The sequence below is a fragment of the Pithys albifrons genome, chromosome 1 (genome assembly GCF_047495875.1).
Source record: "Pithys albifrons albifrons isolate INPA30051 chromosome 1, PitAlb_v1, whole genome shotgun sequence".
In the NCBI taxonomy this organism is placed as follows: Eukaryota; Metazoa; Chordata; class Aves; order Passeriformes; family Thamnophilidae; genus Pithys; species Pithys albifrons.
In genome coordinates, this window is record NC_092458.1 from 116,629,251 (window position 1) to 116,882,194 (window position 252,944).

Here is a 252,944-nt window from a genome sequence, read left to right on the forward strand (position 1 = left end):
CTTCCCCCAGGGCAGAACTTGCCTTGTTTCATGCAGAGTGGACTTGGCAACCTGACCTACATTTTGGATGGCTCTGGTGCAGCAGACTGGAAACTCCAGATGAAGGGAAAGTGGGGCAGGCTTTTGTTGGATTACGGAAATGATTAGCATGAAACACGAGTCTGTGTCTTACTTAATTGCATTAATCGAATGTAGCCCCATCATGACTTTATTTAGGATGCTGCTGGATATTGTATGGAAAACAACCACCCAGAGGGGAGCTGATGTTTTGTCTGGCAGGGAGAGAAAGGCCAGACCTTTTTTTTCCACCGTGGAAGCATAAGAATATCTCTGGAATGGGTCAGTACATTGGATGTTCCCACTAAAATTATCAGTGGTGTTTTCTACTCCTTCCTCCCCCGGTTCTTCCCGGAGTTTTCCCCCTGGGCAGTGCTGAGCAGGGAGGGAGACACCACACAGGGATTTCCAAAGGGGAGGATGTGACATCCGCATGGGACAAACAGAAAGGGTATTTGGGAGGGAGAAAGCCTCTTTTCTCCCCTCTTTGTCTGCAGCTGAAGAGGGGCTGGGGCTCAGCCCCGAGCGCCTGTGCCGAGCAAGGAGCCACAAGGGCTTTTCCATGTGGATTTCTCGGCAGCATCCCCAGGCACTCCGGGAATGGGGACACTTTATGGAGACCTTCACGGCTCTTCTGTTTACATGCCCTGGGCTCAGAGTCACTCAGAGAAGGGCCAGGACACCGACACAGCCCTGCCAGGTCTCCAGCAGAAACAGGGGAAGAATTCCAGGTGCCCCTGCATTGGCATTCCCGTTCTGACAACTTCTGGGGATGGCAAAACTCTTGGCTCAGAGTTGTGAACACCCACAGCACTGTGGTCCTTGGGGACAGGTGGTGGGTCCTGGGAGGAGGCACAGTCCTTTGAGGAGAGGCTCAAATAGTCAATATTCAAATATTCTAATAGACAAATATTCTAATATTCCAATTAATTCTGCTACAGGATGGCAGGAAGGAGATGTAAGAGAGGGGAGAAGGGAGGGAGGCTCTGACCAGCAGGCAGTGGTTTCCTCTGGGTCTGGTGGGCAGAACACAGAGAGGTTTCCCCCAGAAAGCCATAACTGGGGTCCTGCTGGGGCCTGTTGAGTGTTGTCTCCAGAGAGAAATGGGATATTTCCCTTATGGTGAACCACAGGAGAATGTTTCTGCATCCTGCTGCTCGCAGGGCTTATAAATAGCAGGAGGAAAGGAATGACCAGCTAACTGTTTGACCTCAGTTTGGGGGAAACGCCTCCCAGGAAAGCTCAGGAACTCACCACAATAAGCATACAGGAAAATGTCACAGGTCTGGCACCTTAATTATATGCTAATGACATCCTACCGGGAAGAAAAGCTTCAGATGTCTGGAAGAAAAATGCCTGACCGAGAAGGGCTGTGTGTGCTCTCTGAGCACTTTCTGACAACTCTTCCCTCTTCCTCTTTGCCATTTTTTTAGCATTTGAAAAACAAAAGGAACAAAAAAAGCAGGCTGAAGAACCAGGTGAACCTTTGACATTTGTGTGGGATTTTCAGCCCCTGAGCACGAGCTGAAAACAAAACAAATCCTGCTGCAGGAGAGGTTTGTCGAACGTGCAGCCTCTCAATGACCCTTCTGTTCATGATGTTTTTCTGAGTCACTCGTAGCTGAGATTGCAAATGGTCTTTACCCATCACCTTCTGGTGAACTTGTCTGCAAAATGCCTGCCATTTTCCTATCAATTTATTTGCTCCACATGGATAAAAAAATCGTTTAATATAAATACCTAACAAATTTAATGAGTGTATACCCAGATATGCACTCCAGGTGTCTGTTAGGATTCTTTCTACTTACTGGTTTGTTCAGATTATTATTTCCCAAGGACTTTGCATTACACCTGAGTGCTTGGAGAACCCTCTACTGAGAGCAGAAGCTACTGATGACACCTACTTGGACAGTTGTCCTCACTTAGATTTACACCCATTCACTTGTGGTGCATTTATTGGGACTGAAATTATACCAAAAGCTCCCAAACCAAACCAACCAACCAACCAAACCCCAACAAACAGCCCAGGAAGGACAACTGAATATTGATGGACAAAACCAAGACAATCAAAACACATGGAAATGCTGCAGACTGGAGATCACCACCTGGTACATACAGAGCCATCCCACCCTCAGCAGGGCTGTCTCCACCTCTGGGCATTCCTGGGATCTAAGAAGAAGCTCCTGCTCAATGGAGATGAAAACTGAAAATACAGTCACTGGATCAGCCTGGCTTATAAAACTCTTTAGATTTCCTTGTCACAGTGATGAGGGATGGGATGCACTAAACAAAGGGCTTGGGGTTTGAGCAGAGGGGAATGGAGAAGGTGCCACAAAGCCAAACGTTCTGTGTAAAAGCCACAGGATTTCTTAGGGAGGGATGTCCCTGGTCCCCACTCCCTTTGCTGGTGCTGCAGCAGCTCCAGCTGCTCCATGACCCCCCTCACACCTGTCCCAGATGAGATCTGGGTCCAGAATGGGTAATAATTTCATTGTGCCCACTTTTCCCTTGGCAGGACACTGTGTGTCATTTCCTCACTGCACTGCTGAGTTCCAGAATCCCTCAGCTACCCCGGAGACTCTTTCCCTTCCCTGAAACTTGGCTGAAATACCCACCCAAAGCTACTGGAGGGAGAGGGGAATCGACAGGCAGACAGGCAAGCCCTTCTGTGTTAGTGAAAGCCAATAAATCACACAGGAGGACGTGGAACACACGCAAAGACTTTAGGAGAGCCTCAAAGCCGTGTGTGTGACAAGGCAGTGCCGCCAGCTTTCCTGAGAGCTGCCGAGGGGGCTCCCAAAAAGATTCCACCCCTTGCTTGTCTCACATCAGAGGGAGGCCCTGGGGCTGCTGCAGACAAAAGCTGAGCAGACTGGAAGGAAGTTGCCTCGTTGTTCCCGTTGTTCCCCCCTGACAGGGAGTCAACCCCAGGGAGCATCCAGCTGAAAGCTGTACATGTGCAACACGCTCCCTTCTGCTAAGAAAACATCCAAGGCAGGACTTTCCTGCAGCTTGGAGGGATTCCAGCAGGCTGCTGGAACGTGGTGGCTGTGATCTCCAGAAGATCCCAGAGGAAAGGATGTGCTGCTGTCCCTGCTGACTGACACGTGGCACTCCACTGCACGTTCCCTCGGGCTCCTCTCCGAGATTTCTTACCACAGCAAGCACAGAGATAGCAAACAATTATTTTGCTGTGAGATGCCAGTTTATCTGTAATGCATCTAATTCTCTGCTTGTTCTCATTTCTTTTTCTCCAGGAAGGAAGGAAGGGAGTTACAGCTGTGCTGGAAAACCAGCGTGCATGGAATGATTGAATTAGTGAGCAGTTTCAAAGTTCACTCCAGCAAAAGACTCGGTGTTTGATCTTCCTCCCTCTGCCACCACTGGCAATATTCCCACGAGTTTCAGTGGAATCAGGAGCAGAGCTCCAGAGATGACACCTCAAACAGCACTGACCTAAGTCACCAGCCTGAGGAAATAGGAACGAGCCCCAAAGGAAAGCCAGACCTATCCCTGAAGGTTAAAGTGAGCAAAACACTTGGATTAACCTGAACACAGCAGAGCAGAGAGAAGGAAAGGAAAGGAATTCACTGCTCGATGCTGCTGAAAAGGAGGGAAGTTTGGGGCAAGTTTCACACAGCTTATTTGAAAATGTTGGCACTCTGTCGATTGTCCTGCAGTTTTCTCACAGGTAGGAGCACAGACACAGGCACAGCAGGAAATACAGAACTGGAGAATCCTGGAATTATTTGGGTTGGGAGGGACCTTAAAGCTCATCCAGTGTCACCCCTGCCATGGCAGGGACACCTCCCACTGTCCCAGGTTGCTCCAACCTGGCCTTGGACACTCCCAGGGATGGGGCAGCCACAGCTTCTCTGCCCAACCTGTGCAAGGGCCTGCCCACCCTCACAGCCAGGAATTCCTTCCCAATATCCCACCTATCCCTGCCCTCTGGCAGTGGAAGACATTCCCTGTGTCCTGTCCCTCCAGCCCTTGTCCCCAGTCCCTCTCCAGCCCTCCTGGAGCCCCTTTGGGCACTGGAAGGGGCTCTCAGGTGTCCCTGTGCCAGTGATGTCCCTGAGCCCTGGCTCCAGCCCCCCAACACGGGGTTAATGAGCCCCCGGGGGTTAATGAGCCCCCCGGGCCAAATGGAATAAACAGCCTGGGATTTACCAACAGGGACTTTCTCAGCTAAGCCCCTCAGCCCCCTGCTCTGCCTGGCCTTGGGGGGAGATGATTTAAGAAAAGGGAGCAGCAGCCAGGAAGAGCTTGTGCGTTTGCAAATTGTTCCCAAGCCTTGCTAATCCCTGCTCAAATGCGAGGCTTTGTCAGCTTATCCCTCCTTTCTCAGCAGCCTCTCAGAAAAGCCCCGCTGGCCTCGTTTGATGCAGAGCTTTGCTTAGGCCAGGCTTAAAGCACAGCCAGTGGGAATGTGAGAGAACCCTCAGTTTTCAGGGTTCCCCCTAAATCCAGCATCCCCCTGGGTGTGTGCTGCTCCAGCTCGAGGGAGGATGCAGGAACGGGGGGCTGGAAACAGAAAACCAGGGAACAATTGACATGTGAACAAGGCACAGCCCATTGTTGCTCACACAGGAATCGCTGCGTGAAGTCGCTCTGTCCCGGGGTGGTTTTAAATAGATATTCAGTGGGTAGATGTTTTGGTTCTCTCAGGGGCTGTCTGAGATTCCCCAGCAGTGTTAATTAGCTGGTGCTGAACCCTGTGCAGTTTGCCAGTCAAAATTCAGGCTGTGGGCTCCTTTCCTGGGGGATCACAGTGCCACTGAACACCAAATTATGGTCTATTTATAAAATCTTTAAATGTTTTGGACATCACTTTGCTTTGTAAAGGTAAGCTAAAGGGTTTTAGTTTCTGTCAGATCCTGGGAATTTGCTTCTCAGTGCGGCTCCAATGAATGTTTGCCACATTTTATTTCCTCTATAACATCCCGTGTATCAGAAACAAAAGACAGATGTGAGTCCCCATCTACGCTCAATATTAGAAAAATCTGTCTTTTCCAGGATTTTGGGTTTTTTTCATAGAAACCATCACAGTAATAACAGCACATCATCCCCCAGCATGCTCAGGGAAACAACAGATGAGAGTCCCGCAGGCTCCTTTGTGGCTCTGTCTTATCACTTTTGAATCTGAGCAGAATTCATTCCACAAACCCACACCTCCCACTCCCAAGTGGCACAGCGGGGCAGTGGCAGTCCCAGCCAGCCTGCAAACTCATCGGGGTGAGCAAAGAAAGGCAAAGCCCCGCAGCACCACGTGGGGAAACCTCAAAGTCCAGAAATGAGCGGAGCGAGCTGGAAAATCCTGCTGAGCAGCAGCGAAATCCCTGGTGGAGATGTGCCCTCTCCTGGCGACCCTGGGAAAGCCTGGAGGAACACAGGAGGCTGGAGGGACACACTTCTGCTCCCTGACTAAGCCAAATAGTCAGAAAGGTTAAAATCTTTAACGAAATAAAGCATGGTTTGCTATCCTTAAGACATTCCCCTGCCCTCTTCAGCATCACCTCAAGCCATGGATGTGGAGGAGCATCATGATCTTCCAAGAGCAGCCTGTCCAAGCCTGCCCTGGAGTTCCTGCCCACCCTTCCATGTGAAACACCCCAAGTAACATCCTCTCATAGCAAAACCATCCAGAGGGGAAAAAAAGCTGCACAGAAAATGGTCCTGAGGTGTTTAAAGTGGAGAAGCTCCACTGAGAGAGTGGTGATGTTTGGGCTCTTCTGGCAGAGCTAAACTCTAAGTAAGAAAAGCAAAATGCATTTATGTCTTTTAATTTCTTCTCTGGACTTTCTATTTGCCACCCTGAGAGACTTGGAAAGTTTTCTCTCAGTTTATGAGAGAACAAATCTTCTCTGCCATTCTATGTAAGCACCAGCCCTCAGGGATTAGGGGGAAAATGCATCTTTCACAGCAGCAGAGAGTGAAAACAAGGGGATCTTGGCTGATTTATGCCCCAGCAGTAAACACAGAGCCTTGTACTGTAGAATTACACAGGTTTAGTCACCTGGGGGGCTGGGCTGGAGCTCCTGGTGGTTTAAAAACAAACATGATTGTGTTTCTGGGTTTATTTTCAAGCTGAGGACTCTCTGCTCCTCCAGCCATGGGAGATGCGACCCAGAGCCTTAGGACAGAGATATTTGTGTGTTTTCCACATGGCTAACGTTGTATTTCTAACTCTGCAGACCAGAAAGGCTTGTAAGCAGCACCTGCCTGGCAGTGGGCAGGAACAGCATCTGGCTGTGCCAGAAACCCTCATACCAGCACCAGCCCATCTCCTGGGCAAGAACCTGGGCATGGAAAAACCCAAGCACGGAAATACCTGGACATGGAAATACCTGGACATCGAAATACCTGGACATGGAAATACCTGCACCTGAAGGGAAAAAAAAACCACCAAAAAATCCCCTGCAGGCCACAGGCACATGCAGAACATCCCAGCCGAGGGGGAGAGGTAAGGGAGTCCAATAACAACTTTAATTTGTATTAATGTGAGTGAACAACTCCGGGGCCACGGGAGTGTCATTGTGACTGCGTTAACAGGAGCTGCTGGCACTGGGTTATTGGAATGCCAAAGGAATCCACTGCACTCACAACACGTTGCAACTCGGTACTCCCTCCCAGAGGAGCCCAGTGTTGGTGTCAAGGGTTTCAGCTCGGGAGAGGGAGTGGGATTGGGATCGGGATCGGACTGGGATCGGGATCAGGAATGGGAGCAGGAGCAGGATTGGGATTAGGATTGGGATTGGGGTCAGGATCGGGATCAGGAGAGGATTGGGATACGGAGCGGAAGCAGATTGGGATCGAGATCGGGATTGGGAGTGGATTGGGAATGGGAACGGGACCAGGATCGGGATCGGGACCGGGATTGGCATTGGGAGCGGGTTCGGGATCAGGAGGGGGAATGCAATCGGGACCGGGATCGGGATCGAGATTGGGATCGGGATTGGGAGCGGGAGCGGGATCAGGACCGAGATCGGGATCGGGATTGGGATTCGGATCAGGAGCGGTAATGGGATCGGGACCGGGATGGGGATTGGCATCGGGATCAAGAGCGCGAATGGAATCGGGACCGGGACCAGGATCGGGATTGGGATCCGGAACGGGAGGAGAGGGGCGGGGCCCCGCGCCCGCTGTCCAATCAGCGCGGCGAGCGCCTCAGCCAATGACGAGCCGGCCGAGGGCTGATAAGGGCCGGCGCAGGCGCAGGGGCCGCAGTGCCAGGTGGGCTGAGGCGGGCAGCGTATTAGTCTGCGGGCGGGTAAGAGCGTGGTTTAATCCATCTCTTTGGAAGCTGCGCAGGTTGGAGCGGTGTTCACGCGTGTGCCGTGCCGCGGGGAAGGTGCCAGGTGGCGGGACTGAAGGTCTCTTGTTCTCTGGGTGGCTTTCCCTCAGAGGTGTTAGAATGCCAAGGCCTCTCCCTGCTCAGGGTTATGAGGCAAATGCTGCGCTAACTTGGTTTTTTGGTGCTAAATTAGTGCTTTTCGTGCTTCCTGTGTCAATTTAGGTCCTCAGTCGGGGCTTCCCGTGGTGCTGTTGAAGTACAGGAACCCCATTGACTGCCATCTGGAGCACTCATTAATGATGATTAATGAGTTATTATGCAAATTGGCATTTAATGATGTGAATTAGGGGATTGAATTTTTTCAGCTACCAGCCCCTAACCAATCCCAAACAAAACCCCCGTAAAACACAAGCTGCAACAAAATAAAGAAAAGAAAGAAACCACACACACACTCACAAGAAAAGGCATAAAAGGGATTAAAAAGTGAGCCCCAATGAAAAAAAAAATAGAGCCAACGAGTCCTCCGAGACCATCGGGACTAAACCGGAACCACAGAGCCCAACCCGGAAGTGAGGGCTGAGTTGCTGTTGCTGGGAGAGAGAATTCCTTAGGGATGCTCCTCAATGAACCAGGACTCTGCCCAGGCTCGGGGTTCCCACAGGTAAAAGCAGGAGTTGTACTCTCAATAAAGAGTTGGGGAGTGTTGCCCAGAGATGACGCTTTTGCTTCTGAACCACAGGAACAGTTGTTCCCACAGAATCCTGCTGGGCTGTGATTTGGGGGCAGGAATGTGGGAAAAGTGGCACCTTCAGTGGTAACAAGAGACGTACAAGAAGAGCTAAGGATGGCTTAGATGATGCACCTCGCCCTGCTGGGTTGGAAAGAGGTCATAAGCCTAATATTTGTTCTATCTGTTTTGCTAGAAAAACATTGTAGAAACGCTAATTAATAACTTGTTCTGTTTTGTTTACTTTGGACCAAAGTCTTCTCATTATAGAAAATATTATGGAGTATATACAAGAGACCAGTGGGCTATGAATCACATAATTTAGATGTTTAAACTAGATATAGAGGGGCTTAGAGTCAGGACTTTGTACACTTGGAGCAGCTCCATCAGCGAACACAGAAAAGTAAAGACTTGGTTAATATGTATAATAATTCAATGTAACCATGCCTAGAATGTATAAAATGGCTGCTTTGTATCCTCAGGTCGGCTTGGTGTGTGCAGTGAGAGCTGGCAGCTCCCAGGGCTGCAATAAATACCTTTGCTGCTTAAAGATACATTGTCTATAAACAGTTCCTTATTCTGAGATTTCTCGGCATAATAATTAGTTTCCTTGGAGCTCTCAGGATCAGGATGAAATGCTGTTTGTGACCCACTGAGCAGGGGTGTAAGTGTGTGTTTGTCCTACTCTCTGCACTCTGTGTGACACCCTGAAGTGCTCTGGGTTTTGTAGGTAGAGAAATTCCTTAATTTCTGCTGGAGAAAACCACCTGGCAGAGGCAGTTTGCCAAGGAGCCCAGAGTTCTGTTTGGAGAAGAGGGTGCTGACAGCTCCATGTGCTCATCCCCAGCCTGGCAATATCCACAGGGAACACACCGGGCAAATATCACTGGATGGAACAAAACCACTTCATGGAACAGGTTTTCTCCTGTGCAAATCAGTCCTTGGGCTGGAATTGAACTTGGGAAATCAGTTGGTCTTCCCCAGAAAGCACTATTCCAATCAGCAGTTATGTGCCCACTGCTCATTATTCACCCAAAGCAAATGTTGGTTTGGTGAATCTAAAATAACCTTAAAACAAAATAAATCACATTTTCTTCTTTTTTCTTTTTAGGTGTTGGAAGTGCCTGTCTGGCTGAGGGACTGTCAGGCCTGTTCATGGCTGTGAGTTCGTGTTCCTCTCCCTGGGGAACTGCAGACAGAAGGGGCCTCGTGTGGGCCACAAAGTGAGCAGAGGGGCAGGAGGAAGGCCCTGTGGGCAAAGGGACCTGCCTGTCATCACCAGGTACCTGCAGGGCACAGAGGGGGCACTTTGGGGGTCACACTGAGGGAATGAGTGCAGTGTCTGGGGGTCAAATCTGCGTTAATCCCTGGAAGTTCTTGTCCCTGAGGAAAGGGATGCACATCCAGGTGTGACCCAGCTTTCCATGGGTTCTGCTGTTCCAGCTGGGGCCCTGGAAAACTCCAAACTTCACCAAACAAAACTTTACCCAACTGTAACCTTTTATTTTAAGGCATCTCTGAGAGCTATTGCCTGGGATTTAATTTCTGCCAGGGAAGATTTCCCTGGCTTTAATGCTGCTGATGGATGATGTCCTGGGGCTGGAAGGGCAGGCATTTGAGGGGGGTGGGATGTTCCTGGGGGTGTGTGGGACTGCTCTGCATGCCCAGGGAAGCTCATCTACCCCCTGGAATTGTAAGGGACAAAAAGGATTTGTTTGGCTCATTTTTCCCTGCACAAGCACCTTTGGGTAATTCCTGGACAGGGCAGGAAGTCAGGGTTGTTTTAAGAGTCTTGTGCTGTTCCATGGCCAGGTTGCTCCTGGAAACAGCTTGGAAAAGGCAAGAATAAAATGATGTTTCCTGTTAGAAAATGGGGGTGTGTGATCAGAACTTGTGGACAAATTTACCGACATCACTTTCCCATGATAAACACAACTACAAGAAATGCAGATTTATTTCCTAAAGGCTTCTCTGCAGCTGGATAATCTTTGCACTTTTCTTTCATTGCTAGAATGGATTGCTGGCCTCTGTTTTATCAGCTCCAGCCAGGACAAGGTGGGATACAGATGGAGAGCCTGACAGGGAACAACCAGGGAGATCCAGGCACAGGTGAGGTGTGAGGGAGAAGTGAAGGAACAGGGATTGGTTTCCTTGTTTAGGTGCCCCAGTGCTGATGAAAACATTGGGAAACACATAGTGCTGAATGGATCCAGGGCACGAACACTGCCTATGGTTTGGTTAATTGTTTTCCTTTGCTCAGAAGCCTTGGCACAATCCTCTCCAGAGAGCAGAGAACTGCTCCAGGATAAGAGGGAATGTGTTCCTTGGCACAATCCTCTCCAGGGAGCAGAGAACTGCTCCAGGGTAAGAGGGACTGTGGTCCTAGTCCAGCACTGCAGCCATGGAAGGAGGGGAATAGCTTAGAGTAAGTGACCATCCTTTTATTACAAAGGAAAGTGAAACCCAGTAACCACTGAAATGGCCTTTATTGATCTGCAGTACAAAGGGATGAGGGATGAGAGGGGAGGTCACCGCTCCTCAGGCAGCAGGACGTTCTTCAGGACTGTTTTCATCTCAGGACTGAGGGTCTTGGGGAAGGAGATGTCGAAGTAGATGAGCAGGTCCCCCTTGCACTGGGGGTCCTGGAGCAGCGGCATTCCCTCCCCGGGAACCACCTTGCAGTACTTGGGGCTGCCGAGCAAAGGAAGGGGCTCAGAGAGCCCTGGGATGGTCCCAACCATCCACCCTCATCTCCCTCCAGACTCCCACCCACCCACACCAGGCCCTCTCCCAGCAAAATGGCCCCAGACCAGAAGAGTCACCCACTGTGGGCATCCTCCTCCTCCTGCAGCCCCAGACTGGCTGGAAAAGCCTTTGGAGCACCCCAGTGCTCAGGAATTGCCAAGCTCTTGCCGCAGGGGTTCCTCTGAGCACCCACTCACCTCCATGCTCCCCCAGATCCATGGAAAGGCCCCGTTTCCCCACGGCACTTACTCCACAATATCGTTAATGGGGATGTTCAGCAGCCTCCCATCCAGTGTCCACACATCCAGGGTGCATCCAGTCAGTGCCTGTGGAGCCCAGAGTGGCACCAGGAGCTGCTCCTGCTGCTCCAGGAGCCAAAGGTGGAGCTCTGTCCTCTCATTCCTCTCCTTACCTTTCCCAGGGGGATTGAGGCAACATAAATGAGGTTGTTGTCAGCTCTTTTGAACCTTGCATGCAGCTTCTCCTGGACAACAAAGATGATGTCAGCTGGAATGACATTGGGGCCCTGAAATTGAGGGGGAAAAATGGATCATGGGATCATGGAATTGCAGGTTGAGAGGGACAGTAAAGCTCATCCAGTTCCACTGCCCTTGCATATAGATCTTTCACACCTTCCACTAGACCAGGTTGCTCCAAGCTCCATCCAGCCTGGCCTTGGAAACCTGAAAATGATTTTACACAGGGAAAGCTGACACAAATTCCCACCCTTTTGTTGCTGCTCTCAGCTGGCTATGGAGAAGGGAAAGGTATTTTCTCTTTTTAATAAACAAAGGAGGCTTTTGTCAGACTCCTGCTCAGCCAAGGGAAATCAAACTGACTGAGTACCAGGCAGAAAACCACCCTTTCCAATTACTGGTTTTAATCTAAGAAAAACCCAGGCAGGAATGGCTCCTCAGGGTGTTTCTGGGCACAGGAATGCTGCATTGCTCCAGTGGTTGTGCTGCCAAGTGCCCTCAGCAATGGGAAACCAGAACTTCATGTCCTGGAAGAACTTTTTTCCATGGAGGTTGGCAAGGAACAGCTGCCCAGGGACAGCATGCAGTCTTCCCCTCTGGACATTCCAAACCCACCTGGAACGTGTGTCACCTGATCCAGGTGGCCCTGCCTTGGCAGGGGCTTGGACTGGGTGATCTCCAGAGCTCCCTTCCAACCTTAAGAGTTCTGGGATTCTGTGCTTACCTGGTCTCCTTCCTTCTCAAAGGTGACCCTGGTGCCACGTTTCCATCCCGGCTGCACATCGATGGTCAGGATCTTATCCCTGATGGTGCTTGTCTGGCCATCCTCGTTCATCACCTGGGGAGGAACCGAGAGGGAGGGTCAGGATGGCTCTGCTCCCTGGCATGAGATGGAGGGAAAGGATGGATCGTACTCTGTGGTGGGTCATATCATAGAACTGTGGGATCATTAAGGTTGGAAAAGCCCTCTAAGATCATGGAGTCCACATGTTCCCCAGCTCCACTAACCCCTGTCCCCAAGTGCCACATCCACACAGCTGTTAACTCCCTCCAGGCATGGGGTCTCCACCCTTGCCCTGGGCAGCCTGATCAATGCCTGACCACCAGGGAAGAAATTTTCCCTCATATCCACCCTAAACCTCCCCTGGCACAGCCTGAGGCTGTTTGCTCTTGTCCTAAAGCAGGAGAAACTCAGGGATGGATCCAGGAGACTGGGACAGCGAGGGGGACTCGGGTTACTGAGGGGACAGAGGAGACACTGGAATTGTGGGAGCCCAGAACATGCTGAGCTCCTTCTCCACCCATCTCCTGCTTCCCACCCGCTCCCACATCACCTCCAGTGCTGAATTCCCTTTGCCAAGACAGAAGAGGAGGACACTGGTTCAGCTGCTGCTGGGTTTGGTGCATCCCACTCCGAGGGGAGAGCCCCTCCCAAAATCCACCCCCTCTCTCCCCCTGGGCCCTACCCTTCGGGAGATCTTGATCTTCTTGGTGCAGCCATGGAACAGATCCTCGAGGGACACATAGAGGTCCCGGATAACTGGGGGGTCCTTCCGGAGTGCCCCTCGGCCCCGGGGCCCTCCGAAGGGTGGGAGCACCTCCGAGCCATCCTCGGCAAAGAATTCTGCAGGAGGGAGCACAGGGGTGGCCCCTCATTGGGTCACAGCTGGGGGGTCCTCTGGGGTCTTTGCCTCCCATCCTCTCCCACCCAGAACCGCCTGAAGTGGTTCTTTCCAGGAGTGTTTCCACCTCACTTTGTGTTTATGGCAGCTTTGCCTCCCTAATCCCTGTTTTTGGTGGGAATCCTCCCAGGAGAAGGTCACAGGAGCAGCTGGGGAGAGCTGACAGCCCGAACATGCACCTCCAGCCTCTCTGTCCCCCAGGATCAACCTCCAAGTTGGGCTCTGAGCTCCAAGTCGGGCTCTGAGCTCCAGGCACCAGAGGGGTCCCAGAGCATCTGGGCAGGGAAACATCTCTGGGAATCTTAAAGTTCCAAGCATGGAATTGCAGTAGCCACAGAAGAGATCACCCCCAGACCCTCCTGACATACCTGCAAAGGGGTTGTCCCCACCAAAGAACTCCTTGAAGACTTTCTCAGGGTTGTTGTGGAACACGTATCCCACGCTCCAGGGGTTGTCACTGGCAAGCTCCAAGGGGATGCCACCTTTCAGCCCCTCTTCTCCAAACTTGTCATAGATGCCTTTTTTCATAGCTTAGGGAACAAGGAGGGGTCAGGAAAGGCTGTGCTGGAGGAGAGGCCCAGCCTGAGATCCGGTTTTGGCTTGGCTGGAGGCAGGACAAGTGGGTTCCCAGCAATAGGTAGGATGGGCTCTGGAGCTTGTGCTGGGCTGTGGGTCACAACTGGGGGCACCTTCCCAGGTGGTGGTGATTTGTAATTCCCCCAGGGGTGGCAGATTCCCACAGGGATTCACACCCACTCCAGCCCCTCCTGCCCCTCCGATTCACGGAAGGGAGCCCTGGGGCACTTACGGTCGCTGAGCACATCGTAGGCCTCTGCCAGCTGCCGGAACCGCGAGGGCCCCCAGGGCTCCCTGCACTTGAGAGGGTGGTACTGCAGGGCCAGGCGCCGATAGCTGCGGGCACGGCAGGGAGGGGAGTGCCCTGAAACCGCCTCATCCCACCCTGCCATGCCAGGGACACCTCCCACTGCTATCCCTGTTGCTCCAGCCGGGTCTGGGACAATCCCAGGGATGGGGTAGCCACAGCTTCTCTGTGCCAGGGCCTGTCCACCCTCACAGCCAGGAATTCCTTCCCAATATCCATCTATCCAGGTGCTTTGTCCACGTGAAACCATTCCCTGTGTCCTGTCCCTCCATCCCTTGTCCCCCAGTCCCTCTCCAGCTCTCCTGGAGCACCTTTAAGCCCTGGAAGGGGCTCTCAGGTGTCTCCAGACCCTTCTCTTCTCCAGGTGACCCCCCCAGCTCTCCCAGCCCTGGAGTCCTGTGGCCCCTCCGTGGGGGACAGCACAGCCCCATCCCCACAGCCCACCCGGCCCCACCATGGGGCACAGGGGGAGGCCAAGGGCAGCCACCCGGGGGCCGGCCCCGCTCCCACCACCCTCCCCGGGGGTCTCCCCGCGGTCCCGGGGGATCTCTCACGCCTTCTTGATGTCATCGGCGGTGGCCCCGCGATCCAGCTCCAGCACGGCGTAGTAGTCCAGGCCCATGGCGTCCCGTTGCTATGGCGACCGCAGCACTTCCTGTCCTCGCCGGGCGGGGCATGACGGGAGTTGTATTTCTCCCGCCCACCTCGGCATTCCCCCTCCGTCCCTCTCCTCATCCCTTTTTCTTATAAACCACCCCTCTTTCCTTGAAAAATTCACTTTATTTCACTCCATACTGTGACACAGTCACTTACAGCACACACCGCCCACCCTCCCAATTATTTATTTCCCCCCTCTCCAAACAGCACTGAAAAAACCCAAAGCAACACTCTTGCAACACAAGATCCTCTCTAAATTAAAATTTGATCCCAGTTTTGTCGTAGGAAGAAATACCACCTGCCACCAAAACACTCTGCATAGAGCCTGGTCACCACAACAGCCTCAAACTTGTACATTCACATCCATGGAAAATCAGCTTAGAAGAGACATTCCAACACAGTTCTCCACTATTTGGCCACTTCAGACACTCAAAGGTCAGAAAGTTGGTATCTCCTCACTATCCCATCTCTGCAGCATGTGTAGATCTCCTTCTCCCAAGAAGCCACCTGGGGAAGAAGAGGGAAAAAAGCAGCTTTTACACAAGTGACACTTCCAAGTAAAATCTTGCTTTTTCCCTTAGGATCATTCCAGGATCCCTCATCCACAGTTTTTACAGAAACACATCTCTGCCAGAGCCACTCCAACTCCACGAGGGAGATAAAGCCAGGGAATACCACAGAGGATTTGCTAATGCAAAATACTGGGAATATTCAGGTAGAAAACTCAAGGATAAACTCAGAAAGTCAACTGTGTGAAGGGCCCTGCTGAGACCAAGGCAGCTTTCCCAGTCCTGGGATACACCACATTCCTCACCCTGTACACGGGGTCACAGTCGGCCTCAGTGAGATCCAGGACATAATCCAGGTCTTGCTGGAGGATGAAGCAGGTTCCATCCCCTGGAAGGGGAAATAAGCTCTTAATTACAGCAATTCCAGTGGGAAAAGGAGTACAGGATTTCTCCCAGCACCGCACTGGGATTACCTTGGCTGGCAATGAATCCGTCCCGGTATGGGAGCAGGGAAAGCACCGGCGCTCCCGACCTGTGGATGACCTGGATGGGAGTGCTGGAAAGAGGAGCAGAAACAAGGGATGAGGATTATTTCCCAGAGAAACAGAGACTGCCCCTGGAATAACCTGGAGCAACCTGGGATAGTGGGAGGTGTCCCTGCCCATGGCAGGGGGTGGCACTGGGGAGGCTTTGAGGTCCCTCCCAACCCAAACCATTCCAAGATTCTCAGGGAACACCCATAAAACTCCACAGCTCAGTTCCAGCCCTACACTGGAATGAGGATCAGGATCCTACAAAGACTCTCAGGTGAAGGGGGGGAATATTGATGTTAAGAAGTTTTCTGCTAAATTTATGTACATTTATTGTGTACTTGAATTATGTATGTATATAAAATCACACAGATATTTCTATACTTTAATATGCACAATACATTAATATAATAACATTGTTATTTTAATATATAAATAACAATATACAGTGAATAATAAGAAATTATAGTTATCAGTATTATATATGTTATATATAATTATTTTTATAACTCTTGATAATAATACACATTCTCATTCATATACTATGTATTATTTGTAATTATATCACTATAATGAATAGCCACACACATATATATATATAAAACACAATAATCTGCAAGGCTATTCCAAGAGGATCCTTGGTTACAAATCAAGAAGGAAAAGCTTTTCAGGAACTAAGGAGTCTGCCTGAAGCCTGTGGTCTCTTGGGAGGCACTTTCCAGAAAACATCCCCTTAAACCACCCACCTGGGCAGCAGGAGCCTCTCCAATGCTTCCCAAGAGAAAGGTCTGTCTGCCAGAGGCTCTGGAGCTCTTGGGATGCATCCCTTGGAAGTGGCACTGCCAGCCCCTCCATGTGGCTCTTTGCCCACCAAAACTCTGGCCCCAGGCACTCACTCACTTTGTGTTCCTCATATCCAGCTGGTAGATGTTCCCATCCTGAGTCCCTGCCAGGACAGAGGTGCTTGACAGGAACGTGCAGCAGTTGAAGGCGTCGGATCCCACGAAGAGGAACAGCTGAAAATTTGGGAACACCCAAGTGTCAGACCCCTGGGACACCCAGGAGGGGCAGGCACTCATTGCTGTAGGTTTTAAACAGTCTTGCCCCTGTTCCTGGTTCAGCCCTGAGCAATCCTGACTCCCCACACCAAATACAGCCAGGAGGAGGGAGGGAAGGCATCCCTTTGTTGTTCCAGGCTTTGGCCTCCTCCAGGGAACACACACAGAGGGGACACTTCAGTGCAGCCCCAAGGGCAGCAGAGCAGCCCTTCCCTGTCCCTGTCTGTGTGAAGCCCAGTGGGAAATGGAGCTCCCTGGGGTTATCCAGGCTCAGTTCTCCCCCCAGTGCTGGGCACTCCCAGGTCCTTACCGGCTGCCGGCTCTGCAGTCCCACTCCCTGCAGCTTCCCGTCCTCCCGTGCCAGCAGCAGGATTTTCCCTTCTGTCCCGACCTCACGCTCACCTAATGAAAAAAAACAGGTCATTCCAGCACCAGAACTTGTTGGGATCAAATCCTGAGAGACTGGATCACTCCCACTGAGCTTGGGGCAACATTCCTGCAGATCCCAAGACTCCAGGAGGGATGGTAGCCAAGCAGGGCTCAGTTTAACCATTTGAGCCTTGGCAAGGCTCAATTCCTGCCCACTGAGTGCTCTGCTCCCTTCCCAAGGGCACGGAGCAGTATCCATGCACTCAGCATTCCTGGTGGCAAACCTAAGCAGTTTGGGAAGGGAAATGAGGGGAATTTTCCAAGGAAGAGCCTTACTGGGAGGTGTCTCGGGCGAGCCCAGGTTGAGGGAGTCGTCGGCTGTGCCCACGGCGATGCCGTTGATGGGGCAGCCGCAGTCGGCGATGACGCCCAGACAGGCGGATTTCCCGCAGTCCCAGAGACGGGCAGTGCCATCCCTGGAGCAGGAGAGGACATTCCTGCCCCGATCCACAATGGCAGTGTCCAAAATACCTGCGTGGAAGCAAGGGCTGTGTTCAGGCAGGCACAGAAAGCACCTCATTTCCCAGGCTGACATCAACGCCCCACGACACCGTTCCCAGTGACACCAGTCACACACAGGCAAGGTGGACAGCTGGGAAAAGGGGAAGGAAGCAGCTCCCAGGAAAACTGACAAAGTGGGAGGCACCACTTGGCACAAAAGGAAGATTTTATCAATCAAGTGACCAGCAACACCTCAGGCTGAGCCAACACCACACAAAATCAGCCTAATTTGGGCAGAAACAACCTGGCACTCTGCAATGTTCCCAAGTTCATCCCTGGATAAGCCCAAAAGCAGCATCCATGTTATCCAGCTACAGCAACACCCAAAGCAGTTTCTGCAGGTGCTGAGATCCCTTAACTGCTTTATTTTACTGTGGGCTGTCAAATCTGGATGTGAAAAATGGCAGAGTTGGTTTTTAGGAGGGAACAGTCAGGTGGTCAGAGGATTTAACTGACACTTTCCCTACAGGAACAGTCACTAAACACGCCAAGCTCAAATGCCAGGATAAGCCAAGCTCCAGTGCCAGGATAAGCCAGGCAAACTGACTGCAGCAGTTTGGGCTGGAGATAAGGCAAGTCCACACTAAACTGCTGCATGATTTTCTGGGAAAAAAAAAAAAAAAAAAAAGAAAATCCAACAGGAAGAGGCTCTGGAGCTACTGAAGGTGAGCAGGAGGATCTGGGTGCAAGCAGGAGGCATTTCCAAAGCTTCTGGAAGCAGGCAGGAGCTCTGGAGAGCTGAGACTGCCTTGGAGGAGCAGAATCCCTGTGCCTCCACCTCTGGCACTTGCAAAAAGCTTACGGATTGCACCCTATTTTTAAATTAATTAATGAAGAAAAACCAGTTGGAGAGAGAAGTTTTTTCTATGACAAACAACTTCCAAGCTTTTTATTGAAGTTCTGGGAGCTTATAAAAGGTACTGAACATCAGCCCTGAGGTGCAGGGCAAGTCTACACACAGCAGATGAAGCACTTTAAGGGCTCTGTACCTCCTTTGTGACCTTTAAATGTCACTGCACAGCTGGCATCCTCTGCTGACCAGACCTTTAGCTGGGCATCCATTCCCCCACTCAGAACCACGAGGCCCGATGGGAAAAACCTGCAACAATTCACATCATACACATGGCCTTCCAAAAGTCTCTGGAAAAACAAAGAACTGTGTGCTAGTTCCATTGTTATCACCTCCATGCCATGCCAAGCAATCTGGGGAAGCTGAATTCTCACTTGGGCAAGAGGATTCAGCTCAGATCCTCTGGGTTTGTGGTGCTGGAATGGGCTTGTCTCAGTTTGAGGGGCAGAGGTGACAGGTACACTTTGGGCCTCTAATTATGTAGCAAAGGATACTAAATTTGCTTCTAATTACAGGTTCAGTGTCTTTATCCTCTGCCCAACAAGGAGCTGAAGGTCAAGCTCCACGTGAGGCACTTCCACCAGGAAGGCAGATGGGCAGGATGTGGTTAATCCAGCTCAGAAATATTTTCTAATAATTTTTTAAAATAATCTTTTATAATTTCTTTACTAATCTAATAATTTACAATCTTCTTTAATAGTTTCTTTTTTAATAATCTTCTCTGCTGAAGAGCAAATTCAGTGCTTGTACCACACAGGTCAGTGACTTGCTGCACTCTCCCTGTTGTTCCATGTTCACCCTGAGATTTCTGTCTGGATTGCTGAGCAACACTTCCCTTGGGAGAAGACACCCTTCCCAAAGGAAATGACTTAAAGCCTCTAAGATGGCAAATCTCCATCAGCTTTTCATTCAAAAGCCAGATTATTCCCAGGGTGTGAACAGCCTGACCAAAGGACTTCAGGGCCATCCCACCCAACAGCAAAGACCAAAGCCAGATCTCTTACTCTTATTTCTCCATTGGCAGCCTGCCAGATTTTCATGGTCCCATCTGTGCTGGTGGACACCCCCAGGCCTCCCCCACTGGAAATGTCCAGGCAGGTAACCTGCAGGAGGGGAAAAGCACCAAAAATGAGCTTTACAGGGAGGTTTCTGCTCCCGGGAAAGAGTGTTGGAAGAGAGCAAGGCCTTGGAGAAGGGACTGGGCTGGTTTCACGTGATGGAGGTGGGACAGAATAGGGTGGGGAATGTCCTGGTTCTGGTTGTTTTCATAGGGATTCCAGGGATATTCAGGTGGTGCAGGGTGAGCATTCCCATGTGGATTGTCCCCGTCCTGTATTTTTGTTCCTGTAAGTGTCCTTATTCCATGCTGTTTCCAGTGAATTGTTCCCTGTTCTTATCTTTACCTTCTGTGCCTCCAACTCCCCTCTCCACCTCGGGGATTGGTCCGGGGTGTTTCTCTGGGAACATGGAACTGGGGAATACCATTCCTACACCACAGTTCCATCTCCATCCCCATCCCTCCCACACAAATCCATGCCCCAGGCCCCCCGCAGTGTGAGGACACCCCCAGGGATTCCCCTCCCACCTCACAGGGACACTCACGCTTTTCTGGTGAATCCTGGGAAAAGTTGTGTACGGAGCCAGGAACTTCGTGGACACATTTTCGTGAGGACAAGAAATGAGGATGCTTTTCTAAAGGAGGAAAGAGGGAGAAAAGGAATAAGAGGTGTTGAAATAGAGGCTGCTGAAGGAGCGCTGTGAGATGGAGCCAGCTGGGAGATCATCCCAGAGCCAGGAAAATGATGGAAAGGTCAGCGTGGAGCTGGTTTTCCTGGGATGCAGGTAGGAAGGGATGGCAGACAGGACACAGCACAGCCCTGTGGGATGGCAGGAATGCAGGGCCAGGGGCAGCTCTGGGCTGGCAGTGTCCCCCCTGGGTGCCCCCCTCCCCCTGTCCCTGGCACCTTGGTGACTTCTCCGACCAGGAATCCCTCGGAGGCCGCGATGTCCGGGACACCCTGGGAGCGGAGCCCGCGCCGGGTGACGCTGCCATACAGGGTGGGCTTCCCTGGGGGCACAGCCAGACCTGAGACCCCCAGCCCCGAGCCCTCACCCCTGCCCTGACCCACAGGGACGCCCCCCAAACACCCCCAGCGCCTCCCAAATCACAGAGATCCCCCCAAACCCACAGGGACGCCCCCAAACCCACAGGGATCCCCTCCAAACACCCCCAGTCCCTCCAAACCCACAGAGATTCCCTCAAACCCACAGGGACGCCCCCAAACCCACAGAGATCCCCTCCAAACACCCCCAGCCCCTCCCAAACCACAGGGATCCCCCCAAACCCACAGGGATCCCCTCCAAACACCCCCAGCCCCCCCAAACCCACAGGAACACCTCCAAACCCCTCCTTCCCTGACCCACAGGGACCCCACACAGCCCCAGCCTCTCCAAACCCACAGGAACCCAAAAATGCCCCCAGCTCCTCCTAAATCAGAGGCACCCAAAACTCTCCCAGCCCCTCCTAATCCACACAGACCATGCACCCCTTTCAAATGAAAAGGATCCCCCTCCAAATACCCCCAGATCCACAGGGACCCCCCAAACTCCCCCAGCCCCCCAAACCCACAGGGATCCCCCCAAAACAACCCCAAACCCACAGGGATCCCCATAAACACCCCCAGCCCCCCAGACCCACAGGGATCCCCCCAAACCCACAGGGAACCCCCAACCCTCCCCTCCCCTCCCCGTACCACAGGCCCCCAGTTCCCCTCGTCCCCCCCGGGGCTGTCCCCGAGGCCTCCCCAGGCCACTCACCGGGGCTGCGGCAGCTCAGCCAGGCCTCACCCTCGTCCCTGCTGCGGAGAGAAGGCGCGGCCGTGAGCGGGGCAGGGCCAGGGCAGGGATGGGATGGGGAAAAGGATAAGGAAATAAGGACAGGGCCCACCTCAGGGCTCGGCTCCAGTCGCTCTGGATCCGCAGCGTCGCCGCCATCGCCGCCACTGCCACTTCCGCCTCCGCCCCGCCCGCGCCGGCCAATCAGCGTGCGCGGCCGCAGCCACGCCCCCTCCCGGAAGGGCCGCGAGGGACGGGGGTGAGCACGTGGGGGCTCCTGTTTGGGGTGCTGAGCTCATATTTGGGGGAGTCTGAGGGTGCTGGGGGTGCTGAGCTCACATTTGGGGGTCCTGGGTGTCCATAGGAGTGCTGAGCTCACATTTGGGGATGCTGGGTGTGCATAGGGGTGCTGAGCTCATATTTGGGGGTGCTGAGCTCACACTGGGGGGGTCTGGGTGTGCATAGGGGTGCTGAGCGGGCATGGGGGTGCTGAGCTCAATTTTGGGGGTCCTAGATATCTATAGGGGTGCTGAGCTCACATTTTTGTGTGCTGAGCCCCTCCTGGGCGCTCAGAGTGCGCAGGATGCCCCCCTGACCCCCCTCTCCCCACCCATCCCAGCCCTGCCATGGCCAGGCCGGGCCACACCTGGAGCCGCCCGCGGGCCGGGAAGGAGGAGGAGGAGGAGGAGGAAGGCGAGGACCCTCTGGACGCGCGGATCGCCAGGACGGGCTGCCTGGAGCAGCACCGGGAGCTGCAGCACTGCATGGAGCGGCACCGAGACTGGCGGCAGTGCCAGGCACAGCTCCGAGCCTTTGGAGCCTGCATGGAGCGCCGGGAATATCGGGAACAGCAGGAACAGCGGGGACACCGGGAATACCGGGAACAGCGGGAGGGCAGAGCACACCCCGCACAGTGACACCCCTGGAATGGGGGGCTCAGCCCCCTCTTGTTGTGTTGTTATCCCTGTGGGAAATTAAATCTGGGAATTAAAACATTGTCTGTGCCAGCGGGAAGGTTGGAGAGAGGGAAGGTTGGAGGGAATGGCCTCAGGCTGTGCCACAGGAAGTTCAGGTTGGATATCAGGAGGAATTTCTGCATGGAAAGGGTTGGTAAACTTTGGAAGGAGCTGCCCAGGGAGGTTTGGAGGTGCCCAAGGCAGGACTGGCCGTGGCACTCAGTGCTCTGGGCTGGGGGACAAGGTGGGCATTGGGCACAGGGTGGGCTCCATGGGCTGGGAGGGCTTTGCCAGGGTGGGCATCGAGCACAGGGTGGGCTGGGTGACCCCAGAGATCTTTTCCAACCTCAGCAATTCCATGGTTGTGGATTTCCAGCCCCAGATGTCCCAAACTGGGAGCATTCATTTGGCTCCACAACAGCCCTGCCATGGATTTCCACTCCACGTCCTTCCCAAGGCTTTTCCCAGCAGTGATAACCTCGTGTCCTACAGGATGGGATTTTTGGGAAGGGGATTTATCTCTGGGGAAGCACCAGGAAAATCAGGGATGGGGGACGAAGGGATGTTCCTCTGTTCACACCTTCCTGGCAAATGAGCCAAGAGAAACAGGAAAACTGCTTTTTGGAGGCTGAAAAGGGAAGGACATCCCAGGCTTGTGCCAGAAGGAACTTCCCAGGCGAGTTCCCAAAAATCACAATAGGATCAGGAGCACAAGCAACACATGGATAGCCCAGTCTGAGGAGGGTGTTAATGAACAAGTTGTTTTCCCTCTGTTTGGGATGCTGCTCCTTAAAAAGATGGGGAAAAAACCTCCAAACCAACAAGTTTCTGGAATAGTTTTTCTTCGACTCCACCAGACATTATGTTAGAACATAATTCCTTGGATTGTATTATTCCTGCATTAGTCACTTGCAGGGATTTCTGCAGAAATTTCCACCTGTCAAAAGCAGGAATAAAAAAACAAGGAAGACCTGAAGGAATGTAAAGCCACATTCCAGTGTGGCCCCTTCGCTCCCAGTACAAACCAGTCAGGCACAAACACATTATTCATCTTTATATCCATCTTTATTGAAGCAGCCTGGCTGCCCACGGTGGGAATTCCTTCCTTCCCAGTGCAGAGCTCATGGAATCTCCCTCTGAAGGCTGGAGCAGTTTCCTCACTCAGCTCATCTGTGCCAGCAGCTCCTCCAGCTCTGGCCGAGCCTTCAACCTGCTCTTGAAATCGGCCTCTGTGTGCTGGAGGGAGGGAAAGGCAACCAGGAAAATCAGGATTGACACTGGGAATACTGAGGGATTAAAGGCCATGGCAGTGGGAAGTCACTCAGGGCTGGAAAACTGTTGGGTTTCTCACAAATCCCTCAAACCCCACAGCAAATCCCACCAAAACAGGGCACAGCATTGGGGTTCCCAGTCTCAGCTTTGCTCCCAACTGCTCCATGAAGCTCCTGGGGATTCCAGGGCAAGTGGTGAAGGAATGCTGGAGTGAAACATTCCCCTCAGGCTCACAGTGAGTCTGGGGCAGCACAGGAAAGGCACCTGCAACCTGCCACCTCCTACGGATCTGTGGGAGTGGCACCGATTAGGGGAGGCTAAATGGGAAATGAAACACCCCCAGGAATTAGAAACAGTGGATTTCCATGGATCTGGGAGAGCCTGGATACCCTAAACCTAGCGCAGGGCCAGCTCTGTGTCCAGATTCCTGCCCTGGAGGAAGGAGAAGCGGTGGGAATGCCAACATACCTGTTTGATGAGCAGATGGACCCCCTCGGGCTGGTTACTCTGGATCATCTCCAGGAGGATGGGAGCAAATGTGGCACTCAAGGCACTGACCTGAGGGGGGCAATGACACCACTCCAGGACAGGGGCCTGGCTTGGGAGGGACACCAAACACCCCCCAGTGCCACCCCTGCCATGGCAGGGACACCTCCCACTGTCCCAGTCGTTCCAGCCTGGCCTGGGACACCCCCAGGGATGGGGCAGCCACAGCTGCTCTGCCCAACCTGTGCCAGGGCCTGCCCACCCTCCCAGCCAGGAATTCCTTCCCAATATCCCATCTATCCCTGTGCTGTGTCCATGTGAAGCCATTCCCTGTGTCCTGTTCCTCCCTCCCTTGTCCCCAGTCCCTCCCCAGCTCTCCTGGAGCCCTTTTAGGCACTGGAAGCTGTTTGAAGCTGTTACTGATGGTGTTTTTAAATTCCATGGAGTTTTCCCAACTATCCATCCTTAAACATAACTTTCCTCTTGTATTGAGCATCCTGCAGAAAACAGGTAATAAATAGATAATAAACAGATAATAAATAGATAACAAATGTGATGGCTGAAATCCATAAAGCCAGGAAAGCTCTCCCTGCTTCTCCCTTGGGAAGAACTTCCAGTGAGAGATTTGCTGAAGACTTTCTGCTTGGATTTCCACCTGGATCCAGCTTCCAGCTCCAGCTGTCGAGGGCTCTGGAGAGCCTGTGCTGCAGGAGAGCCATAGGAGTGCCAGGAGGCCCCAGGACCTACCTGGACAACCCTCTGGTGGGTGGTCAGCACTGCATCCAGCTGCATCTTGGAGCCTCTCTCTTCCAGGAACAGCACCTCGTTGGTTTTGGTGGGCATGGCATAGCTGTGGGAGGCACAGGCAGGGCTTGGCACAGGCAGGGCACTCCCTGGTGTCCCAGGGGCATTCCCTGGTGTTCCATGGCACAGGCAGGGCACTCCCTGGTGTCCCAGGGTACAGGCAGGGCATTCTCTGGCATCCCAGGGGCATTCCTTGGCATTCCAGGGCACAGGCAGGGCACTCCCTGGTGTCCCAGGGGCATTCCCTGGTGTTCCTAAGGCATTCCCTGGTGTCCCAGGGGCACAGGCAGGGCTTGGCGCAGGCAGGGCTTGGCACAGGCAGGGCACTCCCTGGTGTCCCAGGGGCATTCCCTGGTGTTCCATGGCACAGGCAGGGCATTCCCTGGTGTTCCAGGGCACAGGCAGGGCACTCCCTGGTGTCCCAGGGTACAGGCAGGGCATTCTCTGGCATCCCAGGGGCATTCCCTGGCATTCCAGGGCACAGGCAGGGCACTCCCTGGTGTCCCAGGGGCATTCCCTGGTGTTCCTAAGGCATTCCCTGGTGTCCCAGAGCACAGGCAGGGCTTGGCACAGGGAGGGCACTCCCTGGTGTCCCAGGGCACAGGCAGGGCATTTCCTGGTGTCCCTGGGGCACAGGCAGGGCTTGGCACAGGCAGGGCATTCCCTGGCATCCCAGGGGCATTCCCTGGCATGCCAGGACACAGGCAGGGCATTCCCTGCTGTCCCAGGGGCACAGGCAGGCCACTCCCTGGTGTCCCAGGGGCATGCCCTGCTGTCCCAGTGGCATTTCCTGCTGTCCCAGGGCATTCCCTCCTGTCCCAGGGGCATTCCCTGCTGTCCAAGGGCACAGGCAGGGCACTCCCTGGCATCCCAGGACATAGGCAGGGCATTCCCTGCTGTCCCAGGGGCACTCCCTGCTGTCCCAGGGGCACTCCCTGCTGTCCCAGGGCACAGGCAGGGCACTCCCTGGCATCCCAGGACATAGGCAGGGCATTCCCTGCTGTCCCAGGGGCATTCCCTGCTGTCCCAGAGGCATTCCCTGCTGTCCCAGAGGCATTCCCTGGCATCCCAGGTGGAGCAGTGCCCCCCGTACCTCTCGCTGACCGGGATGCGCAGCCGGTTGCAGAGCCTGTGCACGTACTGGGCAAAATGCTCCACCAGGCACAGGTCGTAGGAAGTCATCTGGATGTTGACATGTCCAAACTCCAGCTCAGAGCCAGGATTGATCTCCTTCATCTGCACTCTCTCCTTTTTCCTCTTTGGAGCCTGGTTTTCCAAATGAAATAAATCAGGGATTTGGGCAATGCTGGGAATTAAACCCTGTGGGGCTGCCCCTCTGCCAGACACATCCCAGTCCCCCTGGGCCCCCTTTCCCTGCCTAAAAACTGGGATGGCTTTATCCCAACAGCTCCTCAGCTCAGTTCTTGAATGGCAGCACCACAGGGTAAGACCCCCAAAGAAAACACATCCCTGCTGTGGTTGTTTTCTTCCAGAGGAAAGAAAAAACTGGGATAGAAACAGCAGGAATAAAACTCCCTTTTTCTTTCAGTGCCTGTCTACGAGGCAGTCCTTGTAGGCATTGCTCATTCCACAAAAAATGGTTGTATTTCCAGGGAATGCAAACAGGAGACGGGGAAGTGGGAGCTCTCAGAGTGTCCTGCAACACCTGAGGGGTGGAATTCAGCACGAGGAGAAGATTCCTCCCTCCCAGGGAGCTTCCACAGGGATGGGCTGGACAAAATGAAGGTTCTGACTGGGCACTTCATGGAATCATGGAATGGTTTGGGTTGGAAGGGATTTTAAAGCTCATCCAGTGCCCCTCCCAACCTCCCACTATCCCAGGGTGCTCCAGCCTGGCCTTGGACACTTCCAGGGACTCAGGGGCAGCCACAGCTTCTCTGGGAACCTGTGCCAGGGCCTGCCCACCCTCCCAGACTGGAATTCCTCCCCAGTATCCCACCTATCCCTGTGCTGTGTCCATGTGAATCCACTCCCCCTTGCCCTGTCCCTCCAGGGATGTGACACAACACTTTTCCCCGTGAGGAGCAGCAGGAAACAGTGACATTATTCCCTTTGAATAGGATGGATCAGCCATGGAATTGGCAACAGCTCCAAGTCCTTGTGCCTACCTCCTTTGGGAGCAGGTACTTGTACCTCCCAATGCCGTGGGTGGGACGGGATCTGTAGGACCTGTGGGAGCTCAGGAGAGCAGCACCTGCCAGTGGAGCAGAAATCCTGTCACAGCTGCTGGGGGGGGACAAAAACTGGGAAGGAAGAGAGGAAAAAGGACTCTTCCCAGGGGAATTCTCAAGGAAACAACGAGGGAAAAGCCTCATCAGCAGCTCTGGGTGGCTTGGGGAACAGAGAGATGTTTCCTCTGTCTCCTCTTGTGTGACAGCAGTGATGGGTCTTAACTTTAAACTTGATCTTAAACCAGGCCTGGTCAAACATTCCTGTGCTCCAGAGCCAAAGCAAAACTTCCAACAGCTTTAAATACAAGTTTTAAAAATTATCCAGTTTTTAAAGTATATAATATTAGCAAATACAAGAAATATTAATATATTAAAAGTGTATTAAGGATTAAATAAATCCTTCCTTCTCCAGGGTGAAAGGAAATCCTCAGTAATTAAGAGAGCTCAGAACAGCAAACAGAAACTGAGCAACAAAGATCTGAGCCAGTTCCCCTGCACATCCAAACCAAATTCCAGCTGGAATTCTGACAGCAGCTCCAAGGAAACATCCCAGGGGATCTCACAGGGAGCTGAGTGAGCACTGACAGGGAATGGTGTGACAGGGACTGGTGTCACCTCCTTGGCCAAGAACAGGGAGAAAGAGAAAAAAAATATAGGCAAAAACCTGTGGAAGTGGGAGAGCAGCAGCTCAGACTGTTTGACCAGCCCAAAATGGGGTAAAAACCCCCTAAAATCAAAGGAAACACAAATGGTATTTATTTGGATTAACAAGGCACTTTACCTGCAGCACAAAGGGGGGTGTCTTGGGGTGCTGCTGCTCTGTAAGACACAAGGCAGTGATGAAAAGAATTTTAACACACAAGAGAAGGATTCAAAGCTCTGTGAGACACAAGACAATTATTAAAAGCTCTGTGAGACACAAGACAAGGATTCAAAGCCCCGATTTTCCCCTCCCAGGGAAGAACTTCTGGCCAAATCCTTTGCCAAAGGCTCTTTGGGCTCCCACCACCTCAAGCACAGCACAAGGACTTTCCCTTCTCCCCACCCCGATCCCCACAGTTCGATTCTCAAACAAAGCAAACAATAACCATTTTTGGGTGTGTTTTCCATGCCCTCTGGTGTGTTTTCCATGCCCTTTGGAGTGTTTTCCCTCCTGGCAGCAGCCACTCACCTGCCCAGGGCATGGAGCTGCCGGAGCATCGCTGCCCTCAGCGGGCACAGCACCTGGAAGGGGCAAACAGAAGCTGATCCTGGGCCCAGCACCGCTGGATTCCAGCCGGGACGGGCCCTGGGAGCGGCTGAAGCTGCGTCAGGAAGGGGCAGGGGGATATCGGGAAAGGGTGGTGGGCACTGAGCAGGCTCCCCAGGGCAGTGGGCACAGCCCCAAGACTGCCAGAGACGATAAGACAGGGACAGAGTGGGATTTTGGGGTGTCTGTGCAGGGCCAGGGGTGGGACTGGATGGTCCTTGGGGGTCCCTCCCAGCTCAGGATAATTCCAGGATTCCCCGAGCAACCCTCGCGCTTGTCCCAGCCCCACGGGGATGGGGCTGACCCTCCGGATCCCGATCCCTCCCCTGTGTGTCCCCCCGATCCCAATCCTGATCCCTCCTCTGTGTGTGTCCCCGATCCCGATCCCTCCCGGGTACCTTGGGCACCGCCGCCATGCTGCTGTGCCTCGGTGCGCCTCTCAAACCGTCCCCCCTTGTGCCTCGGTGCGCCGCTCAAACCGTTCCCCCGTGTGCCTCGGTGCGCCGCTCAAACCGTTCCCCCTGTGTGCCTCGGTACGCCAAGCTCGAAACCCCCTCCCTCCCTGCGTCTCCCTCCCCGCGTTCCGCCCGCCGACAACTCCCAGGGCGTTAATTTTGGACACCCTTCCCGCCCCCGCGTTGTGCCCGCCGCGCCCTCACAGCGGCGGCGGTTTGTTTCTGGACAGATCGCGGTGCTGGCGGGGCCGCGGCGCCCTGCGGGAGGCAGCAAACAGGGCGCGGCGTTGCGGGCGGTAATGGCGGACACCGCGTCCCTCCCGCCCCACACTCGTCCGGCAGCGCCGCCTGGCGGTAGCGGCACAACAACACATCCCGACCTCCGCCAATCAGCGTGCGAGTCGCTGCTAAGGCCCGCCCTCCACCTGCAACTCGCTTGCTGATTGGTCTTTCTCTGCGTCCATCATTTCGCCGCGGCCATGTTGAGTGTGGCCACGTGGCAGTGCCGAGTGCGGCGGCGTGGCGGCCATCTTGGGCGTGGCGGCCATCTTGGGTGTGGCGGCCATCTTGGGTGTGGCGGCCATCTTGGGTGTGGCGCCCCGCCGCCATTTACTTCGGTAATTTTTTCTACATTTATTAATTTAGAATCACTAAATCCCAAGCGTGGGAGGGCTGGATTGACAGGGGTCTCCTCCCTGATTTCCCGGCGGGAGAGGAGGTGGGCAGGGCGCTCTGCCTAGAGGACCATGTGGCTCCTGCAGACCCCCAAGGCCGGGCAGGCCGGAGCTGACTCAGGAAACCCATCCCGGGGCAAACTGGCTCCTCCTGCCGCTGCCAGGCTCTTCCCCGCGCCCTACTGCCCTGCCTGGCGCCCCTTGTGCTCTCTGGATGCTCCACAGCCCCACCTCAGCACTGTCATTCCAGGCAGCAGCTGGAATTCCGGGTGGGAATTCAGGCTGAGGGCTCATTCCTGATCCACTTTCTCTGGGCTGGAGCTCCAGGGCTGCTCATGGAGCTTCTCCCTCCAGTCCCTCCCAGTTTGCCCACGTGGCAGCCTCCTGTGCATCCTGGAGGGAAGGCAGAACAACCTTTGCTCCCTGCTCCTCAATTCCAGGACACACATTCCCAGCTCCAGGATGGTTTCCCTGGCACTGCTCCTGGCAGGGCTGCCCACGTGGATGTTGTCCTGCCCTTTGATCCCACCTGGCAGTGGGAATGGCCCTGGAGGAGGGACTGAGCTGGGTTAGGGCTGGCACTCCCATCCCACAAAACCTTCTCCTCCCGGGAATTCTGAATCCCCAGGGGAAATGCAGGAGGGGCTGCTGTGAGTGGCTGGTCCTGGGGAAGCTCAAGAGCTCCTTATTCCATGCTCCCAAATGCCCATGGAATGGGGCTGCCCTCTGAATTCCCTCTGCCCCCCTGAATTCCCTCTGCTCTCTGGATTCCTTTCCCTCCTCTCTTTCCATTTCTTTATTTTTTTCTGTGTCCAGCTAGGAGAACCTTTCCCTCCTGTCTCTCCATCTCTGCTCCCGGAATTCCCTCTGTCCCCCCGAATTCCCTCTGCTCCCCCTGCAGATTCCCTTCTCCCACCCCAAACGTGGCTGAGGAGGGGACATTGCCCTGGACAGAGTTTGGGTTCCAGCAGGAATCCCCCTCCCAATGGCTCCATGGAAAACGAGGCCATCCCTGCACTGTGGAATGTCTCCTCATCTGTCCTTGTGGGATCCACTTTAAGGCCAGCAGGGACCCTGAAATCATGGAATTCTGTCCATAGTTTCCATGACTTACAGCTGTCTGGAAGCAGATCCCTCCTGTCTCCATGAAAGCATCTTCCTCATCTCTCCTTCTCCCAGTTTTCCCTGGATACAAAGATAACACTGCCCTTGCAAGCCTGTGCTGGTGGCTGAGCACCCTCTCCATTGGGGATGTGGCCCCTATTCCCAGCTGGAATGTGTCTTTCTTTGCCTTTTGGATCGTTTCATAGCCAGGGAGCAGGAGCTCAACTTCCAAACCTTTTTGTGACATTCAGGAAGAGAAGAAAACATGACTTGGTAATTTCCTTTTTTATGTAATTAACAACCTCACTCCCAGGCATTTTTTCCTACCTTTTTAAGGCTTCCCAGGCTGCAGAGAGGGATTGTTCCATCCATCCTCTCCTCCCTTGCTGCAGGTTTCTCCCTGCCACGGAGCTGGATGTGCCCACACAGCTGGAATTCCGTCACCTGCTCCTCTTCCATCCACTCCCTGGAGGAGCAGAGCCATCCTGGGAGAGCTGAGATCCACCCCCTGGAAGTTCCCACCTCTTTCCAGGTTTGTCCCATGCCAAAAACAACCCAAAAGTGTTTAAATCCACCTTAGAAAGAAACCTTGGTCTGTGTGTCTCCTCCTCTGCTTCAGCTGTTGTTTTTCCTGGGATCTGGGGGGAAGATCCTGGAATCCACCCTGCCAGACAAACAAAGATAATGTATTTAATTTATTCCAGGCAGTTCTGTGTCCCTCTGGATTCCCTTTGGAGCAGGAGAGCAGAATGCTGTGGAAGTGCTGGGTGTGGAGCTGGACAGGAGCTCCTGCTCAGACCTTCATTAAAACCTGTTTAAATTTAATCACCTGATTAAAGACTCGTTTTCCTCTTTTAGTTCCCTGGCAGTTCCAAGGCCTGGGGAATTAAACCCAACCCTTGGAGAAGGAGTGGAACAATCACGGTGAGGGAACATAAATGAAACAATCAGAAATAACGTTTTAAAACAGGGGATTAAACAAGGTCCTGGAACAACCTCCCAGAGAGGAAATTGGTGGGAAATTGACCTGTTTCCAGGTGGGAAATACCCTGTGGAGCTTTATTTGGAGCTTGTTGAGTAGATTGCAAGAGGTTTGCACCAACAATATGATCACGGGGCAGGATCTGCAGACCTTGGAGAGCTCTGATATCCATCCTGTTCCAGTGGGATGTTCTGGGAGCAGCAGGTGGAGCCCCAGGAAACCCCCAAATCCCATTCTGTGCTCCCATTGGAGCCAGAGAACATCCATCAGCACAGGAGGGAGTGAGGCTGCTCTGCCAGGAGACATCCCAGAGCCAGGGATTAACCAGGATGCAGCTGGGAACATCCCAGTGTGCTGAACCTCGGGGGAAAATTGGGGAGAAAAGGGGGAAAAATATAAAGGGAGAGGGTGAGTGGGAACCAGTGCCCTTCCTGGAATGTGTCACCCTGTCCTGAGGAATCTGCTGGGACACCGTGGAGTGAGGGTATCCAGAGCTGCTGTCCCAGAGGAATATCCATGTGGGATGGAGCCTCTGGTGTGAAGGGCTTTGCTGGTCCCTCCCTGGGTGGGCACATTCTGCCAGTCCCTGTGCTGTGCTGGCACCCAGGGATGGGGTGGGAAGGGTTTATCCCAGCTGGAAAACTGGGAGAGCTCCCACAGCAGCCAAACTGCCCAAATCTGTGCCCTCTGGGATGGGATGGGAATGCTCACCTGGAGAAGGGAGGGATCCAGGGAGACCTGAGAGCCCCTTCCAGTGCCTAAAGGGGCTCCAGGAGAGCTGGAGAGGGATGGAGGGACAGGACACAGGGAATGGCTTCACATGGACACAGCACAGGGATAGGTGGGATATTGGGAAGGGATTCTTCCCTGTGAGGGAGGGAAGGCCCTGGAATGGATTTCCCAGAGAAGCTGCGGCTGCCCCAGCCCTGGAAGTGTCCAAGGCCAGGTTGGAGCAGCCTGGGATAGTGGGAGATGTCCCTGCCATGGCAGGGGTGGGATGGGATGAGAATCCTTAAGCTGATCCCGAGACCTAGAATGGGATGAGGATCCCAAGGCCAATCCTGGGGCCTGGAATGGGATGAAGATCCCGAGGCCGATCCCGGGGCCTGGAATGAGATGCGGATCCCGAGACCGCTCCCACCCCATCCCATCCCATCCCATCCCGCCCCATCCCGCTGCGGGGCGGGCGGCGTGCTCGGCGCATGCGCGGGGCGGGCACAGCGGCGGCTCCGGCGGACACGGCAGGGACGGACAGACAGACAGACCCGGACAGACACCGGCCCGGCCCCGCAGCCCGAGCGCAGGGACGAGGGGGACGGAGAGCAGGAGCAGGAGGAGGAGGCGGAGGGCGGAAGGGCTCGGGAGAGGTCGCGGTCCCGCCGCGGGGAGCGGAGCAGCGCGGGGCGGCGGCGGCTCCTCCATCATGTCGTCGGGCGGGGACTTCGGGAACCCGCTGCGGAAATTCAAGCTGGTGTTCCTGGGCGAGCAGAGCGGTGAGTCACCCCCGGCCCCGTCCCGGAGAGCCACGGGACAGCCCCGACACCCGCCCGGCATCGGGGGCCAGGAGGGGACCCCCGGGACACCCACTGTGATCCTCCCTGGCACCCACCCTGGCACCCTCCTGGCACCCACCCATCTTTATGGGTCAGGAGGGGACCCCTTGTGACACCCCACTGTCACCCACCCAAACACCCACACTGAGACCCTCCTGACACCCACCCTGACACCCTCCTGGCACCCTTCTATCTTTATGGGCACTGAAGGGACCCCCTGTGACACCCTCTTGGCACCTTCCCTGGCACCCTTCTGGCACCACCATGACACCCACCCTGGTACCCAACCTGGCACCCTCCTTGACACCCTCCTGGCACCCACCCTGGCACCCACTCAGCCTTATTGAAGTCCCTAATACCCACCTGCCCTCCTGGGCATCCCTTTCACTCCCACCCACCCACCCACCCACTTCCTGGGGATCTGAGAGGATCACTCTCCTTGTCCTCCCTGTCACCCACCGACCCTCCCGGGGGTCCCTTTCACTTCCACCCACCCACATCCCCTCCTGGGGGTCTGAGAGGATCACCCTCCTTGTCCTCCCTGACACCCACCCAGCCCTGTGGGAACTGAGGGGAACCCTCTGTTTACCCTCCCTGACACCCACTCAGCCTTATTGGGGTCCCTGAACACCCACTCACCCTCCTGGGAGTCCCTGACACCCACCCAGCCTTTCAGGGGTCCCTGACACCCACCCACCCTCCTGGGCATCCCTTTCACTCCCATCCACCCACCCTCCAGAGGGTCTGAGAGGATCACCCTCCTTGTCCTCCCTGTCACCCACCCTCCTGGGGGTCCCTGACACCCACCCACCCACCCTCCTGGGTATCCCTTTCACTTCCATTCACCCACCCACCCTCCAGAGGGTCTGAGAGGATCACCCTCCTTGTCCTCCCTGTCACCCACCCTCCTGGGGGTCCCTGACACCCACCCACCCTCCTGGGTATCCGTTTCATTCCCATTCACCCACCCACCCACCCTCCAGAGGGTCTGAGAGGATCATCCTCCTTGTCCTCCCTGCCACCCACCCACTCAGCTTTATTGGGGTCCCCAACACCCACCCACCCTCCTGGGGGTCTGAGAGGATCACCCTCCTTTGTCCTCCCTGTCACCCGCCCTCCTGGGGGTCCCTGACACCCACCTGCTCTGCTGGGGTTCCCTTTCACTCCCACCCACCCTCCAGAGGGTCTGAGAGGGTCACCTCCTTTTTTCCGTGCCACCCACCCACCCTCCTGGTGGTCTCAGGGGTTCTGCTTTCCCCCTCCCCAGAGCCAGGGGCAGTTGCTGATTCATTGATCCCCTCCCCTCTGGTTTTTGGGGGGCCAGAGCCACAACCACAGCGTTTCTTTCCTGTGTAAATACAGCGTTTTTCCATAATGGAGCTGTGCCTTGGCAGAGCCACGCTCTGAATATTTAATTCAGGCAGGGAGGTTTTCTCCCTGTCTCTGGAATGACAAACCCTCAGCCCCAGCGCTGTCTCCTCCCTCCCCAGCGGAAGGCAAGGCCTCTCTCTCCATTACTGCATTCCGGGTCCTTCCCGTGAAAGAGTTTTCTGAAAAAAAAAAAGAGAAAGCTCCTTTATCAGCTGCTTTGTGCAATGCTGGTGAGATACCCAGCGATCTTTGGCTTAATGAAGAGGTGCAGAAATATTTCTGTCTCAGGGCGGGGTATTTGCTCCCTCAGCCACCTTTGGTCTCTGTGTGGGAGATGATGAAATACTGGGATGGGTTTTTTTTGGTCCAAATAACTTATATTTGGTGTTTCCTCCCTCCTGTGGATGAGCTTGGTGATAAAGCTGTAATTGAAATTATTTGCCTATACATTGTCTGTTTCCTTCAAGTCTGTTCCTTTAATCCTTCTTTTTGATTTTGTGGGTTTGGGGTTGCTCTTCTTCATCTCAGGGATTTGGGGAGCACAAGTTCAACTCAGGTATTTGTTATTTATTATTATTTTTTTGGCCAGCCATTTTAGGAGGCTTTTGAAAGAGGGTCATGTGTAGGAAATGCTGGTTTGTTGTGAGGTTTTTTGTCTGTTTGTTTGTTTGTTTTCCCAGGTATTTGATAACAGGAATTTCAAGTATTTGCAAAATGCTTGGCTTGTTTTCCTGCCTTTCTGAGCTTCACTATCCTGAAGCTTTTCCTCCATGGAAGGCTGTGGGAGCTGGTGCAGATTTTAAAGCTCAGCAGCTCCTTTACACGTGGATTCCCCTCCCTTGCAGCAGACATAACATCAGATACCTCCTTCCTGCAGGGATTTTTTCCCTCTCAGCTCCTCAGCTGTGTTTAAACAATTCCTGGCCATGCCATCAAGTCTGGGGAGGAGAGAAGGGACTCTGTGGGTACAGGATGCTCCTGTCTGGATATCCATTCCTGCAGCCACTGCTCAGGGGTGGGTGGGGGCTCTTTGAATCCAGGCCTGCCCAGCAGCTGCAGCCCTGCCTTTGTCTGGGCTCCTGGGATTCTGGGATCCTGGGAACTGGCTGGCCCTGTGGCTGCTCCGTGGCTCCCGTGGGTGCTGCAGCGTGGGCACGTTCCAGCACGGAGGGAGCCCCGGGATGGAGACACAGCAATTCCTGAATCCACTCTCCTCACATGGCTCTGCCATGATGTCATTCCCTGCCATTTTTTATTTTTTTTACGGCTCCCATTCCAAATCCCTCCTGGAAGAATAAAGGCCCTAGTAATGTTGGGAAATAACTGTGGGAGAATCTCTGGTGCTGCAGGAAAGGGACCGGCCGCGTGTGCTGTGGGTGCATCACGAGGCTGCCACATCATCCCTGTCCAGCCAGGAGAACCTTTCCCTTCTCTCTCTCCATCTCTTTTATTTTTTCTGTGTCCAGCCAACCTTTCCCTCCTCTCTTTCCATCTTTATTTTTTTTCTGTGTCCACCCAACCTTTCCCTCCTCTCTCTCCATCCCTTTATTTTTTTCTGTGTCCACCCAACCTTTCCCTCCTCTCTCTCCATCCCTTTATTTTTTTCTGTGTCCACCCAACCTTTCCCTCCTCTCTCTCCATCTCTCTATTTTTTCTGTGTCCAGCCAGGAGAGCCTTTCCCTCCTCTCTTTCAATCCCTTTATTTTTTTGTGTCCAGCCACGAGAACCTTTCCCTCCTTTCCATCTATTTTTTCTGTGTCCAGCCAGGAGAACCTTTCTCTCCTCTCTTTCAATCCCTTTTTTTTTTCTGTGTCCAGCCAGGAGAGCCTTTCCCTCCTCTCTCTCCATCTCTTTATTTTTTTAACTTCTCCAGCACTCCCCTTAATTGAATTACTCTTCTCAATGATTGAAGACGATACAGAGTGTAGCAGTTTTAAATATGCAAATCTTCACTGAAAAGGCAGGGAGGGCTCCGTGCTGAGGGATTAGACAGAGCTATTGTGTGTGGGGAAGTGTGTTCCTTACTGCCTTTGATCTGCTTTTATCAGGTGGTTTTTATCAGCCCTGATACCTCGAGTTTGAGGAATTCTGGTTTCTGGGTCACACCAGTTAATGCACACATCACCTACATTGAGGTAACTTGCAGAAAATATCATATATATTCAAATATTAATAACTTCTTTAGTTCTGCCTTGCACAGGAACACCTCCACTCCTTAATAAATGGAATTTTTTGTGGGTTGAGTGGGCAGAACTCAACAGGAGTGTTTGTCCACCATGTGAGTTTGTGCTGCACCTTCCACTGGTGTCTGAAGGGCATCAGTGTGTCCACAAAGCAAGAGAACTCCCTGTTGTCTCTCTCTGTGAGGGCATTTCTGCATTGCATAAAATCATGGAGAAAATTTCAACCATTTTTTTTATCAGGAGCTGAGATTTTTAATCCTGAAACCCACTTTAGGAGCAGGTTAATAGGAATGTACCTGCTTGGAGAGCCCTGCTGAGCTGTGCTGTTGCATAACTTGGGCCAGGGCCTGCTGAGCTGGATGTGTTTTATTGGATACCTGGGGAGCTGCAGGTGCCTGGTGTGTGACCTGAACCTGGACTCACCCTGCAGGGATCCCTCTGCAACCCAAACCTCCCTTGTTTTTAAGGAATTCTCAGCTTACCAGCTCCAGAGAGCTACTGCCTTGTCCCACTGGTGCTTTAAAAGCTCATCCCCTTCCCTCCTGTTTAACTTCCTAATGTTGGTTTTCCATTGGTGGGATATTTGGGGTGGTGTTTGGGCTGTGTGAATCTCCCTGGTGTTTCTTGGGCACATGTGGAATATCAGCAATGCATCCCAGCAAGGGGGGAGTCAGGAAACACCAGCGTGGATGAACCAGGAGCTCCTGGACAACCTCAGACCCAACAGGGAAGTCCACAGAGGATGTGGAAGCAGGGACAGGTAGGGCAGCCTGGGAGGAATGCACAGGAATTGCTGGGAGAATAGGAGGCTCCATGGAGACCTGAGAGCCCCTTCCAGAGCCTAAAGGAGCTCCAGGAAGACCTGAGAGCCCCTTCCAGAGCCTGAAGGAGCTCCAGGAGACCTGAGAGCCCCTTCCAGAGCTTGAAGGAGCTCCAGGGAGAGCTGAGAGCCCCTTCCAGGGCCTAAAGGAGCTCCAGGGAGAGCTGAGAGCCCCTTCCAGGACCTAAAGGAGCTCCAGGAGAGCTGAGAGCCCCTTCCAGAGACTAAAGGAGCTCCAGGGAGAGCTGAGAGCCCCTTCCAGAGACTAAAGGAGCTCCAGGGAGAGCTGAGAGCCCCTTCCAGTGCCTAAAGGAGCTCCAGGGAGACCTGAGAACCCCTTCCAGAGCCTAAAGGAGCTCCAGGAGAGCTGAGAGCCCCTTCCAGAGCCTAAAGGAGCTCCAGGAGGGCTGAGAGCCCCTTCCAGGGCCTGAAGGAGCTCCAGGAGAGATAGAGAGGGACAGGACAAGGGGAGTGGCTTCACATGGACAAAGGCCAGGGATAGATGGGATACTGGGAAGGAATTCCTGCCTGGGAGGGTGGGCAGGCCCTGGCACAGGTTGCCCAGAGAAGCTGTAGCTGCCCCATCTCTGGGAGTGTCCAAGGCCGGGTTGGAGCATCCTGGGATAGTGGGAGGTGTTCCTGCCCATGGCAGGGGTGGAGCTGTAAAGTCTCTTTCATCCCAAGCCAGAGTTGGTGTCTGGTCCCTCCTTGCTGTCCCAAGGACCTCGAACTCCACCATTTCTCTTTCTCTCCCTCTCTGACAACTCCCTCCCTGCAGCAATGTCTGTCACAGAAAAGGCTTCGGTGTTTTCTGGTCCTGTTCTCGTGGTGCCTTTTGATCCCTGGCTATTTGTGGAAGGCTCTGAAGGAGCTGGATCTGTTCTTGAAAATAGCTGTGCCTTTCTGCACTCTGTCATCCTTTGCTGTCTGCATCTGAGAAATAACCTGGGATTTTAACCAAATGATGATCTTTTCGCTTGATGTGAGAGAGTGGATTTTTTTCCTGCATCTGCTGAGGGGGGTGGTGGTGCCTGATATTTGATCCAGGATGGGCAAAGCCAAGGCCTGGAGGTTTTGGTGGGGATGTAAATGGGACTGGTGGAGAAACAAAGGTGAGGCAGCTCATTTGGGACCACCTAAGCAGAGGAGGGAGCACTTGGGAATTACCAGAACCAACAGCCTCAGCCTCACTGATGGTTAAAAATCCATCTCCTGTAACCAGTTTGTGAGGAAAGAGCTGCCTTCTTGTCACCTGGTAATTTAGTCCAGATGTTTAAAGGCATTTTGTTGCGTTCATGCACATCCAGGTACTTGTTGTGCTCACTAATGAGTATAAAATCCCAAACTAACCACCCCAAACGAGCCAACTAAACCCCTCAGTGCCTTGGAATGTGGCTCAGAGGAATCACATTCTCTGCCTGAGCACCACCAGATCTGTCAGATCAACCTCCAGGATTCACCTGTGAGTCCTGAATTGCAAGAACAGTTAATTTATGATACATAAACATTTCTGGAAGGGAATGGGAATGCTGATGGTGGTCTGAAGCAGGGAAGAGACCTCAGAGCTTGGTCAAGGGTGTGACTCAATGATCCTGGAGGTGTTTTCAGCCCAGATGATCCTGTGATTCTCTATTTTGAAATTACCTGATATAATCAAAGTGATTACGGGCTTGACACATCAGTGTAAGTTATTTATGGGAGGAGTTTAAATGAAAAATGAGTGTCTTGGCAAACAAGCAACAGCCAAAATGTGGACTTGCAGTGAAAGTAGAATTTTTCAGGCCCCTTTGCTTGGTTTATTTACAGAGCTGAAAAGCTAAATGGGTTCTTTGTCTTCCCCTCAGCATAAACCAAACTCTTCTGGCTGTAACACCCAGAAAGGCCCAGGGACAGTGAGCAGTTGAATCAATTATTTCACATCAGGTATTTTCCTTTTGTGTTCAGACTATGATGGGCTAAATATGTTTTGGAATATTGCAGTGATATTAGCTGGGAAAAATGACTTTTTATGTGTTTTAGTACTGTTTGACTCTTACCCAAACACAGCCTGGTGCATCAAAGGAAATAAGACAAACTGGAAAGCAAATATTGTGTGAAACTGAACGTAAATAAATTCATGTCCTCAGTGTGAGCTCCGAGCTGTCAAGCCCCTTGCTGCTTCTGGCTGCCTCCTGTCGAGTCTGGAAAAGGGAATTCAGCCTTCCAGTTGGGAAGGAAGTTCTTATTCAGCTGTCCAGCACAATGCTGCATTTGTTTCATTGGAGTTCTTAGAGTGAGGGTGGAATTCTCATTTTTTTTTTGTTCACCGTGTCCTTTCTGCTGGAAATCTGGGATGGGTCCGTGCTGCAGGAATGCCAGGGGGAATTGAAGTTGGAGATCAGGAAAAAATTCTTTGCAGAGTGCTCAGGCATTGGAATGGGCTGCCCAGAGAGGGGGTGGATTCCCCAACCCTGGAGTGTTTTAAACTGAGCTTGGCCGTGGCACTGAGTGCCATGATCTGGTAAAGGGACTGGAGTTGGACCAAGGGTTGGACTTGATGATCTCGGAGGTCTTTTCCAACCCAATCCATTCTATGATTTTATGATTCTGTGATTTCCCAGTCCCTGGGACTTGTGGCATGCCCACGGTGGTGCCAGCTGGTTTAGTTGCTGTGGGAAGCTGAGTATCCTTCTAAAGGATCCTTACGAAGCCAAACACAAAATCCTGAGGCTCTTGGTAGTGATATCTGATAAAGTCAGGATGTTCTTCAAAGTCTTTTCCTTCTCCTGAGGTGTTTTTGTCCAAGCTGTGGCTTCCTCCTTTAGTCCCAGAGCTGGGAATGCCACACTGGAGCCTGACTGGTGATTCCATGGGTGATTCCTGCTTGGCCCTGGCTGCTTCCATGGCTGTCTCTGTGCAAGGCCCATGGCAAAGACTCCCATTCCAAAGCTGGGAGTTGGGACTCTGGAGGAGCTCCCATGCCTTGAGTGGCTGCCAGGATCCCCTGGAGATGCCACCCAGCTATTCCCAGCCTCACAGGCTCGTGGTGTTCTCTCATCCAGACTTGTGTGGGTGTTCCCAACACACAGAGCTTTGCTTTACATCCAAAGCAAATGTGTCCAGGATGGAAACAGCTGGGAAGGAATGCTGGAGAGGTTTGTCTTCAGGAATGGCACAACCAAGGGAAGGGGCAGCTAAACCTGCTGATGGGAAATGTCCTCTCAGTTGGTCTCTGCTCTGGCTGGAATTGTGACACAAACTCTGCACTGGCAGCATTTGCACCCCCCCAGAGCAGTGCCATTTATCCTGCTAAGTGACTTATTTTTAATGATTTGCTTCCAGAAGGAGCAATCAGCAACTGCTGCAGGAAAAAAACCCAACTCCAGCACTCCTGTAATTAATGCAGGGGCCACTTTATTCCACTGCCCTCAATGCTTCCTGTCGGTGCCTCTGTCTGGGGCTGAGTTACAGCCAGCTCATTTTCCTGATGTTCCTGATGTGTGCCACGCAAAGGGAAGGGAAATTAAGGCTGGGAGAGATGAGTGCTGAAAGGAGAGGGGCCCTGGAAGGGTGGCAGAGCTCCAAGCAGTGCCTGAGGCCAGATTGACAAGATCCTTGGCAGGCTGAGCTTTGCCAAGGGGCGTGGGGAGCTGCTGTGGAGCTGGGAAGAGACAATTCCTGCTCCTGTACTGGGAGTTTGGCCCTGCAGAGCCTCTGGAGCTGCTCAGGGATGAGCAGGCAGGTGGATTTATGGGAGTGCAGGAGTTTCCTTGCAGTTTCCTGTGGTATAATGGAGGTGTTGCCTTTCTGGGAGCAGAAGACATCCCCTCCTTCCTGTCCTGCTGGCACAGGAATGGCCACAAGATCCGTCTGTGGCAGTGACAGGAGTTTGTGGGAATGGCCTGGCAAGGAGGGATGTGAACTGGATGGGCAGTGGAATCACCCATTGGAGGAGAAAATGGAGGGAACATTCTCTTTTCAAGGAAGTTCTGACTCCTTTTTGGCTTTCCTAGACTCTCCTTTTTGACTTTCCCAGGGATGGGCAGGCAGATGGATTAATGGGAGTGCAGGAGTTTCCTTGCAGCTTCCTGTGGTGTAATGGAGGTGTTGCCTTTTCTGGGAGTAGAAGATATCCCCTCATTCCTGTCCTTTCCTGCTGGCACAGAAATGGCCACGAGACCCCTCTGTGGCAGTGACAAGAGGAGTTCGTGGGAATGGCCTGGCAGGAGGAATGTGAACTGGGTGGGCAGTGGAATCACAGACTCATAGAATGGATTGGGTTGGAAAAGACCTCCGAGATCATCAAGTCCAACCCTTGGTCCAACTCCAGTCCCTTTACCAGATCATGGCACTCAGTGCCACGGCCAAGCTCAGTTTAAAAACCTCCAGGGATGGGGAATCCACCCCCTCTCTGGGCAGCCCATTCCAATGCCTGAGCACTCTCTCTGCAAAGAATTTTTTCTGATTCCAACTTCAATTTCCCCTGGCAGAGCTTGAGCCCATCGTGCCCCCTTGTCCTATTGCTGATCACCCACTGGAGGAGAAAATGGAGGGCACATTCTCTTTCCAGGGAAGTTCTGACTCCTTTTGGCCTTTCCTGGACAGCAGGAGCCGGGTCTCCATGCTGGAGGTTTCCTGCCTTCCTTGTCTTGTCTCTATTCCCTGGTTATTTTCTCCCTTCCCCTTCATTGCTGCCCAGGCAGTTTTTGGGTGTTGTGTCCTTGGCTCTCTCAAAATGGCTGGAAAATCAGTGCATAAAACCCAGGATGGCTTTGCTGCTGGTTGGAATGAGGCTTGAGGAGCATCCCTCAGCAGCTGGAGAAGGGACAGATGGCTGGGAACAGTTGGAATTTGGTTTATCATTGCGAGGAAATCCTGAATTTTTTCATTTCCTGACCTTGGAATGCCATACAAAGGGTTGGTTTCCAGTTCCTGCAATCCCTCCTGAGCTTCCCAAGCTGCCTCAATATCAATCCTTCATATATTCCCCTCACAATTATGTTCCTGTTCTTTCTGTTCTTCCGACTCCCCGGTTTTCCTTCCCAGTTGGGTTATCTTTGGCCTTTTTTCACCGAAGACTCATCAGAGTGGCTTTTATCCTCCATCCTACAATCGTGACCATAATTCCCTTCCACTTTTTTCTATTTTTAGCTGCTCTTAAACCACACTGTGACTTTTTTTCCCCCCTGACACTGCATAAACAGCAGGAGGATCAAACACTTGTGTCCCATAAAATTGACCTCTTTATTTGGATGCTGTGGTGCAACAGAGGACTTGAAAAAAGAAGCTTTTCCCAGGGAAAAAAAAAAAGCTTTGCCAGTCTTGGCTCTTCTGCTGGTTTGGTGTTAAAATATTTTGGAGATGTTTCTGTGCTTTTTCCTGGATTTGGTGCTTCTGAATTACTTGCCTGAAACACCTGAGCCAAGAACCAACCTGAGGTGCAGACAAAGCTGTTTTTTTCAGATGGGGAGTCTGAAGATCCCAAATTCTCTTTGATACAAGGGATTGCTCAGGTTAGAAACAAATCTCTGTGTGTCTTAGGAATTATTATCATGAAATAGGAACTTCACTAGTCCTTGGAGCCCTTGTATGAAGGGATTGCTCTTCTAGAAGCTGCTGGAGGAGAATATTTATTTACAGATTCTGCTGGAGGAGAATATCTATTTCAAGACACTGGATCCCAGCTGGGCTGCAGGTGATTCTTCTCTAAAGAATTTCCTGCTCCAAACCGAATTTCTCATACAAACACTTGATTTTTTTTTTCTATATTTGAACCCCACAGTTCTTTCTGGAATAGAAAAGATCAGAATAAAAGAAACACCAGCAAAACTTGTTGCATTTACAATTTGGAACCAATTCTCTATCTTTTAAAGGGTAATTTTTAATTTTTTTAAATTATTCCAGATGAGTCTCAAACCTTGACTCTGCAGGCCCTTCAGGCTCCGTGGCCTCTTCCCAAGGCATTTGGGAAGGAACAAGTTCTTGGTCAGCTGGTTTAAACTCCTTATAGACAGGTTTGTGTCTCAGTGAGGAGGTTTTTAGGGGCCTGTCCATTGGAAGGTTGGGAATTGTGCTGGATGAACCTCACAGAGCTTGGAGTTCTCAGTCTGGAGTGCAGGTTGAGCAGGAGTGTCAGTGCAGGCAGGACCTGAATGGTTCAGCCTCCACTTGGAACTGCTCCCACCAACCAGAGGAACTGGGAAGACCTGTGGCCCAAACTCTTCCCAAGACAGGGATTCCTCTCCTGGAACTACAGAGAAACAGGGAGAAAAACAGTTTTCCTGAGCTAATTCTCATCCTTTCAAATCATACCTAAGCTCAGAAGGGCAGTGAACCCTTTCTGACCTGAGCAATCCCTTGTGTCAAAGTGCATGGAATATACCCATTGAAATGTCCATTTAGCAGCATCACAAACCCCACTGTGATATTCTGGAGGAATCCAGAACTTGGAACCTCTTGGCTCTCACTGAGCTCTTCCAGGCTTTTATTCCTGACTTTCAGTTTCCTGATCTGTTTGCCACGTCTAAATAGATTCTCCTCAGTGTTCTGTAGCTGAAAACACCTCTATAATGAGTTAATTAACCCCTGCTGAGGTGGTTTAAAGACATGTTGTCCTGTTTGCAGCATTTAATGAATATTTTCTGGGGGCTCTCCTTAGATTAGTCAGTACCTCTGAATCTTGGGATGTAATTCCTGGATCCAGTTTGCCTGGAGAGTTCCTGAGAGGAAAGATTTCAATTTTATTATTTGGAGAGAGAATCAACTACTTAGTCTGGAAATTTCTGGGAGAACTTCAATAAAAGTTCATTAAATAGCACAAATAACTGTCAGATATCAGCATCTTTTTTCCCCACTTTTAATTTTTTTCCATGAAATCTTTGCATTCCAGGAGCAATCCCAAAGGCTGTTTCATCTTGTGTTGCCTGTGCTTAATAAATGAACTTTTTCCCTTCTTTCAGGTGATGTGTGAGGTGCTTTGAGGGGCAGCTCTAGAGCCAGGGATGAGGTGTCTCCATGCCATCAGCATTCCCTGTCCTGTCCAGTTAAGTGGGAAGAACATCCCAAACTCCAGGGCAGACAAGAAGCTGGAGGTTAAAACTGGATTGCTCCGTCAGGTGACAGGAATTGGGATATTCCTGGATGTCTTTGCTGTTCCAGCTACTCAAACAATTTGCCTTTATTAGGCAGTGTTATCAATAATATTGGGATATTCTGGGCTTTGGGTGCCTAATAATTGAGGTTTTCCTCCTTTTTCCTAAATTTCCTTGGGAAGTTTTGAGGCCTTGATGGACATGGTGACCTTCAAAGGTCCTGCTGGTTTTGGGGCGTTCCTGCTGTGGTAACAGAACACCCAGAGGGAACTGGAATTCCTTCTGTTGTTCCTGCAGTGACTTCACTGAATGGATTCCAGGGAATGTGCTAAAGGAGCAGGATTCCATCCATGTGACTGTGCAGTGACATCCTTGATTTCCCCTCTGGGTTTGGGGCTGCTCCTGAAGGACAGAAGATGCTGTTTTGCTTCAGTAGTTGTGAAAACTAAAATGAAGGTATTTTATTCAGCAAAATCAGTTCAACTTCACCCCAATTTCTCTGCTCACCTTTGGCTTCTTATAAGGATTAATTCCTGGAGATCTCGTGGGGTTTTGCTGCCCTGGTTTTTATGGGGTGCTGAAATGGTAGAGCTTGGACACAGTGGATGCTTCAAAAAGTGGCTTTATGCCCATGGGCTTTCAGGTATAAAGTGAATTTTAAGCCACCCTTGCAATTACAACACTTCAATATTGGTCTCTGAAACTTAGTAAGTTCAAAGTGAACCATTATAGGGTGGAATATCCCAGGCTGGAAGTGAAATTCCAGCTGAATTTTGTGTAACATGAATGCACAGAAGTTGGAATTAGAAGCAGAATTGTCTGTTGTGTTGTATAAGCAGCGACCTGCTTAGTTTTTGGGGCTCCCAGGTGTTTGTGTGGCTGCATTTCTGCCTGGGCTGAAGTGTCTCTAAAGGCTTTTAATTATCCCAGTGTGCTCTCAGCAAAGCTGAAAAAACCTGCAACAAAGTTAAGGGGAGATGCTCTGAAATTCCAGCCCAAAACCCAACACGGATACTTTGTCCAGAAATGGAGTTATTGGGAATGTGGAGCCAGAGTGGTGTGGGGATTATCAGAGATAATGGACAGTGTTGGTGAGAGGCAAACAGTGATTGTGCCCCTGGCCATGGCCCAGCTCCAGCCCAGCCCTTCCCACCTGGAGGGATCTGGAATTGCAGCTGGAAGGAGACAGCTCTGCAGCACCGGCTTTTCCTGGGCATCCAGGGGTGGGTTTGGAGCCTGGATTAACCTTTAGTCACAGCCTTGCTGAGAATATAAATCCCATTTCACCTTTCTCCAGTGGGACTGTTTCCCACGTGTTTCCTCAGTGCCTGTTTTGGCACAGGATTTATTCATTCTTGGCTTTTAAACCCCTGTGCTTGTGGATCCTGGTTCCTCATCCAGGCTCAGACAGCCATTCCCAGCTAAACTGCAGCTGGAATGAAGAGAACTTCAGCAGCCAGGATCTGATCTTGTTCCTCCCTCCTTCCTTTTCCCTCATCCTCCAGCTCCTGCCTCCCAAATCCTGCCTCCCTAACTGGGTTTCCCCTTCTCCCTGTGCTGGATGAACTCCAGTGTTCAAAAGCAGAGTGAGGAGTCCAGAAGGGGTGACTTTGTGTTTCAGCTTTAAACAAAAAAAGAGTTCTGAGATGCAGGAGGAGCATCCCATCAACATTCCCTGCATGGAATGCCTTCCAGTTTGTCCTTAAACTCTCCTTTTCCCAGCTGAGTTGCTGCTCAGGTCCTCCTGGAATTCCCAGAGCTGGGAGCTCCTTCCTTACTCCTGTGCCAAGATTTTGAGAGGAGACTTGTGGTGACATGGGCCTGTGTGCTGCTAAATCCTTCCTTTATCTCCAGATCCATATCCTTGGGATGTGCGTTCCAGGATTTTCCAGGGTTGGGGTAGTTTTGGGAAGTGCTGCTCTTTGTTTCCAGTGTCTCTGGCTGAGGCTCTCAAGGCACTTCTGAGGGGATTTGTGAGCAGCTCAAATAAAGTCCTTTTGGAGAATATTTAGAGAACTTGTTTTAAAGAAAAGTTTTAGCTCTGTAAAGGATAAAAGGAAGTAGGATCTTCAGGCTGGGGTGGGAAAACATCTCCATGAGTGTGTAAATGTTGGGATCTTTCATTCCTGGAAAAACCTGAGGGGCTGTGCTCAGACTTGGAAGTGTAAATGTGGCCTGGGAGTGCCCTCTGTTAATTAACTAATTGTAATATCTATGAGAACATGAGTGTATCCATGATTCCTGGGACACAGCTGGATCCTCAGGGTGTCTTTTGGGCTCTCCATGTTTTTGTGGCACTTTGGGATGGTCCTTGTGTACCTTTCAGGAGCTGAGACTGTTTGGGACCTTCCCTTTAGGTGTTTTATCCCATCCCTCTTATGGCTCGGGCAAAATTCCCGAGGCTCCTTTTCCTTATCTGTGGAGTTTTGATCTTTGCTTTACCTCCCCCTGAGTTTGTTCATCCTCATGTGAATAAAACCACAATTCCCACCTGGAATCAGCACGTGAGATTCCATCCCTCTCCTGCTCTGCCCGGGTTTTCCAGGTGTTTTTGGGCACGTTTCATTCACCCCATCACAGCACTTTGGTTACAAGATTCCCAAGGCTCTTCCCCAAAAAGCTCCTGGTTTCCTTGGCTGTGGGAAGTGGGAGGCAGTTTCTGGCTCTGCAGAAAACCAGACAAGGGGCTTCATCTTTAGAACTGGATTTTAAAATGAATTTTTATAGCTCTCCTTAAGAGGTAACATTTCCATGTTGTTTTTTTTAAATTTTGCTGTATTAACAGAGTAATCAATTTATTCTATTTAATAGATTTGCTGCTTCCTGTTCAGCACTGAGGGACTGACTCTTGTTTCATTCTTTTCTACAATGTAGTGGTGAGAAACACCCAGTTTTTATATGAAAATTTTCTAATTTAATTTTCTAGTTTGTTTATAAAACCCTCCAGAGTCTGTAACCTGAGTGTTTTTGGGCTGAAACCAGACCCTGACCCTGTTCAGTGTTTGATTTTTTGGTGGCTCTGACTGAGCAAAGAGCACGAGATCTGTTTCCTTCATATCTTTCCCATTTTGGGAGGAAAAGTAAAGTTAATTACTTTTAATTAACCCACAAGAGTTAATGAAGCTGTTTATCACTCTGTGTTTTTGGGCTTTCCCAAAGGAAATCTTCCCTGTGCATTAATTATCAGGGATATTGTTCCACTTTTATCAATTCTGCCAGTGCTGATCAGGATTTATTTGGTGGGAAAGAGTTTGAGTTTGTCATTAAGGTTGTAATGAGTCTCCATGATTTTTTATGGATTTGTGGGATCCTTTTATATCCCAGAGTATAAAGGGGAGCCTTTTCCAGCTTTGTGTGTCCAGGCTGTGCCTTGGGAAATCAACCTTAACATCTGGCTGAGTTTATCCTGAGAAATGCAGATACCAAATGAAACAAACTGGCACCTCCCTCTGGAAAAAGTGCTAAAAAATGGGATTTTAACGTGTCTAAAGGAAGCAAAGAGGTTGGAGACTGAAAAAAAGGAGGGATAATAGAAAATAATGGATAATAGAAAATAGATGGATAACAAAAGTAGGTTTTTCTGCCTCTTCCTTTTCCCTTCAGCTCCTGCGAAGCTTTGAACACCAGTGACAGTTCTTTGCTTCCCCTGCTGGGTTTGGGATGCCTGGAGGGAGCATCAAACACATCCATGTGGTGCTGAGCACTGGGAGCACTGGCACAGCAGGCTTTGAACCTGTTGTCCTTCAGCTGCCAGCTGGAAAAATGGGATTTTTTTCCATGCTCTGGCTGGGAGTGGCTGTGCCAAAGGTGGGATCCTGTGGGAAAATCGCTGTGAGAGGCAATTCCTTGTCCACTGGAGGCGGCAGGGGAAAATCCCAGGGGAAGGAGGGATTTTCAGGAATAAAATGGTTTAATTTTCATTTAAGGGAGGGCAAAGCAGTGTTTGAGTAGCTTTAATTAATGGTGCATTCCCAGTTCTGGGGACTGAGATATTCAATGGATATTCAATGGATTTGATCCCAAGTGTCTCTATCCAGATGTGAAGCTCACCTAAAGCAAGGCTGAGAACTCCAAAATTAAGCCACAAACCAGGCTGGAATTCTGGTGGGTTTAGAAAGAGAGAGAAATCCTCAGGCTCTACTGAGTTTCCCTGGAATGTGTTGGATTTGACCTAAAACCAAGGAGGGGGTGTCATTCCAGGCCTTGCTGGGCACGGGGAAAAAACACTTTGTAGGTCAGCAAAGTGCCTCGACCTCCATTTCCTTCTGTCTTGGGTGAATTATGGTGGAGAACAGCAGTGGAGGAATGGAAATTAATGAGCTTTTCAGGCTCACACGTATTTTCACAGCCAGTTACTGGAGTGTGAATCATTTGATTACTGGTTGTTGGAGGTAAAGCACTAATTGGGCCCTTTCTGTAAATGCTGGAAGTGCTTGACAGGAAAGAGCAGGACTAGAAACTGGTGTTTCTGTGGGAGATTGGCTGGAACTGAGACCCCTTTTGCTCTGCTGACACCTGGGCTGGGATAAAATTCCCTTTCCTGGGTGCTTCTCAGTGACAGTGAGGTCCCAGATGTTGGGAAAAACCTGCACATCTGGGGCGTGGCTGGGAGTCAGGGTTATTAATCTCACTTAGAAGCCATTAAAATGAGTCTGGTGCTGGATCTTTGCCTCCTGAGTGACAAACAGCCCCAGTGCTGCCTCAAGGAGCTGGGGGTGTTCAGCCTGGAGAAGAGAAGGCTCAGAGGTGACCTCAGCACTGTCTGGAACTCCCTGAAGGGAAGTTCTGGCCAGGTGGGGGTTGGTCTCTTCTCCCAGGCACTCAGCAATAGGACAAGGGGGCACGATGGGCTCAAGCTCTGCCAGGGGAAATTGAAGTTGGAGAGCAGAAGAAAATTCTTTGCAGAGAGAGTGCTCAGGCATTGGAATGGGCTGCCCAGAGAGGGGGTGGATTCCCCATCCCTGGAGGTTTTTCAACTGAGCTTGGCCGTGGCACTGAGTGCCATGATCTGGTAAAGGGACTGGAGTTGGACCAAAAGTTAGGCTTGATGATCTCAGAGGTCTTTTCCAACCCAACCCATTCTGTGATTCTGTGGATGTGGCACTGAGTGAGAATCCACCATGTCTTGATCCAACCCCACGGAGTGCCCTGGGCTGGTGATCACAGTGGGGTTGGATCAAGGGTTGGACTTGATGATCTCGGAGGTCTTTCCCAACCCAATCCATTCTGTGATTCTGTGATTCTAATCCCACGATTTTCCTGGGGTTGTAACAAGTAGAGTAGTAAATCTTCAGGAAAATCAAATTATTCCCTCTGGCTTGAAAAGGATGAGAAATGCAGGACCCCACTGCACTCCGAGTGCAAAATGGTGCTCCTTCCTTTGTGTCCCTGTTCCTGAAGCTTGTGGAGCTGCTCCCAGCCATTCCCACCCTGGGTAGGTGTCATTCCCTGTTACATCATCCCAGTTCCCTCCACTCCAGCTTCCCTTCCTGCTGCTCTGCACCAGACATCATAAATATTCATGGCACTTCCCACCAGCCACTGAGGCTCCTTTCCCTGCCTTGGGGGCTGTTCCACTTCGCTAAATGCAGCTTTTTTTCCAGCAGCCACTGAGCTAAAAGGCTGATGTCACACTCGCTGCTCGGGGAACTTGCTGGGATTTTAAGGATTTAAAAGGGTTGGCTCAGAAATTCTCCTGTCACAAAGAGCTGAATGAAGTTGGAGGCACCTGATTGTCAGACAGAAATAATGGGAGTTTCCTCCTCAGCAGCAAAATTCTGGCTGGGCTGTTTCTCCCTTAATTGGTATAGTGAGTAAAACTCAGCTCTGCACCTTGAGCTCTGGTAAAACTCAGCCTTGGAAAGCTCAGTTTGGGTGGAATCTCTGTGAGAATGAAAGGAATGGAATTTACAGTGAGAAAATCAAGGTTTTTTCAGCGTCTCTCAGTGCTTTAAAATACTCAGGGTGTTTCTGGGGCCATTTTGGTTATTCCGCTGGTTCATTCCACAGGAAAGTCAAATATGGGATGAGAAACAAGCAAATAGTTGATTTGAATCACGGAATCCCAGAGTGGTTTGGGTTGGAGGGGACATTTGGATTATCCTGGGCAGGGACACCTTCCACCAGACCAGGTTGCTCCCAGCTCTTCCAGGGATGGGGCATCCATGTATTCCAAAATTACCTTGGACTTCCCAAAGTCTCTCACATTTTCCAGTAGTTTCTGTGGAGTTAATTTTGATTTTGGTATAAATAGTCTTGGAATGACTACAGTGATTAATTATTTCTTCCTGATTGTCAACAAATGGAGATGGAAAACTGGGAAGGGCAAGGCACACCTTTCCCTGGAGTTCCCCAGGGTACTGTGGGAATGACATTGGAATATGGGATATGGGAAAGCTGCAGTGCCAGGCCCTGCATTTCTCCCTGTGCTTTGTGGGTGCAGAACAGCAGTTCCCACTGGAGAGCTCCAGGCAATCCCTGGAGCGCAAGGGATTGATCTGGGAATGCATCAAACAGTTCCAGCAGTGCTTCTAATTAAAAGGGAAAATGAGAGCTTGGCTGTGGTGTGACCTGAGGGGAATGAGGGGCTGGCAGGGATTCAGGGCAGGGCAGTTGTTGGACACTGTTATTGATCCTGTCTGCATTCCCAGAGCTGCTTTTGGAGGGAGGATTCCACAGACCTGCACAAATAAACAGCCCCAAACCCCCTTCTGATGTGGTTTGCCTGTTTCTGTCCTTCTTTCCACCCAAAATCCTGGACAAACTGCTGCCAGCAGCATCCTTGTGGCTCTTTTTCACTGGAGAAAGTTCTGCTTGTGAGTCCCTGGAGAACTTTGAATTATTTTGAATGGATTTTTACCACGTGGGTGTCTTTTTGTAGCCCTTTTGTAGCTCCTGGTCACCATTCCTGGAGGGATTTAACAGCCCTGTGGATGTGGCACTTGGAGACAGGGGTCAGTGGTGGCCTTGGCAGTGCTGGGAGTGGTTGCAGTCCATGATCCTGGTGATCTTTCCCAACCAGAATTAATCTGTGCATCTATTATTTATATTTTTTGCATTTTCACAGTGTCCTCATTGGCCAAAGTGCCTCTTGAGCTGCCAAAGAAACACCTGATTATCCATGTTTTCCATTGGCCTTCTGTGTAGGACAATCCAGCTGCAAATTCCCTTTGCCAGAAGAAATATAGGACTAAAATAGAAGGGCCAAAAGTGCTGGAAGACTTTGTGTTCTGAGTGTGCTGCACTGGCAGAGCTTTAATTTCCTCTCCTGATCCAGAGTGTTTGATCTCTCCATGAGCTTTATCCATTGTTTGCTCTGTTGGGAAGGAACATCCAGACCAGTCAGTCAAAATCAAGGGGAGCTGCCCCTGGGAGGAATGAAATTCAGTGTATTTAAGGGAGAGATGGAGCATCTCTAATTCCAAAGGTGCTTTAAACCAACCCTGGGTTTGGTTTAACTCTCCGGATATTCCGCATTAATTTCCTAAACTGAGTCATAAACTCCTCCTTAAAGAGGCCCATCTTTATAACAGGACAACAATATAATTTATAACCTGAACTGGGAATAAATCCCCTCCAAAGAGGCTGTTTGAACCATTTGATTTGGACATAAAGAAGCCTTTACTGGCTGGTGAAATGCGGGAACCACTGGAGTGGCACCAAAGCCACTTGCACAATTTTTGTAGTGTTACCAGGACAAAATGTTTCTATTCCCTGGGATCAATGGGAGCAGCTTCTCATTCCAGCAGCCAGCCAGGCTTGGAAAAACGGCCATTTAGTGCTGCCCTTTAAATAAATAATCTATATTTTATAGTTATATTTTTATACATGAACATATATATAAATAGATCTGTAGTGATGCTTCTAATAATTAAAAATATATCTTTTTTTTATATGATTTTAGTTGTAAACAGAATTACTTAGAGGGATCCATGGGTGAATTTCCAGAAGGTTTATCCTTCCCAGGCTTTCTACTGCTTTTATTCTTTCTTGGTTTTATTTTTTTCCAATTTATTGAGGACTTAAGAATGCACAGAGCTGGCTCAGATGGTCCTTTGGTGTGATCTCATCTCCCATCAGGAAAGAAATGGCAGGATAAAGGATGTTTGACAGCAGAGCAGGAGTGGAATCAATAGGGAAAAAAATGAGGGTAAGAAATCCTTTAATTAGAGCAAGGAGAGGCCTTTTTCCCTCTGCTCTCTGGGACTGCAGTGGGTGCCATCCTCGGAATTCCTCGCTGTGGCTGGGGATAAACTCCCTGAGAATTCCTTGAATGAATCCAGTCTCTGTCTGGAAGTGAATGAGTTTTGTTTCTTACTTTGGGTGAAGTTTCCAGGGTTGGACACTGAAGAGCAGAGGAGAGTTTTCCAATTAATTAATTCCTCTGGCTTTAAGCAGGTTGGATCTCTGTGATCCAGGTCTGGGAGAGGTCAAGGGAAGTTTTCCAGCTCTCCAGTGAAAAGGCTGGATGTGTTGATTACTTTGAAAATTACTTTGCTTTGCAAATACTGTTTTTTTTAACTAATTGCTGATGAAGTGAACTCAGAGATTTAAGTGTGACTTTTCCAGAGGAATCCTTGGATAAGAGTTATGAGAGAGGCAAACCTATTCCTATGGAAAAGAGGTGGAGCTGTCAGTCCTGCTCCTGGTGGATCCCACATTCCCAGTAATTTTCCTGTGTGGGTCACTCCTGCCTGTCCCTGAGCCCTCTGCAGGGTCTGGCAAGGAATGCCCTCCTGATCCTAATCTGTGTTATCCCATGGATCTCCTCCTGCTTCCCAGTGCCTCGTTAGGGCTGTGGGCATGGAATGCTGGCAGTGGGATCTGTATCCACCATCACTCAGTGCTGGCTGGGGCTGCACCCAAATCCCAGGAGCAGGGCAGGAATGGCATGGAATGACCTTGGAGCCTCCCGAGTGGCTGCTGTGGGATCAAAGGCGCTGGAGCCATGGGATCAGCATCGATCCCAGCTGGCAGATGGATCCCCTTCCTGAATCCCTGCCAGGCCTCAGGGCTCCCAGGCAAAGGGTGCCCTCCCATCCACCAGGGTGGCTGCATTGGCTGGAGGTTTGGAATAGGATTATTGATGCAATTCCACTGCTGGGAATGTCACAGTTCCTTCAGCTCAGCTCTGTTTGCTGGTCCTGCCACTGGTCCAACTGAGTGTTGGTATTTGGGCATTTGCTGAGCCAGGGATCAAACCTTTCCTTCTAGGAATGTCCTGTTTTTGTGTACCAGGGCAGTTGAGCTCTCCGTGCCCTGGGCTGGTGATCACAGTGGGGTTGAATCAAGGGTTGGACTTGATAATCTCGGAGGTCTCTTCCAACCCAACTGAGAAGAGAAGAGCAACGAGGCTGGAGAAGGGACTGGAGCACAAGTGCTGTGGGGAGAGGCTGAGGGAGCTGGGGGTGTTTAGCCTGGAGAAGAGGAGGCTCAGAGGTGACCTCAGCACTGTCTGGAACTCCCTGAAGGGAAGTTCTGGCCAGGTGGGGGTTGGTCTCTTCTCCCAGGCACTCAGCAATAGGACAAGGGGGCACGATGGGCTCAAACTCTGCCAGGGGAAATTGAAGGTGGAGTGTTGCTGCAACAGTGGAGAGCAGAAAAAAATTCTTTGCAGAGAGAATGCTCAGGCATTGGAATGGGCTGCCCAGAGAGGGGGTGGATTCCCCATCCCTGGAGGTTTTTCAGCTGAGCTTGGCCGTGGCACTGAGTGCCATGATCTGGTAAAGGGACTGGAGTTGGCCCAAGGGTTGGACTTGATGATCTTGGAGGTCTTTTCCAACCCAATCCATTCTATGATTCTGTGATCCCACTGTCTTCTGTGGGGCTGGGAATGGTTTGTACCATTGGTAGGAATTAGGAGTGGCTCTCCTAATATTAGGGATTATTCCAGGCTTGGAATAAACAAGGCATCTCTTTATATAATCTAAAGTTGCAGGAGAAGAGTCCCTGATTTTTTGTTCCCTTTAATTATAGATAAAATGGGAATTGTGGGCTTTTACTTCTGCCAGGATATAAAAACGGAAAAATTCCCCTTTTGCCAGAATTTTTAGAGGGAGTTTGCTGAGTGTTTTTAAAAGCAGGAATGGTGATGGCTCAGTAATCATGGAATTAGAGCTGTGAGCAGTTGGTATTAGCACAGCTCGGTCTGGTGCCTGTCAACATTCAGCTGGGAATGTCTGTTTGGGGAAAGAAATGTCTTGGATCCAAGTCCATTAAGCCACTTTATCCAAATGTTTGTTTGAGCTGATATTTAAATATAAACAAGCCAAGCAGCACCTTATTTCCCCTTTCTTTCTGTGAAATGAGTCAAGGGAGGGCAGGGAAGCTCCAGGAATAAACAGAATATTTTATAGTTTCTGGACTCAGCCCATCCAAATCTGTCAGGTACAGGCAGAAAGGGAAAAAATCACTGGAATATTTCAATGTCCTTCAGGGATTGTGAGTTAGCAGAGCAAATAATTCCATGGGTTCGATTGGAGCCGTGAAGAATTGAATTTGTCTGTTTGCATCAGTGGCCACGTGAGGAAAACCAGTTTGTGGTGCTGCAAATCAATCGTGGGGATTTGCAGCCTGTGCTGGGCTGGGGAGGGGTTGGATTTGCTCCTGGATATGGGATGAAACAGCAGCTCGTGCTGCTTGTCCTGCACCACCTTGAGCTGTGTTGGACACATCTGTGGCACAAACAATCAGGGATTTGGGATTCCTGCCCAGCTGGGATGGATATTCCCAAAATATTCACCAAAGGGAATATTTGCTTTATCTCTGCAGAGGCAGCTTTTTAACTTGGGGGAGCAGAATATGTGAGGAATTCACCTGGGAATTCCAGTTGTGTTTTGGGAAGATCCCTTCTCTCAAAGGCTGTTGATTAACTCAGGATGGAAATGCTGCTTATTCCTGATCCTGGAGATTTTGGTGCAAGTTTTATATTAAGATTTAAAATAAATTTAAAAACTCTACACCAGAAATCATGGAATCCTCACAGGGTGGTGTGGGTAGGAAGGGATCTTAATCTTGATCCTGGCAGAGAACTCCCAGTCTCTGGAAAATTCCCTGAAAAACACGAGCTCTGCCTCTGTGCCCCTTTTTCCTGCCTTTTTCCTGCACTTTCAGTGTTTGGTGTCCAGGATAAGTCACTCAGCTCTTCTCCTGTCCCAGTGGGAATTCCAGGAGGCTGAGGGAAAGCAATGGGAAGTGAGGGATCCTGGAGTGACTCCTCTGCTTCTCAAATTCTTTGCCTGCAGTTCAGAGGATTTACACATTGGAACGAGGCAGGTTGGGATGTTCCAGCTCCCAAGGTGAAGATGTTGGAGAAGGAGAAAGTTGTCCATAAAATAGGAGTGAGAAGAGCTCTTTGTTAATAATAATTAAAGTGTTGTCAGACCTATTAAATCTGTTCATTTAGTTCAGCTCAAATCTCTGAATTACTTGGTAGAAATTCTTTCAGTTTTCACCTCAAAGCACAAATATTTAAGGGTAAAACTGATACTTGGGAATGACCCAGGGAAAAAAAAGAGTCTCCCAGTGACTTTGCAGTTGTAAAATCAAATACCTGCCCTTTTCCTTGCAGGAGGTTTGGCTGCTCACTGTGAATTTATTGGACACAGGGAATCATTTTTAAATCACTTGCTTACAACTGGAATTGTTCCTTGAATCCACGTTTTTTTTTCCTTCCTGCAGTGGGGAAGACTTCCTTGATCACCAGGTTCATGTACGACAGCTTTGACAACACCTACCAGGTAAATAATTCCATGGCACTGTCCAGGTGCCTTCCATGGCAGGGAGAAGCCATTCCAAGGAAACTGGGACACTGCCCAAAGTCTGGGCTGTGAAATCTCCATGTTAATCCCCTGCAGTGGCCCTTGAGGGTTGGATTCTGTGCTCCTCCAGGAACACCCAAGGAATAGTTAAATCCACCAGGGATTGTTTTTCCCCCACCATTTTCCACCCCAGATCCAATCCCTGTGTGGGGAAAACTGAACAGGTACCCAGCTCTTAAAAAACCAGTTGACAGAAGCTAAAAAATCACTGAAAACTTAGGAAAAAAAGAGAGAATTGGCTTTGTCCCTTCCAGGGGAACAGTGGCTGTTTCCCACTGCCAGAATTCAGGGTGAGGTGGAAAAGGTGGGAAGCTCTAAAAATACTTGGGTTTTATAAAGTGTGTCTCTTGCAAGCAGAACATGTTTGGTGGCTTGGTTACAGTTGGTGACCTTCTGGATACACTAAACTGAGAAAAAATCTGTTCCCTGAGGCATGTGGAGGTTTTTTTAGGGGGGTGGGAGGAGGAGGAATGGGGGAAAAAGAGGGAAAAACGTGACTCTTTTGTTGCTTAGTGTCTGCCCAGGGATCTTGTTTGAACAGCAGCAAGAAATGCTGAGGGTTCACAGGAAAGCTTCTACCAGGAGTGACCTGAGAGCCCCTTCCAGGGCCTAAAGGAGCTCCAGGGAGACCTGAGAGTCCCTTCCAGGGCCTAAAGGAGCTCCAGGGAGACCTGAGAACCCCTTCCAGTGCCTGAAGGGACTCCAGGAGAGCTGGAGAGGTTGTGCTGAGCCTCTTTGCCTGGCTGAGAGACTGTTCTCCTACCAGTGGTGGGGTGGTTGTCCCTGTTTTCCTTCATTTTAACTCCACTGGGGACATTTTAACTCCACTTGGCACATTTGAACTCCACTTGGGACATTTTCTAGTGGTGTGGCTGCTGGAGATGCTCCAGTGTTGAAGCCTCAGAGCCCCAGACATCCCAGCTGGGTTGTGTCCCTGCTGCAAACCAGCTCCTGGAGCTTGTATTCCTCTCCCTGCAGCCTTGGAAAATGGGGTGAAGGTCCTGTGTTTAAGGAGCAGCTCTCAGCAGCACTTTGCTTTCCTCCCAACACTGATGCAGGATGTTCCACAGGAAGCTCCCACTGGAAGTTTGGGTGCAGTGGAGATGAGCCAGGCTTTAGTTTTTTGGGCCCACGTGTGCCCTGGTGGTGTTGAATATTTCTGCCTTCATCTCAGGGAGAAGGGAAGATCCATGAAGATTCTTGACAGCTGGGAAGAAGGCAGAGTGCCCACACACCCAGGCTGGGCTGGGGGACACCAATTTGGGTCATACCCAAAGAACTGTGTGGATTAAACTGTCAATACATTGAAATTAACCTTGACAGCCTTTTGTGCTTGAAGAAACCGGTCTGGTTGTGGATGTATTAAAGACACTGCTCTCTGAATTGAGCCAGAAAAGCAGCCTGTTTTTCTTGCAGGTGCTGGTTTTCCCCTGGAAATCACTGCAGGGGCTCTGACATTTTCCTGAAGAGCTCTTGGTTTTCTCTTCTCTTCACAGGCAACGATTGGCATCGACTTCCTATCGAAAACCATGTACTTGGAGGACCGAACAGTGAGTGGCTTTTGTTGTGCTTGCACCGTGGGGATGAGGAGCAGCATCTGTTTGTGCAGCCCCCAGCTCTGAGATCACTTGGAAGCACAGGCTGAGCCCTCCTCTCCCAGCTGCTTCCAGGCTGACAAGTGGAGACACAGCAGTGGGGAATGGGAATCACCATTTGGTCCAGCCCTCAAGGGCCATTTGACAGCAGTTCTTTGGTGTCACCCTCTGTGAGCAGAGAGATGAGGCAGAGAGTTTGAGGGGTGCAGATGGTGGGGATTTGGAGAAGGGGGGCATGTTCAACCTCTTCAGGTTTAATGCCACAAAAATGATAAGATCAACTGCCTGATGTGGCCAGTTAATGTTCCCTGTAAAAAGGAGGTGGCCTTTGGTGGCAGCCCCCCAGTGATCCCTGTTCCTTAGCTTGGTGCAGTCCTAGCTCCTGAAATGAGATCACTCCTCTGAGGAGGCAGACCTGGGGTTTAAAATGAGCTCAGATCCTTAATTAAGAACTTCAGCTGCTGAGCTGTTTGCAGAAACAAAGCTGTGCAGCACTGCAGGAGCTTGTGGTCTGTGAGCCATGGGAAGTGCCTGAGGGATGGATGTGCTTTCCACACCCTGCACACACTACTTTTAGGGTATCTTGTCTTTCCTTTCACAGCCTGGATGGGAAGAGACATCTCCCCATCTCTGTGCAGTGTAGGGTTATAACTGGCATTTTATCCTCCTTGGAAAACTGACATGAGTAGGTTTTCCAGCTTTTCCACCATCCTTCAGGCTGCTGTGTGTCCTGGGGAAGGATAAAAGCAGAGCATGAAACTCTTGTGTACAGCTCATAGACCTATAAAATAATTTAGGTTGGAAAATCCCACTAATTCCATTGGGTCCAACACTTTCAAGCCCACCACTGACTTCCAGGGATGGGGATGGATCCACAGTCCCTGTGAGCACCTCCAGGGATGGGGATAGATCCACAGTCCCTGTGAGCACCTCCAGGGATGGGGATGGATCCACAGTCCCTGTGAGCACCTCCAGGGATGGGGATGGATCCACAGTCCTTTTGAGCACCTCCAGGGATGGGGATGGATCCACCTCCAAGGGTAGTGATGCATCCACAGTCCCTGTGAGCACCTCCAGGGATAGTGATGGATCCACAGTCCTTTTGAACACCTCCAGGGATGGGGACGGATCCACCTCCAAGGGTAGTGATGGATCCACAGGCCTTGTGAGCACCTTCAGGGATGGAGGTGATGGATCCACCTTCAGGGATGGAGGTGATGGATCCACCTCCAGGGATGAAGGTGATGGATCCACAGTCCCTGTGAGCACCTCCAGGGATGGGGATGGATCCACAGTCCTTGGGAGCACCTCCAGGCTGGTGATGGATTCACAGGCCTTTTGAACACCTCCAGGATGGCAACTCCACCCCTTTAGCCATAGTTTTCATGTGTGTCCTTGCAAGCCAAGGGCCAGTTGGCAGAGGGGCATTTTCTGGGGAGAGCCCTGCCCTGCATGCCCTCCTGCCCCCTCCCTCGGCTCTCCCCCCACTAAACCTGTCTCCTCTCTCCTTGTAGTGGCAGTTTGGCTCTGTTAACTCTCTCCTGCCCACAGATCAGGTTGCAGCTGTGGGATACCGCGGGGCAGGAGCGTTTCCGTAGCCTCATTCCCAGCTACATCCGCGACTCTGCCGCCGCCGTAGTAGTTTACGATATCACAAGTAGGTATTTTGGCCCCGGGTTGACCTGTTGTTCTGTTCTTGTTTCTCTGCTTGTTTGACTGACTCTGTTAGGTACGGTTGCAATTGTGGGACACAGCAGGTCAAGAGCGGTTCAGGAGCTTGATCCCTAGCTACATTCGTGACTCCACTGTTGCAGTTGTTGTTTATGATATCACAAGTGAGTGGGGGGAATTCTGCATTTCTAATCCTCTGCCCCTTCCATGCTCTAGCTTAGCTTTGCATGTCCTCTCACCTCATCTGCTTGGTCTCCGTCCTGGCATGGAAACAATGTGGTTCTTCTGTTTGTTTTGCTGCTGGTGTGATGTACAAACGTGTCACAAATAACATGGTTTTACCCCTGCCTGCTTTCTCTCACCTGCCTCTCAATCATCACGTCCCCTGTGACTCTGGGTCTCGTGTCCATGGATCTCTGAGTTCCTAAACTGGAGGCTTGTGTCGCTTGCTTCACTTCATTCCCCTCCCCAACCCAAAATACCCGGGAATGGGCTGGTGGGGACACACATTAACTCCCCATTTTCTCTGGAATCTCTCACTCTCTCACCCTGCCATGTGTAAAACTTCCCACCAAGCCCTCACCCTTTAACAACTGCTCTCTCATTTATTACTAAGGTATGTACATTTTTGTCAACTAAAATATTAGAGCTTTCTCAACCCTCCTTCTGTCCCTCCCCTCAGTCCACACACCCCTTAACTTACTGACAAAGGGCAGGAATTGTGTTTAGGGGGACTGAATTCCAGGCTGAGAGCAGTGGCCTAGTTCTACACCAGTGCTTTGATTTATAAATTCTAGAAGATTTCAGCAGGAGTCAAACCTAGAAAGACTTTAATTGTTAAAAATACCACTTTGCTTTGAGCGAAAATTACAGGTGAAATTTTCTACTGACCTGGCAAATTCAGTATTACCAGGTGGTAAAGAGGAGAATTAAGACACTGGCAGATGATCAAGTCTTGGCTGTCTAACACAAAATATAACTTTGCAGTAAAAGCCATTAAAGAAATCAATATTTTTCAAGAACTGCTGCAGGGCCCCCCACCTTTTTAAGTACTAAAACGACTTTGGCAGCTCAAATGCTCTTTGTGCAACACTGGTAAATGCTGAGCAATGTGGCAGCTTCCCCCCAACTCCTTTTTCCTTGTGGGATTCAACTTTTCCAGCCCCACACGGTCTGAGATTCTTCCCTTGCAGCTCTTAAGAGTGTAGCATTAAACTAAAATGCCTGTGAGTAGGTTAAATTTCTCCTTCTGGTTCTGTACAGCAATTTGGAGATTGTTTTGGAGGCAGCTGTTCAGTGCCCCTGGAGCTGCTGGTGTGCTGTGTATCCCTAGAGGAAGAAAAGGTGATTAAAGTGTGCAAAATCCATAATTGGGCTTGAGGACTGTGCAGGAGTGATGGAGGAGCAGGATGCAGAAATCAGCCCCCATTCTCCAGAGAAAATCCTTGCTATTTTATTCCATAAAAACAGCAGCTGAAACACAGTGAGGAGGCTCATTTAGGTGCTGTCAAACCCAAATTACAGATGGACTCAGCTCCCTCCCTGGCTTTGAATCCACAGTTGCCCTTCTGAAATCGATGCCAAAGGTTCCACATCCTTCAGTGGGGGAGGTTTGAGGGATTCATGTGCTGGTTCTTCATCCCAATTCCACAGAAATGGAGCTTTTATTTCAGCCAGCAGCTGTATTCCCTAGGGAGCCTGAGGGATTCCTACAGTGATAATCCTCTCCACTGTTCTCTGATAGATGTAAACTCCTTCCAGCAAACAACAAAATGGATTGATGACGTCAGAACGGAACGGGGCAGTGACGTCATCATCATGCTGGTGGGAAACAAAACAGATCTAGCAGATAAGAGGTATGGAGGGGGAATTAATTCATCTTTTGAGTGCTTCTCTTACTCTGCTGCTGGTCCAGAAAGGATTTTTAAATGTGTTTTTGTTCCAAAAGGCTCTGTCTTGGTTTAGTTCTGCCAAGAGAAATCCCAGTTTTAAACCCTCTTCTTTTGGTTAAACCAGATTTCCAGCACCAAAATTTGGTTAAACCAAATTTTCCAGTTAGGAGTGAGTTGAGAAACCATCACCAGCTTGTTCATGTCTCAGGAGGAAACAGAGTGTTGGCTACAACCTGAATCAGGGAATGAATAAACTGATGAGAAGGACTTGTCCTTAATTAATCTGCTCAGGTGTAAATGGTGGGTGCAGGTAAAAATCAGCTCTGGGTGATGGTTTCTCCCTTTTGAGGCTTCTCACAAGTTTGCAAACAGAAATATTTTTATTGCATGTTGTACATTTTCAGCTTTTTCTGTCTCTGCTGCTTATTCTGAGTTTATGGTATGAACACAAATGATAAAGAACCACAAAGCCAAACTTATGGATTCTGGATTTCATCAAAATCCCTGTTTCCTCGGGATCACCTCTCCTGTGGCCCTTGCTTCAGATTTATAGCCTCCTGTTAAGAATTATATTATATATATAAAACCATCAGATACCTCATGATTCTTGTTTGGCAGTTCTTCAACTGAAATTCTCCCCCTTTTTTTAGCTCTGACAGGGTGATTAATGAGTGGGACATCTATCCAAGGAAAAAAGGGAACAAAATCCCTTCCATATGAGCTGGTTACACTTGGACCTTTGTTAAAACAGTTTGTTCTTGATGATCATGTTTGAATGTTAGAGGGCACTGGTGGATGATTGTTCAGACAGGGATTTGGGGGGAGTGTAGTTGGCTTTTCCACTGGAATGTTGGGAGCCAGATGTGCCATGGAAGTCTGTCTGATACCTGAAGTGGTAATACCATGCAGGGGGGTAAAAACAACATTAAATGCTTTCAGAACTGTAATAAATCTTAATTTCCAAAGTGTTCATCTGAGGGGTTGTTTGCTCCTGACTCTGTGCTGTCCTCCCCAGACAAGTGTCCATCGAGGAAGGAGAGAGAAAAGCCAAAGAGTTGAATGTAATGTTCATTGAAACTAGTGCAAAAGCAGGATACAACGTAAAACAGGTGAGTGCTCACACCCCCTGGGCCACCAGGACCTCCTGGACACTGGGAAAACTGGGACAGGGGATGTTTGTGGTCCCTGCACAGCAGGGAACCTCTGGGAGTGAGATTGGTGGCTCAGGCTCAGCAGGATCCCTGTCCCTGCATCAAAGGACTCTTATTTCCATGTGAAGAAGCTTTGTGAGCACAGGATCATCCATGTGGATTTCTGGTAATCCAGATTTGGTGGTTGGACTGAAAGGGAGCCAGAAAGTTGGGGAAACACAGGTGTGAGAAGTGTGATCCCTCCTCAGGGAGTGCAAACTGGGAGGCACTGGGAGTGGGAGCAGCTGTTCCTGCACAGCCAAAGCTCTTTGCTTCTGGCAGATGCTGAGTGGCTTTTGATGAGGAAAGCGGAGCAATGATGGGATATTGGGAGGGAATTGCTGGCTGGGAGGGTGGGCAGGCCCTGGCTCAGGGTGCCCAGAGAAGCTGTGGCTGCCTCATCCCTGGGAGTGTCCAAGGCCAGGCTGGAGCAGCCCGGGACAGTGGGAGGTGTCCCTGCCCATGGCAGGGGTGGCACTGGATGGGATTTAATGTCCTCCCACCCCAAACCAGTGTGGGATCCCACCTTTAGGCATATCCTTCTATGTGTAGCTGCACAGTTCATGTGCAGAACAGTCCCAGCAGTTGCTAAAACAGGATTATAAACTACTTTGTACATCACAGACAGGACTGAAGGGTCTGTTATTAAAATGTCCCTTGACTTTGTGTATAAGTAGCAAAATTATTCCCTCTCTAATGGAATAATTAGATGTGTTATCTTAGTGCTGAGTTCCAGTGCATTACCAGCCATGGAAGTGCTGCATTCCAGGGTCCACAATTATCCTGCCACTGCCTGGTAATTAAGGTTTGGATCCTTAATGAGTGCTTAGACCTGGGGGTGGGCACTGGGGAGCAAAGACATGAGTGGTTATTCAAAAAGAGCTAAAATTGGATTGTGCTGCTCAGTTTTGCTCCTTGTGTTGCAGGCACAGCTTGGAATTTTCAGGGTTTTCAAAGCTGTTCTGTGCTGTGGAATATTTGGAACTCTCATTTTTTATTAGTTTAATAAGTGGTGGTTGAAACAATTCTCAAAGGATAAGACTTTTCATACCACTACTTACAGTTTCCTGTTTTCTTGCAGCTTCTCTATTGAATCATATGAATTTATTTTACTAACTTAGATTTATTTTGACAACTTAATAACCTATTTTTCTAATTTATTTACCAATAAATTCCCCCTCAGTGAGGTGGGGAAAGCACATGGAGCTGCTTCTGCAGGATGGATCCCCTTCCCACAACCTGTGTAAATCTTTAATGACCTGAATACAAATTTGACCTTCCCATAACTGATCACTAATAACACATTCTAATTCTGTACAGCAATCCCTGTCCAAGTTAATTTTCATCCAGGAGTTTTGATTTAAGTGTCAAATTATTTTAGACACAAAGGTCATAATTTGACTACATACAGTGAAATTTGATGTCAAAATTAAGGTGTTAGGTATTAAATACTAATATAAAGGTGAATTTTGGAGTAGTTGGTGGTCACTGGTTTGTCCACCAAGGTGCAGGTTCAGATCTGAGAATGAGTGAACAGCTGGGATGCTGAGACTGGAATGTGTGCATAGGGAATATGAACTCTTTATTTAGGAGTTTTTCCCCTTCCATGCAAAATTCCTCCCTGCCAGTACTGGAACTTCCCAGGAGCCTTAGGATGGAGAAGGGGAGTGCTTCCCTGAGTGCATTGAATTCCCTCTGTCAGCCCTGAAAAGGCTCCACAGGGCTCTGAGATCCTGCTCCATCCCCACAGTCTGTATTTCAGGGAATTTCATTGTTAGCCCCTGCATTCCATGCCCAGAATATGTCAGGGTTCCTTTTGCTGCCCTGGGGAAGGAGAGGGGAGGGGGAGCCCTGGAATTCCTGCTTCCAGCAGCACCTGGCATGCTCCAGGCTGGCTCTGCCTTGGCACAGGGACTTTCTCACAGCAGCAGCTGAGGGGATGTGGCCCCTCCTTCTGCTCCTCCTTTCTGCCCCTCTGGTGGCCGGGATTTATTCCCAGGGTTGCAGAGAATGAGAATCAGGGAAACATTTTTGTTTGCTTTGCACCAGGAATTATTCCCAGGGTTGCAGAGAATGAGAATCAGGGAAACATTTTTGTTTGCTTTGCTTTGGTTTCTTGCCTGGCTCTCCCATCTGGGCAGGGATTCTCCTGCCCTTCCCATCCTACTGCTGGAGCTTCATCCTGCTGATCCCTGGGGATTTAATGGCTGGAGTGGGAGGAAAGGCACAGCTGGGCAAATCTTGAAACCCATGGAGAGGCATGAGCGTTTTTTCCCCCCAGAGTTTATCAGGAGGAGGTTGCAGAGAGACCTTGTGTGGCTCTTTAGTCTTTCAGCTGCTGCATTTAAGTCCTGCCTTGGGGGGAAAAGTCCTGAATGCTCCTCAGTAAGTGTGTTTTTGTGCCCACACAAACATTAACCGTGTCTGTGTGTGCAGCCCCTGGGGGTGTGTCAGGCCCTGTGTGAAGGCAGCTTCCTAATCAGCAGCCAGTTCCCCTAATTGGATTTATCCACATATGCTCTGGCTGATAAGCAGAAGGTTAATAAGGGAGAAAGTTGATTTTCTTAGTTGCCAAATTCCTATTTTTAGTCAGATGATTTAGGGGAGAAACGCAGCTAAAAGCATCATTTTATTCCTGGTCTTAATGTAAAGCAAGGATTAGTGTATTTTAAAGAGCCTTTCTGTCAGCAGCTTGGTTGGAATGCAGGAATTCTATTGGTTCCATCAGCTGAGGATTTCTTAATACTCCCCAACCCTTTCCCTCTGTAAAGTGCATCCATTGTATTGCACTGTTGTACAGGGAATAAATGGAATCCCAGGACAGTCTGGATGGAAGGGATGTTAAAGCCCATCCAGTGCCACCCCTACCTTGGGCTGGGACACCTCCCACTATATCAGGTTGCTCCAAGCCCTGCCCAACCTGGCCTTAGACACTTCCAAATCTTCTATGCCAAGGACTGGGTCAAAAATACTCTTTGAGATTCCATCAGTGAGGAATTGCTGGCCTGTGAGAGTTCCCCTGAGGTTTTCAGGGAATCTGGGAGGTTCTGGATCATGGCAGAGGCTCACAGAAACAGAGAGGGGTGCTGAGCTTTTTCCCTGTGGAATCAGTGAGTTCCACCAAGGAGCAGCTTCTCCCAGCCCTGCCCTTGTCCTGGACCACATTCCAGTGTGTGCCAGACCTGGGGCTTGGGCATGGAGAGCTTGGAGGGGACTGGTCAAGTTGCCTCAGTGTCTTCCCAGCATCATTTGAGAGCCAGCCTGGTAAAATCCCATGGACACGGATCCAAAGCTGTCCAGGTCCTCACATTCCTGCTGTAAACAGGCTGGTGCAGGCTTGGCTCAGTTTCCTGTGGAAAGTGGGTCACTGGGAATAAGTGGTTTAGCTTTGTGTCATTTGAGGAGAGGCAGGAAAACAGGGAATGATGGAACTCGGCACGGCTGACGTCAGACCCGTGCTGGGCATTCTGGGACCCAGGGTGGGAACACCCTGGTGGATGGGAACAGCCTGATGGATGGGGGCCTGCAGGGCTTGGAAGCATCTGCTGTCCTGCATGCTGAATAAGCCAGAGGTACAGAGGAGGAACAGTGTCTGAAATGGGGGGAAAATATTAAAGAATATTAAAGTATTTCTGTCTGGACACATCCAGTGGGACCAGGACTCTGCCAGGGCTGTTTTCCAAAGGGAAGGACCAACTCATTGATAGCCCTGATGGATACTGAAGGTGTTCTGTGTCCTTCCATCCATCTCATCTGTGCTGTCCTTGCCTAAGGCATATGGAAAAGAGGTCATTGCTGTCCCCACAAACTGAACGTGGCAGGAATTGCCCTCAGTGGAAGGACAGCCTGGAACTGGGCTGTTCTGTGCAGGGATTGTCCTGGGATGAGGGAATTCAGGTGAATTCTTGGGCATTAAAAGAACTGTGTAGTGGGAACTACAACTCCGAGCCTCAGGGACAAAGAGGAAATGCAGGAGAGGGAATCAATCCTGTTCTGTCTCACCCTCCTCCAAGTTCAGTAAAACTGAGTAGAGAGTTTGATCCCAAACCCTGCTGGGAAACTGGAGATGGTGCTCAAGTGCGAGGCAGAGATGCTTTGGGATGGCAAATGCAAAGCTGTTTTGTGCTTTATACCCTGAGTGTGGACACAGGATAATGATGGCACCAAAGGGTGAGGCCCAGGATTGGGCAGATTCGTGTGCCTGGTTCTCAGGGAGCCTTTCCAACAGCAGAGATGATCTCTGCCATTTCCAAGGAATAAAGGTTATGTTTGGTGTCAGGCTTTTTGGGCTGAGCAGTGCAAATAGTGCTGCGGGATGTGTGGAGTCATTGTTTGAACTGTATCATCCTGGGGCTCTGCATTGTTTTCATCTGCTCCCTGTGTGCTCTCTTGCAGCTTTTCCGACGTGTGGCAGCTGCCTTGCCTGGCATGGAAAGCACACAAGACAAAAGTAGAGAAGACAGTATCCTTTATGCAGCTGTGCCAGGCATTCCCTGGAGGAAAACCCACTGCAGCCCTCAGCCAGCTTGTGGACAGCCCAAAAACGGGGGGAATAGGGGCAAGTAACCTTCCAGCTTGGAGTGCTGGGATGGAGGGGTGGGGCTGGGAGTGTGGAGGATGGAGGCAGCAGGGGAAGGATGAGGGGTTTGGAAGTGTGGGAAGGTGCAAACAGAGCCAGAAGGATTCTTTGCTTGGTGTTTGAACAGGCTGGATGTGGAGTGGGAGAAGAGAGGCCTGAAGGAAGCCCCAGTGGCTGTTGCAGGTCTGACTGGCAGGATCCCAGAACAATCCTCTTGCAGGTCCCTTCTCCAACCCTCCTGCTCAGTGCAAGGCTAATCCCAAAATCCAGGCCAGTTTCTCAGGGTCACATTTAGGGAATCTTGGGAAATCTCCAAGGATGGAGATGCCATAACCTCCCAGGGCAGCCTGTGCCAGTGCTGGACCCCCAGGCAGCATCTGTGGGGTGTGAGGGAGGAGAGGACTCAGCTGGGGGTCAGGGGTGGAAAGAGGATAAAGGTCTCTGCAGGACAAGCAGAAATGGCTGAACTGGAATCACTTCCCTGGCCAGGTGGGTGTGTGTGGAACAGGAGCTTTTCCAGGGTTCTTGGTTTTATTTGCAGCTGGGAAATGCAGGAGAAATGGTACCTTGGAGGAAGGACGTGGAAGGAAAGGTGGGAGGGGGACAAGCTTGGTGCTGAAATTCCATCAGAGTGCGGGGGAAAGGATTTGGGAAGCTGTGGAGTGCAACTGCTGAGGCACAAGCTTTGTGCTTAGATCAAAACTGCTTCGTTGTGCAGGTCCCCAGAAGGTTAATGAGCACCAAACTTCATTAATGAGGGGGCAGAGTGCACAGGCAGGGGCTCTATCAGGGAGTTTGATCACCAGGCTCCAAATGGGAGTGCAGTGAGGGCACTGGAATTGGCCTTCCTGCAGCCTGCAGATAGCAGGAATGGAATGGGATTAATGTGGTGGAGTTTCCAGCAGCTTTTTCACAGGACATGGATCAAGGATCTTCAACTCCTCATGCTCAGAGGTGAAGCTGGGAAGGCATCTCTGGCTTAAATACACAGGGAGTTTAGAGCAGCCACGTGGACCAAATATTTGAATTATTGGTCTCCTGTTTCCCTTTCTCTGTTTATTTTCTCCAAACCTCTTTAAAACCAACTTCACCTCCTAAAGGAACAAGGGGAAGGCCCAGCCGTGTGATCTCTGTGTTCCCTGATAAGGGAAGCGCTGGGAATTGTGCTGAGGTTGGGGATTAACATTCAGAGCTCCTCCTGGGAAAGGCTCCTTGAGGCTGGGGCTGGAGGGCATCCATTGGGAATCCAAATGCTGCAGAGAGAGCAGCTTGTCACAGGTTCAGAGCAGCCAGCTCTGCAGTGTCCTTGGGGGACATCAGCTGGCACTGGGAGGGGGGATTTGGGCTTTGTTGGATGGTGGTGGGGTGAGCAGAGAGGTTTAACTGGAGCAGGGATTGATGGGAGTGCTCAGGATGGCACATTGAGAGCTCTGGGGAGTTAGGAATGTGCACAGCCTGAGAAGGAATGTGCTGCTGGGGCTCCTCACAGAGCACACCCTCCCTGTGGAATCATGGAATCACAGGCTCCTTTGGACTGGAAGGGACCTCAAAGCTCATCCAGTTCCATCCCCTGCCACACCACCCACTAGACCAGGTTGCTCCAAGCCCCATCTAGCCTGGTCTTGGACACTTCTAGGGGTGGGATATTCACTATTCCAATCCTCTCCTGCCTGTCCCAGAGCTGAGTGTGGGCAGGGAAAGGAGAGGGGAGTACTTGCCAGTTGGGTGTGGAATAGAGGAGCAGGAGTTTGGGAAGAAAGATGTCCCGTCCTGGGTTCCTTTGGGCCAGCAGGCAGAGCCTCTCCCGGCTGGAATACTGGATCCAGCATCAATTCCACACTGAGGGTTCCCAGGCTGTGGCTGCTTCCCAGGGAACAAGTGACAGGACAAGAGGAAGGAGGTTTAAGTTGGATAGTAGGGAAAATTTCTTTCCTGAAAGGGTGTCAGGCATTGAAATGGCTGCCCAGGGCAGGGGGGAAGTCCCCATTCCTGGAGGGATTTAACAGCCATGTGGATGTGGCACTTGGGGACATGGTCAGTGATTGCCTTGGCAGTGCTGGGGAGTGGTTGGACTGGATGTTCTTGGAGGGCTTTTCCAACCTAAATGGTTCTGTGATTCTGTGGAAACAGCGATTAGACCCTTCAGTGAGTCCAGACATCTTTCCTTCCTGCAGCAGGAGATCCCTGGGATCGCTGGGAAGAGCAGGCTCTGCTCAGGGACACACTTGGGGGCTGCCGTTGTGTCAGGGCAGGGCCAGGGGAGAAACCTGCACATCAGCTGCACTGGGGAGCTGCTCCTTGCCAGTATTCCAGGCTGGAATTCCAGGGAAGTGCTGAAACTCCAGGGAATTGCTGAAATGACAGGGAAGTGCTGAAGTCCCAGGGCAATACTGAAATTCCAGGGGAGTGCTGAAATTCCAGGGCAATGCTGAAACTCCAGGGAAGTGCTGAAGCTCCAGGGGAGTGCTGCAACTCCAGGGAAGTGCTGAAATTCCAGGGAAGTGCTGAAATTCCAGGGAAGTGCTGAAGTCCCAGGGCAGTACTGAAACTCGAGGGCAATGCTGAAATTCCAGGGGAGTACTGAAATCCCAGGGCAGTGCTGAAACTTGAGGGCAATACTGAAATTCCAAGGAAGTGCTGAAACTCCAGGGCAGTGCTGAAATTCCAGGGCAATGCTAAAACTGCAGGGCAGTGCTAAAACTCGAGGGCAGTGCTAAAACTCGAGGGCAGTGCTAAAACTCGAGGGCAGTGCTGAAATCCCAGGGCAGTGCTGAAATCCCAGGGCAGTGCTGAAACTTGAGGGCAATGCTGAAATTCCAGGGGAGTACTGAAATTCCAGGGCAGTGTTGAAGTTCCGGGGAAGTGCTGAAACTTGAGGGGAGTGCTGAAACTCCAGGGCCATACTGAAATTCCAGGAAAGTGCTGAAACTCCAGGGCAGTGCTGAAACTCCAGGGCAGTGCTGAAATACCAGGGCAGTGCTGAAACTCGAGGGCAGTGCTGAAATCCCAGGGCAGTGCTGAAATCCCAGGGCAGTGCTGAAATCCCAGGGCAGTGCTGAAATCCCAGGGCAGTGCTGAAGTTCCAGGGCAATACTGAAGTTCCAGGGCAATACTGAAGACACCAGTGAGGAAACCAGATCTGGAGACCTGTTTGCCTTAACTCCCTTCTTCCCAGTGATTGACATAAAACTGGAAAAGCCTCAAGAGCAGCCTGTCAGTGAAGGAGGCTGTTCCTGCTAATCCCACGTGGCTCCCACCTCTCCAGAACATCACTGCTCCCCTCCCTGCCCTCTCCATTGACTGCAGTGTGAATATTGGCTTGCCCCCCCCCTCCCGTGATAACGCCCCGCAGTCCTCATCGCTGCCTGTCTCGTGGAGATGGTTATTGGCTTCACAAGCACACACACACACACAGAGAATTGTCAGTGTCTTCATTATTTATAAGAAAAAAAAAGCCAAAATATCCCGGCGTATTCTAGTTATAACTTTAAAAAAAAAAGGAGAAAAAAAAAGAGAGAAAAATAGGTACAATTTCTTAATATTTGTTCCTTTTTTAATATGTTACGATACCGCACTTTGGAATGAGGGCGACTGAGTAAGTTTGGGATTGGACTTAGATGGGATGTGCAGAAGAAGGGCTTGCAAATCTGACCCACTGGAGTTCTCTGAGGAACTGGGAATGCGTAGACAGCGGGAATCGCGGGCGGAGGCGGCGCATGCCGAGGGCTAAACGCTTCTCCTTGATGACTAAACACCAAATGAACCCCAAGCTCTTCATTCCCTTGAGCAGAGCGAGCCTGCCTGGTGCCCAAACCCACCCAAGCTGGGGTTTGACACCACCACAGGCTGCTGGAGCTGGGAATTCCGCGCTTCCAAGGAAGTGTGCTGGGAAATCCGGAGAGGCTCTCTGAGCACGATGAGTGGCTTCTGGAGGAGCTGGGAGGGAAGGAAAGGGTGGATGTGCATTAGCAAAACACTTGCAGGAAACAGGGAAATAATGTTTCGAGTGCAAGATGAGTTTTAGGAGCATTATTATTTTTCCTTTTTGAGTAGAAAACATCAGTGAAGTGAATTATTCCTGCCCGAGAGATGGGAATGGAGCGTTCCAGCTGATTGGAGGAGGAAGCATTTTGCTCCTTTTTTTTTTTCAGGGGAAATAGTGAAATCAGGACTGGCACTAAAACCTGCCAAAGCTGATGGAAACCTTGGAAATTTGGGAGAAGGAGGGAAGAGCAGGTGGCTGTCCCAGCAGAGAGGGAACGGCACCTGCTTTTCCAGGGCGTAGGTCGGTGGGGGAAGGGGTGTTTACTTTGGGCCTACTGGAATCTAGTTGAGACATCTTAGATGGCAAGGGAGGGACTTGAGTAGGATGGAAACCAACTTCCGATTATGCAGATTTATGCCTTTATTTTTTAGCTTTTTGGGGTTTTTTATGTTCAGTCTTTCGAGTCTGTTTAATTCAGTTCACTAGAGCTGTATAGTTTGGTTAAACAAGTGGTCATTCAGTTTTCTATTGAACTAAGCTTCCAATTAACCATTTTTTTCTTTGATATTTATTTCTTGGCTTCATTTTTTTTTACTCTGTTCAGTACTGATTTTGTGGGGTTTTTTTTCCTTTGGCTGAGGAATCTGTTGTAGAGCTTTTGCTGGTGTTGCGATGTAGCTCCCCGAGACCCACGGAATGGAACACACTAGAAGTGCACCCTTTTAATCTTTACTAGTTCATTGTGAAGTTGCTGTGTAAGTTAATAAAAACACACTTGTAAATACATTGTTTGCTGGGCAGGTCTGGCCGAGGTGCAGGGAAGGAATTCTCGAGTCTGGGTTGCGATTGCTGCAAGGGAATATTCAGGCTCCTCCTTGGTTCCCTGTGCCCCTCTCCCTGCCATCTAAAATGGGGGAGAGGAGGGGAATCGTCCCCACCACCACTTCTCACCAGGAAACAGGCACAAAAGAGCTGGAATTGTCCATTCCTGCCAGGCTCGTGCCCTGCCCTGGGTTTCTGGCAACTCTGCACAACAATAACTCAAAGGCAGAACGAGATGTAAAAGTGCTTTTCTAATGCAATATTAAAGGCGAGTTTTTTTGACGTGGCATGTCTTGAAATAAACATCAATGATATGTGACAAAGGATCATTCTTTCTTTTCCAAAGAACCGCTCTGGGGGAAGGAAACCTGGCTGCTTTTCCTGTGTTGTACTGTTCTTACCCGTGCAGAAATGCCTCATCCTGCTGCTCCTTCCTTGGCTTTCTTCTCCTTTGGTTCTTCATGCAGCTTCTGCTCCTCATCTGGCTCATCCCACTGGCACATCCTTGGTTTTCTTGCTCCTGGTGGAACCAACCCCCTCTGCCGCCCAGATCCCAGGCTTTAAGCACTGGATTTCCAAGGCTCAGCCTGCGGCTGCTTTTCCTGGGAGACCTGAGATCAGGTTTGGCCGTAATTCCCTCTAAACGAGGGTCTTGGAGAGCAGCATTCTCACAGCTCCAGGGGCTGCAGGAACATGGATGGGGCAGCCCTGGCTTGGCCCTTCTCCACGAGCTCCCTGGGTGTGCTCAGGTATGTTGGACAGTCCTTGCTGACAGTTTGTGCTTAACGTGACCACAGCCCTAATCCCAGTTTCCCAGAGAAAAGACGCTTCCAAAGGGGGCACAGGAGCAACATGATCTCCATCTTTGACATTTCTTTTTGCACCATCTGGCTTTGGATCTTTCCTTTGCTCTTTGGGAACCATGGGAACAGACCTTTTGACTGCTGATTGTGTGATTTTTGGAATGAAGGTCTTGGCTCTGTTTCCTTTGCCCTCCCCGCCCTGCCCTGCTCTGTACAGCCCCAGCTGCTCCATTGCCTCTCCTTTTGTCTTGATAAAAGTAGTTGAAGAAATTGTGTAAGGGGGGATAAAAAAGGTTCCTTTTCTTCATGTTGGAATGTCACTGGTACCTCAGCTCTGTTTGATAATACCGACAACGACAAGAGAACAAATCCTTAGCGCTTGAACTAAATAAATACCTGTCTCATTGGAAAGCTCTGGGTCTCTTCTCTCCATCACAATGCTGGTGGGAGGTGCAGCTCCTCCTCTGGGCGCTGCAGGTTCTGCAGGACAAGTTTTTAAGGGCAACGAGGATGTTTTGGGGGGTTTCTTTGCAGAGGGAAGACGTGGAGTTGTGTGTTTGCTGTTCCTCCGGTTCCATGCGGTGTCTGAAATTTTCCAGCTGTGCCTTTCTGGGCCTTTCCTGCTCTTGATATCCAGCTGTTCCCTCTCCAAGGGCCTCATCTTCCCTGGGACACGGGTGGAGCAGCCCCACCTTCCCTGAGGAGGATCCTCCTTAATCCTTGGAGGGCTGCGGGGCCGGGGAGGTGAGTACCAGTACCAGCTGCTCATGGATGAGTTATCCTTGTCTTTCCTGGAGTAGGGAATCATGGAATCTCAGGATGGTTGGGTTGGAAGGGACCCTGAAGCCAGTCCCAGCCCACTGCCATGGGCAAGGACATCTTTCACACAGGTTGTTCCAAGGAATTGCCTGGATTTGGTGTGGAAACAGCAATATCCCAACCTTGGTGAACCAATGGGTTGTGGGGCCGTGGAGATGGGCTGGAATTCAGGGAAATGAGAGGAGCCATGTGGGGACAAGGCACTAGGGGAGCTTCTCTTCTTTGTACTTGGCACCTCCAGGTCCTGCCCTGGCTGGGAGGCTCTGGAAGCACCAGCTCACCTCTCGGCAGTGGGTTTGGGATGGAAGGAGCTGAATGGGATATCAGAGAGTGGTGTCTCCTGGGGAGCACCAGAGTGTGACCATCCCAGTTCCTCCTTGGAATTGAGCCTTGGGGCTGTCACCTCAGGCACTGGTGTATCCCAGTTCCGAGCTCTGAAGGGGGGCTGATTTAAACTGCAGGGAGCAGGGAATGGACAGGGTGCTGGTCCCGGTGGGTCACTCCTGGTGCAGTGGGTCGAGCTTTGCTCCCAGCCCAGCTCCAAACTCTGACAGGGAGCAGCTGCCTCAGCTTGGAGGATGCTCCTTGCCCACTGGTGGGATCAGCTGTGCTTTTCCCAGGCTGGAGCATCCCCATCACCTTCCTGGCAGCGTGTGCAGAGCTGCTGCAGCCGCCAGTGCCGTCCTCTGGCTGCAGTGGTGCTTCCAGCAGTGGAATGTGCAGGGCTCTCCCTGCTGCTGCAGCAGCTCCTTTTCCCATGCTGGGCATGTCCCAGCTCTGTCAGGAAGACAAATGGGATGTGCAGGCTGCGGCACAGGCTGCCAGCGCTCCCGCAGGCGGCTGCGAGCACCGACCCCTCTGCTCCCTCTGCATTCCCTCTGCTCCCTCTGTCATTCCCTCTGCTCCCTTCTGCATTCCCTGTGCTCCCTTCTGCATTCCCTGTGCTCCCTTCTGCATTCCCTGTGCTCCCTTCTGCATTCCCTGTGCTCCCTTCTGCATTCCCTGTGCTCCCTTCTGCATTCGCTCTGCTCCCTTCTGCATTCGCTCTGCTCCCTTCTGCATTCGCTCTGCTCCCTTCTGCATTCCCTCTGCTCCCTTCTGCATTCCCTCTGCTCCCTTCTGCATTCCCTCTGCTCCCTTCTGCATTCCCTCTGCTCCCTTCTGCATTCCCTCTGCTCCCTTCTGCATTCCCTCTGCTCCCTTCTGCATTCCCTCTGTCATTCCCTCTGCTCCCTCTGCATTCCTTGTCATTCCCTCTGTCATTCCCTCTGTCATTCCCTCTGTCATTCCCTCTGTCATTCCCTCTGTCATTCCCTCTGTCATTCCCTCTGTCATTCCCTCTGTCATTCCCTCTGTCGCTCCCTCTGCTCCCTCTGCATTCCCTCTGCTCCCTCTACGTTCCCTCTGCATTCCCTCTGTCACTCCCTCTGCATTCCCTCTCTGCCTGAGCCGGGATTTCCAGGCTAATGGATGGTTTAATGGATCTTCCATCAACCGAATTGATCTGTCATCAGTTGGCAAAAATACCTGTTTTATTTTCCCTCCCCTTCCCTTGCACGTGGCAAAGGGGCTTTTTATAAAGGATTTGGGATGCTCTGGTAGGAACGGGATTTAATGAACTGTAAACATCAGGCTCGGGCGTGTCGGGAATGGAATTCCAGCGGAATTGCAGTGCCAGGAGCAGCTCTGCCCTTGCCGGGAGGATGAGGAGGAGGGAAGGGCTGAAGGCAGCTGGATCGTGATGCTCGTGCTACCCCACGGTTCTGCCCTGGAGTGCTGTTCCCAAACCCAGTTTTCCAGGCAAAGGAGAAAATGGGATTGATTGATGCTGGTGGTTTGGCACTGGCCTTTCCCACGTTTATTTGAGCTTGGGAAGAAATTTGGGTGGAAATCCGAGTGTGCAATCTGAGCTCGGGTGGAAATTTGAGGTTCAATCCCGACATTTCCTGAGCTGTTTGATTTCCAGGGAAGTGGGTTTGGGTCCCAGTGAGGGTCACATGGCCCCAGCTGATTTCTGTGGTGTGGAATATTGGGATTCATCTTTCCAGGCAGTTTGTGGGCGCGTTTGGGCATTAATGGCTTGTGCCTGGTCCTTCCTGCAAATCCCACAGTATCCATCCTCATTTCCAAGGGGTTCTAGAGTTGTTCTGAGCTTTGCTCCATGTTTGGATCTCCATCAGCTCTCCGTGCTGGGGAGAGCAGCCCTGTGGGCCTGGAGTTGACCTGGGAGTGGGGCAGGTTGCTCAGCACTCCCTGTCCTGCTGATCCTGCACGGCATTGGCACCAAGCATTCTCGGGAAGCTCCTCTCCCAGCGGAGCAGAGCCCAGTCCAGGTGGTTCTGTGGTCTGTGCCTCTGGTGTTTGTGCTTCCACACTGATTTCTGGAATGTTTAATTGCTCCTTCGTTCAGCTCCCTAGTGCAGGGCCCGGCTGCCATCAGCTCTTCCCACCGGCAGCGATGACCCCAGGAATCACTGCTGGAATTGGTGCCGATCCATCACTGCCCTTCCCATGGATTGCTCCATGTCCCTGGCTCTTTGGGAGACCAGCACAGCAGGACAGAGGTGGGATCAGCCTCGGGATGTTCAGGTACTGCAGGGATGGGGAGTGTGGGAGTCTGAGCTGGGAAAGGAGCTCTGGCAGCAGCTGGATGTGCCATGGGAAGGAGGGAAGATTTCAAGGCCGTGTTGCTCTTGATGAAAAACTTCCAGGTGTTTCCATCTCCAGGTGTGTCTCACCTGGGATTGTGCACCTTGTCTAGTGAATGGTTGTTTTGGAAGGGATTAAATTGGAGATTAGGAAGGAATTGCTGGCTGGGAAGGTGTGCAGGCTCTGGCACAGGTTGGGCAGAGAAGCTGTGGCTGCCCCATCCCTTGGAGTGTCCAAGGCCAGGTTCCTTCCCAATATTCCTTCCCAATATCCCATCTGTCCCTGCCCTCTGGCAGTGGGTGTCGGAGCAGCACCCAAGGAGGTGACAGTGGCTTGCACATGGAGAGGGCAGAAGGGATGAGGACATGGAGGGGTGCAGGGCTGGATCCTTCTCCTCTCCTGCCCTTGGAAGCGGGTGTTTTATGCTGGGATTAACACAGGGATGGAGAGGCTGTGGGGGAAAGCCTGAATCCCTGTTTGGGAGCTGGGAGCCAGGCCTGGCTCCTGCCTGGCACATTAAATAGCCAGGGATGCTGCTCAGCACCTGGAGGCCTCAAACGGGGCTGGCAGTGCCTTCCCAAGCAGAGACACCTCATCCCACAGATCCGTGATGCACAGGAGCTGCTCTGCCAGCACAAGATGGTGGCTCAGGCACAGAGGAGGGATTTTTGGGGCAGCTTTGTCCCTCCTGTGCCTCTTTGGGATCTTGATGCCCTGTTCAGAGTGCCAGGGATGCTCCAGCTGTGCTCCTGTGAGGACCTGAGGGTGTTTTGCAGCTCCCAGCTAGACAGGGAGGGAGGCAGAGGGGCTCTGGAGGGGTCAGGGGAGCTGGTGCTGTGCAGCTGTGGGGGGACACCACCCTTCCCACCCTCTGGAAGCTGAGCAGCCCCTCCTGCTCACTCACCACAGGCCAGGGCTGGTTTTTTGCTGCCTTTATTAGACCGCACAGGGGGTGTGGGTTTTTCCCTTCCCAGGAGCGGATGGAGCAGGAGGGAGGCAGGTGAGAATGAGGGTGGTGTGTGGGGATATCCCAGTCCCCCTGGGCACAGGGATGAGCTGATCCGGGGCTTTATGGACGAGCTGGGTGCTGGGGTCACTGGTGGTTCTTTATCCAGCTGTGGGGTCTGTAATTCCTACATTTGTTTAGTGTCAGTGCTGCCTTCAGGATAAAGTCTGGGTTGTGAGGGTGATGCTCAGCAGCTGCTCCTCACCCCTTCCTTTGCCACCTCCCTGTGCTGCCCAAAAGTCCCACAAGCTGCTGCTTGTCCCTGGGCCTCACTGTGTGTCCCCCCTCTATCCCAAATCCCTGCTGTGAAGATCCCAGCTTGGCTGCCAGAAAGGATCCTGGCCCCCAGGGACAGCTGCCCTTCTCCCCCTCCCAAAAATCAGCTCAGGACGCTGTGTGTCCCTCCTACTTGCCCGGGATATTCCCTAGGCTCTGCCCAGATCAGTTCCCAGAGGTTTAACTCCCAATTCCTGGCGGGTTTGCACCATTTCTCCAGCTTAGCCAGGCCCAGGGGACTGGTGGGAGGCTGGAAACCCTGCAAACCTTTTTCCTCCTCCTTGATCTTTCATCCGTCTTTGGAGCATCCCCGTGGCTGCCCCTTGTGTCAGCTCCTGCTCCAGTGCTGGAGCCTCTCCCAAAAAAACCCCTAACAATCCTCTTCAGTGTGGAGTTCACCCACACCAAAAAAATCCAGCCACTTCCCCCTACATTAACGGCCCCTTGTTCCCAAATCCAGGTGTTTGTGCAGCCAGCTCCCTGTTGAGATCTGGGGTGGGGAACTGCACCCCCTCTGCTGGCAGCTCCCAGGCCCTTCCCGCTGGGGATGGGATGCTGGGGAGTTCTGGGATGGGTGTTGGGGGGTCTCTGAAGCATGTGGGGGTTATTGAATGCAGAAGCTGGGGCTGGCAGGAGGGTGTGGGGGTCTGTCCCCAGGGGTTGGGGGGTGTCTGTCCCCAGGGGTTGGGGGGTGTCTGTCCCCAGGGTTGGGGGGATGTCTGTCCCCAGGGTTTGGGGGTGTCTGTCCCCAGGGGTGTGGGGGTGTCTGTCCCCAGGGGTTGGGGGGTGTCTGTCCCCAGGGTTAGGGGGTGTCTGTGCTCAGGTTTGGGGGAGTCTGTCCCCAGGGTGTGGGGGTGTCTGTCCCCAGGGGTTGGGGGGTGTCTGTCCCCAGGGTTTAAGGGGTGTCTGTCCCCAGGGTGTGGGGGTGTCTGTCCCCAGGGGCTAGGGGAGTGTCTGTCCCCAGGGTTTAAGGGGTGTCTGTCCCCAGGGTGTGGGGGTGTCTGTCCCCAGGGTGTGGGGGTGTCTGTCCCCAGGGTTTAAGGGGTGTCTGTCCCCAGGGTGTGGGGGTGTCTGTCCCCAGGGGCTAGGGGAGTGTCTGTCCCCAGGGTGTGGGGGTGTCTGTCCCCAGGGTGTGGGGGTGTCTGTCCCCAGGGTGTGGGGGTGTCTGTCCCCAGGGGCTAGGGGAGTGTCTGTCCCCAGGGGCTAGGGGAGTGTCTGTCCCCAGGGTTTAAGGGGTGTCTGTCCCCAGGGTGTGGGGGTGTCTGTCCCCAGGGTTTAAGGGGTGTCTGTCCCCAGGGTGTGGGGGTGTCTGTCCCCAGGGGCTAGGGGAGTGTCTGTCCCCAGGGTTTAAGGGGTGTCTGTCCCCAGGGTGTGGGGGTGTCTGTCCCCAGGGTTTAAGGGGTGTCTGTCCCCAGGGTGTGGGGGTGTCTGTCCCCAGGGTGTGGGGGTGTCTGTCCCCAGGGTTTAAGGGGTGTCTGTCCCCAGGGTTTAAGGGGTGTCTGTCCCCAGGGTGTGGGAGTGTCTGTCCCCAGGGTTTAAGGGGTGTCTGTCCCCAGGGTGTGGGGGTGTCTGTCCCCAGGGCTGGGGAGGCTGAGGGGGCTCAGGGCAGGTGCCAAGCTAGGGGCGAGTTAAACTCAAGCCAAGAGGGGCTGAGCCCCGGTGTGGGGGGCCGTGTGGCAGCTCAGGGGGCCGCTAAAACCAGCAGGGCATCCACATGAAGGAGCCCAGGGCGGCGCCCGTGGCCGCCCCCGCCAGCAGCCCCAGCGCCATCTGGTCCCCGGACACGCGGTACGGATCCTCCCGCACGATCACGTGGGTCACGCCGGGAGCTGCCAGGGCAAACAGGGCTGGGGGTGAGCAGGGGGCACGGCGCCCTCCCGGCACCCCCAGTGCCACCAGTGGGGCACCCACCTCCGTACTGGGGGCCGTAGTGGCCTGAGCTGATGTAGGCGGCCTGGTGCGAGTCCAGCGGCACCGTCTGGTAGTAATCGTCGTCATAGGGGTCGTACACGTGCACCTGGGGCAGCGGGGGGGACAGCTGTGCTCAGCCACCGTGACCCTGCCACCGCGACCCTGCCACTGTCACCCTGAGCCTGCCACCGCGACCCTGCCACCGCGACCCTGCCCTGTCACCTAAACAGTGGCTGTGTCACCTGAACAATGTCCCTGTCATCTGAATGGGGGAGTCAGCCTGTGCTCAGCCCCCCTGAGCCTGCCCTGCCACCGTGACCCTGCCACCGTGACCCTGCCACCGTGACCCTGCCACAGTGACCCTGCCACCCTGCCCCTGCCATGCCACCTGAATGGTGGCCCTGTCACCTAAACAGTGGCCCTGTCATCTGAGTGGTGGCCCTGTCAACTTACCTGTGTCCCTGTCACCTTACCTGTGTCCCTGTCACCTTGATGGTGTCCCACCAACTCAACTCTGTCCCCACTCCTCTTAGCAGTGTTCTTGTGACTTGTGTCCCTGCCACTTGTGTCCCAGTCACCTGAATCGTGGCCTTGTCACCTTAACAGTGTCCCTGTCACCTGAGTGGTTGCCCTGTCAATTTACCTGTGTCTCTGTCACCTTAACAGTGTCCCACCAACTCAACTCTGCCCCCACTCCTTTTAACAGTGTTCTTGTCACCTCACTTGTGTCCCTGTCATGTGAACAGTGGCCCTCTCACCTGAACGGTGGCCCTGTCACCTTAACAGTATCCCTGACACCTGAGTGGTGGCCCTGTCACTTTACCTCTGTCCCTGTCACCCTAACTATGCTCCCATTCCCCTTAACGGTGTCCCTGTCACCTTAACAGTGTCCTTGTCACCATAACAGTGTCCTTGTCACCTTAACTATGCTCCAATTCCCCTTAACAGTGTTCCACCAACTCAACTCTGCCCCCACTCCTCTTAACAGTGTTTTTGTCACCTTACTTGTGTCCCTGTCACCTTAACTTTGCCCCCATTCCCTCTGACAGTGTCCCTGTCACCTCAGCTGTGTCCTACCACCCTAACTCTGCCCCTGTTCCCATTAATGATGGCCCTGTCACCTCAACTCTGTCCTTAACTGTGTCCTTGTCACCTTAACTCTGTCCTGCCACCTCAACTCTGCCTCCATTCCTCTTAATAATGTCCTGTTCCCCTTACCTGTGTTTCTGTCACCTCTACCTTGCCCTCATTCCCTGTGACTGTGTCCCTGTCACCTCAACTCTGCTCTCCTTCCCCTGAACTGTGTCCCCACTGCCCTGTGGCCCTGTCACCTCTACCCTGGCCTCATTCCCTGTAACTGTGTCCCTGCCCCCTCCCTGCCCGAATCCCGAATCCCGGGGTGGGATGTGCCCCTGCTCCGGGGCCTGGAGCCTCACCGGGGTGGATTTGGCCTCCAGCACAGCCATCTTCCAAGCACTGCAACAAAACAGAGGGACGTGGCTTTGGGGAGTGCTTGGGAATTGTCCCCATTCCTCCCTCTGAACACCTGGATGTGGCTGCAGGGCTGGCACTAATCCCAATTCCCTATTGGCGAGCGCTGGGATAACAGGTGGGGATGGGAAGGTGCAGGGAGGCACCAAACACCACAGGGATGGACACAGGGCAGTCCCTGGGAATGGGCTCAGCTCAAACCAGGGCAGGCAGGAATGTGGCATCCAAATTTTGGGTGAATTCCCATCCAGGCCAGGCTCAGTGATCCAGCTCAGCTTGGCCATGGCTGTGTCTCCCTCTGTCTGAGCTCAGCTGAAGGTTTCCCACTTTTAATTTTTTATAGTTTAAAAAAAACAACTAAAAACTTCTGGTTTTATAGAAACATATTTTTAACTTAGATTTCTACCTTATTTTTAGCTTAGATTCCAAATTTTAAAAGAAAGAAATAGAAGGGGAACAGTGCTAAAAGTGGAGGTTTGCCTAAAGCCAACGAGGACTTCACTATTTATCACCAGATATCAATGAAACCCCTTTTCCAGAGATCCTCAGTCAGGCCAAGAGGGGATTTCTGATCCATGAGGAAAACACATCCCACAGGAGACCAGCTGCTTTAAAACAGCTCCTTCTGGCTTGGGACTATACAGCAGGAAACCCAAACCTCCTCCTGTGCCCTTCGCCCTGGTAGAGGTTTGAGAGACCCCTTGGAGAGGTTCAAGAGACTGGGAGGGGATTTGAGAGACCCCTGGGAGAAGTTCAAGAGAACTCTGGGAGGGGGTTTGAGAGACCCCTGGGAGGTGGTTTGAGAGACCCCTGGGAGAGATTTGAAAGACCCCTGGAAGGGATTTGAGAGACCCCTGGGAGAGATTTGAGAGACCCCTGGGAGAGATTTGAGAGACCCCTGGGAGAAGTTTGAGAGACCCCTGGGAGAAATTTGAGAGACCCCTGGGAAGAAGTTTGAGACCCCTGGGAGAGGTTCAAGAGAACTCTGGGAGGGGGTTTGAGAGACCCCTGGGAGGTGGTTTGAGAGACCCCTGGGAGAGATTTGAAAGACCCCTGGGAGGGATTTGAGAGACCCCTGGGAGAAGTTTGAGAGACCCCTGGGAGAGGTTCAAGAGAACTCTGGGAGGGGGTTTGAGAGACCCTGGGAGAGGTTTGAGAGACCCTGGGAGGGCTTTGAGACACCCTTGGGCGGGGATTTGGGAGGGGTTTGAGAGACCCCTGGGAGGGGTTTGGGCACAGATGGGATGTGGTGGGAGCAGGACAGGGCTCTTTCCAGGCTGGGATAACTGGGAAGAGGAGCAGCTTACACAGCGTCGTCCTCACTCTCGGCGCACAGCGTGGTCTTGGAGCCGTCCCGGAGCACCACGGTGAGCAGGCACTCCCGGCCCCTGCCCTCGGGAGGCTGCACCTCTGGGAATGCAAGGCAGGATCCAGCCTCAGCCAAGGCCCTCCCTGCCCACCCTGGGCTCCAAACCCCCCTGGCACAGGAGCCTAGGGATGCAGGGGGTTTCATTCAGGTTCCAAACCCCCTGGCACAGGAGCTGAGGGATGCAGGGCGGTTTCATTGGGGCTCCAAACCCCCCTGGCACGGGAGCTGAGGGATGCAGGGGGGTTTCAATAGAGCTCCAAACCCCCCTGGCACAGGAGCTGAGGGATGCAGGGCGGTTTCATTGGGGCTCCCTCGGGATCTCACAGGTTAAAAGCCAACACGAGGAATGAGCTGGTGGGAAGAAACCTCCACCCCCAAGGCAGAAAGGACATGGGAGGGCAGGAAGCTGCCAAAAATGTGCCACCAGGCCAAGCTGCTTTGCTTTGACCTCACCAGAGTGCCCCCACATTTTGGAGATGCTCCTCACTGGAGCGGGATGGGGAGCTCCAGCAGGAAATAAACCTTAAATCCCTGTGGCTCCTGTGCCTTGCCCTATTGCCCTATTGTCCTGTGCCTTGCCGTATTGCCCAGGCTTGGCAGGACCCTCTGGAGAGCTCAGAGCTGTGGGATTGTGCTCCCACAGCCCCAGAAGGGCTCTTTGTGCAGAGCCGTGGGCTGCGGGGCCCAGCCAAGCCGGGCTTTGTTCTCCTGTTTGTGCGAGACGGCGACGGATGAGTCAGGAACGTGGGATCGTGTTTGCAACAAGCACAAACCAGGAGGAGAATTCCTCCTTCTTCCTTCCCTCCCCGTGGAAAAGCCATGACGAGGAAGATGCAATGTGCATCTCCTGGGGCATGGCTTGGCAAAGCAGCGAGTGAGGCAGCCTGGGTTGTTTGGGGGTATCCTGGGGAGTGACCAGGGGCCCAGCCTGGATTGTTTGGGGGTATCCTGGGGAGTGACCAGGGGCCCAGCCTGGATTGTTTGGGGGTATCCTGGGAGCAGGAGTGACACGGAGAGCCCCAGGATGGGCTGGGAATGGCTCACCGCGGCATTCCCGGCCGATCCGCACGTCCCGGCAGCTGTACTTGATGTGGATCCGGCCGTCCATGTCCCGCTGTGTCTCGTCGTGGTAGTACACCAGGCTGCCATCCAGGTAGAGCACAAACCAGTTCCTCTTCCAGCGGCGCAGGATGGAGCCTGCAGGGCAGGGAAGAGGCCAAGAATCCCGGTGAGCCCGGTGGGATGCACCCAGTGCCACCCACACCTCCTGTCCCGCGAGGAGCTGCTGTGCCTGGCAGCAGCACCCAGGGCAGCGTGAGCAGGTGGCTCTGAGTTTCCAGAGGCTGCCAAAAACGCCATCAGGGCGTGTTGGTGCTGCCCGGGCAGGGCTCCAGCCCCGGACACAGTGTGGCCGTTCTCATGGTAGCGACACCTCTCTCCGCTTACGTAAATCCCACAATCTCCCTGCTGTGGATTAACCACCCAGGTCGGGGCTCCTCGTGACCCCCAACTCCTTGCCTCTTCCCAGCATCCCAGAACCTCTCCAGGGTTATTTTTGGGGGGAGGTTCCCAACCTGGAAAGCTCCAGGATGGCACTTACTCTGCCGCCAAAGCCAACCGCTCTTCACCAGCGCCATGGCTGCTGCAGGGCTTCCAGATCTGTGGGGAAAGCAACGGGGTTAAACCAGCAGCTCCTGCCTCTCCTCACCTCCCTGCAGCCTCCAGCAGGGAATGGGACAGGGATTCACCCCTGTTGCTCCTGGCTTTTTTGGGGGATGAGCTCAGCGGGTGGGTTAATCGGGGTTAGGCAGGCGCGGGATTTCGTCAGGCGGGGACGGTGGTGGAGGCAGCGGGAGGAACTCCATCCAGCCACCTTGCTCTGCGCCTCTAATCTCATTGGGATTTAGGGATTATCATCCCGTGGAGGTAAGTGCAGACATCCGGGCGGTGGATGTGAACAGGCAGCGCTCCCCACGGCACCGGTAACTTTCCATGGCAAATGACACCTACACTTGTTTATTTTCCCTGCCTGGATGGAAATTAGTCCTTAATAAGGCCATGAAGTAATCGCTCCCCAGGTCCCCAAGCAGAGCCAACACCCCAGGGACAGGCAGGAGCTGTTCCCTGCCCCTGGCCGCCCCCAGCCACCATCCAGCTGGGAATCCCAGGGATGGGAACTTGGGATGGCCTCCAGGACCTCCTGCCTGGACCCTCACCCGGGCTGGGGGCACAGGAAGGCACAGACCCCCCTCCCAGTGACTCCAGGTTATCCAATGCCTGAATCCCAGAGTATCCACATCCCCATGAAGTTTGCAGCCTGGTACCAGCGCCCCTCCCTGCCCACATCCCTGGGAACTCACAGCCCATGGATACACCTCTATGCCTTGGCACCCTCACCCTCCTGCCCTCGCGCCCCCAGGTCCCCCCATCCCATCCCCATCCCACCCTCATCCCGCTCTGCTTCCAGCCCCTTGGTACCCCCATCCCACATCCCCTGCACCTTTTCCCCTCCTCTACCCACATTTCACATCCCTCAGGTCCCTGCACCCCTCAGTGCTGGCACCCCTGGCACTCCCACTGCCCCGGTACCCCCAATTCCAGGTACTTCCCATCCCCGGTTTCCCCACCCTGGGCCCCCATCCACAGTATCCCCATTCCTGGTACCCCCATCCACAGTACCCCCATCCCCATCCACAGTACCCTATCCCCGGTACCCCCATCCCGATACTCCCATCCCAGTATCCCCATCCCCGGTACCTCCGCCCCTACATCGCGATCCGCTGGTGCCCCATCCCTGGCATTCCCGGTACCCCATTCCCGTTATCCCCCTACCCGCGCATCCCTCACCGGGCGCTGGCGGCGGGTCCCCGCTGCGGGATGGGATGGGAAGGGATGCGATGGGATGGGATGGGATGCGCTCCCGCCGCCCGGCCCTCCCCGCCCGCGCAGATCGCCGGGAGCTGTAGTCCAGCATCCCAACGTGCGGGTTATCCCGGGAAAACGGACGCGCCGCGCCCGGGGATGCTCCTGGTTGATCCATCCCCTCCCAGCCCCGCGTTCCCTCCCTCCGGAGATGGATGGAGCACATCCCGGGATGCGGCTGCCGCAGGAGGGGGCTCAGCCCAAGAGGGAGCCCCAAAGCCGTGGCTGGGGGTCGCTCCTGCCCCGCGCAGAGCTGGGAATGCGGGATATTCCTCGGGAGCTGGGGATGAATGCGGGATTTCCCTCGCGAGCTGGGAATGCGGGATATTACTCGGGAGCTGAGGATGCGGGATCCCTCTGGAGCTGGGGATGGCGCCGAGGAGGAGGCTGAACCGTGAAGCACAAGTTGGGAACAACCCAAATATAAGCACCAAAGTCTGAGTTAAACTTCCAAGTGCAGCGGCCAAACCTCTGGATCAAACCTGAGGCCAGACTTGGCTGTTACTGGAATTAAACCCATCCTGGTGGCCAGAGACGGAAGGGGTGGAAAAGCTCCTGGAATTCCACATTGTTGGAACCCTCCACCCTGCTCGGGACAGCCGAGCTGGGAAGGAATCCCGGGATGCATCCCAGGGCTCCCTGGAAGGTTTGGAATGGCAGGCTTGGGAACAGCGGGGAAAACATGAAGCTGGATTATTTGGGGAAGTCAAGAGCCAAGACCTCTCTGATCCACTCCTTTCCCAGATCAAGCCAGCATGGAATAGCTGAGTGTTTTCTCCTCTCCATATCCATAGGCAGGGCATTCCCAGGGAAACACAGGGGCATTTCCAGGAGCAGGCAGGATTTCTGTGCAGACAGGGAAGCATTTCTGTCGGGACAAGCCCATGGTGGGAACCCAGAGTCCCTCCCAGAGCTGCCCAGGGAAGGAAACAGCACATTCCCTGCAGCTGGAAACAGCCAGGGATAATTCCTGGAACAGAATTCCCAGTGACTGCTGGTGTGTGTGGCTTCAAACCCAAGGCAGGTGCGGTCCAGGCTGTTTATTAAGCACGTGGCAGCCTTAATAGACAAATAAATAACAATGATATTAAAAATATTCTATTCCAGCAGTTTTCCCACATAAAGCCTTTTCCCCTCCTCTTCCTCCAGGAGCAGCTTTGCTGAGAGAACAGCAGAAGGAATTAAACCAATCCATCAGTTCTGGATGATCCCAGAGGAGCCACTTTGGAATCACTCACAGCCCTGTGTGTCCCTCCATGGTGTTATCCAGCTCCAGACTTCCTGGTGCTGCTGAATATTCCCAGCTCAGGGAAATTATTTGGAAATCAGGTGCTGGGCACTTTGTCCTGCAGTTAATCCATAAAGAAAAAATCCCTTTACGAAGAGATTTGGGCTGAAATTTGGATTACCCTGGGTTATCCACTGCTCCACAGGCAGTTTGGCATAAATTCATCTCCAGGTTTTTCCAATGGTTTTCCTCTCCATGTGGGATTTGGGGCTTGGTTTATTTATTTTTTTTTAACTGTGTTTTTTTACAGGATAAATTTAGGGATCTCAGGGTGGAAAAGATGATCCAAGGAGCCAGGGGGTTATTTCCAGAGGGTGGTGGGAGAGGGGAGAGGATTCCCTGTGGGAACAGACTCAGCCCCTCCCTCAGGAGAGCCAAATCCTGGATTCTTCCCCGTTTTTCACAGCATTTGGATGCTGTTTAATTAAACAGATTCCCTTTGGCGCCTCCAGTTTGTCCTTCCTCCAGCTGGGCTTGTGCCTGGGGGGCTCTCCAGGGGTTTGGGTGGGAAGCACAGGAATTCTGGAGCTCTTCTCACATCCCAGGAAAGATTCCCCTTGATTCCTGGGGACAGAAATTCTGGGAGTCCAGAGCTCATCCAACATTTCCTGGTTCTCTCATTCCCACATTCCTGTCATAGGGAATGTGTCACCCCTGTCCCAATTCCCTGATTCCCCAGGAAGGGGTTCCATGTCCTTTGCTTGGGAAACAGCATTTCCAGGGGGAATGTCCACAAAACCAAAAGGAAAATAGTTCAGGCAGGGGTTGTTTTGGTTGTGGTTTGGGATATCAGGGGCTGGTTTGGGGTATTTGGGACTGTTTTGGTTCTGGTTTGAGGTGTCAGGAGCCGGTTTGGGGTGTCAGGGCTGGTTTGGGGCTGGTTTGGAGCGAGAGGGGCTGGTTTGGGGTGTCAGGGCTGGTTTGGGGTGTCAGGGACTGTTTTGGTTCTGTTTTGGGGTGTCAGGGGCTGGTTTGTGGTGTCAGGAGCTGGTTTGGGGTGTCAGGGCTGGTTTGGTGCTGGTTTCGAGTGAGAGGGGCCAGTTTGGGGTGTCAGGGGCTGGTTTGGGGTGTCAGGGGCTGGTTTGGGGCTGGTTTCAAGTGAGAGGGGCCGGTTTGGGGTGTCAGGGGCTGGTTTGGGGCTGGTTTCGAGTGAGAGGGGCCAGTTTGGGGTGTCAGGGGCTGGTTTGGGGTGTCAGGGGCTGGTTTGGAGTATCGGGGACTGTTTTGGTTCTGGTTTGGGGTGTCAGGGGCTGCTTTGGGGTGTCAGGAGCTGGTTTGGTGTGTCAGGGCTGGTTTGGGGCTGGTTTGGAGTGAGAGGGGCCGGTTTGGGGTGTCAGGGGCTGGTCTGGAGTGAGAGGGGCTGGTTTGGGCTATCAGGGGCTGGTTTGGGGTATCAGGGACTGGTTTGGGGTGTCAGGGGCCGGTTTGGGGTGTCAGGGGCTGGTTTGGAGTGAGAGGGGCTGTTTTGGGGTATCAGGGGCCGGTTTGGGGTATCAGGGGCTGTTTTGGGGTATCAGGGGCCGGTTTGGGGTATCAGGGGCTGGTTTGGGGCCGGTTTGGGGTGAGCAGCAGGACGGGACTCCCCTCCGGGCTGCAGGCAATGCCGGCCAGTGCCGGGCCCCGCCGCTCCGCGCTGCCCTCCCGCTGCCCTCCCTTGGCCCTGCACCGTGCGGGCAGCCCTGGGAGAGCCCCCTGTCCCGGTGCCCCATCCCGGGTCCCCACGGGATCCCCTCCCGTCTCCCCTCGGCCCTGTCCGTGCCCCGCGCCTCGCGGACTACATCTCCCATGATGCCCCGCGGCACCACAGCTCCCGGCGCACCCCGCGGCGCCCCCACCGCACTACAACTCCCGGCACGCCCCGCGCGCCACCCGGGCACTGCCGCCGCCTCACCTCCCCCGCCCGGCTCGCGGACTACACTTCCCAGCGTCCCTCGCGCGGGCGGCCGCCGGCGGAGCTGGGCAGTGGCGCGCGGGGCACGCCGGGAGCTGTAGTGCCGGCGGCGGTAACGGTCCTGCCGGTGGTGCTGCCCCCCCGTCCCTTCCCATTCCCGGCTGGCGGCTGCGGGAGCAGCGGGAAGAGGAGGAGGAGGAGGAGGAGGAGGAGGAGGAAGAAAGGATCGCTGCTGTACCGGCACAGGGGCCGTCGCCGCCCGAGCAGCCGCAGGTGAGCGCAGCGCAGCGCAGGGCAGGGAGGAGGGGACGGGCCGGGCTGGGGCAGCATCACCCACCGCGGGGGAGACGGGGGGGGACGCGACCCCGCACAGCGCTGTCCCCCCGGGACTCTGTGTCCCCGCACAGCGCTGTCCTGTCCCCCGGGGCTGTGTCCACCCGCACAGCGCTGTCCTGTCCCCCCGGGGCTCTGCCCCCCCAGACCCTGCTCTGCCCCCCCGAGCCTGTTGCCCCCCCCTTTCCCCAGGGGCTGTTGTGTGTCCCCCACCCCAGCGCCTGTTGTACCCCCCTCTCCGAGCCTGTTGTCCCTTCCGGGGCTTCTTGAGCACCCCCCGGACTATTGCCCCCCCTCTCGGGCTATTTCTTCCTCCCCAGGACTATTGCCCCCCCCCTCCGTCCCCCCCCGGGCTATTCCCCCCCCGGGCTATTTCCCCCTCTCGAGCTATTGCCCCCCCCGATCTATTACCTCCTCCCGGAGTTATTGCCCCCCCAGCCTATTGCCCCTTCATGGAGCCTGTTTACCCCTCTCATCCCCTGTTGTGTCCCCCCATCCCTATTGCCCCCCAAACCCCTATTGCCCCTCCCCGTTGTGTCTCCCCATCCCTATTGCCCCCCAATCCCTGTTAGCCCCCCATCCCTGCTGTTCCCCCTCCCCGTTTCCCCCCATTCTCTGTTGTGTCCCTCCATCCTTGTTTCCCCCCATCCCCATTGCCCTCCCCATCCCCTGTTGTGTCTCCCCCCTCTTCCTTGTTGCCCCCCCTTCCCTGTTGTTGCCCCCCCTTCCCTGTTGTTGCCCCCCTCCCCATCCACGTTGCCCCCCCAGTGCCAGGATTTGCCCCCCCTGGGCTGGGTGGGTTCAGCCCCCCCAGTTTGGCCCTGGGGAGGCCCCCCCGTGCCAGAGGTGGATGCCAAAGGTGCCCCCAGGGATGGACAACCCCCCCCTTTCCCCCCAAATTATCCAGACTGGCACGTGGGGACGGCCGGAGGAATATCGGGAATATCGACAGCAACTCCCCGGGATGGGAGCTGTGGAATGGGGCTGGAAATGGGCCAAATGGGGCTTAAAATATTCTTTTTAAATGGTGAAAATGGTGTTAAATTGTTAATTGTTGGTGGTGGGGGGAGATGCCGGCACAGCATTCCCAGGAACGGGAGCAGGGACAGCCAGGTCGGGAATGGGCTGTTATTGCTGCTCCCACCCTTGGCTTTATGGGGCTCATTCCCCTTTATTTATTACTCTTATTTTGGGGGATAATTGTGGCTGGAATGCTGTGGTGGGTTTCAGTTCAGCCAAGCCCATCCAGAGTGTGGGAATTGTGCCAGAAAGGTGTGTTGGTTCAGCTTTATGGGAAGCACAGGAGGCTGGAAGTGTGGAAATGAAATAAATATTCATTAGCTAAAAGAGGGTTTGGGGTCTGGGGGCGTTTTTCCCCTCCCCTGCCCATCATGGTGAGCTCTGGTTTGTGTTTCCATAGCCTGAATTCCCTTTATTTAGTGGCAATTGTGGAAAAATGGGCAGGTTGAGGTGGTTTTTTTTCCTCCCCTTTCCTGGACAAAGACGTGTTGTACCAACCAGAGAGAAACCCCCAGTGATTCTATTTCTGGTTTAATCAAACTGTGCTTTAAGGTGCAGTGCTGTGTTTATTCCTGCTGTAAAACAGCCATGGAGGAAGAGCTTTTTTTTTTTTATTTTTTTTTTTTTAATTGTGTGTGTGTGTTTTTAAGGAATGGGAATGATGGAAACACCTTCAGGGAAACATTTTGCTGGACTTGATTGCACCAACTGCATTATTTCATAAAATGTGAGCTGTGGAGTGGTTGTTGATTAGGGCTCAAATTGAGGAGGGGTGTTGAGCAATGTAAAGAAAAAGGAAAATTAATACTGGGAGGTCAAATGCTTCTTTTCTTTTTTTTTTTTTTTTTTTCCCCAGTTCTTTCTCATTTTAAATTTTAACTGTTTCAGGGATTCTCTTGACCTTTATGGCTGAATATAGAAAGAAAAAGCCCAAGCAAGGAATGCTCTGCAGGTTTATCCTTGTGGGATGTGTGTGGTTATTAAAGGACTGATACCAGCAATGAAATATAAATTAAATCTGATTAACTCCTGCTCTGGGAGTTGCAAACACAACTCACCCAGTTTTTCATCCCACCTTTTTCTTTGCCAGGGTAAATGTTGGTGCTTTTCAGAGAGAACCTTGCCCAAATCACGTGGGTTTTATTTCAGGGAATGTGGGCCGAGTGTTCCAGGTATTATTGCTCAGATCTGGGGGGTCCATTTTCCAGCTGCTTAAAATTCCTGGTTGGTGGGAAAGACACTTTTTTTGGAGAGGTGGAATCACATCCATTCTGCTCTGGAACAAAGGGCTTGGAAGCAAAATGCCAGGAGGTGTTTGGGAAATATTCCTGGGAGGGAGAAGCCAAAATAAATGTGGGATAACTGCAGGATTTGGACATTCAGGAGAAGGTGTGGAGGTCTCTGATCCTCTCTGGAATTCCATGGGAGCTCTGCATTGCAGCAGGGAAGTGTCCAGGGGTTTTAAAACCCCCCTGTGCTCCTGAGCTTTTCCAGATCCACATCCATGGATAACAGGGAAAAAAACGGGAAAACAGGTGATGCTGCTGCTCCTGGTGCTCCTGCAGAAATTCCTCAGGCAAATGACACCACTTTGGAGCAGCAGCTCTGGGAAAGGCCTTCAGGACCTCACTGAAAGCATAATTAAAACCATAATTAAATTGAGCCTAAATTGAATTATCCAATCTGCTGGAAGAGCTCGGGAAGCTCGGCTTGGACACAGAGGTGCAAACAGAGCACTGCAGGCAAGGGCAGGGTGGGTGTGAGCCAGCTTTGGGAAGGGTGGATCCAGGTTTGATCCAGGTTTGGGAAGGGTGGATCTGGATTTGGGAAGGTCTGATCCAGGTTTGGGAAGGTCTGATCCAGGTTTGATCCAGGTTTGGGGAGGTTTGATCTGGATTTGGGAAAGTTTGATCCAGATGTTGGGAATATTTGATCTAGGTCTGATCCAGGTTTGGGAAGGGTGGATCCGGATTTGGGAAGGTTTGATCTGGATTTGGGAAGGTTTGGGGAAGGTTGGATCTGGGTTTGGAAAGGTTTGATCTGGATTTGGGAAGGTTTGATCCAGGTTTGGGAAGGTTTGGGGAAAGTCTGATCTGGATTTGTAGAGGTTTGATCCAGGTTTGGGAAGGTTTGGGGAAAGTCTGATCCAGGTTTGGGAAGGTTTGATCCAGGTTTGGGAAGGTTTGATCTGGATTTGATGAGGTTTGATCCAGGTTTTGGGATGTTCCTCAGACAACCATCATGGCATTGGATCTGCTTTCTGGGGAAGTGGGCCATTCCTCTGGGGTGTCACTGCTGGGTCACCGGGTGCTCCCTGCCCTGGGAGCTGTGGCACAGACAGAATTCCACCTTCCCAGAAATCCAGGGGGTTTTGCTGCAGGCGCTTCAGACCCTCCTCCTGGGGTGCTCAGGCACCTCCGTGTTCCCCCAGGAGCCTGGAGCACATTCCCAGCTCCCAGGCTGGAGGCAGTGGACAAGCTGCCAGCAGGGAAGCCCAACTTTTCCCAGAGTTTTCCCTGCCCTTCCCTTGGATCTGGCTCAGGATCCGTGTCCGTGGCCCAGCCCAGCCCTCGGCCCGTTTCCCTTTCCGCAGCTCCAGCGCTCCCTGTGCTTTCTGTTTCCTCTGCAATCCATGAAGTGTCTCCATGGGCATTCTTGCCTTTTGGCCCTGCACTGGGATCTTCCTCATCCGTGGGATCACTTTTGCTGCTGAAATCCAGAGGGTCTCGTGTTCAGTCCCTACAAATGTTCTGGAACCGCTGAATGGGCAGAGACCTCTTGTCTGACTTTGTGGGATCTTCCCCAGGTGCTCAAACAGCCTTTGCTGCTGATTCCAATGGATTGGTCCCATGGGATGCCACTGGATTGGTCCCATGGGATGCCACTGGATTGGTCCCATGGGATGTCACTGGATTGGTCCCTTGGGATGTCTCTGGTTTGGTCCCTTGGGATGTCTCTGGTTTGGTCCCATGGGGTGTCTCTGGTTTGGTCCCTTGGGGTGTCTCTGGATTGGTCCCATGGGGTGCCACTGGTTTGGTCCCATGGGATGTCTCTGGTTTGGTCCCATGGGATGTCTCTGGTTTGGTCCCATGGGATGTCTCTGGTTTGGTCCCATGGGATGTCTCTGGTTTGGTCCCTTGGGATGTCTCTGGATTGGTCCCTTGGGATGTCACTGGGTGGGTACCATGGGATGTCTCTGGATGGGTCCCATGGGATGCCACTGGAGTCTCCTGTCGCTCATCCCTCCTGTGAGCAGGTGAAGGGTTTTGTGTCTGTGACAATAAGGAAAATCCACCTGTCTGGGGATTTTGATTTTTGCCTGTTAAATCCTTGAATTAAAAAATCCTGACTCTTAAATCCCATCCAGTGCCACCCCCTGCTATGGGCTGGGACACATCCCACTACCCCAGGTTGCTTCAGCCTGGCCTGGGACACTCCAGGGATCCAGGGACAGCCACAGCTCCCTTGGGAACCTGTGCCAGGGCCTGCCCACCCTCCCAGCCAGGAATTCCTTCCCAATAAAATGTGTTAAACCTGCTGTTTGGAGAAGATAAGGATGCTGTGGCTTTTGAGGTGCATTCCATCCTTTGGAATCCATGGAAGCTCTTTGTTTGTCCCAGAACCTTGTAGGGAATGAGCTGCTGGGGAGGGTGATGGAGATGAAAGGATTGGAGAATTTTTCCAGAGCTCCTCTGGGTTTTGTTTGCTCTGGATGTGCTGGAACCCCTGAGCATGCACAGGAATTCCCAGGGACTCTGTTGCTTTCATGGAAGGGAAAATCTGGGCCTGTTGATGCTCCCCAACAAAACATTTAGGAAATTATCCTTACAGGATTTGTGAAAGCCCAGCAAAACCACATTCCCATCCTCTGGTTTGCATTTGGTGTCTTTTTCCCCTTCCTCTCCTTCCTCGCCTTGGCTGGAACAGTCACGTGGGACACTGGAAGGTGGGAGAAGAAGTGAGAGCAGGAAAAGGGGGTTTATCGTGGCTTTCATACCTTCTCAAAAGGCAGATTAATGCTGGAGTGCATTTGGAGGCTCAGCATTTGTGCCTCCCTTGTCTCAGCAAGGGTTAGAGATTTGGGAGGATTACTGGAGACAAGCTTAGAGTATTTTATGAGAGGAAAAGTACTAAACTGGCAAAAAATAATGCTGGATGCCATCGTGCCTGCTAGGCATGTCTAATTCTTGGATGAAATGGATAAAGATTGCAGACTGCAGCACAAGTTAAAATAGACCAGAGTGGGGTTTTTCCTTCTCATTTGCTGTAGAACTTAAAAAAAAGATGTGTCTGTTTTATGGCATCCGTGAAAGTTCTTTCTGTGCCCCAAATTAAAGGCCAGGCTTGGGAGACACCAAGTCCCTGGGTTTGGGAAGGGCTGGCTGGGATCCTCTGGATGGTGGAAGTACATCCTGGAGGCTGCTGGGGGGGTTCTCAGTGGTCATTCCCCTCATTTTCAGTTCAGGTTTTTACCCTTGGATTGGTGGGCAATGACAAGTGGCTTCTTCAATGGACAGGGGGGTTTAGGTGGTTGTTTAAAACACTGATTTTTAGGTGATTATCTAAGACAACCCACTGGTGGAGCCTCTGTAGGAACATCTTATTCTGCAAGTATTATTCTTCATTCTTTTTGTCCATGTCATCACTTAATGAGACTTTTAACAGCAGCATTCCATGTATTTTTGAGGTTGTGTGGAATAGGCAGCTGGAATAAGTTTTCCACCTGGATTTGTTCCTGTTTGTTCCTGCACTCAGACCTGAGTGGTGGGACCAGAGTGGGCAGTGCTGGGTTCAGTCTGAGGGGGTCACTTGGCCCCCTGAACACTCTCCTAAAAGTCATCCTGGCTTCTTGTTGTGCTTCCAGGGAGAGGTGAGACCAGTACAAGGAAATGCTTTTTCCACAGGAATTATTTCAGTGTCTGTATTTCAGCTCCTGGAAAAGCAAACAGGGAACAGCTCAGTGTGTTCCCCACGGGGCTGTGCTTTGCAGGGCTGCTGGAGCAGACAGCAGGCACAGAGTGTGCTCCTGGGGGGCTGCAGGGACTGGGGAATGTCCCCTCCCCTCCTGGGAGCAGGGACACTGGGGGGTGACACACTGGCACAGGTTGCCCAGGGAGGGGTGGCTGCCCCATCCCTGGGGGTGTTCCAGGTGTGGTTTGAGTGGATTTCCAGGTACTGCTCCCAAAAGCCTTTTCTTGTCTAAGCCAAAAGGTCCCTTGGTACTCAACACCTTTTCCCTTGGGAGGGAGCTCTTGGTTCCATGCTGGAATGGTGTTGAATTGTGGGCAGGCTCAGCTGGCATCGTGCTGGAAGTGTTTCTCACCTGGCACTGGCTCAGGTTGTGTCCGAGGGGCTCTGGCTCCAGGTTTTCTTCCCTGGATTCTCAGGGCTCCAGTGAATCCCTCTGGGATGGTGCTGGGCTCCCCCCCAGCTGCCTCTGGTGCTGCTGTCACTGCCCTGTCTGTGCCAACCCAAACTCCCTCCTGTGTGCCTGGTGACATTTGCCGTGGGAATGTTTTAATCCAGCTCAACAAAAGTTCTCTGTTCCACTCCGGCCCTTCCCTTTCTCCCGTGGCTCAGGATCTCCTGGAAGGATGGAGCCAGCTGTGTTTGCCAAGGCCTGTTTGCTGTGACACTGAGGTCACTGTCAGTGATTTGGTTGCTGCTCTTTGTGAGTGCAGATCAAACCTGGCTCAGTTTGCCCTTGGCTTGCCCAGAGCTCATTCTGGCAAGTGAGTTCAGATCTACTCGAGTCTCCTTTTTGCTCTCCTGATGTGGTTAGAAATGTTGGTGTTCCAAAGTTTGGATAAAAAACACTCAGAGAACCTGAGATGAGCTCAGTTGGTTAAAACTTTGTTGTAATAATGCCAAGGTCATGGGTTCAATCCCCTGTGTGGGCCATTGACTGAAGAGTTGGACTTGATGATCCTTGTGGGTCCCTTCCAGCTCAGAACAGTCTGGGATTCTGAGTGAGCCCTGGGGGTCTCAGGAGTGGTGGAGGGCTCTGGTTAAACATCCCTGGGGCACCATTCCCTCCTGGAATGCAGAGCTGGTAGAAGAGACCTTGGGAGACTCTGGAGTCCTTCCCTTGAGGCAAAGTCTCTGGAGCATCCCTGGCAAGCAGGTTTCTGATTTTTCCTTCAAATCTTCTTGTTTTGGAGCGGCTCAGCCTCCTTAGGAAGCTTTATAAAATTACCTAAAAGCTTTTCCAGTATCTTAGATATTTTAGGAAGCAATTCTAACCTATGAGGGTGGGCAGGCCCTGGCACAGGTGCCCAGAGCAGCTGTGGCTGCCCCATCCCTGGGAGTGTCCAAGGCCAGGTTAGAGCATCCTGGAATAGTGGGAAGTGTCCCTGCCCATGGCAGGGGATGGATTGGGATGAGCTTTAATGTCCCTCCCATTTGCCCAAAGCATCCTGGGATTTGCTGGTTCTCCCCCTGCACAACTGGCCGTGCCTTTGGTTAATCCCACCAGCCTGTTCTGGTTTGACACAGTTTGATCTCTGCTCATCCATCTTTTACTTTATCCTGTAATTGCTTTCATGAAAGTTGTTAAATAATTTTCCCAGTCTCTTCCCATTGATTATGAGGGGAGTTCAATCTCCCATTTGCTTCAGAAGCTCTTCCAGGCTCTGCCACTGTTTCATTTTTGATCCCAAAAGCACTTTGAAACTTTGGGAGTGAGTACAAGTGGATCATCTATATGCAAATTCCTTATTTTTAACTCTGTATCTGTGGAAAAGCAGCATCTGAAGTGGTGCCTGTTCCCACTGCAGTTGGACTCCACATCTGAAAGGGCTTTTCCAGCCTAAGTGGGTCTGTGATCCCGTTGGAATTTGGTTGGGATGAGAATGACGAGGTACAAACGTCACACAGAGATCACTTATTTAAATCAGCTGCTTTGCAATCCTGATTCCACTACTAAGAGAGATTTTCCTGATTCCCAGCTCCACTCACGTGCTCCCATTTTCCCTGCTGCTGGTGGGATTCCATTTGCTCCTGCTGGTTATCCCGACTCCACAGACAGAACAGAGAACTCATTTTCCTTGTGGATGCTCTGCCTGACTTTGAGCCTCATTTCCCCTTCCCAGTGTCCTTCTCCCGGCTCAGCCTTTCCTGGATGCATCAGCACTTTCATCTGGGAAGGTGTTGATTAGTGGGAAAGGTGCTGGCTCTGCAATTCCCGACTCCTCCTTTCCCTGCAATGCCATTCCGTCACTCAGATCCAGATATTCCCTCATCAGCCTTGTCCCCTTGGCCTTGTTTTTGGGGCTCCTCTTGTTTCCAGTGCCAGGGACAGTGACTGTGGCTGTGCAGGGAATCCATGGATGGAGCATGGAGTGAACAGCATTCTGGAATTCCGAGGCAGCGATTCCTGCCTCTCCCTGAGCTCGGAGAAGCTGCTGCCTGGCTTGGAAGCAGATTCCTGCCTGTTGGAGAGGGTTCCCTTGGCACCCTCGATCCAGTGGGAAGGCAAAGCCTGGCATGGCACTGGGGGAGGGTTGCCAAGCTTCTCCTTGACGTTCCCTCGCAGCTCTTTCCGACATCCCTGCGATCTTTCCCGCTCCATTCCCACTGATGCCGTCTCTGCTCCCAGTATGCCCAGTTCCCTCTGCCCCTGGGAAGAGGGAATCCCTGGCAGCCAGGATTTCTTGGAGCCATCCATGCCAATCCCCCAGGAGTGTTTGCAGAGCCAGAGGAAGCCGCAGGAACTTCTTTGGCTCCATATTCCAAGGTTGGTTTTCCCTGCAGGCACTAAAGTTTGCCTGTGACTTCCCCCACAGGTTTTCCTCTGGATGTCCTTGGCTTTCTCCTGCTTTCCCAATGCCCTTCCCTGTGCTGTGTGTGTTTCCCACCCTCCCCACACCCCCTCATGCTCTCGGTGTGTTCAGCCCTTGGGAAGAATTTTGTCCTCGCATTTTTCAAGACCAGTTTGTGGCCAACTTTAACCATTTCATCCCAAATTCCACAGAACTGAACTGTGTCCCACAGAGATTTTCAGGGATGAATTCACCATCTGGGTCAGGGTTGTGCTGATCTTCATTTCAGGGAGCTCTCCCAGTTCTCCAGCCTTTCATGTTGTGACTTGGGTTTACTGAACAGTATTCCCATGATCCCATCATGGCATCCACTTCTTTCCATGCCCACCACTCCCCTCTAATTCCCAACTGCCTAAGCAGTGCCTCAGTTTCCCATTTGGAATGTGGCAAACAGGGTTGGAAATGCCTGTCCTTCCCAAGGTGGATGAACAAAACGTTGGAAGATGCCACAGTGGTGACTTTCCCCCTTCTTTGGAATGAAGGAATGGGAAGGTCGTTGTCCCTGTGTTGGTGGTCACCTCATTGGGTTCCTTCATGTTTCCCTCATGGAATTTCTTGATTTTAAGCACCACATTATTCCTGTCACGTGGAAATGTCTCTCTCTGACATCAGAAGGCATTGAGGTGTTTTCCTTGTTCCAGTTCCCAATCCAGGCTGGTGCCTTTGGTCTGTTTGGATCCCCTCTCCCAGTGACCCCCATTCCCCAGGACATTCCCCAGGGCTGTGCTTGCCCATCTGGTTTTTCAGCCCGAAGGGACCTCAGCAGGTTTTTCTCCTGGAGCAGGGAAGGCCCTGATTCTGGAATATGTTTTCCTTGGTTTTACCAGGATTTTCTGCCTGTGGAGATAAGCCCAGGGGCTCATGGATTGTGATTTGGTTCCTGTGGTGCCACTGCAGGAAGTTACATCTTTTAGTTTTAGTTTTCACCTGATTTTTGCCTTTTTATTTCTTATTTCTTGCTTTCTGTGAGAGTTCCTATTTACTAAAAGTGGGAAGGACAGGGGGGAAGACAATCCCAGCACATCCTGAGGTGCTGGAGCATTCCAGAAGTATGGGCTGGCCTGAGGGAGGAGAAGACAGGGCAGGGTTTGTTTCCCTGCCCCAAGGAAGACACCAGGAGCTGGTTCCTGTTGGGAATTTCGGGATGTTGCCATGAAGCAAAGGGGGAGCTGAAAAACTCCGGATATCAAATTTAGGGAAGGTGTTTTCTCCTGAAGGTGCTTGGGTGGGGATCAGCACTCCCTGCAAAGCTTTTTACAGTGAAATAATTGAATGGGAGTGTCCATTGGAAGGTTTTGGGGAGTATCCAGAGGCTATTCCTGGGATGGAGAGCGGAAATGTGGTTGCCCTGGAGCAGCTTTTGGGAGTTGTGTTTCCTGCCAGAGTGGGAACAGGAGGAGAGGCTGGAAACCCCCCAGGCCTTTTACATCTTGCTGAATACAGCAGGAAACCACAAAAACTGGGCAAGCAGAGACTCTGCACAAAGGATTCAGAAGCTGCATCCCAGACCTTCCCAAAATACCTGAATCCATGGGGCTGGAATTCCCGAGTTCCCTCTGTGTTTGTTTATTGAGCAGCTCCTGCTTGGAGAGGGCCTAAAATCCCTCTGGTGCCCCAAACAGATCCTGTTCCTGGGATAATTAACCCTGGGGGTTTCTGCCCAGTGAGGGTGATTCCTGGATTTGCAGGGAACGGAGAAAACTCCCAATTAGCAGCAGGAAGTGAATTCAGAGGCACCTCTCAGAGTGGTTTTGTGTGAGAACAGCCAAACCTCAGGGGCTGAGGGGGGTTGAACACTTGAGCTCAGGCTCTCTTTGCAGCAAATCTGTTTGCAAGTCCCAGGCAAGTGAATATCAACTCAATGCTAAGTTAATAATGCCTAAATAAGTTGCCAGTTTTTGTCCTCGCTGGGAAATTAAATCCAGTTGACTGTGCTGAAATTACTGCTGTCAAATTAAGGAGCTCCAAGAGGAGCAGCAGCACTGAAGGCATCCCTGCTAAAAGCCCCAGGGAAGCATCCAGGGAAGCTGGTCCTGAACTTGTGTCCCAGCAAACCAGAACTCTGAGGCCTTTTAGGACCAGGTGATGTTGGCATGCAGAGAAATGTGATATTAACCACATTAGGAACAGCTTAGCAAAGCCAGGATGGGTTTCAATGAACCAGCAGTGGATCCAACAGGATTTGGGGAGCCTGCAGGAGAGAAGGGAGGCCTTGGAGCCCCTTCCAGTGCCTAAAATGCTCCAGGATTGCTGCTGAGGGCCCTGTGTTATGAGCAGTGATGCTCAGGGGGGTGGGGAAACACCAGCATTGATGGTGGAGCAAAAAAAGGCAGGTTTTTTTGGGGGGGGATTTTAGGCTTCTGAGCAAGACAATATTTAGAAGAGAACAGATTTCCTTTCTGTATTTGGTGCCTGTGGCTTCCCTGGTTTCCATCTGAGCATCTCGGAATAGCTCCTGGAACTCGTGGGGAGAGCAGGAAAAGCAAAAATAAACAGGCTGAGGACCAAAAAAACTGCCTAAGTCTGGCCTAGCAGGGGGAGTGCAGGAGGAGGGGGATTTTAGGGAAGCTGTGAGCCCTCCTGGCCCTTGGGTGGGTGACACCAGGGGCACATCTGCCTTCCCAGGGAGCAGGAATTGCGGGAAGGCAGCAGGCCCTGGCACAGGGCTGGTGCTGGGAATGGGAACTTTGGGAATTAGTCTTTGCTCCATGGGCCAACCCTCACCTTAAATAACCACCTGGTGCCAGTTAAAAATTCCTGGAGGGGATGGCACTGTGGGAAAGGGGGTTTGGGATGGAGCCCAAAGGAGCTGGAGAATCCCTGAGCCCTGGCAGGGATTGCAGAGCCAGAAGGTGCCCCCTGAGCCTCCTTCTCTCCAGGCTGAGCCCCCCCAGCTCCCTGTTTATATGAGAGAGCCTCTAAAGGCTGCGAAGTCCACGTGGAAAACCAGATTATTTGGGAATTTGGTGCTTCCCAGGGTGGTGTCTGGTGATGTGCAGTGAGGACCAGCTGAATTGATGCCATGAACCCCCTGAATACCTGCTGTGTGCACACCATTCCTTTCTCCCCACAGGGATCCCATCCCAACCCTGGGAAAATAATGTAGGAAGCTGGAAAAGCTGCAGTTTGAAGGAAAAGAATCCCGTGAGGGCTGGTGGGCTGCAAGGCAGAGACTCTGCTGTCATCCTCAGGTGATGTGCTGGAATTCCTGGATGCCTCCAGGTGATCCCTTGGGGTCCTCCAGACTTCCCGAGGGACAGCCAGGCCCTATTCCCAGAGGTTTCCATGGAAAGTGCCACGTGCACTGATCCATCTCTGTCTGCATTTCAAACCAGAGTGCTGGTGCTTGGGGTGAGCTGAGCATCCCTCAGGTGCTTTGTCAGGGCTCCAGTGCCGGATAAATCCCGGGAAAGGTGAGATCCCAGCCAGGGCTTGGATAATAGAGCAGGATTGGTGGGTTGGACTTGTTTGCCCAAACACTGGGATGTGATGGATCAAAGAGAAAAATGGGCTCAGGGGCTGCTTTGTACCCAAACTTCCTAAAGGAGTTTGGAAAAGGAGCAGCTGAGGGAAGAAATTCAGAGCTTGGGGAAGAACCTTGTGATGAAAAACCCTGGAGTGGGAGGCTCTGGAAGTGCAGGTTGACAGCTCTGTCCTCTTTATCAACCTTTCCTATCGGGATCTGCTGTGGAGGATTTTGAGTTGGATCCTGTAGCCTGGAGAGGGGCTTTGAAAGTCTCTTTTTCATGTTTTTATTTTTTTTTTAGTCAAAGAGTTTTGTTGTGCTGTGAATTAAGATTTGAGTTTCTGGCAAGCTGGTTTTCTTTGGCATCCAGGGAAAAAAGAGCTGGAGAGGTGGAATGCTGATCTCCCAGGGGAGGTGGCTGTGCCTGAGCATCTGGGAAGGAAAGCAAGGGCAGGTTTCCATGGGCCTCATCCCTGCAATTAGTGCTTCCTGCAATTCCTGCTCCTGAGGTAGGAACTGGGGAGTTTGCTTCCATCCTGGACTCTGAGGCAGGGCAAGAAAAGGAGAATTTCCCAGGAAAAATGAGGCTGGAAGTGAGCAGAGTTGCGTGTGGACACAGGGCTGCTCAGAGTCCGTGGGATATCCTGGATTGGGAGGAATCCTTGAGGATCAGCAATTCCAGCTCCTGGGAATTACACTGGCCACAGATGAGGGGTCAGGAAGCTGTGGCTTGGGCACTTCCAGTTTCAGTGGCACTGGAACCAAGCAGTGGGAAATGGGAGATGAAGGTTATTGAAATGATCCATCCCAGCTCCGCTTTGGGGCTCCAGTTTCCCGTCCAGTTCTGAGGATTGAATAGAATGCACTGGGAGACACATGTCCACTGTTTTCAGCTGAAGGAATTGGGATCCAGCTCTCCTGCCCTTGGAGAAAATGCCATTTTTTGCAGTTAAATTTTGCCATTTCAGTCGCTGAAGTGTGTAACAAAAAGTCCTGGGATGATACTCTGCCTTTTTTTAGTCTCTTTTTTTTAAAGATGTTGCCCTGATTAATCCCCCAGTGCTGGGTATGACGGGCTCTCATTTAGCTCAGCCCACACAGCAGAGCTGGGGCTGAGAATAAATCCAAATGTGCTCATTCAACAGCAATCCAGGAGATTGATTTTGTGAAAACATTGCAAGGAGAAACATCATTTCCAGCCATTTGTTCCAACCCGAGGAGAACAACGTGCAAATTGTGATCACTCTGCACTCCAAGTGTCAGCTTTAATTGGAATCTTTCCTAAACCACTTGATTGTTGAATATTGCCAAGAAATTTAACCCCCTTGGAAGAAATCAGAGAGGATCCTGCTATTGAGTTAATTAGGTACAAATTTGAGTGGGGATTTTTTGTAATAAAGAATAAATGATCTATTCAACTCTTCCAGGCCCTGCTTGAGTTACACACACCTGTGTCTGGCTTGTGGAGGATTTTCCTCATTAATTAAGAGCACTTTCCTTGTGTTATTACTTAATTGACTATCACAGGGAAGCTGATGAGACAATGAAATGGTCTTAATTGCACACAAACCAAGTGATGCTCCACCAGTGGAGAGTTCCACGGGGTGACCCTGCTGGGTGTGCTGTGCCAGCAGTGCCAGTGCTGGGTGTGGAAAAGGAGCTGGGAAAAGGCACAGCCACGGGATGGGGGTGAGGGATGGGGGGCAGGATGGGCAGAGGGATTTGGGGTGCTGGGGGGTGAGAGGCTGGATGTGACCCAGCCCTGGATCCTCCATGCCCTGGCTGGTCCCACAGCAGGGCAGGGATGGGGGGATTGTGCCCCTGTGCCCCTCAGGTGAGGCCCCTCACCCTGCAGAGCTGCCCCAGCCCTGGGCAACAACAGCACAAGGACGTGGAGCTGCTGGAGAGTCCAGAGGAGGCCCCAGAGATGCCCCAGGGCTGGAGCCCCTTTGGAGCCAGGCTGGGAGAGCTGGGGGGGTCACCTGGAGAGGAGAAGGGTCTGGAGAGACCTGAGAGCCCCTTCCAGTGCCCAAAGGGACTCCAGGAGAGCTGGAGAGGGACTGGGGACAAGGAATGGAGGGACAGAACACAGGGAATGGCTTCCCACTGCCAGAGGGCAGGGCTGGGTGGATATTGGGAAGGAATTCTTCTCTGTGAGGGTGGGGAGGGACTGGGATGGATTTCCCAGACAAGCTGTGGCTGCCCCATCCCTGGGAGTGTCCAAGGCCAGGTTGGAACAACTGGGACAGTGGGAGGTGTCCCTGCCCATGGCAGGGGTGGCACTGGATGGGCTTTAAGATCCCTCCAACCCAAACCATCCTGTCATTCCATAAATCACACACCTTTCCATAGCCAACCTTCCCCATTTATCCAACTCATTTATGGGATTTCCCAAGTCTGGCAACATTCAATTCTCACCCATCCTGGCTGTTGGTACCAATTCCAGAGGGATATTTGTCTCCCTCCAGTTTCAGACCTGCAACTGCAAAGGTCAATTCCCATCTTTAAAAATTCCCTGGAAGATTTGCCCCTTGTGGAGAGCTCAGGTGGCTCTGCACAGCCAGGGCTTGGCAGCAGCACATTTATTCCTTAACTTCTGGGATTCATCTCTATTCCTGCTGTTTCATTTTTCTTTATTTTTCTTTTGGGAGGGTGGAAACAAGAATAAAAGAAGGGAAAGCTCTTCCCATGTCGTGTTTCCCTGTGCTCATCTTTGCCAAGCAGCAGGTGGATGTGTCAGCCCATGAATTATGGATGGAGCCCATGGAGTGCTGAGTATCCACAGTGGAATTATTCATCCCTGGGCAGCAGAACTACCTGTGGGATTGGGAAAGCCCCAAAACTTCACCTTTTCAGTGTTTGTTCAGCCACAGGAATGAGATCCTTCTGTTTTCCCCACCATTTTTTCCCCTTAAACATCAGCTCTGCCTGGAAATCTTCCAGAAACTTTTGGGCCAACCCAATTTATTTGCTATTTTCAACTTTTGCTTGGGAAGTTAGTCCTGGATTATACTGGTTAAAGCTTGGCAAGGGGAGGCTGGAGAGCTTGGGCTGCCCCATCCCTGGAAGTGTCCAAGGCCAGGCTGGGCAGGGCTTGGAGCAGGGTGGGCTGTGTCAGTGATTATTGCAATTACCACTTTTGCATTGCTAATTTTAGATATATTTAAGTCAGATGTTTCATTTAAAACTCGTTCTTGAAAACTTGTTTTATTTAAATTTGGGTTTTTGCTTTCCTACAAGGAATTTCTCCTCCCTGTTTGGCCCAACCCTTCCAATGTCAGTCAGACACTGTTGGCTTTTCATTCAAATTAGGCCTCCTTTATTTTGGGCTTCTGTGGACACTTAATTAAACAACAGCATCTAATTAGTAATTTGAGAGCCTGTTTAATTTTTTATTGTGCAGGAAACAGAGAGTGGTGCATTTCAGTGATGGTGTGTGCAGGGAACTGATGTCCAGCTGCCCTTGGAAATGGGAATTCTGATGGATAGTGTGGGATGGACAGGTGTTTGTGCTGATGGAGCTGCTTCGCATTCAGTGGATTCCTGGGAAAGACGATGGACTGGGATGGCAGCAGGGTTCGATTGACGTGTGGTTTTGTAGAATCCCAGGATGGTTTGGGTTCAAGGGACCTTAAATCCCATCCCATCCCACCCCTGCCACGGGCAGGGACACCTCCCACTGTCCCAGTTCTTCCAACCTGGCCTTGGACACTCCCAGGGATGGGGCAGCCACAGCTTCTCTGCCCAACCTGTGCCAGGGCCTGCCCACCCTCCCAGCCAGGAATTCCTTCCCAATATCCCATCTATCCCTGTGTTGTGTCCATGTGAAGCCATTTCCTGTGTCCTGTCCCTCCATGCCTTGTCCCCAGTCCCTCTCCAGCTCTCCTGGAGCCCCTTCCCAGCTCTCCCAGAGCATTGTGCCCAACGCGCTCCGGATCAGCCCCAGGACCAGATTAAGCCCAGGAAGGAGGGAATCCCGTTCCCTGTTCCTCTGCTGCCCCAGCTGTGCCCACAGGAACACGGGCAGTGCCCCCTCAGAGCACTCAGCCATTCCCACCCCTCCTCTCCCACCGTTTCCCACGAGGAATCCTGGAGTGCCCTCCATTCCCTGCCCACAGCCCACACTGCCCAACTCGCTCCTAATTGGCACAGGAGATCTAAAATTCCTTCCTGCTCCTGATTTCCACCAAACCCCCCGTGCTGAGCCCTGGTTTGGATGTGCTCACCCCCCAAAAAGCAGGAGAGTCATTACAATTCCCACGCTGTTCCCACTGAGAATCAGCCCCTTGAATTCCCGAGGAACGATGGGGAGGCAGCACTGCATTAATGACCCTCCTGGAGCCCCCAGGATGCCAAGGGCTTGCAGGGCAGCTTTTGAAGCCTGTCCAGGGAGGAAACGAGCCATCAGCAGGGACAAATCCAGCGGCTGGGAACTGCTGCGGCCATGGACCTGCTTTCCAAACATTTGCTTTCCTGGAACAGCCCGAGCCAAAGGATTGGGGACAAAACGCTCATTCCACAGGACCTGAGCATCCCAAAGAGCTGCTCCTAGTCCTGCTCCCGACAGGATCTGTCCCACCAGCCCCAGGGCAGCATTCCTCACAGGAAAATCAGGGCTCCCAGCTGTGTGCAATGAGCAAAATTCCAGGGATGAAGCAGCGAGTGTGGAGATGCCAAAGGGGCTGGAACACTGAGCGGAGATGGAGCCAAGAGCCTTCCGTGCAGGGAATGTGAAAGGACAACACAAACAGTTTAAAATCCAGCCTACACTGACCAGAACAGGCTAGGAGAGCTGGGGGAGTCTCCTGGGGAAGAGAAGGCTCCAGGGAGAGACCTGAGAGCCCTTGGCAGGGTCTGAAGGGGCTCCAGAAGAGCTGCAGAGGGACTTGGGATAAGGCATGGAGGGACAGGACAAGGGGAATGGCTTCCCACTGCCAGAGGGCAGGGATAGATGGGATATTGGGAAAGAATTCCTGGCTGGGAGGGTGGGCAGGCCCTGGCACAGGTTGGGCAGAGAAGCTGTGGCTGCCCCATCCCTGGGAGTGTCCAAGGCCAGGTTGGAGCAACCTGGGATGGTGGGGGGTGTCCCTGCCCATGGCAGAGGGTGGAACAATTTTTAGGGTCCCTTCCAACCCCAAACCATCCCATGATTCCTCCTTTCATGAGTCTGTGGTGTTACCCAAGGCACTGATGTTTTGGGGCAGGACTAACCCAAGAGCCACCCTGTTTTCCTTGTTTCTGGAAGCATCAGCTGGATGTGGGATCACCACCTGCTCTCTGAGTGGTCCAGATTGTTCCCATCCCAATCAGACACGTGTGTTTGGTTGGAATTATTGCCCATGTGGAGCTGCAAGATTTTTATAGACTATTCTGAATCTCCACAAAGGGCAGTGATGTAGGATGGACTTCCAGGAGCAGGAGGGACTGATGGAATCCTCTGCTTGGATAAGAAACCATCCCAAAGCGTGGAACACAGCATTTCTTTGTTCTTTTGGGAACACTTAATATCCAGGTAAAGACAGCAATTCCCAGTTAGGGAATGGGATGCCCAAGGAGAGGATGGAGAGGAAAGTGGGGAGGGGTCTGTGCTGTCTCCATTCTCCCTCCTGGCCAGGGCACAGTCCCAGATTCATTAAATCCTGATGGATCCTTTGGATGTGAGCTTGGAAAGCTCTTTGTTGGCTCAGTCTTTTATCTGCTCAGTCTTCAGCCACTTCTGTTTTATCTCCCCTGAACTTCCCGAGCTGTGGAAAAGCCTTTCAGCCCAATTTCCTACGGAATAAAAGCCAAAAGCCTGGTTTGATCCCACACCAGGTCGGTCAGGCAGCAGTTGGACAAATCTAATTAGACTTGTAATTGGGATGGCTGAGAGACAATTAGTTTTTGTAACTGTGTGTAATTTAATCCAAAGGGAAGGGTCAGGAGGAATTTGCTGGGAAAGAGGTTAAGGAGTTACATGTGCCATCTCCAGGCCTTCTGGGGCTGGTCTGACACATCTCAGTGATCCCAAAAATCCAACCTCCAGGATCCTGGAGGGGAGTCAGGGCTTGTCTCTGGCACTGCCTCCCAGTCCTCATTCCAAGGACAGCCTTAATAGATCCATGGGGGATCCTGCAGCAGCAGGGATTTAGGGAATCTCCCATAAAAACCTGAAATCCAGTGCCTGGCTGGGAGTGACTCCCACTGGGGGAGGTCCCATTCAGTTTTTTGGGAAGCTCCTGGGAAATGGGAATACTTAAGCTGAGCTGTTGGATCCCATCTCATCCCGAGCACACGATGCAAACGGATGCAGGATCTTATCCGTGTGTTACAGAGCAGCAGTTCCCTTCCTGGAATCCTTTTTTCAGGAAAGAAGCAGCCCAGGAAAAGGGTCTGCTTCCCACACAGGTGGTTCTCATTTCCTTGGAATTTTTGGTGTCACTGACTCCGACATTTTCCCCAACTCCGGGTTTTGGGGCAGCATTGAACGGGAAGAGGGAAATGCTCTGCCTGGAATCTCGAGTGGATGTGCAGAGAATGCATTCCCAGGGTTTAACAGATCCTGCATAATTCTGGAAAGCAGCCTGGGGGTGTTGGAGTCCAGAGGAATGGATTGGTGGTGACTGTAATTCCCAGGTTTTTGTGGATCATGGTCTGTGCCGAGCCTGACCGGGTTTTGTCGGCACAGAGGTTGGGGCTGGGGGTGTATCCCATGGAAGAAAGTGGGAAAAGAGCCTTGGAGGGATCAGGCAGAGCAGGTTGGGATTTCCTGCCTTTGGCTGTAAAAGCAGGAGCAGTGGAGGGTGAACTGCCAGAGTCCAAAAGCAGTGGGATAATAAATCCTGGGAATTCCAAGGGACCCTCAGCTCCTGGAGTGAGGGATGGAGCTTCTCTAAATCCTGGGAATTCACAGGGACCCTCAGCTCCTGGAATGAGAGATGGAGCTTCTGTAAATCCTGGGAATTCCAAGGGACCCTCAGCTCCTGGAGCGAGGGATGGAGCTGCTGTAAATCCCAGGAATTCACAGGGACCCTCAGCTCCTGGAGGGAGGGATGGAGCATCTGTAAATCCTGGGAATTCACAGGGATCCTCAGCTCCTGGAGAGAGGGATGGAGCTTCTGTAAATCCTGGGAATTCCAAGGGACCCTCAGCTCCTGGAATGAGGGATGGAGCTTCTGTAAATCCTGGGAATTCAAAGGAACCCTCAGCTCCTGGAGAGAGGGATGGAGCTTCTGTAAATCCTGGGAATTCAAAGGAACCCTCAGCTCCTGGAGAGAGGGATGGAGCTTCTGTAAATCCTGGGAATTCACAGGAATCCTCAACTCCTGGAATGAGGGATGGAGCTTCTGGCTCCAGCGTTGTTTGTGACCCACTTGGAACTGAAACCCCGTTTGGCTGTTTTTTTTACATCATCCCACATTTGGGTTAAATATAATCCCCTGAGAGATAATTCCACAGAAAATTCCAGCAGTCCTGGTTGTCTTTAATTTTTCCTTTCATTTTTGCAGCAAGTGCTCCAGGTGTTCCTTGTTTTTTCCTTGTTTTTCCATGGCAACCCCCCCCCCAGATCCCCACAACCTTTTGCCTCCCATATCCAATATTTTATAGAGCAATCACAGAGGGCAGTAAATTGAGTCAAACATCCTCTCCTTGGCAGGATTTCCCTCATGACTAAATCCAATCTGAACAAAGAGGACAAGGGCAAATAACTTCACTTATTCAGGTCATTTTTCAGGAGAATCATAAAAATTAGATAGAAGAGGCCCATTAGATTCTCTCTCCTCTCTTCCATCCTGCCAGTTCTGGGTTGTTCTCTGCAGTAACCTTGTGAAATTTCCCTTGGCCAAATGGAGGGAAGATCATTTTCTAATCTGCTGATTATTATTTTTGCTGAGTGGAATAAGATGGATGGACTTTAGGGAATGCTTTTCCTGCTCCTGCAAGGCTCATTTTTAATTTCTGCAACTGTCTCCTCTCCGACAGTTCTGTGTTCCTCTTTTTGGGCACCGTGATCTTACAGTTTTTAATTCCACCCTGTAATTCCTGTTGTTCCAGTATTGGAATAACCCCCAGGCCATGTGTACCAATTTCACCCCATTGTGTTTGTGCTCTTCAAGTGCTTGCCAGGATTAATGTCCCAACAACACCAGATTGTTCTTCCCGACAGTGGGAAATGTTTGTAATGCTCTGCAGATTAAAATAATTGAAAATCCTCTTTAAAAGATGGGTTTTCCCAGGGAGGTAAATATGAGTTAACCCCCCAACAAAGCTTTGTTAATCCGAGTTGGAAGGGGTTAATGTGTAGGAAGGAGGGGATGTTTGTCTGCAGCTGGAAGGTGTCTGGGGCAGGAAATCCTTCAGCATTCCCAGGGCTGTGGAGGGGCTGCTGGAGTGGCACAGCTTGTTCTGCTTCCCAAAAACAACTCTGGGTTGTGGCTCTTGAGCAAACAGAGATGTGTCTTGTGTTGCTGGGAAACAGGGGAGCAAAGGATCATGTCATGGGGTCACAGGATGGGGATGGAAGGAAAGGGCCTTAAAGGTCATCCCATCCCACCCCTGCCATGGACAGGGACACCTCCCACTATCCCAGGGTACTCCAGCCTGGCCTTGGACACTCCCAGGGGTGGGACAGCCACAGCTTCTCTGCCCAACCGTGCCCACCACCCTCACAGGGAATTCCTTCCCAATATCCATCTATCCCTGCCCTCTGGCAGTGGGAAGCCATTCCCTGTGTCCTGTCCCTCCATCTCTTGTCCCCAGTCCTTCTCCAGCTCTCCTGGAGCCCCTTTAGGCACTGGCAGGGGCTCTCAGGTCTCTCCAGACCCTTCTCCTCTCCAGGTGACCCCCCCAGCTCTCCCAGAGGGGCTCCAGCCCTGGAACATCTCCGGGCCCTCCTCTGAACTCTCCAGCAGCTCCAGGTCCTTGTGCTGTTGTTCCCAGGGTTGGGGCAGCTCTGCAGGGTGAGGGGGCTCACCTGAGGGGCAGAGGGGCACAATCCCCCCATCCCTCCTCTTTCCCCTGCTGTGGGACCAGCCCAGGGCAACTTCTCTGACTTGTCCAGGTCCCTCTGGGTGGCCCCATCCATTGGTTGTGTCCCTGGACTGCTCAGCTTTCTGGAATCCCTGGAGGAAAATTGTTTGTCAGGATTTTGGAGCAAACACTGTGAGGGATCCTGTGGATCCCATTCCAGCAGGTCCAGGGATCATCTCTTCAGCACCTCAGTGGAGAATTGCCAGGGGTGGAATTTGGGAGGGAAAATAAGGAACAGAAATGTGGCCAGCTCAGTGTGGGGGGAATTTTGGGCCTCAGTCTGTTCTCATCCTAAAGGAGTCTCAGCATCCTGGCTCTGGAGCTGCCCAGCCTGAATTCCTGGGGACTCCTGGGCAATGTTAAGGAAATCAGGCAAGTCCATAATTTATTAGCAGGAGATGTATTGGATGTGACAGGGAAAACAACGGGAAATTAGGATCCACAGGATGAGCATTTGGGACAGCAGCAGAGGAGGAGCTGGTTGTGCATCTTGGTGCTGCCTTAATGGAGGGAAACAAATCTTTCCCGTGGAACAGTGGGGAGGTTTGGGGGGAATTCGGGTTTGTGGTCCTGTCCATAATAGCCCTTCCTCTGTCCCTGTATCCACACACCATGTGCTGGTGCCATTCCTGGGCATCCCAATCGCTGTGTGGGAACACAGATCTGAGGGATGCTGTCCCTGCTCTCCTGTGCTGTCTTTTAAAGTGCAAGAAGGGACTCCAATCCCTGGCAAGACACAGAGATTTTATTTAAAAGTCCTGCTTTTTTTTTGGAGAGTGGTTTAACCATGGAATGGAGCAAAACTCTGGCATCTTTTCCTTCCATTCTCCATGAAATCCAGGTATGGAAGGGTGGCCATGTCCAGGCTTGCTGCACATTAATTGTGTTTGCAAAGGTAATTACACAGTTCTCCTGCCAGTCTGGCACTGGGAGACAAGTGAAATCCCCAGTGGAATGTTTTCCCCATGGAAAGCCTTTCTCCATGTTTTTTTTTGTCCTTCCTTAGCTCCAGCATCATAATCTGATTGGCAAAACCTCTTAAAAAGTGGATTGCAGGGCTTGTGGCATGAAGTGATTGGCTCCAGAGGAGGGCAGAGGTGGGGGAGACATCCAAGACCCTGGATTGTGCTCCTGGAGAGCCTGCCAGGCTGCAGTGACCTGGAATGTGCCCAGCTGCTGCTCCACCAGCATCTCTTCCCTCAGCTTTTTCCTCCGTTCCTGGTGGCAGCTGTTTAATGCTCCTGTCAAAGATAGTTCCAGGTGGGGGGAAAAAACCTGGAAAAAGTGCAAAGGAAGGAGTTGTTTGGAATATTGGATCTAAACGTAGCTGCTGGTGTTGGCTGGATCCCTTTTTTCCTGGCTTCCCAAAGAAATGAGGCTGATCCAGCAGGGACATGTGGCCATCAGCTGTGAGTGCATAGCTCAGCTCCAGGATGTGCTCCAGGGATTGGGTTTGGGGTGGGAATGTGGGAGTTTGGGTCTCCTTTTGGCCTCCTGGCAGCAGGGAGGGAGGCAGGGCTTGGAAAACATGGAACAGGAGAGCTGGGAAAGAGCTGGGAGGCTCCTGGCTGGGTGGCCTGGCTCTGATGTGACCACCAGGGCAGGGAATAAAAACCATGGAAAATCCAGGTTGGATTTGTTCCCTGGCTTGGAGTGGCCCCTGCCGGGATGTGTCTCCTGCTCTGCTCCCACCTCTTGTGCTCCCAGGAATATTTAGGGATCACTGCACTTAGGAGAGGGTTTTGGCCATGTTGTTTGGAATTTAGATGAGCTTAAAGAGGCCATGGAGAGTCCAGAGGAGGCCCCAGAGATGCTCCAAGAGCAGGGAATGCCGGGGGTGTTCCCTGGAGAAGGGAAGGATCCAGGGAGACCTGAGAGCCCAGGGAATGCCATCCTGGGGTTTATTGTGGCAGCACCAGCCTGGAAGGCTTTTTACAGGGAAGTTTGGGAGTTGTAGCTGGAGAGGAAAAAGTGCTTTGGGGACATAAAGATGCACTTTGTATAATGTCTATGTATAAATATATAAAATTTAAAGATATAAACCAGAGAATGTATAAATACACATTTTATATAAATATATAAAGAGACCATATTAAAAGATATAATATATAAATTGATAAATATAAATTAATAAAGAGACCATATTAAAAGAGATAATGTATAAATTAATAAGTATAAATTAATATAAAAAGAGACCATATTAAAATATATACTATATATTTTGATAATTTATATATAATTATATAATAATAAATTATAAATCATATCATTCATACCATATATTATTTTATTTATATAATTTATTTATATTTTATAAATATTTTATATTTTATATTTTATAAATATTTTATATTTATATAATTTATATATAATATAATATATAAGAGACCATATTAAATGATATACTATATAAATTGATAAGTATAAATTAATATATAAAGAGACCATATTAAATGATATACTATATAAATTGATAATTTATATAAATCTATATATAATTATGGAATTATAAATAACAAATTATATAATTCATACATTATTTCATTTATATAATTTATCATTATAAATTATAAATAATAAATTATATAGTTTATATATTATTTCATTTATATAATTTCTATATTTATATTTTAAAAATATTTTATATTTTATAATAATATTTATATAATTTATATATAACATATATAAAGAGACCATATTAAAAGATATACTATATAAATTGATAAATATAAATATATAATATAAATATAAAATAATATAAATATAAATAAATATATTAATATAAATATAAAAATATAATATAAAGATAAATATAATATAGGACTGTATATTCATATATATTCATATATATTCATATATATTAATATATACATATATAAATATATAAACAAACAAATAAATATAGATATAGATATATCTATATATAGATATAGATATATATAGATATGTGTGTGTATATATATATATGTATAAAAATTATATATATATATTTATATGTATTCATATATATATGAAGAACTCTGTTTTATACATCTCTCAATCCAAGGGTCTGTTCCTGAGCGGGAACTCTGGGAGTGCTTTGGAGAGGCAGCTCTGCAGGATACTCTGAATTTCACAGCTGTCATCCTGCTTGGTCGGATCCGCAGTGACAGAGCCTGGCCTGGGAAATGCCTCAACTCCAGACTCATGGAATATTTAGCGCCCATTCCCTGCTAATGGGCTCCAGCGCTGCAGGATCCCGAACAAAGGGCTCAGTGTCCCCGTGCCAGGTGCCTGGCACTGCCTGGCCTGGGTCAGGTTTTACTTCAGGGTTTATCACAGGCACGATCTGAGCCCAGCCAGGCAGGGCTTGGTGGCCAAACCCAGCGGAAAGCCCATTTTCCTTCCCCTGTTCCAAGGGAATGTGGGATCCATCAGGAGCCAGCTGGGCTTCCAGCAGGCATGGATTGATGGCAGGAGAAGTGCCCAGTGTTGGTTTGGCCTCTGCTGGGTGTGCACAAATCACAAAAAATTGGCTCCTGCAAACCCATTTCCAGGCTGTGGTTTCCTGCCCTGACTGGGGGAGCAGATCAGATCTCCTGGCACAAAATGGCTCATTCCTGGGCTGTGGAAGAGCCAGGAGGAGGAATTTTCCTGCGTTATCTGGAACACTGGACATCAGAGCGGTTTGTTCTCTCTGTCCTTCCTTCCTGGAGCTGAGCCAGGGGGTTTGGGGATGTGAGTGGGGACATTCCCACTGCAGCCATTTCTGGAGCTCATTGTTGCACAAGGCAAGGATGGTGATTTCCACTCAGGACAGCCCCAGTCCCTCTCCTTGAGTGTCACCAAGCACAGGAGCAGGTCACGGACCACAAGGAACTTGGTTTCTTTTGGGCCAGAGAAGCCCAACCTATGGTGGGAATTGTATCAGTGGCAGAATGGAGGCCATTGGATGGCACAGGGGGGGATGTGACAGCCCAGGATGTGTCACTGTGGTCACACCCTGAGGATGCCAAGCATGAGATGTTTGTCCAGGCTGGATAATCCTGTTGGATGCTCAGTGGAAGCAGCTCTGATGCTGCTGGCAGGTTGTCCAAGAACACTTCTCTCTTTGTCCACACTCTCCTGGGGTCAAGCTTTGGGCTCATATTTTCTTCCCATTGTCCAATTTCTTATGGCCTGCTCTGCATATTCCAGGGTTCTCCATTTCCTCTGGAATTTGTTGTCCCCCAGTGGCTTTCTCAGCCAGGGTGGCCCAAGGACTGTGACAGACACTGAGGGTGTTGCTCTGGGGTGGTTTATCCCAAATAACTCAGTGCCAGTCACTCAGTGATCCCAATCCCCATCCCAGTGATGCTCCTTCCACATTGTTCCTGACAGGATTTTCCTGATTTTCTCTTGCTTTTTGCTGTTGTCCTGCACACCAGTTTGCAGCCAGATTCCTGGTGTTTGTGCCCTTCCTTTGGTGATCCCACAAACCCCTGCCCTTCTCCCAGACCCTTCCATGCAGGAACACCGACCCTGCCTGACCTCTTTGAGCCCTGCAGTGAAATTTAGGGCTGGAAATTTTTGCAAGTCCTTTTTTTTCTTTCCTCCCAACAGCTCCAATCCCTATTTTCCCCTCTTTATGGACAATTTGGAGTGTGAAAGTCCTCCCCAGGAGGGCCTTGGCCATCTGTGTGCTTGGCTGGTTATTGCAGGAGGCTTTTGGCAGGTCAGGGAGGAGCCCACGGAGGGGGAACTTGGAGTTATTTTTCCTTGGAGTTGATTTTCCTTGGAGTTGATTTTCCTTGGAGTTGGTTTTCCTTGGAGTTGGTTTTCCTTACCTTGCTTCGTCATTTCCAGGGATTTTTTCCCCTCCCTTCCCTCAGGTCTGAGCTGTGCCAGCAGAATTTCAGTGGCATTTGTGGAGAAGGGATTGGTTGGAAGCACCACTCGTGGTGTCCCGTGGTTGCTCCAGGTAGGGAACACAGAGGATGTTCTTTCCTGAGATTTGGGAAGTTCCAGGAGATTCTGCAGCCTTGGGGGTGGTGGATTTAGGAAATTCCAGGAGATTCTGCAGCCTTGGGAGTGGTGGACTGTGAGGTGGGAAACTGGTTGGAAAGGTGAGTGGTCTGATGAAACCAGGCTGGTTTTTTTTTAGGATCTAATAATAGAATCCCAGAATATCCCAGGTTGGAAGGGAGCACAGAGATCATGGAATCCAAATCCTGGCCTTGCACAGACTCCCCCAAGAATCCCCCCATGGATCCCACCCCAAAAATGTCACAGTGGCACCAATTAAACATCTTTCTCAAACACTTGGAAGGTGGGGTGGGATGTACCTTGTAAAAAATCCAGGGATAAACTGGGAGTAAAACTTGTGGCAGGGTAGCAAACCCACCCCCAAACCCTGAGGAAACTTGGGAATCCCCATTGGAAAGATGTAGGTGGGAAAACACATCTGGCAGGAGCAGCTCCTGTATTATTCCTACCTTGCCTCTGGGAATAATTCCATGAGGGAAGTCCCACCTTATTTTTATAAGGATAAAAATCCCACCCAAACCCCTCTGGAAAATCCATTGTGTGTCTTTATTATTTGTAGAATAATTTCTAGAGCTGCAAATCCCCTTGCAGGACATCCATGTCTTCCCAAGGGGTGGGCACCAGGGTATTCCAAGTTTGCTGGGCACACAAGCCTTGGATTCAACTGGAAAATCACAGGAATTCCTACAAATGATGCCAAAGGGTGTTAATTGTCATTGCAGGGTGTAATAAACTTCCAAAGTGAGGGAGGGCAGAGCTCTGATTGCAGGGCAGGCATTAAATAGAGTTGGGTTGGGATTGCTGAAGGAATACAGTGGCTGGGATAACAACTGGAATCTTCGGGATAACAGCGGCAGCAAAGGAATTTTGGGAGCAAAGTGGGGTATTTGACACGTTTGGATGGTCTCCAGGACATCCAATAAAAAGTGAAGTGTGAAATACCCAACTCAAGGAATTAAAAACCATTCCTGCTTGTTTTATAACCTGGGAGTGGAAACCCTGCCTGTTGTGGGAAGGGGAATGGGTGAAAAATCCACTTTGGGGAATTGTTTGGAGGAAAATCCAGGGTGTTTTTGTGCAGGGAATAGTTCTCCAAGTAGGAGTCAGCACCGGAAAATCCAACAGAGGAGCATGTGGAATGTGGATGGGAGATGCTGGCAGAGCTGTGAGACAACCTGGAGGAGTTTGGAAGGAGCACATGGATTTATTAGAGCCAGGGGGAAAGTTCAGGAGGACCAGGAGACACCAGAAACTTGGGAAGTGAGGAAATCCTCGCTCTGCAATTCCTGAAGAAGGAACAGTGGCCCATTCCTGTCCTGCTCCGTGAGCTGAGCTGACTGTGAGGAACAAAAGCTGTGGGGAGGGATTAGCCTGGGCTGGGACTGGGCTGCTGGAATGGGAAAGCATTAAAATCCTCTGCAAAAGCTGGAAAAAACTTGTTTTCCCCTAATATTTCCAGGAATGTTCATAATCCACACAATACTCAGGAAGGTGTTGGGTGTGTGGCTTCTGTCAGAGCTGGGAATGGTGCCCCAAAAAACCACCCCAAGAGAGGGTGAATCTGCAGGAAAGTGTTGGTGCTTCTCCTGTCCCTCCAGCAGCCACAAAAAGGGGAATATCCCGATAATCCCTTGGCTGTGGGAGTCCCATCCTCCTGCTGAATCCTGGGAACCCTCAGGAATTCAGCACCACTAGGCATGGACTTCTGGTGTGTGTTGAGCAAGAGCTTGTTGACTTCTTATATAAAAATACCCCAAAATGTGGATTTGGAGCAAATTTGGGAATCCAACTGACTGAGGGAAGCAGCAGAGAGATTGGAGCAGCAGCAGGAGCGGCTGATCCCGTGGGAAGATCCCCAAATCCAGGGCTGGAGGAAGATCTGGGGGAGGTGATTCCTCCCCCCTTTGCCTGAGCTTATTTTCTGCTCCTTTCTTGCCACAAAAGGAGGGATTTGCTGCGTTTTCCGGAGCTGTTGGAAGCGAAGCCTCAGCCCACGTCTTCTTGCAGCAGGAATTTGTGTATTCCTGGAAGGAATGAAAATGGGGCTGTTATATTTGGTGCCTCCTGCCTTCCCTGGGTACAGACTGTGCTCCACTGAGGAGTGGGCTGGAATGGGGGTTGTCAAGTCCTTGTTTCTGCTGGAATTCACTCCTGCTTTCCTGGACACATTTTAGGCTTGTGCCTTTGAATTTGGAAGGGATGAAAAGCCTGGAAACAGGATTAAATTCCAAGCAAGGAATATTCCTGTTGGAGTGTAGAAATACACACAAGTGGGAATATTCCTGCCCCCTTTCCCTGAGTGGGATCAACAGTGTTTGGATTAGCTGGACCTTGGAGTGTCACCAGGGTGGGTTTGGAGTTCTCTCCAAGGATTCCTTTTGATTTCCTTCGTTTCATTGCAAAAAGTGTCATTCTGGAGGGAAGAGTGGGATGGATCAGCATTCCCAAAGGAAATCTCACGTGTTTGGCTCCATCCACCCTTTTCTGCATCCTGGTTTCTCCCCCAGAGTGGTTTTTTGAGGGAATGTAATTCGGAATCAGGGAGTGGAAAGCAGGAAAAACTATTCCATGTGAACCTTTCAGACCTGGGATGATGAGAATAAAGAGCCATTCCCAGGAGCTGCTCCTGGTTTGGGAGCAGGAGCTTTCCTGGTCCTTTCTGATGCATAAAACATGTTGGAAGGGATTGCCCTCCCAGTCCTGCATCCTGCACTTCCCAGGGCCCAGTCACTCCCAGTATAGCCCAGTAAGTCCCAGAATCAGCCAGTCACCCCCAGTGTGGTCCCAGTCACTCCCAGTATAGCCCAGTAAGTCCCAGGATGAGCCAGTCACCTCCAGTGTGGTCCCAGCCACTCCCAGTATAGCCCAGTAAGTCCCAGAATCAGCCAGTCACCCCCAGTGTGGTCCCAGTCACTCCCAGTATAGCCCAGTAAGTCCCAGAATCAGCCAGTCACCCCCAGTGTGGTCCCAGTCACTCCCAGTATAGCCCAGTAAGTCCCAGGATGAGCCAGTCACCTGCAATGTGGTCCCAGTCACTCCCAGTATAGCCCAGTTGCCCTCGGTCTGCTCATTCCCTGTCAGTCCTGGTTGCTTCCAGCATGATCCCTGGAGACCCAGGACTGGAATTGTTGGAACCTGGGGGCCTTGGCTGAACAGCTCCTGGTTGGCATCTCCCAGGAGATGGAATTGCCCTCCAGGCTGTGGGAATTCCCTGCTTGGAATCTCCCCCAACCTCATCAGACCCTGAATTTTGGGCTGAACATCCCCTTTTTCCACTCATTTCATGGAGAGATCAAAAGGTGGAAGTAATTGGGTTAAACTCTCAAATATGTGTGTGCTTGGTCTCTTAATTTAATTCCTTTGGGTATTTCCTGCTCAGGAATATCCCACTCCCCACATCCCAAGAGAAATTCCAGCAGAAATTAATCCCAGTGTGTTTGTGTGGAAAATCCATGTGTATCCCCAAATCCCTCTCTTACCTCTCCAAAAGATCTGTTTGAGGTAAATATTTTGGAATGCTCCCTTACATTAGGCTGGGTTTTATCCACTGGGGAATTTGGAGCTGGGCCTGGACTTCAAGCTTTGGCTCCTCAACATTTCCAAACTCCTGTGGAAAATTTCTGCTCTTGAATCTCGGGATTATTTCTGCCAGTTTGGGGAGGCCTTCCCTGGGCTGGGAATGCTTCAAATGCAGAGCTGAAGGGAAGCATTTTTCCAGCAGCTCCATCCAACCTGGCCTGGAATATTTCCAGGGACGGGATGTGGGATTTTGGGGGAACAAAATTCCTCCCCATTCCCACAGCTCCTTCCACAGTGTTTGCTCCACATCCTTCTCCCCCAAACCCCAGCTGGACAATTCACCACCTCTTCCCACTATGGAGAACTGCATATTCCCTGTGGACTGCCCAGCTCCTGGAGCTCAGAGCTGCTGGAATTACCTGGCTGTGCTGGAGTGCCTTTGGAATTTAATGAGCTGCACCTTCCCCACATTCCTTTGTTCTGATTTGGGGGCTGAAAGGGGGAGAGCTCCGTTCAAAGCATTAATTAGTGTTGGTTGAGTGCACAGAGAGCAGGTTGGGGAGAGGCAGCTTTTCACTGCACCCTTTGATTGCTCCCTGAGCTCGTTAGGGGCTCTTCATCCCTGCCTTTCCCAGGCTGGAGGGGCTAATTGGGATTCCGAGGAGCGAGAGCCAATTACCGACAGGGACACTGGGAAGGGATTGGCCAAACTCAGTGGAGGGTTAATGGTGTTCCCTGGGAACATGTGGGAGCCAGAACTTGGTGATGTGGGATTGGCAGGAATGGTGTCCAGGGGTTTGTTGGGAGCCTTGGATTTGCCTGTTTTGCCACATTCCAGCAGCACGTGAATCCCAGAATCCTGGAATTTGGAGCACCAAATCAGGAGCAGGCACTTCTTGGGATATTCCCAGGGAAGGAGACTCCAAAACTTCTCTTCCGAGTGCTCTGCCACCCCCACAGGGAGGTTCTTCCTCATGCTCAGATGGGAATTCCTGTGCTCCAGTTCCTTCCCATGCTCCTGTTGTTTGGCATCACCAAGGGCCTGGTGAGGTTGGGATTTTTCCCTTACAGGCCAATGGGAAAACCCCCTCAAATTCTGGAAGTCTGACTGTGTTTCATCCTTGGAATTGCCACATTTTGGAGTGTGTTCCAGTGGGTGGTTCCCATGGTCCCCAAGTCTGGCCATGGATTCTCCACACAAAAGGCTGCAAATTAACTGGATCCCACCCCAATGTTATGGTTTTTTTTTTAATTAGACCTTCCAGAATCCCACTTGGCTGGAAAAAGAAAGGAATTCCATTGGCATTATTTGGATGCTTTGGTGTGTTTGGGAATCAAGATTTCCCTCTGTCTGTGTGAAGTCTCCTTTTCTCTCAGATTTTATCTCATTAAATGCTCCAGGAAAAGGCTGCTGGATTGTGTTTCCATCCAAACTCATCATTTAGAGCCAACAGTTGGATCCTCCAGCAATTCCTTCCTTTCTTTGGGCAGTGGGGCTTGGAACACTTGACCATGGAATGAGGACCCATGTTTTTCCAACATTCCAATCTCCAGCTGCACCTGGAAATCTCCACATTCCCCACTGCTGGGCATCACATTTGGAGTCCTTGGATGAGGGGAAATGGTGGAAAACACGGAATTTCCTGGGCTTAACAAGCAGCCTGGATATTTGGGATGTGTGTGATGATGTCCCGGTGTCTTCCATGGTGGTTTGTCTTTCCAAAGGTGTTTGCTCCTGAGGTTCTGCCTTTTTCCAACCCTGTGGAAAATTCCCTTCTTTCCAATATTTACACTTAATATATTTATAGTATTTTCATATATTTCTATTCAATAGAGTTACATTATCTTAATATATTTGTATTTATATTCCAAATAACTATATTTTAATGCATTTCTAAAATCCAGCCACATCCACAGGCTGTTCAATCCCCCAGGAATGGGAACTCCAGCCTGTTCCAGGCCTGGACTGCCCTTTCCGTGAGGAAATATTCCCAGTGTCCAACCTGACCCTCCCCTGGCACAACCTGAGGCCATTTCCTCTCATGCTGTCCCTCCCCACCCTCCCAGCCAGGAATTCCTTCCCAATATCCCACCTATCCCTGTGTTTTGTCCATGTGAAACCATTCCATGTGTCCTGTCCCTCCATCCCTTGTCCCAAGTCCCTCTCCAGCTCTCCAGGAGCCCCTTTAGGCACTGGAAGGGGGTTGGAACAAGGTGTCCCTGAAGGTCCCTTCCAGCCCAAACCATCCTGGCATTCCATGGAAACAGGCACTTGGGAATCCCACATGGCAGCTCTTGACCCTTGGGAAGCTGCTGCTGCCTTTTCCATGGGCAGGTCACCTTGGGAAGGGGTTTCTTCACCAAAAGGGCCTGGAAAAGATCTGGGGATTCATCAGAAGTGACCCAGGAATGGTTTGTTGTTGTTTCCCGGGATTATCTTTGTCAGGGATTTCCAGCCTCATGGCTTTGCTTCCCCTGGTCTTGGAATCATTGTATGGAATGTCCCACTGTGCTGGATTCCAGAGTCCTGGGGCTCACAGGGTGCCTGGAGCTTTTCCAGACTGTTCATACTTATATTTTATGGTTGAAAAATTCCTTTTCCTGAGTGTTCTTTCCCACTGGAAGTGCCTCAGCAGGACATGGGTCTCTGTGGTGCAATCCAGCCCCCAAAAATTCCTTTTCCTACCTTAAAATCATTTATTGGGGGTTAAAAATGGCTTTTTATTGTGGGAAGGGTTTGTGTCTGCAGGATTCCGGCTGGGAATCCACTGCTAATGTTGATTTAAAAAAAACCACAGGATTTCTTGGGCACAGGAGTTGTCAAATATTGCTCAGGGAATTTGTTCTGACAAGCCAAGTTATGTCACAAAAATGGAATCGTGTCAGTCAGAGCCAAGTCCTTGGGAACATCCTCATGGCAGTTTTTCCCTCTTCCAAATAAGCCTCTTTTCTTGGTAGGGGGACCTGAAGTGCTGCTTGTTTGCAGAATTCCTGAGCCAGCCCTCCCAGTCCTCGTGGCAAAGCCAGCCACTGGGATGAAAAAATGCAGGAGAGATCCTCAGGGAATGTGCAGGATTCCCAAGGGGTGGCTTTGGATGGCAGGGTTTGATCCTGGGATGCAGGAGGTGCATTTCAGGCAGAGCCAGCACAGGGTTGTTTGCCCTTTTCCTGCCCTTCCAGAAACACTTGGAAATGAGCAATTCTACCCCTTTGCCTTGTGGAGGGATGTTTGATAAGGAAACAGTTCCCACTTGTGTTGGACCATTGTCTCCCAGGGATGTGGAGCAGATTTCCACGTGCTGCCCTTGCCCAGAGAGGGAATAGTGAGGGAAGTGCAGGGCAAGTTGGATCAGTGTTCAGTCCCTTTCCCAGAGTAATTCCCAGCTCTGTGTTCCAGGTAACCTTTGGAAAGGAGGCTGTCAGACCACATCTGCTTCCTGGGGATGGAAAAAGAGGGTTGGTTTGGCCAAAGGGCAAGCAAGGAATTCGTTTCTGTGGTTAAAATATTGAATTGTCTCCTGGGGAATCCGAGCTGAGTTCCCAGAGGTCCCTCTCATTCCATGTTTTCAGGACATACTAACAGCACATGGAAAAGTGCCACAGGAAATCCTTATGGATGTGCCTGGAGCTCCACAGTGGCCCAGCCAAGGCTCTGCTCTGGAGTGATGGCTCAGAGAGGGAGGATTCTGACCAGATCCAGGGATCTGTGTTCCTGATTTATTGTAGAGCTTTTCCCAACAGAGAACTCATGGCATAGTCCAGGAATTTGGGCTGGTTTAATTACATGGAGCAGCTTTGGATGAACCTCTGGAAGTTGGTGTGTTTGGATTGATGGGGTGGGTCTGGCAGGACTCCCTGTGGAGTCTCCAGCCTATACCAGGAATGTCTGTGGGATATACAGGATATGGACCAGCAGATCCCCCCACAGTCATGGCCAGGAGGGATGGAATCCCAGCCCAGCTGCAGCACAACTTCCAGCTCTTTCCTGGGAAGTGGGACGTGGGTGGGAAGGAAGGAGAGATGGTGAGGATGTTTAATTGCTGGGGCTGTGACGTGGAGCCCTAATTAACAGCCACATAATGAGCGATGGGCTGAGTCGTGCAGGATCCACAGTGGGATGTGCTTGGGAATGTCAGGGAAGGATCCATGGGCTGAGGCTGCTGGAAAAGCCACCCCTGCAAGGCAGAGCTGCTGGAGCCATCAGCTCTGATTTCCTGGGAATCCTGGGAGTTCCCAAACCTTTCCAGGAGTGACTTTCCCAGCCTCATCATCCCTGGGAAGGTGAACTCCTGGAATTCCAGCTGTCCGTGTGGAGCCTGACTTGGATTTTTGGGTAAACACTGACCAGCCTCAAACCCCCCAGGGGGTTTTCCTTTCCCAGGGAAAGCCGGTGGGAAGTCCTGGATCACAGGGCTGGAAGTGGAGCTGCGTTTTCACGTGGCTCCTCTGGAATTCCAGGATTGTGCTCCATTCCCTTGGGATGCTGCAGAGCCCAGAGCTTTCCTCACCACGCTGAACTCTCAGGCAGGAGGTTTTCCATTCTATTCTCAGGATGGAATTTCCTTTTTCTCCTTCTTAGGATTCTACTCACCTATTTTAGGAATGATTCTGGTGGATTTATTCCAAATGGAGCTGCTGTGACTCAGCCTCTGTTCCTGGCTTGGGGCTCAGGGATGCACCTGCTGCTCTTGCATTCCCTCTGGGATTTCTCCCTCTTCCTTCCTAATCCACTTCCTCAAGGAGCATCCTCCAATTTTCATGATCCCAGGATTTCTGATCCCACAATATTTCCTAAATATCAGTGGAGGGTTTTTGGCCTCTTCATTGCTGGGAACAGACTGAGCAGTTCTGTCTCTGCTCTCATTTCTATTCCCAAATCCGGTGTCTGCAGATTTATGGGATCAGGTGGGAATTGCCCATCAGGATTAGCATTTGTATCCAGCAGAAGGGGATTACAGGGACTGGGTCACTCGGGAATGTCACTGTGGAGCTGGTGCTGCTGGAAGGGATGGGAATTCTGCTCTGCTCCCACAGGCAGAGCATAAATCCTGGGATATCCAGAGTGGGAGGAACCCACCAGGATCCAAGTCCAGCCCCAGGACACCCCAACAATCCCACCATGTGCTGGGAGTGTTGTCTGGAACTCCATGAGCTCTGGCAGGTTTGGAAGTGGCCACTTCCATAGGGAGCCAATCCCAGTGCTCCCTCTGGGGAAAAACCTTTTTCCTAAGAATAATATTTTGTTTCCAAGATCTCGTGTTTTGTGGAAATGCAGGAAAAAATCCTCCCAAAATTTCCTTCTTGGCCTTCAGTATCAAACTTTTCCTTCTCTTCTCAGCCAGTGACAGGAATTTGGCATCAAGGAAAAAGCAGGAGAGTTCCAGGCGTGTTCCCAGGAATGCCAGGGAGGGATCCTGGTGGGAAAGCACATTCCCAAGAATGCCCTGGGAAATTTCTGTGGAGAAATGTGTATTATATTTATGGGATGTCATTCCCTGCGCTCTGACTCCTGCATTCCCACTCCCCCCTAGGGAATGTATCAAGGAAACACTTTGGGAATGCTGAGGGAGGATTGCACTCCCAGGGGCTTTGGAAAAATCCATGTGGGAGTGGGTCACCTGCCGGGGCAGCCCCTGGTCCTGCAGGGAAACCTGGGAATTCCCACTGTGGGATCCCTCTGTGCCAAGGGCTTTCCTGCCTGGAAACCTGCCAGGGTGACACCAAAGCCTTTGGTTTTCCTCAGCTGGAATTCCTGGGAGTGGAGCTGGTTCCAGGAGCAAACTGGGATCGTGGAATGTCCCTGCCCATGGAACTGGATGGGCTTTAAGGTCCCTCCCAACCTTTATTTCATTATATTTGGTTTTAGGTAATTTTATTTCTATTTTGTTTTATTTTTATTTTATTTTTATTTGACTTATTTTTGTTTTTATTTTACTTTATTTCTTTATTTTATTCCAATATGCTTTACTTTCATTTTTATTTTTTATTTTAGTTAATTTTATTTTATTCTTATTTTACTTTGTTTTATTTTTACTTCTTAATTTTTTCTTTTTTTATTTTGTTTCATTTTAGGTAAGTTTATTTTGTTTTATTTTTATTTTGCTTTATTTTACTTCAATTTAATTTAATTTAATTATTTTTTATTTTACTTTATTTTATTTTAGTTTATTTATTCTTATTTTATTTTACTTTATTTTATTTTTACTTTTTTATTTTATTTTATTTTTATTTTGTTTTATTTTACGTTATTTTACTTCATTTTACTTTTATTTTTATTTTACTCTATTTTACTTTAGTATTTTATTTCATTTTATTCTTATTTTTATTTTACTTTATTTTATTTTCCTTTATGATTTTTGACTTGCTATTTTCCTTTAAGTAATTTTAATTTCGTTTTATTTTTATTTTATTTATTTCATTTTATTATTTATTTAATTCTGAATTTTATTTATTTATTTCATTAATTCCCCTTTTATTTCATTTTATTATTTATTTTATTTTAATTTTTATTTATTTATTTAATTAGTTTTTCTTTTATTTTATTCTCTCATTTTAAATTTTATTTATTTTTATTTTATTTTTATTATTCATTAATTTTTATTTATTTTGTTTATTTCATTTTATTATTTTATTTTAAATTTTATTCATTTTATTTATTTAATCCTTATTTTTATTTATTTATTTCATTAATTTTTATTTATTTTATTTAATTTTATTTTTATTTTATTTATTTCATTTTATCTATTTTATTTTAAATTTCATTTATTTATTTCCTTAATTTTCATTTATTTTATTACTTTTAACTTAATTTTAACTTTTTACTTTATTTTAATTTATTTTAATTTTTACTTTTTATTTTACTGTATTTTTTACTTATTTTATTTTACTTTCTTTCATTTTGATTTATTTTATTTGACTGAATTTGCTGGAGGTGTTTGGGTGTCCAGGGGGAGGTTTGGGTGGTGGGGCCGCAGGAGCTCCTCGTGCTGTGCCATGTTGGCACCTCCGGGCACATTCCCTGGCACTCCCTCCTTTCCAGAACTTCCAACTTCGGGAGGAATCGCTGTGGGCAGGGAGAGCTTTCCCTGGTCCTGCTTTTCCAGAGATCTGTTGGAGGGATCGTGGATGAGGCATGTGGTGGTCGGGCTTGGAGCACCAGAGGAGCCCACGGAGATGCTCCAGGGCTGGAGCCCTCTGGGCTGGGAATGCTGGGAATGCTGGGTGCGGATAACCTGGAGAAGGGAAGGCTCCAGGGAGACCTTCCAGCCTGACGGGACTCCAGGAGCTGGAGAGGGACTTGGGACAAGGGCCATCCACCTTCTGCTGGAATGTCAATCCGTGGACATCAACTTGTACCCTGCTTTTCCCGATGGTGGGAACATTCCCAGAGGCCACTGAGGGCACTCCCTGTGTCCCTGGACTTTATCCCTGAATCCCTCTGCTCTTGGAATTGCTCCTCTGGTGCCAGCTCTGGGGTGGAGGGACAGCTAATTAATTAAGCACTAATTGTTGCCGAGTCAGCCGGGGCTGCCTCTCACCGTTGGCTGTTCCTGCTGGAGGTAAAGCAGGAGGAGTTAATGATCCAAGGAAGTTGCTCCCTCCCTGGAGGCTGCTTGGGAAGAGGCTGTTGTTTGGGAATGCTGAAGCAGCACGTGTGGGATCTGGGAGCCAGGCTGGGTTTGGTTCTCCTGGATAAGTGCAGACAAATGGACTGCCTAATGGAGCTTAATGACTGATTTTCCCCTTAATCCCAAGGGAGAATGTGCTTCATTAGGATAATTAACTGAGCCAGTTGCTGAACTGACACGGAGGAGACAATTCCCAAGTTCCTTGGCTCTCCTCTAAATCAAACTCCCAAGGAGCTGACCTGGTCCCACCAGCCTTGTTGGACAGAGGACTATGAGGGCTCTTGGAATCTCCTGGCTCACAGATCTTGATTTCAAGGGGAATTCTGAGATGGGGAGTGGCACTGGATGCCACTTTTCACACTGGAATCTCACAAGTATTTGGGAATGGTCTTTGATCCTCTGATTTCCCAAAGGTCAGGGCTGGGCTGGGCTTGGTTTCCTCACCCAGGAACATCTTGCTTTTCCAAGGGGAACAATTCCTGGTCTGCCTTGGTGGCTTCTCCTCTTTGTCCCAGCTGGAAGTGGCCATGATTCCTGAGCCCCTCTGGAGCAGGGATGTGTTGGATCCATCTGCAGGCAGAACATGCAGTGCTGGAGAAGTTTGGGAATTAACAGAGAGCCCCAAAGCCTGAATTATTAAATATCTCTCTGGTGGTGATGTCTGGCTGTAAATCCTGCCCTTCCCAGCTCTCTGTGTCTGGAATTACAAGAGGGGGAATGTTGCCATGAAACACTCAACTCTGCTTCTCTTTTGTCCTCAGAATTCCTGGTCTTCCACCATGAATCCCGTTTACAGCCCCGTCCAGCCGGGGGCTCCCTATGGAAACCCGAAGAACATGGCATACACAGGTAGGACTGGGGTCTTCAGGGAGGGATTCATCCATCAGGGAATGATCAATCCATCAGGGAGGGATTCATCCATCAGGGAATGATCAATCCATGAGGGAGTGATTAATCCATCAGGGAGTGATTAATCTCCATCAGGGAATGGGACTCGCAGGGAAAACCTTCCAGCGACACCAGCAGCGAATGGTGAGGAGAGTTGGATCTGAATCCATAGGGGGATTCCCTGGGAATTCCTAAGGAAAAGGATCCAAAGGGAGGTTCTTTAGATCAATAAAACCAGGAAGAAGGTGCTGGGATAGTCAGGGGGAGCTTTGCCAGTGGAGCTGGGCTTGGCTCTGGAACTGAGCTTGGCTTGGAATTTTCAGGGTGTGGAATTGATTTCAAGGTGATTAAAAATGGATGAAGTGGATCCAGTGAATATTTCCCCTCTGGCATTTCTCCATGTTTATTAATTGGCAGGGAAATCCTCCTGGCCTGGGAGAGGGAGGAGCTGGGACTTGTGGATACTCTTGGGTTTATGGTTAAATGTGGGATTTTTGTGCTGGAAAACTTCCAGGTAACTCGTGGAATCTTGGAATCACAGGGTATGCTGAGTGTGCTAAAAGGTCCAGTGTGAATCCTTTAAATGCCTGGAAAACCTGCAGCATGGAGGTCACTGCTCCCTAAATTCTGCTAAAAGTCTGTTTTCCCTGGGTTGTAATCTGTGAATTCCTGTTTTCCCACTGTGCTTTATGCCCAGGATCTTGGTTCTGGTTTAACGGGAATCAGCTTTCCCAAAGCTGAGTTTATTAATCTCAGCATCCCAGAATTTTGGCTTGGAAGGGACCTTGGAGCCCCCCCATTTCCAGCCCTGGCTCTGCCAGGTTGTGCCTCCTTTGGAACCCACCTCAGGTGTTGCTTCCCTGCAGATTCCTGTCTCTCCTGGTTTTCCTGCCCTCCCTCTCTCTGCCCTCCTTTCATCCCAGGCAGGACTGGGGTGGAATTTTAATGGCTCTGTGGCCAGAGATGATTTGCTGGATCCCAAGCCGTGCTTTGAGGAGAGCAGGAAGAGAATCCTGCAGCTCTGAGCTGTCTGGCACTGCTCAAAGAGGGAGCCTGAAAGGCCCCTCAGTGTGCCAGGCTGGTTCCTTCCCTTCCCACTGCCCCCCGGGGCCCCCCATTCCTGCTGGATACATCCCAGTGGCTCCAGGCTCGCCTTGGACACTCCCAGGGATCCAGGAGCAGCCACAGCTGCTCTGGGAAATCCATCCCAGTCCCTCCTCACCTTCCCAGACCGCAGTTCCATCCCAGTATCCCATCTATCCCTGCCCTCTGGCAGTGGGAAGCCATTCCCTGTGTCCTGTCCCTCCATCCCTGTGTCCTGTCCCTCCATCCCTTGGGAAAAACTCCTTTATGGCATTCCAGGAGTGTCCACAAGTGCTTAAAATCTGTACATGCAGCAGCTCCAAACTGCCCCTTGAAATGTCCTGTCCTGGCTCTTCTTGAGGTTTTCCTGTGTGGATTTTTCCCCCCTGTGCAGATATTGAACTTTGCAGGCAGAATTTAATGCCAAAAATGCAATAAAAATAGTGGCATGTGCAAAGAATACAATAAAAAACTGGGAGATATGCAAAGAATTCAATAAAAAATTGAGGGATTTGCAAAGAATTCAATAAAAAATTGAGGGATTTGCAAAGTATTCAATAAAAAAATTGAGGGATGTGCAAAGAATTCAATAAAAATCTGGGGGGATGTGCAAGGAATACAATAAGAAATTGAGGGATGTGCAAGGAATTCAATAAAAAACTGGGACATAAAAAGAGAGTTCAGGTGTTGGAGCACTCCAGGAAAAGCAAATGGCACAAATCACACAGGAAAAGGGAATAAGAATGGCAAAGGTGCCCCAGGAGAACCAGGTGGAGGCTCCAGGAGGGACAGGCTGAGCTGGAACTCTGCCTTTCCCCTCCCAGATTTCCAGGAGGCTCCTCCAAGCACAAAGCATCAAACACTTCCAGGGAAAGTTGGTCTCCATGGGAATAGAGGCCAAACTAAAAATAACTGGGAGCTGCATTTCAGCCCTTCTGCAGGAGATTACCATGGCAATGGGAGGGTTGTGACCTGTTGCCATGAGAACCAAAGTTGGGAATTCAGGGAAAAGCTGCTCCAGGTTGGTCCTTGTTGAGTGTGGATCCCACATCCAGGAGGGGGGAATTCCATGGGAGCAGCTGGGGAAGCAAAGGGGATTAAAGGGAATTTGAAGACTCCACAGACAAAACTGTAGCACTGATAGGATGGGAAAAATCCCTGGGAAGGAAATATTGGGAAGGAATTCCTGACTGGGAGGGTGGGAAGGGACTGGGATGGATTTTCCAGAGAAGCTGTGGCTGCCCCATTCCTGAGAATGTCCAAGGCCAGGCTGGAGCAGCCTGGAATAGTGGGAAGTGTCCCTGCCCATGGAACTTTAAGGTTCCTTCCCAGTCAAACCATTCCAGAATTCCCTGAAATTGCCACTAAGCCACATTCCCTGTATTTTGGTGTCATTACCTTCCCCCCTATATCAGACTCTTTTCCCTAATTTTCCTGTAGTTTGGCTTTGCTGGGATGGGTTTGGATCCCAGGCAAGCCAGGCCTGGCTCCTTCTGCTTTCTGGTGGGTCCGAGTTTGCCTTTTCCATCCAGGATTAAATTAATCCATGATTTGTGCCTAACCCAGCCCTCACCTCCCAAATGTGTCACTCTGTTGGGTGCAGGATTTCCTGGAAATGTCAAGGAGTCAGTCCTGCTCTGCAGATCTTGGTGGGATCTTCTGTTGGAAGGGACCTCCAAGGATCATCTCATCCATCTCCCTGATGGATTCAGAGCTAAGCATGTTTTTAAGGGAATTTTAATCCCATTTTTGAGGCAATGTTGGTTATAAAATCCACCATGATCCTCGTGCAGGATTTTGCCAAGGGCAGATCCAGATGGGAGGATTATCCCAAAAGTTGGATGGAGTGACCTGAGTGGGTTTGGAGCTTCTGTTTTGTGTCCTAAAGCAGGGAATGCCCCTGTATTCCTGTGGGAACAGCCCTGGGTGTCCCAGCCTGGAAGGAGAAGCTGGTGTGCGGCTGGTGGGAAGGGAATTCCAGAGGTGTTAAGCTCAGGATCAGATCCTGCCAGGCACTGACTCAGCTGCCATGGATTCATCCCCTTGTTTGCTTCCAGCTCCTCCATTAACCAGTAATTAAAAGATCCCTGGAATTCCCTGGGGCTTCCTTGGTTAATGGGCTGCTCCAGGTGATCCAGGTGCTTCTCCACAGGTCCATCTGGAGGCAGCTCTGATCCATCTGCTCCTGCTCTGCCCTTGGAGAAGCTTCTCCTGGGCATTTTATCCCCAAATCCTTGTTTTCTGAAGTGTTTGAGGAGCATCAAACAGCAGCACCTCAAAGCCTTCATGGCAAGACCAAACCCTTCTTTTTCATCCCTCCAAATTCCCAAATGTTCCCTTTTGCCCTCCCAGTTTCCTTTGGGAAGTTTCCTGTTCTGGGAAGGTTCAGCATCCCGAGCTCTGCCCACAGCTTTGATTTTCTGGGGGTTTGGGTTTTTCCCCCAAAGTTTCTGTGCACACAAAGCCTTTTGCAGCTGGTGCTGCTTTTCCAATGGATTTCCACTTCCTCCCAAACTGGAGGGAATGAGTCACTGGCACAGACAGGACAAGAGGCTCATCCTGAACACATTCCCATTCCCAGCCCTGCCTCGGGATGCTGAGCACGGAGGGGTTTGTGTTCCAAGAATGGGCAATTAGTGGGGCCAATTAGCTGCCCAGTTTCTGGGATGGCAGGAAGGGAGAGGAGCAGCTGAGGATTGGAAGTTTCAGGAATGGTGGAATGGGAGAGGAGCAGCTGAGGGTTGGGGTCATGGGATAGTTTGGGTTGGAAGTGACCTTTAAAGGTCATCTCCTGGGCAGGGACACCTCTGGTGTCCATCCCACAGGACAGACAATGCTAAAGCAGAGCAGGGGATGTTCTGGGTTTAAATGTTGTCTGGATTCAGAGGAATAACTAGGAATGTCCTCAGCTCCCAGGAAAATCCACCCAGCCAGTGGGGAATGTTTCCCTGTGGGGGTCGCAGTTTACCCTTCCTTGCCTGTGGATCTTCTTCTTCTCCACCTTTATCTTCCCAAGGTAAAGTGGGAAAGGTGGCAAGGAAATGAAAATGGCAATTAGGGAACTAAAAATCCCTTTTCCCCCCCGGAACAAGGTGGGATCTTCAGTGTTCTGCTCAGACCACTTGTGCACCTTCAATGTACTGCCCAAAGCTTTGGGAAGCAAAGGCCTGCTGGAATATTCACTGCCCAAGTCCTTGGAATGCCCTGAACTCCTAATCAGGTGATTTATTTCCTTTCTGAATCCCTCCTGACCTTCCTCCCCATGGAAATGAGACAATTTGGAAGCGGCTCCTCCAGCACTGGAGATCCAGCTGGTTGCTCTGGCAGTAGCTGCAGTGCCTCTTCCCAAAATTCCTGAGAGAAATCCACAATCTTAACCCTCCCTTGGCTGTGCTGTGCCCTTGACCACTTGTCCTGTCCCTCCATTCCTTGTCCAAGTCCCTCTCCAACAATCCTGGAGCCCCTTTAGGCACTGGAAGGGGCTCTGAGATCTTTCCAAACCCTTCTCCAGGTGACCCCCCCCCCCCAGCTCTCTGTGCTGATTTAAAAACAACAAATAAAATCAACATGCAAAAAGATGCCCAGGAGCCAGAACACTTGTGGAACAATCAGGATGTTGGGATTTGGCCTAAAAATGTCACTGAAATGCTCCTTCAGGCAGAGTTTTGCCGTCCTGGAAAACGAGCAGTGATTTTATTCCACTCCAGTAAAGGTCACTGAGTTGCAGAGGCCTCACTTTGCTACAGGAGGTACCTCAGGAAGGGCTGGAGTTCCTTCTTTCCCAGTTTTCCGAGGGAATGTTTGGAGCTGGAATCATTCTGGGTCCCTCAGTGATGTGTCAGCTCGTGCTCAGCTGAGGTTGGTGCTGTTGAGAGGGAGCCTTGTCACCAGTGGGGCCTGGAATGGCTCTCAGAGCACTGATGGAATAAAGGAATCATGGAATGGTTGGCCTTGGAAAAGCCCTGTGGGATCATCGAGTCCCACCTGCTGACCCTCCACTAACCCTGTCCCCCAGTGCCACATCCACAGGGCTGGGAAACCCCTGCAGGGACAGGGACTCCCCTGCTCAAGGCTGGAAAGTCCTTTCCATGAAAGAATTTTCCTTAATATCCCACCTAAACCTCCTCACCCTGTCCCTTGTTCCCTGGGAGCACAGGGTTAGGTGGGACATTGGGAAGGAATTCCTGGCTGGGAGGGTGGGGAGTGACTGAGATGGATTTCCCAGAGGAGCTGTGGCTGCCCCATCCCTGGGAGTGCCCAAGGCCGGGTTGGAGCAGCCTGGAATAGTGGGAGGTGTCCCTGCCCATGGCAGGGGTGGGATGGGATGGGCTTTAAGGTCCCTTCCACTCCAGACCATCCTGGGATTGTATTCCTTCCGAATATCCCATCTAACCTGCCCTCTGGCAGTGGGAAGCCATTCCCTGTGTCCTGGCCCTGTCTGTCCTTGGCAGAAATCCCATTCCATCATTCCTTGGCTGTTTTTCCCAGTTCCTCCCCTCTTGCTCCTCTCACTGGAGGCTTTGGATGGATTTTGCTGGTTCACCAACTTTGTCCAGGTGTTGTTCCCTTCATTTCCTTGTGGTCTCTCCTTTCCTGGCAGGTTTTCCTTTTTCCTTCTCACTTTTCCTTATTAATCCTGGGTTTGGGTTTCTCCCATGAGTTCCTGGAATTGTGGTGCTGTGGATCAATCCAGGGGGAATCCTCCTGGAGCCTTGGGATCGTTGCCATCACAGCATCATTCCCGTGGGATGTGGCAGGAACAGCCTGTGCAGGACACAGAGCCTGGCCCAGCTCAGGCAAAAAGCCTTTTCCCAGTTTAGACTGACAGGGAGCTGATGGCTTTCCATGGAAGTGCCCAGTGATGGCAGGATGGAACATTTGGAGCTGGATCCCATGGGAAGGACGAGCCTGCTGGTCCATGCTGGGAGTTTTACTCTTCTCTCCTTGCTTTGCCTCTCATTCCTTTATCCTCTGCCAAAGGATTCCTTTAAATACATCCTCATTCCACTCTGTTTCTTTATTCCCTGTCTTTGATTCCCAGGTCATTTCCCAAAGTTCTTGGACAGGGAGCCGACCTGGGATGAATCCAACACCTCTGGGCTTCCCAATCCCGGTGGGAAACAGCCCTGGTAGCCCACACAAACAAAGCCAGAATTCCTTCCCAATATCCCATCGAAAACCTCCAAACTTCCTGCTTTCTTTTTCCACAAAGGAAACCTGTGACTTCTCCTGGAATTGTGCAGCTCTTTGGAATGGGAATTAAGATTTACTGCAGTTTCTGTTGCCTGTGAACATTTTTTTTTTTGCTGCCTGGAAACATTCAGTTAATCCAGGGGCTATTTTTGAGGGGAGAAATCCCCAGCCTTTGGAAAACATTCCATGGAATCTCCAGATCCAAGGTCAGGTGCAGAGCTGGGGCTGTAAGACATGGATGCCTCCCATGGATCCCAATAATCTCCCAGATGGGGGAAGGGAGATAAAACATCCCAGCATTCATTTTCCCCCCTTAATTCCAAAGGATGATGGAACTTCATTATCCAATATGCTCCAAATTGGGCGACCTCATGAAATCTCACACCCTCTCAATTTAATCAGGGATTAATCCCGTGGGATTGGAATCAGATAAAGAGGAAGCCTCAGATATTTGGGAGCAATTGCAGAAGGTAATAAAGAAACCTGCAGCTCTCTTTGTCCTCTGCAGCAAATGGGAATTGTTTGACCTACTTTCCTTTGCATTTTTCCTGCTTTTTCTGGGATTCACGACCCCTCCTGGGCAGCATCTCATGGCCAAGCACGTGGCACTGTTCCCTCCAAGGTGCTTTTGTGGCTTTTAATGCAGCACTTGGAGGCTGGGAAAGGGAGGGAATGGCTCAGGATCAATATTTAGCTCCTGTGTGGCAGAGAAAAGGGGGATTTGGGGTCAGCTCAGGGGCTGTTTGGGGCTGGGAGGGAGATTTGGCAGAGCCTTTTACCCCTCAAACCTTCACTGTCAGGATGTTACCCCCCCCAAACCTTCTCTGCCTGGATTTCACCCTTCCAAATCTTCCCTGTATGGATTTTTTATCCTTCCAGACATTCCCTGTGTGGATTTTACTCCCTCGAACTTTTCCTTTATGGATTTTACCCCTCCAAACCTTCCCTGATGGAAATTTTGTCCCTTCAAACCTTCCTTTTATGGATTTTTTATCCCTCCAAACCTTTCCTTTATGGGTTTTAACCCTCAAACCTTCCCTGTATGGATTTTACCCCTCCAAACATTCTCTATATGGATTTTTTGCCCCTCCAAACCTTCCCTGATGGATTTTTTACCCCCCCAAACCTTCTCTGTATAGATTTTACCCCTCAAACCTTCCTTGTCTAGATTTTATCCCTGCAAATCTTCCTTCTGTGGGTTTTTTACCCCTCCAACCTTTCCCTGCTGGATTTTTTACCCCTCCAACCTTTCCTTTATGGATTTCATCCCTCCAAGCCTTCCCATATGGATCTTTTTAACCCTCAAACCTTCCCTGATGGATTTTACCCCTTCAAAGCCCCTTCCAGAGCCTGAAGGGGCTCCAGGAGAGCCTGGAGAGGGATGGGGGACAAGGGATGGAGGGACAGGACACAGGGAATGGCTTCCCAGTGCCAGAGGGCAGGGATAGATATAGAATTATATATAAATATGTGTCTATAACCCTCGTGGGTCCCTCTGAGCATCGAATTTCCCCTCCTGCTCTCAGGCTCAGCCTCTGGCTCTGTGAGGCTTCCATGTTTTCCCACATTGTGCCTTCCCACTCAAATCCTCCTCCCACATCTTGGCATTTTTAGCCCCAGGAGCTTCACCCAGTGGGTCCTTCTTCCTTTGCTCAGAGTGTTCGATTCCAGAGGGAACTCCAGTGGAATTTCCCAGGCTTGGCTTTGGCAGGATGTACCTTTTTGTCTCCTTTTAAACTCAGCTGGGTGGTCCTGAGGAATATTTGGAGTTCAGCAAGAGCAGCTTTGATTTGGGAACAGACAGAACCATTACATTTGGCTGCAGACTCAGGAGTGACGAGATCTCAGCACCTTTTTTTTTTCCCCATAAACTGATTTTCCTCGTTCCATGGGGATTCACCTCTCTTTGTCTTCAGCCTGAGCCCTTTCCTAACCATATGAATCCCATCTTTCCATCAGGGTGTATTTTTGGAGGTCTTGCAGCATCTCTTGCACAGGTTGGGAGGCTCTGGGAGCTGCTCCTGTTCCTCCTCCTGTTTGTGATTTCCCAGGGACAAAGGAGCTTTAGGAGCAGTCCCCAGTTTGTCTGGGAAGCAATTTCTGATTTCCATATTAATCAAAACTGGCTTTGCCTTGGTCCTGCCCTAATCCTTGGACCAACACAGGAGGAGATTACACCCTGCACATGTCGGCAAAGCAATTAAAATCCACCCACAGGAATGGAGGGGAAGGAAAACCACCTTTTATTCCCTGAGCTGAGCAGGGAAAAGCTCCTGCCCTGGAATTGTTGGGGCCTTATTGGCTCCTGTCCCTTTAACCACCTTTTATTCCCTGAGCTGAGCAGGGAAAAGCTCCTGCCCTGGAATTGTTGGGGCCTTATTGCTCCTGTCCCTTTGAAGTGCCTGCTGGAAGAGGCTTTAATATTCCAAGGTTAAACTACTGCTGTTGCAGTGGATGGGAGGGTTGTGTGTGATGGGAAGAGGCATTTCAGGAGACAGGGATTGGCTGTGGAGAGCCTTGGGTTTGCTCTTAGAGAGCTGAGGGACTGTTAATGGATGGATATTCCAGGCTCCCAGCCTCTGGAAAAGGGAGGCCAGGAGGCAGAGGGCAGGTGGGGCACGTGTGGGTGCCAAAGGTTCTGTTTGGAGGTGTTGGACTGCAGGGATTTGGGAGGTTTGGGGCTGGAGAAGTGGCTGCCAGGAGGATCAGGAGAAATGTGGTGGGAATGGCTTTGGGGGAGCTGGGGCTGGGGGTATCCAGGTATTCTGTGGATGCATCCTGGGTGGGAAGGGAGGTGGGATGTGCCCAGAGGGGGGTTTGCCTTGGCTCTGCTGGATCAGGGTGGGTGAGGTCAGGGGTTGGATGTGGAGAGAAAGGCGAGTTGGGATGGGATGGGATGGGATGGGACAGAACAAAGGAACAGAGTAGAACAGAATGGAATGGATTTGAATAGAATAGAATGGAATTGGAATGGAATGGAATAGTATGGAATAGAATGGAATGGAGTGGGATGGGATGGGATGGGATGGGATGGGACAGAACAAAGGAACAAAGTAGAATAGAATGGAATGGATTTGAATAGAATAGAATGGAATTGGAATGGAATGGAATAGTATGGAATAGAATGGAATGGAGTGGAGTGGAGTGGAGTGGGATGGGATGGGATGGGATATAACAGAACAAAGGAACAGAGTAGAGTAGAATGGAATGGATTTGAATAGAATAGAATTGGAATGGAATGGAATATAATGGAGTAGAATAGAATGGAATAGAGTGGAGTGGGATGGATGGAACAGAATAGTATGGGGTAGGGTGGAATAGAATAGTATGGAATTGGAATTAGAATAGAATGGAATGGGATGGGATAGAATAGAATAGAATAGATTGGAATTGGAATGGAGTGGATTAGAATGGAATGGAATGGAATTGGAATGGAGTGGGATGGAATAGCATAGAATGGAATGGGATGGGAGGGAATGGGAGGGAATAAAATGGTTTCAAATAGAACAGAGTGGAATTGGAATTAGAATGGAATGGAATAGAATAGAATGGAATGGAATAGAATGGAATGGCATGGCATGGCATGGCTTAGCCTAGCCTCACCTAGAATAGAATAGAATAGAATAGAATGGAATGGAATGGAATGGAACTGGAGTTGGGCAGGAGCTGGTGGGTTTCCCGTGAGTCTGAAAAACAGGGAATCTCTTCCCAGCTCTTGACTGGGAAATGAACAGCCAGACCTTGGGATGAGGGATTTTTGTGGGCTCTCTCCTGACAGAACTCTTGCACTTCCAGTCTGGTGGAATTTGGGTTTATTTGTAATCTCCTGATTCCAGAGCGGAATGTGGAGTGCAAAAAGCAGCAATGGGAAGCAGGACAGTGTTTGTGCTTAATTAGCCTGTTGATTACTGATGAATTGATTGGTTCCTGGGCAGTGTTTATTCCATTAATCCTTGATCATGCTCAGGAAGCAGCAGCCCTGGGGATTTGGGCTTTGGCAGCACACCTGGAATACCTTTTTGAGCTGTTAAATTCAAGCATTTGAGCTGGAATGAATAAATAACAATAAAAGTACCGTGTGGTTTTTTGCCATCATTTTTCCAAGCGAGTCCCTTGTTGCTTGTCCTGGGAAATTCCTGTCTGAGGAGGCACCTCTGGCACCCCAAAACTCAGCACTGGGGACAAGTCCATGTTTAGCTCCCCCAGCCCCACAGGTGCTGTAGGAACAAACTGTCCTGTGCAGGAAGCAGCGACTTGTTCCAGAAAACATTTTTAAAAAGGAATTTCCTTTCAGTTTTCCAAGCTGGGAAACATTATTGGATAAGGCTGAGCCACAGTTTAAGGAAAATTGCAATGACTTCTTTGTTACACTTTCTGAGGAGCAACAAACCCTTTTATTTCATCAACCTCTTCCTTTGGGCTCAGCAAGCCCAGAGTGAATTCCATAATAACTGAAGGAGCAGCAGTATGGAATGAATAAAGGCATTTTCTGGAACTTTCCCTCCCTGAGACTTGTGCCAGCACAGTCTGGATGTGACACAGGGCTCTGGCTCTGGAGTGACACTGATTGACAGGGGACAGTTCTGTCACTGGGGCTTATTTCTTACCATCTCCCACTAATGGCTTTGGACAGTTGGGCTCCTCCAAATGCCTCCCATTCCCAGGCAGCTGCTGTAGGGCCTGGCAGCTCTGTGGGGCTGGAATCAGGGTGGAAATGGGAATCATCTCAGGTTTTCCCTGAGCAAGAGAAAATGAGGGTAATCTGTGCCCAAAACGTGCTCCTGGAATTTCCTGGAGAGCTCTCAGGGCTTGTAAAGCCTCCAAATTCCGTGGCCTGACAAAGGCAACAGCTCCAGGCTGATCCCTGGCACGGGGCAGCCCCAGGGGCCCTGTGCACATTCCTTGCTCTCCTGCCTCATTCCCAGGAAACCAGGAGGCTCCAGCTCCTCAGGGTCCATCCCCTTGTCTTTGACCTCCAGCTGGGCAAAGCTCCTCCAGGCAGGCAGGACCTCATTGTGTCAGCACTGGGACCCTCTGGAGTGGAGACAAACAGACCATGGCACGTGTCCAGCCAGTACTGGAGGGTTCCTCTCCATCCCCTTCCATGCCAAGGGCACCTCTGCCATTCCCAGGACTCCCAGGAGTCCTTTCTAGTGAGTATGTGCAGTTTGAAGGAATTGGTCATAAAAAGAGGATGTTTTTTTGCAGGATTCCTGTGAGGTTTGTCAGGTGTTTGTGGGTTTGTGCTGAAGGTTTCAGACCTGTCATATTTTTGATATTTTGATGTTTTAAAGTATTAAAAAAGGGGAGCATGACTGGAGTGCCCAGTAAATCTCTGCACCTTTTCTGGCAGTGGCTGATGGAAGGAGGACTCTCCAAGGGTCACTTGGTCACTGCTGGGTTGGCTCAGCTCCAGGATGGTGTCCAAGGGCACAGACTGTGGCAGGGAAGCTCAGCAGTGCCAAATTCTCCACCAGAGAAGGAGGATTAATGTGCCCTGATTGGTCTGTCCAAGGGATTTATTTGTGCAGGAGCACAGGAGAAGGGATGGAGTTATCCAGCTGGAGCTGTTTCCAGCAGGGAGGACCTGCAAGAAGTGGAAGGAAAGCAAAGCCAAAGGGTGACCTGAGGGAATGGCTGGAGCTGTTTCAGGGCAGGCTTGGGTGGGATCTCAGGAAAAAATCCCTCTCCCAGAGGGTGGAGGGCACTGACCAGGCTCCCCAGGGCAGTGGGCACTTCCAAACCTGCCAGAGCTCCAGGAGTGCTTGGAAAATCAGGCATGGGGTGGGATTGTTGGGGTGTCCTGGAGCTGGACTGGATGATCCTTGTGGGTCTATTCCAGGGATATCCCTTCTCAGGATATTCCAGGATTCTCTGAAAATGGAACAGTTCCAAGTGGGGAGGTTTTTGTCAGTGGAATCCATGGAGAACTAGAACTTCCCCTGGAGTGGGAGCTGGATCAACCTGTGCCCTGGGAGTGGATCAGCCCCTTTCCTGGGAGCTGGATCAGATCCTTTCTGGGAGATGGATCAGATCCTTTCCTGGGAGCTGGATCAGATCCTTTTCTGGGAGATGGATCAGCCCTTTTCCTGGGAGCTGGATCAGCCCCTGCCCTGGCTGGGGGTGCCCTGTGGGTCTGCCCAGCCCTGCTCAGGTGATTCCCACTCCAAGTGAAGCTGATGGAAAGGGAATCCTTTTCCAGAGTGCCCATTCCAGCCCCTCCTTTGGCTCCGAGGGCTTGGAGCTGCCCTGAGAGTTCCTTCCTTCCTTCCTTCCTTCCAGGTGGCCTGGCAGGGGATGGGGGCCCTTGTGCAACCAGGAGTGAAAACAAGGCCTGTCAGCTTTTCCTGCAGCATTCCTGCCTTCCCTTCAGCTCTGGATAACGGGAATTCTGGGCACAGGGCTGGGTGCTGAGTTCTGCCAAGGGGAACCTTCCCGAGGTGCTTCTCCCTGGCTGAGCTGTGTACCCAGAGTGTGGGTTTCCTCAGTGCTGTCCTTCCAGTGCAGGGCACATCCCTGTGTTCTGCAGCCTGGCACTGCCCTCGTTCCCAGAGGAACAGGGATGGGATGTGGGTGCTGTCACATGGAGCACATTCCCATCCTTCCCACACCCCGATTCCCTCCCGGCTGTGCCATTCCCTCTCTGCTCACAGGTTGGTTGTTGCTTTGCACAGGGGTTGTCCTGGCTCTCTGCTGGCAGCAATCCCATGTTTTTGGTGTCATTCCAGGTTATCCCACGGGCTATCCCACGGCTGCCCCTGCCTACAACCCCAACATGTACCCGACCAGCAGCCCCGGCTACGCCCCAGGTAAGAACCCCCCTGTGGATCAGGCAATTCCAGCAGTTCCCAGGAGCTTCTCAGCACAACCTTTGTTGGGCTCTTCCCTTCCAGACTCTGCCATTCACCTCCCACTGGGAATGTTTGTTTCCATTGCCATGAGGTAGATGTGGATATGAATCCCAGGAATTCTGCAGCCCTCAGTGCTGGGATATGGGCACACTGATGGCACTGATTCCCTTCCCCTTCCCTCTGGGTGTCCTCCTCTCCTTCTTCCACGTTCCAGCTGCAGGAATGTCAGCAGCTGTGTCCTGGCTGGGCTCTGGATCTCCTGGGCTGTGCCTTTCCTGTGGCACTGCCAGGCTCTGAGTCTGTCCTTCTGTCCTTCACACCTCCCAAAAATGGCTCTTCCTGGACAAAAACTTGGGAATTCTTCTGCCTCTTTGACAGCACCAGCTGCTTCCTTCTCCATAATGTCTCAGTTCCCCTCAGCATTCCCAGTTTGGCCAGTTGATTCCCTCCTCCAGTGTGGCCACTGAGATGTGTCTCCCTCTTCCAGTTTTCCATGAAAGCCTTGCCAGGCTCTGTCCTTTATTCCCTTCTCCCCATCTATCCTGGGAGACCTTGGAGATACAAGCTCTTAATTTTGTGGGAAGGTCTTGATTCCTGTCCCAGTACCAGTTTCTGGGGGATGTTTGCTGATGTTTGAGCCCCAAAACAGGATAAATTCTTCACCAGTTTATTCCAAAGGAGCCATTCCCAAGGTTCCATCAGCCAAAGGAGCTCTGCATGAGGCAAAGGGGTGAGTTGGACTCCATGATCCTTGTGGGTCCCTTCCAGCTCAGGATATTCTGGAATTCCCTGAATTCCTTTCCATTCTATGAATTCATTTCCATCCTCTGGAGCTGCCCAACCACCAGGGGGTCCCAGGTGGGTGTTTTGGGGGCTGAATGTCCTGTAGGGCCTGGCAAGGCTTTCCGAGGACAAATATTCCCATTGTTTTGAGGCACACAGGCAATTAAGCTTATCACAAATTTTGTACAATGCTTGGGGCCTTATCCCTCATGAATAAGGTTGGCAGAGGAATCCTGGAATGCTTTGGGTTGGAAAGGCTCATCCAGTTGTCTCTTCCATTTCAAATATGACCAAAGGTGCTGTCAGGGAAACCCTCCGGTCCCAGCACTGCAGACCCAGAGCCCCCATGGTGTGCCCAGTTCCCAGCTGGATTAACCAGATAAGGAATAAAAGCTCTGGATTTTATTTATTTTGAGGTGAGAGGCAAAACCCAATGCAGAGGACACTGTTTGGAGGTGGCCCTTAAATGGTGTTAATTACTCATGGCTGGCTTGTGACCCTGTTGGCTGTAGCTCTGCAAAGTCCCAGGAGATCCAGTGTCCTGGAAGCCTCCTTGGTTAACTTTTTGTGCAGCTTCAAGTGATGGATCCTCCAGGAATCAGGGATTTAATGTCCAGTCCCACCCCCTGCCATGAGCAGGGACACCTTCCACTAGACCAGGTTGCTCCAAGCTCTGTCCAACCTGGGTTCTGTTGGTCCCTCCTCAAATTCCACAAGTTTGGCTCTTGGAATTCCTCTGGATTCTTTTGCTTGGCATCATAAGTACTTTTTCACCACCTGGGACACAGGAAGACCTGCCCAAAGCCACTGCTGTCCTTCCCAGAGTTCCTAAGGAGCACCCAGTGCTGGGATGGGGCCATCACTGCAACCACTGGTGGTACCTCCAGGGGTTTTCCTGGGAATAAAACACTTCACATCCCAGGCTCAGCCTGTTTTCCAGCTGGGAATCACAAGGCCAAGGGCAGCCCTTGCTGGTGTGGAGGGACAGAGTTGGCCGGTGGTGTGTGGGGAGGGCTGGTGGCCACACAGCTCCGTGGAGCTCCCTCAGCTCTGTTGTTGTCCACAGAAGGTGGGGGTGGAAGGAGAAGAGCAGCAAATCAGTTCCATGGGCGTGGGGATTTGGCTCTGCCCTGCTGTGTGTGACACCTCCTCTCTGTCTGCCCCCAGCCACCCTCCTGATGAAGCAAGCCTGGCCTCAGACCTCCTCCTCCTGCGCCACCGAGGGCACCTTCCACCTCCCGGTGGACACGGGCACCGAGAACAGAACCTACCAGGCCTCCTCTGCAGCTTTCAGTGAGCACTCCTTCCCTCCTGGACTTTGATTGGCTTGCTCGGGGCCCATCTGGGGCACGGATTTGGGAATGGGTTATTTAGGATCATATCTGGGTTGGGAGGGAACTTAAAGACCACCTTGTTCCAACTCTCCTTCCACTAGATCAGGGCTTGAGGGATGTGTAAAAACCACAAAAAAGGAGAGCCCTGACCCTCCAGCTGCTCCTCCAGAGGAGGAATTCCAGTGGAGAAGGTGAAACCCCTCCCTCAGCTGAGTGTTTGGACCCCCGGAGCAGCCTGGGGTTGTCTACAGGTGTTTATCTCCAGAGGGACATTATTTCCTTTTCCCTTAGAATGGAAAGAATTCCAAAATAAAGCCTCATTTTCAAGGGACATGTTAGAAATTCACACCTGGCTGAGCAGAAGAGGGAGGAGATGCTGTTCAGGGATGGCAGTCAAACAGGCTTTTCCAGGTGGAGCCTTGGAATCTTATCCCTGAGGAGGACAAATGGTGCCTCCAGGAGGGGGGATAAACTCCCTGATAAGGCAGAACCTTTTAAAAGCCTTTGGAAGACTTTATCTTGGAAAAGGGATGTCCCTGCAGTTCTTTGGGGACCTGGGACGTGGTGCCTGAATTCACACCACACCAGACCTGACCAAGTTGTGAATGTTTGGAAAAAATCTTAACTTGTAATTAATAAAAAACTAGATACTGTTTGGCAAAATTCCTTTGCTATTCAACCCAGGCCTGGATGTTATTTGTCCTTTCCTTGAAATCAGAGAAGGGAAAAGCAGGTCCTGGCATAGGAAAAGGTTTGGGGGCAAAATTTGGCCACCCAGTGGATGAGGGGGATGGTGCATGGGGAAGATCATGGAATCCCAGAATGGTGTGGGTTGGGAGGGACCTTTAAGCTCTTCCAGGGGAGCAGGGACATGTCCCTCTAGCCCAGGTTGCTCCAAGCTGGGCTGGGACACTCCCAGGGCTGGGGCAGCCCCCTGTGCTGTGTGGATCCCCCCTAAGGCTGGGATTCCTCTGCCTTTGCCAGGGTACACCGCGGGCACTCCCTACAAGGTCCCACCAGCTCAGAGCACCAACGCTCCTCCGCCCTACTCGCCGTCCCCCAACCCCTACCAGACCGCCATGTACCCCATCCGAAGTGCCTACCCCCAGCAGAACCTGTACACACAGGTAGGTGGGGCCCCCACACCCAGCCCTGGCCCCAGATCCCTATGGGAATCATCTCCTCCCTCCCTGTGGGAATCTCCTTACTCCCTGCAGGAACCTCCTCACTCCCTGTGGGAATCTCCTCGCTCCGTGCAGGAACCTCCTCGGCTCCAGGGAGGAGCATCCCTGTCCTGGTGGGATGGAGCAGCTCCTGGTGGAGCTCTGGGGTGGTGGTGGGGTCTGTCCTGCCTCCTCTGTGGGATGGATGCTCTGGGTTGGAGTGGCTGTCAGGGTGTATCCCTGTGGCTCTGCCCAATGGGAATTGGGGCCTTTCCTCCCAAATCACATCCAGGGTGGTCCCTGCACCCACCTGTCCCCAACCTCCCCTGCCATTCCCCAAAGCCACAGGTCACCCCAAGGTCCCTTTGCTGCTTGTCACTGGCCTCACCCTCCTGCCACGTCCCCTGTGTCACCTTCCCCAGCACCAGCCACGTCAGGCACAGCCCAGATTTGGAGCAGCTCCTCCCCCAGCACCTGGATGCATTTCCAGGCCCCCCTTCCCTGCATGGCCACTACCTCCAGCTCTGCTGGGGCCAAGGTCCTCTGCAGGGATGCACTTGGGGCCACATGTCCTCCAAAAGTCACCTTCATTCCCATTCCCACTGAAGATCCCGAGCCTCTCAGAGCCATCCGGCCCTTCAGCTTTCCTGGATTTCCCTCTCAATGTCCACCAACAGCTTCTCCAGCAGTGCCAGGGCCACCTGTCCTGGGAATGGCCCTTCTCTGCCTCCTGCCCCTCTTGTTTTGGGCCCCTCACTGTTTTGGATGTGGAGCTTTTTCTGTTGGCTCCTTTCATTCCTATGATCCCATCATGGCAACCTGCATTTTGGAGCCCTGTTGCAAACCCTTGGGATCATCCAAGAGTCAGGGCTTGTCCTTTTCTTCCCTCTCTTATTCCTTTTCTACACCAGCAGCCAAACTCTTTGGGTCCAGGCCCTCTTCCATCCCACCAAACGGAGGTTTTTCCCAGATGGATTGCTCCACCATGCCGATCCCCTCTCCGTGCTGTTGCCTCCTTCATCCCACACATCCCCATGAGTCTGCAGACACAGGACATCCACCACGGGAAGCAGCATCCCTTTGGCAGCCCTGAGGAAGGATCCAGGCTGGCACAGGGCATGGAATGACGATGGATCCCCCTTTCCCCCCGCAGGGAGCGTACTACACCCAGCCGGTGTACGCGGCGCAGCCCCACGTGATCCACCACACCACGGTGGTGCAGCCCAACAGCATCCCCTCGGCCATCTACCCCACGCCCGTGGCCGCGCCCCGCACCAATGGCGTGGCCATGGGCATGGTGGCCGGCACCACCATGGCCATGTCAGCAGGTGAGCAGAGCAGCCCAGTGCCCCCTGCCCTGTACTGGGGCACAGGGGGGGCACCGTTTATTGGGGTTCCCCTTACCCTGAGTAAGAGGGCAGCGTGAGTGACGGTCAGAAGAGCTCAGGCACAGCAGCATCAGAAGGCCAGATCAGAAGGCTTGCAAGAGTTTATTAAGACAGTTTCCTCATAGCTGATAGCTCATAGTTGGTAGTTGTTCTATTCTCAGTAACATCCACACCTTTTATACCCTCTCACATCAAACATGTCATGACATTATTGGTTAACCCATTCCCCTCACATTCACTGAAGCATCTCATCGGTCACAGGACCCCACACACACTCCAGGTAATGCAAGAATGAAAGAGATCACAGACTGTTCTGAGCTGGAAGGACCCACAAGGATCATCGAGTCCAGCTCTTTAAGTCAATGGCCCACACAGGCGATTGAACCCATGACCTTGGCATTATTGCAACCAAGTTTTAACCAGCTGAGCTAGGGAGAACTCTAAACTGCTTTCCTTCAGGGATACACACACTGGCATCTCCCTCTGCCCTGCAGTGCCACCTCTCCTGGGGTGCGTCCAAACAGCTGGAAAATCCCCTGCACTGCCTCAGCCTGAAGTTCTCTCTGTCTGTTTGTCTGTCTTGGGTTGAGCTGGCAAAATGTCAACTGTCCAATACAGAGTCAAAGCTCAGTTGGTTAAAACTTGGTTGTAATAATGCCAAGGTCATGGGTTCAATCCCCTGTGTGGGCCATTGACTGAAGAGTTGGACTCGATGATCCTTGGGGGTCCTTTCCAACTCAGAATAGTCTGGGATTCTATAAAAGCCTCCCTCCCTCTGCTGAGAAAAGGGAGGAAAGGAAAAAACTCAAAACAGGTTTACACTTAAACTAACTCTATATATTTATACAGAAAAGAGAAAATTAGAAGAAAGCTACAGTATAACACACACTTACACAAGTTAGATATAACAACAATTTTCTACCTCCCACCAAAACCAGATTTCATTACTCTAGATCTATAAGCACCCCAAAAGACACACAGCAAGAAACAGAAAGAAAGAATAACAATAAAATGTTCTACTTCCCTGAACTAAAACAAAATGGGAAGTAGCAGTGGCAGCAGCAAGGCCCAGCTCAGCAGGACAGGGGCATGTCCTGTCTCTGCTGCAGACATGGTGGAACTGAGAGAACACTCCTACTCTGCTGTGTTTATATCTCAGGTTTGCATCATCTGGTATGAAATATTTCTGTTGTGACTTAGCTCAGGTGATACCTGTCTGTCCTAATCTATATAGATTCTCTGAGCCTGCTAAATTGAGGTCTAGCTAAAACTAAAGCCCAAACTACCCCTGTGGCCCAATCCCCCGCTGCCTTGCAGTGCTACCTCTCCTGGGGTGTGTCCAAACAGCTGGAAAATTCCCTGCGCTGCCTCAGCCTTAAGGTCTATCTGTCCATCCCATAAGTGGAGCAACCACCAGGTTTGTCCCCTTTAAAAGTTGTATTTCATGTTTTTGTTTGACAAAATGAACATTATCCTTGGTTTGTCTCTCCCAGTCCCTCTCCATTTGATGTGCGGGATTCCCTGGATTGGTGGCACGCTCTGGGATGGGTTTATTCTTTCCCACAGCCTGTATTTCTCTCATTAACAGCTCTCATTGCTTATTGGATTATGCCAAGAAATGCAGCATTCACTCTTGTGCATCTGCACTGCCTGGGAAATGGGACTATTATGGGATGCAATCCCTGTTCCAGGCAGGGATGGGTGTGACAGGAACCACTGGGAGAGATTTACTGTTGCTTACCCTGAAAAGTGGATAAATGGAATTAATATGTGGATGTGTTGGAATTCCAGTAACAGCAGTTGTAGAGATACCCAGAAACTGGGGATGTGGTTTGAGCACCCAGTTTGCTTCCAGAATGGAGCAGTCCAGGGCTGTGTTCTCCTTTCCCAGGAAGGCACAGTGCAAATTCCAGCCTAAAATCCCTCTGCCTGAAAGAAAAGGCTGCACCAGGCAGTGCCTTCCCAGCTGGGAGAGGATCAATCCTGCTGCATTCCAAGGTTTAAAGGAAGCAAAAGTACTGCACTGCCCTTGGGATGAGTGTCAAAGCTCATCCTGATTTTCCCTTTAAGAGCTGTTGGGGTGTTTTCTCACTGCCCTTTGAATCCCTCATCCCCTCCAGGTCCTCAGATGTTTCAGATCCCCTGTGGTAACTTAGCCCAGTGCCTTCAGCAGGGAGGAGATGTCAGCAGGCCAGTGGCCAGCTCTGCTGGTCTTTAGGGACAAGCACAGTTGGAAAAAAACCAAGAAAAACCCTTAAGAAGCCAAAAGTAGCATGGAAAACATCCTGGAGCTTCAGGTGTGTTTATTCCACCCATGGTGCTGGTTGGCACCAACCATGAGTCCAATACGAGGTGTCACAGGCAGAAGAATATTTGGGATGATGGAAGAGCAAAAAGGAGGCAGCTGGTGCTGTCCCTGCCCCTGGGATGGGCCCTGCTTCCCTGAGAGAGCTCTCCTTGATCCATGTTCTCTTGCAGGAACCTTGTTGACCACCCCCCAACACACTGCCATCGGAGCACATCCCGTGTCCGTGCCAACGTACAGGGCTCAAGGCACCCCCACCTACAGCTACGTACCTCCACACTGGTAATCCACTGCCAATCCATGTGAGTCATCCCTCTGCTCCATCCAAACCTCCTCCAGCCTGGCCTGGGACACTCCCGGGGATCCAGGGCAGCCACAGCTGCTCTGCCCAACCTGTGCCAGGGCCTGCCCACCCTCCCAGCCAGCAATTCCTTCCCAATATCCCCTCTGGTGGTTTAAAACCATTCCCTCTTGCCCTATCCCTACATTCCATGACCAAGAGTCTCTCCCATCAGTGGGATAAGGGTTTTTTCCCTGCTAAAAGGGATGACCTGAGAGATCATCCTGTCCATGAGCACCCTGTGGTGCTGAGGATCCCAGAAATCCCAGGGTTGCAGCACATCCCTGTCCTGCCCAGGATCCCAGAAATCCCAGGTTTGCAGCACATCCCTGTGGTGCTGAGGATCCCAGAAATCCCAGGGTTGCAGCACATCCCTGTCCTGCCCAGGATCCCAGAAATCCCAGGGTTGCAGCACATCCCTGTGGTGCCCAGGATCCCAGAAATCCCAGGGTTGCTGCACATCCCTGTGGTGCCCAGGATCCCAGAAATCCTAGGGTTGCAGCACATCCCTGTGGTGCCCAGGATCCCAGAAATCCCAGCTGCTTATTCTTGGTCCATCATGTCCAATTAATGGGAATGCAGTTGATGGGAACACTGGGAGGCACAGACATCCCACCCTGCCCTGGGTTTATCCCAAATCTCTCCTTGCTGGACACATCCCAGTGGTCTAATCCTGCCCAGGACAGTTTGGTGGGCATTTTGCAGGGAGCATCCCATCTGCTTGCGCTTGGCATTGGATCCCACCACCGAGCTCAAAGGATTGTCCTCAGGGATGGTTAAATCCCATATGGATCAGTTCCTGGTGGTGCAGAACAGCCCTGATGTCCCACCCCTTGCTCTAACTCCTTGTTTTTCCATGTTTCCTCTCCCCCAGATCCGGAATCAACCATTGTATGCAACTCCACAAGTCTTACATGGGTGCCACGGCCCCTGGGCCGCAGCACCTCGTCTGTTTGCAAGAACAAAGTCAACCAAGCAAGTGCAAGGGTCACTTTATGCATCCTTTAGTGGTTTTTGTAAGAGCTGCTTTTTCTAATCTTCTGCCTCTCTGCCCCCCCCACCCTCCCACCGGGTTGTGTAACACACGTAACTGGCACCGAGCAATAGTCGACTCTCTCTTTGGTCCTTGGAAAGCTCAGAACCTTCACTTTGTCAGCAAAGACCCCCCACTCCTTGTTCTGTTGGGTTCTCCCTCTGTCATTGTTGTTGTTGCCCCAGTCTAGATTTTCCCGGTGGTTGATGGTCAGGGGACTGTGAAAAGCACAGCGCTGGTTTCATGGGACAGGCAGGTTTGTTCCTGTTTTTTAGTTGGAGAGTATCAGTTATTCAATTTCCATCACGTATTCCCAGCAAATTGGTGTCTTCCAGAATAGCTGTCGTGGTAGGTTCGAAGTCTGCACTGGAATTCTGAACTCATCCCTTCTTTCTGTAGGAGTAAGAGGATATAAGTGTGGTTAGAGGTGACATGCCCTGACATAGGGAGGGCAAGGACTGGGAACCATGGGGGCCTTGGGCTGCTCCTCCAACTGGGCAAACTGGGCGTGATGGGAAGGGATACGTGCCCAGGGAGCAGCTTGGGAAAACGAGGTGCTCCCTGTCAGCCACATCCTGAGGCTGTGGGAGGGAGAAGGGAATCCTTCCTGGCAGGCAGGGATGTGCTGGGAGCTGGGGAAGGAGCAAGGAGGTGGCCCAGGGTTGGTCTGAAGAGCTTCTCCAGGTCCACAGGTTGGTCTGAAGAACTTTTCCAGATCCAAGGTTGGTCTGAAGAGCTTCTCCAGGTCCCAAGTTGGTCTGAAAAGCTTCTTGGAGTTCAGGATTGTTCTGAAGAGCTTTTCCAGATCCAGGGTTGGCCTGAAGAGCTGCTCTGAGTTCGTGGTTTGGTCTGAAGAGCTTCTCCAGATCCAAAGTTGGTCTGAAGAGCTTCTCCAGATCCAGGGGTTGGTCTGAATTGCTTCTCCAGGTCCAGGGGTTAGTCTGAATTGCTTCTCCAGAGTATGGTGGTGTGGGGAAAGAGGGTGTCTGGTTGGTGAGTCTTCAAGGCAGGGGCAGGGAGAAGGTGGGTGGCTTCACCTTGCACCTGTGTCATTGTCAGGGCTGAGACCAAACTTGAGGGTTGAGCTGCCCCCTCCCATTCCTTGGGCTCCAAGACTTCCAGGAGGAATGTCCATCCAAGCACAAACACCAGCACGGTGGAGAAAGGTGGGAGAGGGGAAGAACTGTGGCTGCTCTGCTTGGGGAGGTGTGGGAGGAGAGGAACAATAGCAATAAACACGTCACCTTCCTCCTGGGAAGCAGAGGTGGGAGCAGGGCAGGGATGACCAGTTGGCATGGGCTGGGGTGGAGGGCAGTGGTCACACACAGGAGGATTTGGGGGTGTGGCTCATCCAGGGGCACGAGGACACCCAGGTGGTGCCATCCCACCCCGGGGTGTCCCAGCAGAGCAATAAGTTGTGTCGGGGCAGCAGAGCGAGTTTGAGTTTGCAGACAACACTTGTGGCCAGTTTGTTTTTAGACCCTTCTCACCAAACCCAGCTTAGAAACAAGGGTTTGCTTATTTATTGCTTTTTTCCAAGGCCAAAACTTGGCCAGGTTTCGAGTTTTCCCTCAATGTGCCAAAATTGTTCCACACACCCTGTTGGCAACATTCCCGTCCCTTGGGCTCTGAGGTGTCAATTCCAGAGCCTTTGGAGAGGTCAGGTTTGGAGCTGGGCATGGGAATCCCTCAGGGCACTGTCTGTCTTGGTTTGTGACCCATGTGGGGTGTTGAGTCGGTGTTGAGATGTCCCTGCTTTGGTCGTGCCTGGATCTCCTGATGGACCTGAGGACTCCGGAGGGTCACCTGGAGCAGGATGTGGCAGAGGTCAGGCTGGAGGATTTTCAGGAAGAGATGGCGACCTGTTGTTGGCACCTGGGTGAGACCTCCTTGCTCTTGGTGGTGTCTCCCAGCTTGGCTTCTGCTGCCTTGGGAGGAGCTCCCTGAGCAGGGGCCAGATGGGGAGAGACCACCCTAGGGATCCTAGAGGACTTTTCCAGCCCCTGTTTAGTCTGTGAGGGGGGTGCTGGGGGGCTGTTTGGTTGGTGTGGGAGTTGTTTGGTTGGTTCTGCTGGTTTTGATGGAAATCCAGAGCAAAGCTCTGGTTGACCTCCCCAAGCTCAAGGGTGACAAAGGCAGGACATCCCTGTGGGGTGGGGAAGGTACACCCTTGGGCTGAACTGTGGGAAGGAATGGAGAAGGACAAAAGGATCCAAGGAGCTTTGTGGGCACAGCCCAGGCTCTGCAGAGGACCTTTCCCAGCAGGTTCCACCCTCCCACTATCACCACTTGGGAACAATCCCTGAAATTTTGCCCCATGGCTGGGAGGGAGATGTTGGGCTTCTTCCTGAAAGGAGAGAGCACTAAAGATGGGCTGAAAGCTCCAAGAGCTGAACATGGAGGGTCACCCAGTGTTCCCACTAAGAGCTGATGGGGGACAGTTGGGTTTGAATTCCTCTGAGTGGATCAAGAGCAGATCCAACAGTCCTCACCCTGTCATTCCCAGGCAGAAATCCTGATTAACTCAGCCAGAGTGTGGAGGGAGAAATATTTGACCTGTTGGGCCAGAGGCTTTACTGAGGACCTTTGGTACCCAGTGTTGGGTTAGGCTCGGGCCACCATGTGGCACCAGGGCCACCACTTGGCTCTGGGGCCACCACCTGGTGCCAGGCTTGGGAAGCTCCTTCCCAAGGTGGCTCTATGGGGCTGTGCTGGTGGGGAGATGCTCCCTGCCCTTCCCTTGATCCCAAGGCCTCTCCTTGGTCAGGTCACGGCTTAAGAGAAGGTCCTGGGGAGGTCACAGCCTGCCTTGTGTGGGGACAGTGCTGGGGGCCACCAGCTGCCCAAATATTTCAGGTTTGCTGGAATTGGTGATGGAAAAGGGTTTTCCATCACACTGGGCTTAGTGGGGAAGAGCAGGAGGGGTTAAACCATCCTCAGCAGCCAGGGAAGTGTGTGAGATTAAAATTCCAGCTAAAGAGGAGGGAAAATAACTCCCAGCCGCTGTTCTGACCATTAACCCATCCCTGCCCTCACCTTGGCTCTGAAACACCAGCTCTGACCTGAGATTTGGGGGGAAAATCAGGAATATGAGTCCTGGTGGTGACCCCCAACCCATGGGAGCCCCTGAATCCATCCCAGCTCCAAGTGGCTGGGCCCTCCAGGCAAGGATTCACTCCTGGATTTTATGGATAACAAATAACCCAGTTCCAGGATGGAATTACCATGAAGTGTTAAAGTTGAAGGGGTTTGTTTGAATGCTGCTTTTCAGAGGATCAGGTTTTCCCACAGCCACTGGAATATGGTCCTTCCCGAGCCCCTCCCGCAGTGTCTGCCATCCCCTGCATTCCCCCAGGGAATGTGGGATGATGTGGTTCCCAGCTGGAGGGCCTGAAAGCGGATCTGGCTTTTTTAGGGGGGCGGAAAACCCACATTTGGGGCTTTATTTTTGATAGGAAAATCCAACCAGCCAACCAGAGCAATAAGAGCCGCTGGATATCCATAAATCCAGGGGTTTTTTTGGGGGGGTTTGGGCTTATTTTTTAACTGCCAATATTTTCAGGCCCTCCAGCTGTCCTTCCCAAAACATGGTGATCCTCCGCCCATCTTCCCTTGGCTTTGCCATGAGCACCTGAGCCAGGAGCAGCTTCCAGATATTTCCTCTGCTGTGTGCTGGCATTCCCACAGGGAAGAGAAAAGGAATAGAAAGCCTTTTGTGGAGCTTGGGAGGCTTGGAAAGGGCGTTTTTGCAGCGTGTCACGCTCAGAGACTCTCCAGTAATCAGCTAAAATAATTTGTGGGAGCATTGGCAAGGCAGGAATAGGAAAATCTGTGGTTTGAGGGCAGTGATTCCCGTTTGGAAATGCTTGGTGGGGCTGTTTGTAGGGAATAACCTTGATGGAACGTGGCCACCTGCAGCCTCCCTGTGTCCTCCTGCAAGGGGTGGAGCTGGGAGTTTTCCTGGGGGTTTGGGATAAAGGGAGGGATTTGTTGGGTCGGGATCCATGGGGAAACACGGAAAGGAAGGGACAATGAGACACAGGGGGCCAGGATCACACCCAAACCCTCCCATTCCCACAGCACAGAGCAAACCCGTGCAGGCTCCAACCCCTCTTGTTGTGTCATTGTTTTTAATTAATTGTGACCTCCAGACCAGCTCGGTTTTAAATATCATTGGAACTCTTAAACAAAAATAAATACAAAAAAAAAAGCCAAACAAAACCAAAAAAACCCCCCTTAAACCCAAGAGTAAGCATGTCTTCCAAGTTTCAGAGGTGTGGAGGGAACATGGCCTTGAGCTGCAGCCCTGGAGAGCCCCCCAAGCCTCAGTTTGCCCATCTGGAATTTGGTTTTTTTTTCCCGTTTGTTTTCCATTCGGGCTTTGGTTTTGAGGATCAGGTTCGTGATCTCCCTGACAGATCCCAGCCAAGAGTTTGTAACTGTCTGATATTTCCTGTAAGATGTAGAACATTCGAGAACTATGAAAATGTTTCCAAAAAAACCCAATTAAATGAAAAAAAAAAAAAAAGTTAAATAAATAAATAAAAGAGCCCACCAGGGCTTGGTGGTTGGTTTTTTTTTTTTTGGCACAGTGATGTGATGGGGAGAGAATGGGATGGACCATGAACACCCTGCTGGGTTGCTGGTGGAGCTGGATGGTCTCCAGCCCAACCTTGGGTGGGTTGTCCCGGTGATCCCAATGTGAATCCTGGAAAAACAGCTCCCGTGGGAAGTGAAGTGTGTGACCTTCATGGGGAGCATCCCCACCATGTTCTCCTGGGCTGGTGGAGACTGTGGATGGAGGGTGGACGGATGCAGGAGACCAGCTTTACCCAGAGCAGTCCATGCCCGGGCTGGGCTGTTGGTGAGTGGGAATTATCCCGTGAGTGTTGCTATCCTGAGCACTGGCACCTGGTGATGGAGGGAATCAGGAGCTCGTGGTGGTCCTGGAGAGGCTTCAGCTCCACAGCCCCAGAAGAGGACCACGAGGGACATCCAGTGGGCTCCGTGCTTCCCGTGGAGCTGTGCTGTGGTGTCATGGCTCCCAGAGATTGTGTCCTTCAGGCCACCATGCTGGCCCTGGGGCACAGGGAATCCCTCCCACCATCTGGGCAAGACCTTGGATGTGCTGTGCTGCCCTGGACACCTTGGTGGCCGGAGCAGGAGCAGGAGCCGGAGCCAGGCTGCACCTCCGCTCTTCATGGCTCTGGGCAGGACCGGCTTCCACACAACGCCCAGTGTCCTCTGTCCCCTCCAGGGGCTCTGTCAGGATGTCACTGTCCCCCTGAGGCTGCCCCCAGGCCCGGTGCCACCTGTGGAGGGAGGGCAAGGGGTGACCACAGGTGAGGCTGGGTTGGCCCTTTGCAGGAGCCACCCAGTGTCACTGTCCGTAGTTGTCACTGTGTAGGGACACCCCACACTGGAGGGGACAACTCCTGCTTAGGGCAGCCCCCCAGGCTGTCACCACCCACAGCAGCAGGTCCAGGCCCCCTGAGCCCCTGCAGGATTTGGGTGTCTCCAAACAGCTGGGGACAGCCCAGGCTGAGGGGCAGTGTCTGGGATGGCCCCTGAGGACACTCATCACTGTCATGAGCTGAGCGGGCTCAGCAGGGCTGAGGTGACTCAGGGGGGTGGCAGGGGTGCCCCTCAGGTGGTGAGGGGTGTACATGTGTGGCACTGAACACTGTGTGTGTGTGTGTGTGTGTGTGTGTGTGTGTGTGTGTGTGTGTGTGAACACACAGAATCACAGGATCCCTGAGGTTGGCAAAGCCCTCCCAGCCCACAGAGCCCACCCTGTGACTGATGCCCACCTTGTCCCCGATGCCCACCTTGTCCCCTAGCCCAGAGCACTGAGTGCCACGGCCAGTCATTCCTTGGACACCTCCAGGGATGGGGTTCCCCCACCTCCCTGGGCAGCCCCTGCCAGTGCCTGCCCACCCCTTTCCAGGAGGAAATTCTTGCTGCTGTGCTGCCTGCCCCTGTCCTGGCCCAGCCTGAGGCCGTGCCCTCTGCTCCTGTCCCTGCGCCCTGGAGCAGACCCCGACCCCCTCCCAGCTCCCCCCTCCTGGCAGGGATTGCAGAGCCAGAAGGTCCCCCCTGAGCCTCCTTTTCTCCAGGCTGAGCCCCCCCAGCTCCCTCAGCCTCTCCAGCCCCTTCCCAGCTCCATTCCCTTCCCTGGACACGCTCCAGCCCCTCCATGTCCAGAACAGCCCCAGGACTGGAGGTGCCTCAGCAGTGTCAGTACAGGGACAGTCCCTGCCCTGGTGCTGCTGCCACACTGTGGGTGACACAAACCAGGTGCCATTGGCCTCTTGCCCCCCTGGGCACACCTTCAGCCGCTGTCACCGGCCTTTCCCAGCTTTCCAGACACTCTGTGCCAGTCCTGGAGCGCTTCATGGGATAATGTCCCACTCCCTGCCATGCCCAGGCACACGTGGCCACCAGCACGGGCAGCAGGGAGGGGGAACAGGGGACACGTGAGCCCCTGCAGCTGCCCATGAGTCACCAGCAGCCCCCTGGCTGTGCCACCCCGTGCCAGGCCCTGCCCTGTCCCCCTCCCTCCTGCCTCGGGGTCCCCACAGCTGTGCCCCTGTGGAAGGGGCTGTACCCCTGGGCACAGCATGCTGGGCATACACAGGGCACAGCTGCACTGACACACACGTGTTCATGTGCTGTGCAGGGGCAGCTGCACCCCTGCTTTAGGGGGCACAGCAGGAATGGGGGCACAGGGGTATTAAGGGGCACAACAGGAAGGGGGGCATGGGGGTATTAAGGGGAGCATGGGAGGGTATTAAGGGGGATACAGAGGGTAAAGGGACATGGGGGTATTAAGGGGGAACAAGGGGTATTAAGGAGGGCACAGGGGATATTAAGGGGGCACGGGGGATATTAAGGGGAGCACGGGAGGGTAAGGGGGGCACGGGGTATTAAGGAGGGCATGGGGGGTATTAAGGGGGCATGGGAGTGTATTAAGGGGGGCATGGGAGTATTAATGGGGGCACAGAGGGTATTAATGGGGCCACAGGGCAGATTAAGGGGGGCACAGGGGTATTAAGGGGACACGGGGCATTAAGGGGGCACAGGGAGTATTAATGGGAGCAAAGAGGGTATTAAGGGGGGCACGAGGGAGTATTTGGGCACTGGCTTCTGCAGTACACCCCATGGCACCAGCAGTACACCCCACTCCATCTCCAAACCACCTGAACCTCAGAGAGGGGTGTGAAAATAAAGGGGTGCTCAAGTATTGAAGGGTTTTTTAAGCCTCCCAGCTGCTGGCAGAGGTCTGGGCATGCTGGGCTGCTCCAGCCTCTCCAAGCCCGTTTTTCCCCAGGAAGGCTCCTTCGAGGTCTCCCACTCCCTTCTCTCCCTCCCTCCATGCCCCTCCCTCACCTCGGGGGGGCCGTCGGTACTTCTCACCCCCGGGGGTCTCATCGCGCTCCCGGGGAGGGGCCCCCGGAGGGGCTCAGCACCCACCTCGCTCCGCAGCTCCGGGATCCGCGCCACGCGGAACCTGCCGGGGAGCATCGTGTCACACTGTCCCCATCCGGGCACCCACCCGAACAGAGGACACCCACGCAAACAGGGGACACCCACCCGAACAGAGGACACCCACCGGGGCCCTGCTCACCTGCCCACCGAGAGGATGGTCACCTCACTGGGTCTGGGTGCCCTGCGCGGGGGCAGCACCTCGGGCCACTTCTGTGTGCAGCGGGCACAGGGGGCCGCCCCCTGCACCGTGTGCGGGTGCTGCTGGTGGTGACACGAGGGGACAAACTGCGGCAGGAGGGGCAGCCTGGGAAGGACGGGGAGATGCCATCACCTCGGGGCTGGTGCCACCACGGGGGTCCCCAGGGCAGCCTTGAGGGAGGTCTTACTTATTGAGGGGGGCCCGGCTCGGTGGCACCAGCTGCTGGCTGCGATGCTCCCGCAGCAGCTCCTCCAGCGCCGCCGCGTTCTCTGTGGGTGGGGGACACCAGGGGGTCGGGGGCCACCGGGGGCTGGTCCATGGCACCCCCACCCCGCCTCAGGGATGCCCCCTGACCTTTCTTCTCAGTGATCAGTCGCACCAGCACCCCAATGGTGTCCTCGTTGGGGTCCTCCAGCTGGTAGATGGAGCTGGGACCTGGGGGGAGAGGTTGGGTGGGGCACTCAGTGATGGGGGATGAACCACCCCCCAAAAACAGGCTGGGTGCCCTGGGACAACGAGGAGCAGAAGCCACGGGGTGGGGCTGAGTGAGATGAGGTGGATGTGGGAGGGAGGGATGGAGGGATGGATGGATGGATGGAGGGAGGGATGGATGGAGGGAGGGATGGATGGATGGATGGATGGATGGATGGATGGATGGATGGATGGATGGATGGATGGATGGATGGAGAGATGGAGAGATGGAGGGAAGGATGGATGGATGGATGGATGGATGGATGGATGGATGGATGGATGGATGGATGGAGGGATGGAGGGATGGATGGAGGGATGGATGGAGGGATGGAGGGATGGATGGAGGGATGGATGGAGGGATGGATGGAGGAATGGATGGAGGAATGGATGTGGGATGCCCAGAAGGCATCACGGCACCACCAGGCTCACCAGTGCCGCCAGGCTGGGGGTCTTTGCTGGCGGTGCAGTGGTACCCCTTCTTCTTCAGCAGGTTGCAGACCAGGATTCCCAGCAATCCCATGGCACAGAAGACGGGGACAATGGTCAGCACGGCCGCCTGTGCCGCTGCCGCCTCCTCCTCCTCCTCCTGGCTGCCCCTCGGGCTCACCCGTGTCCCGTTGGTTCCCAGCGCCTGGCCCGGCGTTTCGGGGCTGCGGACGCGCCGCCGGCCTGGGGGAGGCACCACATCAGCGCCGGAGAGGCGCTTCCTGGGATGAAATCCCATTTTCCCAGGAGCCCTGCAGAGCCCAGGGAAGCAGCAGCCGCTCGGTGTCCCCAGCTGCCACAGCCCACTAAGGGGGACACATTCTGCTCTCCCACCCTCATCCCAAGGGGGACACATCCTGCTCTCCCACCCTCATCCCAAGGGGGACACATCCTGCTCTCCCATCCTCATCCCAAAGGGGACACATCCTGCTCTCCCATCCTCATCCCAAGGGGGACACGTACTGCTCTTCCAACACCCCAAAGCTGGGATGGCACTTGCAGCCCCAGCACCCACCTGGGCACCCCGGGGTGCTGCGGAGGGTGGCGGCGCAGGGCAGGCAGTGGCCCCGGGGGTCCCTGTCCCCTCCAGGGCTGTAAAACCTGCAGGTGGGAGGGCAGGGTCAGGGTGGGGCCCACAGTGGGCTCAGGGGTCCCTGGTATCCCCCTGGGCTCACCCTGGCACGCAGGCTCCACACTGGCTGTCACTCTGCGTCGTCCCCGCGGCCACCAGGATCCTGTTCCCGGCCTGGCACTGGGTGTGAGTGGCACAGGGGGTGTCCCCCAGGGAGAAGGTTCCGGGGGGACAAGCTTGGCAGGTCCCCCCTGCGTCCTGTGGTGAGGGAGAGGGGGTGAGCCGTGTCCGGAGCAGCTCCAGGGGATGTGCCACAGGTGGGCATGGCTTACCTTGCTGGGCTCCTCTCCAGGGGGACATCCTGGTGTCCGGGGCTCCCGGGAATCCCAGCGCTCAGCCCCCACTCCGGCTCTGCTCAGCACCTGAGGGAGAATCCAAGGGCTCAGTGCCAGCTGCTCCAAGGCCTGTGCCGACGGGAGTGTGGCTCTGGGAGGGCAAAGCCTCATCAGTGACATGATAGGGGACAAATCCTCATGAGTGGGGAACAAACCACCATCAGTGACACGATGGGGCAAATTCTCATCAGTGACACCATGGGGCAAATCCTCATCAGTGGGGGACAAACCACCATCAGTGACATGATGGGGCAAATTCTCATCAATGACATGAGTGGGACAAACTGATGATCAATGCCATGATGGTCCCAAACCCATCCTGTGCACTGTGATGGATCCAACCCCGTCCCTGCTGAAATGATGCTCACAAACTCACCATGTGGGCCATGGCAAACCCAGCCCCAGCCCCAGGATGGATCCAAAGGAGTTGCCTGAGCCATGGTGGACACTGTCCTACCACAGGAGATGTGACAGATGCCAGCCCCACTGGAGCCAATGCAAATCCATCTCCAGTGACAGGATGGTGGCCGACCCATCATGGCCAAGCCATCCACTGCAGCCTTTGGGGGACCAGCATGGCCCACCCCAAGGGCATATCCCAGACATGGAACAACATCAGGATCCCAGAGATGCCTCATTCCTTACCAGCCCCTGCCCTGGAAGAAGATTTGACAAAGGAGATAAAAGGAGAGGGAAGAATTTGGCAGGGGGAAACCCTCGATCCAAACAGAGCATCTCCCCAGCTGCTGCAAGCTTCCAGTGGGAAGTGTTTTGGGATGCCCTGCTATGGCTGTGAGGTGGTGTTTGAGCATCAGAGGTGCCAAAAGCAGGGAAGCAGAGGGATGGAAAGGGGTGGGGTGGGATGGGATGGGGTGGGGTGTGGTGGGGTGGGACAGACCAGGCCATACTCACCCCCAGGATGGTGACAAGCCACCAGTGCATCCCACTCCTCTTCATCACCAGGGGACACCTGCCCAAGGGGGAGCACCAGCATCATCATCCAGGGAAAATCCCAGGGGAGAAGCAATCTGGGGGCCCTATTTTCCCCCACTGGGATGCTCCAAGGCATCTGCCTAAAGATCCCTGCACCATACCCTGAGAAGTTGTATTAGAGGTTTTATGGGATGCCTGGCATCATCAGATCCCAACTCCATCCCAAACTGGAGAAGGTCTATGCAAGGAGCAGGTGCTGCTAAACAAAGTTAAAGGAAGGTTTTCCCTGCTCCAAAGAAAATCCTTATGCATCTGCCACAAGGAAATGAAGTCACTAAAAAAGAAACAAATGGAAATTTAAATACGAACTGGAGTGAAACGAAAGGTGTTTCCCACAAGAAAATATAAATTTAAAACAAGCTGAGAGCACAGGGAATGAAAGGAAAGAAGGAAGGGAAAAACAACCGAGAGGCCAAACCCGGATCCAGCTCGGCATGGAAATCCCGGCGCCCGCATGGAAACTCCCGCGGTCGTCACGGTCCCCTGGGAGCCTCGGCACAGCCTCTGCCTGACGAGCTTCTCCTAATTAGGGGCCTCACCATCGCTCTGAGATGCAGCTCATTACACATGAGAGGGGTTGCTGGGGGGCTGAGCTGGGTATTTATGGGATGTGGGTTGGGATAACCCAAAACAAGCATCCTCTGTGCTCCAGTTCTCCCAGTAAAGGAGCACTCCATGAGCATGGAGCCAACCAGTCCTCTCCAGAAACCCCCTGGGACTGGGCATGTGCACAGGGGGAGGAAAACTGTAAGCCAGCACCAGTAAAACTCGAGTTTAAGCCTAATGTGAAGCATTTTAATCCTTTGGGGCTGTGGGATTCAAGCACCCCAGAGATGATGGCACAGGCTGGCACATCCCAGGCTGCAGGAGCATCCCGGCTCACCAGAGCAGGACAAATGGATTTAAACCCCAGCAGGAACAGGGCTGGCCCCAGGTCAAGCTTAATCCAAGGATTAAGGACATCCCTTAGATGACCAAGACCCTGGCATAGGGAAGTAGGAGGTACAAGGATCAAAGGGTGGCACTGGAGCTTTGCTGACTCAGCTTTTGGGCGCATCCGGGGCACATCCCTGATGGGGAAGTGGGATTGAGGATTATGGGATGCCCAGCTGCCCTGGCACAGTGGAGAGAAGCCCTGAAACTCCCCAAACCAACAGAATTTGTCCCTCCAAGAACCACAGGAAATTGAAATATAACCCCACTGGTGCCAGACTTGCTTTTTGGGGACATCCACCACCCCCACAGCCCACCTGGCTGCAACCACAGCAGAAAAGGTGCCTCGGTTTCAGAACTCTCCCCCCAGTCCCCTCTGGATCACAGAAGCCTTTTATTCCCATTCCCGCTTTAACAATCCAAGGCTGCCCACAGGGATTCCTGGGTATCCCGTCCCTGGGGGGGATCAGGGTTTCAGCCGATGGCTCCTGCAGATAAACCGAGTTAAAAAGGAGCAACTGTTCGGGAAATCTTAGCGGAGCAGCTCCCGGAGGCAGCGCGGGACAAGGAGGGGATTGTCCGGCAGATGGAGCGAAACTCGGCGCTGCCGCATCCCGCGGGACCTCTTGGAGCTGCGGGAGCGGCGGAACCGCTCCAAAAATCCAGCATTGGAGTCCGGTGACCGCAGAGGCACCGCTGGGATCCCGCCAAGCCCGGGCAGCGGCCCCTCATTCCAGCCCCATTTTTGGAATGCAGCCCCTCCTTTCAGCCTGATTTTTGGGGAGCAGCCCCTCATTCCAGCCCGATTATTGGAGGGCATCCCCTCGTTCCAGCCCCATTTTGGGATTCAGCCCCTCATTCCAGCCCAATTATTGGAAGGCATGCCCTCATTCCAGCCCCATTTTTGGGATGCAGCCCCTCATTCCAGCCCCATTTTTGAGGTGCAGCCCCTCATTCCAGCCCCATTTTTGAGGTGCAGCCCCTCATTCTAGCCCAGTTATTGGGGAGCAGCCCCTCATTCCAGCGTGATTTTTGGGATGCAGCCCCTCATTCCAGACCCATTTTCGGGGTGCAGACCCTCATTCCAGCCCCAGTTTTGGGGTGCAGCCCCTCATTCCAGACCCAGTTTTGGGATGCAGCCCCTCATTCCAGACCCATTTTTGGGAGCAGCCCCTCATTCCAGCCCCATTTTTGGGGTGCAGCCCCTCATTCCAGACCCAGTTTTGGGATGCAGCCCCTCATTCCAGCCCCAGTTTTGGGATGCAGCCCCTCATTCCAGCTCAGTCATTTTTGGGATGCAGCCCCTCATTCCAGACCCATTTTTGGGAGCAGCCCCTCATTCCAGCCCCATATTTGGGATGCAGACCCTCATTCCAGACCCATTTTTGGGGTGCAGACCCTCATTCCAGACCCATTTTGGGGGGCACTCCTCTCCACATCATCCCGGCTCCCGCAGGGCTTTGGCTGCGAGCCCTGGCATTTTCCAGCTCCCGGCAAAGAAAAGCGCCGCGCCGCGACTCATCATTCCATCCCTTTCCCAGGGCAGCTGCTGCCGAGTTTTCCTTAACCTACTTTTCCCTCTCCACCCTTTATTTTAACCTACTTGGGCGCTGCGGCAGTCGGAGTCTCCCGGAGCCGTCGGGGGTCCCAGCGCCCCCCTCCAAGTCACCCACGCTCCCCCCGTGCCCTGCCAGGGGTAAACCCAAGCCAACAACCCCCACACCCTTTCAGAGTGGTCCAACACCCCAAAAAGCATCACCCCCAAATCTGCAGCGCCCGCAGTGCCGGATCCTTCCGAGGGGGAATAACCCCTTGCGGCGAAGGACCGCGAGCCCCCCGGGCCGGGATGAGCCTCCCCCGAGCGGAGGGGGCTCCCTGTGCCGGGGGTACCCCTTACCTGCCCGCGGTGTCCCCCCCGATGTCCCCTCGGTGTCCCTCCCCCGGGGCCGCCCCGTCGGTTGCGTTTCCTCCCTATGAATGAACCCGGGGGCGCGCGGCTTGGACTCGCCCCGCCCCTTTCCATGACGTCACACAACAAAACCACGCCCATTTCGCTTCACCCCGACCACTCCATCCCCGTGGTGGCGCCGCCTCGTGGGAGAGACGGGAACTGCAGGCTCGGGAAAGGGGGAGTTTGGGAATGCTGAGCTTTATCCCGCCCTCGGGGGGGGGTTGAGGGGAAAATGGGAGGATCAGTGCGGGACTTTGCTTACCCAGAAGGAGTTTGGTTTTTTATAAAATAAGGAATTGTTTTTCTTCTCGATTTGGGGTCGGGGACACCCATCCTTGTGGTTGTCACCTCTCCCATGGGGACAAGAGGTGCCCTGCTTTGGGAGCACCGGTCTTGCCTAGCTCCTGAAGTGACATAGGGAAATTAGGGAAAAAAGCAACCGTTTGGTGCTGCACCCAGCTGTCCTCCGTGTTCTGTAGTACTTGGCCTGTTCTCCAGGGGACAGTTTTCCCATCCTGGGGACACCCCAGTTGCAGTTGGGTCTGGTGGTCCCTTTTTCCCTCTCAGTGCTCCCCAGGACCAGCTGTGCCCCATTCAAGCTGTCTGTCCACCCAAGGAGTGGGACACATCCCGATGCTCCGCGGCACACAGGAGGGATCCCACACCCCCCCCCGGACAATCCTCCTGGGGTTATCCGGAATGGAACAGCTGCACCCCCGTAGTGAAAAGGGTTCCTTCATCCCACGTGGCACCACCTGGCGGCATTCCCAGTGATGCCCGTGCTGTGCCCACTCCACCCCTGGGGAAGGACGAGAGGACGCCGAGTTCGCTGTGACAGGGATGACCTTTAATGACAAAGAGCCCCCACGTGACCGAAATCCCGCCCCTCCCTTCCCAAAATATCCTCATCATCCCAGTTATAGGACACCCCCCACACCCCTTGGATGGCTCCATGTGGGCTGGCAGCATTCCTGTCACTCACAGCCACCTGGTTCATCCCGAGGGACCACGGAGTGCCCAGCTCTGGGGGCACTGGTCTCACCTGGATCCTGAGGCGAGATCAGGAAAATGGGTGCGGGAAAAAGGAAAACAGGGGAGGGTTGGTCCAGCAAAGTCTCATTTTTAGGGCTCCCACACCATCAGGGCCATCCCTGGGACTGGCAGGAACTGGGAAAAAAGATGCTCGTCCTCATCCAGGAGATGCAGCAGTGCCTTCATCCCACTGCCCAGGCTGTGAAATCCCATTGGGAACCACAGAGAACGGGGGGGAACCCCCAATTTCCTTCCTGCCTCCCTCCACAGCATCCCCGGGGTGGTCCAGCTCCAGCAGCAGGGTCAAGCTCTCCAGGAAGTTGGAATCCAGAGCAGAGGGACCGACAGCGCTGCCAGGACGCGCCAGCCCCGCCCCGTGCCCCCAAATAAATAAGAATGTTTCTATATATATAATATATATATATTTAAAACAAACAAACAAACAAACAGAGCTATCTGGGTGCTGGCGATGGTGCAGGCGGGGGAGCGGCAGGCGCGGGCCGGCAGGGGGGACACCGCGCCCCTCCTGTCCCTGGGGTGGTCCCGGGGGGGTGACAGCGCCAGGACCGCCCTCCCCGTGAAGCAGGCACACACAAAACCCGAGAGCAGGGCAGGGGCCGGGCTGTCGGCATCCTCCGGGATGCTCCGGGACCCGCAGCGCCCTCCCGAGGGGACGCGCCCCTCGCCGTGTCCTGGATGCCCCTCTGGATGCACCCCGAGTCCGGAGCGGTGGCCAGGGGAGTGTTGAGGGGCCCGCGGCTCATTCCCCCAGACCCGAGCACACGGAGAGCAGCCGGGGCGGAGATGAGAGGTGCCGGAGTGGGGGGCGCCGGGGAGGGGCCGGGACCCCTCTCCGCACACGGGGGGCCGCTGCCCCCTCCTCGCTGGGACGGCTGGTCACGCTCTCCACAGCAGCAGGTGGTTGGTGCTGTCGTCCCGGCCCACGGTCTCGCTGCTGTTGGTCAGGCGGAAATCCTCGTAGCCGTCGCCGCCGCTGATGACCAACATCTTGGGCTTGGACAGCGCCAGGGCAGGCGCGCGGGGCCGGGAGGGGTCTCGCTTCTCTGCCTCGCTCGGCTTCTCCGCCCCTGCCAAGTGCAGAACCACAAGATCCTGTCAGGTGTCCCCACGCGGCTTTTCTGTTCCAGCAGTGTCACACCGGCAGCAGCATCACAGCAGCAGCATCCCAGCAGCATCCCAGTAGCATCCCACCAACAGCATCCCACCATCACTCCATCCACACCATCCCACCAACAGCATCCCACCATCATTCCATCCACATCATCCCACCAATGTCATCATCTCTCACCATCATCACAGCAGCATGATCCCTGCAGCATCCCAACATTATCCCAGCATCATTCCACCAAGTGTCCCAGCAGCATTCCATCAGCATCCCAACATCATTCCATCCATAGCATCCCATCACCATTCCACCAACAGCACCCCGACATCATCCCAGCAGCATTCCATGAGCATTCCACCATCATTGCATCCACAGCATCCCAACAGCATCCCACCAACAGCATCCCAGCATCACTCCATCCACATCATCCCACCAGCATCCCACCAATGTCATCTCTCACCATCACCACAGCATCATCATCCCTGCAGCATCCCACCATCATCCCACCATCATTCCACCATCATTTTATCCACAGCATCCCATCAGCATCCCACCAACATCCCAGCAGCATTTCATCAGCATCATTCCAGAAATGTTATCCCACCATTATCCTACCAACTGCATCCCATCAGCATCATCTCACCATCATTCCATTCACATCATCCCATCAGCATCCCACCAACAGCACCTCAACATGATCCCACAATCATTCAACCAGCATCACCATCCCAGCATCATCCCTCCAACAACTAGATCACCTTCAAGGTCCCCTTCCAACCCAAACCGTTCTACAATTCTAGGATTCCAGCATCCTCCCTCCAGCATCATCCCACCAGCATTCCACCAACACTATCCCACCAGCACTATCTCAGCATCATCCCAGCACCCTCCCACCAGCACGTTCCCAGGCACCACATCTGGGCCCCCAAAAACCTCCTCACATCTGCAATAGCTCCTCCCACCCCAAATTAGCTCCTCCAACCCCAGTTAACCTCTTCCTTCAAAATCACTACTCCCCATCCCATCTCCTTCTCCCCATCCCATTCCAGCTTCAGAGCTGGGCTGAGTGACACAGGACATGGCTTTCCTGTGGCTTTTCCCCATGGGAATGTGGGTCTTCCTGGGAAATTCGGGGTCACTTGTGCTGGTGAGGGGAAGTACCCAATTCCCCCCACTCTCCACCTCCAGTTTTACACCCTGGATTTTAACAAGGACTCCAAGGACATTTCAAGGCCACTCTTGGCCATCCACCAGCAGAACAGCATTCCCAGGGCTGGGAATCCCACCTACCTGTGTCCCTGGGCAGTGGGAAGAGGACATCGAGGCCATCGGGCAGCTCGATGGCCGTGAGGAAGCGCACGTGGCCGGTGTGGCCCTGGGAGAGCCCCACCAGCGTGGGGGCCGCCTTGGGCGGCACCGAGAGGGTGAGCACCACGCCGGCGCTCGTGCCGATCCACAGCAGGTCCTTGCACGCCAGCAGCGCCGTGATCCGCAGGCAGGCGGCCTTGTGCTGCCGGATGATGGCATCGGAGCCTGCGGAGCAGCGCGGCAATCAGCACCTCACCCTGCCTGGCACCCCACCAGGGCCACCAGCCACCATTCCCAGGGGGTCTGTGGCAGGTGGGATGTGGGGAAGGGACCCCACGGACTCCCCTTGCTGGTGCAAAGCATCCCATCAGGTTGGGCTGGTAGGATAAGAGGGAATGGCTTCCCACTGCCAGAAGGCGGGATTAGATGGGATAGTGGGATGGAATACAGGGTGGGCAGGCCCTGGCACAGGTTGCCCAGAGAAGCTGTGGCTGCCCCATCCCTGGAAGTGTCCAAGTTTGCATGGGGTTTGGAGCCACCTGGTATAGTGGAAGGTGTCTCAGGGGTGGGATTGGATGGGCTTTAAGGTCCCCTACAACCCAATCCATTCTGGAATTCCATATCATGACTATGGAATTACTGGGATTGTCCATTCACCAGTGGAAGAGGCTGGAACTGGATGACCATGGCAGGGGCTGGAACTGGATGACCTTGCCGGTGCTTTCCAACCCAAACCATTCCAGACTTCAATGATTCCATGACTATGGGATTACTGCCCTGTTCCAACATGGGATTATCCAACCACCAGTGGCACCTACCAGCGAGCATCTTGTGCACGGGTGGGGTGATGTCTGCCTCTGCCAGCTGCTCGTAGCTGGTGCTGTGGTACAGCCGGACCTGGGCACTGCCCTGGAGTGCCACCCACACACCGGTGCTGGCGCTCACCATGCAGGTGACGCTGCGCCCGCTGTCCTGGCCCACCTGGAGCGTGTGCTGCGGGTGACAGTGACACCACTGTGACGCCACTGACGGGAACCCCAGCCCCCCCACCCCCTGGTGCTGCCCGTGGTACCTCCTGTGCCAGCGTGGTGGGGCTGAGGACGATGACGCGGTTCTGGCAGCCGCACCACAGCTTCCCTGCCACCGCCACCATCTTGGTGATGGGGCTCCCCGGAGAGCCCAGCGACAGCGACTTGGAGGTCTGGGAGTCCCAGAAGCGGCCTGTGAGGGCAGGGGGAGTGGGGTGCGTGGTTAAAGTTTCCCCAGAGGAAGCCCAGCTTGACATGGACAATGGGATGCAGCACCTGGAGGTGTCTGTGTCCAGGTCCCCCTTTAGAGGGGACATGAATGAGGTCCCCGGGGGATGCCAGCAGCAAGCAGGGACCAGGAGGAGGATGCACACCTCCAGCTGGCTCATATTTTGGTGTCTCCAGTGGCTTTCCATGGAAACCACCAACACCCTGAGCATCCCTTCCAGGAGAGCTGCCCAAGCCACCCACCCAACAGCCACCCCTCTGGGGTTGCCCTGAATCCCAGCAGTGCCCTTTGACATTCCCAATCCAGCCTCACCTGCCTCCCGCTGGTACACGACAAGTTCCCCGTTGGCCAACGAGACAAACACCTGGTTATCCAGGTACCTGCGGGGCAAAACACCTTTGCCAACCTGCTCAGCCACCCCAGACCACCCTGCCAGGGCCACCCTGCAGCTGAAACCCCCCCTGCTCCTCACTCACAAGATGCACATGACGGCGGCGCCGTGTTGCATCTTCATGCTGTTCTTCCTGTTCCGGATGTTGTCCGAGGACTGGTACACATGAATGCTGTGGGACAGCAAAGCCCAGGGCTCAGCCAGGGGTTGAGGCCTCCCACCCCAGGTATCCCCCCATGCTGGGGACATACCAGCCATCCTCGGTGCCCAGCCACATGGAGCTCTGGTGGGCCTCGGGGTCCAGGCTGAGCAGGTCCTCGAGGCTGCCGCGGGTGAAGGAGCCACGGCTGGAGCGGCGCAGGGCACGCCCGTCCGTGGGGCTCTCCCCGTGCCGGGCCTGGCCGTAGGTGCCAGGGATGGGCATGAAGCCAGGCTCCTGCTCCTCTTCCGAGCTCGTCGTCTCCACTGCTGCCTCCTTGCAGCTTGGGATCTCTTCATCTGTGGGGACAAGGCAGAAATGGTCAGACCAGGACCATCCGACACCTCCTGAAGTCATGGGGAGAGATCACAACATCAAGCCCACGAGAAGACAGAGGGGTGCTGAGCCCCCAAACCCACCAGGTTTTGCCCAAAGCCACCCATTCCAGGACCACAGTCCTGGGCTAACACCCCCCAACAGCTCTTTGTGCCTGGATTTCCTTGGCTAAAAAGCCTCCACCTGTAGATTTCCCCAAGCAATGCAAGGAAAAATGATGGAGCTGCCCACAATTCTGGGGAAGGAGCAGGGGGAAAAAGAAATTATGGAGCTGCCCACAATTCTGGGGAAGGAAGCAGGAGGAAAAATGATGGAGCTGCTGACAATTCTGGGTAAGGCAGCAGGGGGAAAAAAATGATGGAGCTGCCCACAAATCTGGGGAAGAAAGCAGGGGAAAAAATAGAAAGCAGTGGGACAAATGATGGAGCTGCCCACAAATCTGGGGAAGAAAGCAGGGGCTAAGCAGGGGCTGGGGAGGACTCACTGCCGAAGCTGGAGGAGATGGTAGAGTGGCTGGCCTGGCTCTGCAGCGTCCCCGAGGGGCTGGGCGAGGACTCGTCGTCCGTGTCGTCGCTGTCAAAGGGCACCAGCTCCCTGTTGCCGCCGTCCACCGGCTCCGAGAGCTCCAGCGACGAGCCCGAGATGGAGATGTGCAGGCAGGGCTGCGGCGCCGCGTCCTCCGCGCAGGGGCTGCCCAGCGGCTCCGCGCGCTCCCTGCGCCGCCGGGACGGGGACAGGGACAGGGACAGGGACAGGGACAGGCAGCTCCAGCAGCGCCCGCGCCCGCCGACCCCGCGGCCCCGCCGGCATCCCCCCTCCTACCTGCTGGCTCTGCGAAGCCCGGGCACGGAGGCGATGCAGAGGATCCTGGCGGAGCACACGGCGATGCACGCCTCCACCGTGGGCTCCCTGCGGATGCTCAGCAGGCACACCTGCCCCACGTAGCCGTCGCTGTTGCACACCCACACCTCGTGGGAGCTCTCGGGGCTGCCGTGGCTGGGGGAGGCGCAGGAGAACTGAGGGAGCAAAGGGTGGGCTGAGCTGGGTACTGCAGGAGGTCTTGACGCCCACAGCTCCCATGGGGTGGGGGAATCCAGGCTCCGGTACCTGCATCCCACTCCGTGTCTTCATGATGGGGATGGCTTTGAGGAACTCCGGGTCCAGGCAGTTCTTGCTGGAAGCTGGGAAAAGCAAGATGGAGGGTGAGGGAGTGACGGAGGAAAGGGCTACCCAACGGTGCCAAGACAGCACCATGGCCACCTCCCCTGTCCCTGGTGTTACCCAGCTTTTTCTTGGCATCCTCGAAGGCTTGTTCGAAGCTGAGTCGGGCGTCGGGGTTGGGGAACTCGAAGATGAAGGACTCGGTGCCGTCGGCCTTGGTGGTGCTGAGCTCCACCTTGTTGGGGGGGAAGGCCATGCTGAAGGACAGGGATTGCTTCTCTGACAGCTCCCGGTGGATGGCGGCCATCAGGTCCTTAATGACGTCATCCAGGCTCTGGGGACAGGGACAGCGTGTCAGCTCCCACGGATGTGCCACCACGGATGTGCCACGTGCTTGATAACCCCCTGTCCCCCCCACCATCCTTCCCATTGTGGCTTTGGGGCTGGTGGCATCTGTGCCCTTAGAGGGCATTCATGGCCACCAACCCTTTGCACAAGCTCTCCTTTCCACCAAGGGCATCCCAGTTGGTCTTCTGGGGAATGTGTCTGGCCAGGGGACAGCACCAGGGCCACCATGTGACGCCAACCCTGGACATCCCCTGCCATCTCTCAGAGGCTGCCCCAAATCTCGTTGTGGCTTTAGGGCTGGTGCCATCTGGGTCCTTTGAGGACAGCGACAGCTACCAGCCCTTCCACAGGTCCTGTCCCCTCCTGCTGAGGACATCCTGGGTGGTCCCACAGGGAATGTGTGCAATCAGCAGCACAGCCCCATACCTGGTGGGGGAAGCTGAGGGTCTCTGACAGCTTGCTGACTTGCCCCAGCGTGTTGAGGTCCTCATCCAGGCGGCTGATGCTCTTCTGGATGCTCTCCCTGTTGGTGGCTTGCGAGGCACCTGTGTGGGGACACAGGCATGGCATCAACCCTCCTCCCCATCAGCCACTATGGGTTTTGGGGTGGGATGGGACACTCCAGCGGGCAGTGCCAGACCTTTGACAATGTCCACGTCCTCCAGGGGCAGCTTCCAGAGCAGTTTATACTTGCTGGCTGTGTCAATCACACTGGCCGCCGTGTACCTGCCAGGTTGGGGGCATGGCTGAGCTGCACCCACCCCTCCAGCAACCTAAAGCCAAGCCAGCTGGGGAGACAACCCCAGGGGAGCCCCCAGGCCTGGTGGTACTCACAGGCTCATGGAACTGCGGCGCAGGGAGCCCGACTTGCGCTTCAGCGTTGTGCACACCAGCAGGTCCGAGAAGAGGAAGAAGGAGCGGTCCTTCTTCCCACCCACCGCCTTCTGTGGGGCAGTGGGAGACACCAAGGGGTCAGTGTCCACACCTCCCTCTGCTCAGTGTCCCCACGTGCTGCTGTGACACAGGGAGGTGTCAGGGTGGCATCACACAGGGACCAGCTGTGTCCTTGGGATGGTCAAAGGGAAGCAGGTGCAACAGGATCCAGGGCCATGGGAACACCAGGCATGGGCTCCCTGGACTGCTGTGGTCTTCACCTCCAGCCTCCCTGACAACCAGGGCTGCTGTGGGCTCTCCCTGTCTCCTGCCTGCTCTGAAATCCACCTTGTCTTCCCCACACTTGGGGAATTTTTATATTGTCCCCATTGAGCTGTCACTGATCCATCCATCCATTCTTTCATTTGTCTGTTCTTTCCATCCATCCATCCATCCATCCATCCATCCATCCATCCATCCATCCATCCTTCCATTCTTCCACCCACACATCCCTCCCTCCCTCCCTCCCTCCCTCCCTCCCTCCCTCCCTCCATCCTTATAAAATCATAGAATAGCTTGAGCTGGAAGGGACCCATAAGGATCATCAGGTCTGACTCGCTGCTCCTTGCAGGACCTCCTAAGAGCATCATCCAAACACTCCTTGAGCTCTGCCAGGTTGGTGCTGTAACCACTTCCCTGGGGAGCCTCTTCCAGTGACCAGCCACCCTCTGGGGGAAGAACCTTTTCCTAACATCCAATCTGAACTTCACCAGGTGCAATATCCCATCCATCCATCCATCCATCCATCCATCCATCCATCCATCCATCCATCTGGAGCCTCCCACGGGCACACAGGCACTCCATGCTCTGCAGCCACAGCCTCCCCCTGCCCCATCCAGCGTGTGGCCCCACAGCCCTGGTGGGCAGGGAGGACCACCCTGCTCTTACCACTTCCACGACCATCTCCTGGCGCAGGAACCTGCGAAGCGGAGCCTGGAGCTGCGGGGACAAGGAGGTTGGTGGGTGGGGAGCCTTGGGGATTTCATCCCTTCCCCTGCATCCCCTCCTTCCCAAGCCCCCAGGAGCCCACCAAGACCATGATGGCAAAGACAGGACACAGAGGAGAAAACAAGTGGCCCAGCCTGGGGTGACCAAGAAAGAGCAGAAATTTTGGGGACATTTTGGGCAGAAGGAAAGCCTGACTCCATCCAAGCCCCCAGCACGTACATCCTCCATCCCTTCGATGTGGGACTCGATCTCCTGCACGATCCGGGCGTTCCTCTCCACCTCCTCTGCGCTCTTCATGCCCTTGTTGATCCTCTCGGCCACCTGTTTGATGTTGCGCTGGGCATCGATGAGGAAGGGGTGGTCGGGGTGGTCTTCTGGCGTGTGTTTCAGCAGGTCCTGCCCCGGGGACAGCTGCGGTGTCACCCTGGGCAAGTGGCACTGACCCCCCCAACCCCTCCCCCCCCGCCCCTGCTGCTCTGGCCCCACACAGGGAAGGTTTTGCAAAGGAACAGAGCTTGGAGCTCTGGCCACCACCAGCCTGGTGTTCGTCACCTCTGAAGAGGCCACCAGCTTCTCAGGGCACATCATCACCTTGCACAGCCACCCAAAATTCATCCTTGGAAGTGTTCCAGGCCAGGCTGGGTGGGGCTTGGAGAAACCTTGCCTAGTGGAAGGTGCCCACGGAATGAGTTTTAATGTCCCTTCAACCCAAAGCACTCTGGGATCCTTTGGAAGCACATCCCCACCAGCCTCAGTGCCACCAGGCACCCTCCTGCCTGCACCCACCTTGACCAGCAGCTCATACCGCGGGATCCTCTGCACTGGCTTGATCATCAGGTCGGACAGAGCCTGCTTCTCCTTGTTCTCCCTCATGCTTTGCTGCAAAGCACCCATGAGGGACATGGATGGGTAGGACATAGCAGGGACCCCACATCCCACCAGCCCAGGACCTGCAGCAACACCTGTTTTGCCTCACGGTGACTCATCTGGAGCAATTCCAGTTCATCTCAACTGATCCTCTTTGCAATAAACCCAAGGTAGAGGTGGAGGGAAAAATCCCAGTCTGACCACAGTTTACCAGTTTCCTCCCATTACTTCCCATCCTGCCCCACCAGCAGCCTGGCTCTGGCTGTTGGTCAGCACCTATGGAGGAAGGAAACACGACCCACCTCCAGGAACTTCATGAACGCCGGCCGGGCTTCCTTGGCCATCCTGACGGCGTCCTTGGCATTGAGGAAGTTGTCGATGTAGGCAGAGTAGATGTTCACCAGCACGTCCTTAGAGAACTGGGAGGGCAAAAAGGGGCACAGATCCCACATGGACATCCCAGAGAGCCTGGAGGAGGCTGCCCCAAGGGTTAATCCTGGCTCTGGGCTGGCGCAGGGAGGGCTCTCCTGCTGTTTGCCCACCTCTATTTTTCAGCCCAGACATTTCTGCTCTCAAAGCAGAGACAGAGCTGCACACCCAGCCAGGAGCTGCAGCTCCCCATCGTTATGCTAAGCAGACAACAGGCCTGGAGATTGTCTCCTGTTCCCCATCCCAAGCCTGCGCTTTAACCACTCCCCAGCCTCCTGCTCTGAAACCTCTCCACTGGGGCTGTGCCCAAGAGGAATCCACCCTGCCAGGACCCACCGACTGCACCAGCAGGTCGCCCACTTTCTGCTTCTCGTGCCAGTTCTGCACACAGTCGTGGATCTGCTCCAGGAACTGCTCGTGGTGCTCCAGCAGCTCGGGGATCTGGTCAAAGATCTCGTCCACCAGCGAGGGGTCGCACAGCAGCGAGTTCTCCGGCTGTTTCAGCGGCTTCATGTAACCCTGTGGGGCAGCAAAGGCTTGGGGGACTCGCAGGTTTCTCTGCCCACCCCACCCAGGGGGGATTTTTCAGCCTCTGTAAATATGGGGATGGATGGCCACCTGCAGCAGGGGGTCCGCCACTGATTATCAGGTTGTGGGACCCACCAGAAGGACCAGACAGTGCCTGGTGCCAGCAGTTTTGCAGCCCAGGCTCCTTGGGTACCATCCCTGCTGGTGGATCCCCATTGCAGTGTGGGGAGGGGGATAGGGCTGCACAAGGAAGCCCCACAGCAGCATCCTCTGTCCCAAGGCCTTGAGAGGATCCAAATCTTTGCTGCCACGAGCCTTGGTCACCTCCATGTGCTACAGAGCCTGACCTAGCTGGGAAACCATGGCACAACCCTGGGATTCAAATGCCAGTGTGTTCCCTGTGGGATTTAGTGTGTCTGGGGGCAGGAGGGGCTGAAAACAGCAGGGTGGATGCACTGGATTATTCCATGGATCACCACACAATGGCCAACAAGTAATACCCAGGGCCAGCAGGGAAAGGAGGTCCTCAGCAAGACTGGGTGACTGGCTCTCCTCTGAAACCCCTTTCCTCCCTCCATAGGGCAGAGGAGCAGCTCACTGGAATCGGAGAGACAGATTTGCAAGGAATGTAGCAAGGAAGGCTCCTAAACCTTGCCACCTCCTCAGGCTGACCAGTGCTGGTGTCCTTCAGGATGCTGGGAGGACCATGGAGTTGAGAACAGGGTCCTTCTCAAGCAGCCTCAGACACCTCCATCCAAGCTGGTGAGGGAGGAGTCATCCCTCAAGGAACAGATTCCTTGAGCTGATGCTGGATATCTCATGGAGATCCAAGTCAGAAGGACCCCCAAGCCATGTCAAGGATCCATCTGAGACAGGGAGCTGGGGACATCTGGAGGCCTGTGACCCCTCCCTGAAGGTCAGGTCACCCCAGCGGCACCGTGTCAGGATGTGTCCCATGGGCAGGAGCTCTGGCATTGACACTCTGTGGCTCCAACCATTCCCTCCGGGGCAGAACTGCAGTCCCAGCACAGCTGTGCTCCCCAACCAGCCTCATGTCCCACCTCAGAGGGTGACACAGACCATGCCAAGGCCAGCAGGACATCACCCAAACCCAGAACAAGCCTCAGGGCCTCTCGCCCCTCCAAGCAGCAGCCTCAGAGGGTCCTTCCCTCCTGCAGCACATCTGGGTCCACCTGGGGGGCATCCTTGCAAGGGATTTATGGGAAAAGCATTGGGATAATGTGCCCCATTCCCCTGTGGACAGATGTCCTACAGGCACTGCCTTGTCTGGTGGTGTTCCCACCCTCAGCGATGTGGTTGGGATGTGGTTGGACAGCCCACGCCCCTGTCTGCTGACAGCTGTCTCCAGGGCGTTGACCACCATTAACCTGCTGAAACACCTTCATTAACATCTGAAACATGGGGTGGGCCCTGGGGCCAGGCTGCTCCAGGGGCTGGAACCAGCTCAGCAAAGAACAGGCTGTGGGAAACCCTTGGCCATGTCCAGGTGATGACACTGGCCAGGAAATGGGGACACACAGGAACAGGCTTGGGGACACAATACCTGCCAGGTGACAACCCAGCAGGAATGTTGTGGGCTCGATCTGGGGGATGGAGGGAACTCCCACACCCACTGATGCCACAGTGCTCCCACTTCTGGGCCCGTTGTCCCCACTTCCCAATCCACCCCTGTGCCATAGTGGTGCTGGTGGAGCTCCTGCAACCGGGGGTCCCACCTGGGCTCCTGGGGCTGGTGCCACTGGTACCATGGTTTGGGGTGTCCCACCGTGGCCATGCCATGGTTTGGGGTGGTTTGGGGTGTCCCACTGTGGCCATGCCATGGTTTGGGGTGGTTTGAGGTGTCTCATCCTGGCATGCCATGGTTTGGGGTGTCCCACCGTGGCCATGGTTTGGGGTGGTTTGGGGTGTCCCACCGTGGCCATGGTTTGGGGTGGTTTGGGGTGTCCCACCGTGGCCATGCCATGGTTTGGGGTGGTTTGGGGTGTCCCACTGTGGCCATGCCATGGTTTGGGGTGGTTTGGGGTGTCTCATCCTGGCATGCCATGGTTTGGGGTGTCTCACCCTGGCCACGCCATGGTTTGGGGTGTCCCACTCTTTCCATGCCGTGGCTTGGGGTGGTTTGGGGTGCCCACCCCGGCCGTGCCCCTTACCTGCATCAAGGTGCGCAGGGACTCCACGTAGGACTGCTCCGTGTCCAGCAGCGTCATGATGACGTGTTTCCTCATGTCCTGCCCGGGGGAAAGACAGACAGACAGACGTGTTTTGGGGTGCCCCGGCGGGGGGCACCGCCGTGCCGGGTGTGTGTGCCGGCGCCGGGGCCGCTGAACTCCGGCAGAGCCCGGCTGGATCCCGGCCCCGCTGCGCTCCCGCTCCAGCCCGGTGGAGGAATCCGGGAGGATTAGGAAGTACATGACACGGAGCGCACAGACGCCTGGTTTCCCCCAGGCCGCGTCAGGAGCCCGCCCTGGAGCTCACAGCCCTACATGGGTCGGTCCCGGAGTCCTCTGTGCTTCCAGCGGCTCCGACCTGCAGGAATTCGCCTCCCACCCGGCACCCCTGGGCACCCTGGAGCTGGGCTGGGGCCCCACAGGACAGGGGTTAGCGGGGTGGTGCTGTGGGATGGTCCAGCAGCCTTGGGAAGTGGATGGGTTGGGGGTCTTCTCGGTTTGGGGCTCAGAGACCACCCCCGTGGGCCCCCCCCTGCAGCTCAGCCTGAGGGGGCAATGTTCCGGAGCCCAGGGTGGGAAACACCTCAAAGGTGTTGGGTGTGAGATGCTCCGAAGCCTCCAAGTGCAAAGACACCCCAAAAACTTTGAGTGTGAGATGCCCCAAGAGTGCTGGGAGTGAGACACCCCTAAAGATTCTGGTACAAGATGCTCCAAAGGCTCTGGGGGCAGTGACAACCCAAAGGGGTTGGGTGTGAGATGCTCCAAAGGCTCCAACTGCAAAGACACCCCTCAAGTTTCAAGTGTGAGATGCCCCAAGGGTGCTGGGAGTGAAATACTCCAAAAGATTGGGGTGTGACACCCTTCAAGTGTGCTGGGTGTGAGACATCCCTAAAGATTTGGGTACAAGATGCTCCAAAGGCTTTGAGGGCAGTGACACCCCAAAGGTGCTGGGTGTGGAAGTCCTACAGTGGTGCTGGTGCACTGATAGCCCGAAAGTTTTAGATGCAGAAACGCTCCAGAGGTGCAGAGACACCCCAAAAGTTCTGTGTTTGGATACACTCCAGAGATTCTGAGTGCACCCCAAATGTTTTGAGTGCAGAGAAGGTTCAAGGGATCTGGGTGCTGAGACACCCCAAAAGTTTTGCATGTAGAGGTGCTCCAAGAGACATTGGGTGCAGAGATATCCCAAGAGATTTGGGTGCAGAGATGCTCCAAGTGCCCTGGGGGCACAGATACCCCACAAGTGTTGCATGTGTAGAATCTCCAGAGACCCTGGATGAGAGAGACCCCAAATATTTTGGGTGCAGGGACCCTCCTCTGGCTCCAGCAAAGATGCTCCAAGGGAATGGGTATGGAGCCTGCAGTGATCCTGCTCATGGAGACCACCCAGAGGCCGTTGGTGCAGAGACACCCCAAATTTTGGGTGCTTGGACACCCCAAAGGCCATGAGCGTGGAGATGCTCCAGTGGACCTGGGCACTCAAAGGGTCCCCTCAACAGTGACAAAGGCCATGGGTGCTGGGACACCCCCCAATGCTGTGGGTTCAGGGATGAGCTCTGGGGGCTCGGACACCCCAGTGCAGAAATGCTCCAAGGGCCCTGGGTGTGGAGACCTTCCAAGGGACCTGAGCATGGAGACCTCCCAAGGAATCTGGGCGCAGCCAAACAGACCCATTAATGGTGACACCCCAAAGCCCTTGTGCTGGGACACCCCAGATGCTGTAGGTGCAGGGATCCCACTAAGACCCCCAGGACAAGGACCCTGCAAAGGTCCTGGGTGCTCAGACACCCCAACAGCCCTGGGGGCAGAGATGTCCAGCCTGATCCCCACAGCATGTTGGGACCAGGTTCTCCTGACTCGCTGCTGGAGCCCCCAGATTGCTGAGTCCCCATTTCCTTGTGGAATGGGCCACATGGGGCTCTGTTCCATGGCGGCACTTGAGCTGTGAAGCTGCTCTGCAGCCACAGCAGGAAGACTTATCCCCAACCATCCTCATCATGGATGAAGGCCACCAACTCCCAGGGAGCAACGGGGAGGGATCCTGGCCAGATCCCGCTCCGTGCTCAAGGAAGAGCTGGGTCTGTTGCCCCCCGCCCCAAGCTGACAGTAGCCCTTTCAGCCAAGCACAGATGAAACTGATGTCCCAAACATTCCGGTGATGGGTCCAAGTGCCCCCAGGGAATCTGCCCCCAGATCACGGTGATGCTGGAAGGACAACCCGAGACTCCCCACACTGGCAGAATCTGAAGGTTCATCAACACTCTCTCTGCTGGATTAATTTGCTGTAATTATGGGCTGAAGGGCACCCACCAGCGGGTGGGGCTCGGGGGGGGGGCACACCACCTGCCCCCCCCTCTCTGCCTCAGTTTCCCCAAAACCACCACCTGGAATTCCCTGCCTCTGGCTTTTTCTGGAGCTGTCCCGGCTCAGGATCGAAGCAGAGTCACATCCCCGAGCTGAGCAGGCTCAGCACCCCACGCTGCGGATTTGCAGCAAGGGAGATGCAGGATGAGGCCCAACTGTTGGCATGGGAATCTCTTCCACCGTTACAGCACCAGCATTATCCCGGCGGGAGGGGGCGGAAATTCCCGCTGGGATGCGCGGGAGCTGCAGGGGTAACACACCACCCCAGCAGCGCCAAGCTGGCAGGATTTGCCCCTCTGCACCCCCTTCCCCAGCAAAGCCTCTCCCCCGTGGGGCTGCTGATGCTTCAGCCTCCATCTGCTCCCCCTGGGGACGCCCCCGCCGCGTCCCACCCCGCTCCTGCCACCCCCGGAACGCTCCGTGCCCTCGGGATCAACCCCCGCTGCGATGGCGGCGGGGGCATTTCCCACCGGGGGTAACCCAGCACTGGGGAGGGAGGGGGGCCGGTGGCATCGGTGCCTCCATCCCCACAGCCCCTTCTCCGGGTGGGATCACCCCCCTCTCCCCGCAATCCACAGGCGGCTCACCGGGAATGAGGATGGAGGGGATGGGGATGGAGAGGATGGAGAGGATGAGGATGGAGGGGATGAGGATGGAGGGGAAGGAGAGGATGAGGATGGAGAGGATGAGGATGGAGGGGATGAGGATGAAGGGGATGGGGATAGAGAGGATGGGGGGAATGAGGATGCAGAGGATGAGGATGGAGCAGATGAGGATGAGGATGGAGGCACTGTTGCCACGGCAACGGCAGCGCAGCCCCCGCAGGTGCCGGGCGCACACGTGGCCGAAGGTGACGCACCCCCCGGTCCCCTGCCCAGCCCGGTGCTACCCCCCGCGCCCCATCACCTCGGGGCCCCCGCGGGGGCCGCAGCCCTTGTCCGGCGGCTCCTCGGCCGCGAAGGCCGTGTCCACGCCGTCCGCGATGTCTCGCATGTCCTCCAGCGCGATGGTGAACTGCGCCAGAGTCCTCACCATCTGCAGCATGCGGGTCCCGGCGGTCGGTCCGGCCCACGCGGCCCAGCGGATCCACAGAAACGCTCCCTGCTTCCCCCTAATGCCCCCCGTTTCCCTCTATCCCTGCCCCCGGGTGCCCGCTCGGAGCGATGCGGCGCGGCGGGGAAGGGGAGAGAGCAGCTATTTCTGTCGCCGGGAATATCTAAAGATATGGATGTATAAAAGCGCTCCTGCGGCGCGGGGGGTGCGGGGCGTGCGCCTGCGTCCGTGGCGGCTCCGGGTTCCCGGCCCCGGGAATTACCGAGGCACGGGCAGCAGCGGGAGCGGCAGGCAGAGCCGTGCCCACACAGACACGCGCGGATGCGGGCAGGGCCGGATCCTGCCCAGGGATGCTCCTGGGAAAGCTTTGCCCAAGGAGGATGACAGGGTGGAGGGGGCAGCTGGTGCTTCCCTGGGGAGGGGAGATGCAGGGATGATACTCGCATCCATCCCCACTAATATTCCCCTCCCTCACCTTACTGGGATGGAGGGCTCAGCATCCTTGGGGTCTCTCTTCCCACTAATATTCCCCTCCCTTACCTTACTGGGATGGGGGGCTCAGCATCCATGGGGTCTCCATCCCCACCAATATTCCCCTCCCTCACCTTAGTGGGATGGGGGGCTCAGCATCTTTGGGTGCTACAACCCCAACAATATTCCCCTCCCTGGCCTTATTGGGATGGAGGGCTGAGCTTCCATGGGGTCTCCATCCCCACTAATATTCCCCTTCCTCACCTTAACTGTGATGGAGGGCTCAGCATCCATGGGGTCTCCCTCCCCACCAATATTCCCCTCCCTCACCTTACTGGGATGGGGGGGCTCAGCATCCTTGGCATCTCCATCCCACCAAAGTCCCCTTCCCTGACCTTGCAGCACCCCAAAACTGGGAGGAGGGGCTCAGCATCCTTGGGGTCTCCATTCCAACCAACATCCCCCTCCCTGACATTGCACCATTCCAAAGCTGGGATGGAGCATCCTTGGGGTCTCCATCCCCACCAATATCCCCCTCCCTGGCCTTGCAGCACCACAAAACCTGCGATAGTTGGGTTCAGAGAAGGGTTTTTCCCTCAGCTTTTCCCTCTGGCATTGGAAGTGCACCCCACTTGGCCTCCTGAAGGATGGGAGCTCTCCCACCTCAATTGCTTTTCATTTTTGATCCAGCTCAGGGTGCAAATCCCTCAGTTTGCTTTTCCTCACCCAGGAATAGCAATGCAGGAGGGGCTTGAGCATCTCCAGGGATTTGAAAACACCTTAAAATACTTCATAAAGGCCTTGGCATTTTGTGTGCTGCCTCCACCCCTGCAAACAAGGAGGCACTGACAGAGAAAAGTCCTAAACCCTTCATTTTCAACCCAAGGAAAGGTGAAAGGGAGAGCAGAAATGTAATCCCTGCTGGGATGGGGTGCTCAGCATCCCTGGAATCTCCATCCCTGTCCATATCCCCCTTCCCTGACCTTGCAGACAGGGAAACTGAGGCACATTCCCACTTTCCCCCCTATCATCACCTCAGCACCCACATTCCTCCTTGCTGGGTGATGTATCCTGCCCAGATGTGTTTGTGACACTCCCCTCCTGCTTCGTTAATTAAATCTAATTAGCTGCTCACCCCGTTTCCACAGCAACCATTCCCCTGCAGCCGGGAAACTTCCTCCTGGTACTGAGGATTATGAGCATCCCACCCCGGGGAGGGAGCAGAGAACAGCCAGCTGGGTGCATGTCACGGCAGCCCCAGCAGCCTTCCATGCCCCCTGGCACTGGGATCAGGGAGGAGGGACCCTCAGCACCTGGACTGGGAATGCTGGGAGCCAGGACAGCTAATTGCAGCTGGGCAAGGAGGCTGTTTGCAAGGTGGCACCTCCTGCAACTGCAGTGCCCTGCTCATTCCATCCACAGCTGCTGGAATCCTGGCTCCATCCAGCTTGCTTGGTTTACAATCCTGAGCTTTTCTGGGATCCAGTCCCAGACCCATCTCTGCTGTAACCCAGATCCCTTTAGGTTGCCATGCCAGACCAAGTTTTGTTGCAGCCTTGGATCCATCTGCACTTCAATCCCAGAGCCACTGGATTGCACTCCCAGGCCATTCTGAGTTCCAATCCCAGGCCCATTTGGGCTGCAATCCCAAACCCATCTCAGCTGCAATCCTGGGTACACCTGCACTGCCCCCCAGGCCACATGAGGGATGAAATCCTGGGCTCTCCTGGGATCCAATCCCAGACCCATTTCTGTTGTAATCCCTGTTTTATTTGGGTTCCAATCCCAGAGTAATTTCTATTGCAATCCCAGAAATAACTGGACCCACCTAGGCTGAAGTTTTGGATCTGTTTGTGCTGTAATCCCTGATCCATGTGGGTTGCAATCCCAACCCCATTCCTGGTGCAATTCCAGACCCACCAGTGAAGCAAATCTGGGTCCATCTGCATTGCAGTGCCAGACCCATCTGGGCTGCAACCCAGACCCCATTCCTGTTGCAATCCCAATACCATTCCTGTTGCAATTCTGGACCCACAGGGATGCAAAACTGCATCCAGCCTCACTGCGATCCCTGAGGCATTTGGATTGCAATTCTAACCCCTTTCCTGTTGCAAACCAAACAACCCCTTTCTCGTTGCAATCCCAAACCCTTTCTCGCTGCAATTCCAACCCCTTTCTCGCTGCAATTCCAACCCCTTTCCTGTTGCAATCCCAACCCCTTTCTCGCTGCAATCCCAACCCCTTTCTCTTTGCAATTCCAACCCCTTTCCTGTTGCAATCCCAACCCCTTTCCTGTTGCAATCCCAACCCCTTTTTCTTTGCAATCCCAGCCCCGTTCCTGTCGCAATCCCTGTCCCACCGGAGCTGCCCTCCCGCTGTCCCCGCTGTCCCAGCGGCCCGGCTGCTCTGCCTCCTGGAGCCCTCCTACGGGATCCCCTGTCCATCCCAGGAGGCTCCTTCCCACTGCCCAAACACCACCCTTGGCTCGATCCCTCCATCCACAGCAGCCCCGGTGTGGATTCTCCCGAGCTTTCTGCCGATGGATTCGGAAACCGCTCCCGGTGCCACCAATCCCTTTGGGCGCTACCGGGGAGAAGGATGGATGGATGGATGGATGGATGGATGGATGGATGGATGGATGGATGGATGGATGGATGGCGAGGGGTTAACCCCCGGGAATCCTGACTCCTCCCGGAGAGCCCATCCCGATATCCCGCGGGAAAAGGCCGGAGCGGCGCTGGCCATTCCCGAGCCGGACCCCTCTGGCTGCGCCCGCAGCCCACAGGAAATTCCTGGGAGTGTTTGGCCACTCCGGCAGCGCTGCCTATTTTTAGGACTGGCTAAAATATGAGCCGGTTATTTTTAGCCCCGCGGCTCTTTGTAAACACCTTTAGATTTCCTTTTTTTTTTTTTTTTTACTCCCCAACCTGGGTGTTTCCTTCCCCCCAAAATGCCAAAGCCTCCTGGGAAAAGCACTCCAATCCCTCGGGATGGAGCCAAGGGGCTCATCCTCCACTCTCAGGACCTGTGCCAGCGTGGCAAAGATGCTCCTGCAAACACAGAGATGGGGAGGATCCGGCCCTGGGGATTTGGGAGTGCCCCAAAACTGGGATGGGGGGCTCCAAGATGGGTTTTTCCCTCAGCTTCTCCCTCTGGCATTGGAAATGCAACCCCACTTGGCCTCCTGAAGAAGGATGGGAGCTCTCCCATCTTGATTGCTTTTCTTTTTTAATCAGGCTCAGGGGGCAAATCCCTCAGTTTGCTTTTCCCCACCTAGGAATAGCGATGCAGGAGGAGCTGGAGAATCCCCAGGAATTTTCAAACATCTTCAAATACTGTAAAAAAGGCCTTGGCATATTGTGTCCTGCTTGTTTTGGGGCAAAAACATCCAGATTTAGGAAAGCTCTGGAGCGTTTCAGTCCAATTTTGGAGTGGGATTTACAACTTGGGGTTGAGCTTCCCAGATCAACTTTCCCATGGCTGCTGAAGGAGGAGCTAATCCTGCCTCCAGCAAAATTATCCCCACCCCTCCAAAACATGCCAAAATTTTAAGAGTAAATAAATACAAGTTGTTTTTCCCTCGTTACAGCTTGTTCCTGCCTCCAAATCCCAAGTGTCCACACTGCTGGGGGGAGATTCCCTGGGATCACGTAGTGGGGCTGTGCTGGGAGCAGCCTGAGCCTTGGCACTTCCTGGAAACCCCCATTCCCAGTTTGAAAGAAACTGGGATTTCTGCTCCTTTTCTTTCCCTGTGTGCTTGTTCCCAGAGTGGATCCCACTAGAGGGAGCTGGGACATAGTGGGAGCCACTGGTCCATGGGGACGTTTCCAGGGAGCCTGCAGTGCCCACTGAATGCCCAGTTTTTACCATTTTAACACACCCTTGGCTCTATTTCTGCCAAAAGCCTGGGAAAACAAGGCTTGGAAGCCAAACTGGACCCGATTCCATCCATTCAACCTCCACAACAAACAGCATCATCCTGGAATCTGGAAAACCCCCTGGCTGGCACCATCACCCCAAACAGGACCATACTGGGACATCCAACCCTGTATTTCCTCAATCCCTCCGTTTCTGTCAGGAAAAATTCCATTCTGTGCTCCTGGGATGTTTTTGGGCAGAGGGTTTGACTGGGCTTTGTGGGGCTTTCAAGGCAAACCCAGCCAGCCTTTGCCTTGGGATAAATGACATTGTATGTCCCACAGCACCCTGTGCCAATGGATAGAGGGCTGGCAGACACCAGGGAAAACACCTTGTTTTGCTGGGTACCAGCCCCTGGCATTCTTGGGTACCAATCAATCACCTCCATTCCTGGGTATCAGTCCCTCCAATCCCTGGGTACCAGTCACCTTGTTTTTGGGGCACGTCAGCCCATCCCTGGGTACCAACCAGCTCCAGCACTGGTACCAGGCACTGCCATCCCTGGGTACCAATCACCTCCATCCCTGGGTACCACCCACCTCATCCCTGGGTACCATCCACCGCCATCCCTGGGCACCATCCACCTCCATCACTGGGTACCATCCACCTCCATCCCTGGGCTCTGGTTACTTTCACTCCTGGATAGCAGCCACATTCATCCCTGGGCACCATCCACCTCCATCCCTGGGTACCAGTAAACCCATTCCTTAGTACCAGTCATCTCCATTCCCTGTACCAGTCATTGCCACCCCTGGCTGCCAGTTAACCATCCCCGGGTACCAGTAACTTCCATCTCTGGGCACCAATCACCTCATCCCTGGGTACCAGACACCTCCATCCCTGGGTACCAATCCTCTCATCCCTGAGCACCAATCATGTCATCCCTCAATACCAGTCACCCCATCCCTGGGGACCAGCCCCCTCCACCCCTGGGACCACCAGAACCTGCGTCCTGGGGAAACCACTCCCACGGGAACACAAGGGAGAGCATCACATCCAGGGCTGCATCCCCTCCCTTCCCAGCCTCTGGCTGCTCTCCCATGGGTAGGAGAAGTCCAAGCTCTCCGAAGAGTAACTTCTTGAAAGGAAATAAGAGCATAAATCAGCAGCTCTGATTCAGCCCCGCTTGGGTTACTAATAATATTCCCATGTTTATCCACAGTCCCGGGGCTGGAGATGTTTGCTTTTCCCTGGCTCGTGGTTTTTCCCAGGCTCCCAGCTCACAGAGGAGCACTGATTTGTTCAGGGATGCTCCATGGAGAAACCCCACAGCACAGCCACCCCTGGGATGGGGAGGATGAGGGGGAGGAGGAGGAGAAAAGCAGCTTCAGCCCCAAAAGAACACGCGACAATCCGGTTGTTTCCCCTCCTTTGACTTCCCGCCCGTGGTGATTCATCCCAGGAGAACACGGCCTGGCTCCAGTGCTGCTTCCCAAGTGTGAGAAAAAAAGCAGGAATAAAATCCTGAAGGAGCTGGAGCAGTTTCTCCAGGGCAGGGTGGAAGGATGTCAGGCATCCCGGGGTGGTGCCCAGAGCGGTGCCAGTGGGATGGGAACAGGGGACAGGGCAGGAGGCTCCTTTCCCAAAGCACCAAAGATTCATCCTCTAACTGTGTCAGGGGGCTTTTCCCCTGGGATTTTCCCTTGCAACTGGGGTGACACCCTGCCAAACTGCGAGGCTCAGGGCGGTGCTGGTGCGTCCCCCCACCCTCCCTGCACTGCTGGCAGCATCCCACAGATCCCCCTCTCTCCATGCCCCATCTAGGATGCCCACCCCAACCTTCCCCCCCCTCCTCCCACACACGCCCTGGCCCCTCTGCAGAGCCCCCCAGTGTCCCTGTGGTGCAGGGCACAGCCAGGGGCTTGGCCCCTGTTCCCATCCAGCCCTTGCCGAGTCCCAGAGCAACTTTCACCAAATATGGAAGGTTTTTTTTGCCTCCGGATTTCGGCACGCAGGCCACGGCCCAAGAGCGCAGCTTCCCAGATGCTGAGGTCAGCCCAGCCCTCCTACCCTCCCCCTGCTCCCTCTCCACGGCCTCCCAGTGGGATTGGTCCTGCATCCATCGGGAGAGCAGGGATGCCACCTCCCTCTCTGGCAGTCCTGGATCCCCCAACAGCTGGCACAGAACCACACCCCACATCCCACAGCACCCCAAAAGCAACAGTAATGGGATTCTGGGGAGAGAAGGCAGCCAGGGAGAAGGGTGCCCAATGCTGGCACCTCTTAGCATTGCCGTAGGAGATGCCCTGAGTGCCTGGTGGAATGGGGAGTGGATCCTGGTGAGGGTGTGCAAGTAGACTCGGGATACCCAGGCAGGTGCCAGCCTGGCATAAGAGGGCAGATGGGCACCAGGACCCAATTGACACCAAGGGACACTGGGAAGCAGCAGGTGTTTGTTTGGCACACACGAGCTACTGGGCATCCAAGTCTCCAAGTGGACCCAGAATTCCAAGCAGAGCAGAAGCCCAGAGGTACCCAGGAGCCAAAGTGCACTCCAGAGGGATGCTCAGGACCTGCTGGTTGCTCAGGAGCTCCCCTGGAGTCTGCGGGCACCCAGGAACTCATGAGCACCAGGATCTGCCACCCAAGTCCTTATGGGCACACAAGAGTCAATGGACATCCAGGATTCCTTAGACATCCATAAGCCAACAGGCATCCCATGGGTATCCAGGGGCTGATGGATGCCCAGGATCCAACAGAGACTCTGGACACCCAGGAATCAACAAGCACAAAGGAGCTGATCAGCATCCAGGAGCCAACAGAACTTTTGGGCATCTGGAGTTTGTGGGAACCCAAGAACTGATGGATGGTCAGCAGCCAACAGGTATCAGGAGTGCATGGACACCCAGAAGCCAATGGACACCCAGAATGGATGGGGATGCAGGAGCTGATGGATTCCCAGGATCCAAAAAGTACCAGAATTCCATGGGCATCCACAAATCCACAGGCACCCAGGAGCTGATGGACACCCAGCAGGTAGGAGCCCCAAACATCCCATTCCATGGCCCTTGCCCTGGACGTCTCCTGTCCCTCCTGCCTGGATCCATGTCCTTGGCAGAAGCAACCACCAGCCTTCACCCCCAGCGCCTCCTGTGCCCCACAGACACCCAGTGCCACAGCCCCCCCCCTTGGTGGGTCCCCTCTCCCAGCATGGCTGCAACTGGGGTAGGAGGGAGCTGGGGCTGGGGGTGAAGCACAGACCTTGCCAGGAACGCCCACATCCCACGTCACACCACGTGGTGACACCTCCCTTGCCCTGTCATTGTCACAGGGCACCCTGGGGCGGTGGGGAGGGGGTTCAGTGTCTACTGACCTGAGCCAGCTTTGGATGATGAAGGGCCGAGTTCCCTCTCTGCTCCCTGAGGCTCTGAGCCATCTACATCCCATCTCACCGGGGTTTGGGGCAACCCAAAAAGAGACAAAAGGACCAGACCTGGTCCCCTACCGCTCGCCACGGTGTTTCTGCCGAGGGGTCAGGATGAAACTCTTCCAAAAAAAAAAATGCAAGGAGAAAGACGCCAAATCAGGGCAGGCCAACGAGTCTGTTGCTACTCCAGCTAAAAAAAGCAGGAAACCATATCCCAGGCTTGGAGATGCCAATCTTCCCATGCAAACAACTCCCTTCTTGTTTTTTTTGGAGAGTAGTGGAGGGCTCGGGAACGGGCAGTCACAAATAGCAACTCCACGGCACCACCAAGGAAACCTTCTCCAGCCCCAGGAATCATGCAGGGATGCTGGTGTCCTCACATCAGCATGGTGGCTTCTCCAGGGGCTGCCTGGTGGTGGCTGTCCCCTCATCAGGATGTGACTCTTCCAGGGAGTACCTGGTGGTGGCCACCCCCTTGTTGGGATGGTGACTCCTCCAGGGGCGACCTGGTGGTGACTGTCCTTTCATCAGGATGGTGTCTTCTCCAGGGGGTCCCTGGTGGTGACTGTCCTTTCATCAGGATGGTGACCCCTCCAGGGGAGACCTGGTGGTGACTGTCCTTTCATCAGGATGGTGACCCCTCCAGGGGGCACCTGGTGGTGGCTGTTGCCCCCCATTTGGGACGGTGATTCTTCCAGGGGGGGTCTGGTGCTGGCTGCCCCCACAGTGGGGTGGTGACTCCTCTAGAGGAAGCCTGGTGGTGGATACTCCCACAGATGTCCTTTTCCCAGCACACCCATGCAGAGATGTCCTAGTGGGATTCACTGATGTCACTGGTGGGGTGTAAGGTGGTGGCCAAAAGGGACATGCCCAAGGTCTCTGAGCCAACACAGGACATGGGGGTCGCACAAACCCAACTTCCATCAATCCTTCCACCCCTGGAATGAATAGCATCCAACTTCAAACACTCCCCATGAGGCACAGGGGAACACATGACTCAGGGACGACCCCACCTGCAACCAGTGGTCAGGAGGCACTGCCCTGGTGGGCAGGAACTGGGCAGACTGGGAGCAGCCCCTGCCCCCGGAAGCCGAGTGGCTCCGACGGGAGTTTGCCCGGAGAGCGAGTTGCTGGAACATTTTCCCCAGATGCTGATTTTCCTTCTCTCTCTCATTGGCCAGGCCACAGTTCCCAAAGACCCAAAAGCAAACACACTATTTTTAGAGAAGAGTTCATTTACTGGAGCCATTCCCTTTGAAATTCCTCACTCATCCTCTCCATGGAAACCAAGGGAGCCCGGAGAAACAGCCCCACCGGGACCGACCATCAGAGCTTTAAAAAGAGCCACATTGAGGGAGAGGGGGTGGAAGTGGCTGATTTTTCTCCTCTGGACACATCCTGGCCTGGAAGCACCATGGTGGAAGTGGAGATGTGCTTGTTTTGGTGGGTTCTGCTGTGCAAGCCAGGCTTGATGCCTTCAGGAGGAGACATCCTGGAGGATGGATCGTGGCCACTCCGAAAACCACGTACAGCATGTGGGGCTGCTGTCCTGGATGGGTGGTGGGAAGAGGTGGAGGGGGATGGCTGGAGGGGAGCATGGACATGGATGGAGATTGATGGAGAAGGGAGGAGGTGGGTGGATGTGGCTGGATGGAGATGGATGAATGAATAGAGCAGATGGATGGATAGGGGAGAGGAAGGCAGTCTCTTTCCCTGCTTTCCAGGGAATGCCTTGGGAGAAGAGGAAACTCCACCAGCCAAACCCCAGTGCTGCCCCACTGCACCTTCCCTTCATGTGATGGTACCACCTTCTCCATCCTGGATTTAGGAGAAGTCCCTGTTGCAGCTCTGAAGCTCTGGGAACTGCCCCATCAGGACCTGCCTGGGGATGGAGCTCAGCAACAAAGTCACAGCACGGGGAGACCTCAGCACCTCCCATCACACAGGGATCAACATCCATGGAAATCTCTCACTTCACAAATATGCCCAGGAAACTCTTCATCAGGGAACCACAGAACGGTTTGGACTGGAAGGGACCGTAAGTTCATCTTGTTCCAACCCCCCTGCCATGGACAGGGACATCTCCCACTAGACCAGGTTCCTCCAAGGCACATCCAGCCTGGCCTTGAACGTTTCCAAGGGTTTCATAACCCTGGCAATGATGGACTAACACAGCAACAGAGCCTGAGAAGCTTCAAACCTCCATCCCTGTGGAGCTTGGCAGGAGGATCCGAACAAAGCACATCTCAGAGGTGCTGACCTGCTGCTTCCCTGGCAAGAGCAGATGGGAGAGCACAGCCATCTCCTCCCAGCAGGAGCTTTGGAGGCATGTGATTTTCCATGGAAAAGCCCAGGCATATGTGCATGGATGCAGGCAGGGTGCAGGGAGGCTGCCCAGGAATGCAGACACAGGGATGGTACAGCCCTGTCCCATCCCTGGGAATCACTGGGTGTGGGATCACAGCACCAGGGATCTCCCTGTGTACATCCCAGCACCAGAACCTCCTTGTGCATCCCTGTGTACATCCCAGAACCAGGGACCTCCCTGTGCATCCCTGTGTACATCCCAGAACCAGGAATGTCCTTGTGCATCCCTGTGTATATCCCAGAAACAGGGACCTCCCTGTGCATCCCTGAGTACATCCCAGAAACAGGGATCTACTTGTGCATTCATCCCAGCACCAGGGATCTCCCTGTCCATCCCTGTGCACATCCCAGAACGAGAAACCTCCCTGTCCATCCCTGTGTACATCCCAGAATCAGGGATCGCCCTCTACATCCCTGTGCCTATATTCCAGCATCAGGGATCTCCATGTGCACATCCCAGAACCAGGAATCTCCTTGTGCATCCCTGTGCACATCCCAGAACCAGGAATCTCCTTGTGCATCCCTGTGCACACATCCCAGCACCAGGAATCCTCCTGTGCATCTCCTTGTACATCCCAGCACCAGGGATCTCCCTGTCTATCCTTGCCCATCCATCCCAGCACCAAGGATCTCCCTGTCTATCCTTGTGCATCCATCCCAGCACCAAGGATCTCTTCCTGACAGTGGAGAAGGGGCAAAAATGGGCAGAGTTCAGCAGATTTTGGAACCAGGGAAGGAAAGAATAAAAAAATGGGCAGAGTTCAGTGGATTTTGGAACAAGGGAAGAGTAAAAACCATGCAGAGTTTCGGGGATTTGGGCATGGGGCAAGGAAAAGGACAGAAATGGGCAGAAGTAAGGAGATTTGGGGCCACATTTCCCAGCTCTTTCCAGTGGTGCCAGCGCCAGTCCATGTCACTGACAGACAGCACCACCTGTGGAATTTCCTGATGTGGGAATCCTCCTGATTCCAGCTAAGTTCTCTGTGCTCCATCCCACATCCCAGCTCTCCCTGAGGGGCAGCACAGGTTGTCTGTGGGCCTCAGTTTCCTCTCACTCCATGGGGATCCTCTACAGTGCATCCAGGAGTGCAAATCCCAGGGAGGGGATTCACCAGGAAAGCCAGGATTTATCATTCCCATCCTCCCCTCCGACAACAACTTTAATTCTAGATTTCCAGGAACACAAAAAAATGAGACAACTCCAAACAGGTTTCTATGGAGATTTAGGGCATGGGAACAGAGGGATAAATAGGTCAAAAGATGTCAAATTTTGGTCAAGGAATATATGGAATATATGGATCCATCCCGTGAGTTTTGGAGGATGAGCCACTCTGGGGAGAGGAGGAGGGATGGGGAGGAATGGGGGTGGTTTACACAAAAGTCCCTGGGAATGTGACCACATTCCCTGTGGGAATTTCCCTTCACCCCAGATGGCTGTCCTGGAGTGTGGCTGTCCCGCTCTGGGAGCAGCAGGTGGAGGAGGAAGGGGCTGGGGCACCAGGGGCCACATTCCCACGGCTCCCCTGCTCCCCAGAGGTGCTGCATTTAAATCAATATTTTCCTGTTTAATCCAAGTCCTGCTAAGTCAACAAACACAGCCATGGTGGAGAACATGCCTCATTTTCCATCCCCCCACGGATTCAGCCACAGGGGGAAAGAAAGATCCAAGGGGTTGCCAGTCTGGCATCCTGCTCATCCCTTCACAAATGGATCCCAAATCCACCCTAAATGCATCCTTGCTCAGTGCTGGGGTGTGCATGTGTGTGCTGCCAATTCCAGTGGTTTTATGGGATACTGGAGGCAGGAAAAAGCCTCTGTCATTAGTTCTGGGGGGTTTTTTTCCTTGAAAGCATCATTTCCTCCCACAGCTGGAGCGGGACGTGCCTCCAACAGCCCCTTGGGAATTCAAAGGCTTGTGTCCATCATCAGGAATAGGGTGAAGGAGTTTTTGTGCATCCAGGATGGCCTGGATGGCTCCAGCTCCATGGAAAAGCTGGAAAGCACTCAGGACAAACTGTGCTGCCCCCAAGGGAGAGCAGGACATTGCCTTTGTGGGCAGGATGTGCTGGAGACTGAGCCCTGCTCACCTCTGCCAAAGCCACTGCCAAACCCTGGGGGCTGGGGGGAACATCCTGGGGGGAACCTGCTGCAGGGATGCTAGATCCCAGGGGAACATCCCATGGGAATGATGCTGCAGGGATGCTGGATCCCAGGGGAACATCTCAAGGGAATGATGCTGCAGGGATATTGGATCCCAGGGGAACATCTCAAGGGAATGATGCTGCAGGGATGCTGGATCCCAGGGAAACATCCTGGGGGGTTCATGCTGCAGGGATAATGGATCCCAGGGGAACATCTCAAGGGAATGATGCTGTAGAGATGTTGGATTCCAGGGGAACATCTCAGGGAAATGATGCTGCAGGGATGCTGGATCCCAGGAGAGTATCTTAATGTAATGGTGCTGCAGGGATATCTGACCCCAAGAGAGTATCTTGGGAGTGTGAGATCTTGGGAGAGAACATTGTGCCAGACCCCATTATTAATCCCTTCCCAGCATGGAGATGGACACCAGGATGGATGGATCACCACCACGATGTGGGATGGGTGATCCCACACCCCAAAATTCCCAAGCAGCAATGACCATTTCCCCAGGCAGACACCAGCCCTTTCATTGAGTTAGGGAGGAGGAAAAATTCAAAAGTCAAAAATAGAGCTTATTTCTTCCCTTTTGGTCAGGGGGAACATAAATCTCTGTTCCCAGCCAGCCATCCTGTGCCAAGTTATATCCGGTCCTCAGTGCTCTTATAATTACAGCAACTCGGTCCCCCCCTGCCCCCTCAGCCCAAGCTGGTGCCATCTGAAATAAAACATCCCAGCTCCACTATCTAATAAATCAAAAAGAGAAATAAAAAATCCTGGTTGCAGTCGGGTTATGGCTGGAGCACAAAGAAACCCCAAGGCAGGAGGGAGATGTGGAGATACAGCTGTGGCCTTGCCCTTAAAAGGGAAAATTTGCACCCTCTTCTCTGGGGCTGGAGGGTTCAAGCAAGGTGAGGAGCAGGCTCTGGTCCTGTGGGGTGGTCCATGCACCTGAGAGGATGCTTGGCCAGAATGGGCTCCCAGTTGGTAAAAATGCACCTGGAATGATCCCAGAGCTGGAATGAGACCAGGGTTGGGGGTGTGGGGTCAGCAGAGCATCCCTGATATTGGGGCCATGTGGGGTTGGTGCCATCCCCAGGAGCATCTGAGTAAGAGAGATCTCTTTATAAATTATTCAAATAGACCATGTATTATATAAAGCACATATTAATAATGTAGGAATGCCACTGGGTGCACTGCCATGCCTTGGGAATGTGCCGATGCCCCCAGGGTGGCACCAGCCACAGCACTTGGAGGTCCCTTGTTACCCTGCTTAATTATACACTTGATGTTTCAACAGCACTTTCCACCCCAAGAATGGAGAGGACAAACATCTCACCCTAAACTGGCACATCAGGAGAAAAATGCTGCAAAATTCACCCCAAATTCACCCAAAGCATCTCCAAGGATGTTCTACACAGGAGCCAAGAGCTCCCTGTTCTCAGCCACTAATGGTTGTTGTCTGGCAGCGAGGACAACAGCTGGAGAAGGAGCTGGATGGGGAGCAGGGATCCCTGGGAAAGATGATGCTGCAGGGATGATGGATCCCAGGAGAAAAGCTTGGGGGAATGATACTGTGGGGATCCCAGACCCACGGGGCACATCTTGAGGGGGATGATGCTGCAGGGATGCTGGATTCCATAAGAAAATTCTGGAAGAATCCTGCTGTGGGGATGCCAGACCTCTGAGGAACATCCTGGGGGGGGAAGATGTTGAAGGGATGCTGGATCCCATGAAAATATTTTTGGGGGATGATGCTGCAGGGATGCCAGACCCCAGAGGAACATCCTGGGGGGAATGATGTTGCGGGGATGCTGATTTCCAAGAGAATATTCTGGGGGAATGATGTTGCAGGGATGCTGGACCCCAAGAGAATATCCTGGGGAAATGATGCTGTGGGGATGCTGGATCTCCAGAGAATACTTTGGGGGAATGATGCTGCAGGGATGCTGAAGACCAAGAGAGTATCTTGAGGGAACGATGCTGCAGGGATGTTGGATCCCAGGAGAACATCTTGGATTAATGACACTATGGGGATGCCAGACCTCAGGAGAACATCTTGAGGGAACAATGCTGTGGGGATGCCAGACCCCAGGAGAGTCTCCTGGGGAAAGATGCTGCAGGGACCTGGATTGTAGGAGCATCCAAAGCAAACTCCGTGTGGCTCTGCCCTGGCCAGCAAGGGTTACACGGCCCCAGGGGCTTCACGCTTGGCTGCCGGTGCTGTTGGAAGGGAACGGTCCAGCCCATCCTCTCCAGGCGGCATCACAGCAGGGGCAGAGAGCCCTGCCAGCCCCACTGCTGCGGGCTCTGGGCACATCCCCCGCGGGAACGGGTATTTCTGGGCTTCTCCCAGCACTATTAAAAGCCCCGTGGGTGCTGGCACTGCTGTGCCGCAGCAGGAGGTGATGCTTCCAAGTCCTTCCCGGCACAAACACGCAGAGTGATGGGAACCCAAGTCCGTGTTCAAACCACAGCCAAGGGGACGGCAGTGCCAAAAACCCACCCCAGGAAAAGTTCCAAAACATGCTGACTGCGCTTTGGGGCGAGCAAAGCACCTTCACATCCCCCAAACCACATCAATTCTTTCCCAGGCTGCATAAAACTTTACCCATCTGTCAAATATTCAGTGCATGCACAGGAATATTTTTCCTCCTTTTTCCCACCCACCAGCACAGCAAAGCCCATGATCCCAAGGGGAGGATGGAGGTTTTTGAGGGGGAAAATGCAGATCTGCTCAATAAGGGGTATAATGTGGGAATCCCAAGAAGAAAGACTGTCTAAGCCAAGGGAAAGGCAATTTTCAGTTCAGCATCTCAGGGATGGCCAAGAGCACAACCATTTATGGGGACCTTATATATCAGAAGACGTTCTATATAAGCATACCAGACAATAATATTTATAAACCCCTCTTCCACCAAAACATGGTGCTATTTAACATGGAAACTGCTTCTTCCCACCCCCAAGTCGCCTTTTTATCAGGGAGGTTGCTCCAGCAAACAAGAGCTCGTCCCCTGGGGACCAGTGGGAAGGGCTGGGAAGGCTCTTGGCCATCCAGCAGTGCATCTGCAGATGGGAATTTGTCCACCACAAGGGACACGTGACAGCCTCCCTAAGCCATCAGTGCTTTGGAGGGTCACGTACCCCATGAAGCAAAGGGTTGGGAGGAAGGAAGGAAGGAAGGAAGGGCACTTACCACCTGTGGCTTGGTCCTGGGGCCGTGTTCCTCGGGCAGCCGCGGGCACCGGGGCAGCCGGGGCGGTGTTGCAGCAGGCGGAGAGCGGGGTCCATCCCCAGGGCCGGGGGCCGCATCACCTGAGTTGAGGGCCAGCATGTACCGCTTGGTGACATCCTCCAGGGACGGAGGCTGGAGCGCCGGGACAGCTTTGCCAGGGCAGCAGCCGGCAGTGGGCACGGGGAGGTGGCCTTGGTGGCCGGGGGGCACGAGCGGCTCGGGGACGGTGATGGGGACAAAGGTGGCGGGCTCGCTGGTGTGCCGCACGTGCTTGGTGGCTGAGCGGCTCTTGGCGAGCGTGGTGGGCGCCGGGGGCGGCTGGTTCTCCTGGTGGGCCGCGCGGTTGGAGCGCTTCTTGGAGCTGCGCCGGGCCACGCGGGGGGACAGCACGTCGGCCAGCTTGGGGTCAAAGCTGTAGGCATGGGCGGTGCCGGGCACTGCCGGCTGTACCGAGAGGATGGGCTCGCTGCTGGACGGTGGGATGCTGGGCTCCAGCTCGCTGATGGCCTCGCTCGGCCCTTCAAAGGTGCCAGCCGGCAGCTCCCCGCGGCGGCTGGGGTCGCTCAGAGACTTCTTCTTGATGGTCTTGCCGTTGGCCTTCTCATCGCCGAGCTTGGCCATGGCGCCGGGCTGGCTCACGATGGTCTGGATGAGGCTGCTGTAGTCCCGTGGCCCATCGCTGCTGAGGGACAGGTCGCTGCCCGCACTGCCCGCGCTGCCCACGCCAGTGGTGGGCTGTGGGATGCCCGTTTTGGTGCTCAGTGAGCCCAGGAGGTTGCTGTCGACAGAGAAATTCTTTGCCTCCTCTGGCACTGAGCACCTGCGGTGGGGCATGGGGTCGCTGAGGGAGCGGTAGGGCTCAGTGCCACCCTCACTGCTGCCCTCCATCCCACTGGCACCCGCTGATGGGAACTTACGTCGGTGCCGTGAGCCTCCAGGGGTGCTCGGTGTCTCGGGCTTGCCAGCTGGAAGGTCTTCAACCGCTGCCGTCGGGTGAGCAGGCAGTAGCATTCTGGAGTCACCAACAGCTGGCCCGGCATTGGGCAGCGTCCAGGCATCCACAGCCTTGTGCAGGTCTTGAAAGGGCATCCCCACAGGCTCTGGCTCTGTGACGATGCCCTCGTCCGTCATGCTTGACTCGTGACCTGACAGCTCCTCCACGGATTTACTCTGGGGGAGGTTCTCCTCTGACTCCACTTCCTTCAAACACCGTGCGCTCTCCACCTGTCTTCGAAGGGTTGTGTCCGTTGTCCCCGTTGGTGCCACCCCCTCAGCGCCCTCCACACCTCCACTGTCCTTCTGCTCAGTGGCAAAGCCATAATCCTGCTGGGAACCCATCCTGCTGATCTTCTCAAAGACCTGCCTCGCCTCCTGGATGTACTGGTCCTGGATGACCATGGGGAGGGCATCCTCGTTGCCCTGCTGTGCCCCATCAGGAGCCACCCGGTCCTGGCTGTCGGTGGTGGCCAGGAGGAGCTCAGAGGAGCTCTGCTTCATGGTGCTCTGGAGGAAAAGCCGCCGCGTTCCTGATTTTTCGGAGCAGGTGAAGGACTTGGCACGACGTAAAGTGGCCGTGAGGTCCTTGAGGGTTGGCCGCTCGCCCGGTGCCCAGCGGCTGGGGGGATGTGTGATCCCACAGCTGCCTGAGGACTGGGTGGCAGTGCCATAGCATCCATCAGAGCCTGCATCCAGGCTGATTCTCGCCCCTTTCTTCTTCACCTTCAGCTCCGAGAGGTCTGATTTGAGGAAGCTGAGGAGCGTCAGGGTCTCCGTGGCAATGTCGGGGTTGGACAAGGACTTGCGGTGCTTGGCCCGCTCCACTTCCAGCCCCGGCTGCTGTGGGCTCTCGCTCCCACAGTCCGCTCTTGCCTTGGACATGCCCTGCGGCAGCTTGGGGCGGGTGCGGACACCCGGCTGAGCCCATGCCAGGCCATCGCTGGTGCCGAAACTGGGCGACCGATAGAGACCATACCCCGCCTGGAGAGTCCGCCCTTGGCTGGGCCAACACACCCCAAACTGCTCCTCTCCCTTCAGCGTCTCCATACTGGAATACCGACTGCTGCTCTGCGACCCGCCGGGGCTGGCGAAGGGCAAGATGCTCACCTTGGAGACACGGGCCACCACGGGCAAGGGATGGCGGGGCACCCCCCTGGCGCAGCCTTCGGCCTCGGCACCGCCGCCATCCGCGGGGCTCTCCCAAACACCGCCCTCCTTCTTCTTCTTGCGGGCGGCGCGGGGCCGGTGGGCAGCGCTCTGCCCTTCGCCTTCGCTGCCCGACGAGACGCGGGGGGAACGGGCAGCCGCGGCGTCGTCCTCGCCGTTGGCGCGGGGCGATGGGGAGGAGGAGGAGGAGGAGGGTGGTTGCGGTCGAGCCGAGTTATGCCAGGAATGCGGGCCGGGCTCCGGCGGAGCTCCGCGGGGAGAGCGGAGCGCCGGGTGCGGGACGCGGCTGCGGGGCGGAGGCGGCGGGGGAGCCCCGCGGGCGCTGCCGCTGTTGCTGCCCATCCCGCTGCCCACCCCGCTGCCCGTGCCCCCCGCCGGCTGCCGGCAGCTCTCCCCGAAGAGTTTGCGCATCGCCGGGACGCTGGGCCAGCGCGGCGGCTCCGCGCTCAGCGTCGGGCCCGGCGGCGGCGGCGGCGGCGGCGGGGGAGCCGGGGGCGGCGGCGGAGCCCCGGCATGAGCCGGGCCCGCGGGCTCGGGCTCGGCGAAGCGAAGCGAAAGCTGCCGTACCGACGGGGCCAGGCTGCCAAAAGCCCGGCCCGGCTGTTGCTCCGCGCTCGGCGCTGAAACTTTCCTACCCGGGAAGAAGAAGGAGGAGGAGGAGGAGGAAGGCGGGGAGGAGGCGGGCAGCAGGCACCGAGCCGCCGCTACCCCGCGGCCGCTGCCCCCCTCCGCCATTGCCGGAGCCCCCCCGGCGCCGCCGCCGCCTCCGCCCGCCCCCCGGCCCCGCCGCGCCACGGCCCCGGCCCCGGCCCCGCCGCAGGCACCGCCCGGCCCCGCTCCTCCTCCGGGCTGCCGGCGCGCCGCATCCCTCCCGCTTTGTTTGCTCGCCCTCTCCCCCCACCCTCCCTCCGCTTTTTTTTTCCCTTTTTTTTTTTTTTGGCTTTTCCTCCTCCCTCACCCCCTGCTTTTTTATTTGTTGCATTCAAATAAACTTTCCTCCCCGGAGGCGGGGTTTGCTCGCGCGGAGGGGGAGGGTTGAAGTTTAGATCCCTTTTAGTTAGTTAGTTAGTTAGTTAGTTAATTTTTCTTTTTTTCGGGGGTGAGGGAGAGAAAAGAGGATGCAGGGCTGCCCTCTCGCTCCCAGGCTAAGTAGAGGCAACTCGCACCGCGCTCCTTCTCCCTCTTCGGATCTTTCACCCCCCGTCCGCATCTTTCACTCCCTCCCGCAACTTTCACCCCTCTCCCGCATCCTTCGTTTCCCCCCTCTCTCCCCACATCCTTCATTGCCATCCCTCCCCAGCATCCTTCATCCCCTTCCTTTGTATAAGGGGGCTTATAAAAAAGCAGGAGACCAACTTTTTACACGGGTAGAAGAGGGAACGGTTTGAAACTAAAATAGGGGAGATGTGATTTGGGTATTGGGAAGGAATTCTTCCCTGTGAGGGTGGGCAGACCCTGGCACAGGTTTGCTAGTGAAACTGTGGCTGCGCCATCCCTGGAAGTCTTCAAGGTCAGATTGGAGCAACCTGGGCTAGTGGAAGTTGTCCCTGTCCTTGTCAGGGGTTTTGGAATTAGACAACTTTGAAGATCCCTCCCAACCCAAGCCATTCTGTAATTCCCTCCATCTCTTCCCAGCTTTTTATTTTTAGGGTCAAACTGAGCAAAAATGCAGGTTCCAGGGAGAGATTCTTCCCTTTGCAGAGGATCTGCAGCCCCTGCTTTGCAGCTCGTCTCGGGGAAGGCAGAACACCTTGTTCCCAACGTGCAAAGCTCTCTAGCAAAGCCCTGCCCCGTGAACAGACTTTCTCGTGGGTTTTCAGCATCGCTTGTCAGCACTTGCTATTTGCAGCCTATAACCCTTTTTTCCCCCAATGCAGCAGATTTAGTGCTGGGGAGGTGAAAAATGAAGGTGGATGGGATGGATGGGGGTGAACGTGGCCTTGGCAGTGTCGATGGGGCTGGAGAGGTGTCTTGTCCATGTACAGGACGTTGCTGGCTCTGACTCAAGGTCACAAAAAACCTGGTGATGATAAAAAAACATCCAACATCGCCTGTAAACACATTTTTCAGGACCTAAGAAGCACCTCCAGTGATGCCAGAGATGCACTGCCCCAGCAAGTATTCCTTCCCTGGCTCTTCTTTCCCCACCTCCGCCTTCCTTCCCTGTTCCCCCAGGGCAGGGTGTCTCCTGGCTGTAAGGAAGATATCCCCGTGATGTCCCCCCACCTTGGCATTCAGGATGGGATTTTGGGAAGAGCCACTTATTTCATCCCCTCTCAGTACTGTGGGAGCTGTTCCTCAGAGCTGGTTTGCAGCATCTCTTGAGCAATGGAGATGTTTTGAAGCACATCCCTCATCTCTAAGACATCCTGTTGTTCCCATGGCCCTGTTTTCCAGGCCTGCTGGTACCAAGGGAACAGCTGTCAGGACCCCAAAGCCAGGCAGGACGTGGTCAGGACACTCAATGTGAGTTCTGTGTGTCCCCTACCCTTATAAACATCCAAAATTGGTGATTCCAATACCAGGAATCTCATCCTAGGGCTGCTGAATGTCATGGCCTGAGCCCACGCAGTCCCCGCAGTCACGACCAGACTTTTTGGAAGCTGCTGCATTTTTTTTTCCCCTCAGAACTTTATTGTGGTTACATTTTGTGCACCCACCTCGTCCCACGGGTGCAATCCAGGCACTGGGTGCTGTGATGGAGCAGGGCCCCTCCATCCCTTCCGGGAGCCGGGTGGGCACCCACAGACCCGGCTGGGCTTCTCCAAATCTAAATATTTTGCGCCCTCTCCTGGGTCCGGGTGGCGTGGCCGGACACCTCCCACCCTATCACCTCCCACCCTGTCCCCTCCCTTTAGTCTGAGGACACATGGCTGGGGTTGTCCCCAGGCATTTTGTCTGTGCCCTACAAAACCCCAAAAATTCATCGGAGGGGGTTTGGGCGGCACGGGGGTGCTTTTGCCTCCTCCATCACATTCTGTGCCCCAACCCAAGGTAGTTGTCACCGTGCATGGTCCTCCCCATCGGGACATGGCCACTGCTCCTGCAAAACTGTTTTGAGTGAATGCCATGGCAGGATCGCTTTCCATTCCAGCCCAGTTGATGCTGAGATCTCTGAGCATCATCCAAGAGTCTGTGACCACTCTGGGCACCCTCCTCATCCTCATGACAGCAAGGACCACCAGCACTGGATGCTGGGGAGGTCCTTGGGTGGGTGGGTACCTGAGGAATATGATGTGTCCCTGCAAGGAGCAAGTGAGGATGGAGTTGCACACCTGGCCAGGTGCAGACAGCCAAGCTGGAGGGATGTTTATCCCTGGAGATTTGAAGAAAATTTCTTGAATACACCTAGATGTGATTATGACAACCAGTGAAAAATGCAGCTATCCATATATATATATATCTATATTTATATTCTATATACACACATACACTGTATAGATACATATGCTGTGTTCAGATGGAGCCTGTGCTGGGCCACAAACCTTCCCTGCTCACGTATACTCTATATATGTACATATAGTGGGTGCGTTCAGTCAGCTGAGGAGAGGGGGAGATTTATTCTATACATCCATATGTTAAAGGAGACTCACAGAACAATCTGTGGGGCCAATCCCTCCTTGCTGGGAGGCACCTCCATCCCGAGGCTGTGGGAGCAAAGCCCAATCCCCAGTCCAGCCTGGGGGCAGTGCAGAGGCCACACCATGGCCACACCACCAAGGACACCGAGTAGCTCAGTGACACAGGTTTCCTGACTCTGGGCATTGTGTCTGGGTGTGCTGACTCTGATTTTGGTGGATCCTGGTTAGGAGGTGACAGCAGGGCACCACAGACACCAGGATGGGCCAGATGTGGGATGCTGGGCTAATCAGGGAGCTGGACTCAGGTACTGCTGAAGGTCCCCAAGCAGGTGATGACACTGCTGGCTTGTGTCTAACCCAAGGTCACTGCTAGGGTGGAAAATTCAGCACAAGTGTCCCAGTTGCCTGTATGTCCCCTTTCCCAGTTCCCAGTTTGGTCAGGGATGTTTTCCCACCATTTTCCAGCACCAGTGGTACCAGTGGGCCCCCGTCTCTTGCTGGTGTGACCTCATTCTGGGGGCTGGAAGTTGGGGATGTCCAAGAAACATCCACAACACTGATGTCAAGCTGGAGAAACACATGGGTCCACATCTCCCAGACAGGTAATGAGCTGAACTAAACCCTCCTTCACATGTCCCCATCAGGGAATTTTTAATTGAGTAGGGGGAGAAGTTGTCCCCCAGCAGCTCATCCTGAGTCAGGGTCTGTGTCCTCTGTGGTCCCACCATGTTCTTCAGAGGATTTTTATTGCATTGGTGCTGTGGTGGGTTAATACTGCACTGCTGTTGGCTGGAGAGAGGACAGAAGTGCTGGAAGCTTGGGAGGTGCCGTCCTCCTGTCCTCCAGCACATGCCCAGCTGAAGTCATGGAGCTTAAAGTCAACAGGGTGACACCGAGGTGGCCCTTGCCCTCTGCTACGAGCCGTAGGTGACGCAGTGGTCGTGCCGCCACTTGGAGCTCACCTTGTCGAGGAGGTACCGCGTGCTCTCGCGGAACCTGCGCTGGGTGAAGTAGAAGAGGATGGGGTCGAGGACGCTGTTCATGCTGGCGAAGGGTCGCGTGCACTTGTAGGCGATGGCAAAGGCCTGCAGCACCGGGCAGGGCACGCCCGAGGACGAGCGCACAATCAGGTAGAGGGTCTTGGTGAGGTGGAAGGGCAAGAAGCTGATGGAGAAGACGATGACCACGATGATGACCATGCGCACGGCTTTGTCCTTCCGCTTGTGCACGGCCAGGCCGATCAGCTCGTCCTTCTGGCACAGTATGCGGGCCATGCTGCAGTAGCAGGCCAGGATGGCCACGAAGGGCAGCAGGAAGCCGGTGACGGTGAGGGTGATGCCGTAGGGGAAGTAGGCGGCCGAGCGCTCTGGGGGGCTCAGGTCGTAGCAGACCGTGCGGTTCCTCTGGGTGCCCGTGGAGGCGAAGACGAAGGTGGGCAGGCACTGGGCAATGACGATGAACCACACTCCGGCACACACCAGCCACGTCAGCTTCTTCCCCTTCCTCTTGTGCCACGAGGCCAGGGGGTGGCAGATGCCCAGGTAGCGCTGGACGCTGATGCAGGTGAGGAAGAAGATGCTGCTGTGGAGGTTGGAGTAGAACTGGAAGCGGATGAACTTGCAGGTGAAGTCCCCGAAAGGCCAGTAGTCCTTCTGGGTGTAGTTGTAGATGAGGAGAGGGAGGGAGCAAACGTACAGCAGGTCAGCCACGGCCAGGTTGAGCATGTAGATCATGCTGCGGCTCAGCGCCTGCCGTGCCACCCAGATCTGCCCGATGACCACGGCGTTCAGGGGCAGCCCCACCAGGAACACCACCGAGTACACCAGCGGCAGCAGCACCTGCTTGAACTCCTCGTGGAAGGTGCATGAGTTCCTCCCAGCGCCCACCAGCGCTGTCAGGTTGGCCATGGTGGTGTTCCCACCCTGTCAGTGTCCTGGTGTGGCCCCTCAGCAGTACCTGTGAGCGACAGAGAGGTCAGCTGGGGACTTGTCTGTGTGGTGCCACATACACCAGGGCGAACCTGCACCAGTGTGTGTGACTGTGCCTGGAGCAATCCCCACATAAAGGGATGGAGAGCAGCCCTGAGGAGGATTTGGGGGTGCTGGTGGATGAGAAGATGGACATGCCCTGGCCATGTGCACTTTGGGATTAGAGGATCTTTAATGTGTCTTCCAATCCCAACCATCCTGTGATTCCACGGTTCTAAGCCACGAGGATGGATTGAGGGGTGTAACAAGACGGTGGAGAGAGCCTGGAGCACAGGCTGGTGACACGCAGAACAGTGAGGTGCCCACAATGGCCACGCTCCCAGCTTCACTCCCCGTGACACTTACACCCCATGGGAAGGTTTGCACAAGGCCAAACCACCCCCGGCCGGCTCCGGGAGAGGAAATTGCGGCAGGAGCTGCCGCTGCCGCCGGCACGGCTTCCCGCTCCTCTGCAGGGGGTGCCAGAGCCCCGCAGCCCGTCACGCATCCCGCCGGTGTCGGGGGATGCCCGGAGCGCAGCCCAGCCCAGCCGTGGGAGCGGGCGTGGGGACAGCGTTGGGAACACGAGGGGGGACACAATCCTGCCGGTGCTCTGGGCTTGTAAATGCTGCACATGCCTCCTGGTACCCTGCTGAGTTCCCCTGCACCTGCACTGAGCCCATCACACCTTGCTGAGCACTCTGGCACCTCACTGAGTCCTCTGGCACCCCACTGTGCCCCCCTGAGCCCTGTTGAGCCCCTCTGGCACCCACTGCACTGTCACCAGAGCTCCAGGTAGCCCCAGCATCCACCTCTGCCACCTCCAAGGCAGTAAGTGCTTCAGGACTGTGGAGTTCCCTATCCCTGAGTCCCATAAAACTCCCCCGGGCCCCTCGAACCTTTCCCGGCACCCCCAAACCTCCTCCGGGCCCCCCAAACCTGCCCCGGGACCCAAGGCTGGAGCAGCACCCACCCAGCACCCACAAGAGCCTCTGCCATCCCCCCTGAGCTCAGGGGGACACCACCAAGGACACTGGGGACACGGTGGCTGGCAACTGGCTCTTTGGGGGACCTGGGGGCATATCCTACCTGCTGGGATGCCACAGGGTGCCAGTGGGTGCCACGGGGTGCTGGGACCCTCAGCTCTGCCCAGCTCTTGGGCACGTCTGTGCCCCCGGGGTGCTGTGCTTGCCCTCTTGAGCAACAAATGCTTCCCCTTTCCAGCCAACAGTAGCTCTGTGGGGAAATGGGGAAGGGAACAGGGGTGGGCACTGCATGGCACGGCACCGTGGGCATCACATGGCACTGCACAGCATGGCATGGCATGGCAGAGAACCGTGGGCATCACATGGCACTGTACAGCATGGCACGGCATGTCAGGGTGGGCATTGCATGGCATGGAACAGCACCGTGGGCATGACATGGTGTGGCATGGCATGGCAGCGTGGACACTGCTCTGCATGGCACAGAACCATGGGCATCACATGGCATGGCCCATTTTCATGGATTTTTCCCCCCAAAAACACCCCTTGGAGGTGTTTGCAGGGTGTTCCTAAGGGACAATCCCAATGGTGAAGGGCACCAAAAAATGGAGGAGCAGCCAAAAAAAGAAGGGATTCCCCTCCCACATGGAAATGAGGAAAAATCCCTCTTTGTAAGAGGGAAACAAGACATTGCTCCTGGGTTTGGAGGGATGGAGAAGGCAGAGGAGGAAAAATCCCTCACTATCCCAGGAAAAAACACCTCGGGACCCTTGGCCTCATCGAGCTGCTGTGCCCAGGGGTTGGTCCAGCTCATCATCTCAAAAATCTCTTTTCTCATTCCAAAAAACCATCCCAGGAAATCCTGCCAGCCCTTGGGGTGATGGGATTGGAGCCTCCCAAATCCATAGGATTATGAAGACCAGGTCCCTGATGCAACAGTGCTGGTGAAATCCATTGGGAAATGAGACTTTCGGGGGGGGGGAAAAGGGATGCCCTGATGCCACTGTGATGGGCATCTGGTGAAATCCCTTGTGAAATGAGAATTTTAGATGGGGGAAAGGGGTGCCCAAGGTGTTGGGGTGCTCTGGAGGATGGGATCACCCTTATCCCAGGGGTTTAAAGTGCCTGAGGAGGAGGAACAAGGGTTAGGAAAGAGAAGTGGGACTGTTCTGTGGCCAGATGGGGAAGAGATTAAAAATAATCACTCAGCAGCAGCCTCAAGCTTCCCCTGGCTTTGCCCCCTCCAGCCATCTCATGCAAACCCTTCTCCCCTCCAATTAGCTTTAATTAACATCCTGCTATTAACAGGAAGCGGGTTCTGCAAGATGGATACAGCGGGAAAATATCCTGGCTGCTGCTGCCCTCAAATAGGATGAGAGAGGGGGTTCTTTCCTTGGAAACCTTCCTCCTTGGGTTGTCCTGCTTGCTGTGGGGGGAACTTTGTGTCCCTGGCAGGGCTGGAAAACTGGGCTGGATGGAAGCAAAAGCTCTGGCTCAGCAGATTCCTGAGGATGAAGGGAAGATTCTCCTGCCCTCCGTGTTCACTTGGCCAAAGTCACCACATCCTTGTCCCCAAACATCATCTGGCTGATCCCAAATCATCTGTAGGTGGCCAAGGATATATCCCATCTGCCCCTGGACTCCTTGGTGGGCACAAAGTCTTGGATGTTTTAAGGGGAATCTCCATCTAGTGAAGCCTGGAGGTGTAATGATGTGGAGAAATTGGGAATTTTGGGGTACTAAACATGCACTGTGAGAAAGGGACACAAGGATGGTCACACTGGTGCCTCTGCCACCAAAGTACCCTGCCCCCGGGTGACCCCCTCCACTTCCCCAGGCTTTAGTGCCACCCCAGCTGCCCTGAGCAACTGGGTAGCGTTTCCCTGCTGGGAATGGGAATGGGAGCTGCTGGGACAGGGAAGGTGCAATGGGTTGGTCTGGGCTCAGCTGGCAGGGCTGGGTTTGTTTAAACCCCCACATACACACACATATACATAAAGGCTCATGTGTTTATGCACCCACATGGTGCATACACAAGCACATGCACCGCTCCTTATAAATAATATTTATATAAAATACATAAATACACCGCTGCACATCTCTCTATACATATACAGAACCATCTATCTGGCTCTTCACACACATACATTTCTCTCTATATATACATTTCTCTCTATGTCTCTGTTCACACACACATATACACAAACTTCCACACCTCTGTACACAATTATATATGTCTCTGAGCACAGGGACTCACACTCATGGATATACAGATATATACAAATATATTTATCCTTCTATACGCACATCTATGCAGACATGCTTATATATACAATACATTTGTACCCTGGATGTACATATGAACAAATATATTTGTATCTTAAGGCAGAGGCCAGGCTAGCTGGCCCCATCCTGCCCAGTTTGGTTTTACCCTGTTGGGTCCCATCCTGACTGGTTCAGTCTCACTCCCTCGGGTCTGATCCAGCCTAATCTCATCCTGCTGGATCCCACATCCAGCCCTGAAACTTGGATCTCATCCTGACCCAGTTTTGTCTGACACCTCTGGGCCTGATCCTGCCCAATTTATACCCATCTTGCCCAGTCTGCTCTGAACCTTTTGGGTCTGATCCTTCCAAGTTCACCGTGACCCTCTGTTGGGTCCCACCCTGCCCTGTCCAGCCCCATCATTCCCAGTTCACTCTGACCCTGTTTGGTTCCTTCCTACCCATTCCATCCCCTGCTGACTGGTCCAGTCCCATCCTGTCCTTCCAGCTCCATCCTACCCGGTTCGCTCTGACCAACTCAGGTCCCATCCTGACCAGCCCAGTCTCATCCTGCCCAATTCACTCTGACCCACTCAGGTCCCATCCTGTCCCGGTTCGGCTTGTCCGGTCTCCCCATCCCGTAAGCCACAATTACCGGCAGCGGGATGTGCCGGGCGGCAGCGGCTTCACTCTGACACTTTAGGGTCGCATCCTGCCCGTCCAGCCCCACCTTGCTCGGTTTACTCTCACCCACTCAGGTCCTATCCTGTCCCGGTTCGGCTCATCCCGTTGCCCCTGTTCGTGGCACGCTCTGGCAGCGCGATGTGCCGGGTGGCAGCGGGTTCGCTCTGACACTCTGTAGGGTCCCATCCTGCCCAGTCCAGCCCCATCCTGGCCGATCCCGTTGCCCCAATCCCGGCACTCACCGGAGCGGGATGCGCGGGGCTCCAGCGGCGCTCGCCTGTCGGGGCCGCCCCGCCGCCTTCGCCTTCGGTCCCGCTCCGCCCCGGGGCCGCCCCGCTCCGCCCCGGCACCTGCGGGAGGGGCTGGGGAAGGGTCACAGCTGGACTGGGCCGGGGGATGGGAAGAACAGCTGGACTGGGGGCCCCACAGCTGCATGGGGGGGCTGCCGGGCAAACATCTGGCTTGGCATGATGGGCGGACAGATGTGCGGGAGAGGGTGTTGGGGAGCTTCCAACAACCCCAAAAAGGGGGTTCACAGGGTGGGGTGCTGCAGCCAGCGGCTGGATGGTGCTGGCCGGAGACTCGGAGCTGCTGGAGCCCTGAGTGTCGGGACAGGGTGTCCCTGCGGCCCCGGGTCCCGAGCGGAGGGGTCGGGGGCTCGGGTACTCATTAACCGGGCGCTCGGACCTCGGCGCTTCCTGAGCAGGGCCATTAAGGAGCAGCAAGGCAAGGAAGCCCCAGGGCACGTGTTGGGAATGGAACGGCAGATGCATAAACTGCCCACGGATGCCGGGATTACGCACGGGATGACGGGTTTGACACTTCTTTTCCCTGGAAGGCCATTTCAACCTCCCAAATTATTACCTGCTTTCCTTGTTAGGGCTTGAGATGGGTCTTGGTAGATGTGGAAGAGGAGGAGGTGCTGAATGGCATCGCCTGGATGATGGAGCACCACATGGGGAACTCTCTGGTGTCACCTCCTTGCAGCACTGGAGCAGGCACCCCAATATGAGGTGAGGGATTTTGGAATGCACAGGATGGAATGGGGAGGTGGAATGAGGTGTCTGGATCCTGCTGGCGCCTGCGCTGCAGGGACAACCCGGGCTTTCATCGATCCTGGCATGAGGCCACAGCCCAGCCGGGCACTGGGGCCACGGGGGAGATGGGCTCTGGCAGGAGCTGCCATGAATATTTGCAACCACAGCCAGGCTGGAGCCATCACTCGCATCCTGGGGCTGCCCGGACTTGTGGGGTTGGGTTGGAGATGGCTTGGTGCCCTGGTGAAATTCCCTGCTCCCTCAGCCTCCAGGGGGAGAAGGAAAGCGGGAGGGGGGAAATGTGTCTTTCCCCAGAACACACGCCTTGTGCAAACAAGCCCAACATCCTGCGATGGGGAGCCCAGGACTTCCCGCAAGAATCCGGGGAACGCGGCTGAGAACGGACACAACTCAGCGCTCTGATGAGCCACCAGCGAGGGCTCTGATGAGCCACCAGCGAGGGCTCTTATCGCGCCTCCAGTGCTGCCTCCCACAAGCTCCAGGCTGGTGGAAAAGAGCTGGTTCCCTCCTCCATGCCGGCACGTGGGTGTCCTTGTGGGTCCCCAAGGTGAACAGCCAGCTGTCCTGCTGTGGGGACACTGTAAACACTGGTGGGAGTGTTAAGAACGAGAAATAAAAGAGTGACTCCTGGCTGCCTGCCAGCCCCAGCCACCTCCACCGAGCCCAGCACCAGGGTCTGGCACCTCCAGCCCAGCCCTGGGACACCTGGAATAAACGGGAATCCCCCCAAAGTGACAGTATGAGGGTTGAGCCAGGACAGGAGAGCCAAATTCAAAGGCAGCACCCAAAGCTAAAAAAGAGATTTCAAGCAAAGCATTGTTGTGATGCCTATTTTTATCCATAGGAAAGGTTCATTGGGAAAAATGACTGGGAAAAGGATTCCTCTTGGAGTCTCACTCATTGAATTAATCCTTGGCAGAAGAGGCCTGGCAGAGTGGCTGGATTTGGCTTTCTGAGAGCCTTTGGCCACCTGGGTTCTGTTCCTCGTGCTGTGACTTGCCAGGAATTGCATTAGCTACTGATTGCAGGAGACCTTTGCTGCTGCAGTTCCCTGAGGGATGGCACATTCCCAATGAAATCCAGGTTTCCAGCTACCAGCAGGATGGTTGGACATGGAGAAGAGCATCTGTGGTCAAGGCCAGGGAGGCATCTGGGAATTGGGACCACATTCCTCTGATCTGCCAATCTCCTGGAGGTGTAAAGCGGCATTTTTGGAATGCTGAAGCTTTGTGGAATCCTTGGGGCTGGCATGTCCTCACAGGAAGGTTCCTCAGGGCTGTCAGTTCTCCCCCAGCACAGACACACCAGGGATGCAGGCTGGGTCCCTCCTGCCTTGGGCTCCAGACCAGAGATGTCCTGCCTGAAAGATTTCATTGCATGTTTATAACGGAAATGGAGTTAATTCCTCCTGTCCTGACCACACCAGCCTGCCAGGGTGGTGGATCTGGTTCAGCTTGCTCATGGGGAGGTCACACTTGATGGCAACTTTCCCTTTTTAACCAGCTCTGAGGGTGTGGTCACCCCAGACTCACCCTGATACCCCAGCACCTTTGGGTCCCTAAATTTTTGGCAGAGAAGGTGTTTGGTGGGGAAAGTGTCACCTTTTGGGGTCTACTCTGATGGTGGCCTCCATCTTCAGGCTGCACTCCCTGTTCACCCCAGTCAAACCAGTGCAGCCAACTGGGGGAAAGCCCCACAGGAGATGACAAGTTGTCTCACTCTTGGACCTCTGAGCTGGAGAAACTGGTCAACCTCCATTGCCATAATGCCATTTCCATTATAAACACAATGGAATGAAATTATTGAATGAAATTATTTAGATGGAATGAGATTTTTGGGGCCCAGGCCCCCACTTCTGGCCAGTCAGTCCAGATTTCCCTCTGGAGGTGAGAAGTTTCCAGCAGCAGCCTGTGAGCCCACTCTGCCAAGGCTTGGTGGGAGCTCCAGGAAACCTTGGATTTGTTGGGAATTCTGGTGAAAAAGCCTTGGCTGACCCAGGATTTCTCAAGAAGTCACATTTCGGCTCATTTTCCTCTCCAACCTGCTTTCCTCCAGCTGCATGGACGTCAGCAGGGGAGGAAGGGCTTGCTGAGCCTCCCCTTCCCCAGATGATTAATGCCATGGTCTTTCCTTTTCCTCTCCTCCTGCTGGCACACCCTGACGTCCCTCAAGGATTCAGGGTTGCTTCCTGCTCCTGGCTTTTCTTTGCTTGGCAGTCCTCAGGGAGCAGTGTGGAACACAAGGGTCCAGGCGCAGGTGGAGTTCTAGACTCTGGTTTCACCCATGGCTTCAGCAAAAGTGGTGGCTTGGAGTAGGAACTCTCACCAATCTTGTGGTGAAGCAGTTTGGGAAGGGACATTTTGGGACTCATGTCTGGGGTCTTTGCAGGCAGGAAATTCCAGGGCTTAGGGCACGAAGGTGACTCATGGTGGAGGTTTCCAAGGTGGAGATGCATTTGGGGTACCACCATCCCAGTGGGACCACTCACAGGGAGAAAAAAGCTATTTTAAGGTTGAAAACCAGCATCTCAGGGGTGAGTCAACCTGAGGAGCTCCATGATCATGGTCCCTCTCCATAAACCAGGGCCAAGCACAAGTGTCCCAACTTACCACCATGTGCTACTGCAGGATCACAGATTGTCCCCTGGCCAAAGGGTGCCCACCACTTGGGTCTAATGGACAGAACAAGGGCGAGATGGTCAGATTTGAGCAGGAACCAGCAGTTTTGTGCAGCACAAATCAGATGCTTTGCACCAAAAACTGGTGCAGCTTCTTGTTGTCCCCTTCAATGCAAGGAACAAGGAATTGTGTCCATGACTTCCAAACCACGTGGCTCAAATCACCCAACTAGATGGATGTGCAGTTTCCACTCTGTGCCATCACTCTGAGCCTTTCTGGAATGGGGATTTTATGTCTTTCTCTGCTCCTTCTGCTCATTAATACCATTAAATGCTGTTGGCTCAGTGTGTCCATGCCCTTGCCAAGGGAGCAGTGAGGACCTCAGGGACTCTGGAGAAGCCAAAATTAACATCCAGGCATGAGGCATCTCCCCTAGGGACCCAAACCTTCCAGGAATTTAAATGCAGAGCATGGACCATTTGCTTCTCAGGATCTACTCCACTCTTGGGCTTGTTCTCCTTTCCTGCAGGTGGGTCCATCACACCTGGCCACCACAGGGAAGACTTGAGCCACAGTGTCCCGTTTCTGCCATTGCAGAGATGACCAAACCAGACATTTATTTTGGGGAAAAAACATCTGTTCCATGTCTGGCATCACCAGTGATGTTTTCTGTGGGGGCAACTCACATGTCTTCACTTCTCCTTTTCGATTCTGCTTCTCAGATCACAATCTGTTCTTGAAGTAAGTAAATGAAAGGGGAAGGCACATCTCAAGTGATTTATTTTTTTAATTCCAAGAATTTATCTCTTCCTTACAAGAAACAAAACATTTGATTTTCTGCAAATGAGCAGAATAACAGAATTTAAACGCAGTTTTTCATCACTTAAAAAGGGAAAAAAAACCCCCAACAGTACTTGAGGTTCCTACTCAGCTAAACCAAATGTGATGGTAACATTTTATAGGAAGATTTTGGAGCTATCCTGGACATTGTTACCCCTTGGTTTATGAATAAAAGATTGTTCTGTGCTGATTGCTGGGACTTGACTGAACCACAGATCTCTGAGGTTTTACCAGGAGCATCCCCACAGAGGGACCATTTTAGGTCTTCCATCCTCAAATGGGGAGCATTCCCATCTATTTCTCCCCAGCTAATCCATCAGGAAATCCCACGCATCCACTTCTATGTGAGCAGACAGGGCTCACGACTCCAGCAAACCCACTCAGGACTTTCTGTAGGGTTTGCTTTGTGTTATGGGCAACATTAAGAGCAAGAATTTGGGGTCCAGGGCCAGCTCAGTGCCCAGGATAAGAAGCAGCTTCCCAGGATGGATTCAGATTTTGCAGGGATGTGGTGCTGGGAGCAGAATTACCTTGGCAGCATCTTCTAAACAAAGCTCAGAGCAGAACCAGTGCCCAGACACTTCATACAAACACTGGGGGGAAACCATAACAAGGGAAATACAATCCTGGGGGGTCCTGGCCATCAGTTGTCTGGGGTTGGGCACATCCAGGCACGGCTCCTACACCTTTTTTGGTGTGGTGGTTTGCAAGTGTTGGGGAATTGGGGTGCTACAGTCAGGGAGGGGGGTATTTGGGTGCCAGGAGATGCTCCTGGATTCCCAGGAGATGATGCTATGGATGCCAGGATATGGAGGCCAGGTGCACTCTTGGTGGGTTGAAAGACCATTCTGGGCAAGGAGGGCTGTGCCCATCTAGGCTTAAACCAGGACACCATCACTGCTGGCAGTGACAGGGTGGCCCAGGGAGCTCCTGGGTCGCTGTGGTGACCCCAGTCCGTGTCTCAGTTTGCCCAGTGTCAGGTAACAGCTCTGAGCCACTCCAGGACCCTCAAACAGGGGATTGGAGAGTTGGATCCCAAGTCCTTGATCAGCAGGCAGGGCCCTCCTGGCCTCAACCTGCCTGTCCTCCAGGACACCTGAGACCTGCCCAAGCCAGAAATGCTCAAGCAGGTCCATCCCGTTGTTGCAAAACCAGGGCAGTGGGGAAGTTGTGCGGGGAGGGAGGAGGGGAACGTGATGGGAAACAAGATCAGCTTGTTCCCCTGGAGCTGGCGTGTCCTGGCAGGCAGCACTGGGTGACATCACTCACAGCACCTTTGGTAGTGTTTCACCCTCTCTAATGTGTTTTTTAAAATCATTTTCCTGCAACTATGGTTTGATTGTATTCTATTCCATTCCAATTTTTAAATCCGTTTATTCAGGCCAGGAGCTGCCAGTGCCTGAGTTACTCTTTCCCTGTGCATGTCCAATGGATAGCCCTGATCCCATCAGGATGGCAACAGCTCTGACACAAACTTTAGGGAAAAATGTCTAGAAAAACCCAGCACAAACAGAAAAAAGGGTTGTGAAATAGGTTTGATTTAAAATATCCAGTAATCCCAGGCATTCTCATTTCCTTCCCGGCATTATCTGACATGATCTTCTATTCTGGGGTACTCAGAGAAATTTGCTCAAAGGAAAACTGAACAATAACAAAGGAGATTAAAATAAAACCAGAAAAATTACAACAGTGATGCACGAGAAGTTGGTTGGGATTCCAGGAACGTTCAAGGGAATCTCCTGTGCAAGGAAGTGACTGCAGGATCCGATTCCCTGTTGGAGGGGGAGGTGAAGAGGCTGCCATGGCTTCAAGACCAACTGGTGGGTTTGGTCCAAAATGGGCCATCTCAGCAGGGTGGCTGGAGAAAGAGCTGTGGGATCTTCTCCAGGTGGGTTGTGGTGGGCTCTGGACCTACAGCACATGGGTCTGAGCACAACCTGCTGGAGGCCAACAGGACTTGCCTTGCAGAGCCCAAGGATGGGCAGCCACCAGCCTGCTGCAGTGAAGCACCTCATTAAACCTCTGCTTCCCAGGCACTTGGACATCTGTTTTTCAGCACAGCCATGAGAGGAAATGCTGGTTTTCTCCACCAGGATAAGAGCAGGTGCAAACAACTCTTGGCTACCCAAGACCTTTGGGCATGACACGCCTTTTGGTCTCCTCTGTGCCTGGCACACCTGAACGTGCCTCTCTACTCACATCCAGCTCAGGACTCAGCTGCATCCCCTGTGCTTTCTGTCCTCCTGGCTGAGTGTCCCAGTGCCCCCATCTCCAGGATTCTGGAGACACCACATGGCCCAGAAGCAAGCACAGCGTTTGGCCATTCCCAGGCTGGTGGTTTACAACCTCCAAAGCCAGCACTTACCTCTGCAGTGTCCATGTGTGCACAAGGCTTTTATGTCTGCAAACAACCAGGACAGCTCAAGGGTTTGGCTCCCACCCTGCTGGCTCCTGGATGTGTTCCTCTGTTGGCTCTGCTCCCTCTTCCTTGCTCCGTGTTTCAGCAGGAGGATTCTGCTCCTCCCTCCTCATCTCCTGCCAGGCATTAACGTGGGAGAGCTCTCAGGTATCAGAGGTGTCACCACATCACTCTTCAGGGGGCTGGGACCTGTGTGCTGACTTCTTTGGCCACCTTCCAAGCAGATGTGTCCAGTGGGATGTGCTCCTCCCTTACATCCCCAGAAAGTCTTGGTAAGGTATTGTGCAGGGCCTGGAGAAAACAGGGATGTCCATGTAGGTTCTGGGGCTGGCATGGGGGTCCTGGGACTGTCACATAGGTCTTGGGGCTGTCCTGGGATTGTCACATTGTCTTGGGATTGGCACATTGTCCTGGGATTGTCACAGTGTCCTGGAACTGTCACATCCTCATCCCAGCACTGGTGAGGAGCAGTGTTCACACCAGAAGCCACTCACTGGTGTGCTGGCCATGCCAAAGGGTCTGGTTTCTCCTTCTCCTCCTCCCCAGGCAGTGAACATTGATTGGGTTTATGAATTAACTTCCCTCAGAGAGTCGGCAGAGCCGGAATGGGGACATTAAACAAACACGAAGCCGTTTGTGACTCAGGCCGTGGCCCTGTGCCAAGGCAAGCACGAAATGCCCCAGCTGAGCTTTGGGAATTGCTCACTGCTAAATCCACATGGTCCTGGAGAACACACTGGATGGCTCTCCTTGCTAAATTCAGCTGGGGCAGGTGAAAAACCTCTTCTTTCCCCAGATCTGGTGCTCAAGACCTTTGTTCCTCCAGCAGAGCAGAGTCAGCAGGACATCCCTGCCATGGAAAGATGATGAAACTCCTCCCTGAGAGGCCCCTGGGTACCACAGTGGCACAGAGCTCATCCCAGATTTGGGAAGGTCCCTCTTCCACCCCACACATGCTCCTGCATGGGGATGATGCAGCTCTGTCCTGCAGACTCCCCGAACTCTCTGTTTTCCACCAAAATGAGTAAAAGTTGCTTGTCATTCTGGGTGGGAATGATTCAAGAAGATTTCAACGGCAAACCTGTCCTGCTCTGGGGTTGTTTCCCTCCTTATTGCCCCTCCTGGCCACTGGGAGGTTTGTAGACATTCACTGAGATGTGTTTGGACATGCCATGAGGAGCAGTTCCTTTTGGCTGGCTCCTCACATGTTTGCTTCCAGCCACATTCCCAAACAAGGACAATGGGGAGCTTCCATCCCTCAGAGCCTGCCCAGAACCTGGGCTGGAGATCAGGGAGGCTGAGACCTCCCCAAGGTCCTGCCTGAGGCACATCCTTCTCACATGCTGAGGAGGGGGATTTGTCTCCTGTGCCTGTTTGCAAGACGAAGATCCAAAAACAACAGAAAATTCCTTAGAGAAAGGAGACCTCCATCACCTCGGGCTGTGGTGTCTCTGCATGGATCCGCTCTCATCTCAGCTGGAGCTGGTGCTGCTGGAGGACAGAAGCTGAGCCAAAGCCTCCATGAAACATTCCATGGCCCTAGGATGGACAGTCTGTCCTCTTGATCCCCAACCTCACAGCTGTTATGATCTTCAGCAAAAGACCAACACTCACTAGCCAGATCTTTTATCCATGTCCACCCTGCACCATCCATCCTGTGTCCTCTCTCCTCCTTGTGGTCACTCCTGGCAGCTTAGGAGAGAAGAGTGCTGGGGGCTTTTTAATTAATTCCATTTAATTCTCTTTAAATTGATTTAAATGGGTTAACTCCAGGCACCAGCACAACCTGGAAAGAAATTCTTCAGAGCAGAACTTGGGTGTCCAGGCACCAGCACAGCCTGGAAAGAAATTCTTCAGAGCAGAACTTGGGTGTCCTGGTGGGATTTTGGGGTTTTCAGCATGAGAAGGATGTGAACCTGCTGGATTGAGTCCAGGGAAAGGCCATGGGGATGGGATTGGAGCATCTTTTGAATGAGGAAAGGCTAAGGGAGCTGGGACTGCTCAGCCTGGAGGCAAGAACACTTGGGGGGATCTCATCAAATACCTCATGAGGAGAGAACAAGAGAAGTGGAGCCAAAGTCTTTTGGTTGGTGTCCAGTGACAGGACAGGAGGTGATGGACACAAACTGAAACACAACAAATCCTGTTTAGACACAAGAAAATGATTTGGCTGCCATGAGTGTGGTCAAGTTTCCAGCTGAGGTTGTGGAGTCTCCATCCTTGGAGATGCTCAAATCCATCTTTTCTCTGAGCAACCTCCTCCCAGCCCTCCCAGCACCCTCTTTGTGTTTGTGGTTGGATTAAATGCTCTGCAGAGGTCCCTGCCAGCCTCAGGCCCTCTGTGAGAGGAAAGAGAGGAGAGGACAGCCTTAGGAAACAACCCTGTCCCTTTGTATGGGAAGGTGGGAGTCTCTTCCGTGTCCAGGAAGTGACCAGGAAAATCCTTGGAGCCACAGTTTGGTGTCATGAGGATGAGCCTGACCCAGACTCTGGTGGAGGGACTGCTGATTCCAGCCCTTTCCAAGCCCTGACATGAAGCTTTCTGCTCCCCACCACGGTGCACATCAGGAGTGCAGTCCCTGCCTTTGATCCATGTGGCCTTGCAAGGACACCATGAGCTCATCCCACTCCTCCCCCTGCCCATGAAATCCCAGACATCCTCCAGATGTGCTGCGGAAGGATGAGCACCATGTGTCTGGCATTAGATCCCAGAGCAGAGCTCTGGCTGGAGAGGATGAACTCGTGTCCTCTGCAGCAGGTGCTCCTGCAGGACAGCAAAGCCCTCTTGTTCACACCACTGGCAGGGATGGAATTGCTCTTGGGGGGTGAGGGAGGCTGGTCCTGGACAAACAGCACGGTGGCTGCTTAGGCTGGTTTGCAAAGACAACACAGGCTCAGCGGGAGATGATCAGCACTGGGAAACACCAACATCCCTCCTGACAAACAGTCTGAGTGCCCTCACCAAGTGATCATCTCATCCTAGAGGCATAATCTTGGTTTGAGGGGTTTTAAAAAGTTTGAATCTCGAGGCTGCTTCTATAGGTCATGGGGAGAACCAGCTGCCTCCAGAGGACAATTCACCTTGAACTTCTGGAGATGAACTGGCGGTGGTTTAGGAAGTACCCTCTGGACTCCTCTCACACTGCCATGGTTGACATCTGACTGCTGGGACCGGGCTGGGTGACCCCCTCTGTTTCCCTGGAGAGGGATCCACACCTCCCCAGGTGCACTCTCAAGCCAGATCCATCATCCCAGTCACCTTAAAGATGTTCTCAAAGCTGTGGAAAAGCTCAGCCTTGAAGCTTTTGAGAGAACCATGTCCCAGTTTCCATAATTCTGCCCTGGGGAATGTTTGCCCAGAACATCTTGCATTCATAGCAAGGAAGATAAGGATGAAGATGGAGCTGGAGCTGGAAGGATGGCTGTCTCCCCAGACTGTGGTTGCTGCCATTGCTGGCAGTTATGGCCCTTAGCTGGACCAAGGTAGTCCTCAAGCCTGGAGAGACAGCTTAAGTGAAAGGCTGAGCACCAAGAGCCAAAGTTGCATCTGGTTTGGGGGAAAAACAAGAAATATTGGGCCTGTGAGAAACTACATGTTGAAATGAAGGTTGGAGAAGGATTTGAGGCAAAAAGAGGCATCTACTTTCATAAAATCATGGAACAGTTTGGATGGGAAAGGACACGTGGCTCTGGGCAGTCTGGGGGGATGCAGAGTCCCACCAGTCACTTGCTTCCCACAGAACTTTCCTGAGCATGGCTTGAAGGTGGACTCAGGTGACCACAAATTCCCTAAAGTCCTTGTGTCTCCAGGAATCACATCTGTAATGGACACTGGGCTGCTGGGTCCCAACAGCTGGGGCAGTGCAGGTCCCATGTGGGGCAGGAGGGCCACACCAGGCCCTTTGCTCCAGCTCCTCACCCTGCCTCCTTCAGCAAGGTCATCTTTCTGAGGGCCTTCAGAAGCTCTAATCAGCTTCTCCCTTAGCCCAAACAGTCCCATTCCCACAGGCTCCAGCCTGGGGTTGCCCCCCAGGGCTGCTTGGCTTGGAGCCTTCAGGGGCATCCTGAACATTCCACCCACTGTGGATAAAGGGAGAGGGTCACTGAGCTGTGCTCAGGGGCTGGAGGTCCCTCCCTTCCAGCAAAACCTCACGGGATGCCTTGAACATCCCCCTCAGTACATCCATCCTCCCAGCTGGACAATGGAAGCTCCAATGTAAGGAGAAAAGTGGGAAAAAATAGAGGGAAAATTGATACAACCACATAATTACTGCCCCAAAGTGCCCCTTCATTCCACGCTGCAAATACAGCAGGCAGGGGAGTGCTCCCAGTTCAAAAGTGCTCCCAGTTTAAAAGTTCCCATGAGTTAAAAGTTCCCCCAATTTAAAAGTGGGTCCAGTTCAATAGTTCTCCCTGTTTAAAAGTGGTCCCAGTTTATAAGTAGTCACAATTTAAAAGTGGTCCCAGTTTAAAAGTGGCCCCAGTTTAAAAGTTCCCCTGAGTTAAAAGTTCCCCCAATTTAAAAGTTCTCCCAATTTAGAAGTATTCCCAGTTTAAAAGTGGCCCCAGTTTACAAGCACAGGGAGAGTGTTTGGGGGGAGATAAGGGCTGGTACAGGCACAGGAGCCTGGCTGAGATAAGGGCAGCCATTGGCAAAGTCCTGCCAGGCTGCAGAGCATGGAAGTGTTTCAGCTCCCTGGAGCTGCATCCCGGGCCAGGAGACCCTGGAGTGCCCCAGAGATAGGAGAGGGACACACGGGGCCAACCTTGGGGACATGGACATGATGTGCCCCTCTGGGAGGGCATCCAAAATGTTGTGTGTTCCAACCAGCCCTCAGCAGCCCTGGGGATAAAAATCACAGCTGTAAATAACTCCAAAGTGAGCCCTTGATCCAGCAGGACTCAGGAGCTGCTGGGAATTGGGACCAAGGGGTGTAAGGAGGTGAGAAAGGGTAAAAATGACCCTTCAGCAGGTCCTTCTGCTTGGCTCAGCATTAATGGTTGGACTCGAGGGTCTTTGGGGTCTTTTCTGACCATAATGATTCTATGATTCTATAACAAGCTGGAAATTTTTCTCTCCTTCCTCCTTCCCTCCCTCCTTCCTTCTATTCCCACCTCTTTGGATTCCATGGATTCATAGAAAGTTAAGGGGTTGGAAAGGACCTTAAGGATCATTCAGTCCCAATATCCCCCTGCCATGGACGTCTCCCAGTAAACCAGGTGGTTCAAGGACTTATCCAGCCTGGCCTTGAACCTTTCCAGGCTTGGAGCATCCACAGCCTCCCTGGACAACCAGTTCCAGTGTCTCACCATCCTCTTAAGGAATTTCTTCCCAATATTTCCGCACTGCCCTTTGCATCCTGCACTGAGCAGGTCTGAGCATCCCTGAGGATTTGCCTGGTTCCCTTTCCCTGAGGAAGGATCTTCCTTCACTCCTCTGTTCCTCCAGCCCAAAAAAGCTGGTTTTCAAAGGACAATGCAATTCCTTAATGCCACAAAGGGGACAAGGCTTGGGCTTATGCAGAGCTTTTTGCTGCCTCCCCCTGAATTGCAGTGCCCTCCCACGAGCAGCCCCAGCAGGAGCGCTGGGGAAATACCAGGGCCTTAGAAATGCTGCACAAACAGCACAGGCAAAGCCAAATATTTGTCCTTTCACGCTCCCCTAAGAAGGGTTTCTTCTGTGGAGCTCTCCTGGCTCCACAGGGGGATGGAAGGGAGGGGAAGAGAGGCTGGAAGGCACAGGTTGGCTGGGAAATAATACCGGGGGCAGCCAACCAGCACCAGCACTTTGGCAGATCCTGGAGAGTGAACTCAGCTCCTCTTTCTGGTGTTTCCCCAGACACTGAGTCTTCTTCCTGGCTCATTTTAGCCCAGCATTGAAGTGGCTGACACCAGCCACGTTTCTCATGGCACTGCCCTGTGTTGGCACTTGGGACATGGTGCCAGAGAAGAGCAAAAAGTGAGGATGAAATAGGGATCAGAAACCCCATGGGACTGGGAAAGAAGAGTTGCTGCTTTGGTGACATCTCTAACAATGGTATCCATCCACTGGGTGGAGAGGAGCTGCTGGCTTGGCTGGCTGCTCCCAGCTGGGACACTGGGAAGTGCCAGTTCCTGAGGTTTCAGGGTTCTGACCTCTGTGAGGACAAGGGATGCTTAGAAAATCCTGGAAAAACCCTGTATAAGAAGAGAAATAGAGAGAAGGGAGTAATGGAACATGTCTCAGAGGCTCTTAAAGGTGGCTGTGTTTGATTTTGGAGGAGTGGCTTTTCTGAGACAACAGGCATTGACCAGCACACTGGAGTGTGTTGAGAGAGTCATGGAATGGTTGGGGTTGGAAGGGATCTTCAGGATCATCTCGTTCCAACCCCCTGCCATGGGACACCCTCCACTAGAGCAGGTTCTCCAAGCCTTGTCCAGGCTGGCCTTGGACACTTCTAGGGATTCTGGACCAAGGACCTGGAGTTTCCTCCTGATTCTGTCATTCCACAGCCACAGATACATTGCTGCAGGCCCTTCCCACCTCTGTGCTGAGGAGCAAAGCTGGGGAGATGTGACCCACCAGGGCAGCCTGCCCTGGGCCTTGTGTCCCAGTGGTCCCTGTGGCTTCCCAGCTGGTCCATAGCCAGGGGGAAGGAGCCACGAGGTCAGAAACTGCTCCCTCTCCATTCTCCTTCCCTCTGTTCTCTGGGGAATTTCCATTTTTGCTCTCTCTGGTTTATGTTCAAAACCTCAGGCCACAGAGGACAACAGGAACGAGGAGAGCTGGTGGCAGGGAGTGGTGCTTAGGGGACAAAGGAGATGTCCCCAACCTCAGCTCTCCATGCAGGTGGAAAGCAGAGTGGTTGGAGAAGGGGACCCTCAGGATATCCATGCAAGATTTTTATCTCCTGTGCTGTGCTCAGGCAAGGAATCCTCCCCCTGGAAAAGGAGCACTGGGTGCCCATCAGGGGCATCTGCTGGTCCCCAGGACAGGTTTGCCCCACAAAGAGGGGCTTTGCTGTAGCTGCACAAGGCAGAGCTTTTACACTCATGGGTAAACTCACAGATTTTGTTCTTTCCTGGGAAAAAAAAGGCTGAACCTTGGCTGAGGGGAGCAGAGGCACCACCAAACCAAGGGATTTTGTAGGTCTTGCATCACTAAAAGTTGAGGATGCTTCTCCTTTGCTTTTCCTCTTCTGTAGGACCCATGCATGAGCTCAGAGTGCTGTCACCGGGCTCTGAGGGGCCAGGACAAGGTGGTTGTTGTGCTGTGACAGCCTGACCAGCAGCTCTGCAGGGCTCAGGCTGGAAAGTCAAAATGTCCTGGCCCATGGCCAGAACAAATATCCCTCTTAGACTCATTAGGCTGAGGCTGGAAAGTTATTGCCTGCCCAGAGTCTGCTGGCTGGAGCAGAGGGCAAAGAGGGTGTCCCTCAGGAGGGGGGTCAGGGGACACTGCTGTCCCTCAGGGTGACCACAGAGTGTCCTTGCTGGGCAAAACCCAGAGCAGGAATGTCCATGGAAATGTGTTCCTGAGTGACACACCTTCGGTTTCCAGTAACTCTGCTGGTCCCAGCAGCTTGTGGGGGCCAGGGAGGGCTCCCAGAATGATCCCACTGGCTCCACTTGGCCCTGGCAAGGTGCTGGTGGGGGTGAGATCCCCTGAACTCCAGTCTTGACTGTGATATATCAGCAAAAGGCATTTTCTGCAGCAATATTTGAGATAATACAATTTCTTCTCCCTTACTGGGACAGTCAGTACCATGACTAGAACACCCAGGAGATGCTTCAGCTGCAAGAGGCTCTGGACCTTTCCATGTGGAGATCTACAGCAGGTCAACCTCTATAAAAGCCTTCAAAGCTCCCAGATCCTGAAATTCCTCCTGATTTAGCCCTGAGTGTGTGATCCACCCTTGGAGAGGACAAATGCATGGCCAGCCTATAGGTTTGATCATCCTCGGTGGGTTTGATTTGGCACAGACTGAAGTCTTGCCTGGACATGGTTAATTTGGATTTAACAGAGAAAGTTTGGTTCCTGAGAAGTATTTTTGGTGGGAAAAAAAACCTCCTGCAACTGCAGCATTTTACTGCAAAAAGGGAAATGACAGAGAAATGAGGAAGCTCCTCAGAATTAAGCAGCGGAACAGGGTGAGATGTTTGCAGAGGGAGTGGAAATGGGCTGAGGATGCAAATGCATTGATTTATAAAAGGCCCAGGGTAGCCAGAGCTGAAGAGCAGGTTGAAAAATGTCAGTGGAAGGAAATAAAATCTCCTGCATAAGGTCCAGGTCACGTTCAAAGGGTCCATGTCACATCCAAAGGGTCCATGTCAAGTCCAAAGGGTTCATGTCAAGTCCAAAGGGTCCCTGTCATGTCCAAAGGGTCTATGTCATGTCCAAGGGGGTCCTTGTCATGTCCAAAGGGTCCATGTCAAGTCCAAAGGGTCCATGTCATGTCCAAAGGGTCCATGTCATGTCCAAGGGGGTCCATGTCATGTCCAAAGGGTCCATGTCATATCCAAAGGGTCCATGTCAAGTCCAAAGGGTTCATGTCATGTTCAAAGGGTCTATGTCATGTCCAAGGGGTCCATGTCACATCCCACTCAAGTGTCTATGGCAGATTTTGGGGAACAACTCCCCAAAAGCTGCAAAGGGAGTTAACAGAAAGCAAAGCCCACAGTGAAGAGCTGCAGAGCTTCGTGGTGGTGGATTATAAGGATTGTGGTGGATAAAATGAATTGTGCTGAGCTGCTGAACTGGTGGTGAGGAGGTGCCAGCACCTCCTGTGAGCTGCCCTGTCCTATTGGAGCTGTAATTCCCCAAGGGAAATAAAGATCTCACACAGTAATTAAGCTCCTCATGGTTGTAAAGTCCTGTCCAAGACCCAGGACCAAGATCCAGGACCACCTGGATGGAGCTGCTGTGACTCATCCTCCATCACCCACCTGGAGTTCTTCCTGGTGATCCACGGAGATTATAAAAGTGGGAAAGTTTCCAAAGCAGGGGGATTTTCTGGGGATTATAACCCCACCTCTATCTCACAAAACCCGAGCAGGTATCACGTTGCTCATTCCTCACCCTTGTCCCTTTCCCAGTGGCCTCTGCCAGCAATGGGACTCCAGGGTTTATGCAAATATACATTTAAAAAATGCACAACAAGTTTAAAAAATCCAGAAATACGTATTTCTATACAAAACGTTTCACAACACCTTTCAGAAGTGTCCCCAGGACCTTCAGAGGCTGCAGGAATTTCCCCGGGGGGCAGGACAGCTCCGGGTGAGAGAAACACAAAAGAGGCCCTTTTGGGTGGGATTAAACCATGTGGTTAAACCTGAGATTACCTGGGGTCGGTTTGCATCGTGCAGGGCAAACATTTGCTCTGACTGCAGAAGGAGTTTTTGGTCCCTCCCCTGCTTTTGTGCCACTTTATCCAGGGGGGAATGAAGGCACCGAGTCTTTCTCTTGCTCTTTTTTGACAAACTCGGGTTTCTCTCGGTCCTGCAGCCGATTCCTCCTCCCACACACTATGCAAGTCCACCAGTTTCACAATAATCCCATTAACTCCCAATCAGACCAAACCCACAAAGCTGGTCTGAGTGGCAAGGCCAGGGCATGAGGCTTTTTCCCTCCCAAATTTTGGGAGGAAAACACAATTCCGGTCAGAGGGAGGTCAAAGTGAATCATTGCAGTTGGTTTCTTTTAACTCTTGCCTGATTTGGGGTTCTTTCTTAAAAAACCCCAAACCAAACAACCAAAAAGGAGGAGTGGAGGGTTTTTTGGCTAAAAAGTGTCTTTTTGAAGTGGAAAGTCAAGTATGACAAAAGGGGGAAGGGGAATAATCCTGAACTTTGGAATAAAAGTTCTCCTGTTTCTATTTTTAAGAAAAGAATAAAAGTCTCTTAAAATGATGGCATATTCTTGGTGTTCATGTGTTCATAGAAGCCACAGAATGGTTTGGTTTGGTAGAGATCCCAAAACTCAACTCATTCCAACCCCTGCCATGGGCAGGGGCACCTTCCACTAGACCAGGTTGCCCCAAGCCCTGTCCAACCATCCACAACTTCTCTCTTCCCCTCCAAAACATCTCCATCATGAGCTAAGATCAGTCTCTGAGCAGCAGAACAACTCTCTGAGGGTGAACCCCCCTCCCCATCCACCCCTGGTGCTCTGTGGTGCTCACCTGGAATGACTCATGGTTGGACATCATTGGATCCATAGCCTTGGGCTGCAAGTGTCCAGGTTAATCATTGCACCATCACTGGCACACCTTGGACAAGGACTCCTCCAAAGCAGCTGGTTTTTTGGGATGGCCAAATGGCTGGATATGCCCTCAAGTGTCTCCAGAGGGTACAAGTGGTGCTGGAGGGACCATCTCTGTCCTGGGGGTTCATATGGGTAACAGGGTCTTGTGCAGGTCACCACCTACATCCTTCCTAGGACAGGCTTTAATCACCCAAACCAAGGATCTGACAGGACAGAGGAGGGAGGAGGAGACCCCCAAGCACCAGGTGGCCTCACCAAGCAGGGAGCTGAAGGAGGAGCCCAAAGGGGTGCAGCTCTCTTCCTCCATCTACGGGCAACCAGGAGGAAGAACAGCTGCTACAAAGCAAAGTTTGCACCACGTTTCAACTGCAACTCGGGAGTTTTTGGCTAGCTGGGGCAAGAAATGGAAATGTTTCGGAGATGGGGAGGATTTTGGTGCTTGAAAGGGTTGTTGGAAAGTGCTGCTGAGACAAGAGCCTCATCTCACCAGCCAGAGGCTGAAATGCAGACCTGGGTTGCGACATTTGGGAAGGGAATGCTGCATTTCGAGGAAATGATCTCAGAAAGTCTGGATGAAGCTCGGGACAGAAGGGTATTAATGTCCAGATGGAACGGGCACCCCGGGACATGGGCACTCATGGCTGTCCATAGCCCTGTCTTGAGGCATCATCCATATGGATGCCCCTCAATCCCCAAAATCCCACCCTCCCAGCACTGCTGTAGCTCCCACATCTGGTGCATCACCCCAAGGGCTGAACCCAGAGGGGTTCCCAAGCTCAACCCACCCAGCCAGGACTCAACAGCTGAGGGAGAGCAGATGGGGAGGCAACAGGAGCTGCTCCGGGGCTTTGGGTGGTTTCTGGGGTGCCATGGTGTGCAGATGGCTCTGGCAAGGCTGACGTTGGCAGTGACAGCGCTGCCCACCCACCCGCTGCCCCCACTGCGTTATTTTAAGTGCCAGCCCTGTGAGCTCATCCGTTGAGGATGAGGGAGGGGAGGACACGGGAGCACTGTCATCCTGCTGAGCACGGGGCTGCAGGAACTTTTTAGGGACACTTGGTGGCATTTGGCAACTCCCAACTGGCCACATGGGCTTCCCTGGTGGCCAGGGGAGAGGAGAAGGCATTTCTGGGCCATGCAGCCATGGACCAACTTGAGATGCCTGTCCTTGAGTCATGTCCAGGGTGCTCTGGTCTTGGAGCCAGCCTGTCCCAGGCAGGGGGTTGGATGGAAGGCCTCCATGGATCCCGTGCCTAGATCCTGTCTCCTGTACCCTCCATGATGCTTTGAGAGCCCTCAGGTGGGACACGTACCCCTGGAGACCTGTGCCAGAGGAGGTACATCTGCCCCTTGTGGTCCTGGGTCCTGCACAGGAGGGGAGGCTCTGGGGTGTCCAACTGCTCCTTGAAAGCCACAGCAGTGTCCCTCTCTCTTGGCCTCAAGGCTGAGGTCACCCAGGCCTTTGCCCAGGGAGGACCAGAAGCTCTTCCAGCCCAATGTGGTCATCCCCTGAACACCTTCACCCTGTTACAGCCTTTCTGCCACGGATGGAGCTGTGCAGAGTTTCACAGCCCAGATGGACCCACAGAGCAGGGACATCCTTCCCAAACAGACCCATTTCCAAGTGCAGAGATGGTGGGAAACCCCATTGTGAAGGGCACCTGCCAAGGTCCTTCCCAAATGGAACTCACCTCCACCCAGACACTTGGGCTGCTTTCTTAATGGTGTCCAGCCAGTTTCCAACCCACTTGCACCAGCTGAGAAAAAGGATGGAATGATGTTAAATGAGTATCAAACCTCCATGCAGGGGAATGGATGGAGCTGGAGCAGCAGGAGGATGATGAGTTGATGGTGACCAGGTTCTTTTCCTGTCATTAAGACCACAGGTCACAGAAGGAGAAGCCACAACAGGGAAACTTCAGAGCAAATAGAAAACCTCCCCATTCCCTGGAAAGCCTCCTGGATAAAAACCAGGACCCTGCCTTGAGTGCCTGTGTGTGCCTGGGTAGAAGGGACAAGGGCTGCAATCCTCCCAGTGCTCTGCTGGGACTCTGCTGCCTTCCCTTGGAATGCTCCCAGAGTGTTCCTAGAGATCTTCAGTACTCCCATGGGGTCCCTTTTCCCCCTGGATGGGCCCTTTGCTCCTCCCTGCCACATCCCCTCAGCACCAGCAGAGGACTCTCCTGCAGCAGGTTCAGCCTCTCCAGCTATGGGTTCCCAATGAAAAACCAGCACGGGATGGGCTTTGCACTGCTGGGATGAGAGTCTTCCATGCACCTTCCACCATCTTCCAAGGATTCCCAGTGATCATTCCACAGGGTGGGATCTCAGCTGAAAAATGCCCATCCCTTTCTTTCCAAGCTTGGTGGTCTGAGGGCATCTCAGGGTTCTCCCAGGATTTGGAGGGGCTTGGAAATGGGGTTGTGACATGTTGCCTTTCCACAGTGGGTGGCAAAAGCAGAGGAGCAGGATCTGGTGGGAGAATTTCTCACTCTGCCATCAAATGGGGCTGCAAGACCCTCCCAGTCAGGCAGGGATTCAGTGTGACAGTCCAGCTGCTCCCCAGAACAAGATGTTGGGGTTTAGCCAGGCCTTAAACCTCCGGGTATTTGAGGAGAAATTTAAACTTAAAAAAAAAGGTATTTTAAACTTCCAGGCTTTCCTGAGCATTTATTTGCCAAGGACTCTGCAAATATTGGTATTGAACCTGTGAAAGTCTCTAAAATAAACTCCTCACAAAACAGGCTGATTGGCGTGTTATTTCCAACACCCACTGCTGTGGTTTCTGCCTCAGAAATTGCTGCCTTGGCCCATCCATTTGGGGGAGTTTCTGCAGTAATATTAATTCATGGGATTTGGGAATCTCCTCCCTGTGTTTGGACACAGTGTTGGTCTCCTGGATGGTCTTGGGCCACCCCTTGTCACCTTGTCACTCCTCACTGATGGACACTTTCCCAGGGCACCACAGGCTCTGGCAGGAGGGAAGTGGGGGAGGTTCCTCTGGTGTCTAATATAAAATTGGAGCTCTTGGGTGGGGGCCCCTTTGGCTCATTCTCCTTCCTATCACAAGCTGTTTTCCATGAAACTCGTGGGAGCTCAACGGTGCAGAAACTTTGTCCCTCTATTGCTAGAGCAGAAATGACTTGGAGGGGCTGACAGACTTGTTCCTTGGAAAATCAAGCTCCAAGAAGGAAAAGCAGGAGAAAAATGGAGCCAGGACTGGCAAAAGAAGTGGCTGTACCAAGGGTTTTACAGTAACACATGACTCGCTCCCTGCCTCGGGCTGATTAAGGACCTGCTTCCTAGAAAGGCATGATGAGGAAGGAAAAGCTCTCCACTTGGATGCTGGGAAGCTCCAGCAGAAGTGTGAGTCCCTGCAGCCCATGTGGCAGATTTATTTCCCTGGCAGGAAAGCATCAGTGCTCTTAACTTTTGCTTCCTGCCCCCAGTGCTGAGGGATACTCGGAAGAAGTGGTTTGGGGCTGGGTGTTTTTCTTTCTCTGCACAACCCTCCGTGTTCTCTGACAATGGAGGTTTCTCTGGCTTCTTTCTCATTCTTGGGTTGCAGTGACTCACAGGAGTGCAGAAAAGGTTTGGATGAGATGCTGTAAATCCCACAAACCAAACCTGTTTGTGTCATCCCCATGGAATTCACCCCAGAGTGGGACTGAACCTGGGCTGAAGATCAAGAGGGGCTTTTGGGAAGGTCCATTCTGGGATACCTAATTCAGTAATTTGGGGGTTTGCAGCTATTTCTTTGTCTTTATGCTTTGGAGACTTTGTGTTTTGGCAACTAGGAAGTTCTTGAAAAGAGAAAGCAAAGCAGAGCTTTCTCCTACAGCTCAGAGGACCATAAAGTACTTCTGTCCCACACCACAAGGGCAGTGGGACATCAGGTGGGAATGGATTTGAAGACTGGAGAAATAGACTTTGGGATGAAAATCAAGGAATTCACAGGATCAGAGTCATGGAATCCCAGGATGGTCTCAGTGGGAAGGGACCTTAAAGCTCAACCAGTGCCACCCTCTGCCATGGGCAGGGACACCTTCCACCATCCCAGGAAGCTCCAAGCCCTGTCCAGCCTGGTCTTGGATGCTTTCAGGGATGCAAAAAGCAGTGGGTTTCTATAAAATTACATTTCCTGAGATCATCCATGGCATTGAGAAGTCCCTCTCTGAGCTGCTCAGATTGTTGCTGACCAGATTTCAAGGTGATTAATCCCAGCTTGTGATAAATTCACCAACAGTGCTGAGCGTGTCCTGAGCCTTGTTTTGTGGGCAGGGAAAGGACCCAGGCTGGACACCAACATAAACTGCAGTGGGCAACAAAATGTGTTTGTTCTTGGGAATTGTGGTTAGCCCAGGAAACCTTCTCCTGGTGTCTGCAGGGAAGGTGGGAAGCCCAGGAAACCTTCTCCTGGTGTCTGTAGTGAAGGTGAGGAGCCCAGGAAACCTCCTGGTGTCTGGAGGGAAGGTGAGGAGCCCAGGAAACCTTCTCCTGGTGTCTGCAGGAAAGGTGGGGAGCCCAGGAAACCTTTGGGTGTCTGCAGGGAAGGAGAGGAGCCCAGAACCTTCTCCTGGTGTCTGCAGGGAAGGTGGGGAGCCCAGGAAACCTTCTCCTGGTGTCTGTAGTGAAGGTGAGGAGAGCAGACAACCTTCTCCTGGTGTCTGCAGGGAAGGTGGGGAGCCCAGGAAACCTCCTGGTGTCTGTAGTGAAGGTGAGGAGCCCAGGAAACCTTCTCCTGGTGTCTGCAGGGAAGGTGAGGAGCCTTTGAGAACAAGGGGTTTCAGCACATGGAGTGAAACTTTGTGCGCTTCAGAGGAGAAATCACAAGAGTGCTCATAGAAATAAACTCCTTTACTATCAGAAATCCAAGGTGTTTGCATGTTACAAAAATAAAAATGTACAGTCACATTGTCATAAAACTCACCTTCTTTTTTTTTTTTAGTATAAGTTAGTGCTTTTAAAAACAAACAAAGAAAGTGTTTCTAGATACAGATTCCCAGTTGGTACCTCTCCAACTGCTCAGTGGCACTGGGGGATCAGGATGACAGAGGGACACCCCTGCTGGGGCTGGCAGTGTTGCCCAAGGTGGTGCTTTGATGCCAACCTGGAGAAAGGTGGGACCTCCACATGGGAACTTTGAGCAGATTCGTGAAACTTTGAGCATATTTTTGGAACTTTGAGCAGATTTTTGCTGAATTATTCCGAGCACGTAACCCTGTGCTCGTGCTGCTTCTTGGCAAGTACAGGAGCCCAGGCAGGACCTGGCCTGGAGAGATGTTTGTACCAGCTCAGTGCTTCCCCTGCATTAGTTTCTCCTCATTTCTCCCAGTTATTTGTCTCACCCCAGTGACCAAGCCATGAGCTCACCACAAAGCCCAGCTCCCTTCACAGGCACAAGGGAAAAAAGGTGCTGCCACGGTGCAAGTCCTGTCTTAACCCAATCTCAGCCTAAAAGGCACTCAAGGATGGGATGAACCACCCTAAAAAAGTCCTTTTTGCCTTTGCTGGTGCTTCTCAGAGCTGACACAGTCCCTTCCTTTGCCTCCTGTGGTTGTGACAGTGTTGGTTGGGATGAGACCCCTCCATGGGACCATGACTCCACTGAGGTGGGACCACAGGAACCTCCCAGTTAACCCTGCATGGTCCCAGTCACCCCTGAGTGGACACAACTGTGATGTGTCTTTGTCGCCACCAAACCACTTCACAAGAAGGAGGGATGGGAGGAGCCAAGGAGTGGTCTGAGGTCTTGGTCTGTACCAACATCAGATGTGTTTGCCTAACCCTAAAATAGAGTTTTTACAAACCATGACTTGTCCAGTGCTGCAGCACGAAACAATTTTCATTTCTGGGGGGAGCAATCAGTAACCTCGTGGCAAGGAAACCACAGCCCTGGGCTCTTGGCTCCCTAACCAGCAATCACAGAGGGAAGGACCAAGTGGGCCTTCTGGTGAAGTGCTTTGTGGACATTGTCTCCAGTTTCCTTTGAACTGTCCTGGTTGATGAGGGATGCAAGCCCAAATCCAGACAGGACTGAGGTTAAGCTTAGCACTACGTTTACTGCTGTGGCTCCTCAAGCCAGGCTTTACCACTGCCACATTCCACTGTCTGCAAGGGATATGCTGACTGGTTCCACTGGAGCACTGGGAATACTGGGATTACGGGCAGACCAGACAGCAGCATCTGGGCAGCATTTTGGGTCATGCCAAGCTGCTAAAGGTCACCTCTGAGCAGCAATGAGGACGTGGCAGCACCAAGGGGGCAAACATTGGGCTTTGCTCCTTGGCTGGAAAAATGAGCCACCAGTGAGGGGGTTAAAAACAAGACAGGAAGAGCTCACCTTAAATTTTAATGAGCTGGAGCTGGTTATTAAAGTCAGCAGCTGGAAGGAAGCTCCTAAAGGTTCCTGAAAGCTTTTAAGGGGTGAGTGTTGCTGTTGGGAAGCACTAATGGGTTTTTTGGAAGATGTTGGCCCCACTGGAGAAACCTCCAGGGGACCTGCTTGATGGTACCAGTGAACTCCAGTGGGATGGAATCAGGATACTCCAGTGGGGTGGGAGGTCCATCAACACCCTTGCTGATGGAAAGCCAGCCCTTGGACAGGAACCAGGAGTCCCCTCCCAGCTCTGCCAGCAGGTGCCTGGGCTTGAAGCTTGAGACAGCATCTCTTCAGGGATGCAAAGCACTGGGAGACCCTTTCCCACTTAGCAGAACAACAGATGACCTTCCACATCAACCCAAAGCCCTTCCTCCCTTGCCAAGGCACAGAGAAACTCCTGCTGTCTCTGTGCCAGGAGATCTGAAGACAGGCAGATGGAATTCCTTAAGGCGACCTTTCCCACACAGTGTTTTATTTCTAGAAAAAACAATTTAAGGCATTCAGGGTGAGACTTTTTTCAGCAGATTTGGTCACCCAGCCTCAGCAGTGGGGAGATGCCCCCACAGAGGGGCATGCTGGGATGAAGGGGCAGAGATGCAGGGTTTGTGTGTGGCACCACAGCTGCATCTTTCCTGATAAAAATACATATGGAACATGTCCTCCATGGGCCGTGCTGGAGGGAGTGTGAGCCCAGGCACTGCAAACACCCCGAGCCTCAGCCCCCACAGCATCCTGAGCACCCTCCACACATGGGATGAGGAACTGCTGGAGCAGAGCTACGTCTTGGAGCATTTCAGATCTTTGGATAAGGTTTCGGTGTCGTTGCTGCTGCCCAGGTGGCTGTTGGGCACGATGCCCAGCGCCACCTCATTTTGGGCCTTCCATGGCATTTTGTTGCCCGCAAACTTCATGAAGCGCTGCCCTGCCAGGAAGTACAGGATGGGATCCAGGCAGCTGTTGGTGCTGGCGAGGGGCCGAGTCACCTTGTAGGCCAAATTGATGGCGTTGAGGGTCTGGCAGCTGAGGTCCCAGCTCCGGAAGGAGTAGTACAGGGTGCGGGTGACGTGGAAGGGGAGGAAGCACACGATGAAGACCACCAGGACAATGATGATCATCTTGACCGACTTCTTCTTGGAGCGGGAGAGGCGGGAGATGCCACGCGTGGGCCGGAGCAGCCGCCGCGCCATCAGGCAGTAGCAGACAATGATGGTGAGGAAGGGGATGCAGAAGAGCAGCACCAGCATCACCGAGCTGTAGATGACGAACTGGCCGAAGAGATCCTTGCTGGAGGTGTCGTGGCAGGTGACAGTGTCGCCCTTGGCGCTGGTGGTGACGAAGAAGAGCACGGGCGACTGGCAGGCGACGGTGACGGCCCACACAGCCGCAGACACGCGCCGGGCGTGCCGCACGTGCCCCCACTGCAGCGAGCGCAGCGGGAAGCAGATGCCCAGGAAGCGGTGCACGCTGATGCACAGCAGGAAGAGGATGCTGCAGTAGAGGTTGGTGTAGAACAGGAAGCGCACAATCTTACACAAGCCCACGCTGAAGGGCCAGTGGTCCCCCATGGCGTAGTAGTACACCAGGAGGGGCAGGGACACCACGTAGAGTGTATCAGATATGGCCAGGTTGAACATGTAGGTGGTGGAGGCATTCCAGGTCTTGATCCTGAAGATGAAGGCATAGAGGGCCAGCAGGTTGAGGAAGAGCCCCACCACACACACGATGCCATAGGAGACAGGCAGCAGGACATACTTGAAGTCCTCGTCAAATCTGCACCTGTAGGAGTTGTCGTCCGGGCCATCTGGGTCCAGGGAGCTGTTGATGACCCTGGTCCAGGCTGGAGGGATTGTTAGGTTTGCCATCACCCTGTGAGGGGAAGCAAAGAGGAGGTAAGGACATGGAGTAAGGGTTCAGAGGTGGGTTGGATGAGGAAATCCCGGCGACACAGTGCTGTGACATGTTGGGAGGTTCATGACCCAAAACTACCCACAAGCACTGCTGGCTGTCTGGCAGTGCCACCTCTGTAGGTGACAATGACTTGAGACTGGCCCTGTGAGCCCCCTGCCAGCACACAGTGCTGGGTGCTGACACAACCCAGGTGGTCCCTGACATGGAGGATTTACAGCAAAACAGATAAAAGGGAGTTTTATTTAATCTCATCTTGCATCCAGAACACAGATGGAACCACAGTGCTCTAAAGTCCCCAACAAATCCCAGGCCACACCTTGGAGTCCAACTCAGATCTTCTGCAGCCCAGTTCAACGTCTCAATCCACCCTTCCCACAGGTTCACACAGAAACCGGGATTCCTGTATCACAGAGCAGGAAAGATGCTTCATTCCATGTTTAACTTGCCATGAGAAGTGACTCAGCTGAGCAACATGAAAACTGGGTGCTACTAAACCCCAGGCAGAAAGGGCAGGAAAATGGAGCTGTGCTCTCCAGGAGCAATCCCTGGGACTAGTCCTGATTTCAGAGATCCACAGCTCCTTCTGGTAGGGGAAACATCCCCACATCTGTCATCAAACCTTGCCAAGGGGAGCATGTTCTTCACCACAGGGGCTCTGCCTGGGCTGGCTGTTACTGCTGGTGATGGTTTTACTGGGATTAGTGCTGGGCTGATGGTGGGCAGATCCCAGTCCTGCTCCCTGGCCTCCAGACCTGCTTCTCCAGCATCGCTGCTTGAAATGACCACGAGAGGAGAAAAACGGCCCCGAAAGAGTCTCTGCAGACACAGATCTGGCAGTGCCTGTGGGGAGGGACAAGGGCCCTTTGTGTGCTGGGAACAGCCCCAGGCCCAGAGACACAGATCCCTGAGGGAGCCCATCACTCCAGAATCCAATGGAAATGCATTTCCTCCCTTCCCGTAAGAGATGCCAGGCTGATTTCAGTGCTGTGCCCTGTCAAAGGAAGCCTATGGAAACAGGGGGTGCCAGGGGCAGCAACCCAGGGCAGCAGTTCAGGGACTGGGAGACAAGGGTTGAGTAGAGAGGGGTGCCCTGGCCCAAAGCTCACCCTGATTTTAGGTGGCAAAGGGCAATGCCAGCCCTCTCAGCTCAGTAGCTCAGCTCTAACCTGGTGCCGCCTTGCTGTGGATAACCTGGCCATGCCCTTTTTCACACACAAGCACCTAACCCTTCCTGCATCCCAAAATAGCCAGAACCCCTCAATTCTCCCAAATTAAGCTTGCAAAGAATCTGTGTCTCTTTTCTTCCCTGCACAACAGAGCCCCTTTGGGGGGCAGCTCCTCTCCAGAAATGGAGCTGTGCCACTGAAGTAGCCACGTGCCTCAGTTTCCCCTCCTGTCCCCAGGCTGAGAAACAGCAGAGTTGAAGTTGGTTTTGCCATGACAAATATTTTTCTGGGGGTGTTTTGGTTTCCTGGAGGATTTTTCAGTACCTTGAGCCAAGTTAAAAAGAGGAAAGCGAGCTTGGATAAAAGATGTAACAACTCTATCACTTTGTTTAGATCCAGAGCTCTCCTGCACCACCCCAGCTCAGATCCTGCAGGGAAGGAGGCAGTGACAGCCTCCCAGAAGCTGCCGGGCTGGTTCATCTTTCCCTTTGGCATTAAAAAGCACCTTGACAACTCCCAGCTGACGAGGAGGTGTGAAGTGATGCCTTCAGCTCATCACCAGGGGATAACTCCAGCCCTTGCTCCAGGGACTGGAACAAACCTGTCCAGAAGTGGCACAGACACAATCCCTGAGGATGTTCCCCCCATCCTGCTGCTCTTGCCCTCCCAGCAGACCACAGGCAGCCCTGGCTGAGGCTCACACCTCCCGAGGACGTGGCTGGAGACATTCACACCCCGACAATCTGCACAGCAACAAAACCCCAGACCCAACTTTGGGAACACTCTGTGATGAACACGAGGAGCCAGCACCGACCCTGCTCTGTCCTGGCCTCAGGGTTTGGCTTTTCCTGCACTCAGGTCAGCTTTGGTGCCATCCTGCTCCCCTCAGGCCCCCAGCAGTGGGGCTGTGGCTGTGGCAGGAGAGAGTTAACAGCGCTCGGGCAGATGGGAGGGAAAACACTTTCCAGCTGCTCTTCTCCACAACTCCTTCCTTCCCTCCGAGCTTTGCAGATCTGTGGCTAAGCAGAGGGAGGTTGCCCACAGAGCTGGCAAGAGATTAAACATGTCAGCGAGGCCACCATGTCAGAGAGGCCACCGTGACCGAAGGAGCCATACAGGATGCCCTAAAATGTGCAGGAAAGGGTGACAGAGTTCCAGAGATTTCAGCCTTGCGTGGGCTTTCTCTGTGCCCTTCTATCTGCATCCCCTCCATGCCCTGCAGCCAACACAGCACTGAGGGGGCAAGATCACCTCCCACAGGCTCCTGGGATCCCAGAGGGAAAGCCCAGCAAGGTGCTGGGAACCCATCCTTGAGCCAAGGTGGGGAATGTCCTCCGGCTGCCCCAGGCTGTGCTGGAGCCTTGGATGTGCCTTGTTGCTCATCTCCACCTTCAGGACAAGCAGCAGACAGGGCTCTCTGCTTGAATGGAGGCTTGTCCCCTCTGTGGTGCTCTCCCTCCTTTTCCTCCTGGAAATGCCAGAGCCTTCCTTTCTCATTTTTCTCCCGGAACACTCAGGACAAAACCTGCTGTGTCTGCAGGGCCTGTGGCTGCATCCACCCCCTCAGTCCCAGTCCTGCTGCATCCACAGTGACCCACAGAGAACGGGGCAGCCAAGGCATGTGAAGGCACAAAGGCTGGCACTGGCAGCTGCCCTTTGCTCTGCCCACGGGCCGGATGGCACGAACACCAGCTCTGCCAGTGACACATCCAGCCCCCGGCAGGGCCGAGGGAACGGCGGAAGCAACAGCAGTCCCTGAGGATGCCAAGCAGGATAAATCCTCCTGTGATCACCAAAAGGTGCCAACCACCTGATCTGCTCCATCCTGTATCCCAGCCCTTCCCGAGGTCCCAGTGAGAGGTTTTTTCTCAGGTGACCATGCACAGCTTTTTGGGTGCCCTTTGGCCACCTCTGCAGAGGTTCCTTCACACTGAACCACGTCTTGGGTTTGGATGAACCTGGTTGCAATGGCTGGACCACCTCCCTCTACACAGTGACCTGTTTATCCCATGGGATGTGGGTGTTTTTCCCAGAAAACAGGCAGTGAATGGGAGAGGAACTTAGTGATGAGAAGAGCCCAGGCAGACTCGTGCCCTGGCAGCCATGTGCCCTCCAACACCTCTCTCTACCCACAGCATGTGCAGGTGATGTCAGCATCCCCAAATGCTCCTGTAACAGTATCTCCCATGGATATTTAGATGAGTCAATGTGGGGAAGGAGAGAGTTGTCACCAGAGAAGGTCACCGGCAGCCGAGGGATGGGCAGCACCCTGGGCCAGCAGCAGGGCACCATGGGTTAGACACTGAGCTCTGGAGTAAAGGGCTTTAATCCTGATTTCTGCCCCATTTTTCAGCATTCCCAGTGCCATCCTCGTGGTCACCATCCATCCATCCCTCAGGAACCTGCCATCAGCAGCAAAGTCACTGAAGGCAACAAAGCCCAACCAAACCAAGGCTGCGATGGATAGGGGGGAGTTGATGAGCTTTAATTGACTTCCCCAAATAATTAATGTGGATTAATTTACTGGCAGGACCTCACAGATGCAGCCCTTTGTCCTGCCCCAGCTCCCATCGCTTCCCGCTGGAGGTGGAAACCACGACCCATTTACTGCATGTTCTCCTTTCCATGGACACACGCAGAGTGTGGGTGTTTCCCCTGCCCTAATTCACAGGCATTTAGTGGACTCATCAAAATCCTTGCTCTGGCCCGGGAACTACTCCAGACGCTGGGAAGGAACGACCTGGCATCGCTTTTCCCTCCTCTGGGACTGTGGTTGAAACCTTCCACAACCACACACAAAGTGGGACGTCCTGGAGCCCGTCCGGCTGGAGAGGGGACACAGGACTCGGCTGAAATCTGAGCCTGCCCAAACTCCTGATTTTCAGCTGCCCTGTCCCCTTGGCTCCTCTCTGCCACACTGACCTTCACAGTCTTTCTCCTCAGTGCTGGCTCTGGCCACCAGTGTGGGCTGACAGCATCCCCAGCGGCCCCAGTGCCACCATCCCCACTGTCCCAGTGCCACCATCCCTGGCTGCCGCAGTGCCACCATCCCCACTGTCCCAGTGCCACCATCCCTGGCTGCCCCAGTGCCACCATCCCCACTGTCCCAGTGTCACCATCCCCACTGTCCCAGTGCCACCATGCCCAGCAGCCCCCATACCACCATCCCCACTGTCCCAGTGCCACCATCCCCACTGTCCCAGTGTCACCATCCCCACTGTCCCAGTGCCACCATGCCCACCAGCCCCACTGTCCCAGTGCCACCATCCCCACTGTCCCAGTGTCACCATCCCCACTGTCCCAGTGTCACCATCCCCAGAACTTCCCAGAGCTTCCCTCCAGTGATCCCAAGGCAAGATACCTCCAACATCCATTTCCAGGATACCCAAGCAGCTTAAGGGGTTTTGTCCATCTCCCTGCCTGGAGCCTCAGGGAACATTCCTCTTTTACCCCTTCCTCCATCCCAAAATAGGCAGAACCCCTCATTTCTCCCAAATTAAGCGTGCAAAGAATCCTTGTTTCTTTTCTTCCCTCCTCTCCAGAAATGGAGCTGTCCCACTGAAGCAGCCACGTGCCTCAGTTCCCCTCCTGTCCCCAGGCTGAGAAACAGCAGAGTTGAAGCTGGTTTTGCCATGGCAAATATTTTTCTGGGGGTGTTTTGGTTTCCTGGAGGGTTTTTCAGTACCTGGAGCCAAGCTAAAAAGAGGAAAGGGAGCTTGGATAAAAGATGTAACGACTTTATAACTTGGTTTGTAGATTAAATAAAATGTTCTGCTTGAAGACAAATTATTTTTTCTGGGAATTTCTGGTTTCCCCCAAGAAATTGCCTGAATTCCTCCCCCTTCCAGCCTTCACTTCCCAAGTGGTACCAAAACCTCCTACCTGGTCCACACCATGGGAAATCCATCCCAGTGATTCCCAGCACAGCAGATCTCCAGGGATGGATCCTGCTGGAAGCAACCACCAACCCTGGCCAATATTTAACCCCTCCATCAACACTCCCTTCCTGCTTCAGCAAAGGTGATGCTCCCTGCCTGCTTTTCCTGCTGCATCCCGACTTCACCTGCTCCCTGGGAGACCCTGCAGCATCCCATGGGACTGGGGAGGGTCCTATTTGAGTCCCCAAACTTTGATTTGTATTTATTGCACAGGGCAAATGGGGCACTTGCATCCTTTAGGCTTCCTAGAGATGCTCATAATAGCAGGAATTTGGCTTTGGTTTTGCCCTCCACGACTTCCTGGCACTCATGGGAGGAGAGGAAGCAGCAGCTGCACCCAGAGACAAGCGTGGGACCAATTTCCAGGCAATCATCTGCTTTTTGGTGCCTCTATTACCCTCCAAGCTCCACATCTGTGAGAAAGGACATTTCCACAGAGCCCAAGAGTCACCCAGCAACACCACAACCACCCTGGCAAACCCCTGGGAGATAACCAGCACCCAAGAGCTCTGATAACACAATTATCAGGCTCCGCCACGGCACCAGAATTACTGCCAAGCCAAAGCACCACCACGGGGTGGATGTTGGGGGGTAGCTTTCTCCTCCCTGGCAGCACCAGGGGCTCTGCTGCATGGCCTGGGTGCACTCAGGGGTTGCTGGGGGTGCTTCAGCTCGGGGGAGGCAGCCCGGCGTGGCCGGCAGCACGCTCCAGTGCCGGCCAACTATTCATGGCTTTGGCTCCAGGCCAAGAACCCGAGATAAAAATCGCACTGGGCAGAGACAGGATAAAGTCACTCAGTGCCATGACAGTCAAAAACACTTCTGGGGGGTTTAGAACCCCACTAAGCCCCAAAATGCAGCCACACTTCAGGGCTCAGCATATTTAGGGGTCTCCACCTTTGCTACAGAGCCCACCGGGCACCAAGGCTGAAGTTCCCTCTGTTTGAGAAGAAATAAGAGGAACTTGGTAGTAACGAAACAGCCCAGTTTTGGCAGCAGTGACCTTGAGCCAGAGGCACTAGCCCCCAGTGTGGGTGGCCCCACAAGAGCAGGGTTTGCTGCTTCTCACCTCGTGCACAGGAAGGTAGTGGGTTGTCAAATGGGTTTTGCAAAAAAACGATAAGAAAACTGGAACAGAAAGAGAAATTCGATGTTTTGCCCTTAAAGTCGTCCCTGCAGTGATGCCAGGCAGTGCCCAGTTCCGTCCAAGAAGGGTGTTTGGGGGAAAGGAGGGGCTTAGGAGCTGCTACAAGGAGTCCAAGGGTTTGAAATCAGAGTGTCACCCATTCTAGTGTCAATTAAAATACTCCCAGAGAATTTACATAGGGACCCAAACAAGCAAAGAGGTGGAAAAACACGCTGGAGCAAATCAGAGTCAGCTCCACGACTTTACCCAGAGATGTGTACGGGAAATCCCGGATAAACAGCCAGAGAATTCCCCCGGAAAGGGAGAAACCGAGCGGCACAGGGATCATTGGGAATTAATGCATAAAAAATCAGATAAGTCAGGCAGACAGGAGTAAACGGAGCAGGAGCTTCCTCGAGTGCACGGCTCGACCCGTTCATGCCAGCGCAGCCCCTGCCAGCGGCTCACTTGGGCACTTAGGGGGCAGTTTGAGGGGCAGTACAGGCTGTGTGTGGGGTGTGAGAGGCTCCGGGGGTCGGCTCTGCCCGTGCAGTGCCCCACTCTCCGCTTTGGGTGCATGAGGACCCTGTGCCACCCGTGGCATCCACCCCCGTGTGTCTGTGTGTCCGTGTCCCACCCGGGGGTGGGGGTGGGGGGTGTCCCCTGTCCACATGTGTGTGTCTCACCTGTGTGTCTGTGTGTCCTGTATCCCCTACACGTGTGTGTGTCCCGCCTGTGTGTCTGTGTGTCCCCTACACGTGTGTCTGTGTGTCCCACCTGTGTGTCTGTGTGTCCCCTATCCATGTGTGTGTGTGTCCCACCTGTGTGTCTGTGTGTCCCCTACACATGTGTGTGTCCCACCCATGTGTGTCCATGTCCCACACATGTCTGTGTGTCCACTACACGTGTGTGTGTCCCACCCATGGGTCTGTGTGTCCCCTACCCATGTGTATGTCCCATCCATGTGTCTGTGTGTCCCACCCATGTTTGTGTGTCCCCTATCCATGTCTGTGTGTCCCACCCATGTGTGTCACACTCACGTGTCTGTGTGTCCCCTACACATGTGTCTGTCCCACCCATGTTTGTGTGTCCCCTATCCATGTCTGTGTGTCCCACCCATGTTTGTGTGTCCCCTATCCATGTCTGTGTGTCCCACCCATGTGTCTGTGTGTCCCCTACTCATGTGTATGTCCCACCCGTGTGTGTTTGTACCTGTACCCCCCATCCCTGTACCCACTCCCACCCCATCCCCGCGTTTCCCACCCGACCCCGGGGGTCGCCCCCTCCCTGTCGCAGCCTGTCCTGCGTGGGTAGGACACGCACCCCGGTCCCTCCATGGTCCCATTATTCCCCCACTGTCCCCCCGTGGTCCCTCCGGTCGCTGCGACCGCGCTCACCGTGCGATGCCGAGCTGGGATCGGTGCCGGGGGTCGGTGCCGAGGGGTCCGTGCGGGGTTCGGAGCCGCTGGCCCCGCTCAGGACGGCGGCGGGGACACTGCCATGCCCAGGTCCGGTCCTTCCCCGGCTTCTTGTCCCGGTCCCGGACCCGGTCGCGCCGCTCCCGGTGCCGCGTGTGAGCCGGGACGGGGTCGGGGGTGGGGCTGCACCGCCCTCCCGGAGATAGGAATGGGGTTGGAACGGGGCAGGACCGGGACCAGGACCGCCCCACCAGCGCTGAGACCGCCTCCATCCCTGGCACGGGACTGGCGTTCTCCCGGGATGGGGACATGGTGGGATCAAGGCTGGGACGGGGACCGGACACCCCCCCGCAGGGGATGGGATGGGCGCTGGGATCGGGACAGGAGCGCAACTCGCAGGGATGAGACCGGGATAGGAGCGGGATGGGACTCGAAACAGGAGCCCACCGCTCCCTCCCCCGGGAATGGGAATGTGGGTGGGATCGGTGCTTGGACCGGGACTGGACACCCACCGCTCCTGCCCTGACCCCTCGGGAATGAGGGCCGGGGTACAGACTGAGGCAGGAGCCCCCCGTGCTCCAGGTGTGGAGCATGGATGGCATCAGGGTTGGGACTGGTACCGGAGGCAGATGATCGCTCCCCAAATCCTCCCCCGAGGGTGGAACCGGGCATGGCAATACCGAAAAGCGGCAGAAACAAACTCCTTAACACCAGTTTGTAGATGTTAAGAAGGGCGTTCTTTATTATCCTTCTTGTGTCAGCTCCCGGGGACTGGGTTCAGACATAAATGAGGGTCCAGCTCCTGCAGAGCAGAGCAGACCTGTCAATATCCCTCTGCTGGGATGCAGAACATCCACAGAAACATAAGGGCAAGTTGGACAGTCCTGTGGAAGAGAAGTCCTTCAAGGGTCCTACATTTCTCAGAAATAGGTTGAGTTTGGATGATGTGGGTGTGAACTGGGGGGTTGTGTCTGCCATATCCCCCCAACACCCTATGGAGATGGTCTGGGATCTGTCTCCACTCAGCCTTGTGATGACACGGCCTCCCAAGAAGCTTTGGGAAGCCATGGAGGGCCACCACCACATTTGTAGCCCACACTAAATTTCTAGGGAATACATTAAGTTTGGGTTCTGTGGGTGTGAACTCGGGGGTTATGGGCCCCACATCATCTCTGAAACCTGCCCCTGCACAGCTCTGACTCAAAACAGCCTCCCAAGCATCTTTGGGAAGCTGTAGAGGGCCACCCTCAGCTTCCCAGCCTGGTCTGTTCCTGCAGGTGACTGCTGCCCACGGGCCACAGTGGCCAGGTCCAACCCTTCCCCCCCAGTGGGGGTCACTCACCTGGGTGACAAAGCTCCAGGTTTGGGGGGCCTGGAGGGTCCTGGCCAGGATGAGGCTGGAGAAGAAGCCCCAGTGCTTCATGTGCAGGTGGCCCAGTTGTTTTCCACGCTGTGAGTTCCCTCGTGTATTTCCCATCTGTGTCCCTGGGTGGGAGCCAGATCCTTCTGTTCCAGCTGGACCTCAGTTCAGGGGGGGCTCCTTGGACACGGCCAGGGGGGCCATAAAGCCCCCGATGGAGGAGGGGAATGGCACCAATGCCGTCTATTATTCAACAGCAGAAAGCAGCAGCTGAGGAGGCAGGAGCTGGTGCAAGGAGGATATGAAGGCCTGGCACGGAAACGGTGCTGCAGAGATCGTGCCGAGGGACCTCCATGCCAGAAAAGAAGGAAAAAAATGATGCCTGTTTCCTTCTTCTGATGTAATTTGTTTGAGGAGGGAAAACAATACATCACAGCGCAGCTATTTGGGGCTGATAAGGGAGGAAGGACAAGCTCAATGCTTGCACAGAGGGAGATGCCTGGGCAGAGCTGTCGAGGGAGGCTCAGACTGGTGAAGCTGCCCTGGATGCTGAGTTAAGCCCATCTCTCCTGGGCTTGGAAGCACTTCTTGAACAAAGGTTGGGTTAACCAAACCAAGCATGTTGGTTTCATCCTTCAAATCCCTCACTCTGGCTCCCTCCAAAGGAGGGATGATGTCCAGGGGTGATGGATGGAGACGTGGATGATGTCCAGAGACTTGTCTGTCCTTGCATGAGCCATGACCCATGAGGGGCTTGCTGCTGCTCAGCAGCCCTTGCCTGGCACCATCTCCCTGAGTCCTCCAAGGACCTCCAGCTCTTCCACCACAAGATAAAGCCACACAGTTCAAAACCAAGAGACAGGTGCCCTTTCCATCTCCAAGGGTGACTAATTATGGCCACGACTGCCTGAGAGCTCTGGCTGGCAGCTCAGTACTGGATGCTTCCACAGGCAGGAGGAGATGCTTCTCTAAAAGCTTCTTTGGAGTGGGGAACTGGTCCCCTGGAGAGTCCTCTTCCCAGCAGACCTTTTACAAGCCTGGTCCCAGCAGCTTTCAGCAAGTAGGGGCTTCCCAGCTTTGCTACCCACTGCAAGCAAAACCCTTTCCTTTCCCTCCTTTAACTTTCTCTCACTTTCCCCCCTCATTGGGGCGCGAGGGCAATGGGAGGAGTGTGCCCACCTCAACCCAGCTTGGTGCTTCCTGTCCTTCACACGGGCCACAGTCACCTGTCACCCAAGGGACCTAAACCAAGAGGCTCCCTGCCCCCAGCTCTCCATTTCCCAGCCCCAAAGCAGCTCGGGGAGGCCAAAGGAGGAGGTGGGTGTTTCAGATCCAGCGGAACAGCCAGCGCTGTGCAGCTGCCGCGGCAGGACATGGAGGGGAGTGCTCTGCCCTGCGAGCCGACCTGGAAAGCAGCCCCGCGGTTCCCTGCACGGCTTCGTTTTTCAACTGGTTTGGCAGCAGGGCAGGTTTCTAAGACACTTTCAAAACATTTCCATGTTGACTGGCGGGGAGGAATGTGCTGCAGGAACGGGCGGAGCGGGGTGGCCGCGGCAGAGCCCTGCGGGGCTGCGCCCATGGGTGCAGCCAAAACCTGCAGCGTGGCCAGGGAGGCACCACGAGTGCTTGAGATGAGCTGGGCTATGTCCAATCTCTTTTCTTTGCTTGTTTTTTTAAAGTCCCAGTGGAAGAAAGGAGGAAGGTTTGCAGGTGTGGCGGGTTGAACCTGCAGAACTGCTGGTGTTGGCTGGTGGGAGAGGAGAGGGTCAATGCCCATCCAAAACTGTGCCAGTGCAAACCGATGGCCTGAGCCAACCTGGCAGTGGGCATTTGGTCACTTCTCGTGGTCTCTTGGCTGGCAGGATGTTCAGCCACATAACTGGGAGGCACAAACGTGCCCTGTGTGACTGGGCATGCAGGAGGTGCATCCCGTGGGAGCAGGAGGTGCATCCCGTGGGAGCAGGAGGTGCATCCCATTGGGAGGAGCTCTGGTTTTGCTGTCTCCCAGAATGGCTGCGTTTCTGCCCCAGCATGGCCTCATTCAGGACCATCAGCAACTTTGAAGGGTATAAAGGGATAGCAGAAGCCAGTCCAGCTGGAGAATGAAGTCCTTGCTTATGGACCAATGGGCTGTGCAGAACACGAGGTCAGGTGGATCTGGTACCCATTGCATGTTTTGGAGCACCTTCCCAGCAGCCAATCGAGCTCCCAAATAGGGTTGATTAGTTGGAGGTGGGAGTTGGAGCTGGAATAAAGTTGGAAAAGCCCTCTGAGATCGAGTCTGACTGTTAACCCAGCACCACCAAAGTGTTCCACTGAAGTGTCCCCAGGTGCCACATCCACAGGTTTTTTGAACAATTCCAGGGACTATAATTCCACCACTTCCCTGGGCAGCCTGTTCCACTGCCTGACCACCCTTTCAGGGAAGAATTTTTCCAAATATCCAGTCTAAACCTGCCCTGGTGTAACCTGAGGCCATTTCCTCTCATGCTGTACCTCTGTCCATCCCTCATCTGCGGCACTCCCCATGAATCCCCCCCCCCTGCCACCTCTGAGGTGCTGGTGAGTGGGTGCTGAGCACAGAGAGGCACTTTCCACCCTTTTCCCACTAATCCCTTCAATGAGAACTCCCAGATGGGTGCAGAGAGGGCACAGGGCACCTTTGCTGTGTGGGGTTGGTGCAGTTTGGGAAGAAAGGGGCACTTGGAGGAGATCTGGTGCACATGTGGTGCTGTGTGGAGCAAACAGCTGCAAGCAGCAGCACTAGCCCACATTGCTCGAGCACATAGAGGCCTTTGCTCTGTGGCTTTGGCCAGCTGGGTGTGTATTTTCTCTCCTCCACCAGTGGTTGGGGAATATTTTTTAGCCCAGCTTTTGTTTCCTCCCCCTGAGCTCCTCAAGCTCCTCCTCCCATGGGGCCCGTGGGTCTCCAGAGCATGAGAGGGATGGAGGGGCCACTCACTTTCCCCCCCAGGCTTTTTGGAGGTGTTTGCAGCCTCCAAGTGCACTCCCCTCCCTCAGGATGGTGCTTGCAAAGGCGTTGCAAGGCAGCAGGGGCCAGCCCCAAAACACAAGCATCCTGTTGTGGCCACCAGTGTTGCTTCTAGAAAGGCCATAAATAAACTCATCACGCTGGGACAGGTGTGTTAAAATTAACCCCCTGGCTTGGGCTGTGTGTGCTGTGGGTTCCCAGCCTGCACCCTGGGCAGACCCATGGGGATCTCTGCAGGACCCAGGCTGGTGCTTGGGTGCCCCATCACAAGGTGTATTTTTGTTAGCCAAGCGAGGCTGGAAGCACTTCCTTTTTGGTGTGCACCTCATGTAAGCCACCTCCCAGGAGGGAGAGCAGCCCTGAGGCTCATTCCCAGCTGGAATGACTGTCAGGAGGCCAGTATTCTTATCTAGGGCCTGGCTGGCGCTTCTCAGTTGGACCTTTGCCACCGCAGTTAAAATATCTCTCCCACCACTCCCAGCATTTAAAGGTCACGTTCCAGGATTAATCCAGAGGCTCCCAGACAGGCTCCTTGGCTCGGGATTGCTGATGGGACTGACATGGAGCAAGAGCCTCCTGGTGCTGGGGGTGTGTTCCCAGGGCTGCAAGTCCCCTAGCCAGGGGGAGGTTTGTCACCAGCACCAGGTTCGATGTCTTCGGTGAGCTATCGGCAATTTGAAGCTAAACAGAAGCCAATTCCCCCTGGCCAAACAAAATTCCTTGCAAATCTGCTTCCAGTCCTAGGCCAAGCCATCCTGGGAAGTCCAGTTTTGCAAAACAAGCTCCAGAGACAACAGTGTTTATTCGCCCAGCTCTTACAGTTGGTCCCATGCATGGCTTGTGCCCAAACAAGTCCTGGAATCAAAGGAAGGGGTTTCCAAGTTCAACACAAGCAGAGGGTAACTGGGAACTTAATGAAGTGGGTGTTGCTTAGGCCAGCTCTGAGGGAAAGGATAAGCTGTGCCTAAGGAGCAGAGGACGTGTAGGCGAGGAGAGAGGGAAGGGGGAAGGAAATGATCCCCTTATCCCCAGGGAAAGGGGAGTTGATGGTGACACAGGATGGGGAGGAAGGAGAGCGGGACCTGCAGTTTGTCCTCTGCAAGGAGACCTAAACCTTTGTAACAGCATCATTTCTTCAGTTGGATGGACCAAACCTGTGGCATCAAATGTGCAGGAGGCAGCCCTGGACAACAGAAGGGCTCCTTCCCTGTGTTTCCCAGGTGTCAGGGGGGCTTTCCCAGGAAAGTGATGGTGCTGCTCCCTGGAGCTGCTGCCTTCATTCTCTTCCCAGAATGAGGAGACTTGCTGGAGAGAGTTCCAGCAGGTCTTGATCTTCCTTTAGCAATTCAGGAACAGAGAAGGTGAGCTGGGTTTTCCAGGCTGAAAAGGGAATGGGTGGTCACCAGCAGACACTTCCCAGCTTGTTTCAGGGAAGGGGAAAGCTTTCTCCCTGGTTTACAGGGAGAGGTGGAACCAAGGAAAACAAATAATGGCCTTGCTCCCTTTTGAGGTTTGTCCCAAACAACTTGTTGCAGCCTGAACAGAGATCAGGGTTCAGCAGCAGCTTGAAGGGCACCCTGGTCATGGTCTGGCCCCTGAATCCACCATATCCCTCAGACTGGTGACTGTCATTCAAACTGAAGCACAGGCTCATGTAGGAACAACAGATGTCACTGGGATCTACCTCTTCCTGCTTGGGGAACACCTCGAGGAAGACCCTTCCCTTAGCTCAGTGCCCACAGGTGTTTCCTGGAGATTCCAGGCATGGGGACTGTCCAAGCTCTCCCTTGCAATGAGTCACTCATGGGGTGGCCACGGCAAAGCCTTGGGATGTGCTTGGAGCCACAGACAGAACCCTCAGGGCTTTGTGATTGTCAGAATAAATAGATCATCTGATAAGAAAAGCACAGGCACAGAGAATTTCAGGAGCAGGTACTTGGAAGGGAAGTGGATGGAGATTTCTCTCCAGATAGACAGTCACCAGGGAGAGGGATTGCCTCCAGTTTCCATAGGAGTGAGTCACTCACCTTCCTGTGGCAGAAGGAAACCCTCCTGCTCTCATGGAGCCCTACAGGTTGGCACTGCACCAACCTTTCCTTTGGAACATGGCAGCTATTTTGGGATACAATGCTCTGCTTCTTCCCATGTCCCCCAGGGCCAACAGTGTGGGCTGGGGAATCCCTGGGATGGTGATGATCCTCCAGACCACTCTGGCTCCATGATTCCTGTCCCTCCATGGGTATGAGGTGACCCTGCTCCCTCTTCAGGTCCTCAGACAGCTCCACCTCCAGCAAGTCAACTGTGCTCCCCAACCTGGTGCTGCTCCCAAACTGCCTGAGCATTCCCATTCCATCATGCAGGTGGTTACAAGAGTGATGGAGCCTGAGAGAGATCTTGAGCCTGTCCTGGTCCTCTAGCCTTCCTTGGAGTGGGCACAAGAGAGACTCAGGGGTGCAGCTGCAATGGCACATCATGTCTGTGGCATCCACAGCCCTCAGCCAGAAATTGGATTCATTCTTCACATGCTTTCTCTTCCCAGCTGTCCCACTCACTTCCCAAACAGCTCAGGGTGTTTCCTCATCAGGCAAGAGAAAGGAGAAGTTGTTGGGAGTTTATGGGCAGATTTCAGAGGAGTTTCATGTTCTTCATGGATGTGTGCTGAGGCCTTGTGGCGTCAGCTGGACACTCTCTGGCACTTGGGGCTGCCTCAGTGCTGCCAACTCTTAATCCACCTCTTCCCAGGATGGTGGCCCTGAGCCGTGTCCCAACAGCCTGGAAACACCTCCCACCTCATGCCCTCCTGATGCTGGGCATTCCTTGCCCATGCCCATCCCAGCTGCCCTTCCAGCTGAGGTGACCTCTTGTCCTGCTCCTTTGGTTCAGTGCCCAGGAAAAAGCTGCTGGATGCTCCTTGGCAGGGAACAGCCCTTCCCTGCCCCTCCAAGGCTTTGGGGAGCATGGATTGCCCCCCAGACCCTCCCCAGGGCTGGGGTTACAGACAGAGCTGGGCTGGGGGCCAGGGCTGGGACTGAGGTGATGCTCCCTGTCTCCTGCTTTCCATGGAATCACAGAATGGTGGGGATTGGAAGGAACCACTGCAGGTCACCTAATCCACCCTCCCTGCTCAGGCAGAGTCCCCAAAAGTGTGTTACTCAGGACTGTGTCCAGGTGGGCTTGGAATATCCCCAGGGAGAGACTCCACAACCTCTCTGGGTAACCTATTCCAGTGGTGCATCACCCTCACAGTAAAAAAGTTCTTCCTTATGCAGCATTTCATGGAGATCCACCCAATGCCACCCTCCTTTGGGGTCCCCAGGCTGACAGTGAGGAATGAGTGGAGCTTTGGGGAGGAGTGGCAGACAAAAACTTGGGCGAGGCAAAGGGCTGCATTTGAGGCTTAGTGAAAGCAGGAACAGGGACTGACTAGCCCTGACTGCCTTGATCAGATCCAAGGGACTGACTAACCCTGGGAAATGCCTCTTGTAACTGGAAAAGGGATGCTCAGGAGACACAAAATGCTCCCACGTCCTGGCAAGGGCAACCTGCACCCCCAGGCAGCGTTTCCTTCCCGATCTTGTCTGGCAGATCCATCTCAGCCAGGGCACGGGGCTGTTCTGTGCCTGCAAAGTTCATCTCAGCTTGTGCAACCCCAGAGTTGTTGTGTGATGGAACCACAACCCACATCCCAGATGCTGTCCTGGAGCCAGGAGACAGCTGTTCATGGCACGGGGCAGCTCGGGGTGTTCCTGCAGCACAGGGTGCCCATCAAGTCCCAGCCTGAGCTGGGCCCTGCCAAGTGTGGCACAGCCAGTGAGTCAGACCCAGCACAACCAGCCCTGCCTGGCATTCCTGGCAGTCTGGGCTTGTAGGAAGGCAAACAGCAGCAGCAAAATGTGCCCATGGTGGCAGCAGCAGAAAGGGAGGATGGAAAACATTCTATGCCATGTTTTAGATGCCATGAGCCCACCTGGGAGAGGTTGGCCTTCATGGCACAGTTTTTGTCATGCCAAGGTTGGAATCATGGAATGGGTTGGGTTGGAAGGGACCTTAAAGCTCATCCAGTGCCACCCCCGGCCATGGGCAGGGACACCTTCCATAACTCAGGTTGCTCCAGCCTGGCCTTGGACACTGCCAGGGATGGGGCAGCCACAGCTTCTCTGTGCCAGGGTCTGCCCACCCTCACAGCCAAGAATTCTTTCCCAATATCCCATCTATCCCTGTGCTTTGTCCATGTGAAGCCATTCCCTGTGTCCTGTCCCTCCATCCCTTGTCCCACATCCCTCTCCAGCTCTGCTGGAGCCCCTTTAGGCTCAGGAAGGGGCTCTCAGGTGTCCCTGGAGTCCATGTGAGCCCCCCAGCTCTCCCAGCCTATCTCAGGGCCCTTCCCCTGAGCTTTGCTAATCCACACATTCCCAGAGGTGCATCTTCTCCCTGTACACCAAGGGCCAGTGCAAGGCCTCTCTAAGCTCATGTTTACTCCTCTAAGTGCTGGGAGTTTCCAGCTGGAAGATGAAAGTGAACAGATTAAGTATTTCATGGAGTTAAAAAGCAACACAAATTCCTGTTTCATTTCCCCTGTGACTCAGAGATGAAAACTCACTCCCTGCTGTGGTCATTGGGTTTGCCACTGTTCCTATCAACTGTTCCTACAGAAGAAGAACCTTGCATAGAGCAGGAGCAGAAAAAGCAATTTATCTCTGGAGAATCCCAGGTTTTCCTACTGGAGAGGGGCTGGTTTTATGCACGTGATGTATAAACCTTTCAGCCAGCACACCTAACCCCGTGTTTATTTGGAGTGACACAATCATTTCGGGTGAAAAAAACCCCCTAAGATCCTCCACCCATTAACCCAACCCCTCTGTGTTCACCCCTAAACCGTATTCCCACATGCCCCTGTTCAGTGCTGTCAGGCAGTTGGTGATGATCTGCTGAGGCTGAACAAACTCATCTTTGGGGGAGCAACATGAGCCTCCTCTGCCTCTCCAGCTGCTGGGAGATCAGCACTGAGTTGGTGTTTGTACAGTTTTATTGCTGCTTTCTGCTGCTCAGCCTGAAAGCAGCAACCCAAGGGTGCTCACAGAAAACTCAAACCACTCAACATATCTCTGTTTTTACATTTGGATCCTAAATTAGGGCATTACTTATTATTTAAATGCTTTGATTGGTAATTACAGTCATAATGTTTTTTCTCAGTGCGTGCTCTTCTCCAGGAGAATTAAAATCTCTGGGGCCTTTGGCTGATTTTCTTTCACATTTGGGGGTTTCCATGTCTCCACACATCTCAAAGCCCCACCCTCCAAATATCATTCCAGTGGCAAAAACCATGAGCAGAAGAGAAAAGCTGGCTGATCTCTGTGCTCAGTGGCTGATCTCTGTCTGTGCTCAGTTCCAGCAGGGATGTCCCATTTTTGCTCTCAGGATGATGCTTTGTGGCCACTTTGCTTTAGAGAGCAAGATGTTTGGCCACAGAGCATCATCTCTGGGAAGGAGATGCAGCTCTTCATGGAGTTTAATAGGCATGGGTCAGTTAGAGCCATGTCAGCACATTGCTCCCACCACTTCTCCACACGGGCAGTTTCGGTTCCCCTCTGTGTGCCAAGGCCCACGCCAGTCCCACGCCCATCCTCTGGGAGGAACGTGCCAGGCTTACACACAGGATGGGCAAAGAAATGCTGACCTGGCTTGTGCCACACTTTCAGCTCTGTGCCCAGTTTCACTTCCTCCCTTGCCCTGGCAGAGGATGGGGAACTCCAGGGTCTCACCCATGGGCACCCATCCTGATGTCCCCTCCTGCCTGCATTCCAGAGGTCCCTCCTGAGCCAGGTCCGCAAAGCTCACAGCTCCCCATGGAGGTTTCTCAGGAGCTCCACCTCTGCTCCCTTTCCTCTCCTGGCACCTGGGAACAGGCTCCTCCCTGGGGGAACTGACAGTGATGGGTCGATGCTGCCAAGCAAGGGAAACCTCAGCAAGGCTGTTTGTGTGCCATGGGGTGGGACAGCTGGTGTTGGGACCTCACCCACTTCCTGGTGAAGTATGAATTAAAGGAAAAGGAATCAGGGTCAGTGATGGTGGGATGCCCTGGCACAGACGGGGCAGAGAAGCTGGGGCTGCCCCATCCCTGGGAGTGTCCAAGGCCACATTGGATGGGGCTTGGAGCAACCTGGGCTTGTGTCCCATGGCAGAGAATGGAACTGGATGGGCTTTAATATCCTTCCCAACCCAAACCATCCTGTGATTCCATGATTTGGGGCTGCATCCACACCCTGAGGCCTGCCATTCCCCTTGGCTGAACAACAGCTGAACAACAGCTCCACTGGGCTTCAAAGCTGGAGATGTTTGGGGTTGGAAGGGCTAGTCTGCAGCAAGGACCCTGCTCCTGCCCCCCTTCCCTCGCTGCAGGGAGGGAGCACAACCAGAGACACTCGGGCTGGCCAGGGTGAACAGGGGTGAAGCACCAGGAGGAACTCGGTGCCAGGGTGGTGGGGATGGCTGGGGTTGATAACTGGGCTGCACTGGGATGTGGGGAGGCTGGAGAGGAGCCCAGGCTGTGCAGCCCAGAGGGTGAGGGCTGATACAGCCCCAGTGCAGCCGAGCCCAGGGCAGGGCAGTGCTCTGATGATAACAACAGCATCATCTCCACATCCCACCTCTCCACCACATGCCAGCTCCCCCTACAGCCCCCAGTCCCCACCCAGTGCTGGAGGTGCCTGCTGTCCTCCCTGAACACCCACAGAAAGCAATCCCATGGCCCCTGTCCCTCTGCAGCTGGGAAACGGCTTCCCACATCTTCTCCCAGCCACACAGCAGCCCCGGGTCCTGCTTCCTGGTCCCCAAAACTGCTCTCAGCCACATCTTTGTAGAATGTCCCTCCAGGTGATCACTCACTCTCTGTCCAAGAAGGAATTTTCCTCAGCTGCCCTGGAGGGATCATAGAACCATGGAATGGTTTGGGCTGGAAAGGACTTTAGAATCATGAAATTGCTGAGGTTGGAAAAGACCTGTGAGGTCACCAAGGCAGGGATGGGGCAGGCAGGGATGGGACAGGCAGGGATGGGGCTGGCAGGGATGGGATAGGCAGCGATGGGGAAGGCAGGGATGGGGTTGGCAGGGATGGGACTGGCAGGGATAGGATTGGCAGGGATGGGATTGGCAGGGATGGGATTGGCAGGGATGGGGCAGGCAGGGACGGGATTAGCAGGGATGGGGCAGGCAGGGATGGAGCTGGCAGGGATGGGATTGGCAGGGATGGGATTGGCAGGGATGTGGCTGGCAGTGATGGGGCAGGCAGGGAACAGATAACTGTGTGGTGGCAGAAATGTGCCCCAGCCAGTTTGCAGTTACACGGTAACCAGAGATGGGGGAAAGGAGCTGTGATGCACCACAGGCACTGGGATTTATCAGGATTTGTGGCAGGAATGCATATCTTGGGCTGGGGGGACAGTCCCATCCTGACCTCAAGGACATCTAGGGTCACTGGGACTATGCCAAGGAAAGCAGGGAAACGCTGCTTTGGGATCAGATCTGTGTCCAGAGCAGGAGTTTGTGGGTCTGACACCACCTTGCACTTCCAAGGCAGGTGTGGGAACCCCCCAGATGTGGGTCCCACTCTACACCAGCCCACAGCAAACCAACAAGTTCTCTCCCACCCATCAGTGGACAGCTCCTCTCTTCACCTCCCAGATCCAGGATGGGAGACAACACCAGTGTGAGGAGGAGGCTGAGCTGGGACTTACCTGATGGACACCAACAGAGGGGTCACAGCCACTTGAAGGCACCACGAAGCACCTGCACAGCCTGGGAAAGTCATGATCCCTGCCCAGGATGGGACAGAGGGCAGAGACCAAGCCCTGCTGTAGTGGTGCAGGTGCCTCCTGCCTCTGGTGACACTCATGGTCATGTCTGGTCATGTGGAACCAGGAAAGAGAGCAGGAAAGCTGCCAGTTCTGAGAGGAAAACAAACCCCACAAACCTGCTCTGAGATATTTACACTTTCAGTGTGTTCTCATGGAAATTAATCCCAGTCTCACCCCAGTGGCAAACACTGTAAGGGAGGGATGGGAAGAGGCCAGGACAGCAGAGCTGCTGGGGTGGACCAGCCTTCCCCAAAATGTGGTGGAACAGGCCCAGGCAGGACGTGGCAGGGCTGGATGGGCTCAGCTCCAGCTCAGCAGGACCTCTGTCCCCCACAGGCTGCAGGAGAAGCCATTCTGCCCCAGATTAACCCGGGAGAGGCTGGTTCCATCCCCTGGGCTCCTGAACTGCCCCTTCCAGGTTCCCTCAGTCTGTACCAGCTTACAACAAACTCCAAAGAGGGATTTTCCCTTCCCCTGGGGAATGCCAAAGCATGCAGAAAATATCTGGATTGAGAACCTTTATTTTTCCCCATCCATGTAATTCCTTGCTTTTTGAACTCGTGCTTTAAGAACCTTTGTCTTCCCAATCCATATGTATATATTATGTGTGTATATATATATTTTATTTTTTTTTATTTTTTTTTTAATTGTTTTTGGTCCCAGCTGCTTGGATGTCCCCTTTCCCTTCTCCACGGCTGCAGGAACCGAGTGATTCCCATCCCCATGGCACCCCCACGTGGGGAAAGCCTGGAGGCTCCAGCACCAGCCTGGCATTTTCCTGCTGGTGGACGTGCAGAGAAAGAGCCGAGAGGTGAAATTACAGATCAATTCATTAATTAGAAGGAAATCTTGGGAAAAGAGCAGCTGTGCTGGGAAGGCTCTTGGGCATCACTTGAGCAACCAAGGCAAGACCAGGACCCACCATTCCTGGAATTCACTGCATCCTGGGAAGCAGGGGGTGCAAGGAATGTCCCCCAACAGATGTGGGGATGCCCCAGCCTGAGAGGTGCCCTGGGTGGGATTCCTGGCTCTGTCCTGTGCAGACCCAGCAGCTGCACTTGCTGATCTTTGGGGGTCCCTTCCAGCTTTGGATATTTTGTGGTTCCATCGGGAGGCTGGAAACACCTGGTTTGGTGCCACTGAGACATTTGAAGCCCTGAAAGAAAGACTCAGAAGAAAATTGTGGCCATCAGACAATCTCAGGCTCAGTGTCTGGCTTTACCTGCTCCTTGGAGCAACGGGGAAGGCAAAGGCTGTGCCATCCCCCGGGACACTATGGATAATTATTATGGATAATTTTGTCCTTTTTTAATTTTTATACTTTCGCTGATGCATTTTCATTTCTTTTGAGTCTTTTATCTCTACACGATCTTAGATGTACTTTCCAATGTGAATAATTCTATGATTCTATGTATCTATTATTATTATATTATCTATAAATTAATTTGTATTACTTATAAATTCAATTTTAATATAAAATACACTCTTATACATTCAGATATATTCATATACAATATAAAACATATATTATTACATAAGAGAGTGGGAGAGGGACTTGGGACAGGGATGGAGGGACAGGACACAGGGAATGGCTTCCCACTGCCAGAGGGCAGGGATAGATGGGATATTGGGAAGGAATTCCTGGCTGGGAGGGTGGGCAGGCTCTGGCACAGGTTGGGCAGAGAAGCTGTGGCTGCCCCATCCCTGAGAGTGTCCAAGGCCAGGCTGGAGCAGCCTGGGATAGTGGGAGGTGTCCCTGCCCATGGCAGGGGTGGAACTGGGTGGGCTTTAAGGTCCCTTCCAACTCAACCCATCCTGGGATTCCATGACACTCCCCCATACACATATTGACTCTAAGATAATATATTTAATATAAAAGGTGCCTTTCCCAGAGAAAGCTCTGCAGGAGCTCTCGGACCAGCAGCTGCTCCTTTGGCAGCTCCTCCCACCACACCACGGCTTTTATTGAGGAGCAAATCCTTC

The 252,944-nt window shown here is 53.2% G+C and overlaps 12 protein-coding genes and 2 long non-coding RNA genes across 31 annotated transcripts; 6 read left to right on the forward strand and 8 right to left on the reverse strand.

The window, feature by feature from the left end:
• The first annotated feature begins 6,494 nt into the window (after positions 1–6,494).
• On the forward strand, positions 6,495–7,257 carry LOC139678176 (putative per-hexamer repeat protein 5). The gene is made up of 2 exons (XM_071568828.1): positions 6,495–6,523; positions 6,717–7,257. The coding sequence occupies exons 1-2, from the start codon at positions 6,495–6,497 to the stop codon at positions 7,255–7,257; spliced, it is 570 nt and encodes a 189-aa protein (XP_071424929.1).
• A 35-nt stretch (positions 7,258–7,292) lies between these two features.
• Positions 7,293–16,000, forward strand: LOC139676112 (uncharacterized). 5 transcript variants are annotated; one of them, XR_011698595.1, is made up of 5 exons: positions 7,293–7,330; positions 9,193–9,363; positions 10,093–10,190; positions 12,049–12,222; positions 15,106–16,000. It is a non-coding gene; the product is annotated as an uncharacterized lncRNA (long non-coding RNA). The 5 variants fall into 5 exon arrangements; XR_011698596.1 differs by lacking the exon at positions 15,106–16,000 and adding an exon at positions 7,577–8,015 and having other exon boundaries at positions 12,049–14,088; XR_011698592.1 differs by lacking the exon at positions 15,106–16,000 and having other exon boundaries at positions 12,049–14,088.
• DNAJB13 (DnaJ heat shock protein family (Hsp40) member B13) lies at positions 10,567–14,557 on the reverse strand. Of its 4 annotated transcripts, XM_071564641.1 has the most exons (8): positions 14,422–14,557; positions 13,793–13,896; positions 13,353–13,514; positions 12,769–12,926; positions 12,027–12,140; positions 11,239–11,352; positions 11,076–11,152; positions 10,567–10,772 (listed from the first exon to the last, which is right to left on the reverse strand). In XM_071564641.1, the coding sequence occupies exons 1-8, from the start codon at positions 14,487–14,489 to the stop codon at positions 10,610–10,612; spliced, it is 960 nt and encodes a 319-aa protein (XP_071420742.1). In that variant the 5' UTR covers positions 14,490–14,557; the 3' UTR covers positions 10,567–10,609. The 4 variants fall into 4 exon arrangements, with proteins under 4 accessions (XP_071420742.1, XP_071420753.1, XP_071420733.1 ...); XM_071564652.1 differs by lacking the exon at positions 13,793–13,896 and having other exon boundaries at positions 14,422–14,512; XM_071564632.1 differs by lacking the exon at positions 14,422–14,557 and having other exon boundaries at positions 11,239–11,310; positions 13,793–14,241.
• On the reverse strand, positions 14,638–21,424 carry PAAF1 (proteasomal ATPase associated factor 1). Of its 2 annotated transcripts, none has more exons than XM_071564603.1 (12): positions 21,349–21,424; positions 21,219–21,259; positions 20,366–20,469; positions 20,004–20,093; positions 19,406–19,504; positions 18,541–18,691; positions 17,327–17,521; positions 16,932–17,023; positions 16,464–16,579; positions 15,507–15,589; positions 15,339–15,421; positions 14,638–15,031 (listed from the first exon to the last, which is right to left on the reverse strand). In XM_071564603.1, exons 1-12 carry the CDS (start codon positions 21,393–21,395, stop codon positions 14,954–14,956), a joined length of 1,179 nt encoding a protein of 392 aa, XP_071420704.1. In that variant the 5' UTR covers positions 21,396–21,424; the 3' UTR covers positions 14,638–14,953. The 2 variants fall into 2 exon arrangements, with proteins under 2 accessions (XP_071420704.1, XP_071420712.1); XM_071564611.1 differs by having other exon boundaries at positions 21,219–21,256; positions 21,349–21,404.
• Positions 21,358–22,232, forward strand: COA4 (cytochrome c oxidase assembly factor 4 homolog). Its single transcript, XM_071564663.1, has 2 exons — positions 21,358–21,495; positions 21,856–22,232. Exon 2 carries the CDS (start codon positions 21,863–21,865, stop codon positions 22,151–22,153), a length of 291 nt encoding a protein of 96 aa, XP_071420764.1. The 5' UTR covers positions 21,358–21,495; positions 21,856–21,862; the 3' UTR covers positions 22,154–22,232.
• A 1,003-nt stretch (positions 22,233–23,235) lies between these two features.
• MRPL48 (mitochondrial ribosomal protein L48) lies at positions 23,236–28,728 on the reverse strand. Its single transcript, XM_071573226.1, has 8 exons — positions 28,594–28,728; positions 28,118–28,170; positions 27,728–27,765; positions 26,884–26,969; positions 25,848–26,020; positions 24,698–24,800; positions 23,933–24,022; positions 23,236–23,428 (listed from the first exon to the last, which is right to left on the reverse strand). The coding sequence occupies exons 1-8, from the start codon at positions 28,609–28,611 to the stop codon at positions 23,354–23,356; spliced, it is 636 nt and encodes a 211-aa protein (XP_071429327.1). The 5' UTR covers positions 28,612–28,728; the 3' UTR covers positions 23,236–23,353.
• Positions 28,729–29,225: 497 nt separating this feature from the next.
• Positions 29,226–31,246, forward strand: LOC139680541 (uncharacterized). 3 transcript variants are annotated; one of them, XR_011699364.1, is made up of 4 exons: positions 29,226–29,267; positions 30,504–30,701; positions 30,821–30,960; positions 31,133–31,246. It is a non-coding gene; the product is annotated as an uncharacterized lncRNA (long non-coding RNA). The 3 variants fall into 3 exon arrangements; XR_011699366.1 differs by having other exon boundaries at positions 29,228–29,267; positions 30,635–30,701; XR_011699365.1 differs by lacking the exon at positions 29,226–29,267 and adding an exon at positions 29,917–29,974.
• Positions 31,247–32,602: 1,356 nt separating this feature from the next.
• Positions 32,603–73,174, forward strand: RAB6A (RAB6A, member RAS oncogene family). Of its 3 annotated transcripts, XM_071564721.1 has the most exons (9): positions 32,603–32,903; positions 56,087–56,145; positions 57,723–57,776; positions 59,373–59,513; positions 59,551–59,656; positions 61,237–61,348; positions 62,400–62,493; positions 66,970–67,036; positions 70,329–73,174. In XM_071564721.1, the coding sequence occupies exons 1-9, from the start codon at positions 32,834–32,836 to the stop codon at positions 70,391–70,393; spliced, it is 768 nt and encodes a 255-aa protein (XP_071420822.1). In that variant the 5' UTR covers positions 32,603–32,833; the 3' UTR covers positions 70,394–73,174. The 3 variants fall into 3 exon arrangements, with proteins under 3 accessions (XP_071420822.1, XP_071420812.1, XP_071420801.1); XM_071564711.1 differs by lacking the exon at positions 59,551–59,656 and having other exon boundaries at positions 59,373–59,478; XM_071564700.1 differs by lacking the exon at positions 59,373–59,513.
• A 3,974-nt stretch (positions 73,175–77,148) lies between these two features.
• PLEKHB1 (pleckstrin homology domain containing B1) lies at positions 77,149–85,185 on the reverse strand. 3 transcript variants are annotated; one of them, XM_071564752.1, is made up of 7 exons: positions 85,132–85,185; positions 83,885–83,943; positions 83,329–83,481; positions 82,223–82,325; positions 80,861–80,900; positions 79,425–79,530; positions 77,149–79,342 (listed from the first exon to the last, which is right to left on the reverse strand). In XM_071564752.1, exons 2-7 carry the CDS (start codon positions 83,919–83,921, stop codon positions 79,206–79,208), a joined length of 576 nt encoding a protein of 191 aa, XP_071420853.1. In that variant the 5' UTR covers positions 83,922–83,943; positions 85,132–85,185; the 3' UTR covers positions 77,149–79,205. The 3 variants fall into 3 exon arrangements, with proteins under 3 accessions (XP_071420853.1, XP_071420833.1, XP_071420843.1); XM_071564732.1 differs by having other exon boundaries at positions 85,117–85,170; XM_071564742.1 differs by lacking the exon at positions 85,132–85,185 and adding an exon at positions 84,033–84,122.
• Positions 85,186–88,524: 3,339 nt separating this feature from the next.
• FAM168A (family with sequence similarity 168 member A) lies at positions 88,525–148,476 on the forward strand. Its single transcript, XM_071564776.1, has 8 exons — positions 88,525–88,658; positions 126,946–127,033; positions 140,077–140,157; positions 142,150–142,275; positions 143,301–143,443; positions 144,633–144,807; positions 147,346–147,474; positions 148,387–148,476. Exons 2-7 carry the CDS (start codon positions 126,964–126,966, stop codon positions 147,456–147,458), a joined length of 708 nt encoding a protein of 235 aa, XP_071420877.1. The 5' UTR covers positions 88,525–88,658; positions 126,946–126,963; the 3' UTR covers positions 147,459–147,474; positions 148,387–148,476.
• Positions 148,477–152,702: 4,226 nt separating this feature from the next.
• On the reverse strand, positions 152,703–162,022 carry RELT (RELT TNF receptor). The gene is made up of 11 exons (XM_071564764.1): positions 161,979–162,022; positions 159,068–159,125; positions 158,093–158,182; positions 157,864–158,018; positions 157,704–157,789; positions 157,133–157,372; positions 156,587–156,667; positions 156,420–156,501; positions 156,173–156,337; positions 155,935–156,055; positions 152,703–153,857 (listed from the first exon to the last, which is right to left on the reverse strand). The coding sequence occupies exons 2-11, from the start codon at positions 159,110–159,112 to the stop codon at positions 153,819–153,821; spliced, it is 1,104 nt and encodes a 367-aa protein (XP_071420865.1). The 5' UTR covers positions 159,113–159,125; positions 161,979–162,022; the 3' UTR covers positions 152,703–153,818.
• Positions 162,023–163,471: 1,449 nt separating this feature from the next.
• ARHGEF17 (Rho guanine nucleotide exchange factor 17) lies at positions 163,472–197,040 on the reverse strand. The gene is made up of 21 exons (XM_071564788.1): positions 193,960–197,040; positions 175,067–175,144; positions 172,704–172,886; positions 172,241–172,357; positions 171,858–171,950; positions 171,291–171,467; positions 171,012–171,062; positions 170,025–170,134; positions 169,831–169,916; positions 169,617–169,735; positions 168,963–169,176; positions 168,789–168,862; positions 168,504–168,697; positions 168,166–168,395; positions 167,398–167,644; positions 167,232–167,318; positions 167,068–167,135; positions 166,571–166,719; positions 166,317–166,491; positions 165,481–165,723; positions 163,472–164,152 (listed from the first exon to the last, which is right to left on the reverse strand). The coding sequence occupies exons 1-21, from the start codon at positions 196,894–196,896 to the stop codon at positions 163,962–163,964; spliced, it is 5,823 nt and encodes a 1,940-aa protein (XP_071420889.1). The 5' UTR covers positions 196,897–197,040; the 3' UTR covers positions 163,472–163,961.
• A 1,774-nt stretch (positions 197,041–198,814) lies between these two features.
• Positions 198,815–205,994, reverse strand: P2RY6 (pyrimidinergic receptor P2Y6). 3 transcript variants are annotated; one of them, XM_071564803.1, is made up of 2 exons: positions 205,883–205,994; positions 198,815–201,698 (listed from the first exon to the last, which is right to left on the reverse strand). In XM_071564803.1, the coding sequence occupies exon 2, from the start codon at positions 201,647–201,649 to the stop codon at positions 200,657–200,659; it is 993 nt and encodes a 330-aa protein (XP_071420904.1). In that variant the 5' UTR covers positions 201,650–201,698; positions 205,883–205,994; the 3' UTR covers positions 198,815–200,656. The 3 variants fall into 3 exon arrangements, with proteins under 3 accessions (XP_071420904.1, XP_071420926.1, XP_071420915.1); XM_071564825.1 differs by lacking the exon at positions 205,883–205,994 and adding an exon at positions 205,707–205,855; XM_071564814.1 differs by lacking the exon at positions 205,883–205,994 and adding an exon at positions 202,799–203,274.
• A 21,663-nt stretch (positions 205,995–227,657) lies between these two features.
• P2RY2 (purinergic receptor P2Y2) lies at positions 227,658–238,934 on the reverse strand. Of its 2 annotated transcripts, none has more exons than XM_071573255.1 (2): positions 238,736–238,934; positions 227,658–231,066 (listed from the first exon to the last, which is right to left on the reverse strand). In XM_071573255.1, exon 2 carries the CDS (start codon positions 231,060–231,062, stop codon positions 229,977–229,979), a length of 1,086 nt encoding a protein of 361 aa, XP_071429356.1. In that variant the 5' UTR covers positions 231,063–231,066; positions 238,736–238,934; the 3' UTR covers positions 227,658–229,976. The 2 variants fall into 2 exon arrangements, with proteins under 2 accessions (XP_071429356.1, XP_071429366.1); XM_071573265.1 differs by lacking the exon at positions 238,736–238,934 and adding an exon at positions 231,425–231,477.
• Between the last annotated feature and the right edge of the window lie 14,010 nt (positions 238,935–252,944).

Bases quoted from the DNA above. Each gene is read 5' to 3' on its own strand.
- DNAJB13 (XM_071564622.1), bottom strand. From the start codon at position 14,117: ATGGTTTCACGTGGACAAAGCACCTGGATAGATGGATATTGGGAAGGA. The intron at 13,515-13,792 runs GTAAGTGCCCCA...TTGTTCCCTAAG, and splicing joins CTACGATGTGCTCAGCGACC to CTATGAAAAAAGGCATCTAT. The intron at 11,153-11,238 runs GTAAGGAGAGGA...TGGGCTCCACAG, and splicing joins CCTCAATCCCCCTGGGAAAG to GCACTGACTGGATGCACCCT.
- ARHGEF17 (XM_071564788.1), bottom strand. From the start codon at position 196,896: ATGGCGGAGGGGGGCAGCGGCCGCGGGGTAGCGGCGGCTCGGTGCCTG. The intron at 175,145-193,959 runs GTAAGTGCCCTT...TCCCCCGGGCAG, and splicing joins CCAGGACCAAGCCACAGGTG to GACATGAGGAAACACGTCAT. The intron at 168,698-168,788 runs GTACCGGAGCCT...TTGCTCCCTCAG, and splicing joins AGACACGGAGTGGGATGCAG to TTCTCCTGCGCCTCCCCCAG.
- P2RY2 (XM_071573255.1), bottom strand. From the start codon at position 231,062: ATGGCAAACCTAACAATCCCTCCAGCCTGGACCAGGGTCATCAACAGC.
- MRPL48 (XM_071573226.1), bottom strand. The intron at 26,021-26,883 runs GTAGGCACAAGG...TTGGAAAACCAG, and splicing joins AGTACCTGCTCCCAAAGGAG to GCTCCAAAGAGGAAAAAGGA. The intron at 24,023-24,697 runs GTAGGTCCTGGG...TGCCCCCCTCAG, and splicing joins CCCACCAGAGGGTTGTCCAG to GTCAGTGCCTTGAGTGCCAC.
- LOC139678176 (XM_071568828.1), top strand. From the start codon at position 6,495: ATGCAGAACATCCCAGCCGAGGGGGAGAG. The intron at 6,524-6,716 runs GTAAGGGAGTCC...GTTGGTGTCAAG, and splicing joins ATCCCAGCCGAGGGGGAGAG to GGTTTCAGCTCGGGAGAGGG.
- COA4 (XM_071564663.1), top strand. From the start codon at position 21,863: ATGGCCAGGCCGGGCCACACCTGGAGCCGCCCGCGGGCCGGGAAGGAG.
- RAB6A (XM_071564721.1), top strand. From the start codon at position 32,834: ATGTCGTCGGGCGGGGACTTCGGGAACCCGCTGCGGAAATTCAAGCTG. The intron at 59,514-59,550 runs GTTCTTGTTTCT...TGACTCTGTTAG, and splicing joins CCGGGTTGACCTGTTGTTCT to GTACGGTTGCAATTGTGGGA. The intron at 67,037-70,328 runs GTATCCTTTATG...CCTTCTTCCCAG, and splicing joins AGACAAAAGTAGAGAAGACA to TGATTGACATAAAACTGGAA.
- P2RY6 (XM_071564803.1), bottom strand. From the start codon at position 201,649: ATGGCCAACCTGACAGCGCTGGTGGGCGCTGGGAGGAACTCATGCACC.
- PAAF1 (XM_071564603.1), bottom strand. From the start codon at position 21,395: ATGGCGGCGACGCTGCGGATCCAGAGCGACTGGAGCCGAGCCCTGAG. The intron at 17,024-17,326 runs GTAAGGCTCTTC...TTTTTTCATTAG, and splicing joins CTCGCCCGAGACACCTCCCA to GTGAGCGTGAGGTCGGGACA. The intron at 15,032-15,338 runs GTGAGGAATGTG...CTTCTTCCCCAG, and splicing joins ACTGTGACCCCGTGTACAGG to GTGGCTTCTTGGGAGAAGGA.
- PLEKHB1 (XM_071564732.1), bottom strand. The intron at 82,326-83,328 runs GTGAGCCATTCC...TTGCATTCCCAG, and splicing joins GATCGGCCGGGAATGCCGCG to AGGTGCAGCCTCCCGAGGGC. The intron at 80,901-82,222 runs GTAAGCTGCTCC...GTTTTGTTGCAG, and splicing joins GAGAGTGAGGACGACGCTGT to TGCTTGGAAGATGGCTGTGC.
- RELT (XM_071564764.1), bottom strand. From the start codon at position 159,112: ATGAAGAGGAGTGGGATGCACTGGTGGCTTGTCACCATCCTGGGG. The intron at 158,019-158,092 runs GTAAGCCATGCC...CCCTCACCACAG, and splicing joins CTGGAGAGGAGCCCAGCAAG to GACGCAGGGGGGACCTGCCA. The intron at 156,668-157,132 runs GTGAGCCTGGTG...CTCTCCCCCCAG, and splicing joins CCCCCAGCCTGGCGGCACTG to GTCCCAGCTCCATCTACCAG.
- FAM168A (XM_071564776.1), top strand. From the start codon at position 126,964: ATGAATCCCGTTTACAGCCCCGTCCAGCCGGGGGCTCCCTATGGAAAC. The intron at 143,444-144,632 runs GTAGGTGGGGCC...TTCCCCCCGCAG, and splicing joins AGCAGAACCTGTACACACAG to GGAGCGTACTACACCCAGCC. The intron at 144,808-147,345 runs GTGAGCAGAGCA...GTTCTCTTGCAG, and splicing joins CACCATGGCCATGTCAGCAG to GAACCTTGTTGACCACCCCC.